The 237,668-nt window shown below is 42.4% G+C and overlaps 7 protein-coding genes, 3 long non-coding RNA genes and 1 other non-coding gene across 17 annotated transcripts; 7 read left to right on the top strand and 4 right to left on the bottom strand.

Annotated features, from left to right (window-relative positions):
• Nucleotides 1-15,742: 15,742 nt before the first annotated feature.
• Nucleotides 15,743-29,241, top strand: VCPIP1 (valosin containing protein interacting protein 1). The gene is made up of 3 exons (XM_061342786.1): nt 15,743-18,696; nt 23,835-23,921; nt 25,700-29,241. Exons 1-3 carry the CDS (start codon nt 15,996-15,998, stop codon nt 26,569-26,571), a joined length of 3,660 nt encoding a protein of 1,219 aa, XP_061198770.1. The 5' UTR covers nt 15,743-15,995; the 3' UTR covers nt 26,572-29,241.
• Nucleotides 29,242-40,857: 11,616 nt separating this feature from the next.
• TRNAY-GUA (transfer RNA tyrosine (anticodon GUA)) lies at nt 40,858-40,947 on the top strand. The gene is given in 2 exon segments: nt 40,858-40,894; nt 40,912-40,947. It is a non-coding gene; the product is annotated as a tRNA-Tyr (tRNA).
• A 440-nt stretch (nt 40,948-41,387) lies between these two features.
• On the top strand, nt 41,388-64,807 carry MYBL1 (MYB proto-oncogene like 1). 3 transcript variants are annotated; one of them, XM_061342961.1, is made up of 16 exons: nt 41,388-41,698; nt 45,351-45,453; nt 45,579-45,650; nt 48,603-48,695; nt 49,749-49,969; nt 51,710-51,893; nt 52,105-52,179; nt 52,820-52,924; nt 54,154-54,387; nt 54,684-55,052; nt 55,550-55,692; nt 56,110-56,224; nt 57,910-58,026; nt 58,113-58,217; nt 60,194-60,373; nt 62,167-64,807. In XM_061342961.1, the coding sequence occupies exons 1-16, from the start codon at nt 41,679-41,681 to the stop codon at nt 62,293-62,295; spliced, it is 2,265 nt and encodes a 754-aa protein (XP_061198945.1). In that variant the 5' UTR covers nt 41,388-41,678; the 3' UTR covers nt 62,296-64,807. The 3 variants fall into 3 exon arrangements, with proteins under 3 accessions (XP_061198945.1, XP_061198943.1, XP_061198944.1); XM_061342959.1 differs by having other exon boundaries at nt 41,536-41,698; nt 52,823-52,924; XM_061342960.1 differs by lacking the exon at nt 60,194-60,373 and having other exon boundaries at nt 41,536-41,698.
• LOC133206739 (uncharacterized) lies at nt 60,393-61,026 on the top strand. Its single transcript, XR_009723860.1, has 2 exons — nt 60,393-60,787; nt 60,891-61,026. It is a non-coding gene; the product is annotated as an uncharacterized LOC133206739 (long non-coding RNA).
• An 11,500-nt stretch (nt 64,808-76,307) lies between the features above and the next one.
• On the bottom strand, nt 76,308-95,265 carry VXN (vexin). The gene is made up of 6 exons (XM_061342837.1): nt 93,033-95,265; nt 90,239-90,294; nt 85,321-85,483; nt 81,472-81,533; nt 79,795-79,880; nt 76,308-79,116 (listed from the first exon to the last, which is right to left on the bottom strand). The coding sequence occupies exons 1-6, from the start codon at nt 93,097-93,099 to the stop codon at nt 78,930-78,932; spliced, it is 621 nt and encodes a 206-aa protein (XP_061198821.1). The 5' UTR covers nt 93,100-95,265; the 3' UTR covers nt 76,308-78,929.
• A 10,627-nt stretch (nt 95,266-105,892) lies between these two features.
• ADHFE1 (alcohol dehydrogenase iron containing 1) lies at nt 105,893-123,391 on the bottom strand. Of its 3 annotated transcripts, XM_061343030.1 has the most exons (14): nt 123,250-123,388; nt 122,800-122,837; nt 120,487-120,530; nt 120,252-120,305; nt 118,870-119,024; nt 118,511-118,707; nt 118,046-118,123; nt 116,819-116,924; nt 115,434-115,586; nt 114,872-114,970; nt 113,577-113,655; nt 113,028-113,124; nt 109,772-109,929; nt 105,893-106,417 (listed from the first exon to the last, which is right to left on the bottom strand). In XM_061343030.1, the coding sequence occupies exons 1-14, from the start codon at nt 123,342-123,344 to the stop codon at nt 106,334-106,336; spliced, it is 1,437 nt and encodes a 478-aa protein (XP_061199014.1). In that variant the 5' UTR covers nt 123,345-123,388; the 3' UTR covers nt 105,893-106,333. The 3 variants fall into 3 exon arrangements, with proteins under 3 accessions (XP_061199014.1, XP_061199015.1, XP_061199016.1); XM_061343031.1 differs by lacking the exon at nt 109,772-109,929 and having other exon boundaries at nt 123,250-123,391; XM_061343032.1 differs by lacking the exon at nt 120,487-120,530 and having other exon boundaries at nt 123,250-123,386.
• A 1,324-nt stretch (nt 123,392-124,715) lies between these two features.
• On the bottom strand, nt 124,716-126,007 carry RRS1 (ribosome biogenesis regulator 1 homolog). The gene has a single exon (XM_061342794.1). The coding sequence runs from the start codon at nt 125,923-125,925 to the stop codon at nt 124,846-124,848; it is 1,080 nt and encodes a 359-aa protein (XP_061198778.1). The 5' UTR covers nt 125,926-126,007; the 3' UTR covers nt 124,716-124,845.
• Nucleotides 126,008-145,856: 19,849 nt separating this feature from the next.
• LOC133206688 (uncharacterized) lies at nt 145,857-149,220 on the top strand. Of its 2 annotated transcripts, none has more exons than XR_009723835.1 (2): nt 145,857-146,481; nt 148,470-149,220. It is a non-coding gene; the product is annotated as an uncharacterized LOC133206688 (long non-coding RNA). The 2 variants fall into 2 exon arrangements; XR_009723834.1 differs by lacking the exon at nt 145,857-146,481 and adding an exon at nt 146,492-148,082.
• A 2,444-nt stretch (nt 149,221-151,664) lies between these two features.
• Nucleotides 151,665-153,238, top strand: LOC133206686 (uncharacterized). Its single transcript, XR_009723833.1, has 2 exons — nt 151,665-152,060; nt 152,931-153,238. It is a non-coding gene; the product is annotated as an uncharacterized LOC133206686 (long non-coding RNA).
• Nucleotides 153,239-196,140: 42,902 nt separating this feature from the next.
• Nucleotides 196,141-197,951, top strand: CRH (corticotropin releasing hormone). The gene is made up of 2 exons (XM_061343028.1): nt 196,141-196,439; nt 196,927-197,951. Exon 2 carries the CDS (start codon nt 196,942-196,944, stop codon nt 197,467-197,469), a length of 528 nt encoding a protein of 175 aa, XP_061199012.1. The 5' UTR covers nt 196,141-196,439; nt 196,927-196,941; the 3' UTR covers nt 197,470-197,951.
• A 991-nt stretch (nt 197,952-198,942) lies between these two features.
• On the bottom strand, nt 198,943-236,904 carry TRIM55 (tripartite motif containing 55). Of its 2 annotated transcripts, XM_061343069.1 has the most exons (11): nt 236,559-236,904; nt 235,976-236,148; nt 228,190-228,355; nt 226,480-226,575; nt 222,417-222,650; nt 221,550-221,572; nt 221,326-221,450; nt 218,904-219,127; nt 216,751-217,038; nt 214,405-214,495; nt 198,943-200,044 (listed from the first exon to the last, which is right to left on the bottom strand). In XM_061343069.1, exons 1-11 carry the CDS (start codon nt 236,745-236,747, stop codon nt 200,034-200,036), a joined length of 1,620 nt encoding a protein of 539 aa, XP_061199053.1. In that variant the 5' UTR covers nt 236,748-236,904; the 3' UTR covers nt 198,943-200,033. The 2 variants fall into 2 exon arrangements, with proteins under 2 accessions (XP_061199053.1, XP_061199052.1); XM_061343068.1 differs by lacking the exon at nt 214,405-214,495 and having other exon boundaries at nt 236,559-236,897.
• Nucleotides 236,905-237,668: the final 764 nt, after the last annotated feature.

The following is a 237,668-nucleotide window of genomic DNA, read 5'->3' as shown; positions in this document are numbered from 1 at the left end:
GCCATGGATCCGGGTATGGCCAGAGGAGGTCCTCCCACATGGCACACCTGAGAAGGTGGCACCAGCCTGGAGGCTTCCCAAACCAAGGAGAATGCTGGGAAGGCCTCAGAGTTGGGATGTGAGCTGAGGGAGGTTGTTCTGAGCACAGACGGGGTGCAGGTGAAATTTTTGAGTGGCAAGAAGAGGAAGGTAAGAGACTACTGAGAAGGGCAACAGCCCTTGCATCCTGAGATGCAAAAGAACCCCAGACTTCAGTATGGGCAAAAGTGAATCCTAGACAAAGAGCTCAGTCTGATGGTCTGGCATAGTTAATCTCATGTCCTAGTATATCTTAAAATGCCTCAGAAGATCATGGAACGGGTCACCTTAGAAGCTATGCTAAGGCACATGGAGGACAGGGAGGTGATTTGAGCATGGCTTCACCAAGGGCAAATCCTGCTTGACCAACCCAATGACCTTCTATGATGGAGTAATTACACCAGTCAATAAGGAAAGAGCTACAGATATCATGCATCTGAACTTCTGTAAGGCCTCTGGCATGCTCCTCCAAAACATCCTTCTCTCTCAATTGGAAAGATACCGATTTGATGGGTGGGCTGTTTGGTGGATGAAGAATTAGCTGGATGGTCACATCCAGAGGGTGGTCAGTGATGGAGATCAGTGACAAGTGGTGTCCCTCAGGGGTCTGCACTGGGAGAAGTACTCTTTAATATCTTCCTTAGTGACGCTGTCAGTGGGATTGAGAGCATATTTGCAGATAACACCAACCTGAGTGGTGCAGTGACATGTCTGAGGGACAGGATGCCATCCAGAGGGACCTGGACAAGCTCAAGGAGTAGGCTGACATGAGCTCATGAAGTTCAATAAAGCGAAGTGCAAGGATCAGGGCAAATCCCAGTTTCAATACAGGCTGGGGGATAAATCGATTGAGAGCAACCCTGACAAAAAACACTTGGGAATCCTGGTGGATGAAAGCCTGGATATGAGCTGGCAGTGTTCACTCACAGCCCAGAAAGCCAACTATCCTGAGCTGCATCACAAGAAGCATGGCCAGCAGGTGGAGGGAGGTGATTCTGCCCCTCTGCTCTGGTGAGACCTCACCTGGATTACTGCGTCCATCTCTAGAGCCCCAGCACAGGAAAGACATGGACCTGTTGGAGAGGGTCCAGAGAAGGGCCACAAAAATGCTCATAGGGCTGGAGCACGTCTCCTGTGAGGAAAGGCTGAAAGCTGGGGTTGTTCAGCCTGGAAACAAAAAAGCTCCACGACGACTTCATTGAGGAATTTCAGTACTTAAAGGAGGCTTACAAGAAAGATTGGGAAAAACTTTTTAGCAGGGCCTGCTGCAGTAGGACAAGAGGTTATGGTTTGAAACTAAAAGAGGGAAGGCTCAGAATAGATACAACGAAGGAAGTTTTTACAATGAGGGTGGTGAAACACTAGGGAGGTGGTAGATGCCCCATCCCTGGAACCATTCAAGGCTGGGTTGGATGGGGCTTTGAGCAAGCTGATCTAGTGTCCCTGCTCATTGCCTGAGGTTTGAACCATTAAAGGTCCCTTCCAACCCAGACTGTTCTGTGATTCTGTGATAATCATAACCTTCTGTTTCTCCTAAGTCTTGCATACATTTAACATTATGTCCGTGTGGGTGTCCTTGATCCATCTTCCATGTATAATTGTTTAGAATACAGTCACACAGAAAACTATTTTCAGGACAGCTTCCAAAAGGTGAATCTCGAGACAAAAAGGTTATACAATTTCACCCATCCAAGAGATCCACCCCTGTTACACAGAAGTAATGCTAAGAAGTGACAAGAGAGATTATTGCCACATGATATACTTGGGATAAAGTGATTAACACAACTAAACCTTTCCTGTAAGGCCTAGATTTTCAGGAATTAATCTTTCAGTATTAGAACACTGTTTCCACATTGGATTAAACTCTCCCTTTTCTCTGACCGAACCTGAATGAGGAAAAAGTCTTAGAAGGTTTTCTCCTTTGTTAGGACAAAACCAAAAATAGAACAAAAAAATATTCTTCTCCCTTCTCCAGAGTAGCCTATAACCTGATCACGACATTCTTGTACTTCTTAAACAGTGGGTAAAGTACCCAGTTTTGTTGCTGCTCATCCCATAATGCCACAAGGATTTCTAATTCCAAAGCTTATCCTTGTCTAAAATTAAAAATCATAAAAAGCATCCACTTAAAGTGAAATCCACCTTAGTTATCTAACAATAATATGTAACTCTTTCCTGCCACTTAAAAAGGACACAGAAGAAAACCAAAAGGAAAGGCACAAACAGCAGCTGTCATCAGTAGAGGAGGCTGAACCACTGGAAGTCTCTTCTAGTCCTTTTTGGTTTTGTTGTTTTGTTTTGGGTTTTTTTGCATGTGTGTAAAACCACTGCAAATCTTTCTTTGGCCATTTTTCCAGCTTCACATGCAGTTTGGCACAAACTAGGTGGCTTGAGAAAGACATGATCATCCTGCAAGTGATGGGTTGGCTTGCCAGCAGCCTGGGAGAAAGTTTCCAGTCTAGACCTTAACCTGCAGATGCAGCCCTGGCCCCTCCATTACATTGCTGTGGCGGTGGAGCCCTTGGGCAGCTGTAAATTCACACTTTTTCCAAGTTCATTTCTCTGCACCGGAGACTCTTCTGTTGCTACTCAGGCTATTGCACTGCTGTACAGCTACGTCACAAGATGCAAATATCAGTGAGAATCTTAACCCCCTTCAGTACAAGGAAATTTCACCTAGAGTGAAAGCCTCTTAAAAAGAAAGGAACAAATTAAAATCTACCTTCCCCTGGAGTCAGCCTTTTCTTCCACTGTAACTACCCTGTAGGAGCAGCATGTTTTCCTCTTGCTCTGGTATTCCGCTGTGGGGACATAAGTACACACTCAAAGTCCCTAATGCTACCTCATCCATAATAGGAAGCACTAAACCTAGAAAATCTTTAAAGGATCAGTCTCGGTCCTGCTGCTGAACAAACAGAGCTAATAGATGTGCCTCATTTGTTCTGTCATCTGTTTACTCCATCGTTTGTTTTCTTTTCTTACACATATCCTTGCAGACAGGTTTAACTACACACAGGCCAATGTCTGAACAGCTCACCTAGGAGCACCAGTAACACAGAAAGAGAAAATGGGGACAAAACAGACTATGATGATAACACACTGCTTTTAAAGCATAACAACTGCTATCAACATCAGCAGTCTGGTGCACAGACTGAGGGCAGGGTAAACACTTCGTGCGGTAACAGAGTAGTTGTGGAGATGATGTATTCTCCTCCTTACTGTGAAGGACCAAAGTGGGAAACAACTTTTGTGAGATCACCATTACTTCTGCCTTGCTATTACCTTCTTTCATTGTCTTTGTTGCTTTCACCTATTCGCATGTCTCCACCTTTCTTCCCTTTGCACTTCTTTCCCCATAGCAACTCTGCCTCCATACATCCTACTTCTGCCACCGCCCACATGAAGAAGCTGCATAATAGTGCGGGCTGAACTACAGAAGGAAAGATTGCAAAGACAAATGGTCGTTAGCTGATGTAGACTGATAGTGAGCTTTCTAGCACTACAGGCTATGAGCCGAAGTAGGGAGAAAATAAACAGAGATAGGCTAAGGAGAAGTGGAATAAAAAAAGTTAAGAAAGTTCTAAAGGAGAGAGCAGAAAGTTATATAAGGCAATCTCACCTAGGATTGTCTGTTCAGCTGACCTGACAGTACACGTTCGGGCTAGTTAGATCCCCACAGCTACGTACTAGCAAGGAAATAAATCAGTGATTACGTACCATGAGAAAGGCTTGTTTTGACATGCCATTCATCTGCCACTGAATCCATGTTCATGAAGAGGTCCTAGATTCAGGCACAGAAATCCCCATTTTTCATAGCAAATTCCTGAAGGGATGATAAAGTTTGTCTTCAGGGGGTTAGCTATTTGTATTTCTAATAAGTGCAGAGCTTTATAAAGTGTAGGTATTGAATTTACTTTTCCCCAGTAAGGTCATATAACACTTATATGTTTTATTGAACATTTGAAACATGGGCTACAGCAATTAGGATGAAAGTTTAATGCAAATATTAAATAAAAAGCAACTTAAATGTTTTACTGAACTCCTGAAACTGCCTTGCCAAATCACATCTGGGGATCCCTATCTAACTCCCCTTGCACCTCCAAGGAAAAATCATCTTCTCCAAAGCACTGCTATGAGGCTTTCATATCAACACCCAAATCAGAACAGGTAGAGAAGGGTGGAGGTCACCCTTCTCATAGACACCTATTTTAAGTTGGTTTTACTTGATTGTATTTCCTACACTGTTGGATGCTTTGAGTTTTGTACTCATACAAAAGAGTAGTTTGTACTCGTCAGTATCATGAATAAATCTAGATTAGATTTTGCAGAACTGGAGTCCACCATGGACAGATACTCAGGTGAGGTGCCCACCCCCAGAGTGAAAACAGAGATGTATTTCCAAGTATTAGTTTTTATTAAACAATGGTGATTAGCAGTCTAATCCTGAAACAAACTGAATACTGGTAAATTGAGTAGGAAAAAGGTACTACCAAGTTTATGGGTGATATCTCAGGACATCAAACCACTGTTACTTTGATCTTTATTGCTAGGAGCAGCTTTCAAGTCAGTAAGTCCAGTTCTTTTCCTGAAATGGTAAGAAGTAAGCAGTTAAGCATGGGATCTTCTCTCTAGCTACTAAACACAATTTATTTTCTCTTCCTCCTTCCAAAAAGAAAATTTGTTACCATTTTATTGCATCCTCTTAATCAACTGCACATTACGCTACAAATGTTTAAGTGTGTTCAGTTCAAGGATAATTAGACCAGAAGGTTCACTGCCCTTCAGCTTTTGTTACTGGATACACTATGCGATTCATCCATTCATATCACAAGCCTGTTTAATTTCTGCATACAAAGCAGAGCTCATTTTTTGCATTCAGGATCCCTGCTGCTATAAACTATTTGTCATATGAAACACCAGTCACGTTGACTACAGCATCTAGCAGAGCCTCTGCAAGCAAAATTAACTGAAGTAATGGAAAATGGTCTATTATTTAAATCTGTAGTAAATATCTTTAAAAACAATAAAACTATTTATCTTTAATAAATGACAATTCTCAGATATCCAGATACGAATTAAAAGCTACTTCTCTACAAAAAGACACAAGGAAAAAAAGCAGTATGGCATGTAATACAAGAGTGCTATATAATTATTGTATCTAGATCCTTCTAAACAGTAAACCAAAGGATACAGCAAAGACAACATGAGAGGACATATAGTCATCTTACTCACTGCCACATGTAATAATTAAGCAAATATTAATTTAGAGGCCCCAAGTAAAACCCTAAGTCTACTTTTGCTGCTAAAGATAGTTTTATAAATGGGGTATTTTGATTAATTTTAGTGATACAGGAAAAACCACATCATGGGATGTAACAATGAAAGTCTCCAAGAAGTTAAATTAATTTACCAAAGTTTCAGTGTACAAAAACATCCCACTTGGAAAATAGATTTATTTAATGAAATGGGATTTTTTGTTTCTTCTCTGTTTTCATTTTCATTCCAGCTGTGGTTGTCATTTTGGGGAACAAGAAAATCCCAACCTCAGATGTTTCCCATGAGCTATTAGGAAGTACCAAAGATGAGGCAACAGCTTTCCCAGAAATAAAATCTCAAAACCTATCACAAATTAATGGGGGTGTTCTTAATTGTCTTAATATAAGAGTTGGGGTGTAAAGTCTTTAAAAGAAGAGAATGAGCCTTTTGAGCGGGCAAGAGTAGGTGGTTTTAAGGAAACTAAGTTACCAATTCCTAAGTGAAGTGGAGGGGTTAATACAGTTTACAGATGACAAGTCTTTTTTATATATGCATAAATCAGAAACGTTGTTGCTCGGTGCTCACTCTTTATTAACACAGGCACTCTTTTCAGCCCAGCTGATGGTGAAAGTACACCTTTAAAATAAGGGTTTTTTTTCCTTCAGTTTTGTTGTTCTGCTTTCTCATCTTTTACTGTCTTCTGTTGTGTGATTTTTTCTGTACTGTAATGCCGTACAGATGAAACCAGATTAAGGAGATTGAGGAAATCTCTTCTGTAGGGTAAACTGGGAGAGACCTGAAGTTACGCCTTGTTTTTATAAACTTGCACACAGAAATAAGCATAGTGAAATACAGTGGGTGGGGTGTGCAACAAAGGGTACTTGAACTGGGCATGTTAAGGAGAATCAGTATGTCAGTAAGCCCTGGGGTCTGTCATGTGCTCTAACTCCATTCTAAATGTAATCAACTTCTGCGGAGCTCTAGCAGCAAGAACACAGTGAATGTCCCAGATGTGCTAACCAACTGGTACATGTATCTGCTCTTAGCAAAGCATGTTTCAAACATTGGTAGCTATCTGCATGTGAGGTAGCTTCTTTCCTAGTCAGAACTGCTGGAAGTTTACAAGAAATCCTTTTGCACACGTGGTAGGAGATAGCAGCCCACAACAGGTCTATTTGAGAAGTGTCTGGAGTCCTAGGAAGTGACTGAGGCATGATATTTAAAGTAGGGATAAGATAAACCTAAGCCAAGGTTAAGAATGCCACGTTCTTAGCTTCAGAATATTTTCAGATCCTGCCTGCTTCTAAAGAGTTATTTGGGGAAACTATCCACTATCTCTCCTATACCTAGGTTTGAAAAGCAAAGTTTTGGATGCAGTTATGTACCCTCTAGTTTCTTCTCCATCTTATTCAGGCAACTGTAGGAAAAATACCTGCTTGAGGCCTTCTTCCAGAGGTCTGGTATAGTGTGACGAAGAAGAGGGGTTGCTGGGACTCTCTTCAGAGCTGGGGTTTTCCACCCTGCCAGAGACTGCTTATGTTGTCTCACGTGACTGCTTATGTTGTCCCACGTGCATCTCCTTCCTTCTCCACTACTTTATTGATTCACTGAACTTGTTTAGTCCACCCCATACTTTAATTCATTTTTCCTTCATGGTAAGAAGCTCATAGAGCCAGTGAAGTGGTTTCAAAGATGAGTTGGGACTAATGCTCTTAGGAGGAGTAATGGCTTTACTCAAACATTCTTTGAGCTGGAGGTTATTATAAAACTAGCTGATACTCTCAGCTCTGCTAACTCACATACAAGAAGGTAAGCTCCTCAGTCTATTTTTCTCAAATTCTCATTTTGCTTTTTTTGCTAGTTTTCAACACAGTCAGCATGCTTTGTGTTCATCAGGAACATTCCCCTAAATTTCACAGTTCACCTTGAGCGCTGGGCTGGCTGCTCCTGGTGTAAACAGGAGGTAAACAGCTGCCAGAGGAGTAGGTTCATCAGTGATAGACACAAAGATAGAAAGGGGCTGGAAATAGAGCAGATTATTTATCATTAAACAATATAAGATCTGTCATATTTTTTCTCCTATCCTCTAATTTTGTGTCATCTTTCTTCACTGAAATGCTGACTCTTCCTTCCAGTCTATGTGTGCTACCAGCCATAGTTACCTAGCTCTTGCGTGCTTACATGAAGATATCCATTCTTTCTCTCGTGTCTTTTTGTTCTCTAGACCATGATTAGTTTTTGTTCATCTAGCTTAGATTTTTCCCTGCTGGTTCACATACTTCTTGAAGTAAGGTACCGACACACACTGCACTTGCTGCAAGTTGTCTCTTGATCCTTTTGTCTTACTTGTAATGCTCATGCTCCAAATCTTTTCAAAGGCTTTCTTTTTCATAGCAGTATGACACGGCTGACTCACAATTGGTTTGTGATTCACTGAGCTTTTCTGAAGCGTGCTTCCAATAAATTTACTCCCTTATCTTCTGATTGTAAGTGGGAATGAAATATTATATATGCTGATTTCTAATCCTATTGATTTCACGGGCTCGTCAAGATAATTTTGAACTATATATTTCGCCCTCAACGTGCTTGCAACTATTCCAGCTTAGTGTTTCCCACAAGTTTAATAAGTATAATCTTGCATGTAATTAATGAACAGATGAAGGACAGATGCCTGCATAACCTCATTTGATATTCTTTTACAGTTTGGTGATGACCAGCTGCTCTGCACATGCCATGGTTACAATCATGGCTTTTCTGTCTAGCACAGCAGCATCTGATCAGTGCATTTTCTGCTAGCTTGACTGTAAGGTGTAATGAGAGAATACCAAAACTCACAAATGCCAAGATAAGACAGCTAACACTTCTTCTCATGCACGTGCCCTGCTCTCACAGAGAGAAAAGAGGCTACTTTTTTGGCATTGTCAACCGTTCCCTATAGTAATAATGCGTTTGAAGAATGTCCTTATATCCCCTTAATTGTGTCTTACTTTCTGCTTTGGTAACATTGGATTATTTTTTTACCACATTTTTCCGGTTTGGTAATTTGATTTAGATTTTCATTTTTTGTATGGTTCTTTTTGAGTTTTGGAGTCAATGTCATTGTTTAATCAAGTTCATTTTTCTGCACTTCACTATTCCTTGGATCAGGATAGTTTGGGCACATGTAACCTCTGATTTTTTCAGAGTTATTTTTGATTTTTGCTTTGTTCCCATGAAATCTTACCTAGCAATATGAAGAGCTTTATTAAAGTCCATTGTCTTTCTTTATCTAGCTTATTAATCATGGGCAGTTGTGCAACTTGTTAGCCACTTCTGTTCACTCAGCTACATTTGCTCAGATTCAAATCTAGAGAGCCTTCCCCATAGGATGTCTTACATCTTCTATATGAGCAGAATCTCTCGTAAACTTTCTACCTGTTAGCCATCTTTCTCCCACGGTGCCCATTTACCAGGGGGTATCTGTTAATTCAGGTAGTGAACTTGGTGGTAATGAAGGCCCTTGGTATGATTTAATTTGAAATCCTCCCCTTAAAATCATATCCCCTGAACCCGCCTTATGCAGAGCTCTATGCTAAAGTCACACCATAGTGGGATCTTCCCTCTGCTTTCTCTTCACTCCCATTTTTTTTTTTTTTTGTGGTTATTTGAGCAATCTCCTCATGAGTTCTGGACCTCAGAGCAGACACTCATGTTCCCAATGTGCACATCATGGTTCCCCATCATTCTTCAGCACGCAGTGTTCTTCTCTATCAGTATGTGCCTTGGGAACTACCCTACCATGCTATGCTAATAAAACAGCACATATGCAAAACTTGCTCTGCTTATTTACTCAGGCGTGTACAATCATCTGGGATGTTCAGCAGCTGGACCCTGTGTTTATTTTGATTCGTCAGAGAAAAGGCAGCAGAGTGACAAAGTAACTGTGCTTTGTAGCACCAATGGCTCATCCGTGTAGCATGGCAGTTCCTGGATTCACTCGGTTAGCTTCTGCTGACACCTACTGCCAGAGCTGGATGCAGCAGCGTTACACAGAAGGCTTTGGCATTGTCCGGACATGATTCATGCATGAAGCTTTGGATTCGGGCTGCCGGTGTTGTACGTAAAGAGATAACATCAGACATAACATTATGGAAATAAGAGGAAAACAGATCAGAAAGGGCAGCCTCCAGGAGCAATTTGGGGGGTTTTGTTGGTATTTTTATTGTAAAATTAGTGAAGAACAAAATTTAATTGAAAGTCACTTTATGCATTTTCTGTGATAGAAGCTAATGAGTTTATAGCTAGAAGCAAATACTTCTTAAAGGAAAAAAAAAATATATATATATAATATTTTTTTTTTAGTAGATGATACATCTTCATTGTTCCTGTGAATGATTTTACATCAGGTTCAGGAAAAAGCTTCCTCTCAAAGTAATTCCTGGCCAGTAGTAGAGACCTATGTCTTTATTTCTGCACCCAAACCTCCTTTTCACCTATTTCAATATTTAGAGATCATATCCAGGACAAGGAAGCATAGTAGAAGGCCCCACTTACTGGAAGGCTGTTAAAAAAGGCATCACTGCTATGTGTTCTCTGTAAGCAGCATCCTTGTTATTCATTTACATCCTCCACGTGGGAGTTCTCCTGTACTGGAAATAGCTGTTCATTCTTCTCTACTAAACTGGGTATTTGTGGAGAGAACTTCACTAAGGACAAGACAGTAAACTGGGACAATTAAATACATGTGAATGTCATATAGATTTAAGTGAACCTTTAACAGCTGCCGAGATCAGGGACTGTGCATATGCTGTGAACATACAAATCAGTGTGGCAGTGTGTGTGTTAGTTGCTCAACCTGTTTTGAGACATTTATCTTTTAGTGTAATGGGATTGTACCATTCTTTCAATTTGTATTTGACAGAGCACTACAGAAAGCAGATGAATATTCACAGTAATTGCCATTGAGACTTCCATGTAATCAGGTTACACATCTGAGCTAATAACACTTACATTCTCCTCTTTTTTAATGGTCTGCTGCCCTAAAGATTGCTTTTCTATTGACAGTTGCTGGACACAGACAGTCCTGATGGATCTATTTTGTTCGCCAGCTGTGCCGGTACAACTCTCAGAGATATCCAGGATAAAAAACAGGGGACCCTAATTTTGCAGAGTTTGCATGTGAAATCAATTTAATTTGCTTGCATGGTAGAGCCTCACAACCAGATTTTAAGTCAAGAAATAAAAGGAATGCATAGGTAAAAACCCCCACCAATGTACTCACTGAGCAGCTTGTCTCGGATGCCGAGATTGTCCCTGCATGGGAGTCAGCTGTAGAGCTTACCGAAGAACGCTGTATCTGAGCAAACATTGGAACATCAACTTTGCAGCTGTAAAGCCTTTGAGCACACTATTTGGATAGCTATAATTAGTATTAGAACCTCTGCCCACTATTTCCCTTTTCATGATGTTTTCCTGACATGCTTATGTTTCACTTACACATGTACCACATTCTGAACAGTCCAAATTTGGTCTTGTGTGTAGGAATGACATCAGTATTAACCAAGTGCATCTGTTAGTGTTGTCAAATGCAGAACCTGTTGCAATGGCAGCAGTTCAAGCTCTAACTCTGTGAAAGCACCGAAGGAAAACAGTTTTTCATTCTGGAGCCCATTGGGAGGCAGTGGAAGAAGCACATGGAAATTACTCAGTTGGATGCATCCAGTTCAAGAGTTACCAGTCCAGGTCCTCAAAATAAGCCAGATGCTGTTTTCTAACCACCACTGAGTAACTATTAATTAACACAAAGGTTTATAAAAGCTGAATTGAAGTTGCTTAGTGGTGGTTCCTGTCCTTCCAGAATACCGTCCTGGGCTGCACATTGCCTCTGAGGACAAGGACGCAGGAGGCCCATGACCAACACCCCTTTGGCATACCTTACTGTGTGTGGTGGTTAGTGCTCAGGCTTTAACAATGCCCACTGAAGCGCAGGGCAGCACAACACATGCAGTTCAGCAGCAGTTTTGAAATGAGTGCAGAACTGGTTCAACAACAGCGATAAACACAAAGAGTCCACACTGCATGGGACTCAAAGCTGCTGTGCGCAGTGAAGCACATACTGTTGGTGACTCCTTGTAGATAGCTGGTACTACTAATAGTACTTATGATATCATAAGTACTATCCAGTTGGGAGCCTACCCCTGCCTTTTAGACACTAGAGTGTTCTAAATAGAAAAAGTTGCACTCATTTTGGGTTGTGATAATATTGCCAACCTCTTTCAAGCTCACGCTTGTGTTTTCTGTCTCCTCTTTCTATAGCATAAGGCTGAAATGTAGAGTGCTTTTAGGGCCAGGCCAGGCAAAACTGCTGGTCTTGCAGGCCAGGCAGGATCAGCTCTGCCAGGGATTCAATGAAGATAAAAGCAGCCTTTTAGCTATCCATAATGGAGAAAGGGTATCTACGGATATTATAGGAAGCATGCTGAGTTGTAGCTGAAGGCTGGTAATAACTTCCACTTCTTGTGGTTGACAAAATAGGGCATCTTCTAGTTTATCATGATCTGGTCTTTGGCATACTGCACAAGCCTTACGTTTCTGTTTAGGTGGAAACTTCTGTCATTGATCCTCCAAATAAACAAGTCCCTTAGAGAAATTATTGCTTTTACCTGGGAATGACCCATTTCCTGATGGTGAGTGGCAAAGAAGAGAGGGAATAGCAATGGGTGAAGGTCAAACTTCAAATTTTAGATCTTGCATCCTGGGCCTGGAATGAAAGCCTGGTATTTTGCCTGTCAGTGCTTAGCTCTCATCAACAAAGTAGCATAGGTTCAGATACATCCTGTTGCTGACAATTAATCCCTCTTCTGACCCATTATAAATAGATTTAGCTTTGTAATCAGTGTGATCTTCCAAGTATGTGGTAGATTTGAACGTTACCCTGACTGAGATGTTGCTGTTCACATTGCCTGTGAACCTAAGTGTGGTTATTGCTATGATCTCTGGTAGGACTCCTTGCTGCACTTCTGCAGGGTATCTACTAACAGGGCAGACACTGGATTTTCTGAATTTTCCTTTAAGACTGCTTCAAGGTTTTGTACTTGCATGACCTATATTCAGCGACGTAACACAGAACTCCCTTATCCTGTTTGCCAGATACAGTGTATAAAGCTTGTAAATAAGTACGCATTTGATTTGCATAAATTATTAACTTGCCAGAGAATTGTGATTTTTATCAAAGATTCTGTAATGAAATTTTATTGTTGCAGAAAATGCTTGGGCAATCATTCATGGCGATAAGCCTGCATATAGCTGGAATACTTACAAATGTCATTCCTCGAAAACATTCGTGTTAATTAGGGTCAAGTCAGTCACCATAAAAGATAAATTCCTCTATTGAATATAACTTACCAGTGAAATTAATACAGGGAACAGGAAAGAGAAATGCTTTTGACTTTACAGCCATAGTTTATCAAGTGCTTTCGTAAACACATCTGTCTAGAGAAATAAACAAAACATCAACATTTCTGTCCGCCTTGACAGTAAAAGCTACTTATTTCACCAGGGTGCTGACTATTGTTTACTAAAAAGTGCTATTAAGCAATGACAGAAGTGTTTATTTCCCATATGCTAAGAAATGGATTGTTCCAGAGGCCAGTGATGTTACAGAAAAATTCTTTGATGTTCTTTACAAAAGCAAGCTGGGCTAGCACAGGATTGTCACCGCCTGATGCCCTGAATGGTGCCCGCGCTCAATAGCAGCCACTCAGTTTCACAGAGGACACAGGCTTCCCTATTTGCATTTTCACTGCGTTCCCATTACTTATGAAGGGAAGACTAAGGAATGAATGGGCACAGACTGCTGATTTATCCCCGAGTACAAGGCTTACTGGCAGGATTATGGAGCTGGTGATGCTGCTACTTTACTGTCATACACATAAAAAAGAATTAGTATCAGGCAAGCATGAAAATCTGTCTCATCATTTTCACCTTTTCCTCTTCAAACCCGATTTTGAAAGATCAAAGATTATGATGTGGAATGCATACATTTACACACACACATATATATTGGCTATGCTTGACAGATAACTGTAATCGAGAGGGAATGAGTGCACAGCTCTGCTGCTGTTGCTGGAAGGTGGCAGTGCTCAGCGTGTCACAGGCCTGGAGTCGTTTTATTTTCCTTAAGCCTGTGATAAAGCACAAACCAGAGATTTTTTGTATATATTGCTCATCCGAGCCTTTATGATTTGTTAGCTGCATAGATTGCTTTTCATGGGTTGACAAAAATGAAACATGCTCTTTGTATTGCAAAGTACAAGCACAGTATATTCTGCATGATTTTTACTCTAATTTTACATCATTTGGGTGACTACAGAATAGGTAAGGTCTTGGGATGTAAATGCCTGGTGTTTGTTTGGTAGAACTAAGATAACAGAGGTAATTTCTGCTCTTGTATTTGTAGGGCTGGGTCACTCTGGTAATACCCAATGAAGTGCTACCTTGTCCTTCAGAAGTTCAGGTTTTGTTTTCCTTTACTGAAAGATACCTCTCTACCTGGACTGGCTTCCAGAAAAGCTCACCTGCGCACTGACAGTAACCCTCCTTGAGCTGTCTCTGTGAATATGCTGGCAGCTGACCGTAATTAGGTTGGAAGTTGCGAACATTATTCCCTTTCATTTTTATGAAGTCTCATTTCAGACGGCCACTGGAGATAAAGTAAGCACCAGCTCCATTCCCTCATTATCTCCTCCTATAGCACCAGCAGGAGGGAGCACTTGTGTTAACAACTTGCTCTTGCGGCTGGTTGTGTCTCATTCCAGCACAATCAGCAGCCAGCAGCTGGGGGACACCGCTGTTTAGATAGATCACCTCCTGGAGAAGCAGCCTGGCGTAGCTGCTTGAGAAGCCAAATCTTGCTGAGGGGACATCTAGCTCCAGAAGGCCTGGGCAGTTCCAAGAGCATGCTCCATGCTGACGGTGAGGGCAGCCCATGTTGGCCCTGTGGTGACTTGCATGGGCAGATATTTGGAGCCAGAGCCCATGATGCCCATGTCTGCAGGGGATTGCTAACCGGGAGGAGGTGGTGGCTGAGGGGCTGGTTGAAAGCCTCCATGCTCAGACAGCCCTGGGCACTCAAACCCCCCTGCCTGGCAGTGGTGAGGTGCAGGCTAGAGCCCGGCCACCCACTATGCCCCTTTCTGCCAGCCCCTTGTCGGCAGCAACCTGCTGGACCTTGCCCAGGCAGCACTGTGAGGGGATGGGGCCAAAGCGGGAGACAAGGCCCTGCAGCAGCGCTGCACCTGAGAGACAAGGCTTCAGGTGGTGTGAGCTGCCTCCTTCCCCTAGTGCCAGCTGAGGAACAGGGGAGCACGGGAGAGAGCCCCACTTCAGTGCTCATGCGGGGGGTGAGCGGGTGGAGTGACATTAGAGGGGTATAGAGAGAATCATAGAATCAGTCAGGTCAGAAAAGACATTTAAGATCACCAAGTCAAACCTTTACCCCACCACTAAACCATGTTACTGAGGGTCTCATGATTCCACCGCTTCTCTGGGCAGCCTGTTCCAATACCTCATCACCCTCTCGGTGAAGTACTTTTTCCTAATATCCAGTCTAAACCTCCCCTAGTGCAGCTCGAGGCTACTACCTCTTGTCCTATCACTTGTTACTTGGAAAGAGACCAACAACCTCCTCCGTGTGTCCTCCCTTCAGGTAGTTGTAGAGAGCGGTAAGGTACAGCCCCGAGCCTTCTCTTCTCCACACTAAACAACCCCAGTTCTCTCAGCTGCTCCTCGTAAGACTTGCTCTCTAGACTCTTGATCCACTTCATTGCCCTTCTCTGGACCCGCTCCAGCACCTCAGTATCTCTCTCGTAGTAAGGAGCCCAGAACTGAACAAAGTATAGAGGTGCAGTCTCACCAGTGCCGAGTAGAGGGGTCCAATCACTTCCATAGCCCTGCTGGCCACACTACTGTTGATACAGCCCAGGATGCTGTTAACTTCTTCGCTGCCTGGGCACAAGCTGGCTCATGTTCAGCAGCCGTCAATCAACACCCCAGGGTCCTTTTTCCCCCAAGCCTACAGATACGTGGGGGTGTCGCCTTCAACACAGCACCCTGCGCTCCCCACATGCCCGCCACAGGAGGCGCAACAAACGCCCGAAGCACCCCCTAAAGATGTCCCTCCCGACTCCCCACTTCCGCGGCCCACCGGTCACATGACTACACTTCCCAGGAGCCCGCGGACCGGCGGCCCCACCAGCCGGGCCCGGCCCGGCCCCGCCCTCCCCTGCCGCCTGGCATCACGGTCCATGTAGTCTTGGGGCGCTGCCGCTCCCTGGCCGAGCCTGGGCTTCCCTGGCGGAGAAGACTAACGCTCCCGAGAGGCCTCGCGGCTCCGCGCCTGCGCGTGGAAGTGAAAGGCCGTTGCGTTGCGGGCAACGGTTAAGGCAGCGAAGAGGCAGTAACCGGCGGCGCCGGCAGCTTCCGCGTTTGCCGGGAAGGGGGGGGGTGCGAGGAGCGGCGGCGGCAGCAGCGGGAGGAGGGCGCTCGGTGGATGGGCGGTTGGCGGCCGGCAGCGGTACCAGTACCAGTACCAGTCAGGCGGCGGTCGTTAGCTGGGGCGCAGGGGATGAGCCTGTGAGGGCGGAGGAGCAGGGGTGGGGGTGAAGCTCGGCCAGAGCAGAGAGATGTCCCAGCCTCAGCAGCAGCAACAGCCGCCGCCGCCACCGCCGCCGTCTCCTCAGCAGCAGCCGCTGCCTTCGGCCGCCTCCAAGAAGAGGGACCGGCGCATCTTCTCGGGTACCTGCCCGGACCCCAAATGTCAGGCGCGGCTCTTCTTCCCGGCCCACGGGCCGCAGAGCAGCGGCAGCATCGAGTGCACGGACTGCGGGCAGCGCCACGAGCAGCGGCAGCTGCTGGCCGTGGAGGAGGTGACGGACCCCGACCTGGTGCTGCACAACCTGCTGCGAAACGCGCTGTTGGGCGTCAGTGGTGCCGGCCCGCCCCGCAGGAACACCGAGCTCGTCAAAGTCATGGGCCTCTCCAACTACCACTGCAAGCTCCTGGCCCCCATCCTGGCCCGCTACGGGATGGACAAGCAGACTGGCAAAGCCAAGCTCCTCACAGAGATGAACCAGGGAGACATCTTTGACTGTTCCCTCCTGGGTGACCGCGCCTTCCTCATTGAGCCGGAGCATGTTGAAACCATTGGATATGGAAAGGACCGCTCTGGCAGCCTCATCTACCTGCATGACACCCTGGAAGACATCAAGAAGGCCAACAACAGTAAGGAGTGCCTCATTCCAGTCCATGTAGATGGAGATGGCCACTGCCTTGTCCACGCAGTCTCGCGGGCACTTGTTGGCAGGGAACTGTTCTGGCATGCTCTGCGGGAGAACCTAAAGAAGCACTTTGAGGAGAACCTGAGTCACTACAAGGCACTTTTCCATGATTTTATTGATGCAGCAGAGTGGGAGGACATTATCAATGAATGTGACCCTTTGTTTGTTCCTCCAGAAGGTGTGCCAATGGGCCTTAGGAATATTCACATCTTTGGCCTGGCCAACGTGCTTCACCGGCCTATCATCCTGTTAGACTCCTTGAGTGGAATGCGGAGCTCTGGAGATTATTCGGCGACGTTCCTCCCTGGCTTGATACCCTTAGAAAAATGCATGGGAAAAGATGGCATGTTGAACAAGCCAATCTGCATAGCCTGGAGTAGCTCAGGACGAAACCATTACATTCCTCTAGTTGGAATAAAAGGTGCTGCTTTACCTAAACTGCCTAGGAAGCTGCTTCCTAAAGCCTGGGGAGTCCCTCAAGACCTCATCAAAAAGTACATCAAGTTAGAGGAGGATGGTGGCTGTGTCATTGGAGGAGACAGAAGTTTGCAAGATAAGTACTTGATGAGGCTTGTTGCTGCAATGGAGGAGGTTTTCATGAGTAAACACGGGATCCATCCCAGTCTTGTAGCTGATGTACATCAGTATTTCTACAGAAGGACTGGTGTAATAGGAATCCAGCCTGAAGAAGTCACTGCAGCTGCCAAAAAAGCAGTGATGGACAACCGCCTTCACAGGTGCCTCATCTGTGGGGCCCTTTCAGAGCATCATGTGCCTCCAGAGTGGCTGGCTCCCGGGGGGAAGCTATATAACCTGGCAAAAAGCACTCACGGACAACTGAGGCCTGACAAAAATTACAGCTTTCCCCTGAACAGTTTGGTGTGTTCCTACAACCCTGTGAAGGACGTGCTGGTACCAGACTATAGCCTGAGTAGTTTGACTGCTTGTAACTGGTGTCATGGTAACTTAGTGCGTCGTGTCAGAGAAGATGGATCTGTTTTGTATTTGGATGGAGACAGAACTAATACTCGGTCCACAGGTGGCAAATGTGGCTGTGGGTTCAAGCACTACTGGGAAGGTAAAGAATATGACAACCTCCCTGAAGCTTTTCCTATTACTCTAGAGTGGGGTGGAAGAGTGGTGAGAGAGACCGTTTACTGGTTCCAGTATGAAAGTGACACTTCTCTGAACAGCAATGTGTATGACGTCGCCATGAAACTTGTTACCAAGCACTTCCCTGGGGAATTTGGTAGTGAGATTCTTATTCAGAAAGTTGTCAACACAATATTGCATCAAACTGCCAAAAAGAACCCTGATGATTATACCCCTGTAAATATCGATGGTGCTCATGCCCAAAGAGCTGATGATGTACAGCAAGGACAAGATTTAGAGTCACAACTTCCAACCAAAATTATTTTGACTGGACAGAAGACAAAAACTTTGCACAAGGAGGAGCTGAACATGAGCAAAGCTGAAAGAACTATTCAGCAGAACATTGCAGATCAGGCTTCTGTAATGCAGAAGCGGAAGAGTGAAAAACTGAAACAAGAGCATAAAGGGCAACCTAGGACTGCTTCTCCTGGTGCTGCCCGTGAGGGGCCATCATCTGCACCTGCTACACCAACAAAAGCCCCCTATTCTCCAACGTCTACAAAAGAAAAGAAAATTCGAATAACCACAAATGATGGGAGACAGTCGATGCTGACACTGAAGTGCACTACCACCTTCCTGGAACTGCGGGAGAGCATAGCAAGAGAATTTAATATTCCTCCCTATTTGCAATGTATTCGCTATGGCTTTCCCCCTAAAGAGCTGCTGCCTCCCAAAGAAGGCATGGAAAATGAGCCTGTTCCTTTGCAGCACGGTGACAGGATTGCCATAGAAATCCTGAAAGGTAAGGAGGAAGGCAGGCAGTCTGCTTCAGCACACGCGGCCCATGCTGTGAAACATGAAGATATTGCTCTGACTAGTAAAATCTCATCGAAAGAACTGCAAGAGCAAGTGGATAAGGAGATGTATTCTCTCTGTCTTCTAGCAACACTAATGGGTAAGCCTGACTTCCAGCTGTATTTTAAAATTGTGATTTTAAGTAGAGGGTAACATAACCTGTAGTTACATACATACCTTTTTTCCCCTTTCTTTTCTGTAACCACGGAGAAGGTTAGCTCCTTTATTCCTCTACTAGAAGAACGGCTAACATGCTGTCAATGATTTGCTGGGTGTTGTGACTTTCTAAAATGTGTGTGTGAGATACTTGTTCTTTCTTTGCTATGTATTTAAGAGATTTGCTAATTGGAAGTTGTTGCATTTCCTCTGTTGTCTTCTCTTTTTCCTGTCATTCATTAGGCACACATCTCATGTGTATGTGTGTGGGTAACTTGCTCCCTATATTTCCTAATCTCCCTCAGGTTTCAGGAAATAAAGTCAGAGCCAAGGTGAGAAGGGGACTCTGAGTGTCTTATCATTGGAAGTTCGAGGATCAAATTCTCACCTCTGTAGTAGAATGAAATCTTGCCATTTCTTGCCACAGGGGAGTTGTGTTGGTTTAAGCAAATTGGCACAGCATTGTCTCCTTAGCTAATCTGCTAATTTTAAGTAAAGAGCTGGTCTTTTTAGAGAGCTGTGCAAAGCATTATCTCAGAATGTAAGCAGAGGAGAAACTGGAAGAATCTAACCACAGATTTGAATCCTGGAGGTGGACACAGGGTTGTGAAGCCGCCGTTCTTATCAATTGTCAGGCATGTAAATCTGACAAACTGTTAATAATTCAAGACAGAAAGACTTTTCCCAGGTGCCTGTATTTTTTATATTCATATTTGGACTCGGGAGACTTGGACATTCATTTGTGTACTTTCTTCATCAGGTTCCACAGCTCCTGCTGCTTACTGGCAGGAAGTAGGGCAGTAATTACCATACATTTAGCTCTGTGAACCAGTTGAATAGCAATGGTTGCAGAGTTTTTTGTTTTGTTTTGTTTTGTTTTTTTGTTGGATGGTTGTGTTATTTTTGTTTGGTTTTTTTGGGGGGGAGCCTTCTCTTTCGCTGGAGGGATTTGGTGTGGCTAAAGCATGTGATACTTTAGAAACGAAACAATTGCATAATCACAGGCTGGTATGTCAGAAGTCCATCAAGCAGAACTTTGATTCTTTTCAAAGCTTGACTGTTTACTGCAAGATAGAGTGCTGAATCACTAGTCACCTCAACACACTGACACCTGCACCTATGTTCCAAAGTGCAGGAAAAGCTCAGGTTTAAATTTGGAGATGAAGCTTAAAAGAGAGCTTTCTGTTTCCAGGCAAAACTGCTGAAAGCGTAGTTACTGGCTTACAGAAACCTCTGACATGGTTTAAAAGTATCTTGGTTACTTCAGCATTAAGGTGTGTCATTTTATTTACAGGTACTTATTCATAAAATGGGAACTTGTATTCAAGAATTCATTTCTTGTCTCTGACTTTCACTGCTGTTAATTTCTGCTTTCGAAGCACAGGTTAGAATAGAATTTACCTCACCCTTCTCTTATCACATCTATTTTGTATTACTAATAGAAGTAAAAGGTGCAGCAAATGATAAACCATTTATAACAACTAATGCAGCTACTGAATAAGGTGCTATTTTTAGATAATAACTTTTCTCACGAGGGCTTCATTTTCCATTAAAGATACTTGTAAAAACAAAATCTGGGCAGGTCACTGTTTACAGTTGGGATTTTTCAATGGGGAGACAAACTCTTAAGAAACTTCCTTAGTCCTTGCACTTTAAGAGCGTTGGAGTGGCGGTTCTCAGGGTGGTGTATTCAGCCTTGCTGGGGTGAGAGGCTTCAGTATTTCTCAGTGACGTTTCTGTATTGCTAAAAAACAGTGCTGGGAAGTTCTGAGAGTCAGCTTATCCTGCATGCTCTTGTTGTAAGTGTGTTCTGCTAGAAACATGCATCTAATAATACAGTCACGTTGGAAGGTCCAAAGGGGAGATGCTGGTGAAGTAGCTTGCTGTTTTATTTTTTTAACTCCCCAGTGCCCAAACTTCTGTAACAATTCACTGTGGATGTTTAAAAGCTTTTCTTTGGAACAGGGTCTCCTGTAGGCTGACTTGATGCTTCTCTCATTTCAGTTTGTAGAATTTTTGATTTCTGGCCTCAGCCGGTTAACTGATTACAGTTTTAGACCATGTTCTTTTATTTTTCTGTATCTAATTTAAAGATAAGCTCTGGGAAATCAGACAGTAATTTCTGGACCACATAACATATTATGCATGATTTTTTTGGTAAAGCTTTCTCCTCTTTTTTTATCTCAAAATACAGAAGTCTATCAGGAAATGAATTAAGGAATTGTAACTGTACATTAACACAGCTAAAGCATTATGTTTTGAAACAGATTTAATTGCACCCATGCAGAAGCACTCTGGATACGTGCAAGCCAAGTATGAATCTATTGTGATTGGTTTGTTTTGCGTTGATGAATTAATCAGTGCACAAGAAATCAAAATTGCCTGGTTTAAATATATTAACACCAGCACTTGCTAATATTAAGCAGCTTGGTTTTAAGCCACCTGTAGTTCCCTGTAACCTGTGTTTATCAGTTCAGTTTTTTATTTGTTCTCTGCTTCTGTTTGTCCTCCCCGATGTATGAAGTGCTGGTCTTGGGCTTCCACTGGCATAGGTTAATCTGCAACTGCTCTTTTTGTGCAGTGTATGAGGCATACTTGTGTGTAGGGTAGTCTCCATTTGTTACCATACCTTTGTGGGCCTGAGGTTTGGTCTGAGAGAATGGGAACAGTGTTAACATCATCTCTTTGATAAATGTAGTAACTTGAGGGAATTTTTAACTAAATGATCACCCAAATTAACTTGTGACCTGTAAGTGTCTTACTGCCATGGTAATGAAACTCAAAACAAATAATAAAACCCAACTAGAAACAAAAATGTGCAAACCTCAAATGCAGTTGTGTTGAATCACACAAGCTAGTTCCTTTGATCTGGGAAAGTCCAGTTGTGATTGTGGGTTTGATTTTGTGTGGAAGATCTCTTTATCAAAACAGTATCATTGCTTTGTGTTTCTTTCAGTGGCTGATGCTTTTGTTTTGTGAGCCCTGCTCTCCATTCTTTTCTGCATAAAAGGCAGTTAGTGTTGCATAAAAGGTTATCTAAACAGTGATGCTTCTCTTGTTCAAGGTTTGACAAATGCTCAAACCAAATAGGGAATCTTTTCTTGGAGAATCCTACTAACGTGTAAAACCTGGGCTTCTTAGCGAAGCCAGGTGGTTGTCTTCTGGAAAGTAGCCTCTAGTCTTGAATAAGAATGGATTGCTAGATGCAGCAGCATAGGAGTCTGTAGTAGGAAGTCAGCCACTCTGTGGCTGCTGGTTTTGGGAGATGGTTTGTATTCTGCTGCTTATCAGTGTAGTGGTTGTTTTGATTCCTGTGAGCAGTATTTAAACCATCAGGAAGACCTGGGGGGAAATGAAGAGCCACAGCAGTGATGCTATGGAACCATTGTGTGTAGGGATATGGATTGCAAAATGTAACTGACAATAAGGATGCAGGGTAGCAGTGAGCCCCTTTTGAAATATCAAAAACATTAGAGAGTGTTATTGGTAGTGATTGCCCTTCCTCCATGCAGCTGTTGGAAGAAGAGAGAAAACAGTGGCAATAGTGGGGAAGAAAAAGGAATGCTCCTATTAGGTTTTTTAATGTCCTTTTTGTATTGAGCGCTTCTTAGAGCGAATGGGGACTGGCATAACACGTGGAGAGATGAGCAAAGGAACCCTTCTTGTGGGGGGATAGACAAGCAGGGGAGTGTATGGAGTCACGTGCCTGCTGGGGAAGGGAAGTGGGAAAGTCGGCAAGTGGCTTAAAGGGTTGCAAGGCGTAACCATAGCACATAATGCCACTGTCATGAGGGTGAAATGTTTTCTCACCTGAGGTGAGTGGACAGGACTAGCCACAGTTAGCTTGTGGGATATACATAAAGAAGTGCTAGGAGGGATTTAGATGTGCTCTGTAGTTCAGTATGTAGGAAGCTATTAAAAATAACTTTTATTTTCCTCTTAGCAGCAAGCAAAGAAATAATGGTAATATTTTTAGCGTCATGCATCCCAGCTGTCTCTAATACAAGTAGTAAGTGCATCTAGTTAATTTTATTTTATGATCTGCGTTCTCCAGTTTTAACAGAAAATTGAGAGATGTGGTTATTGAGATTTTAATGCCTAAAGAAGGGTGCAGTTTCAATTTAGGGTATCTCAGTATGTTGCCTGAATGATTGATGCAAATGGGAAAAGCAGTTTTTTCTGAAAATGTATACAGGCGGTATTTGCTTCTGCATCAGGAGAATGGAATTTATCAGTACTTTTTATTTGCACTGTTTGACAGCTACATCACAAGTTACTTCTCTCAAGCAGGTAAGTGGTTAGCAAAATTGGAAAAGGGCACAGGTAGAAGTGCAGATCTGAACCGATTTAGCAGATACTGTTAGGCTACTGATATTCTGTCACTGTAATCCAGTTTTCTGTTCCTTATATTCCTTTCCTTACATAGTCAAGTTAAGGGTTTTTTTCCCCCTCTCAGTGGCATTTGAAGTTGTCACATTTCAATGCCATTTTTAGCATCTTTGGAAAATGCCAGTTACATGGGACAGCTGGGGCCTCACAGGTTTTGTATTTTGCTTCTAACTCTCAAGAAAAGCAAGGTACAGACACAGCTTCTGCACAGCTGCCTGTGTAGATGTTTGTATCTCAATGACAGTATAAAGTCTGCTGTATGGCAGCTGTCAAATCGAGATCTGATTTTTGAGAAGGTGTAGGGGTATAGAATTGAGATTTTAATGTGCAAGGGTATGTGCTTGAATTTTGGAAGTGTGGTGGTGTTTTTCTTTTTTTTGCTAGTTTTATGTTGAAAGCATGAGTGGGAGGGGAATGGAGACTTGTGTATAGGGCCTGGCAAAGAATCAGGAGCTGCAGCTTGGGTCAAATAAAATTTGGGAACCTTGTACTAGAACATGTAGGATATTTGACTGCAGACAGTGGTATGTTTGCCTGAAAGTTTCTTCGTGTCCTGTGGTCCTGTTATATAAATTTGCTATAAATAATTGCATAGAAGACAGTGAGGATTCAGCTTTTAATTCAAGGAGTTGCATTTTTGAGCATTGTCTGTAATGTTAAAATACAACTGTTTAATGTTTTTGATTTTTACAGGGGAAGATGTTTGGTCTTACGCAAAGGGGCTTCCTCAGTTGTTTCAACCAGGTGGAGTATTCTACAGCATGATGAAGAAAACCACAGGTATTTTTTGGTTTTGTTTTTATCCCTTCCTTCTATTTCCAGATCTTTAAAATGGTGAGTTGGTATTGAGTCCCTTGTGAGCATAAATATATTTTTATTTTATTACCGTGGTACATTTTAATTTTCATGATACTGTAGAACTTCTTACGCTTCCTCAAGAACTTCAGGCTATGGAATTTTGCTAAGACTAGTTCATTCAACTTAAACCTCTTCTTTTCTGAAATTTTCTCTACAACCATACATTTCAATTTAAACTTACTGAATTATATAAACAGCTTCAGTAAGTCAAATGATTTTGTTTGTTATTTTTTTCCCCAGAGAGATCAAAGAAAGAGAAGATCATAGGACTTATTCCTGTTACACTTTAAAACACTTACTGGATAAACAGTTAATCTTTCTAGTGTGTTTCTTAGTAGCTATTTTATACAGGGCTGCTGCATGTTTTAAACATAAATGGTCTTTCATATTCTTAAGGTGGTTGGTCAAAAGCAAAGCTATCTTCTTTTTGAATTGATAAAAGTTGCATCTTGGGCAATGTGCAGAATAACCAAGCAAGTAGTTAAGAGTATGTTTGATTTTTAGACAGCTTTACAAATGCTGCCTACAAAGAATACCATCTTTCTTTAGAGAAGAAGGTACCAGTTATTTTATCACATTTCAAGTTTCATATTCAAGTCTTTACATTCATGGTTTAGCTCTTGTGGTTTCATCTAGTATAATGATTCTTTTTTTTTTGGCTGCTTTCTTACTGTTTGATTTCTTAGACAGTTTTTTCAGCTATAACTTGATTATATGTGGAAAGAGGTATTTTACCACATAATTTCTATGCTGTTTGCAGTAATTGAAATGTGTGGTATATTTACTGTCCACTACCTCCCACTGAACTATTAGCCTGGGTAACAGAATTAGCATGCCAAGTGTCTTATACCAGATCTGTTTCCTTTTAGTTTTCTTTCTTCTATTACGCTTGTACAGTGAAGACTGGTGTATTGTTTGTGGCAAGTGAGTTAGCTTAAACAGTGGCTGATAGAAAGGACCTTTTGGACCAATTAACAAGTAGACAGAGTTGAGAACCTGAAATGAATCCAAGGGATTTTAACCCAGCTGGTCATTAACTCACAGAAAATGCCCGATTTTCATTGTCAGTTGGCAAAAATGACTTAAGAACTATGACAGTGGGAGATGATACTCTGTATTTGAACATTATTGCAGCATTATTACATCATTTCTCTGTGTTGTAGGTGTTTTGCACTACCTTGGTAGGTAGAACTACTATTTCAGCCTTAACATACTTCTGTGATTTTTACTACATTGCCGCTAAACAATTGCAATGTGCAGCAATCTTTTTTGTTTTGTTTTGTTTTCACTAAAGGAAGCTCGCTCCTTACCTATCTGTAGTATTTTAGTTAATGTAATAATGCAACTATGATACTGGACATTTAGAACAAAGCTTTCTATCAATTGCAGGTACTGTTTATCAATTGAAGTTTGATTTAGTGGATCTTGTTTAACATATTTGAAATTTCAGAATTGTAATTTCAGAGGCAGTTCTTTTCAGGTCTTTTCATTAGAATCACCACAGAAGGCAGCAGCATCTTAAGGCTATACTGTGATTGCTGGCATATGGCATACAAGCCTAAATTTCCTCCCACAGTATGAAGTTTCAGTGTGTTTCCACATATCTGGTGCAATAAATTTAAATACAGTAATCAATCTGTGTATTCAAAGCATGCTTTAAGATATTTTAGTACCATGAATAACTTCTTCTATCTTTATAGGTTTGGCTGATGGCAAGCACTGTACTTTCCCACATCTGCCTGGTAAAAACTTTGTATACAATGCAGCAGAAGACAGATTAGAGCTGTGCGTGGATGCTGCTGGGCACTTTCCTATTGGTCCTGATGTTGAAGAGTTGGTTAAAGAGGCCTTAAGTCAAGTGCGAGCAGAAGCTACTTCAAGAAGCAGGGAAGCAAGTCCTTCACATGGAATGCTGAAGCTGGGTAGTGGTGGAGTGGTGAAAAAGAAATCTGAACAACTACATAACATAACTGCATTTCAAGGAAAGGGCCATTCCCTGGGAACTGCATCTAGTAGTCAACAACATGATCAAAAAGCCAGGGAAACACCACTTTTAAGAAAGCATAGCACAGAAACAGACTTCAGTCCTTCTACTAAAATTGAGCCTTCTGTATTCACAGCTGCTTCTGGTAACAGTGAGCTTATCCGAATTGCTCCGGGAGTTGTGACAATGAGAGACAGCAGGCAGCTTGACCCCACTTTGATTGAGGCACAGAGAAAAAAGTTGCAGGAAATGGTCTCTTCTATTCAGGCTTCAATGGATAGACATTTGCGGGATCAGAATACAGAGCAGTCAGCATCAGTTGATCTGTCTCAAGGAAAAGTAGAGGCAGTGAGTTCAACTGCTAAAACTGGGAGCTTTCAGGCTGCCTTACCCGAATCACTGTCTGCACCAGGTGGTACTGAACACTTGAATACTGAATCAACTGATGGTAACATGGTGAATTCTGTGGGAACAACATTCCCTGCAAGGTCTAAAGCACAAAAGGGAAATTCTGTTGAGGAGCTTGAGGAGATGGATAGTCAAGATGCAGGAATCACTAATGCAACTGAGCCAATGGATCACTCTTGATAGGTTAAAATCTAATAAGGGTAGAAAAAATTACTGTTCAAATGTAATGTTTATTGGCTGGGCCACACAAAGTGATTAGTTATTAAGTCTTGTATGTATGTCAAAGATTATATCATCTTACTCAGTGCATGATAAGCGTGTGATTGGCAATAGCTTTCAATATTACCATACTGCTGCCCAGGCTGGCTCTGTTACCTGTAAATTAGTTATTAGGAAATGCACTGAGATGAATATCTGCTGTAAATGTGGGTTCTTGAAAATTCTTCGTAATTTTTAATTCCTTAAAAGTCTTAAAATTTAAGCCCATTCTTTCCATGCTACTTTAAGGTCACTGGAAAGGCTAGAACAGGAATAACTAGAAACATGACTAAATTAATCCTATCCCAGGCACTTAATTCTGCTCGAAAACACACTATAAACATGAATTGTACATAAATTTCAAAAAGCAACTAAAACTAAACTTCTGCTAAATTTGATAATGTAGCCTATACAGTACTTCAATTACATTGTGCTGGCACCTCCTCCAACTTAAAACGTTCATTCATACAGATATATATGCTTGTCAGAAATCTTGAAATAAGTGTAACTTTACTAAACTCTCTAATTTCTCCACATTATCAGCTTAAGCAACTTAGAAAAAAGGGTACTTAGTGTATGATGAAGATAAAGTGAATGTGGTGTGGTTGTGCATGGCTGTCTGAGCCAACACAACCATTTTGGTGCTCTGTTAGTAAGCGATAGCATGTTTTTATTTCGTCCCTAATACTAAACTGGTCAGATCCTGTGCAACTTTTAACACAACTACAGGAGAGAAGGTGGCAACTGCAGGAGACAACAAATGTTCAATGGCAAATCCATTTTTTTCTTTTAAAATACTTTGATTACTAGCATTGGTTAGTAATGGCAAAAAATAAATAGCTGGCCTTTTCAAAGCAAATTAACAATATACTGGAAGGAAACAACTCTCTTAAAATATATTCTTCTGAAGTGTTCAGTGACAGTGGAGCTTGTGGAAGCTCACTGTTTATTGCATGGAAACAAGGGGAATACATGCCATTTCAGTGTCAGTAAAGACTACCCACCTCTATTAGCCTCACTTCAGTTTGTGATGCAGCATTCCCTGCATCAGTGATAATACAGCTGTTATCCACTTAAGTAGTGTGTTCATCAGACCTGCAGTGCTAGTTTTTAAGAAGCAGTTATTGTGCTTGCTCCCTAAGGATGGAATGTGTATCTGATACTGCACTTTGCTTTTGATCTTCATAGTCATATTAAATGCACTATTGTTGCTTCTAATGGTAAAATAACACTGAATGGATGAAAGATGTTAATACAGCTTCAAAGGAATTAAGAACATTTAAATATTGAAGTCTGTGTGCACATGTGGGTTTTTACCAGTTCACAAATGTTGTGTTGCGTATGCTTGTATTCAGAAAGGTCTACTCACTTCTTCCATTGCTAATCCCTTAAACATTTCTAAGCATTAGGAGGGAGGATTTATTTTCGTATATAAAAATTAACAGAAGCAAGTCACTTGAAGAACAGCCCTGTTTTGTCAAAGTAAATTCAAATGCCTCTGTTGGTTAACTTTTTATGTAGAGAGAATAAATATTTTATGATTTAGTACACTATAGGTAAAAAATAAGAATCACCTTTTCAGAAATACATGAAAAATTTAAAGATCTTAAATTGCTAACTGTAAGTTAGCTATTTGGAAGCTTGGAATGTATGTAGTAATTTGGCTCACCAGAACTGAACTTCGTGATGCACTGATTAACTGGCAGGGCTTATTCAGTGAGAAACAGGATGCACATGCAGCAGCTGGAAGCCTGCCATGAATCTGAAAACATTATGTCTTCCATGAATCAGTTGAGCTGTCTGCAGGCTACTTCTATATAGAAAATGTGAGTAGAGGCTTGTGCTTTGCCATGGTGTGAGCTGTAGAAAAGTATAGCAGTGACACCTTCTTGGGAAGGAGTTTAAGTCAGAAGAGGTTGAGGAGGAGAAATCTCCTAGATCTCATGCATTTTGACAACCTAACTACCACTTAGTTTTAACCTTTTCTTTAGAAAAAGAAGTCTTCCTTGGCCGAAAAAAATACGGGCAGTGTATAGGAGACAATTCCAAGTTTGGAATAAATTGGAATCTTTATTGCATATCATCCTCACTTAAAGAGAAGATGCTTACTTCTTTCATGCCCTTCTGGTAAGACTACAGACTTTTGTGTGCCTTTACTGTATTAAGAGGAAGGCTTAGTTTAATTTTGACACACTTCCTGTTTCAGCAGTAATTTGACATTTTCCTTCTTACCTAAATAGAAACAGACACAGATTATGGCTCTGTCTGACTCGCTGTTAGGGACTTCTCGGGTCCATTCAAGTCATGTAGATTAGGACTCTTCAGTTCCTAAAACAAAATAGTCTCAAAAAGGAATGGTAAAATGGTGTCAAAATCACGAGATGGGCTGATACGAGTTCCTCGGGTGTAAAACAGGATTGTGTGTATTTCTTTGCAGTGTTCTTATTTCACATGGCTTTCTCATGCATTTAAGTATCAGTGTTTTTGAGAAAGATGGCTTTTGATACTCTCAAGTGGAGCTAAACTTCATCTACGTGCTGGTGAGATGTGTAACTGTACAGGAGAAGTGAAATAAAGAACACTGAAGTGTAAGTTTGAATAGATGTTTCATTTGATTACTAGCAGTGAGTGCAAATTTGAGTTGAGGCAAATCTGTGTCCCTGTCTCAGAAGCACCCGTGTGCTTGTTAGGTTTTCCTGTTAGAGCCAGGAAAATGGTGGGGTACAAGGGCAGGGAAGACGTGGACTCATTGTGGTTGTGAAGCCATGTCAACAGGACTTCTCAAGCAGTGTGGAGTGTCCCCTTTCTCATAAAAACCCCAAATGCTAAGTTCTTGCTACTGAACTGCTTGTGGACAAGGTTGTGGTTCTAAATTCTTTTTGAATACTTGCCTGGAGTACTTCCTTGACTAGGGTCCATCTCCTTCTACACAGTGTCTCATGGCAAAGAAGACTTAACATTATTTGAAAATCCTAAACTTTACTCTGGCGTATTATTTGTAACCTAAATGAAACATGATTACTGAAAATACAGGCTCAGTAGAGAAGAGAAAAAAATAAAAAAGAGAAAGGACTAGATTGCTGATGAGCATATGGGAAACCTCAGGAGAACAGATTGGTTTTCCAGGCAGAGGCAAGATTTTTACTACTTCTATGGCTGGCTGCTTAGCAAGGTTGACTTTGATACTGCTGTTTCACTGTGAATTGTGTTTCAGTGAGGGGATAATAAATAGCAGCTTTTCAGATGAAGTTGTATAAATATATTTGGGATGCTTTCACTATTATAGTCACATAGCAGCAATGTATATTGTTGGTTTTGTGAAACCTATATAGTTTACTAGTCTTCTGAGAGACACAGAATGTGAGGTAGGCGCTGCCTCCAACAGAATGCTCTAGCAGCAGCACAGCTGCAGGGCTGTGTGCTAACAACCCTGTGTAACAGGCACGCTTTCAAGACCAAAATGCTTAATTTGAAATCTTTCAAAAAGTAGAATCTGTTGTCACTGTCACAAGGTTAGCAGAGTTGCTTGCTACTTTCTCAGTGCGCTGAAAATGCCAGGTAATAAAATTCATAGTATGCTTACAACTGGGAGAGTATGAAAATGAATGAGAGAGGGAGAGTATGAAAATGTATGAAAAATGAATGATATAAGAAGATGCCACTGTTACCTCTACATTTGTTTGGCTCCTATTTTCAAATATCAGAATCTACATGCTTTTGTAAAATAATGATATGAAGTTAATCCTTCTGTTAAAAAAGAAAAGCCTACATCAGTGTTTTCTTTGTTTTGCTTGTGGATATCAGTTTAGCTTCTTAAAATTGAAGAAGTTGCTTAAGATCTTTAGAATGCAGGATTCCCTCTGAGCCCTTATGCCTGCGGTTGAGCAATAAAAGGTTGAAACGTGTGGTATTTTCAGAATTATTTTAGGTTTCGTGAGGATTATTGCCAAGAAATGAGAGTGCACTTTTAGGAGGGAATGCTATTTAAAGTGTATAAATAAGAATTAAAATAGTGTATATATATTTAGAAAACAAATCTTTTTAAACAGTGCTTTACATGTTGAATTAAAAATAAATTAGCCTATAAACTATACCATCTTCACAGACCTGGCTGCTACCCAGCACAGTTTGGTTTGTTTTATTTGTGATTGCTGTACTAATTATATTTGATTTTTTTTATCTGTAATGTAACAATAGTGTATTATAACAGTATATAGTGTACTATACTACACTTCACTGTACAGTATTTGGAATTTTCTTTGATTGCTATATTAAAACTGTAAGTTAAAACATCTGCTTTGGTTTTATAAGGTGCAACTTTCATCTAGCATTTCATACGTTAGCCTGCTTATGTAACACTGGTTTGGTTACAGAATGAATGAGTTGTAATTATATTGACTTCTGTATTTTACATATGAATTGCATTATACTTGCATACATGCATACTAGCACAGAAGTTGAAATAATTGGTACGAATCTTAAAAAAGTAAACTTAGACATCATTCATTTTGCTTTAGTTATGTTTCTGTTTAAGAGGAACCTTTTTAAAAGAAAAACTGCATGGAAAAGTTCAGGGTTGTTTTGGTTTGTTTTTTTCTGACCTCATACCTGTTCTGAATGCTTCATTAAACACACAGGACCTTTGAATTTGAGGAATTTTTAAAATAGGTTTTTCTATAATTGAGGCCAAAATCTGAGATCTGAATCTTCCTTCAAAGTTGTCACCAAGTAGAAGGTGTAGAAAGATGCTGACCAAAGTAGTACATGATGTTTAAGGGTATATTGCAATCTGTGGTTTGAAACATTGGTCAGAATGTATTTCAAAGCAAAGTTTTAATGCATGCATGTAATATGCAAGTATGGATAGTATAATTGGGAAGCACTAGGCTTTTGAAATTTGGCAGTACTGGAAAATGAACATACTGGCAAGTACTTAAGTTACCTCTGTGCTTTTTCCACCAGCTACATGTGGTTAATGCGTTTCAAAAATTGGCTGTAGTCATACCAAGTCTAAAAAGAAGGCATAAAACCCATCTGCAAAACTGTGCTGTTAGTTCTTGTATTTATTGAAAGGCTTTAATTCAAAGCGTGCTAGCATTAAAGCATTACTTAAAATGATGGGCATAGAAAGTCAATTTTGATTGCATGTCATAGCATGAAGAATTGAGTATTTTCCTTTGAAAGATTTGTATTTCAGAGGCTTAAATGCTTAATGCTAAGCTAGAAATTTACTCATCTTTATTATTATTATTTAATAATGCAGTATTTATAATCTGAGCCAAACCCAGTACTAAACACATGAAGAAAGCATGTTAATGCTTTCAAACTGTTTTCATTTTTCTTCTTTTATTAATTGTATAGCCTTAATACCTATCTTTTTTATTTTACATTGGAGTTGTTTGGGTTGGGTTTTTTCTTCCCTTTATGTATATCCATAGCAAATCTGCTCTGACATCCGTGCAAAACCACAGCTTCCTGCCAGAACAGGACCCCTCATAACGTGATTTTGTACTTAGGATCAGGGTGAGAGTAAACCTTGGATGTTCATCAGCATCTGTAGTGAGTTGTGGAAGGTGCTTTTGCTATTACAGAGAGTCAATTTGAACATGTATATTGACTGCAGAAGTTAATAGGAACTTTGTTGCTTTGCTTTATGTAGACTTTATTGAGGCTTTGATATGTGTTGGATTCTACTGACTTGCAGTATTTATATATTTAATTTATATTACATATTTAAGCATCAATAAAGTAGTAGTGTTTAGATCCACAGTAGAGTTGTAGCTGGCACTGAAGAAACCCAGTGTCACAACTGAATTTAAATGTTACTCTGATTGGAATTACTTAAATTGATGTATGCTGAGTAATTCTGAACATTTATTAATATCATCAAAGGCATTAGGCTTCAGTGTAAGCATTACCCCTGTTGCAGTAACTTGCAGATACTTTAAGAAGCTCAAAAAAACCCACCCTATTGTTCTCTCTTAATGAAAGGCATTGATTCGATGATTATGAAGTAGCTGCACGGACTTGCATTTGGACTTCACCCACTGTTTTTTTAAATGACTACCTAATTTTGTTTTCTGCTGGAAATAATACTTCTAGTGGCTTGTCTTGCTGGTAGCAAATCTAATTTCACTTCTGAAGTGATCCTGAGGATCTGGACTGCATCTGTGCTGTTTGGAAGCTTGTATTCAGTAAGTAGAAAATTAAGATGATAAGTGGAAGGAATTTACCAGAAATTAGAAGAAGGTTTAGAAGGTGCTATGGTTCTTACTAAGCCAACAGTCTGTGGAGCCTGGCTGTGTGAAATGCACAGTCATTTCTCATAAACATTTAAGGTGTGTTTCAAGCAACTTCTTTCAGAATAGGGGAACTTGATTTTATAGGCTATTTTGTCAATTCAGTATACACGTTTTTTTGTATTTTGAAGCTGCTTTCAGGTTGTCATGTTGTATAAATGTAGGGAGATACTTGCCAGATGCTGCCTCCTAATCTGAACCCCTCTCTTCTTTCCCACATGCATCTGTGCAGATTCTGCAAACCCTAAAGAGGTCTCTTCTGATTTTGGGCTAGCTTTCCTGTTTGCTTTCCATCTGCCATTTGGACTTACTTACTGAATCATTTTTACCACAGACTTTTTTGTAAGCTTATTGTCCTCTGTGTATATTGTTGCTCCTAGAGACAGTAAGAGGCAATAGATACATGATCCAATTTCACACAAATTAGACTGATGTGAAATTAAAACCTTGTTTGACTTCCTCAAAGAGTGGTATGTATGGGACAGAAAGAAATGAAGGGAGATTCCTAAGAGAACAGAGGACATGGGAAAGGGAAGAAGATACATAAAGGTTTATCAATTATTCTGAAAATAACCTCTTAGTTCTATAGGACAACCATGTTTCACACTGTTCCACCTCCATGGTGATGAGCTTTAGAAGCTGCAGTGGCTCCCTCTAAATCTGGGATTTCCCTGAGATCCACCTTTCTTTTTTCCTAAGAGCAGAAGCTGCCAAATACATGTTTCCACCCAGTGGGAGAGAAAGGGTGAGATCTCAACAGTTGTTGCCATGTGATGGTGTAGGGCTTGTGGCAGCAAGAAAAAAAAAGCCAAAATGCAGAAAAGGCAAGGGCCTAACTTAAAATTATGGGGAATTAACTCCTATTTCTAACTATTTGTATGGTCACATCTGCTCAAGTGTTGCTAAGTAGGTACCTTAGTCCTACATCTGAACATTGCACATACAAGAATACTAATTTTCACACACACACGCACCCGCCCCCCCCCCCCCCCATGTCTTTCTTAAAATTCTTATTTTCTTCTGTAGATGCTGGAAGTGGCAATTATTTCTGCAGACAGCAGAAGGGATCCAAGAAATAATGGTCAAGAGTACCTGCTTCATTCTGCTTTCAAAATAATTCAAGGCATGGTACAATGGAAGAAATGAAATAACAGTATGTCTTTCTTTGCTCCCTCTGTTTCTCCTAACCTTAACTTCTTTACCATGTCGTATTCACTAACACATTTTTAATTCCCTGCATTTGAAGTCAGCTGAGCTAGCCCATTCCTTTCTTAAGTTTGGAAGCTTTGAACCATCAGGTCTCTAGTAAGCTAGTAGCCCCAAAATCTCCAATTATCTATTGTGTACTCTGAAAGTAACTTTTTTTTTATTTATTTAACATTTTGGATCTTTCCAACCCTAACCCTGAGGTTCTACATTTGAAACTCTCATAAACTCACATTCTTGCACAAACTCAGAAAATACATTTGTAACAATTAAGGACCTTTCATGGACACTCATTGCTGACTACAGAAGTGGAGCCAGGATAGAGGCATGCAGTCTTTCACACCTGTAAGCACTCTCCGCACTCTCTCCTCTCTTCCTGTTGGAATTCTGCATGGCATGGTAGCAATGCTGCATTGGAAAAAGACGTGAACTACAGTTGTGCAAGCAGCACAGGCCAGCATCTCTGAGATTGATGCTTGTGATACTGGAGGATTTGTCACTGTGACTCCTCTTACTGTGATCAGCGGTGGGGAGTGGGAAGGAGAAAGTCTTGTAGCTCCTCAGAACACTATTCTTTCTACATAGTAGTTTTTATTTTGGGGAATGGAAAGTCAAGCCAGTGCTTTCCCTTAATCACCTGGATACTATTGATCTTAGGCTGCTTGCTTGACTAACTCAGGCTGCTGCTGTGACACCATTACTGCTGCCTGACTACTGTTAGTCCACCTGACTGGCTGGCTCCAGCTGGCTGCAACTGATTTACACAGACCTTGCACTAGGACGAATGTTTACTCCTGGGGTTTACAAAATCTAGGGATTAAACTGACTCCTCTTGCATTTATGAGTGATGACTTCTGTTCTGGTTTAAGCCCAGCCAGTAACTCAGAGCCATGCAGCCGTTTACTCACCCCCCTCACCTTCACCCTCCCAGGCTCCAGGCAGGATGGGGAGGAGAATCGAAAGAATGTAAACCCCATGGGTTGAGATAAGCACAGTCGAGTAACTAAAGTATAATATAAAACTACTACTACTATTACTAATAGGGGAAATAACAAGGAGAATATAGAACTAAAAAGGCAAGGGAAAAAACCCAAAAATGAATACAAGTGATGCACAATACAATTGCTCACCACCTGCTGCCTAATATTCACCCCGACCCAAGCAGCAATCTGGGCCTTCTGGGAGACTCCCCCAGTTTATATACTGGGAATGATGTGCTGGGGTATGGAATACCCCTTTGGCTAGTTCAGATCAGGTGTCCTGCCTCTGCTCCCTCCCAGCTTCTTGTGCCCCTCCTCACTGGCAGAGCATGAGACTGAAAAGTCCTTGATCAGGGTAAGTGCTGCTCCGCAGCAACTAAAACATTGGTGTTATCAGCATTGTTCTCAGACTAAAGCCAAAACACAGCACTCTGCACCAGCTACAAGAAGGGCTAAAATAACTGTTACACAGCTGGATCCAGGACAACTTCCTAACACATAATTAAAAAAAACAGCATGGGAAAACACGTTGCTAGTACCTGATTAACAGGTGCCTTCTAAATAATGTCTTCAGTCTCCAAAGTTGTGTGTATGGTTGAGACAGGAGTAAACCCCTTTTAAAAAAACATTTGCTTGCCTGACCAGAACTGGTAAAATTATTCCTCTGATTTGCAAAATAAACAAGTTCCATTTCAGAAATTAGTAAAGCTTGTTAATTGAGATTAATATTATCATCTAATCTTACAGCAGCATCATTATTATTTATTGGAGGAGTTGATAGTGAGATCACAGGTAATGTCTGAGGGTAAATTTTAGAATGTTTTTCTCCCCTTTGATTCAAGGCTGTTCCATTTCTAACCCCCACAAAGTAATCTGTTTGCCTATATAGTGCCTCATATAAATTTTATTTATGCCATTAAAAGCATCAGTGAAGTGGCTGCCAACCAGAAATTTGTCTCTTCAAGGGAGTACTATCCATGTAGCTGCCCCTGTACTTGCATAAGCAAATGAGGTGAAGCTTAGGACTTGATTTCTAAGTGACAGTGTCTGTCAGAGCTGTGCAAGGACACCGTTTCCTCATGCTCTGTATGAGAGAGAGTGTGAGCTCAGCATGACCTCAGTTTCTTCTCAAGCCAGTGACAGCTGAGGATTGCCAGAAGCAGGGATACAGAGCAGCTCATGAGATCTGAAATATAATCCTATCCCTAAGAACTACAGTTGTTCTACAGTAAGTTACTTCTTCTTTGTGTATGTGTTTGGATCCCAGTGCAGGGCATTATCCCTGGCAGGACCTTATCCTTGTAGCTGCTTTATTAATCTCCTAAACTGGGAAACTGTTGGTTTTTTTCAGTCCAAGTCTTGATCCAAAGGCCACTTCAGAATTCTCTGAGTAGTCATATAACCTCCTTGATAAGCTGATACTGGCTGCTTTGGGAATATGCAAGAGGGTATCTTTTGTGTGCAGTTGTCACAGAGCTTAATGCACGAGTATAAATTTTAAGCCTGTCCAGATATACTCAATTATTTTGATATTTTTATGATACAGCAGCCTTTAAGCCTTACATTTCTACTCTTCCCCACACTGGTACAAATAATGCAGGTCTGTCAATATAGGAAAACAAAATTAATGACACCACAAAGTATATAGAATTCTTCTGTGTCATGGTTAACAGAACACAGGCTAATTGAGTTAGGCAGAGGTATTAGCAATTTTTTTCCCCTCTGAAAGGCTGTATAAATAAATTGAGCCAAAGTGAACACACCTTACTAACTCTTCAGGGTGAATTGGTTGATTCTGTAAGGCTTCACATCTCAGGGAAGTGTGGTAGAAAGCATTTATAGAGAATTCTAGCAAAGGCAGATGATTTTCAACAGCCATGAGTATAATATTGCTCTTCAGAAACTGTGATACTAAGGAAGTTTAAACAAGTAAACAAAAAAGAAAGACTAAGTATGATCCTTAAGGCACCCAGCAAATTGAAATTGCTCTGAACTGTAACATGACACAAGCATGAACAGCAACCTGCAGTCTTCCCTGCTGAGACATGGAGCAGGTGTGCTGTCCATATGGACAACCATTTTAATTCAAAATAATATGAGTGTCTTTGTCCTCTTCATTAAGAATTTCTCCAAAGACAAGGAGCAACCCCCACATGGCTGATGCAAGCAAGATCACCTTGGGAGCTGAATGAGTGGTGCCATGGCATTCAGTCTAGACCAAGTGTAGTAGCTGGGCTGAAGATTTGATGGATGCATATGGTTTTTATTGACATACCTGGTGTTTCTGCCAGCACAGAGCTCTGAAGATTATAGTCGCTAGAGGAACTGGTGATAAGGCACTGGAGACTACTAAAAGGAAGATACCTGGTAAAAAACCCTGTACACTCACCTACACTGAGCTTGGACTTTATTTTAGCAATCATCAGGTGTTTCTTTTACTTTACAAACCTTAGTTCTATGAGACTGGAGGCAATGCTTCTGAGTTGGGAAACTGACGATGAAATAAGCCACTTGTTTTCCACAAGTCAAGAAACTAACTCCTGAGTTTACCTTGTAAGAGTTCTGCTAGATTCAAAGGCTGAAGCTCTCATAGCAAGAAGTCAGTTGTCTTACTGATTTGTCTGTGCTGAGAATCATCTCCTCAAGACTATGGGTTCTTCTGTTATAAGCTTTCTGAACAAGCTATGGGAGATCATTTATGATAAACTGTTGAGTCTTAACTTCATGTCAGTGTTGTTAAGCCCTTTGCCTTCTAGGGAATATCCTTGTACTGCTTAATTGCCCACATAAACGTTAAACTGGCTGCCTGAATTCACAATTAGATTACGAACTTCTGCATATGACCTCAGAGTTTTCCATTTTTTCAGCCTTGTGACAATATGAAATGGGATCATGACTGGTATTTTTTCTATTCATTAAAGATTGTGCCATGGAGTAGATGGAACTCTCACAGAATGAGAGCAGTAACAAATGAGCCTGGTAATACACATATGGATTTAACGTATGGCCCAATAGTGTGGTATCTTCTCACCGCTGCACCTGGGTGAAACTGCTTGAAGCATCAGCATTGCACCAGCAGGAGTCACAGGTCTGCCGTTGGCTGTGGTTATAAAGAATGCCCAATAGATTTTTATTTATTTTTTTTTTTCTCTGCAGATCAGCAGGAAGCTTAGCAAGAAGGAATAAATAACGGGGCAAATTACAGGACTGTCACTGTCTTTTACAGGGTATTTCACCTGTTAAATCATCTGGGTAAGAGTGTGAGTGTCCTGTCTTTGGAAGAGGGATGCCCACTGCTGTTAGCACTTTGGGAACGCTACAAAACCCAAGCAAGTTCCAAATGCCAACAGGTGGTTCTAGTTGTTTGGTTTTGAGGTGGGGGGAGACCCACCTAAGCCTCAAGGAAGTGGCAAAGTGCCACCTGAAGTATGCCCATTGTGACTTAAGGTCTGTGAGCTTGGAGTGGTGGTGACATTTGCCTTATCCCGAACCTGCAGCAGTGTCCTTGCACCTCATCACATTCTCCAGGTTGAGGCTGGAATTGGGCTCTCCTTTGTTACAAGGGAGCCCTGGGAAGGGCAAGCAAAGGCAGAAAGCAGTTCTTGCAGAATGGGACTTGGATATTGTGGACTGGTGAGTGTCCATCTAAAGTCTGTTGAGGCTGATCCATGATAGCCCTGGTAGGGTGGGATAGGACAGTCCCTGAAAACAGTGGCATTTGGGGGGATGTTCTATATGCTGCTAGAGAGGCAGACTGACAATTTGCACCTTCTTTCTTAAGATGCTTTTAAATGAACAATTGGAAAAAATAACCTGTTGTAGGGTCTCTGAAAAGTACCTAGACCTCTGGCCTGGTTTTGTGAAGCTACTAGAAGTTGAGAGAGAGGTGTCATGTAGTAGCGCAGGAAAGTTGAAACATTAGACCTTGTCACACAGAGGCCAGTAATACAAACAGGATTAAAAAAGAAAAAAAAGTGAGGTGTGTGTGTGGCTTGCTTACATACCTCAAGGAGAATGTTTACTGGATGTCTTAACAAATTACATCTTTAGGTTATTATATATTCTTAATAGGACCTTCAGTACTTAATAGTTTGACTCAGCAAATGCTTTCAGGATCTGCTTTCTACAAATTAGGAACTATTTGAATATACAAGAAGATATCTATTTAAACAACAATATTTTCATTTCAGGCTGTTTTCACTTTGTATTAAATATAAATGAATGCTAAAAGATGACATTTCATATCATACAAGGCTGACGACACACATATCCTGGCTCAGGGCGGCTTTTATTCTGCATTCTTCTTGATTACAGCTTTTGTAGTTCAAAGACTCCTGTCAGAACTTTGATGTGTGGAAACCTGCTGCACTGTTGTATTTGGATACCAAAAGTGAGTAACAGTGAACGCAGGTCAGTGCTGAACACCTATTAGTAAGAAGTGGGCAAAGGCTACTTGTAAATAAGCAAATAAATGCCCCAAGGAATATTTTTCCCCTGAAAGATGCAACAAGTTCGCCCTTGTAATATTGGTTTGTAATGCAGGTCAAATGGATGGTTTTGTGGGGCTTTTTCTGTTTCTGGGCCTTGCCGGCTGCACCAGCGCCTGAGTTTCCCATGTGCCTGAGCAGAGGGCGCTGTGAGCCCAGCTTTCCTATCACAGAAACATACATCTGTATGTACAAGGCTTCGTTTATACAAATAACTTCCAGCTTAAGCCTTTTGTGTAGGGGAATACCTGTATCACAGAATCATAGAATAGTTAGGGTTGGAAAGGACCTTAAGATCATCAAGTTCCAATCCCCCTGCCATGGGCAGGGACACCTCACACTAAACCATGTCACCCAAGGCTCTGTCCACCTTGGCCTGGAACACTGTCAGGGATGGAGCATTCATGGCTTCCCCGGGCAACCCATTCCAGTGAAGATATGTAGGTTGTGCCCGGGTGTAGCTTGTACTTCATGGTGGCGATCTCTTCAGGAGGTTATGTCCTCTCTGGTGGTGGTTAACAATTTTCCGTAAGTAAACCACTGGAAAAATGTGTTTGGAATAAGAAACCACTTGCTGCTTTAATTATTTGTTTTGACCATTAAAGTAAAAATCACACTGAAATCGGTAAAGAGCTGATGGGTGGGCCTTGTCGCAGACTTGTGCACCCAAGAGCTAAGTCAAGGCTGTGACCAACACCCCTGAGGGTTGACCACCGAAGACCCTTCCTCGGGGCGGCAGGAAGTTGCCCCTGCGCTTCCTGTAGCTTCCCTGTGGCTGCCAACCTGCATCATCACAGCAGCTGCTCCAACACTTTTCTTCTAAGAGTGGGCAGAGTTCAAGTGTAGTGCAGCCACAGGAGGATGTGGTGTGATGTTCAGGGTGCCTTGAATACAGCAGCTACAGTTGATACGCTGGAAGTGGGATGGCTGGGTGCGATGAGAAACACGCTCCTCGCCTGAAGAAGGGAGGGAAGAGGGAAGGGCTGCCTTCGCACCCCACGGCGGTCTGAGGGCGTCGTCCTTGCCCCCTGCACTACCGGCTCGGCGGTAGCTAAGGGGTTCCCTAGATGCAGGATCCCTCCGCTGGGCGCTCGCCTTCAGGGACTCATCCCCTTGCTGCTTCAGGCCTCAGTCTAAAGTGGGTTTTCTGCTTCAGCCACTGGCAGTATGGGGGCCGGGACCCACAGTGCGCAGCGGCCAGGCTGTGTGGCGCGGAGCGGCAGCAGTACCCAGCTCCCTTCGATAGCTCAGCTGGTAGAGCGGAGGACTGTAGAGGCGCGGCTCGCGGCAATCCTTAGGTCGCTGGTTCGATTCCGGCTCGAAGGAGCGGCTTAGTTTTTGCGGCCGCTGTTTTTGTCCCCGCCCCTCCCGCGCCGCTGTCTCTTGCAGTGGGCGCTCGGGGGCTCTAGAGCCGGGCCGCCAGGGGCCGAACTCGCTCCCCCGTCATGCCTCGCCCCCACCGCCGCTGCCGCCCCTCCCTCTGCCCGCCCGCTGCTGGGCGCGAGGCCCCGCCCCCCCCTCCCGCCCGTGTCGCGTGCGGCGGCGGCGGCCAATGGGGCGGCAGTCCGCCTGCGCAGATTCAAACGGTGGCTTTGGAAGGAGGCTGGGCGCGAGATTCGGCGGCGCGGACCGAGCCCGCCGCGAGCGGGGCAGCCCTGGGCGGCGGGCGCCGGCCAGTAGCGGGCGTGTGTGGCGGCGCTGGGCCGCAGAGCAGCAGCCCCGGGGTGTAAGGCGCCGCCGAAGCCCTCGGAAGTTCTGACAGGAGTGCGAAGGCACAGCCGGGGGAGAAAGGGGGCTGCTGCGCGCTCCGTCCTGCGGAGCCATGCCTGACGCGCCGGGGGCCTGGCCGGGCCGGGGCTGAGGGCGGCTGTCGCGGAGCTGGGGGTGCCGCGAAGCTCCGCGGGGAGGAGGGGACCGTTGAAGGAGCCCTGTCCGCTTTGATCCTTCCTGAGCAGCCAGTGCCCCTCTCCGCCCCGCTTGTGAGAGAAGGAGCCCGGGCTGGGGCTCCGCGCCGCGCCCCGCTGCCGTGGCGGCCCCCCTTATGGTGCGCCCTGAGGATGGCGAAAAGACCGCGCAGGTGAGTATGGCTGCGGGCCCGGCCCGGGAACCTCTGCGCATTTTGCTCCCCCCAACCCCCCTGGGCAGCCGCTGCCTTCCACGCCGCCGCCCCGCGCCCAGGTACCCCCCCGCGCCCCGGGATCCCTGCCAGGTGCCGCCGCCGTCCCGCCCCGCCCCTGCCGCCCCTAACCCCCCCCCGCCGAGCTGTGCTGGCGCTGCTCTCGGCTTCCTTCCACCTCCCTGGGCTCGGCTGTCACTGCCCACCTCCCTCCCTCTGCCCTCCCGTCCCTGTTTTGCCCAGCGTCCGCACAGGTCTTCCCTGTGCCTTGCGAGCACCAGCTCCCGGGTATAACCCTTGCCTCTCTCCGCTGTGCTTTCCCTCAGACCATTATTGTGTAGCTTGCCTAAACAACTCCTTGGCTTTGCTTTTCGGCGGTCACTGAGCCTGTCAGTAACGACTGTGTCGTCTCTGCAATAGCTTTTCCTGCTGGTTTCTTCTGCTGGAGTAATACTTCTTGTTTTCCTCCTGCCGAGTGGCTTTGGCGCATCCCTGATATAAGGTTTAGGGCTGTTAACGTTCAGGCCTGCTGATTCTTCCAATGTCTTAAATGCACCCACTTTCTTTGATTTGGAATATTCTTTGGCTGAAGATTTCATCTTGGCCTGAAATTTCCCTGAGAGATAATGCTTTCCACAAGAGCTTCAGCAGCAGCCCCAGATGGTTTTAATACTTCTGTTTTACTGATATGAAAATGGGTATGTCTTCACTTTGTATTCAGAAGGTGGGTCGTGCAGAACTGTTTTGTTGCTGAAGTTATTCTTGTCCTAACTGGAAAATCTGTATCTGGAAGGTTAGGTTTGAGAAAGAAAAGGATGCTCAATAAGTATTAACAGTGTGTGAGTTACCTGTGGTGTTTGGGGTTTACTGTAACTGCATACTTCTCATGGAATTGGTGCTTTCAAATTTACAGGTATTAAAACTGCTTCTGCGTTTTCTTGTGACATGAAAAGAGTTCACAGATGAATATTCTTCTGCAAAACTGCAACTAAACCAAGAAAGCAATGCTTGGGGGGTCTAGCTGTGCAAGGAGCAAAGATTCATCAAGGGGCTTTGCTTGCAGAGCTGTAGTGCTGGAGCTGTCTATACATAGTTACCTGCAAGAATCAGCTTGGAGAGACAATGTTTCTTGTTACTTCTAATCTGCATTTTTTTTTGTTTAACCTGTGGTATTGCAAACAATTTCATTTTTGCAAAGCTTTAGCTAGTGTTATCTCTGATGGCTGTGAGTGCTTAGATGTCATAGTTGAAAATACAACTGGTTGTGGATAGGAGAGGAACACAGGGCTAGAGATCAGTAGTCCTAGATGAATACCCTATCAGTGTGTGATGATAGTATCCCCAAAAGCAATTCATGATAGTTAAGAGTTTATATAAAAGTGGTTTCAAGATTATTAATGTAGGTGTGGAGTCTGGTGAAGTGCACCAAATGGAATGAAGTCTGATTTTGTTAAACTGCTGTTGGTTTTGCATTTGGAAGCCTGATTTTTTTTTTTCTTTAATGGTTCTCAACTCAGAATTGCAAAGAAAGCTAACACAAAACTCATGAAATACTTACTTTATTATTGCATATTTCTTATTTGATGTAATTTGGTGGCTGTCATCCACTTGCATGCAGTATTCATAACTGCAAAGAATTGTCAGATCAAGTATTAGACCTCTGTGTTTGCAAACCTTTCCTTTTTAATAAAAACCTGAATAGTCACAACCGTTCATGTTTATTTAATTATAAACAAGACTGAACGCTAATTCATGTGGAATTCAAGGTTGGTGAGGTTACAGCCCACTCAGCTGGCCCTTGCCCGTGAAGTGCATGGAGGCAGTGGTATGTGTCAGTTTGGCTGTGGGTCATGCATGCCAGTGGAGAATTCCAGGTGCAGGGTTACCTGCTGCTGCTGCAGGGACCCCACATCATCTAGTATTGGTGGTCTCATCAGTGTTGCTGCCGTGTACACAGGGCCCTTCCTCTTTTTCAAATCCCCACAACTTCATGTAACTGAAAACTGTTCTTGAACTACTTTGTGCAGTGGGTGAGGAGATGATGTTAACAAAGGTTTTAACCACAAGGCCAAATTTTAGTTCTAAATAAACGATATGGAATGCGCGGTGTGAAATAGGATTATAATACCTAAGTATGTTCTTTATAATACCAAGATACACTCCTGACAGTTTGTTGAGAACCTGTGGATAAGAGATCAATAAAAAGGAGGTGGGAAGGGCAAAACTCTTTAGTAACCTGCGAGTTTAAATCTTATTTTCTAAAGTCCTAAGCCACTTAATGCAAAACTCTTACAATCATTTTGTTTGTAGCTTGTTTTTTGTAAGTACTGTGAAGAACTTGCTGTTGACCGTTCAACAAACTGACTGCCTTGTGTTCTGCTGGCTCCACAAAGTTTTAATATGTTTACATGTTACTACTTCTATTGCATCATGAAACTAAGTAGGGCAAATCCAGATGTGGTGTAGGATGTAGAAGCAATGTTAAATACACTAGGTCTGAAAGAGCTGGGTACATACTATCCTGTAGTAATATTTTTAGCTAAGTAATGGTCTTCTTGAATGACCATGTGTTTGTGTTAGCCTCAGGGAACATACTGCTTTCATGGAAAATAGCAAACATACATAGAAGGTTGTGGTCGAACTGCATGTTCTGGAAAATAATGCAGAAATCTGCCACCTAATTGGTTCTTGGGACACCAACACAGGTTAATTCCATTACTGGGGAAGGATTTTTTTTACCTTTGGTTGAAAAGCTGAAGTAATGTTTAAGCAGAACTAGTAAATTTAGTTTTGAACATGAATTTACGATATTTATGTTGTGCTCTATATTGATAATAAAATAGAGAAAAAAATAAGATCGCAGTGTGAAACTGCTTTTAAGTAAAGCTATATATCTGGATGGGAGCCCCTTCTGTCTAACGTGAGTTTAAGTGATACTTCCATGAAACATTTCCCCGTGCTGGTTTTGTTATCAAGGCTGTGAAGTATGCATTTCTCCAGTAGATGGAGCGTGATCTACGTGGAGCCGCAGAGGTTACCTGGCTTCTTGCCCTTCTGGCTCTTAAAAAGGCCCAGCACTGATACATACGGTGCTTATTTCTTCCTGGAATATTTCTGACTTCCAAGATCTGTATCTAATTTCTGTAACACTGAGGCAACGCTTTTATTCAAGGCAGGAGCCCGCTTAAAATCTTAGGTTAACTCAAAATTATTTAACATCCTTGTGTTTGTTGTTTGAGTTAAGGAGGTGGAACATGAATACATTTTGCAGATTAGCAAACCACTTGATCTTATAAGCTCAGTTGTGAAAAAGATTCGTAAATGTGTCTTAAAAACATGATGTTAAACAAGAGCTTTTGCTTCAAATTTGAGTCTTGACTTGGAATGAATTATCTGTCCATATCCTGGTATGGGGCCTGGAAATTAAAATTGTGATCCTTGGACATGATGAATACAGGCTGCTGCTGAAGGCAGATCTTACTTTCATGCAAAGTCCATATGTTGTTTTAGAACAATATATACAGATTGGAAGAAAGCTATAAGTAGTTAGAAAAAATAAGTTATTAAGAGGTATTTTAAACGCTTACCTACATCCTTCTGTTGTACTCTGCAGTGAGGAAGATGATGACCTGCAATATTTGGATCATGAGTATGAAGTACCACAGCAAAAATGTTTGAAGAAGATATGTAACAAGGTGAAATGGACACGTGATGAGGTAATACTTTTTTTTTTCTTTAGTTTTATTTCTACATGATACTGGTAGCACACAGAATATGTTATTAGTTAGCACCATGTGGGGACAGCATGTAACATTTATTGGCTGAGGTTATGTCTTAACAGGATGAAAGGCTAAAGAAGCTGGTGGAACAAAATGGTACAGATGATTGGGCTTTCATTGCTAGTCATCTACAAGTAAGTTGAATCTCTGTTTCTGTTACGTTCTCTTTTAATATTTACTTACTTTGGTCATGTTTGAATTTGGTCTAAACTAAATTTGGTCATTTAGTTTGAAAATGAGGTGAAATCAGAAACACATAATAGTAAAAAATATTTTAAGGGATGCGTGTAAATTGGACTTGACATCTAGCTCGGGCTTTGGAGAATTTTATTAGCTCAGGTTGGTGCTCAAGTGATGGTCTGAAACGATCAAAAATAACTGGTGCCTTCTATCCACACTTATGATTTGCTTTCCTTTTGCAATATATTCCTCTTTCTTATTGGTTGCATCACTTGTGGTTACACCCACAGTTCACAGGTTGCTTCTGAGGCAGTTAGGAGTGTGGGTTGCATCTGACAGGTGACTTGCAAGGAGCAAAATCACTTTCTTAAACACCTTAGGAAAAGGGTGGGCTGTTTTGTGATTATTTTTTTTTTTTGGTAGTTTTTGTTTTGCCTTTTTTACAGTGATGTCTTCTCTAAAATTTGTAAAATTTTCCACTTCAGTTCCTGTGAATGGAACCTTAGTGTGTTCCTTGGAAATTCCCTACTGACACTTAAAATTTCTTGTTCTGTTCCAGTGGTCAGGTGGAATGAGTAAAAGAGCTGTTGGTTCAAACATGAAATGACTCCTCAGCTGTATGAGCTGTCCTGGTAGAAAACACAACTAGAATAGATGACATTTATTTCTCTGATTAAATGCTATAAAGTGCCTACTGTAAAAACATGGCTAGAATCTAAGGCTGAAATCACTAACTAGAAGTGGCATTCAATATATTCAAATATTAGAGAAAAAAAATTGCACCCCCCACCTTTGTGGTTCTTATAATACTGACCAGAATGATATGGTTGTATGAAATTCTTGTGTAAGTAGGTAAAAATAGAATTCTAACTGCTGAACAACTGTAACTTTGCATTGTTCTCATTGTTTTTGTGCAGCTGTGGTACTTCTGATATTTATTTTTTTCCCCCAGTTGGCAAAGCACAGATATCAGGGAATGAACTCAAAGCCTCTGAATTTAAGGAGTGCATATGCAAATCGTTGTTCCTTACATTATCCACTTCCAGAAAGCAGTGAGATAAGTGAATGGCAGAGGAGAAAGATAATATTAAAAAGCCTTTATATTAAATTGATGAAAAGTACAATGTTTGGTGATACTGATCTGCAGGTGTATTATGCAGTTGTAGTGAGCAGATCTAACAGTTTAGTAAAAGTTCTCCAGCTGAAAACAAATGCTTTTGAAGACAGAAAGCTATTGCTCAGCCGGGCCCAAGTAAGGTTGAAAAAAAGGCTCTCCATTTATCATGGGAAACATGCATGGAGGATCAGGTTGCCCACTGCAGAATCATTGATGTTGGAAGGAACCTTCCAAGACCATAGATTCTGAGCCCCCTGCTCAAGCAAGGTCAGCTAGAACAGGCTGATCAGGATAGTGTCCAGCTGGGTTTTGAATATCTCCATGGATGGAGACTCCACAGCCTCTCTGGCAACCTACTGCAGTGTTCACATTACAAAGCTAAACAACAGAAAATAGTATAATTAGCACTTACCTTGTTACTGGTGGCCTTTTGCTAGGAAACCCAGTCTTGAGTTACTCTTATGTAAAGGCTATTTCACTACTGAACCCTATTTCACTATTGGGCTGGCCACAAGTAAACCTTCCCTCTGTTCCACCTCAGAAAGTGAAGATGCCTTAAATGTGACTCTTGAGAGGGAGTGCAGCTTGCGTTCTCTTTCAGTTTATTGGGGCTAAGGCAGACCTGAAATGATATTATTGTTTCATCCCATCTTTTGTTTTGCTTTTCTCCCCCAAATATGTTATAATTTCAGAAGTGTCTGGAAGGTATAAATGCTAAAAGGCCACAATTTCGAAACTAACCCTAACCTTTAAGCAAAATAGGAACAGCTATCCTATACTGGGTTTGTCTTTTAAAGCTTGTCTCCACCTGGAAATGATGATGTTTTATAATAAACTCTGGTATGCTTTTAATCATGCAGTGTCTATTTGTGATTCACATGAAGGTACTGTGATCAATGTCATTTTAGATGTAACAGTGTTTTGGGCGTGTTTTTCATGTCTCATAGATTGCTTCTTATTTAACTTCAACTTAGCCTGGTAAGGCTTTTATTTGGTAGACAAGCCCAGCAAAACCTTGACATTTGTACTTGCTATCCAGCAGCTTGCACTGAAGAGAGGAAATCATCATGTCCCAGTGTTACAAAAGGCATAATAGTATACTGTGCTGGGGCAGGCTCTTACCTGCACATTTCTAAGAATTGGACCAAGCCAGAGAGTCTTAAACTTTTCTAGAAACAGTTTTGAGAAGGCTAAGTGAAACCTTACTTCTCTTTCATAACTGGGAACAACATTTCAAAAGATCCTGATAGAATCTACAGAAAAGCACCATCTGTCCTGAGCAGAAAAAGCAATGTTGTTTAATTAGTATGTATTAGCTAAACTCTGTATATCTGTTTCCTTAACACTCTAGGAAAAAGCTGAAAATATATACATTTGAGACTTTAAAAAGTCTGTTCTTTTATTTGAAATAATTTCCTTTAAAAATTTCTTATACAAGTTGTAGATAATGTCAAAAGCATGCCAGTCGCATGAAGTTCAGTGGAGGTGTGGAGTAATGAGGATAAAAATTCTAAGTTTTTCTTTAAAGAAGAGTAAGTTCTCAATTTGCTTATCAATTAAGATCACCAAAGTAATTAGATCAGATCTTTGTGCAAGGCTGTTTTTTTCTGGAGAAGAGCTTTTATAAGCAAATGGAAGAAGAAATAATAGGGGAGAATTTATCTATTAGAATAAAGGTCTGAATAAGTCTCTTAATTTGAAATAAGGTAATAATTCTGGATAGCTGATATTTACAGTTGTATGTATGCAAGTGTTTAACAACTGCACTGGTCTTCTAAAACTATTTCAGAATCGATCAGATTTTCAGTGCCAGCATCGATGGCAGAGGGTCCTAAACCCAGAATTGATTAAAGGTCCATGGACTAAAGAAGAAGATCAGAGGGTAATAAAAACTGATTGTTACTGTACTCCTTTGCAGTAATGAAATTGGCATATGACTGCTAAGAATGCATACTTTTTCTTAGGTTTCATTCCAACAACGATGATGTGTGATGCACCTTGTGACATAATTACATTATATAATACAGAATATAATTAATTATATTATGCTGTGTGAGGAGGAAAAAATAATGCAGCTGCTCTTAAGTAGATGGAATGTCTGGTCTGCTCAGGCATTTAATTTCCCTTTGTGCAAATTGCTAGTTTAAATGAAATAGAGAAGATACCTTTACAGCACGCACTGAGGATCAGAAGTCTCACATCTTTTGTTCCTTATATCCACCAGACTTAAAGGGGTTGGGAATAAGGGTGATTATTTCATACTCTACTCTTAAAGAAGCTAGCAATGGTGGTTTAGACTCCTTTTCCCTGCCTCTGTTAATCCACGCTTTTTGCCTACAAAATCTGCACTGTCCTTTAGGGAGGCGCACATACAGCTTTCTCATACAGTATTTCAAATTGTCTGCTTAATTTCTGCTGTTTAAAACTGTCTTAAGATGTCCAAAAATAGTATTTGTCAATTTATGAATATAGTCTTAATCTATTTTTACAGTTCCTGTTAGCTGTTTAAGAAAAAGCTTCTGATGTGTAAAGAAACGTAGAAATAGGAAGGAGGTTGGAGTAGAGGTGTGGGGTTTTTCCTCATATATATATATGTGTGTTGAGAAAAGTCAAACAAGGCATCTTTACCAGCTTCTTTTTTGGTCTTTTGTAATGTCAGTTTATGCAATGCATGACAGAAAGGAAAATTCCAAATTGGTGTTTTCATCAGTATATACTTGGATTCTAAACACAGTGAATTTGGAGTTAAATAATTTTTTAGATCTTAAAAAATTATTTTTAAAATCTGAAGTTGCTGTCTGCCTCCTTAAGCCTAGTATCTTATCAAGTTGGCTATTATAAATCATACTCCAAGATATGAGTTTATCAGTATTCTCAGTCTTTACTTGGGAAAATTAGGTTTTGAAATTGTAATGTGCTTTCATCTGTGTTCCAGGTTATTGAATTAGTTCAGAAGTATGGTCCAAAGCGCTGGTCTCTAATTGCAAAACACCTGAAAGGAAGAATAGGCAAGCAGTGCAGAGAGAGATGGCATAACCATCTCAATCCTGAGGTAAAAAAGTCATCATGGACAGAAGAAGAGGACAGAATAATCTATGAAGCTCACAAACGTTTGGGAAATCGATGGGCTGAAATAGCAAAACTTCTTCCTGGAAGGTGCTTTTCAACTCTGTTTGTGTTAAATATTGAAATATGGAAAACTGTTGTTACACTGCTCTTTGCAGTGTCATTTATTAGTTAGAGAGCATGTGCTGAAATTTATGTCACAACATCTTTATCTTGATACTGATTTATTTATTTTTTAATCTTTTGCGTTTGATTCTGTATCCTTAATAAGCCACAAAACCAATAAAAAGGCCTCTCACATGTTCCTTCAGAAATCTTCTTGGTCACAGAAAAAACTGTAGTGGAGCTGAAGAGAGTAACTGCAAGTAATAGTGGAAGAATGCCTTAACATCCTATGACATAATGTCAAAGTGCCTTCATTGATATGCATTTGGGGGTGACTTTCTTTTAGATTTAAGATCAGAAATTATTTTTTGTGGAATATTTCTTGTTAAACAGGACACTTGAAAATCTTTGTAACCTTCAAAAGTCTAGGCTTAGGAGTCATGCATCGCAAAGCTAGCTGGTTACCACCTAGGCTTTTAATTATATGAGTTGTTCTCTTTGTTTCAGGTGTGACTGCCAACTTACATGCTTGTGGAAAACAAACTTTTAGTGTTTCAATGGAATAAGTTTCTTACCTTGTATTGTTAATTAAAACTCAATGTTCAGCTGTCCCTCTCTGAATTCAGTCTGTATATTCAGGAGGTGACTGTAGGGGTGCCTAACAAATGTCTGAACTTGCCATGGTGGGAGAATGAGTATTTAGAGATGCATGTTTAAAAATGTGATGTTTTCATTAAATACACATACATGAATCACAGGAAATCATTTGAAGAAATAGGAAGGGAATTGATTGCATCTTAACAGAATTTTGGAGAGGAAGGATGAGTTTCTAAGGACAGAGGCATTCCTAAATCGCTAACATATTTGTTGAAAACAAATCCAAGATGAGACTGTCAGCTAAAGATTGGATCCTAGACCCAGAAGATAAGTAAAGAGTCTAAGATTAGGATGAAAAATGGGAACTACTTGGAGTTGATCTTGAATGAATAATGAGTCTTAAAGCAATTTTTATTTCTGTGTACTTCTCTCCAAGGCCAGTATTTAAGACTATAATGTATTCATACTCTACTCTTGCCTTAATGCTTGTTTAGTGTTAAAGGTGATTTCAGCCTGCTTTTCAAACTGCAGGCATTTTCTTTTTGAGGGGAGTTACAGTGAGCACTGGTCTTCTGCCAAGCCTGCTGTTCTCCATACAAGCTCAAGGGCACCAAGAGGTAGTGAGATGTTCTTCTACAAAGCTGCACATTAAACATAAAGCAGAGTGTAATTTTTATTTTTATTTTAATTTTTTTTTTAGAAGAGAGGTCTTCCAGTGGACAATGTTAACTATAGTGCCCTTATTATACTGTGGGGCAGTAGGGTGATTGTCTTAGCTTCATGTTCTGCAGATTTGTAGCAGAGGGTAAATAATGTAGTGACAAAGAACACATGGTTAGTCCAGGCATCCAAGAAAAAAGGCTCTCGCTCATGATAATAGCCAAAACCAAGGCCTTCTCTTTTGCTACTGTCAATTTTCTGCAGACTTGAAGTTCAGTAGGAGGAAGTGTGAGTAGCTTTCTAGTAATTATGCCAAAACCCCACAGGTAATGAAACTTTCAGTCCAAGCTGCTGGAACTTTCTGTATTTATGGCTTCAGGTTAACCTACTGTACAGACCCCATAAATTACGCCGTATTTTAAACTTCAAGATATGGAAACCAGTCACTGTTGTACATTTTCATTTTAGGACTGATAATTCGATTAAAAATCACTGGAATTCAACAATGCGAAGAAAGGTGGAACAGGAAGGATATTTACAAGAAGGTATAAAGTCTGAAAGTGATAGCTCATCCGAACTCCAGCCCCTGCATTGTCTGACTATGGAGCACTTGCACACTCAGAATCAATTTTACATACCTGTTCAGACACATGTAAGTTCAAAATGCAGAATAATTAGTGTTTTCCAGTTTAAAATGATTTATTTGGTTTGGAATGAGAAACGAATCTGAAAGAATAAAGACTGTTGAGCATTTTTGTGCTATAGTAACTTAGGATTTGTAAACCATAATAAATAGTTTCTATACAGTAGAGATAATTCTATATCCTTTTTCAGGGATTGTGAAATGATTTATGTCCTTTTAGGTTCCAGCATACCAGTATGCCTCACCAGAAGGCAGCTGTCTAGAGCATACTTCAGCTTCTTCCAACGTAGTTGAGGTAATGTGTTAACACACGTAAAATGAAGAGAATATACTCCTTGAAGTCCTCACTAAACTGAGGAGTATAACTAATTTTGAAACTCATGGCATATATCTTCACTTACCTATATCTATGGCAATAGTAGAAAGTTTTAAGAAGTTTAAAAACAAACCAATCAACCAAAAAAGTTAGTTAATTTTCTGATAGTAGTGGTAGGATTGCTTGTGTAGACATTCTGTCAGCAAATGCTGATTTGAAACACTTTTTTGCACAGTTAGTGAGGATAGATTACTCAAAATTCTAAAAAGCACATGAAAACACATCTACCAAGGTGCCAATGTTGTTCCTTCTATTAAAGACAGAACTGAGTGACTTTTGGTTAAAAAGCATTATAGCACACTGAGCATTTACAGATCATATTAGCAACCTGTTAAATTATTAGCTTGTATAAGACTTGAACATCAGATTCATCCCCTGGTAATTGCTGGAGTTATTCCACTTGCAAGTGGCTACTGTACTACAAAATATGATGCTGCTTGAACAGTTCTGTTCCCACGATGTGTGGATTTCTGTTAAAACTGAGCTGTGTTACAATGTCAAATGCTTACAGTGGATAGTTGGGGGAAAACAGTAACAGCTTCTTTCTTAATTTTTTCAGCAGTCATTTATTGATGATGATCCTGATAAAGAAAAGAAAATAAAGGAACTTGAATTGCTACTTATGTCAGTAGAGAGTGAAATCAGAAGAAAACGAGCATCTTCTGTAAGGACTGTAAATTTTTATAAATATTTGAATATGCTTTGCTGAGGTTAATCCTCATCAATTTAGTAATGGATGTTTGGTTTTGTGTAGTGTTTTTTCACCTGACCTTCTAAAAACAAACCTTTGGGTTGTAAAACAAAATCTATATATTAGAATGGAGGCTGATTATTTTTAGTGCTGTTTATAAACTGTGAAAACAGCAGAAATATGACATACAGTTTGGCAGTTGTTCCTAAGACCCAAGATTTTAATCTTCTTCAAGAGAATCATGTTTGTTGATATCACCACTGTTTGGTTTTATGGGTCAGCAATGTTGATCATCCACTCAACAGGGAACTATGAAAAATATGTAGGTTTTGTTCTGTTTGATTTCAAAACATGCTGTAGATTTTATTTTTATCAAACTTATGTGTGAGTGCTTGCAATGCTGAATATCCACATTTGGATATGACATGTATGAATTTGTGCTGTACAAAATTTACATGTACTTTAGTAGAGTTAGGGAACTTGCAGATGACAGGCACTTTACTTCTTCAGGAACAGAGGGCTGTGAACACCATCAGACACCTAATCAACCCAACAGTATTGATCACTAATTTAAATTACAGGTGAACTTCTAGTTTTATGTAGTGGAGCTATTCCTCGCATTCCCTTGAAACAGTTCAGCATTCTGCTTATCTAGAGGAATCTGCTTCTAAATTTTCAGTGAAAATTGAAATCAGTTTCTTGAGTACTAAACAGTCTACTAAAATGGGATAACCATTTAGAAGTAATCTGTCAATGCAGAATCTGAGTTTAAAAAATACCAGCTCAAGCAAGAAATATTTCGCATTCTAGAAACACTTTCTAATCTTAAAACGCACCTGTGTTCTGTAGTGAAGATGACTTTGTAATATACTGATGTTCCAGGAACACAGGAAGCTTGCATCAGAGGTGGCTTCCAATGTGACCCATAATTATCTAAGGTATAAGCATGTATATGATAAGAATGAGAGGTAAGAGAAAGATCTTAAAATCTTACACAATTTGAGAATGTTGATTATGTTAATGTAAGGAGAATACTAACTGCATTAATGCAAGCAGATAATTAGTATTTGAAAAAAGCAAAAATTAACGGTTACGTTTAGTCTTACTACATGCTGCCTTTTTCCCCTGCCTGTGGTCACATAACTGATTCTTTCCAACTTCTCAAGTTGAATAAAATTAACATGTTTCTTCATATTTTTTAGCAAGCTGGAAACTTACCGTGTTGGTCTGGAAGTTTCATCATGGAAGATTGCGTGTCTAATACACTAAATAGCCTTGGGGAGCAAACAAGTGATTTCTACACCATAGATGAGACCCAGGGCACATCTGTTCAGCAGAATTCACCACCAAAGTATTTGGCTGTGGAAGCAAATACAATGTTACCATCTCTACAGACCATTCCAGAATTTGAAGAGACACTAGAGCTTATTGAATCTGTGAGTCTGTATTTATTAAAACAAACCAAAAATTTAGGAAAATAAACTTTAACGACGTGTAAAAAGTATACTCTTTAAATTACCTTATTTTGTACTGGTCTGTAGTTTTGCCCATACTGAGTGACTTGTTTTAAAAGAATTTTATTTTAAAATATTCAGTGTTTTAGGATTGTGTGAAAAAGAATAATTCAATATATGGCTTCTGGAGGTAGAGAGATGCTAGGTTGGCTTGGACACTGTGCAGTAATCTTGGATAAGCATGATAGTGTTTTGGTGTTTTGTACCTTGCCTCCTAGGATCCCGTAGTGTGGAGCGATGTCGCCAGTTTTGAGCTTTCAAAGGCTGTTGCGTCTCCTGTCAAGCAAGCTCCACTAAAAGTAATGCAGACTCCACACAATGAAGGGGCTGCCGAGTGCCAGTATAACGTCAGTGTTGTGCTTGATGGCAAAAAACAAAGTAGCATCAGTAGTGAGGAAGAAGCAGTTTTTCCAACATCTCCAACCATACCTAAATTCAGCACCCCACCAACCATCCTAAGAAAGAAAAAGAGATTGCGTGTTGGGCAGTCACCGGTTAATGAACTGAATGATGGCTTGTGTAGTGATGTCATCAATGTTGCACTAAAGCATACACCAGTGAAAACACTACCATTTTCTCCGTCACAGGTGAGTTTATGTTTAATATGGCTAAACATGAAGGCTGTAGTGGGTAGATTATAAATCACAAGTACTTTCTTCCCTAGTTATATACTGTAGCCTAAGCAAATATGTCAAAAAACTTCTTAAAACATCTGCATAAGGGTAGATACATTAAAAAGAAATTGTTAAATTACCCATTTCCTCTGTTTTGAAGACTAACTGGGTGGGGGGTAAAGGGTTGTGACAACTTATATCTCAGTTCACACTTTCTCATGCAAATTATTGTGGCTAGAGACCTGTGTCTCTGTTGACCTAATTAAGTAGTAAGAATTTTAAGGAGAAAATCAAGGTTTTGGCAATAAACATGGCAAATGTCTTAGAGTGTAAGTCAAGAAGAATTTATTGGGATTTTTCAGTAAAAGCCTTTCAGATTTTTTTTTTTTTTTTTTTTTTTTTCTGCTCATTACAGTGGTGAAGTTTTGTCCTTTATGGTTGCTTAGGGTTTTTTTCTTTCTTGTGGTTAGTTTTTCAACACTTGTTCTGGAAATGAACAGTTTAACCTTGAAAATCCTGCATTTACATCGACTCCAATCTGTGGGCAGAAGGTTCTTATTACGACTCCTCTACACAAGGAAATGGCACCAAAAGATCAAAAAGAAAATGTGGGGTAAGATTACTGCATTAAACATCCAGTGGTGTTGCTCAGATGAAACCACATTTTTCTAAACATTGAAAAGTTAGTCTACCTATACCATGAAACCCTCTATACCTACCTATACTTTAAACCCCCTAACACTTCAATACTTGTGTACAAACAAACTGACTTCCTGTTTTTAACTTAAAATGGGAAGCTACTTAGTTAAAATGTCTCCTTTTTTAAGATACTGAACAAAATCCAAGCTTTTGTTAATATTTTTAAGATGCTGAACAAAATGGGGTAATGCTATGGTGATGTTAATACTGTAAGATTCACAATATTGATGTCTGTTCTGTAAATGAAGTAATTTTAAACTGTTTCTTAGATTCTACATTACTATTGATAAAGTAAAAAAGATCATGTTTGAACACTTCTATGTTTGAATAGTTTTAGAACTCCCACAATTAGAAGATCTCTTCTGGGTTCAACACCAAGGACACCAACTCCTTTTAAAAATGCTTTGGCTGCTCAGGAAAAAAAGTATGGTCCACTCAAACTTATGGTATGCAATGACATTGTTTATTTTCTTCTTTGTTGAAGTCTAAGTGCCCTCTTGTTTTTGAATTATTGTAAGCCTGGTCTTAGAAAGCATTTTCCAACAATGCTGTTGTTTCAGCGACATTCCAATTATCCTAGAGAACAGCTAGAATGTGATTCAAAAATGTTTCAGATTTTGTGTTAGACTATATCCTTCAGCCTAGTATGGAGTGTTGTCTTTTTGAATGGTATTCGGCACATACAGTGATTTGACCCATAGGAACCTTGAACACACTGGTTCTGCGTTTGTGAGTCATTTTAAATTTGTGTAGCCTTGCTAATACTACCTCTTACAAGGTGGAAACATTATTGGCTGAGATTTTAATTTTAATACTTTAGCATTCTGTTTTGGTTTTGTTGGAGGGTTCTGTGGTGTTTTTTTTTTTCCAAATTAAAATTGTGAGAGAGTGAATGGATGCGAGTCCTCCAACAGGATACTTTAGTAAGAGCAGATGGGTGCAGATGAATGTGACTGACCTTGCTATTTTACTCAACTTTCACATTTGCCTTGAAAAACTGCACTATCTTTGAGTCTGGACTACGTAAGAACTGAGTTGTTTTATGGGTTAGGTTCTTCTACAGTGGTAGGACTGAAACGAGGTGTTTATCACAGCATTCTAGTATTCTGAGAACCTTTTTGATGAGATGTTTGGAAGTGTTTTATCCTTCCTAGGGGCTTACTTGAATAACATCTACAATTTTCTTGATCGTAACCCCCAAAATCTTAATATAGCAATTCATGGTTTCTCTGATTCTTCTGGCTGTCACAGAAGGCTTTTTTGTTTTGGTTGACTATAGATGTTACTTTGTTTGTTTGTTCTAAATGAATTCAGTTTTCACTCTCTTCCCAGCCTAGCTAAGTTAGGTTAATGCATAATAACTTTTGGAATTCAGTAGACATATGCTTTTCAAATTCTGAAAAAATTCCAGCCAATGTATATTGACTACTTCTTTTTTTGCAAACACAGAAGGTAGCTCAGACTTTGCCACAGGGCTTGGCACCATCTGTGTTACCCTATAGATTCTCACTATGCAAATGGAGTGGTTTGGCATTCCTGTTTCTGTCCGCTATTAACCTCCTGTTCAAAATCAAATTTTGAGGGCTTAAGGGAATTCTTCTCCTGTTGGTACACAAAGGGGCCATCTGTATGGCTTCTGTGAGATTCTGTACTATACTTAGGACTATCAATGTCTTATTCAAAGATTTGTGTTGAGATTGGTATAAATTCCTTTCTCTACAACAGTAATACTTTTATAGTACAGTTTTTTAGTATGTTGGTATGCATGTATATGTACGTATATATGTTTAGTATATATCAAGTGTTTTTATCCCTTTTGTCAGTTGGTAACCATTGCTAATAAATGCAAACAAGTAGTTTGCATGTCTTCTTCAATGCTGCCTTGCATTTTTTGAGGCACTGTGTATGTGTTTTTTCTGGCTAGAAATAATGCGGCGTAAAATGAAGTAAAAACTCCTCAGAGCCTTGAAATGTTGATCTGTAGCTGTTAACTACAATAGCTTAAATTCTTTTATCTGTTGCTGTATTTTGCAAGATGTCTTAAGGCCTACATGAGCTGAACGTAGACTGTAGTAAAAACTAGCAGCTAACAGACTTGCTGTGTTTTCTCTTCCAATTTTAATTAACTTAGTCACAACCACTTGCCTTCTTGGAGGAAGACATTAGAGAGGTTTTGAAAGAAGAAACTGGAACAGACATATTTCTCAAGGAGGAAGATGACACTGTGTATAAAAGCTGCAAACAGGAGGTAACATTATCATAATAATTTCACATAGGAAATAACTGCTTTTAAATAATATTTTACAATTTTTCTCTGCAAAATGTTTATTGCAGCACAACTCTTCTAAAAAAGTCAGAAAATCACTGGTTCTAGATCCACGGGAAAAAGAAGAGCTTGGTGCCCAGCTCTTCATAGAAGATAATAGTCTAGGTGTACAGGTAAGTATTAAGCTACTGAAGAGCATCATTGGCAGCCATATTAATATAGAACTGAGTGTCTTTCATTCTGTCAACTAAAGGAAAGTGTTTGGATTGAGGCTAGAAAATCACCTTCAGTTTCAAGTACTACTTGAAGTACTTAAGCAATACCTAAACACAGGGCTTGAATTCGTGCATAAACTCTTCCTTTCAGGCCTCTACAGCAGGACTGGTAAAGTAATGTGAATGCTTTTCAGATTTGCTGTTACAGCAAAGCTGCTTCCATGCTGGTTACTTATAAACTTTAGCATGTATGGCACTCTGAAGCTCTGTAATACACCATGAAAATGGCATTTACCCCTGGGTTTTGCATGCTTGATAGTCTGGCAGACATTTTCTGAAGATACCTACTTGCACAGTAGGCAGCCTGTTTTTCCTTTTCCTGCTTCACATAGTAGGGGAATACTTTAAGAAATACCAAGCACATAGAAGATGGTGTTTGTGGGCTTCCTCTGCCTGAAAGGAATTTGAATAATTCTGCCTCAATAACCAAGACATCAAGAGTTCAGAACTGGGGCTGGTTTGGTCCCTCATTCCTTTAAAAAGCAGCCCAATATTTTCCCAGTTGACTGATTAAATAGATTAATCTTTAGTCTTGTAGTTTATAGGAAGCTTTATTCTACTAGTTCTTAATATATGTATGTATTTAATTCTGAAATAGTAAATGCCTGTGACTCTTGATCAGTTATAATGCTATATGCAAGAGGTAGGAGCCAAAGCCCTTAAAAAGAAGAGGTGCTTAAGTCATACCCCTTTCTGATTATTGTAGCTGGTTTTCTAAATTCACGTCTTACATGCTTCATAAATTCTGCCAAACCTAGGTGTGTGCTTGCTGGGTGTTAGGTGCCCTGCCACCTAGTGGAAATTCCCGGCTTTCTCCAAGAACTTCCTTGTACTGGGAGGAGCAGTATTGCTGCAGGCATTCAAAACAAATATAACTCCCGGTGTTCTCTTAATAATGTCTTGTTATGACATGGTATACTGTGCATCACTGATGTTCAGGTTATTGAGGTGAACCAAGATACAGTATGATGTTGTGATATACTGAAGGCAGTGGACTAGGAAAAAAATACTTTTCCACATTAATGAGGGATGCAGGTGCTACAGAAACATTCTGTTTTAGCAAGAAAGATAGTGTCAGTATCTGATTTTAAACATGAAAAAACAGACCAATCCTTAAGTAGAAACTGTGTGTCCATGTGGTAATAAGTTAGGAGTGAGGTCTGAGTAAATATGTAAAAGTATTTTAATGCAGTTTGAGGGTGGTTTTGTGAGTGAACAAGTACATATGCCACTGTTATTCTCATCTAATTTTGCTCTCTTAACATTGCCTATACCTTTCTTCTGCTTTGATGTAATGAATCTGAATTAATTTCTTTTTATTTACATAAATATTATCAGCATATAAAGCACTTCTGGCATGATCATTCCAGTGCTTATTTCAGTACTTAAAGCAGTTCCTCCTCTTGATCCTCCTTCTCCTGATCCTCCTCCTCCTGATATGTGATCTTACTTTTTTTTTTTACTCCAGTCTCCTTGTGCTCACTTTCACAAGGTAATACTAGAAAAGAATGACAAGCTTATTTCTTTAAAACTGTTCTTTAATTACCACTTTATCAAGTCTTGTTCTTAACAAAGTGTAATGAGCTGTAGCCTGGCTTTACATGCAAGAAGCTGTCTACCCAGTACTGCCTAAATCTTGCTAGCACCTACTTGTTCTATTGTGCTCAGTATTGACTCAGTATATGCCATGCTAGTTCTTCAGGTAATGTACTTTTCAGATTCTTTCCTAGAGTCTTTCTGATAGTATTTGCTTTGCTTACCTTTTGGCTTCCCTGATCACAGCAGTTGAAGACTTTGTTTGTTTGTTTGTTATGTTTTTTTGTTATTAAGTACTGACTACTGTTCCTGTTTCCTACCCTCTTTTTTGTCAATAGTCAGAAAATGCATATACCACATCTTTATTAACAGTACCATTGTTGGAAATACATGACAACAAATGTAACCTGACACCAGAAAACCAGGATACAAATCCAGCAAACAAAGCAAATGCAGTAATTAAGAAGAAAATGAATGCATGTGCTTCAAAAAATGCCAAAATGGAAAAAGCTTTTCAGGTCTGGATGCAAAGAATTCTGATAGTTTTGTTCTCAGCTTAACAAAGACTTTTGTTTCTGTCTTGTACTAATGTCTAGAATTGTTCAATTCAGTGACCTAGTTTTGATCAGTGTTTCCATGATCCTTGTTTCTTGTAAGTTGGTCATTTTTCCACAAAGTGTTTATTCATAGCTAAGGTCTTTATATACAACCCTGATATTTCACTGAGTCGCCTCTCAGATTTAAACGTCGGGGAAACCAATGAGGATAGGATAGACCTACAAAACAAGTTTCAGTACCCAAGTCCAGCAGCAGGAAAACTTGACACAGTGCAAACCAATCCACTATAGCATCTAAGTTCCTCAAATGTGGCTGGTGCTTACTTCATAATAAGCTCCATGGGATTCATTAAGTGGAGTTCATCCACAGATTCTGTTTGGTAACGGTTATTGTAATGTGCCTGTTCTTGTACTTCTATTTTCTGTACTGTTAAAACTGTGGAACCTATTTTTCACCTGTGTGTGTCTTGGCCACCAGGTTTAGGGAGAGATTCTCTTTGAGCTGACTTGGTACCTGTTCTGGTTTTTCCCATAGGAAGTTAACAGATACAATTTTTGTGTCTCCTCAGAATATCTACAGCTCTGTATTGATTAAAAAACCTCAAACAACAACAGCAAAACAAAAGGCAGGGCCCCTGGAGCCTTGTCTTCCATGTCCCACTTAACTGCTTTAATGATGATGTGTTTTTAAGTACAGGGGCAACAATATTACTTTCTGATCCTTTCTTACGAGAAGAAAGAACAAACCTCCATTTAATCGTGGTATTTCAGAAAAGGAATTAACTGCTGGGAATTACAGCAAAGATGAATACATCTATCTGTCCCAGACCTACGCTCTTCCAGTACTTAAAAGGGGAGCTTAGTCATACTATATTCACATTGAACCGTCCTTCTGGTTTTGCTTTCCCTTGAGAAATTACCTCTCAATCTAGTGGTCTCTCTAACCATGAGTCCTTTCTGTGAATCAATTCCTGCTAAATTTCTAGAGAAACTCAAATGGCCAATTTTCTCTGTGCATCTGTACATGTAACTCATCCTTTGGATCAATTTCTAGTTCAATGAGGAAGGGAGAGAATATTGCATTATTCATTATGCTACAATCTGCTGGTGTCATGTCCAGTTTAGAGCTGCAACAAATCAGCTTGAGATTCAATGAGTCATGCAGCTGTGCATGAGAGTTTGCCTCATGGAAGGGGAAGGACTAGTGGCTTGGTTATTCTTTCATTCATTATTTCTAGTCCTAGTTCCTTTGCCATTTCTAATATGTTCCCAAAGCATCCAACCATTCTGCCACAGCTGCCCTTTTGATTCAGTGAGGTCCTTCACAGTATTCTTTTCTGGCTGCCAAACCATTTTGCCTTCCTTGTGTCTCCAGACAGCTGTCAATAACGTATTTTTCTGCCTGTTGAACTGAGCACACTTAAAGGGGAAGATATCCAAAGAGAAGATGACTTAATTAACTAACTTCCCTTTTGTGTATCAATTGTTGAACTAGTCTCATTTCAAGAGTGTTTTTCATTTTGTGTGTTAGAACTTAAAGCGTAACACAGATGCCATGCTGGGGAGTTGGATTAAGGGGTGGAGAGGAAGCTCTGTCACAGGTTTTAGGTCTTCTATTGTAGAACTGAATCTTCCTCAGTAAAATACCATATTACTAGGCCATGACAATTTATTATTACTCTGAAAGGTTGTATGAGAATTGCTCAAATATTTTAGTGGAAAGTATCTTTTAAACTGAATTTTATTTTATGCAGTCAAATTGTGAATGGGAAGCAGTTGTTTATGGAAAAACAGAAGACCAGCTTATCCTGACTGAGCAAGCAAGAAGATATCTGAGCACTTACACAGCTACCAACAGCACTTCAAGAGCACTGATACTGTGATGGTCACTGCAACTGCCAGCCATCTCTTTCCATTGAAACTGACATAATGGTGAAGGTGATTCTAGCACAGTACTTGTGAATTAAGACTTTCCTTTGAGACAGTCTTGCCAAGGGAAACCTTTAAGCTACCTTAAAGCTTCCTTTCTTCTTTTGACTGGCAAAGAACAAACATGAAGTTCTCATATTTTCTACGAAGGGATAGTACAACCAGTTCTGCAATGAATTTCTTGAGTATTAAAAAGTAACACCCTAAAGTATGATAAAGAATGGTAAAATACATTGCAGTGCTGACTACACACAGTTTTTAGGTCAATTTTCATATTTATTCTGACTTGCATTGCTTTTTTCTGTTAGTGCATTTTCAATATAGAGTAGGTTTATAGGTTGTTACTGGTTTTCAAATGAGCAACATACATGACTGAATGTGCTTTTGCTTATGTAGCATTTTCATAGTATATAAAGAAACACAATGAAAAGGAGTATAAAGGAAGGATAGAAAGTTGCACTACTAATTTTTTTGGTATGCTGCAAAACAATGAAATTAACTACAGTGTTAAATATATTTATTTGCAAATGGTACTAGAAGTAGGCAGAGGGGGGTGAATTAGGTTTTAGTGTAAAGCATCAGTATTTTCTTCATAAATCTCAAAATGAGATGATTGTTGAATGTATTGTACAGTACGTAGGAGCAGGGAAAATTTTGTAAATTGGAAAGGAGTCTGGTTTTATAATTTATTTTCATTTTAAAGCTTAAATGTAGATATTTATATGTATGCAGGTTGTCTAGAAGCCAATGTTGTTTCCTGTTAAAACAGCTAAAATTCAAAAAAGGACAAGTTTAAAGTATGGCATAGCAGAAGAATTACAGTGGTGAAGTGTACAAATCTATACTGTATGTTACATCTACATAAAGATTGCACTATAACCCTTAAATCATGTTGGTCTACGAAATAATTACAAGGTATACCTGTATTATACAGCAACTATTCCTGTACCTTGTTTAAATATACTTAGAAAGGAATGGTGACCCAGGAGTACTTCATCCTGCATAGGAGCTAAAACCTAATGCATTTTAAATATATATGAAAAAAAAAAAGAACAAAAAAAAAAAAGAACTTGGCACCTTGGATCTCAGAACAATTGTATCTGCACTTAAGTTTGACCATTATATACTTACTGTATGTTTGAAAAGCAAAGAGAACATTCTTTTATTTATAGAAAATCTTTGTCCTTATTTAAAGGTATACAGGTCACAACAGTTGCTTTAGTTGCCTATTTTAGGTATTTGCACTTATTTTATGTCTTCTTTTGTTTTTGAAGGAATGTTTTGGTTTGCTTTTGTTGTAGAGATTTATATGTAGTTAATTTTGAGCAAGTTATAATGGTGTGCTATCAACAAATACTGACAGGTAAATAGACTTGTACACTGTAGTTTTAGTTATTTATAATTCAAACACTCTTCCTCTCCACTCCCGGGTGTGCTGCTACAGATGGTGGCAGAATCGGCTTGCTGCTATGAGAGATGGAAAGAGCGAGCATCATATGCACTGTATGTAAAATTACAAAAATGATGTCAGGTTCTCTAGTTAACTTTATGAGACCAACCAGTACTATGCAGGGTGTGGAAAGTATTCCTATCGCTTTAATATCGAAGATGGCAGAGAATAATTTATTAAGGGAGAATTTTAATATGGGATGAGTGGCACAAGGAAGGTAATGGGTTATTAAACTTTTTTTAAACATTTCAAAGGTTATACAATCCTCATTTTTAGGAGCTTTTTCATATTAAATATTCGCCTGGCTATGACAGTAGTAGGCATAAACATTTTTAGCAATTTTAAATTTACATCAAAATTTTAAGGGGGGGGGGGAATTCTGTGTAAGAAAGAGATCAGAAAATACCCATCATGCCAGGATTACTCCTCACCTGAGAAGACTGAGGGGAGGCAATTGGAATTCTTGGCAGTCTTAGATTTCAGTGTGCATTACCAGAATGGATTTAACAGCAACATTTAATACTGGAGACAGCACTTAATTCACAAAAAATGAAATAAGTAATTAAAAGAGAGTGACTATCTAGAATCTGGATGATATATTTCAGTAGAAGTGGTATCACCAAAACTGGCTATACCAAGTTTAAGCATAGATTTATGGTAAGTAGTATTAATTTGTGTTGGTATTGGTTGGATCATTCAGTTAACTCCTACTTTGTTGCTTTAGCAGGAAGGTTTTAATCTTTCATATGTCAGGCATCTTTTATTACTTTTTGAATGTTGTTTGCATTTGCATTTCTTTCAGTTTATAAGTAGATTGTACGTGCAGCAGCCAAACTTGCATGAAATCTAAATACATATTACTCCATATTTTTGTTTTAAGGTTTGACATAATGTGCAACAAATGCCTTGTTTATCCTAGTTTTGTTGTACTACAAACTTTTCTTTTATGTAAGAGAATCTCACATACAATACAGACCACATTAACATCAGAAATAAAGCATCTATGTACCAGGTTACTGTAAGTGCCTTTTATTCGAGAACTGAAACACTTAGTTTTGTTAAATTAACATGTATGTATATGTGCATGTCAAACTGCAGGTGTAAGCTGTGCAGGATGATTCTCCTCCTCCCCCAGCTAGTACTAACAAACATGTATTACTCTGAATTAGTGTTCCACTGTGACTCTTATTTTGCTAGAAACATGGGCATTCAGTAGATAATATAGAATCTATTGCCTCTCCTGGTTTTGTGACAAAATATAAATGGCAAACAATTATCATAAGATAATTTGTTGAAGGAATAGCACAAGAGAGACTAACACAAGCCAGTTCCTCAGAAATACGCCCTGGTAATTTGTTTTATCTAGTTTTAAGCTGTACAGGCAAACTGAGTGTTACTGGGGCTTTACTGGGGTTGGGGCTGTCACAGCCAGGCCACTGTATGAGTATCCTGCAGACCTGCTCATGTTTGCCTGTGTGAAGTTTTCCATTGCTTGCACAAGCAAGGTGGGCCAGCTGTAGAGCATTTATCCTGGTCATGGCTTGCTGCCGACATCTAAAATCGAGGCAAAGTGCAGGCAGATGAAAGTGAAGTCTAATGATGTGACTAGCTCATTTTTCCATGTGAACTTTGCTCAGTGAAAGCAGGCAGAGCAGATGGGCAGTCAGTAAGGCAAACTTGAAAGGAACTACAACCCTCAGTTTGGGTATATGAAGACTCTGGAAGCTTTACTCATAGGCCTGGCTTTTACTTGAAAAATGGTTTTTAAGGAATTGCTTGGTGAGAGGAAGCTCAGTTCCTACCATCATTATTCTGGCTTTACATGAAAATAACTGCTGGAGTTGTACCAAACTAAAACTGATGTGAAGAGCAGGTTGAATGGGACTTCTAGTGGAAGGTGTCTCTGCCCATGGTAAGGGGGCTTGGAACTAGATGGTCTTTAAGGTCCCTTCCAACCTAAACCATTCTATGTTGATTCTATATATAATCTTGCATTTTTGTGTATGGTAAAAATCCAAATGCTCATACTCACTGTATTCTACCTTAATGATTATGAAGAAACCTCAGTAGAGCAGCTTCTGTTTGCATCTGGAGTAAGAGATGTGTAATATGGCATTTCTCAGTATCAGCTTCTGTTGGTGTACTGGTTTCTCTTAATTTCATTTTTCTTCTGCTTCACTACTGTGTGTGTTGTGAAGCAGAGGAACAGAATGGAAAGGAGTCCTCTGATGGTGCCTGCTGTTGGACTGGGTCACCCCAGTGGTACAATTGTTACTGCAAAGGGAAGTCTGCCTGCTACTATCTTTCAGAGAAATCTGTGTTTCTTTGGGTTTGTTTTTAAAGACTCCTCTAGATCATTTACCTGACTTGTGTTTTCCTGTGTTGTCACAGCCTTTGATTACAGAGAAGATGGATGTTGATGGCCTTAGTGCAAGCAAGATGGGAATGGGCGGTGTACTGGCTGGCAGTGATGTACGTCTGCGACTGTCTTGTGTCTTAGTGCAAGGGGAAAGAGTGCTGTTGTCTTATGGGGAGGGAGAGTTTTCCTTACTTAGCATTTGCTTCCTTGCTGACTATTGGCCAGTTGCTTGATCTTAATTATTCCTTGTAAAACTGATGTTTGGCAGTTGCAAAACCAGTGGAGCTTTAGAGTACTCTTCAGTGCACTATGCTTTAATTTGGTCTATTCCATAGGTTAAGAAATACTCGCTCAGTTTTCTGAGGTTTCTTACACCACTTCTTACACCAGTGAGCACTGAATAAGAAAAAAAACCAAACAAATCTAAACCCTAAAAAAACAATAAAACAGACAAAGTAAACCCAGAGAAAGCTGCTCATTGAACGCCCATGCGCATAAGCAGTGGTTAGAAAGTGCCTCAAAAGTCTTTGCAGGAACTATATGCGTAGGTCATTTTGCTTACATACATTAGACGGAAAGCCAAAGTCTGGGAAAGTCAGCTTTGTAAATCAGAGTAATTGAGGATGTGTTTGCATGTACGTGCAGGGATGAGTTGGCGTGGTGTGACATATGAGAAAACAGCATCTCTCTTTGCTGGCAAACTTGTGTTTGCAGCAACTTGGTGCAAGAGAGGACTTGTCCCAGCAGCGAGGCTCAGTCTGCACCCTGCAGCAGAGGAGAAGCACATTAGCTGGGCTGAGTGGATAAATCAGCCGCTGGCAATTTACAAATGAATGCCACGTTCTCCTCAGCCATACGGAATCCAGCCGATCGGCGCTGTCTGGAGGGCCTGTGTCACCAGAAGTAGGCCAGTTTGTGCGTCGTCCTTCGCTGGCAAACGGCCAGGCTTTGTGTGCTCCAGACACCAGATGGGAAGCAATTATGAGTGTGACAAGCGGGTCATCTGGCAGACACTCTGTGGACCTGCTGCCGCATAATTTTTGGCGGGAAGAGGACAGCTTTCTCTTTTCCCCTCCTCCTCCCCCTCCCCTTTTTTCCCCTCTTATTGAACCTGCAGTGACTGGGTATGGAGCATCCTGTGTTTGCTGAGTTTATACACCCTTTGTGCCCTCGCTGGTGCTTACCAGAGTGCAAGTGTTCTTTCCTTGGCCAGCAGTAAGCAATGGTTACACTTGTGTTTGTACATGATGTAGTTGGCAAATACTGGCCAGCAGCGCTGGCACCACGGATGCTGTAGTGACTTGGCAAAGCCAGGCTGGGGAGGGGTGACTGCAGCCCAGAAGAGGAGAAAGAGGGAGCATGGAAACTCCCCCAGCACAGACCTGGTCATCCAATAGGGAGCCCAAGGGAGAAAGACTTCTCTTGTCTGTGTAGGGCCAGGTGGAGGGGTGGACCTTTTGGCAGCTGGGGCCAAGATGGGATCTTGTCAGTTTGTCCTTTGACCAGAGTCACTGGCCTGTGAAAGGGGAGTTCTGCGAGCCTGGACAAATCAGCTTAGCTGGCTCCAGCTGAGTGTGACAATGCAGCCCCTCAACTGAGAGCCTGTTGCTAATTGCGTTGGGCAAATGTGTAAAATGCATTACATCTTCTGTTGCTTTTGTCCGGCCTGCTGGGGAAAAGTGGCAAACATGACCTGGGTCACCCAAGGTCACACTTTTGAGGTGCAGCAAAAGTCCAAGGGGCACCGGTGCTCCACTGACACTGGAGAGGAGAGGCAGGGCTGGCTGCGGTGCAGGGCTGGGTGGCAGCTGATGCCTCTCCCTCTGTGGCACCTCATTCCACCCCGCAGCAGGGGTTCAATAGCAAACATGGATATAAATACACGGCAGGGGGATTTCTCCATATCTGAGGTGTTCCCAGTTCATGCATATAGTGAGTGGCCCTCAGCAACATGTCTGTCTATAGCTGCAGAATTTGAATCCACCTCTTGAAATCATGTTCAAAAGAGTTTTTAGGTCCAGGTGTTCAGCTCACAACAGCACTGTCAGTAGTTTTGCGCCTCATCTTTCCTGCTGGTAAAGGTTTGTCCAGAACTCATCGGGATCTGTGTTTATAACCTGGCCTGGCCCTGCATGGGTTAGCATCACATTCCTTGCCTTTGTTGTGTTTTTCTCATTTCCAGCTTTAAATGGGCAGGTAACAGCAAGGTAGAAGAGAAAAATGTTGCCCTGAAGGGAATTAGTTGCAAGAGCAATTTCAGGGCAGAAGCACCTCAGCCTCTGGTCCTGTTCAGCTTCCCACTTCCCACAGTTGGGTGCCTGGCTCTGCCACAAGGGTGGCACAAGCACCCCCTTTCCAGCCCATGTTACCCCATGGCAGCTCAGCTCTGTGGAGGGAAAGGCAGCAGCAGGTTGCTGTCAGCAGTCCTGGTCCCTTCCAACCCAAACCACTCTGATTCTGCCTCCTGCAGACTATTGCTAGAGACTGCTCGCATTCATAGCAAAGGCATGGTCTGCAAAGGTGCTTGGAGCCAGCCCTGCTTAAACAGTCCAAAGTGCAGATAATTAAACATATTGGGAAAATTCACCGTGAGTGTGCAAGGTCTGACTATGACAGGAAGGAGAAGAAGACGGTTCAGTTAAAATCTGTCGAGCTGAGTGAGCAGGACCAGTGGCACCCCCAGGTGCCAGCATCTCTGTGTGGTACCAAGCCCTGATACCAGCAAGACTGCCAGTTCAGGAGAGATGTCATGAGGTTTGAAGCTGAATCTACATACGCAGACCCCTAAAGTGTAGGTGGTGGCTGGACCAATGCACTTGCCATTGTACCCTCTTTTTCTCCTTGGGCTTTTTTCCTTTCCCAGTTTGGGAGCTCTGAGGGATCATCTGCGAGATGTGGGGGGTTTGCCTAATGACTGCGGACGGAATATTTTGAGTCAGTGCTTGCTGCAATGTTTTGTTTTGCAGTGTGATGGCAGGGTGTAAGGGATCACACTGCAGCATGTGGATTATGGACCACGGTTTTCTTCTGTGAACAATCATAGAACAAAAAATCTCTCAGAGTCTTTACTGAACATGAATAAAGCTGTCATCTATTGACTTACTTAAGCAATATGACAGCTATAAAGCAGATGGAACATAGATCTTGGGGGAAAATGACCTTCAGCCACCTCAAAAGCTTTACTCTATATCACTGATTTTCATTTGGCAGGTTAGCTGCCAGACTTCTTCCCTGCTCAGGATACCTTGCTATGCTCTCATACCCAGTAGTAGTGAGGCAGTGATGTTAAAAGCTCTGCTTGGGTTTGACACAAGTGAGAAAGGAGGGTTTCAGTTCAGAAAGGCCAGTGAGGGACTGAAATGAGCTGGGGAGCTGAGGGGCATGGGCACGGTCCCACGTCTGCACTGCCTGGCCCGGCCCGATGGTGCTCGGGGACATGAGTTGGCAGTGTGGGCTTGCAGACCAGAAGGCCCATCATATCTTGGGCTGCATCCAAAGGAGCATGACCAGCAGGTCAAGAGAGGGGATCCTGCCTCTGCTCTGCTCTGCTCTGGTGAGACCCCACCTGCAGTGCTGCATCCAGCTGCAGGGTCCTCAGTACAGGAAAGATATGGACCTGTTGGAGAGGGTCCAAAGGGGGGACACAGACACAGTCAGATAGCTGGAGCATCTTTCTTATGAGGAAAGGCTGAGAGAGTTGGGCTTGTTCAGCCTGGAGAAGTGAAGGCTCTGGGGAGACCCTATTGTGGCCTTTCAGTTCTAAAAGGGACCTATGAGAAAGATGGGGGGAGACTTTTCAGCAGGGCCTGTTGTGATAGGATGAGGAGTGATGGTTTTAAACTGAAAGAGGGGAGATTCAGGCTGGACGTGAGAAAGAAAGCTTTTACAATGAGGATTGTGAAATCCTGGCACAGGCTTCTCAGAGAGGTGGTGGATGCACCATCCCTGGAGGCATTCAGGGTCAGGCTGGATGTGGCTCTGGGGAACCTGGTCTAGTTGAAGATGTCGCTGCTCATTGTAGGGGGTTGGGCCAGTTGAGCTCTCAAGGTCCCTTCCAACCCAAACTATTCTATGGTTCTGTGTAAGGGCACTGACAGACGTTGCCCTGGGCCTCTGCAGGAGGAAACGGAAAAATGTTTAGTTTTCCCTTTTTGAGTGGTTTAAATCCACAACTGGATGCCTTAAGACCACTGGAAGATGTAAAAGCATTTGGGGGGGAAGGAGAATGTTTTCCTCGTCATGCCTCGCCATGTGGAACAGTGTTTCCTGTGGGGAGTTTGCATATCTGGCCATGCACCAAGAACCAGCTGTGGTTTGTGTCACCTAAATATAACACAGACGGAGCCTCAGAGCCAGCTGTTCTCATGGGTGCAGGCACAGGGGCTTTTTTTGTGTGCTTTCCCTCCCATGCAGTGGTACAGGAGTGACCCCGGTGTTGCACTTGCCATGGGTCACCCTGCACAGTCAGTTGGTGGTGGTGGTGAGGGCACCCTCAGCTGGGTGCAGAGTAAGGTGGCAGAGCTGTCCTGTCAGGATGCTTATGAAACAATAGCCAATCTCCACATAGCTCTATTTCCAACATACAAGAGAAGGGCTTTTGTTTTCTGATGTGTGGCATCTGCTGGGTCCCTGTGTCTGTGCTGGTTATCAAGAGGCAGTAGAACTTGGTAACAGCTCCGTGCATCAGTCCATCCTGATAAGATGGACTTTGTGTTGTTTCCTTGTGATAAATAAAAGGAAACGAAGCTGTTCCTTTTGCAGCAGGTGATGGTGGTTTGGTGCTAGGGAGACCACCAAACTTGGTGCTCTGGGAAGACCCTGCTGGCCTGTTGGTCCTGTCTTTTGGGAGCTGGTTTCAAGCCACAGGGGAAAATGCGTTTGTCAGTGGTTTGTTTTGTACAACACATACCCTCTACATAGCAAGTGTGTGGCAAGGAGGTTTCCTTGATCATGTGAAGTGCTTCTCATCCGTGCTGCCTGTGTCTGTCTATAAGGCAGTTGTGTTGTCCTGTGTTGCAAAGGGCTCTTGCAAGTTGCATGCACGTGCTACTTTCTCTTTGTAATATTCTGCTTAAACTAATAACCTTCCAGCTGGGAGCATAACTGAATGCAATGGAGATGACTTGTGAGCTCTCCTGTTGTGGGTTGGGTGGGTTTTGCTGTGGACATGATGATTCCTAGGGACAAAAGTGACCGCTATAGCTGACTGACCTGACTGTTGCATAGAACTGGCTCCATAACCTCATTTATCTCCAACTTCACTCTGCACGTCTGTTAAATAGTTTATTTTGGTGCATCAAAAGGAGATTGGAGGGCAGCAGGTCTGGCTCTTTCGTGTTTGTCAGATCCAGGAGGAAGGAGGCATTCAAGCTGCTTTGAGTTTCCATCTCTGCTGCTCACCCTGGCTGAGTTCACTGCGTGTGTCCCTCCAGCCCGGCAGTGATCATGTGCAGCAAGAGGTTATCTTTACCACTGGCAGCTGAAGCTGAGGGGATGATCTGCAGAGAGACCCTTGGTGTGTCCAGCTGCTCTGGCTGCTATGCAAATTGGGCCAGATCCTGTTCTGCATGCTTGCACCAACAAATGCATGGGCACTGCACATACATGTTCTCCCTGGCATGAGGAGGGGCATGGGGCTGGCTGCAGCATGGCAGGGAATGCTGTAGGCTGGAGGAGAAGGCAGCTGGGGCTGAGCCCTCATATTCCTCAGGGTCCCTGGCAAGGGACTGCATGGCTGGTTCCCATTCCTTGCTTGCAGGGAAGATTGACACAGGGCAAAACAGATGCTGGAGTGGTGGTAACCAGACTGTAGCTGTTTTGCACATGTGGGGCGACTGCTTTGTCACACCGGGGGAGTTTGTCTTGTTTCTTTAAGTGGCAAAGGTGAGGGAAGAAAGGGCATCACCTGAGGCACCACATCTCTGCCTTCTACTTGGAGACTGATGTCCAGGGAGGGCCATATGCCTGGCTGCAAAAGGAGCAGCTACTTTAGTAGATGCCTGTGGAAGCACACTGAAATGGGTGCAATGGTCACAAAATAAAAAGGGTTTTCCTCTCAGGCCGGGTGATAGCATCCTGTATCATAGAATCATAGAATAGTTAGGGTTGGAAAGGACCTTAAGATCATCAAGCTCCAACCCCCCTGCCACAGGCAGGGACACCTCACACTAAACCATATCACCCAAGGCTCTGTCCAACCTGGCCTTGAACACTGCCAGGGATGGAGCATTCACAACCTCCCTGGGCAACCCATTCCAGTGCCTCACCACCCTAACAGGAAAGAATTTCTTTCTTGTATCTAATCTAAACTTCCCCTGTTTAAGTTTTAACCCATTACCCCTTGTCCTATGACTACAGTCCCTAATGAAGAGTCCCTCCCCTGCATCCCTATATGCCCCCTTCAGATACTGGAAGGCTGCTATGAGGTCTCCACACAGCCTTCTCTTCTCCAGGCTGAACAGCCCCAACTTTCTCAGCCGATCTTCATATGGGAGCTGCTCCAGTCCCCTGATCATCCTCGTGGCCCTCCTCTGGACTTGTTCCAACAGATACATGTCCTTTTTATGTTGAGGACACCAGAACTGTACACAATACTCCAGGTGAGGTCTCACAAGAGCAGAGTAAAGGGGCAGGATCACCTCCTTCGACCTGCTGGTCACACTCCTTTTGATGCAGCCCAGGATACGATTGGCTTTCTGGGCTGCAAGAGGACACTGAAGCTGGCTCATGTTCATTTTCTCATCGACCAGCACCCCCAAGTCCTTCTCTGCAGGGCTGCTCTGAATCTCTTCTCTGCCCAGCCTGTAGCTGTGTCTGGGATTACTCCAGGTGTAGGACTTTGCACTTGTTGTGGTTAAACTTCATGAGGTTGGCATCAGCCCACCTCACAAGCGTGTCAAGGTCCCTCTGGATGGCATTCCTTCCCTCCAGCGTATCAACCGAACCACACAGCTTGGTGTCATCGGCATCACATCCTTGCCTACCCCCACTGTGACTTTCCATTGATCTTTGCTGTGTGTGGCTGGTGCACTGAGGCACAGGAGCCTGGTGTGGCAGCAGCTGGTGGTTTCTGTATCCATGAAGGAAAACTATTGGAGGCTTATTTCCTATTCTTTTTCCCCCCTAGAATATTTCTCTCTTCTGCTAAAGGAATAATCCACCTCAAGCATGTTCTTGTCAGCTAAATAGCTCGATGCCTTTATTTATAATGTAAATTATATTAAAAAAAATAGCCAAGTTTGGAGTTTTATAAATTACATTCAAGATTAGAGGAACACACATTGTAAGACTCAGTGTTGATGAATCCCATTTATAAGTGTTCATTATAGATAAATCTTTATCCAACTTGCTTTAAATCTGGTTGAAAAAACTGCTTTCATCTAAATTTACAAGGACAAATGACAGATACCCAGCTTACCCCAGATTATGAGGGTTCTGGGATAGAGCTGTAAAGGAGTTACAAGATTGCAGTTTTCATGGGAAAGGTTAATGTCTTTATGAGGAAAAAAATCACTTTCAGGACTTGCTGTGCAGTCTGACAGTTAAATACAGTCATGCTACGCTTGTCACTGCACCCCCGGGATAAAGTAGCCTGTAACTTCTGAAGGTTTAGCTTGTTGCTCAAACCACAACTTTGACAAGGATGCTGTTGCTTCCTGAACCCCACCTTTGCTTTTGCTGGCACCATGTGGAGCAGACAAGGCCTTGGCAGAGGGGCTGGTTTCGCAGCATCAGCTCTAGGCACAGCTGCACTGAGGGCTTGCTTCACCCAAAAGTGCCTCGTCAGACGTGTGGGGAGAAGGACCATGCATGCTGCAGGCTCTTTGCATGTCTCTTCTGCTCTATGGTCCAGCGCACACCCCTCCCCGCAAAGAAAGGCAGGGCAACAGATTGTGTGCTGGCCCTGGCTATTTCACTGCTATGCAAACCGTGACGGTGCAGTAGAACGTTGCTCTAAAATAAAGCAGAGTAAGATGCTGTGCAGGTGAACCTGCAGGGCAGGAGGTCTGACAGGGTGGAACACCCCACTGGGACTGAAGGCTGTGGGCGAGTGTCAGTGCTGGTCTGCCTTTGGTCAGCTGTGTGGCCTCTGGCTGCTCCATCGGGCTTGTGAACAAGGCTGTTAAATACGATGCCTGTTTCTGTAGTGACTCCAGCCTGGTGGCTGAGGAGAGGGACAACATTCACGTGTGCTTCCATTTCATCCTGAATTGCACCCCTGTGAGTTCAGCTGCTCGGTTTTCCTGAGCCTTCCCTAACTTCATTGAATATTCAACTCTCCCTTTTTTCCTTCTAAACAATCCAGGATTTATTTTACTGATCTTTGTGTCAGTTCGTTTAAATAATAGTTCTGCCACTTAACAAAATAAAGGTTTTCAATACCATGTAGGGTTGATCTGCTCACTTGTGAACAACCTATGGTGTTCATGCTGAGATTTTCAAAATCTCATATTTATGGCTATTTGACATCTGCATTGTTTGTAGGGTGTGCATGGGACTTTCTGAGAAGAGGCTTCATCTGACAAATCTGAGTTGGTTCGGTTTTGTTTGTCTGTGCAAGTCCTCATATTGCAACTTTTCGGGCAGGGAAACTCAGATGTGAAATTATCCTGCAGATGCCAATGGTTGTGCTAAAAATACTTACTGTGAAAAGTGTATGGTGTTCCCCCGAATGCTGACGTGTCCTTGATCAGCTCTTCTGGCAAACCTGTTTGCTGCAGGATCTGTAAAGTGAATGCAAAAGGGGAAAAAAGGCAGGTGAAGCATAGCTGAGATTTCTCTGTTCATGCACCAGTAGGAATTACTTTACATAGTAGCCTAGCTTTAAATCAGTACAGTTTATTTAAATAAAGTGGTATGCAAAGTAATGACGGATATTTTAGTGAGTAGCTCTATCGCAAAGATGTTTTTGAAATGGTGAGAAGAAATTGGAATCCCTTTTTTGGAAATGAAATATACAAATTACTGTACGTGTGATGGGCTGTCATCATGCAGTGCTTTGCAGTCAGGTCAGGGCCTCAGTTAGTCTCCAGTTCCAGAGAACCCGAAGTTATGAAATGGCATTAAATAAGTCTGAAGAGTGCATGTGCTCACAGACGTTATCAAGTATGACAACACCCATGTGCCAGGCAGTGCCAGAGGCGATGTTTTCAGCCGCACCGTTAGCAACTTTTCTGTCTTTGACGGAAAATGGTACATTCACTAATTTTGTTAAACACCATTTCACATGTTTCTGACGGTGCGTTGGAGTCAGTCCAACACTGCTCTCTGTACAGTTTCATCTGGGAAATGGATTGAGTATCCGCATCCTCCTCCATACTCATGCTGGTACTAAACGTTGGGTATTCGCAGAGGGGGGCCCAGCATTGGCCAGGCGGTTACCCCATGTCCTGTGCCGAGCCCTGCGGTGGAGACACTGCGAGGACACTCCCTGTTTGCTCGTGTTAAATGTAGACACTCTCTGCAATGGCAGGACCAGAAACGTGGCACCATTCCACAGGAGCTGCACGGGATACAGGCAGTGCAGAGGGGACAAGTCATTCTTAGCAGATAGGCCTTCCAAGGGCCGGGTTGGTGGCCAACACCATATGTTTTCTTCCCTTGTGTCTTAAAGTCTTTACCCTTGCATTCCTGAGCCAGTTCCCCTAGCTTGGGCTCCTGTGTCCCTGTGTCACCCACCTCACCTTGGGCTGTCATTCAGCATAGGATCTCCAAAGATGGTGTTGTGTTGGCGACAAGTGACTTTGTTGACAACTGGTGGGTCAGAAGATGGGCAGCGCTTGGTCTTATTCTCTACTAGGGCCTTAACTACCCCCTCTGTCTTGGTTCTCTTATTTGATGGGAGAGCGGTGACACTGCTTATCTCCCAGGGCCAGAGGGAGACTAAATGTTGTGCCCACTTGAAGCCTTGTGTGTAGGTGCGTATCTGATGTCTAACTGCTTGGCAGTACTGGGCCTTTTCTCTGAGTATCTGATAACAATATTCCACCACACATAAAATACTGAAGCCACACACAAACATACATTTCCAGGCTTTTCTGTGGGGAGCAAAATTTGGTTTCTTTGCTATAAGGTGTTCACATTCTTCAGTACCATAAACCTGCCCTTCAATTTCCACTAAATGCTTCCCAAAACCTTTTAAATCACCAAGACCCATATGTTACCACATGCTACTTGTTTCTTTTATTTATTTTTTTTATGAATAGGACATATTTTAGTCAAATCAATAAAACAAGTATCTACTACAGTACAAGAAATCTCCACAGCGGTTCCTGGAATACAGAGAAACTAAATATGCTTCATGTAAATCTCTCCTCTTGTAGATCCAAAGTATAAATTAAATAAATAAGAAAACCATAAATACACATTTCAAGATACAGCAATTATTAGGTAGAAACATGAATCATCTTCTCTTTGCCTCCATCCTCCTACTGCTTAAAACTAGTAATTAACAAATGAAATACTATGATACAGCTTTCTCAACAGACAAAACTCTTGCTGCCCTGGACTGTGTGTTGGGTGCTCTATAGGTCACATTAGCTATAAGGGCAAGTAGCGCAAATGGTCGCTTTCTTAATTACCCCTAATTCAGCAAATAGACTTTTCCCAGTGTCTGCCTGTCTTATTTATTTTTCATTTGTTTAGGGAATTAGACCAAAAAAAGGAACTGGCAATTACTATCCTCCCTACTCCTCATGTGCGCGCATGCATTTCTGTGCAAGGAAGTAGTTCCACTGAATTTATTGGGTTTATCGATATGCATAAAAATAGCATGAACCTAAAGGCCAAGGCTTCTGGAAGAATTTATTGGGGCTGGGGAGAGGGTGTTGTGTGGCTGGTGAGATTTATAATAGACATTTCAGGGAAGTCTTGGCCATGGCTCCAGTTTGGTTCAGTCATGGAGGACCTGATGTTGGCAAGGCCACAGTGTCTGTACTATTACCCAGGGCCAGCGTGTCAGGCTCTGATTTAAGGGTGGGGTATACCCCTGGGAGAAAACTGTTCTGGTGATGTTCATGTGTGCAGCCTTCAGCAGGAGTCAGCACTGCTCTTGCATGCTGACATGGTCAGTGCAGGGTCACCATTGCCTCTTCTCCCTGCCTTGCCAGCAGCTGGGGGCTTTTAGCATGTGGGTAACGAGGAGCTGTGTTCTCCTTTCCCAGAAGGATGAAAGGAAAGCAGGAGAGCAGATCATCCCTCTGTCAGGCTGCTGCGGCGGAGAAGGATTTCTGCATTTGGTAAGCAGGAGGGGAGAGACTGGGATTTCTAGCTGCAAGGCTGTCCTCTGTGAGCTGTTTGAGCACCTCTGAAGGAGAAGACTGTGACTGTGCGGGTGGTGAGGCACTGGCACAGGGTGCCCAGAGAAGCTGCGGCAGCCCCATCCCTGGCAGTGTTCAAGGCCAGGTTGGATGGGGCTTGGCGCAACCTGGTGTAGTGAAAGGTGTCCCTGTTCATAGCAGCCCAGTTGGAACTGGGTGATCTTCAAGGTCCCTTCCAAACCATTTTACTATGCTGGCTGCAGGCAAGCAAGTTTCAGATGGGAGCTTTGCTCCTGTGCTTCTCTTATAGAGGAAGACTTTTTTCATTTTTCATTTATACTTTGGTGTACTGGCAGTTACATTACAAAAGATCATCATTATCGTGAGCAACAGGAGAAATGCCTCCTTCAGTTTTATATTTAAAGTCTGTATTTAGGCAAGCCACAGCCTTCCTTAATAATGAGAGGAGTACTCAGGCGAGGCAAGTACTGTTCATGACTGACAAAATATTGTCCGTAATGACAATGAAATCTTTCCTGTGAAACTTTTTCTGTTGTAAGAGAAAATCCCAATGGGCCATGACCTGCAATTTCTAAACTTAAAAAAAAGAAGTTGAGAAAGATTTTACAGCAAATTCCATGAATTCCATCTATCCATAAGCACTGGTCTTCTATATGCAAATATCTCACTTTCAGTCACCTAGTTGCACCATTTGCATATTTTCTTTCCTCCTAGTATGTTGCGCACTTAGTGAAATTCCTGTACCACATAGGTAGAGAGTAAGTTTCTGACTACCACTTAACATGTAAGCAGGTTCTGTGGAAGACAGTATCTCGAGGTTATCCAATTGCTCACAGTTTGATCTGTCAGGACACTTTGAAACACCGATCACCTGTCACATAGCAAAGTTTGGTAAATGTGTGTTTGCAAACTTGCTGCGTTCTGACACTTTCTGTTACAATTTTTGCATCTTTTACTCCTGTCGTGAAACATCAACACTGTAGAAAAAAGAAATACGTTTAGTGTATGTCATTCAACCAAGCGTATCATAAGATGTGGGTTTTATCTCATGATATGAGAGGGGGAAGAGGACAAGAAGTGCTACACAGCGAGCAGACTGAGGGTATTCAATGGCACTCCATAATCAATCTGTTGCATTGCAGGAATACACAAACCTATTGGTAGGCTTTTCCTGTTGCAAGTCCAAGCTGATTCAGAAAGGATATGTAAAATGGTGAATGGGCTGGGAGTAGTTTCAGCATCATTGAGTCAAGATGTAAATCTAGCGGGATATTTGTGATTTTAGTATATTGCAACAAAGAAAGGCCAGTGAGTTGCATCATGTTCATCATTTTTACCTTAGTTGGACTTCCTCCCACTGTTATGAGGCAATGGCATCAAGTAACAAAAAGGATATAGTTTTCTTGGATGAGTTGTGCTGTGTCTGTTCCTTCATTGATCTTAGAGCACCTTGTCCTTGGCTAAAGGACCTTCTGTCCTTCCAAGTGATGCTGAGCCTTGTCAGTCTGCCTCAAAGGCACTGTTTGTTGCCCCTAGGTACTCTGACTTCTTCTTGTGCTTCATCCACATCTTCCTCAGGAGGCTGGGCGTCCCGCACAGGTTGCCTCCTGTCAGTGGTAGGGAAGCTTCTGCTCCTGGGGGCAGGGTCAGGTCGTACTCTGCTGCCTTCCTCCAGTGCTGCCGGTGACTAGCAAATAAAGCACAGACAAGTAAAGCATTCATCTCCATGGCCCTTCATCCTGGCTTATGGCAGCCGGGCATGGAAAACCCGAGGGGGCTTAGCTGGCTTACACTGGCTGAGGGGTATTTATGTCTGTGTGTGGAGTATGAGGACACTATGACAATGAGCTTGTTACTCTCCCTCAGACAGCAATGGTGGGATCTCAAGTATCACCCTGATGTGTGTCTGGGTTAACTGCCTAGTGATGTGTGTGTTTGTTCTATGGTCAACTTGTTCCTAAATTGTACTTTGTTTAAAAATCGATTACATTTTTTAAGCTGCTTTAGGGCAAATATTATAGACTTCTTAGGGGGAAAATACTTAAATTTTGAATTCAGATGCTTTTTTCCTAGTAATAAAACAGAGCTGTAACTGGCACTGGGGCAACTGTAAAAATGGCTGTGGCTGACAATATAATAATCATATCCTTTAGCTAATCTCTCCCTACTTTTGGGAAGTAAGCAGCATGGCTTTACTGTAAATCACTGAGGTTTTACGGCTCTGATTCACAGATCTGCAGACAAGCACCTCTCTGTGTCTCTGGTGAGCAGGTGACCTGTGGCAGAGGTGCCCTATGCCCTCCCTGCCTGGCATCACACCTCGTGCAGCCCCCCAGGCTTGGCTAGAAGGTGGGAAAGGACTTACTGTTCCATGGAAGTGCTGTTGCCTGTGGGTGAATCTGTGACAGCCACCGCTTTCACAGTGATGTGGGCAACTGGCGATGGTGGAATCTACAGGAGGAAAAAGCACGTCATTAGGAAGTGCTACTGGTAAGCAGGGAGCACAGGTTTGTCTGAGGAAAGAGGCTGTTTTAGGAAAATCAATACATACTATGAATCTTCTACAAGAGAAAGCAGGTTAAGGATTTGACTGCCCAAATCTTACCCACACAAGTACTGATGACTCACATGAATGTTCTTGCCGAACTCAACACAGGGCTTGTATGAGCAAGAATTACACCTCCCATCGAAGGAGGGAGGCTCGCAGAACTTTCTGGTCCTTAGGTTTCACGCCTAGCTTCCTGAAGAGTCAAGGCTTTGAGCAGACTGGGCAGCCCACCTCTTGCAGCTCTCTCTGTGGCTGCCTGGGGACCAGCTGTCCCAGACATCACTGTTCCCTTGGGTGTTTAGAAATGTTTCCCTGTTCTTCTGTGTGCTGCTTAGTGGCATGGGGGTCCCTGGTTCCTGTCCAGTTCTGCCATAGCCACGCAAGTGCCTGATCATCACCTTCCTCTTGTCTCATTTGACCATTTGACCATGAGACTGGCATAGCCTCCAAGATGGCAAGCTAAAGCGTGGGTTGCCAGAAATTGTATGCACTCTCATCATTTCAGGCAATAACCACACTGATTTAACTGTCAGTACTGAAACCCATCTTTATATTATTGTCACTAGTGTAATTGGTCTTACGTTGTCTAGGGCTATTTCCCCTGGGATTAATCCGAGACTGGGTATGTTTTGGTGAGCTCTGCAAGTATCTTAAGACTTACAGAAATGTTTGAAATCACTTTTGAAAGCATACTTTGAAATTTAACTGGGTTAATTTTTGGTAAGTGCAATTACTTTCATTACACTGAATATCATTAATTGTGACCATCCTTCAACATTGTACAGTAATTTTTATTCAGTGCATCCCAGCTACCAGCTAGCAAGTGTGTTGTAGCCATCCAGAAGAGCATTTTAAGCCATCAGGTTTCTATAGCATGGTCTGGTGTTTGTTGGAAACTTTTCAAAGGAGTATTTTCTGTTTGAAAATCTAGTTTTTATAAAATGTAAAGGGGGTTTTGGTTGTTTTTTTTTTTTTTTTAAGAAAAAGAAGGGAAGGAAAATGTTTTAGTAAAGCTGAGTCATTTTTAACCAGAGCATTTTGTCTTTCCAATACAGAACAAATTTTGGGGTTTTGTTTAATGATTTTCCCATTAAATCTTCATCAGCATTTTCCATTGATCTGATTACCATGTCAGGCTGGCATTCTAAGAATATAATTATCTGATGCTTGTTCCACTTTAGAAATGATTTATTTTCCCCAATTTGTGAAATTCCCTGAGAAACAAGAGGATAATTCCTCCCAGGTATGGTGGGTGGCTGAGCCTACCTGTTTCCATCCCACCACCCTTCCTTGAGGGCACTTGTCCTATGCCAGTCTCCTCTCCTAGCTAAGGATCGATCCTCTGGCATAAATCATGTCTCAAGGCCTTAACAAAGACTGCAAAATGTGCACGTTCTATGAGAGACTGACATGCTGACATGATTAATGTGGGACACGCTGACAGGTTTTAAGATGCATCAGACAGTGGTAATTGGCCTTGCTGTATTTACTTACCAAAGATTTTCCATCCAATGGGTGATTACAGGACTTGGATGATTCTCGTTCAGTAACTCCCACTGCAAAGGATAAGGAATGTGGCATTATCGGCAATTATCCAATTGGCACAGCTTGCATTAAAAGCCTCTTTCCATGAACAGAGCCTAGATTCAGGTTAGACTCCAACCAGACTTGATTATAGCCAAAAGTGTGGAAGTTTCTTTATCATGATCATCTCCTGACATTCCTGCTAGTTGTGCTGAGGAAATAAATGAGGGAGGGATGCCAGATTTTTATGGAGGCAAATCCTCCTGTTTGGATGTCAGATCATGGAGGTATCTTATTTATATATTTATTCATTTATTTCTGTTCCTGGCTGCTTTCGGTGTCTGCTGTTCCTTAAAAGGATATTCAGGTAAGTGAAGAGCAAGAGAAGTATATGCAGGAACACCAAGATTCATCAAGTCTTCAAGAATATGATTTACAACTGCTGTAACGAATGGAATATATATAATGACAGCAAACATCAGAAATAGCCACGGCACTGCTTATAGTGCTGTCTTGGCATGAGATAGTGATCAGAAATGTCTTCTCCTTCTGGGGGCAATATTTGACTGTAACAAATATCCTCACCAGCCTCTCTCTTCCTGCTCCCTGCCCCAGCCAGTAATTCTATTAGATACTTAGCTGTATCCCTCATGTCAGAGTTTAATTCTATTACCTCCTGTCATCTTGCATATTAGGTACTAACAGTATTCAGCAAGTGGCTCCAGGCATCACTGCTTGGAGCCTGTCCAGCCACTGATGTCCATATTCTTTCCCCCCCTTTCTTATTTGATTTGCTTTTGTTTTGTTTGCCCTTGTATTGCCTGATTTTTCCCTTCAGCTGCCCCTCTGCTTGACAGATACTGAACATGTTCTAGCAAACTTGTAGCAGAATATCCAAACAAATGTAGGTCCTTGTAGCTTCAGCTTTATAAGTGGTCCCCTCAGGATAGTGGTGGTGGAGTGTGGTGTGAATTCTGCTTCCAGTTGCTTCTCATCAGCTGTTCTGACTTGCCCTATGTTTCCAAAATGAGCGCTTATACAAGAACTTGGTACAAAGCTGAGTACTTCTGTCCTGGAGAAGTGCAATTTTATTTTGCTTTGGTTTGTTTTGGTTTGTTTTGATCTGTCCATCCTGTGTAACAAAGCACAGCTTTCAGTGCAATCAGGAGTTTCTTCTTGTGGCCTCCCGCTACGCTTGCTTCCTTCACAGCCAGGCTGGATGGGGCTTTGAGCGACCTGGTCTAGTCAAAGATGTTCCTGCCCATGGCAGGGGTTGGAACTAGATGATCTTTAAGGTCCCTTCCAACCCAAGCCATGCTATGATGCTTCAATATGTGCGTAGGGTTTCTGATGCTGGCAATAGGTGTGCTGATGGTCTTACCTCTGCTCTTGTTTACACATTTTCCCCTTACTCTGGAAATTGAACTGTTCAGATTTCAACTTGTGCTTTACCAAATCTGAAGTCCCTTTCATAATCAGCAGTACTTATTTATGGAGCAAACATGGAAAACTCTATAGACACAACTATTTCCAGTAAGAAAGTTGAAGGATATTTTTGAAGGGTAAAATTGACATGAAGGTAACATTTGTAGAGAGATTAATGAAAATAGATGATACATATCTATATGTTTACCTCACTTCATATCACATAATGCTGGCTCTCCAGCTGTTGAGAAACTGTTGGAGAAACCTTTCTGGACTCTCTCATGGTACCCTATTCTCTGTGTAGGTGTTATTAGTACAGTTAGTACAGAAACAGGACACTGCAGCACACTATAACAAAGAGCTATTTGGTCTTCACACAAAGATTCACCAACACTTCAACCTTCCTTCCCTTAAAATGCCAAATCTGTCACTCAAAAGTTATGGGACACCAGGACTGGATCAAAGTGATTTTATCCCCCAAAGGACCTAGACACAGACTCAGTCTCTAATGTGTGATCAGCAACCGTTTTTCCACAGACTTTCTGCTTCACTCACGCAGACAGTGTTCACTCAGAAAGCAGCTCATCAGTGCAGTCCTGTACTTGCTTTCCCCCCCACTGAATCCCCTGAGGGAAGAACTGTTCACAGGCTCCTCTGTGTTGCTGATCACCATGGTCATCATCTGCATGGACCAGCTTCATCACCTCCTGGGGGAGGCGACAAGGAGTCACATTGGGAAAGCAGAGGTCGGTGCTGAGTACAAGATTAGAAGGTCCTGGGATCCAGTTTTTCAGAGACTTGAGCAGGACACAGCACTGTTCAGAGCCAAAGCAGATTTTAGTGCAGCAGCAACTGAGCATTCCCAGGTGTTGCAGCCAGAGCTGTGAAGCAGGCACCCAGAAAAGGGGAATGCGTCAGCTGTGTGAGGTGATGAGCATCGCTGAGGAGTCTGGTGGCAGGGATGGACAGAACTTAGGGGGCTGTTGCAGGAGGTGTCTTGCATTGGTCCCTGAGCATCGCCTATAATGGGGGGAACAGAGGTCTGACAAACAGCCTCGCCATGCTGCACAAGCTCAGGCAGCCCTGCAGGAGCTCTTGTGTCTTGTCCAGATGATCCTGGTGAGTTTGCCTTGTCCTGCTCTCCTCGCTCCCTCTTCCACTCCTCAGCCAGTCCATTTTGTCTCTCTTTTGTTCTAACTTAAACCCAGTTTTTCACTCTTTCCTATACAGCATTCCAGTTTCTTTGCCCACTCACTTCCTTTTCACCCCTATGAGAACTGTTTCTTCATTTTCTGCTCTTCTTTCTGGATTCCTCCACCTTTTCTCCCACTCGCGCCTCTCTGTCATCCTTTATCTCAATTCCCCTAACAGCAGAGACCAGCAGTCCCTTCTTTCTCCCCACTGGCTCTCTGCCATCCTTTGCCCTGCAGCCGGTTCCAGCAACTCCTCCTCCTCTCTCTGCTCCAGCCCTGAAGCCCCAGTTCTTTGTTCAGCCATAGCTTGGCTCTGGTCCTGGTTTGAGATCTCTCCCTATCGTCCCAAGGTCAGTTTCTTCCTTCCCAGTTTCCCAGGCCCCACTCTTGTCTGCGCTGTGTTCCTAATGGCACGGCTAATGCGCACTGCAGCTGCAGACTGGGGGTGTGAAGAACATGCACCTTCACGATAGTATCTACTTCACGGATTTAGCACCTTTGCACAGCTAAATGCCCAATGTCTCCACCAAACACGTGCCATACTGGATTTTTTCAAAGGCTTATGACTTGACTGCATCTGGGTTGTTTTTCAAGGGAGAGCAGAAGATGAGCTTTTGACTAAAAGGCCACCCCTTGCCAAACTGCATGGCCCTGCTCCAGCTTCAACCTTCCAAACATCAGCGATGAAGGAGCTGAATAACTAGTCTATGTTTACTCATTTCCTTGGTTTTGCTTTGGCAACCTCTCTTTTCCCTTCACTAGTTCTCACAAATATGTTGAACAAGTTTTGTCAGAAAAAACAAAATCCATCCTGTGGCTGACATACAGAATCTAAAAGTTCATCCCAAATTGTTGTGTTCTGGCAAGTTCCAAGCAACTGAACTGGGATCTTATATAGTAAGATGACTCAGGCAAACTCAGTAATTCACAAAATATCATGCCTAAAATATCATCAGCCTTTGGAAAGGGAGTGCTCATGACTCTGAATAAAGCAAGTTTATGACTCTGAATAGTGAGTTTATGACTTTGAATAAAGCAAGAGCTAAGCAATGCCATGGCTGTTTTCTCATTAGTTCCACCGGATATTTTAAGCATGAACGTATCCTTCAGATCCATAACAAACTGCCTGCAAACTGGCAGACTGCAGTATCTAACAATGTTCCATAAGCCACAGAGGAATAAAGCCATTGTGCAGACTCACCGTGCTGGGCAGCACCTTTGGCAGGGCAGGGTCCCTGCTGCCCGCTCTGCAGGCAGCCCAAGCCCTGCACCTCGTCTCCGTTGTACAGCACCTGGAGGAGGTCACCCTGGTGAGGATGCAGCTTCTCGGTCCTGTGGGGCCGGTGGTTGGATATGGCTACCACCTACAGCAAAAGGAAAAGCCATCCTGTTATACATGGCCTTGGAGACGGGGTGGTCAGTGGGGAGCAGCATAGTGTTTGCTCTTCCCACTGCTTTCCCGTCATCTGAAGGGAGTTTGTTGTGTGGGATTTGTGGTGTTTGTTTTGTTTAGCTCCTGCCTCTGTGCACGAGATGTATAAAAGTATGGGAAAGCCACGTGGGGTCTCTCTGGAACCCACTACTTTGGTGCAGCTTTCTGTATTCTCCTCAGGAGAAATGTGGTTCTTTTCAAGATCAATATGCCTTTGAGACAGCTCAAATTGAATTTCTTATTGCGTCATGTCTTGGGCAATCAGTTAAATGTGAATTACAAATGCTATTTTTTCATGGCCTTTCCCATCTTTTGGACTTACTTACATTTTGTACCTGGTAATGATTACAGAGGGTACAAAGCAATGAATAATTGTGCTCCCAGAGGTTAATGTTCACAGACATTAGCTTGCACAAACACAACTCACTGAGAGCTGCATCTTTGAACGTTACCCCCCTGTATTTCGAACAGAGCCCTGAAAACAAATGTGAACAACACTAAGTTCTTTTCTACTTCGATCATGACTAAGCCATGGCACCCACTGTGCTGCCACAGGCAACTCTGGGCACCAAGGCTAATGTGAGTTAAAAAAAAAACAGGAACAAGTGGATCCAAGAGCAAGTGGATCCATCAGGACTGTTACCCAGGATGATCCAGAAACAGTTTTCTCAAGAAGATTAAAGTCTTTGGGAAAAGGAAGCAGGATTTTTAACTGCATTAATAACATGAATTACTTAGACACATTTTCTGTTACCAAGATTCCTTTTTACATGTCGTGTAAGTAATGCCAAAAAGGCAAAAAGCAGAATCTGTGTATGTAAGCTATAGTGCCATCTTCCATTACAGCTGGAGGCAACAGCACAATCTCTATAGCATATCTTGCATGAACATCGTAGTTTGCAGCATTTGGCTGTAGCTCTAAAACTCTAAAAACACTTTTAGAGTTCCTTATCTCCTAATTCAAGATTTCACCGTGACTTTGGCTACCTCACCCATTACTGTAATATGTGAAGACTTATCTAGGTCAGGAAACTAAACCTGCTGTAGCACAGTTTTGATCTAAACTGGAGCTGACATTTCTCTAGGGTACCTGGGGTAAGGCAGAAGGATCAGCTGCAAGTCACTTTTCTTTTCTAGACATACCAGAGAATTAAAACCTGTGTGAATGGCAGAGCCAGCCAAACTATGTAGAATTAGTATACTGCTCTCTAAAGAGCTACTGGTTTGAGAACCTGTATGTCCCTTGACCTGCTCAGTTTGTTTGCAGGACACCAACTCTGAATTCTCAGCTTACCAAAGTCTCTTTTGTGGACTTTACATGCATGTGAGAGCACTCAGGCCTGGCATACCTGCTGCTGGAATTAGCTGTGTTAAGCAGGGGGCACGGAGGACAGAGGAAGGTTGCAGAGCAGCGCAGAGGCTGTTCCAACAATGCTGCTCCTAGACCCAAAATCCCGCTGCCAAACCAACAACCAACCAGAAAAGGTGACAATTAAACATCTGGCTTAGAATAAAGCTTTGAAGCTGAAAGGCTGAACAATGAGGTGCTTGTTAGTGGAGGAAACTCCAGATTTGCAGTTAAGCCTTTTTTGATGGTCTAATGCTGATCTCATTTTTAATGTGGCAGCACTAGCATGCACAGAGGGATTTTACATCTTTATGCAAAGTAGCCAGGTACTGGCATCTAGACAGTTCCACCTGAGGAATTTTGGGGCTAGAAGAGCAAGGGAAGAGAAGGATCTACTATCACTTGAAATAACTCATAATAGGGCAACAGGAACTGCAAATAAGCATATTGGTGAAACACTCCAGTGAAAAAAAAGATGTTTCCCCTCTCTCTCATCCTTCCATACTCCTGACTGTGCTTTTGGGATGGGTTCTTGAATGTGATGAAAGTTACCCCCAAAGGTCAGTCATTTGACTGTTCAATCACTTAATGCTGCACTGCTTGAGTATTTCTGCAGCAAAAAAAAAAGGTCTGGCAGATGTCCACCTTGCTTGCTATTTTTGCCCTTGCTGAGGATTAAAGTTGTGCATCCACCGCAGTCACCAGACCAGGAGATTTCACATTAGCTGAGAGCATTTCCACAGCACTGACTGCAGGTGCAGATGTAAAAGTGAAAACCAATCATTCTGCTACTTTTCTGTGGGTCTAGAAGTTGGCAATCACAGCTTCCTCACAGGCACGTGTATTCCAGTACAGGCAATGTATTTGAATGCTTGTGCAGAAGCTGCAAGCAGCTGCATCATATACTGAAGAAGGGGAATGCACAAAGAGCTGGCTGTGCCAACTCCTCTGGTTTGAGAGCCTTACTTGTTTTCTCAGCTGGAGCTGCAGACTATTCTTCAGGCTTGGTGCTCCCACTGCTAATGATGCTGCCTGCATCATAGCTAAAGGCCAATCAAAGGACATCTTTAATTGGGGTCAGGAAAGCCCCAAAGGGAAAAGAAAAACCAACTCTAAAAATACAGCAACAAAACAGGGACTTTCTTATCATACTTTCTTAGACCTCTATAAGTACTGTGCTGCTACAGCAGCTGATTCAATCCAAGTTAAATATTAGAGGTTCCCATTTAGCTAATACAACTCTCTATCTGCCGAGTTTTGGAATTTTGACATACAGGTGCCATAGATTTCAATGAGAACTAGCTCAAAATTTTCCAGCTGAATAGTTTTATGATAAATTCTGGTTAGAAATCTGGTCACTTTGTTGGAAGGTATAAATTTTGTCAAAAAAAGAAAGATAAATTATCTGAGCATTCTGTTCCATTAAGTCGGAATAGTTCACTTTTAGATTGGACTTTTATGCTGTTTTTGTATTACATAGAAAACAAAATATACCAAAGGCGTAACAAATAAAAAAGGGGTATCCCAAAATGGCTTATTTTGAGTAGGACTCTGGCACCCTGACTTTCATCCCCCTTTGGAATGAAAGGTCATTTTGAAACCTCAGCCTGAGTTATGGGACAAAAATGAGATTTTTGCAATTTGAGAAAATACACACATACAGAGTTTTTACCCAGACATGACAGACACATTGACCCTTCCTGGGCACCACTTCAGGCATCCTGTGAAGTACTGGGATCCTGTGGTCTGCCAAAATAACCAAGTGAGGGGATGGGATTGAGTGTGGTGAGGTTCTTTCCAGTTACAGGTGTGATAAGTAGGGGTGTCCTGGGTTCAGCAGTAGCAGTCATTTTTTCTCCTTCTTAGTAGCTGGAGCAGTGCTGTGTTTTTTACTTCCAGCCTGGGAACAGTGCTGATAACACCGATGTTTTTAGTTACTGCTCAGTAATGTTTACCCTGACCAAGGACTTTCTGAGTCTCATGCTCTGGCAGGGAGGAGAGGAAGCCGGGAGGAAGCAAAGACAGGACACCTGACCCAAACTAGCCAAAGGGGTATTCCATACCACAGCATGTCATGTCCAGTATATAAACTGGGAGCAGTTACCAGGAACAGTTAGATCACTGCTCGGGTTGGGTTGGGTATCAGTCGGTGGGTGGTGAGTGGCCGTATTCTCTTCCCTTGTTATCCCCCTTATCATTATTATTATTGGTAGCAGCAGTGGTTTGTGTTATACCTTAGTTACCGGGATGCTCTTATCTCAGTCCATGGGAGTTACATTCTTTCAATTCTCCTCCCTATCCCTCTGGGAGAAGGGGAAGAGGAGATGGGAAGTGAGCGAGTGGCTGTGTGGTTCCGAGTTACCAGCTGGACTTAAACCATGACAAGGGGGGACCCACAGTGTGGTGAGATCGGGGAATCAGGAATATCAAGAAGAGGCTATTCACAAATAAGGATGGGGCTTCAAAGTGGGATAGGGCATGGAAAAAGAGAAGGCCATGGAGCAGAATATTTTGACAGTGCTAGTGAAGAGACAGGTCTGTAGTGAGAGAAAATGCTTCATCAGAAGAGTCTCAAAGCTTGTTAGAAGTGCTGGGATATGCACAAGAGAAACAGTTAGTCATTCCTGTAAATCAGAACTGCGATGAGAGGACCATGGTAGGGGTTGTGAATGATTCAACTGGATTTAAAGAGGGAAAACTGGCTCTAAAGACAAGAAAACTCAGACCCATGTGTCAAAGTGCCCAGACTTGGAAAGCACCACCTGCAGGGAGCAGATGAAGCTTCAGCTGTGCACTCTGTGACAGTGCACAGGAGGTGAGTCGAGGGCAGGAAGCACATCGGGATCAAGGGACAAGCATCCTCCTGTGGCTCTCTCAGAGCTATCTTTTTGAGTTGAGGTTACAGTTCATTGCTTGGTGTTTTCCTCCCACATTCCCCAGGGAATGGGATACTGACTCCTTGGTTAACGCATACAGGTAGTGATACGATTTGTTTGCTTTTCATCCCTGCCTGTCCCTCTGGTGTTATCATTAAGGCTTTATGGATAAGAATTAAGTGTGTGATTCCCTCAGATAGCCCATGTTGATAAGCTGCTGTGTTCATTTCGACTGGCTCTGCATAACAAGACCATATTTTTTGAAGTTTCAAAGTGCTTCTGTAAAAAAACTATAGCTTTACAGAAACTCCCCTTTCTGTTTCCCACCCCACTCCCTGCATCAGACACTGATACACTTTGCCCTGGAAGATGTGCTTCCCATCTATCCATGGCATTTTTAAGAGTAAGTGTAGTCAACTAGAATGGAAAAAAAGAGAGGGAGAGAAAAGGAGGTTTTTCTTACACTCTTTGTTAGGATGTGCTGCGTACTTTTGGCTCGTCTTCGGGCAGGACTACATGCTGTGAAAGAAGAACAGGAACACGGTCAGGGTGCAGTGGAAATGTACAAGATGAGGTTGCACATCCCTCTAGAAGTTCTGCATGAGAATATATTGGGGGGCATGGGGGGTGGGGGGGGAAGAAGCAAGGTTTTAAGGAGCATTCCAGCTGAGACAACCCAAAAGAAAGTACTCTTTAATGTTATCTCAGAGACCATGCTCTAGCTGTGCAACTGTGCAACATGGGCACAGGGCAACAGCGTTCCCCAAGTTTCTGCAGCTCTCCCATAGGCTTCAAGGAGGAACCATGCTTCTCCTTCCTGAGTTTTGATCTGGCCCGCCACCCGCCAATGTTTCAGGAGGAAATGAGCTTCTCTTTCCATCCAGACACCTTCAAACGTGACTACTGTGTGCATTAACTTTGGAGATGCCTATCCTTTTCGCTCCATTGAAGTGACTGGTTGGAGTGAGAGGGGTTTTTCTGGACAAAGTGAAGAGTGTTTAACAAACACTTGTTTCAGTTTGACTTGAAACTGGCCTGAAAGACTCTGTGATAGCCCCAGCTCTCCCTCTCATCATATCTAACCCTTTGCTCTTTAAAGTTATCACCTTCTCGTGTGTTCAGGCTACAGGATTTAGCATCCAGTGACAGAAACAGGCCAGCAAAAACCTGCCAAATGGGGTGAATTAACTGCAATTCTAAAGGCTGACCCCGGGGGCAAGGCACATGAATGGGGGTTTCCTATTCAAGCTCTATGCATAATCCAAAGGCTTTGAAGAGCCAGGAAGGTTTGTTACGGGATGAGAGGTGACTCTTACTCTCCAGGTGAGCTTTCCATTACATTTTTGGCATACATTCAACTCCAGGAGTTTCAGTGCTTATCACTGCTATGTACGAGTATTTGCAATGAATTCTGAAGCTGTGGAAGCAGCTGGAGGTCATCCAAGGCTGCTTGTACTGCAGCCAAATGCCTCTCTGATGGCGAGAGTAAGGGACTGGGCTTTCCAGGCTTCGGTACAAGCAGAGCTGGCAGTGGGCTCACTCTTCCTAGACAGCTTCTGTTTCCCTAAAAGCCACCCCTCGATACTGCAGTGAGGTTGTTAGTACTGAGTATTAGGTCTCCACTGGACAGAAACACAGTTTTGGGCTTATCTCTGCCCTCAGTGAAAGAGGGCAGTGACGGGGTGGTGATGGATCTTGTCCAGGGTCCCTGCCAGTGGCCCATTGCAGCACAGTGTACTTCCACATGGAACTCATCACAAGTAAGTTATCTCCTGGCACAGAGCTTGAGAGCGTGCTAAGCTGTCAGTTCAATTACGGTCTGTTTTGCATGGTGTAATAACCTCAGGGAACCCGCTGCCTTCTCCTGCAGGGCACGTTTTATATTTTAAACCCTGGTGAGTGGGGGATGAAAACCAGACCAGCATCATGAAGCTGGGCTTTTTCCTAGGACTATGTCGTAAGTTGGTTTGGAAGCTGCTGCAATCAACTTTAGGAATTTCACTGTGTGAGGACTTAACTAATTGCTCACAAGCAAAACACTCAAGTGCAGAGAAGTTTAGCGATGCGAAGCATTATCTTCCTGTCTCTTTCGTGTTTTATGTATTTTACTGGGCAGTGTGAGGAGCACAGTTTATGTAGGTATCTAAAAGGAGCAAGTACTTTTGTGCTGTTACTGGTACCCAGGCCAGTGCACAGGGAACAACAATAAATGTGGCAAACGGTAATAAATGTGCGTATTTTCCAAGCACGTATGATCCACAGCCAAACTCGCTGCCTGTTGTCTGCCAGAGCAAAAGGAGAATGGCTTACAGGGGCTGAAGAAAGGCAAGGCATGAAAGGGAAGTCACAGCACCAGCAAACATGCAATTACTTGAATAGCCATTGAAAGAAGAGTGAATCACGGAGGTAGCCAGCAGTGACCCACTTGTGCAGGCATACAAAGGCAGCAATGCAAACAGTGCTCTCCCCGCAAACATCATTTTCTGCAGGGAGTGGGAGCAGGAAGGGAAGAATGAATCCTTGCAGATGATGCTCCTGGGTTTGCCTGTAAAAGGATGTTTGTACGCACAGACCCAGCTTTCAGGCAATGAAACCAATTACAGTGATGGTTCACGTTGTCATTTCCACTTTTGTTCTGAAATTAAGCAGCTGAAAGCTCATGCTCGCAGCTTGCAAGTAAAGATCTGACCTGGCCCCACAATTTGTTTTCCCTGTTTTTACCTGCTTTCTTGTTGCTGAAATATGCAGCCATTGAGTTTAAACTAATTTGTTCAATCAAATGCAGACTGGGCTTTGTCTGGTTCTTACTCTTCATTACAAGCAATTAATGTTAATCATGCATTCATTTCCAGGGCATGGCTTTGGAAATGTTCCACTTACTGAGCCAGCAGACTTAAACTCAACATTCATGCAGTTCACCCACTTCATCTGAGCTGCTAACTGCTAGCAGAACTTCATTTTCCTTTCTATTACACAGAATAGCCACACAGTTGCAAGCTGTCACTTTAGCAATTACCTCATAGGTATATCAACACCGATTCCAGAGCTCCCAATTTTGCCAGCGCAAAGATTTCACACAGCCACAATGTCGAAGCACCTGCACGGATTAGCTCCAGAAACAAGCAGCAAGCACTGGACTGCGAGCAGAGTGCGGCAGAACAGATAAGCTGCTCACTTCAGAGATTTTCCTGATGCTAAATACCCCATCCATCTAAAAGACAACCCCGCAGCGGTTCTTACAGTTTTGATGTACTCACATTTGGATGAAATCACAGTGGTGAAAACTTCTAAATTCTCGTCGCTGCAGCTGTAAATCTGGTGCATTTTCCACCTCTCCCTACTGACTGCCTTTCTGCTTCATGCAACCGCTCTGAACTTCTGGTAAATAGGTTTCACTAATCCAATCTGGCTCTGTGATCATTGTCCAGATCTACAAAGGACAGACTGATGCTGTGATCTCATCTCATTCCATATTCTTCATCGCAACATTTTCTGCTCCCATCTGCCTTTCTATGAATACTATTAATGCAAAGATTTAATTTAGCTGTTACTTAAGCATCTACTCAGATAAGAGCATTTTATTTCACGTCTCCTTTTACCCATTTGGAGAATCCTCTGCAATAAATGGCTAATAATTAAAGTCTCTTCTGTGCAGCCAATGTATGGGCAAATAAACACTGACAGAAGTTTTAAAATAAGCTGGGTTAATACTTTGTGTACTTTAACACATTTGTTGTAAAAATTGCTCCTCCCATATAATGAGGAGCTGATTCTGAGCATATTAAGAAAAGCATTTTGTGTTTTACCTTTTAAGTTCATAGACTTACACCTGAACCCTGATCTTCTTTAGTCATCTGCAATTTCAAATGCACTTGACTAAGGAAGGGCTTGTCAGGCAGGCATGCATATGTCTATATGCATCCCTGCTTCAGTGGCTGCAGAGGGAGGGCAGGTGGCTTAGTCATAGATGGGTTCCTACATGACTTAGGTTCTGGGGCCTAAGTCCATATTTATGCACCTCAATAAAGGGTCTTGCTGCCAAAGCTTTTTATTCCTTAATGCTCCCATCAGAAACTGTTCTCTTCCCCATTTATGACAATCAGCCCCCCCAAATTCTGGTGACTCACTGCTGCCATGGACACCTAGGATAGAAAATACTGGCTCATGGGCTCCAGCAGCTGATGTAGCAGAAATACTTTCAAGTGTGAATAACGATATTAAATTATATCAGTCTAATGAATAGCCTTCATTACTAGCACGTGTGTGTAATTAACACAAAAACTAGTGCTGTCTTCTCCTATAGACGTCTGCCACCAACAGTCCCAGATGGAAAGTGCCAGCGAACATGTGCCTCACTGTCTTATCCATGTAATGTTTCTTATTTGAAATAATAAATATTGGTCAAATACACATCCTGAGCATGGAAGCATTTTGTTTGAGTGGAAGGCATAACTGTTTCAAGGAAGAAATGAATGAAGAAAAGCTGATATCACTTGTCACCTCCCATAGGCAGCAAAACCACTGCAGGGCCGGGGGTATTGTCCCAGGAAACGGCACCGTGTTTGAAACGGGCAGTGGGATGGCAATGTAATCAAGCAAAAGTTCAATTAGGTTTTGATTTATTGTGCCACATGTTCTGCTTGTATGACTGATGTCATTAACATCAGGCTCGGCTGGCGTGTTCATCTGTCCCTGCCTGGCTCCCTCTGAAGGCGCACACGCTCAACAGATGGGGAGCTGCACGGGCGCGAATGCAATTGTTTATCCCTCTATTGTTCCTGTGTCAAGCAATCAAACCAAATCCATTACCCACCGAGAAAAAGATCAGCGCACCGTCCACTCAGCAGTGAATGGAGCAGAGGCAGTTATGCAGGGAGGCTTTAAAGCTTTCAAAAGGATAGAAAAAATAATGAACAGCAACACTGAATAGTTGACCAAAAAAAAGAGAAAAAAGCTATAACAAATCTAACCCACCCTTTATTTCACCTTGGGATACTCTGAGTCTGATGAGAAGGGGCACTTCTGGCTCTGAGTCACTGTTTTCCTATTTGTAGGTATGACCTAAAGGTATTTTAAAATCATAGCTGGTGTTTAACATTAGAACAAACACTTGGTGTTTCATCGTGTTGAGGGGCAGGGGGATGTGGAAACTGAAGTGGGACTCAAGAGCTGGTTACCAGCTGGCATTCGCTGTGCTATAGGTTAGGTTTTAAGAATATAGGCTTTGAACACCTATCTTTACAGGGCACATGATGCTCTGGGGATGAGTCGCTGTGCAGAGAGTTGACAAAAGGTTCTCTCATTAGTTCTACACAGAAAAATATGGCTCAGAAGGGCCCTGTTCTGTGACATGCCTCATGTGGAATTCTCATCTGGGAATGAGTTTTCCATTGTTTATGAAAAGGAGTTTGTGGCTTCCTACTGACCAGAGCTTACAGGGTAGTTGAGCCCTGAATGCCCTAGGTTTTACAGGTAGTTTTGATGTTGCTGCAAGAGAAGGACTGCCCATACTGAATCATGGAATAGTTTGGGTTGGAAGGGACCTTAAAGTTTTCAACCCTTCTGCATGGGCAGGGACACTACTGGGTTATTTTTTTTTAGCTTTATTTATAGAGTTATTTGGGACAAATGTTTTGGTTTATCTAGCTAAAAAAATAGGTGTGATAACACCTGCCAAGGAAGTGTACTACAGAGCTCAACTGCATGCAACCTGATGAAGAGCTGAGCAAGGTGCTCTCCACATCTCCAACTGAGGAACTGATTGCAGAGCCCCATCACACGATTTCACATGGTATCTCCTTTTGGACTGACCCAGCAAGAGTCCAGCCTGTGGTGGGAGCAGGAAACCAAACAGTTATTGATTCTACAGATCATTACATAAAATACTTAGAAACTAGGCTCAGTGTTTTCCTCACTGCTAAGCACAATTTATAAGCTATGAATTTAATTCCCATGGTGCCACTGCAGCCATGAGAAGACCCTGAAATATTTTTGCACTGGGGTATATCTTTGATTGAAGACTCCCAAGTGAACATGTGGAATCCATTCCTTGCTGTGGGCTGCGTTTACCAAATACCTGAACTCACAGTTGCTGTCAGTAAATGATCAAAACATCTGGTGCAAGAACTTGGCAACCAAAGGTGAACAGAGACATCTGAGGAGAAAGACAACTCAGCACACAAGAACAGACATACGGTGTCTGAAGAAACATCCATCTAACCTGATCTGCAGGTGCAGGATGAGGAAGCTATTTGATTTTTGGGAATGTGGGCAGAAAGGAGGGAAAGGTGGAAAACACGAAGAGATGTAAGACGAGGCTGAGGGGAAAACAACTGGTAGAAACAGCAGAAGGCCCAGCGAACCTTGTGAATGGGGCAGAAAATCCCAGAAAATTGGCAAAATGTCCTTCTGGAGAGATGGCAAGGATGCTTTTCCCATGGGCTGGATCTGTTCAGTTGCATTTGGAAGAAACAAGTGTAGGCACTTGTCCTATTTCCCAAGTATGCCAGAGCTGGTAAGCTTAAAAGGAAACAAATAACAAAATACTAATTATGGTTACAAAAACTGTAATTAACCCTTTGAGTGATTTAATGTAAGTATCAGAAACCTCTCGACCTTGTTTATCCTGGCCTTTGGAAACAAATGAATGCCTTTCCAGTGCAGCATTCTTCCAGTGAAGTCACTGGGAAGCGTTTTGACACATGCAAGAGACATTGCCAAGGGATTCCCTGGCTCGCAGAGGGCAGAGCTCTTCATGAGGCAGGTCTCTGGCTTCTCCCTGGATCTTGCACCCTGTTGCATAAGAGGTGAATCTAATCCGTACTGAGCCACTTGAGCCTATTTCTTACCGTTAGCTGGGCAATATGATAAGGATAACCCCAGGTATTTTTGGAATAGGATTGTGAACAAGAGGTATGCACAGTTTAAAAATAAGATGGGATAAAAATGCACATGCACGCTGCAGGCACTAACTCTAAAACACGTCCGTGCAATGCAATGCAAGTGGCATTTTTTGAGGAAGGAAAATCTCTTTGCTTCATTTTAGGGCCATAGAATTTCAATTGCCAATGGCTGAAAAGGAAAACCAACAGAAAAAAACCAGGCTAAACATAAAGTGAGATTCTCATACATAGTTTGTTATTTTTCTCTAAATGAAAGAAGAGAGATACGCAATCAACAACTTTGCCTCAAACTTACAGCAGTCTGCAATACCAGTTCAAAATTAAGGTAGCACTGCATGGCTGAAAGCTCTGTGAGTAAGTAAAGAATTATCAAACCTAGCATTTTAATTTGCACCTGGCTGGAAGCTGCCATAACAGATTTTATCCAAATGGCCATATATAAAACATTCTGAACTTAAATTCACCATAGGGGACGAGGAGAGAGGGATGCGAGAGTTGTGCAGTTTGAATGGGCTAATGCACTGCCTTCTCTGCTAATCAGGAAAGGAAACACCAGCTGGAGCTGGAAGCCAGGCTGGACGCATCCCCCCACTAGTTACAGAAAGATACTGCAGGATCTAGAGGAAAAAAAGAAGCCTGGTTGGTTCCTCTTAAAAAAGTTACATATAGATAATTGGACCTTCACAAATTTGCCCTAAGCTTGTAAAGCACACTTGAGTAAGCCCATACAATGATTAGCGAGAAACACAATGCCCAGCACTGCAAGGTTTAAGTCCCGCGGACCTTGTGCCAGCAGCAGAGATTGCACTAAGCCAGCATTAAAGCTAGGGCCAGGCTGAGCACGTGGAGGCTTAACAAGCTTTCATATACTGGTTGTGTACTGGTAATCCACAGAAAGCATTAAAAATGTCAACAAAAGAGCGATATGTTCAAACTGGGCTGTGACAACAATAGGTTATTAAGATGCTAAACTTCAACTTTGTCCTTGATTTATTCATTTTTCAAGCTAACTGATCAGTGAGGTCTTTGTTCCTCTGATAAAGCACAGTGATTTTTGGATGAGGCTTTTTCACTCCTCATTTTTTCCTTTAAAACATTTTAAGATTATTTTAACTACCAGCTCCTGATAATGAATACAGCCATTTTTGGACAAAGAAGCACATTAATCAAAGCTTGTCCTGTGGTTCCTGGATTTGTGCAGTTGTAGCTCTCTTGCTGCACCTGCATACTATATCTCATACCATCAGGAAGAAAATCCACTACTTGGGTAACCAGGCACAAACTACTTAGGATTTCTTGCACGGATAAGTCTAAAGAATGAGGCAACCTAAACTGTCACCTTACTTGTCTCTAGTGTCCTCAATGCAGCCACCAAGCTCCTTTTGCCACGTACAACACACGTGCTCTGTGGGATGAAGGTCTTTGGAGGGTATCAGATGGCATTGCCTTCTCTGGCTTAAGTCCTGTGTGAAAATGAGATTAAATTTAAAACAAGGACCAGCATTATTAGGGCACCAGTGCCAGAAACTTAGAAAATAGGAGGTAGGAGAAGCTGCACTAAAGGCAGAGAAGCAGGATCAAATTTATGTCTCCTTTTGATCCAGATTTCAGGTACAGCGCTTGCGTGAAGCAGCAAGATAGCACAGGAGATGGCACTGTGACAGAGGAGGTTTTAGAGCAGAGCAGAGCAGCAGCATCGGTTCAGAACTGCTGTGTCTTTGAAATGTGAGACTTCTGAGGTAGCTTTTTGCAAAAAAAGCACATTAAATGACCACATTGCATACAGCTATGGGACTGGAGAGGGAAACAGGGGGACTCCCTCTGATGGCAAAAGGTTTTCGGAGAGATGAGATGGGTTAGCTGGTCTCATTACTGCACTGGTCTTCAGCCTCTCTACTGGCACTGCCAGCAGCGGTGTCAAAGATCTTCTGCTCTAAGTACCTGACTTGTTTGTAGGAATCTGATTAAAGGAGATCTCCTCAGATAACAAGAGGAATTAATACTGCAAATACATAGGAGAGGATTTTCAACCACATAAGCTACATAGAGGTCAGCTCTTTTCAAGTCACGTAGCTTCTGAGATCTTTGATGTTTTGTGGAACTGATGATCTTTAACTGTCCTTTTTCCCTGTCCTGTTAGCCTTTACACTTAAAACCTTACCTTTATTAATGAATGCAGTTTTAGTTGTAATTGCTCAGTTGTTCTATCCACTATAAAGAAAGCATTGTACAGAAGTAAGCCCGGGAGAGAGAAAACCTAAACAGAACAGGAAAGGTATTTCAGGGGCTTTGCAAAAGCCATGGCACATTCTCCTCGATAACTACATAGTTTTAGATTCTACATCCTGCAGGTTTTTACAATGCTTCGCAAAATGCATGTTCTTATCTCCAGTGTTGCCCTGGAACCTTATGTTTCTATAGTCTCTCAACTTGGTCAGCCAAAAAGAGGTAGAATCCTAAATCCCAGCTCTTTTTATACTCTCTAGCATGTAACCTTGTTACATATTCAGCTTGGTGTCTCAGCTGTAAGCAACTGCATGCATATGCCTGCGCACACGTCAGTTCTTTTACCAATGCCTTGTTTGCTATGCACATGCAGATGTCTCCAGTGAAGGACACGCTTAGACGTCTAGCACCCATCACCCGACCCTTTGTTCAGCGAGTTGGCGTTTTTAGCTTGGCTCTCGTGGCCAGGTCCCTGATTTGTGCTTTACAGTTGGTGACATTATAATTACTGACAGGAGAAGTCACAGACGGTTACTTTACCATCGAAATCTGGCCCGCAGCAATGTGCTCAGTTTTACCAACCGAGTAGTCCTCATTCTAGGGCTTCCATTTAAAATACCAATATGGTTGGTATGAAGTACATCAGCTTCATCACACCAAGAACTAAACTTGGGCAATACGAAGGCTACAAGGATGTGCTATTCTAGGATGTCCAGAAATGCAAGCTGTGCCACTGTAAGCGCGTCTGAACAGGAACCCCGTGCTCCAGACACCGAAGTGCAACCGGTGTCTGACAGCACTGACGTTGCATCGACCCTTCCTGGCTTGGAAAGATGACCCTGGGAAAGGACTGATCCACTGACACAAGTGTTAGAGAGGCTCTGAGGTTTTACTAATGCAAGACAAACACAATTCAGGCTCTGTTCATGTTAATTCCCATTTTTTGCTGCTTAGATAAGCATGTAGTGACAGCTTTCACGAGGCAGGGACCTGGTCCATTGGAAAATGGATTATGACCACCAACTCTTGCACATAATCTACTAAGCAATCATCTAATGGTCACTAGAGAGACACCATAGGTCTGTGCTGGTGACCTAGAGGTGAAATGACTTTCTTTGTGATTTTTTGTCTGAATCCCTGAAGCATTCAGACCCCTGATCAGGCAGGAAATTCTGATCTAAATGACCATTAATCTTCTTCAAGGTGAAAAGGTCAGAAGAGCAAGTTATTCAATGTTAACTGGTTTTTATGCCATCAAAAAAGCTGCTTTATTTCCAGTGCTGTTCTAAAATATACAGCAACACTTACACATCCAAACTTTCACAGTGATTTTTTGAAAGTGATGTCAGCTTTTAGACAGATGACAAGGTCCATATACCGTGTCAGCCCCCCACAGCTGTGTCCATAACTGTACCAACAATGCCACACAATGGTGTCCTTAAATCCCATTAAGGCAAGCGACAATGCCACAGAATGAAGCTATAACGTATTGGAGCTGCTGACAATCAGTCTTTAACATGTGTTATCCATTTGACTGCAGGTGTAAATCAGCATTTCAATGTCAAGTTGCTAATTTAAGGCTGCATGGTCAAACATCCAAACAGTGCAGCACAAGTGCATTGTTAAAGTAGGTCAAAGTCACTGCAAGTCAGGGAACACAGAGGAAAAGTTCCACATCAACAAACCAGTGTTGGTGCTATGGTGTGTATATACATATATATATATATATTTCATGATACAGTAGTATTAAATTAAACATTTAATGGGAGCCAGACTACAGGGTAGGCGCAGCCATCATTCTGTTGCTGCTCAGTTGACTTTGTGGTGGTGTACATGCTGTCACCAGAGATGGCCACAGAATCAAGATCTGTGGCTCTACAGCATAGTGTGAATTAACACAGCTCTCCAAAGGATGCGTGCCACATTTCCTCTGCTTCCACTTAACTGTGCCACCCCATGGATATGCATTAACTTTCCCCCCTTTAATTCCCATGTTCAGAGAAATAAGGAAAATATCTGCTACTATTTGTTGTATTTGGAGTTCTCTGAAAACCAAGTACATGTTATTTTTCAAAAGAAACCAAAGACTGAATGTACTTTTTTCATCCCCTCTCCCATTATTAGGAAAGTAGTTAAAACCCTGATTAACATTCCATTGAGCTGTGTCAAATGGTTCTTCCTCTTATTGTTGTTATTTGGCTGTACAATGTTTTCTACCAACTCACTCATGACAGCTGTTTCAGTACAATGGGGAGAAAAGAAAATTAGTAACATTTTACTGGGTTATTTAATAGGAGCCTAAAATTGGCAAAATACAAACCCGCATTCAGAAATGCTGCATCGAAGGGAACTGCAGCCTTCCTAATGATAGCCCAGCTCTGGGGCTTTTGTCTCAGCTTCACTGAGAAATTCGGACCACCAGTAGAAGCTTCTGCTTGTTCTCATGAACAGCTACACACAAGAACTATGTACTAAACATATGGCAGCAAACTGAGGCTGCTTGATTCCTCATGTGTGCACTTCAGCTAAGTAACTGCCTGTGGAAATAACACCGTGTGCAAAGAGAGCTGAGACCTCTGCAAATTCAGTCATTACAGTCCTGCCACGCACAGCATTGCTCAAAGAGGAACCTCTCCCTCTGCAGATGGCCTGGTGACAACTCAAAGATGGAACCAGGCTTTCAGGCAGGATCAGCATAGGTGGGAGATGTGGGAGACCCTCTTCTCACTGCTCAGAGATGACTCTGCAGCAGCCAAGCTGTCTGTGTACTGCTGCAGGATCTACAGCTCCTGGAGAGATCAGGAAAACGCTCTCGCTGGTGTCTGAATTTAAGTTGAGTTCCTTTTTATTTAGGAAGCACATAGGGATGGTCTCAGGAAAAATGGAGACCATACCTTTAGGCCTCCTGCTGCATTGCGTCCGGTTGCCTTTGTCTCTTCTGCACAGACATGTTTAATGCAGTGATGGATTGATTAGCTTGGAGCTGTTGAACCCAAGGCATTCTGCATGTCCTGGAGCACTGTGGTGCTTAAGCAGGTTTACTTGAGGGTTGTGCCCAGACATAGCTTGGCTGTATCTCTCAACCATCACTCTTTCTCATCCATTTTTCAGGCCTCAAGGGGATGGAAAGCCAACCACAAGACAGAAGACAACAGCCTTGGCACATTGCCTTAAAGACAGTACACCAAGGAATGAGCATGTACACCAGCCTATCTTGTGGATCCTTCCAAGTTTATTTACACAGGATGATGGTGAGACTTTTTGCAGATTCAGGCACATTGGTTATGTATTTTTCACTTCATTCCCTTTTTGCCTTAACTGCTTGGAAAATCAACAGTGGAAAGGGAAGAGGCATAGGAAAAGAGGGCCTGGACAAACTTTTGTACCAGCTGCCCTCATTTCTATTGATGCCAAGCAGCAACCTTGCAAGCTCCCACTACCCTGTGAAATGAGCTGGCTTTCCATTTTGTACTCCAGGTAGAAGTACACCCACTGATAACCTATTTTCACCAGCATTACACATGCACTTGTTCATACTTGCTCCCTAAAGCTAACCTTATCGCTGTAGATAACTGAGTGAGTAATCAGAAGGGCCAGGGTTTGGTTTCTGTTTGTCTGCACAGAACCCAAGAGAATACAGGACTAGGGGAGAGAAGTAGCAAGTCAATGCCCAGAGCAAGAATCACGAATGTGGTAACTCCTACTTTAACAAGAGTCCCTAAAGCCTCTTCAGACCATTCTTCTGTCATTACTAAATCCTGCCATTTATGCTTACTTAAAACTTATTTAAAAATCATGGTCTAGATAAACCAGGCATTTGTTTTCCATGTAAAGACTGACATCCTTTTATATATCTACAGTTGTTTTAGGCAGAAAGTAAGTCTCTAACTCCACATGGAAGAAGAGGAACTCCTCCTCTTCAAGCCCTACAGAAGTATGACATACAAAGATTGTTGGTGTTGTCATGAAATATGTAATAATACTTACAGATATGTACTGATAACACAAAATTGAGGTGTGCAGAAACTGTCCAGTCTTAACTGTCCACAGAAACACTATGCAACAGTTTGGAGCTTTTATTTCTGGAATGCCTCTGCCATTGCTCTTGGTTGCCACCCAGATGCAATGGTTTTGTCTGCACAGTGCCAAGCTCACTATGCAAACAACTTTGCAAGAGAAATCATTATGGTCTGTGAAGCCAGTGAAAGCCTACTTTCTCTGAATGGCTTTGTTCAGTTACTTCATAGGATTGAAGTTAATGTGACGGAGTTAAACACTGCTCTCAAACACTTCCAAAGAAGCTTGTGTTTATAGCATGGACAATATTATTTGTTCTTTGCATTTCAGTATTATCTAAAGGTAGTAATAGATCTGTCATGGAGGGCTTGAGTAGCAGAGCAGTAACAAGAGCCACAAGAACAAGCCACCCCGATTCCACATAACTCTGATTTCAACCCAGTGCCCAACCACTGCCAGGCACTCACAATTACAGTCACTCCAGCTCCCATGGCAATGCCAGGCTCATGAGCACAAAACAGGCTTGTTCAAAGATACAGATGTATTTGACCAACTAGATTGTCTCTGTACAGTGTAAGTTAGTAAGATAATATATGGAAAAAAACACATAACTCTTCAATTGTGAATAAAATGACCATTGCCTAGGAGCCAGGGCATGACTCCCTGTCAGCCCATGGCTATTTGAAGGAGAGCGCTGTGGGGTGACTTGAGCTCCCTTAATTTTTCCCCAGAAAATTTCCACTAGTAGTTAATAATTGGTGGTGAAAGAACACTTGTGTAGCTGATGGCTGAGTGAGATTTCACAACCATTTTAAGCCAAAGACCCTGATGCTGCCAAAGGGGCGTGGAAAACAGAACTGATCTGGCCCTTCTACAGCACCATCTGCTTATGTTGGGTTAAGTATTACACCAAACCTTTTGTCTCATCTATAAAACAGGGATAAAACCTACTATCAGAAGGGGGTGTGAAACTTAATTTAAAAAACTAGCAAGAGGTCTGGGTTACCTGGTATAGGAAGTTAAATGTGAGGTTCTGTCAGCTGAAAATGCAGCCTGTCATTAACAGCCATACTGGCACAAATGGCAAATAAAAAGTGTGCTGGAATACATACACTACCTTCCTAAGTAGCCCATCAGAGTGCTCTGTTGCACATGAAATCTGTGTGCTGTTTAGTTCCCCAGAAAGTATATTCTCCCCAAACACAGCATAGGTGCTATGTATAAGGCTGCTGGAATAAAAAGATTCTCTTTTCAGGACTCTGCACTACTACTTCAGCCTGGAGAGACACGAGTGTGTCGTGGTTCAAACCCAGCCAGACAGCTCATTCACTCACTCCCCCCCTTCTTGCCCTCCCCCTACTCCCAGGGGGATGCAGTAGAGAATCGAAAAGAATGCAACTCCCATGGGTTGAGATAAGAACAGTTTAGTAACTAAGGTATAACACAAATCACTACTGCTACCACCAATAATAATAATGATGAAGGAAATAACAAGGGAAGAGAATACAACACCTCAGCACCAGCCGACCAATAACTCACTCCTCCAACCCCGCAGTCTCCTAGCCCTTCCGGCTAACTCCCAGTTACCTCCTGGGCATGACGTGCTGTGGTATGGAATACCTCTTTGGTCAGTTTGGGTCAGGTGTCCTGTCTCTGCCTTCTTCCGGTTTCTCCTCCTCCCTGGCAGAGTATGAGGCTCACAAAGTCTTTGGCCAAACCAAAACATCATTGTTATCAGCTCTGTTCCCAGGCTGAAAGTAACACAGCACTGCACCAGCTACCAAGGAGAACAATGACTGCTACTGCTGAACCCAGGACAGAGTGAAAGATGAAACATTATATACAAACAGAAAGTTGTGTGGTTTTGTGTTGTTGTTTTTTTTTTTTTGAAGCATGGCAGCTTTGCACAATACAATAAAGTGAATCCCTTACCCCTTGCTATTACAACATCAGCCTTTGTGACAGAGGTTCTTGTGGGCAATTTCATCAGAGGACAAGATTCAGAAGGACAATGGAAATCAAATATGTACCACAGGACAGGCTGAGGTATACTGGCAGTGCAGTTTCTATGGACACTAAACCCATTCTGTGGTTAAAAACAGTATGTCCAGCCTCCATCCACCTATTGTAAGAGCATTAAGTATAGAGCCTTCTACTGCAACTGGGTGACTGAAAAGTGCCCCCTTGCTAGCAGATAGAAACAAGCACGCTGGAGGCTATGGGGTTCTTCTTGTGTTTGTCTTGTGCCGTGGTAGGTGCATGAGTCAGATGCTGAAAGGGTCCAGCATGAAGCAGAATCTGATCTAAATGAACTGTACACACAACCATGTGCAGTTTTTAGAAAAGAAAAACAGTATTAAAATGTAAGTTTCATTTCCCCCTTTCCCACTTCCCTTTCTCAGTTGACAGTCAACCAGCTGGCTAACTGCTCTGAACATGCACACTCACTCCCATGTTTAACCAGCACTCCCAGCGGGGCACTGTGCAGCCACTGCCACACCACCACTTTTTAATATTGAACCACAGCACACCACCACTTCCTTAAGCTGGTGGCTGCACTCTGAGTGACAGCACCTGCAGGAGCTCAGCAAAACCAACTGGTATAGAGAAGCAAGGTAGAGTTGTCAGCTTCTTGCCATGGAATACAGCACGAAAAGGGAGCTGTTGCCTCCACAGAGATAAAATGACCATGATGGATGATGGCTCGCTGTTATGTGGCTCCCGCTGACCATGTGGCTGTACTTTACTCTGGTTTTGCTTCTCCTATGAGCACTTCTTATAGATCTTAACAAGAAAGATAAATATCTGACAAGACACATCAGAATTTTAACCCAAAGCAAAGTTTCAAGCTTTTTCTAAACATGCATGACGTGTGTAGGTTTTTTCTTACTCTAACAACAAAAGAGCACCTCAGTTCAACAGTCTTCTTAGCGAAGCCAGATAGTAAAAAGATGATGAAGTGGCACAGAATATAGCAAGGTGACACTTTCTGCAGGGGACTCAGCCTTCTTTATTAAAAATTACTTCAATTATTTCTTAAATAGCATGACTTCTTAAAGACAATCATGGACAATTCAAATAAAAACATGATTTGCAAAATGGTTTGGAAGATCCTTTAAAACATTTTTCCACCTGTGGCCACCATTAAAGCACAAGAAAGCCTTCAGTAAAGCTCCAAATTTTATGCAAGTTAATACCACTGACTACTAAGCAAGAAAAAAACCACCATCGAGCCTTCGCTTCAAAGCACCATTTAGCTGAAGATGAATTACTTGACCTTTTGGCAGTGTACGATTCAACAGAAGTCAAAGGTACCCAAGTTCTTCCTCCCTCTAAACAAATTCAGCCCTGTTTCTGTCAGAAATTACCTTTGTGTTAGAACAGGACATACTTTTTAGAACAAAATGTTTAAGCTAATAAAGCTTCATGGAAGCCTCGAAGAGGGCAGATAAGTCTTCTTCTGTTTGGGGACGTGGTGATAGTTTGGTCACTCTCTCCTGCAAGAGTAATGAAACACTGGATTACAGAAGGTTGCCAATAAAATGAATCAAACAGTAGCTGAACTACGTGACTTTGTACTAATGTCCTTCACAGAGAATAACAAGATTTTGCAAATACGCAATCAAGTAATTAAGGTTGAAGCATCATCAACTGTACAATACTTTCAAGAATATATTAGTTAAAATTGCCTGTAATTAAATACACAGAAGCAAGATTAGAATGCAGCTCAGTTGTGAAGTCATGTACTTCAAACAAGGGTCCTGTCAGTCACAGACATCAGTATTCTGGAGGATATTATCCTGAGAACACGCTCCATTTTAAATTCATCTGCCAGAATTGGAATGAGGAAGTTCAATTTTTAGGGACCAAGGTTTTCAAAATACAACATCTCTCAAAGCCCAAGAACTGCTGTAGATGAGGAGAGTAAACAGTGCTTGCAACTCAGACTCCGAAAAAGAGACACAGCAAGGGACAGTGGTGAAACTGCTTAAGAAATAGCCCAACACCTTGGAATCAGACTACAAAACAGCTGTAGTTGGTCTTCATTTGGATGGTGATTCAACAAAATTTTCGGGTCCTGAAGTCCCCTTCACTGAGATGAAATTCAGGTATATGCTTCACTGCTCTGCTTGACAAAATAACCACAAAGGCAAAGATGGCAATTCAGAAAAGCTCCATGCTACTGAGGATGAGGAGCTGTATTCGTGTAGGTGTTCAGCCACTGCAGAAATACTCAGCTGAAAGGCCTAACATTAATGTACTCATACTGGCTACTATTAGCACCTCTATGCTTTCAACAGTCAATGATTTTAACATTTATTGAAACACTGGAGAGTTACAAGCATCTTCAGAGACACTGGAACAGGTTGCCTCTAGAAGTTGTGGTGCCCCATCACTGGCAGTGTTCAAGGCCAGGGTGGACAGGGCGTTGAGCAACCTGACTAGTTGAAGATGTGCCTGCCCATGGCAGGGGTGTTGGAACTAGATGATCTTTAAGGTCCCTTCCAACCAAAACCATTCTATGACCCTATTTTGGCAAGAGGGAGTTTCTTCTGCTATAACCTGTTTCAACCCATCCCTCATGGAAGAGGCAATACCAGGAGAAGCTCTAATCCTTTTTCACCCCTTTTTTACATGTGAGACAGAAGTCATTTGCTAGGGATCTTGTTTTGTGCACCAAGTGGGGTGCTGGGGAAGGGGCTCCTCCAGCCCCCTGCCTCAGTAGGAGGCTCAGCTCAGATGCCTTCGAGAGTGGAGCACACATTGCTGCCCACCACAATGCCACTGTGCAATGCTGTGGCTGCTCCACTTCCCTCTCAACCCACAGGGCTTTGATTTGTGGACAGGCTGGATGTGGTTACACAGCCAGACGCCACCGCTCTGTAAACTTCCCATGTGAAATAGCATGGTGAGGAAGTCAGCTGTGACATATTCATGGTTCATAATCATGATCAGCATGGCTAGTGTGGCTTGTGATGAGTCTGAAAGGTGCAGCTTTGTGTGCATTCCTACCTACATGAGCAGCTTTGCTTGTGCAGTAGTAGCAACCAAATGATACCTCTCTCCCCATCCCTGACCAGTGCTGTTATGCACACAGATGCAGCCAAAGAAAAGGCAAAGATTCTTCTATGCAGTTTTGAGACCAAACAGAAAATTCAAACAGCATCAGAGCAAGAGAATGTTGCCTTTTTCAGCCTCACAATATGCAAAATATAACTCCTCCATGCTCAAGTACTCAATGAATTAATCAGGCTTGTATTCAAAAACCAGGCTTATATTCCAAAACCATGTAGATGAGGCCCTCAGTGGTATGTTTTAGTATTAGTCTTGGAAGTCCTGGGGTAATGGCTGGACTTGATCTTAAAGGTCTTTTCCAACCTAGTTGATTCTATTCTATTTTGTTAGGGCACTCTGGGCCAAATTACAGTTTTGCAGCCCTGTATGGTCATATGGGGTGACAGAAGACTATCACCCTGACAGACAGTAGCATTTCCCAGCTCTGTTGACAGAAAGCTGCAAAGGGATGCCCCTCCTTCATGCGTGGACACAGAGGCACCACCAGTTCCTCTGCACAAGCCTGTTGATACATACTGGTGCCCAGACAGCAAGGCCCCAGCTCCCTCAGTCTGACTCAGTGTTCTGGCCTAGTGCCAAAAATTAGCAGCTCCAGGCTCAACAGAGGCTGAGCCCCACTGCAGCTGCCTCTGGGATGTCTGCAGGGGGTGGGTGGGCTACAGAACAGCCCTTCCACAGTCCCTCACCTTCAGTCTTCCCCATCTCTCCTCAAACATCAGCACAAGGCCAGTCACCCTAGACCTTGGGACAGCATCTTCTTTGCCACACTCACTCTTGTCTGTAACGAGATGTTCTATTTATGATGACCCAAACCCAACAGTTCTAAAGGAACAAACCTCATAAAAATGTCCCACAACAATTTAAATGCATAGTCTATTTGATGGGCCCTCGGAGACTTTAGGTTTCTTCCTGGCCTTGCCACTGTTCTGTTGTGTGTGATCCCAAATGCACCTTTGTGTCATTTTATCAGGTATGAAATGGGAATATTAATACTTACCCTTTGTTATAAGTCTCTCAGATTTATGAATGAGAAGAACCAGACATGGTAAGAGGTACTGCTGTTAAAAGTTAATAATCTTTCAGCCTGCAAAAATTTCACTTTCGCCATGGTGTTTATTTCCCTTGCTACTTTATGGAAATAAACCCTAAGTAGACAGAAGAGTCCATAGTATACAAAAAAAACTGCCTTTTTACAAGGAAGACACTGGATTTTGCTTTTGGGGCAATGTGTTGCTTTTTGCAGTGTCTTTGTGAGCACTGAAACAATACAGGGTATTACAGGTTTAATCTGTATTATCCCAGGGGACCTTATTTCAAATTCTGATGTGGGTCAATGGAACAAAAAAGCCATCTGGGAAGCAAAGTGCAACTTCTCAATATGGAAAAATGTAATGCAAAGTGAGTTCCATCATTCTTACCAGATAGCACTTAGTCTGAAGGCTTTATCTAGAACCCATTCTGCATACATAATCAGTAGATCAAAGGTCTATGAAAAACATCCTCTTTTTAAAAACTGTGATGTTTCACAAAGCCAAACACCTAGCCATTCTTCCTGAATCCATGCAAAGAACAGACTGCAGCATGCACTACATTGCATTGACAAAACAAACCTGAACTGTGCAGAGAAACAAAATACAGTTGACTATCCATAATGTTTGCCATTTTAATTGTTTTCCTTTAGAAGCAGAAATAACATTTGCTTGAAAAGGAACACTTTTGGTTTAAAAAATCTGCTCATTTTATTTGACAAGAAAAACTTTTGCTTTCTGTCTTACCTGAGGCAGAGTGCCTTTGACTAATGCAGGGATGTCTGCTTTAGAATAACCAATTGCAGCTAAGCCATCATCAACATTCAGATCAAATAGGAATTTCCGGAGCGTGTCTGCCAAAATAAGCCCTGCATCTTTGATTCTTGCAGTGCGGATGTCAGCTCCTGAAATAAGACATAATGCCTTGACTGTAGGGTGGAGAGAGTGGAGGAAGCCTGTTCTGGACTTAATTTAATCATATTATCAGCTGAATACACATCCACACATAACAGTCACTGCCCTAAAAGCAACACTAAGTAAAACAAGGAATCAGTCCTCATTTTACAGTTGGAATAGTTTATGAAAAGTGAAATAAAGCAACATCAGGAGAAGCAGGTATCTGCTGCCAGAAAGACTAACTGCCACATGAGGTTAACTTCCTTTTCCTCTGTGCTCACAGGGAGAAGCACTTTTCAGTCTGACTAACTGCTGGGAGGAAAGAAACTAACAGCATGAACGTCAATGGCATTCATTTTTATGGACAGTCTGCCAAGTGCTAACTTTAAGGCCTTGAGTTTGCTGACATCTAGAGGACATGGAAACTGCTGACTATTCTGTTCAATTACGCATTCAAAGACCATGTAGGCCGAGAATGACAGAAGAGGGCAGAGCAGTATTCAAGGGGTTAAATAAATAATAAACTTAATGCTATTTGAATGTGTGCTGACTTCTGTAGGAGAACACAGAACATAGAGGAAGACCAGTAGCTTTGAAAAATCTACTGAACAAGTCATGAAAGCATCAATATAAAGTGAAAGATTGCCAATATTTCTTGCAGAATAGCTTGCTTCCCCTTCTTCAATGAACAGTCAAGATTTAAGGGTAATATGAAAAACATGTTCAAATAGAAGACACAGGTTCCTCCTTACCATTTCTTTTCAACGTAAGCTGAGCTAAATTTGTTCTCTGCGTAACCTCAATGATGTTACACCAGAACTATGTCAGGCCCAAGTTAATACTGAGAGATGAGTAATAGCACAACATAGCTACAGGAAAAATATTTTCCCGGACCCTTACACAGTTCAGTGTAATGTTCAAAGGGAATGAACAGGAGACCAACAAGCTCATTTGAGGAGCTCAGATATACAGGTAGTAAGACTGGCAGTACTGCAGAATATAATATCTGGGATAAATTGATAAATAAGGTATGACAGTCTTGTACAAAATCCTGTGCTACTGGGATTATGCCATGCAGTCTGAGTATATCCTGGGGTTTGATGAACAGAAGTAACTGGAACATAAATCCAGTATCTTCAGAGAGTGAAGTAAAAGGGAAAGGGGGGGGGGGGAAGGCAGCAAATGTGAGGGGCAGTTTTAAAATATTGCTGTAGTTTTAGCACTTCCATTTTGCTCAACCTAAAGGATACATCAGTCTTTGATTGCACTTAGAAAATTTTTGGCCACACACACACATATTTCAAGAATCCACCTAGGGAGGTATTAAGGTTTTTTCTGTCTGTACCCAATTTCACAGCTGTACACACAACATAACTATTTAGTAATTTGCTTCTCATCATAAAATATCTTCTTAGGCATCACATTTGGCAACATGACAGATTTGAATTAGCCGCTGTAGTCAGTTGGACTCTGGACTGGAATCAGAGGTAAACACCCTAGGTGGGAATTAACAAATTATTTCCATGTGACATGTTTCAGCACAGCAAGGCAGACAGTAGCATAGTTAAAATTTCTACTGAGAAAATGAACACATCTTTTAGAAACAGGATTTATGGCAGCAGTTCATACCACAAAACCTACAGGAACTCCTTTGCAACCACTTAATTTTAAAATCAAGGAGCCAGAGTTCAAATTCTCAGATACAGTGTGCTGCCCAGTTATGCAGAAACATTTTTAGTCCAGTTGTGTGTTATGCTGTAAGAACACCGACATTTTGTAGCTTAGTATATGATTATGACTACTTTTGTGTTTTGGTTTTGGTCATAGGTAGGACTACATACTTTGGAGGAAGGCTGAACCACCTATCAGCCAACATTTACAAAACAAACAGTTTTCCCCTGTTCTAGGTTTTCTGACCGTGTTGTTTTACATCTGCTTTAAAATATTGTGATATTTTCATTGTCTATACAAAAATCACACTCTTCTGTGAAATCCAGAATTCTTTCAGATTACTTACAGAAGGAAGCCAGTCCTACATGTGACTAAATGGCTGTGACTTGCATACCGAAAGCTGATCATACAAGGGACTGAACACAAATTTTCCAAACACAAGGAGAGTTGCCCTAACCACTTTCCCTCTGCTTTTTTCACTCCTGCATATGTGGCTCTGATGGCTCATTAGTGAGCCTGGGTATTAGCAGCAATTTAGCTACAACAGAGAATCTGTTGCAGACAAAAAAACCTGACCTTAGATACAAACAAATTAGCCCATGGCAAATCCATGCTGTCACAGCTAGACTGCTAACAGCTCCAAGACTACCTCAATGAAAGCTAGTTTAGTACACACAGTCACACTGGAGGTGCAATGAAGAGGTACCATTTCTCTAGAACACCTTCTGGTGATGGGTTGCACAGATAAGAAACCACTGTATGAAAAGGTAACCTTTAAATGAACTGTCAGCTTGCAGTATTTGCTAAGAAGCAGAAAAGGCCACTTTGTTCATTAACTCACTTCTCAGCCATCACAGAACACCTCCTTCATGCTTTGCCTTGACACTGGCCGCTGAGAAATTCCAACACCTACAAACAAGCTAAGGCCCACATTAGGAAGATGGAAACACACAGCTGTGTGCTAAAGAAAAAGATCAGAAGCAATTCAAAACATCACTGTCCTAATTCATTGCCACAGCAGGGAATTTGTTAGGCAAAGTGCTTCCTTTTAGCTAACAGATGTACCTAAGTACTTGTTTGTTTGATGGTCTCTAAGGTAACTACTTTCCATTAAGCACCAAGACAGATGCCAATCAGAGCTACTCTCCCCTGATTAGTAACAGATCTACAGTTAATTTCAACCTTTCTGTTTTCTAGCAAAGAAGCTATTTTTCCAGCTTGCTTCTCTAAGTACATCATCCAACATCCACGTTTAGCATCATTCTACCTAAGTTTGCATTATGTGTAACTCAGACTCCAGAATCTTGTTTTTAAATTCAAAACCCCTGCAACAACGAACTACAATTGCTTGTACACATTTCTTTTTTTCCTCCCCAAAAGACATTTTGGAAAGAATTCCATTTGTATGAGTAAGTTGTACCCATAGAGATTCTACCTAGTATCTCTGCAGCTTCCAAGTGCCGCTCAGGATGCATCTGTGCCGTGAAAGCAAACACTGCTGGGGATGTCAGCACCACAGAAAGGCCATGTGGCTGGGAAGGGAAAAAGAGAAAGAACAAAATCACATCAACAAGACATTTATTTTCAACTTCAATGCGCTTTAATGCTCTTTCACAGAATCATAGAGTGGTTAGAGTTGGAAAGGACATTAAAGATCATCTAGTTCCAACCCCCCTGCTATGGGCAGGGACACCTTCAACTAGATCAAGCTGCTCAAAGCCCCATTCAACCTGGTCTTGAACACTGCCAGGGATGGGGCACCCACAACTAGTCAAAAGAACCTGTTCCAGTGTCTCACTACCCTCATAGTAAAGAATTTCTTTGTCATGTCTAAGCTAAATCTACCCTCTTTCAGTTTAAAACCGTCCCCTCTTGTCCTGTCACATGCCCTTTTAAAAAGTCCATTAATTTGAGATAACAAAGAACTAAAATTATACAATAATTTATGTATACAATACAAAAACAAAGATAAACCAAGTTTTACCACTAAAGAGTGATCCACATTATAATCCTTTGGTTTGTAAGTTTTCACCAAACCAGAAATAGGGTAAGACATTCCATGGCTGGAACAGAGTAGAGAGAAAGTGGTTAGGGCAGCTCTCCTGGTATTTGGAGAATTTGTGTTCATTCCCTTGTGTGGTCAGTCTTTGGTATGCAAGACTTTTCAGTACAGACCATAGAATCACAGAATCATAGAATGATTTGGGTTGGAAAAGACCTTAAGATCATCTAGTTCCAAGCCCCCTGCCATAAGCAGGAACACCTCGCACTAAACAATGCCACCGAAGGCTCTGTCCAGTCTGACCTTGGACACTGCCAGGGATGGAGCATTCACAGCTTCTTTGGGCAACCCATTCCAGCGCCTCACCACCCTTACAGTAAAGAACTTCTTCCTTATATCTAACCTGAACTTCCCCTGTTCAAGTTTAAACCCATTACCCTTTGTGCTATCACTACAGTCCTTGATGAAGAGTCCCAGTACTCAAACTGTATGGATATTAAGTACAGATGACTCACCTCCTGCACCTTAGGGACCTGCCTGTAGAAAGTAGTACCTCCTTACTTTGCATGTGCAAAGTTATATTACTGCATTGACTGGACTGGAAAGACGTTCAGTTACTAAAGTAATAGAGATATGCCCAAAAGAGCATAATCTACACCCTTGTGTGATCACATTGTCTAAGAAAAATAAATATGAATTTTGAAGTATAATTAAAGAGTGTTTTTTTTCAAACACAAGGCATGAAAGGAAGGTCTCCAAAGAGAATGACTGCTAATAAATTCTTGACACAATTCAGGCTTAGGCTTTGCTCCTTTGAGATTTTCACGTGTATGAAACTACATTGCCTTGCAATATTAATTGCAGCTCATTTTAGCCTGCCATTTGTCTACCCCATAGACAAAGACAATTGCACCACTTCAGGAATTACCTCATTGCTGTCCCACTGCAAAATATCTGGCAGGAAATCCAACATTTTACATGCCACTGATTTTTCTTTTCCCTATGTTCTTTACTGACAAAGAAGGTAAAGAAGGCCATGTTTTGTAACTTTCACATGGTTGGATTTGAGTATCAGAATCCAGAATACACAATCTTTATACACATAACTGCCTAGGGCCCAACAGTTTCTCACAGCACAGGACTCCCCCTGCATCACAGGCCAGGCTATGGTGTCTTACTGTATATTCAGCAACAAAAGCATCAATGTGATTGGCAATCTGAAGCAAACACTAGCTAGAAGCTGACTTTGGATGGGGTTAATACTTTTCCATACTCACCAGAGATGAACACCAGCGTTGCCAAAGCCAATACCAGCAAAAGCACTTGCTAGGTGCATATTGGCTCTTGCTTCACGGTCCTCAGGGTTTCTGATGGCTCTGTGCACCATGGAGACAATGGTATCAGTGAATTCACAAACAGATTGGTAATTCAGTATGGAAAAGCCAGAGAGGGCTTCTTTATGGACAGATATACAAAAACTTTTAAGATAAGCTGAGATAAAAATGCTGGAAATAGTATCATGTCACAGTTCAGCCAGAGAACTGCTTCTGGATCGATACTTAGATCAAACTGGTTCAGTGAAGGGCAAGTTTCCTTTCATTTTTTTCCCAAACCGGAGTAAATACAGTGAATTTAGCCATATTCACCTCAGCAGTTTAACAATTCTGCTTAGGAGCATTGGCAGTCCTGTGTACCACTCCAAGATCCCTCCAGCTTTCCCACCATCTCATTAGGTGGTGGTCTGGACCACCTTATTCTAGCCTAAAGTTTACATTCTTCTAAGCATCCCTTTTTGGACACTGAACATACTGTGAGGGAGGTGGCTGTTAAATGTGTTACCTTTTCAAATACTTAGCCACAATGTGCAGAGCATGGAGAGCCCAGACATCACTGATGGGGTTGCTGCCTTGGTAAGCTGGCCGGTTAACTGGATTTGAAGGGCAGGGACTGCGCATGTTGTAAGGAAGAGCCGTGTACGATTCTAGAGCGTGGCTAAAAGGAAGATTAAAACATGAATTATATAAGTGGGAGAGCTCCTTTTTACTCCCCTGCTGTCCTTTGAATGCAGGTTCTTCTCATTTATTTCTGGTGTTCTGGTGTTTTAACAGTTGCCAAAAATAGAAATACAATCTCATAGACCACTGGGAGACTACTGGGCACCTCCAGAGCACTTCACTCTCCACACAGAAGACCATCCAAACACTGTCACAATCTATCAGGTCACACCATGCTTAAATTTAGTCTGCATGAACTGGCATCTTGGCGTGTAATGCTTTTCACCGAAGAGCTCCGTACATCTGCAATGGATGTGCTTCCTCTCTGTTGGACAGGGACCGTAAGAGACTTTAGCACTGGAAGCATTGTAAACTACCTTTCTTTCAGAGGTATAGACTGTTAAAAAATTAGAAGTATGATATTTAAGCTAAATGGAACTGCCAACAGTCTCATCTCCCAGAGACTCATGAATCTGACCACATAAAAAAGAGACACTGCCTATACAGCCAAATTCAGATGTATAGAACTACAGCCAAACCATTTTCACATATGAACAAGCGCCTCAATTCCATTACAGACACTGCAGTTCAGGATACTTCACCCAGCCTGAGAAACCAGTTTCATTATACATCTTTTACTTCAATATAAACAGCATCCAGAGCACAGTAAGCTCTGCCCCTCTGAACAGAAACTTCCATGCATTTTGTGCAGTTAAAAGCTGTAGGTTTAGGGTGAAGAAAATTTTGTGCCAAGTGAAAAGCAAGTTATGAGACAGGTTTGAAAATGGTCTTAAATGGGCTAAGACGTGCCACAAGTCATCAGAAACTTTGTTGACACATTGTGGCTTTTATCAGAAAATCCTTGTTTTCTGCTCCCTGCTATGTCTATGAGACATGCTGAACGCTGCCACAATTGTGATTAGTCATCTGCATGACTTCTTAAAAAGGGATGCCTGGACTGTCTTTCCTGAAAACAACCATCCTGGAAGCAAATGGCTTCTCCAATGCACTGCAAACATACTAACATTTCTGCAAATGAAGGATTTCTTCCCATACATTCTGAGGGAGGTCGTGAAATTCAATAAAAGTATAACAGAGACTACTTTCACAAGAACAGGAAAGGAAGAAAAAAGATCATCCTTTTCTGTGCCTTATATTTTTTCTGCAGTCATCACAGTAAAAAAACAAAATTGTTAGAAATTCAAGTAGCAGCCTCTACAGAGAACTCACCAAAGCACATCAAAGCCACTGTTGGCCACTATTCGCTCAGGCATAGAGAGTGTGTGTAAAGGATCAATGATGCCTAATGTTGGCTTAATGGCTCTTGAAGCAATACCTGCAATAGGTAAGTACAAAAAGGGAGCTAAAGATTTTTTGCAACAGAATAGGAAAGGCAAGCTTAATGTTCAAAACTTAACAATAGTAAGGGGAAATGATTTGAAACTATGAAGATAAAAGAGGAAGAAGGGACACTGAGGAGTACCTATGAATGTAAGTCTTACCAATGATTAAGTCCCTGTGAGAGTTAGATGATTTGAGAGTTTTGCCTGAATTACACCAGAATGTTCTCTCTCCATTTTTAACCCTTCCCGAACACCCTGGGCGTTCAAAATGTCTGTGCTGAACAGCATCTGCAACAATATTCTTAGATTTGTATATTCTGTGAACAGTCAGATGGCAAGACTGGTTTGTGTTTACAATCAATTGCCATTGCTAAGTGTTGTCTTCAGTACTCGTAATAACTGTGCCTTCATATTTTTGTTATGGGGGCACAGATGTAGCTTTAAGAGAGACATACAGACAGACTGACTACATACAGACTAGGAAACTGAGCTATGGGCAGAACTCCTTGGCACACCCATTTGGGTCTCATGTACTGTAGACTGTGTGGAATATAAAATCCACATGTTGTGTTAGAGTAAAACCTCAAAACAGCTATGAAGCTTAAGATGACATTTTAGTCTTAATTTTTATTTGCCAGGGATGAAAAGGCCAAAGGAAGACAGTGCCCTGCACTTGCAGAGCATCTCAGGCCTGAGGTTCCAAAGTCAGGAAAAGGAACATTTGGTTGCAATTACACAACAAAGAAACAGAAGTCTTAAAAGCAGAAAGAAAAATACAGAGGAAATAAGGAACAGCTGGTTGACCCTGGATGTAAGTAGAAATTTCCTTTGCAATTAAAATTTTCTGACATTTAAGAACTTGAAAGATCTTAGTTTCCTGTTTTGCCTTCAAACTATAATCCACTATATTACATAGGTATTTCATTATGTCACTATGCCATAAATTTAATTCAAAGAGGAAACCTTTAAGCTCTTCAAATTTGCCTGTGGCAGTTCAATCAAACAGAATGACACCTGGAATGACATGCAGTATCCCTTTATTTTAAGGAAGAGAAATAATGAAGACATTTGAAAAGTCATTGTCTTGAACTGCAGACAAAAAAACAAACCTCACCGGTTTTTACTTTTAGTTCTTTGAAGTCAAAAATGGCAACACCAGTGGTTTCACTTCCAGTTCCAGATGTTGTAGGAACTTAAAAAGAAGAATGGGGATAACAACAAATAATAAATAATACATAATACATAATATTGCAAAATAAATAAATAAAACTACAATAGCAATGCCACCAAAAATACAGGAGCCAGGAAATTGCGGTGGTATCCCTGATCAGAAGCCAACAAGTTGAAGAGAAACTTTAATCTCTTTTCTCAGTAAAAGAAGTCAAATTTGGCTGAACTAGACAAACTAATGACAAAACCTGTGATTTATTTTCACTGAAGTAAGTAAATAGCAAGATTGCTGCTGAATACAACTAGAGGAGCAGTAAGCTGAAAGGAAGCTGAAATAGTTATGGTAAGCTGATTTCAGCAAAAATGTCATACCGAGTATAGAATGAGTCCCCTTCTCCTCCTCCTTTACCTGCAATAAGTGGCTTGAGGGGCACAGTGACTGGCTTCCCTTTCCCAATAGGAGCATTGACATAATCCAAGAAGCCTGACATAGGGCTCGACGAATAGAGGTTGGCAGCTTTACAGGTGTCCATTACAGACCCACCTCCAACAGCAACATAAGCATCAAAATCTCCCTTTTTAGCAAACGTAATGGCATCCAGGAAACTTGGAAAACAAGAAAAGCTTTCCAATTAGAAGAAAAACAACACATAGAGAAACTAACTGTTAAGACCAGCATACAGGTCACAAGGGAGTGTTTAAGCAGCTGCATGGCATACTATAAAAGCCAAGGCACTAGTTGGAGAAGCATGTTATCAGAAGTAGTACCTTTGGTCTGTTGGCTCCACCCGGACATTATCATACATATGAAAGTTTATACCGTATTTTGTCAAGGAATTCAATACTGCATTTACAGGAGGGAGTTGGGAGAGGTTTTTATCTGTCATCAAACAAACTCTTTTAGCACCAAGATTCTGCAGGTCCTACAATAACAATGAAATTAAAAAAAACAACAAAATTGGTATAAAATCATGAATTAAACTATTTAAATACTAATTCAAATCAACTGGAATAATTTAAAAATAATACAATACCCAATCTAAAAGTAGTTGGTTATAGTTGTAAATTTTTTTAAACAGTATCAGCTAAAGAAAAAGAGGATTCACCACATACATAGAGGATGCAGAAAACAGCATAAAGAATAAGGGTACCCAACTTATACAGGTGAAGTCTTATGATAGTAGAAAACTAATTATAAAGATGTTGAATAAGTGAAAACCACAAGGAGACACTTAAGACTACAGTAAAATGTGAAATATTTTCTTGAAGTATTTTTTTTCCCATACAATTTGTGTGACATAAAAAGTTTTGTACACAGGTTAGGTCTCCCCTAACTGCCTACCAAAGCACAGCATTAAAATCTTCAAAATTTAAGATTGAATATTAATTTACTGAGGAAAAATTAAAATAAGGTAGGAAAAAGAAGAAAAAGACTACTACATGCTAACCATTGCTAAATTAATTGTCACAATAACTACTGAATACATGCAATTCTAAATAATCCTAATGCTGTTTAAAGACAGAACTTCTGTCTAACTTCATTTACTATCAATTTACTTTACAAATTTGCAAAGAAAAGAGAACTGTTAATGCCATCAATGCCAGGAAGAGAGGAAAAAGTGACAAATGAAGAATCCTGGTGACAAAGGCAAACTGGAACAATGTACTCAGGTGAATCATCTCCCACTGCTGAAACAAAAACTATACATTTTCACAGTGCAAAATTAGAATATCCAGCTAATTTAATGGAAAGTCTCTGATTCATTTTAATGAGCACTAGAAGAGACAGAAGTGTTCTTAAGAAAATTCTGGTGAGTCACCAGGATTCAAAGCTTTTTGAATTAAATTCCCTGTCAGAGAAAAATATTCTTGTATAATCCTGGTAAATCATCAACGATCTCATTATCCACAAAGCTACATTTCCTGTGCTCACTTTTACCACAGCAACATTGATGTAAAATGCTTCTGTTCTGTAAAGAGTATTTTCCAACCTTTTTTGCACTTAACATATGTGACTACACCAACTGCAAAGTAGCAGAGATTCAGACACACCATATATAAGTTTTCCCTTATAAAATGGATTGATAGCACAAGCAGCCCATTAGAAAATAACTCTTCACCAGTGACGGACTTATGCTATGAGAGCTTACCATGCCAATCTCTTTAGTAACTCCTTCTCCATATCGGATGTTTGAAATGGCCATCTACCAAAAAAAAAAAAGAAAAAAAAAAAAAGTATTTTTTCTGGAAAAATTGAGAAATGCATCTAGCCCCAAGCAGTCAAAGGGAAATATAAATATTTACCAACATAAACATTTGTTGAATTACATATTTGTAAGTATAAAAGATACTTTTAAATCAAACATATTTTATTATTCAATCTACCTCAAATGCATAGTCGGTATTTCCCAGGGTAGGCCGTTCAGGGACTAGAATGGAAATGAAACAGTAAAATTAGGGAACAAAAAGTGACTTTAATCTGTATCTCAATACTAGATTGACAGATTCCTTTGCTTTTAAAATCACTAATACATTTGCACAGGTCATCATCTTGGCTTGTCTGGGTAACAGATGCCCATTTCAACCCTTGTTGTTTGTGAGATTAAATGATCTAAGTACTTGATTTGATTCACATGAATCAAACCAAGTGTGTTTTTTTCTGTCTTTCAAGAATTAATTCTTTTCTGTAAAACCTGAGTAACTCAGCATGAAATCTGCATGAGAATTTGTTTGCTGTCTGCAAAGACCAAAGCAGCACATACCAAGTAGCACTAATTATCTTCAGAGCATACAAGCTGCTACACAGGGGTTGAGAGGAATTACAAATGTGTAGGGGCTACATGATAACCTTCAGAACAACTTCTAAGACAAATCCATGAGACATCCTCCATATGCATATGGACAGAGAACATCTTTTGTACACGTAAGAGTGATACTAACAGGTCTCTACACTTCTTTTTACTTCTGCCTAGTTGTGAACTTGCAGCTGAAACTGAATTGCTTGCTTGAAAATTAAGAAACTCCATGCATTGCTCATAATAAACAGAGTTTTAATAAAGACCAGTGGGTCACTATCAACTTCATTCAGTGGAAGAGAGAAGATATTTATAAGGATAGTATTTCAATCACATCCTCTCTCTGCCATGTCATTCTTGCATGAATTACCACAAAACTCTCAATTTCTTACATATCCTGATTTTGCCCCAAAATGGAACAAACGACATGAACTGAAACAACCCATTCTTCTCCAAGAAAAGATCAGAAGAGGCATTCTGCTCTTCCTGCTGAAGTCATGCCTTCTGTCTGCTATATTAATTGAAAATATGCAATTTGGATTCAGATAGAATGAGAGAAGCCATGATAATGAGTCTTACTGACATGCTGTCATGCACCGAAGCACTGACCCACAACAGTAACAGATAGCTGTATTAAAATCCTTTATGCACTTTCTATTCAAGCTCAGGCCAGCTGCTATCAGCTCTTTCATTGCTGTCTCTTGCCAGGCTGTACATGTTTGACCTCTCCTGGAGTTTGAGTCCGCTGTACTCTCAAGTCATTAGTTTGACAGGCTCAGAATATGTCAAAGCCATTTACTCTCTTGCTTTCTAATAATACAATAGATGCCCTGCTGTTATATTCTTGAGCCAAACTTAACTTTCAGGAAGAATTCTACTTAGTTGAAAATTCCACTGTTTGCTTGAACACTGCCAAGAAACAAAACAAACATTTTTTGTCTGCTACAGTCATGGTTAAATCAGTTCCCACTAGAGACTTACTGAACCGATCCCATCTTGCTACATTACAGACTCAACTGCTGCCTAAAACTTTCAGAGAGGGTTTTTAATGAAGACTTCTATTTAGCAAGGGCTTAGTTTGAACTGACTGAGTAGGTCATCAAGCAGACAAGCAGAAGAACGAGACTCTATTTCTCACCTGTGATATTGTTTTGCTGTATGATGGTCTTGAGCAGAACAAATACCTGAACATATATATGGCTTTTCCATGTGTAAAATAGTAATGGTAATTCTTTAAAGAGTGTCTTAAGTAAAGCAGGTGAAACCAAGCCACTCAGAATTACACACTGCTGAAATTACGGCCTGAAATACTGATTTTTATTGGATCTGGATATTGATCAGCACATGAATAGCTATTCCCATAGCCTCCCTGCAGTCACTGCAAACAGAAATTCCTTCCAGGATGACACGGCACAGCTCTCTTGATCTTACTCCACAACCCTGGCCTACGTGAGCTGCATTGTCAGGGCTAGTTGCATGAAACCCCTAAGGAGATTACACTCCCCAAGCCAAAACAGACCTTTGTGAACAGGTCCTTCTCCATATCACTTCCTGTTTCTTTCCCAATGTAACAAATGCATTGTTCCCCTCAAAAGCACATCTTGAGATGGCCCTGGTGATGACAGCAATAGTACCAGCCAGAGGAGATTTCTGACCAACTTGCCTCATAGTAAAGGCAGGGAGAGACAGGATGCATTGCTTGTGGTTTACGTGGAAACAGTAAATCTCTCCAACAATAACCACTATAATTGCACAGCTGGAAAATAACAGAGTGCTTACTTTATCCTATAAAGTATTCTCTTTCCCAACTGCTACCTGCACCATCTGCCCAGGTTACACTGGTATGTTTAGCTCTACAGGACCATGGTCTCCTACAGATTTGGAGACGCAAGTCAAGTCTTACCTTGGGAGTAAGTGTGGGAATGGCTTGGGCACCGACATCTAGGTAAAAGAAAACGGCATGGTTAAACGGGAAAACTAAAGCAGAAACACAAATCTGTCCTTGCCCAAGTGTCCTGTGTGCACCCGCCCTTCGTGCCCAGCCCCAGCGAGGCCTGCCAGCACAGCCCGACACTGTGAGGAGGCCTGGGCCGCCGCGGGGAGCGGCAGCTGGGGTCCCACCGGCAGGAGAGCATGCGTAGGCCCTCGTAGCCGGCCCATGGGGTACCCGTGTGAGGCGGGAGGTCAGCGCTAGGCAGGGGCATTGGGAGACAACGGCTGCTGCCGCCAGACCTCACCCCCCGACCCACTGCCGGCAACTGCCCATAAAGGGAGGGAACCCAGCGGGCGGCCCCGCCAGGCTCCGGCTCCAGCCCCGCCGAAGCGGTGGCTCCCATGGCCCGGCAGCACTCACGCGGCCTGCTGCAGCTGCCGCAGGAGGCGGACTGCCCGGTCCCTCCCGACTGCCATTGCCGCGGCTCTGGGGGCCGCGAGTCGGGGCCGAGCCATCAGCAGCGCCTCCTCTCGGGGCTGGCGGTGGGGCAGCGCTGGCTCCCGCCCGCTCCCCGACCCCGGTGTCAGTCACACGGGGACCAAACCCCGGCTGCAGCGAGCGCCGTCCTCGCTCAGCTCCCGCAGCCAGGGCTCCTGAGATAACCGAGGGTCCCCCACCTGCAAACGCAACCCACACCTGTTCTAAGGTCGCAACCGACGTGCCCTATGGAAAGAGTCAGGGTCTGGAATGTATCTCAAAATAACTTTTCCCATTTGTCCAAACACTTTTGCCCCTGCGCTGCCTATCTGCTTATGCTGAAGGCTTGGTATCAGTGGGATGTGCCCACAAGACCATTTCTGCATTAAATTCTGCTCTGCACAGTGGTGAGGAACATTTAAGTGGCAAGGAACACATCCTAAGCAAAGCCCATAGGTTGAGCACTATAGTCAGTCCATCAAAGACACCCAAATCCCTTCAGCTCCAAGGTGTATGTACCCCTTCTGCCCTCTGCAACTGCCTTACAGAGGTTTTGCTTTCTGCACATGCTGCCATCCCACTGAAACAGAGTAAGACAACAGAACTCCTGGAGTCACCTTTTTCAAAAACCCTTTTGCAGCGAAATGTTATGACAGTAACCACTCACGAGTTCACTACTTCCAAGTTTGAGAACTTAATTTACTTCAGATTGCTGGAACTTGTTTTACTTCTGCTATTACCAAGAATGGCCCCAGGGAACAGCATCTGTCCTCTAGGTAAGCTACACTTTGGGGCAGCAAACTGTGTATTCTTTTATTTCACGTGTACAGGAGACACTACAAGGTCAAAAAGAATAATAAGCAGAAGTCTGAGATTACTAAGCAGTCTGAGACCAGAAGTTAAGAAAAACACTGTGAAACGACTTCCATGAAATGAGAGATTACTATTAATACAAGGAGAAACTCATGTTTTAACTGCTGTTCAATACAAATTTCTAATTCAATGGCTGGCCACCAACTTTGGTGGTTTTTTTTTCTTTTACTCAACAGAACTCTCTAGGAAATCTGTACTATTTCTTCGGCCCTGCAATAAGCCTGTGTTTTCGTGTTCCTTCTGTAACTGAGCCCGATACAGAGCTGAGCAGCAACAGTTGGTTTACAGAGCAAGAGCTCCACCATGAGGCCACTTGACCTGAGCAGAGCACAGCTCTGCTTGGCTTCCGTCCTGCCTGGGAATGGTGCAGCCACGGCCAGCCGTTCAGTATTACCTGATAGCATTACCTGACTGTCCCCACGAAACACCTGCCCGGAAGGACCCGGGGCTCCTGACACCCTCGACGCACCACCAGTTTCCCCTGGATGGAGAACACAGCCCTCCTCGGCTGCCAGCTAAGAGCCACACTCAGGACATTTTAAGAAAGGCTGGACCATGTTTATTGACAAACAGGTGTGGGAATAGAGCACGAGGCCGGAGGCTGGCAGTGACAGTCCCTTCCCACACCTCAGCAGGCGTCCCCAGCCCCGTGCTCCATGTCGTCCCTCATGCCTTCTTTCTCCTGCTTCCACCAGTGCTGCCGCCCCTAGGCCGCTGCTGCTGTCGCCGGGCCGCACTCTTCTTGCTGCTGCGCCCAGTCCGCTGCTGCCGGCGGCCGCGTTTCCCCCGCTGCGACTGCTTCTTGCCCTTGGCGGCGGCCGCCTCGGCTTCCTCCTGGCGCAGCTGCTTGTTGACAGCACGGGTGATGTCGAGGACAGGCTTCTTGCTGCCCATGTCCTTCAGTAGCTCCAGCTGCCGGCTGCGCTCCGCCGCCAGGTTGCCCAGCAGCGGCTCGAAGCGCCGCTTCCTGCCGCCGCTACGGGATGGCGGCTCTGCCGGCTCCTTGGGCAGCCGTGGCTGGAAGCGGCCGAGCGACGCCGTGGAGACGCGGGCGACTCGGGCGACGTGGCTCAGCTCCTCCTTGCTCTGGTGGCCGGTGGGGTGGAGGGGCGCGGCAGGGACGGCGGCCCCGGCCCGGTGGGCCCGGGCCAGGTTGCGCAGTCGGTTCAGCTCATTACGCGCCACCCGCTCCCTCTTCTCCCGCCGAAGCCGGGCGAACTGGTCCTCCTCCGGGTCGGCACCCGCCGGCACCTCCGCCAGCCAAGCGCGGGCCGGGTCGCCGCCGGCTCGCCGGTAGCCCCAGCGCCGTCGCCACTCCTTGGCCTGCTCGTCCCACACCAGCGAAGTTCGCTTGCGCCGCCGGATGCCTTTCAGCCGCGCGAACTGCTCCCACCGCGTAGGCGGCTTCGGTCGCGGCGGCGGCTTTTCCCGCGGCAGGCGGAAGGTCGGCTCGGGCAGCCGCGCCACCAGCGGTCCCCCTGCCCCGCCGGCGCGCTCGGCCGGCAGCTCCCATAGCTGGGCCACCAGCAGCTGCGTGTTGTCGCGGGCCAGCGCCAGCAGCTGCGCCTCCCGCTGCGGGCCGGCCCCGCGCAGCCCCGCCGCCGGCGGCGGGTTGCGGTCCAGCGCCAGCAGGTTGCCCAGGTCGAACTCTAGTTCCAGCTCCTTCTCTACTACCACGCTCCGCCGCTTCTCCGCTTCTTGCTCCTCGGCGGCAGCCAGCACCTCCTCCACTCTCACGGCCGCCATGGCGGCGGTCGGCCCAGGCCGGACCGCTCCCGCACGTGCGAACTGCTCCTACTGGGAGACCCCGGAACTGCAGGGAAACCCTTCCTGGTCACCGCGACGGAAAGCGCGCCGCCGCGCCCGGAATGGCGGTGTCCGGCGGGCGGGCTCGGTGCAATGCCTGCCGGGAAATGTAGTCCCCTCAGCCCCGGGGGCTATGGGATTGAAGGGGGCGTGTGTGGGAGCTGTTACTTCAACGGGCTCTCTCTGAGCCTGCTTCCGACGTTTTCCATCGGTCTGGGTTTTTTTTTTTTTTGGTGGCGTGTCGTTATGTGAGACAGTCACTGGTGTAGGACAATGCCTGCAAGAGCTGGTGGCAGGGTCAAAATTGCAGTGCTGGAGGGCAGCTCCCCATAGAGCGAGGCAGGTGGTGTGGGTGAGCCTGCACGCAGCGGAGGGAGAAGGCGGACAGGGAGGTGACAGTGCCTGCATTCCCGGGTCAGCCGAGTCAGAGATACTGCCCTGCTATTAATAAACAGGCGGGCTCTGGGAGAATTTATAGAGTCCTACACAGTGATCTGGTTTATATGGCCGTGACATTCTGAGCTGATTCTGAGCAGAAACATGCAGCGTGGCCTTGAATGCCATCCCTGGGATGGCGCATCCACCACCTCTGTGAGAAACCTGTGCCAGGATTTTACCACCCTCATTGTAAAGATTTTTTTCCTCACGTCCAGCCTGAATCTCCCCTCTTTCAGTTTAAAGCTATCAGTCCTCATCCTGTTGCTACAGGCCCTGCTGAAGCATGTCTCCTCAACTTTCTTATAGGCTCCTGTTAAGAACTGAAAGGCTGCTCTAAGGCTTCTCCTGAGCCTCCTGTTCTCCAGGCTGAACAAGCCCAACTGTCTCAGCCTTTCCTCATAGGAGAGGTGCTCCATCCCTCTGATCATTGACACCGGGGTCAAGGCAATCCCAGGCACAGCTACAGTCCAGGCAGCGAATAGATTCAGAGCAGCCCTGTGGAGAAGGACTTGGGGGTGTTGGTTGGTGAGAAACTTAACATGAACTGGCTGCAGTGCTCATGCTCATGTGTTCTGCTCACAGCCAAGAAAGCCAGCCGTATCCTGGGCTGCATCAAAAGGAGCGTGACCAGCAGGTCGAAGGAGGTGATCCTGTCCCTCTGCTCTTGTGAGACCTCACTTGGAGTATTGTGTACAGTTCTGGTGTCCTCAACATAAAAAGGACATGGAACTGTTGGAACAAGTCCAGAGGAGGGCCATGAGGATGATCAGGGGACTGGAGCACCTCCCGTATGAAGATAGGCTGAGAAAGTTGGGGCTGTTCAGCCTGGAGAAGAGAAGGCTGCGTGGAGACCTCATAGCAGCCTTCCAGTATCTGAAGGGGGCCTATAGGGATGCTGGGGATGGACTCTTCATTACGGACTGTAGTGATAGGACAAGGGGTAATGGGTTAAAACTTAAACAGGGGAAGTTTAGATTAGATATAAGAAGGAATTTCTTTCCTGTTAGGGTGGTGAGGCACTGGAATGGGTTGCCTAAGAAAGTTGTGAATGCTCCATCCCTGGTGGTGTTCAAGACCAGGCTGGACAGAGCCTTGGGTGAGATGGTTTAGTGTGAGGTGTCCCTGCCCGTGGCAGGGGGGTTGGAACTTGATGATCTTAAGGTCCTTTCCAACCCTAAATATGCTATGATTCTATGATCATTTTTGTGGCCCTTCTCTGGACCCCCTCCAACAGGTCCATGTCTTTCCCATACTGAGAACTCCAGAGCTGATTCTCAAATTCTAATGCCTTGCATATCACAACTTGCATTTTGTAAGTTTGACTATACTAAAATATATATTTCTTCTGTTTTCAAATCAGCAGTTCTGGACATGTTTTGTATACTGCAGAGCAGCAGCGTCCCTGTCCCTGTGCATTTTTGGCACAGACAGCTTTCCCATTTACCACAAGATGGCATTGCATTGAATGATAGTTTGTTCCCTGTCTTGGACAGCTCATACTTCCACCTGGAATTACAGATAAAACAAAAATTTTTAAAGGCAGTGCTTTGAAGATATTCATGTGCACTGTTTAGATGTAGGCATAAATTCATACTTTTGAACTGCAAGGTCTGCTGTTTCAGCAGCCTGATCAATACCTTTTCACTGATCCCTATACCCTCTCAGTTTATCCTTATGCAGCACTTTGAGTTCTTTTGTGCTGTACTATTACAAAGCACAGAACCCTTCAGGTAAATGTCTGTGACTGAGAGGAGGTAATTGGTAATATCTGTTGCACTTCCAAAGTTGCTTTAAGCATTAATGATTTTGCTGTGTGTCACAAGAACAGAATAAGGAGTGCATGCCAGGAACTGGTCTTCTTTTACCTGATAGAATGAACCTGCTAAGGAAGGTAAAAAAAAGAATCTGGGAAGGCAAGAATTACTTTCTGGCAACTACTGTGTAGAACTGTATTTCAGACTTTTTATATATTCCAGAAATTGTTATTTATTGCGTAAGTGGTCCCAGTGCAGTAAATGGGACTGTTCTTTTACTCACTTGCTTCAGTGTAATTTTTCTATAATAGTGTAATAGGGGCACCTTTATGATTATGGATCAGTGTCAGGAAATTCTGTGCTTTGTCTCAGATGGAGCTCAAACGTGATTTTTTTTTAATGGCCTTTTTTCTCCTTTTACTGGTTTTTGGTGTGTATTCCATTGCTGGAGGAGATGAATTGATTCAGTGTATTTAGTCTCTGCACAAAGGATTTAACACTAACAATTATAATCAACAGAGGAAATCTGTAAATGCTTTTGTGTTGGTGGTGGTGTTTTTTTTCCTGTTTATGAAAATCTCACTTTCAGCAAATTAGTTATGTCTCAAACTTGTCACAAGTTCCAACATTCTTAAAACTATTTCAAGAAATGCCTTCAAAGAAATAATCTAAATATCTGTTTAGAGAATAATTCTGAAAAAGCATCTTGCATCTTTTCAAGGACTCAGTCTTCTAAAGAGCACGGTAGAAACTCTGACTGAACTGAAATCTTGGATGGTTTTACTGTATTCCTTGGCAGAGTCAGGCTGTACTTACTACAAGCAGAACTTCAGTAGTCTTAGTTTAGCCCTCTCCTGATGTGTAGGAAAAAATACCTGCTTAGTTTCCTGGCAATGATAAACCTTTTAATCTTAAGTACAGGACATACTGAAGAAGGAGCCTTGTTCAACTGTGCTTCAAGCGTCCTGAGCACAATGGTGCCTGGTAGAGAAGCCTGACTGCAAAATCATTACTGCTGTACTTAGAGATGGTGTATTAGTCAGACAGGACATTTCTGAGCTTGTGATTTCACAATGTGGTTGGGAAGGTCTCATTTGGAAGAATATTTGTATGGATTTGTAAATCAAACAAGATTTGTAAATAGAGTCATGGATATTTTGGGAGATTATCCCATTGTGAGAAGTGACTTCTGAGATGCTCACTGTTGTAATCATAGCCACTCTTCCAGCTTGGAATGCCTGGTTTAGAGCTGAGAATTACAAGCAGGCACAGAGCTTCTCATAAGTGAGCAGGTGTGTCTGTACTGCTGAAAATTTCGGCTTTTGAAAAGATGAAATGGTGACATCAATGTCGACTTATAGAATTAGCTGTTAGGAAACAAATGATTTTATTATCTCATGTTTCCTCCAGCTTTCTTAATGGACTTTTCCAACATTTTTTTTTAAAGGATGAAGTTTTAGAAATGTTTATTCATTTTTATCATCTCTGCTTTTGGGTTCCTAGTTTTAGAATCTCAAATATCACATTTCTGGAACTGCCTGTGGATGCATTTGCAAGTACTCAGCCATAGGACTTGAAATTAGTTATCCCTAACTGTTGGCACTCACAGTCCATAGATACTTAAACAATTTCATCATTACTCTGTCTGTCCATGAGGTTCTCTATCTATTCAGTATGAACAATAGTGACACATGTCATGGCACATGTGTATGTGCTCAATCCCTTAGTGTTTGCTTACTTTCCTTACTGTGATATGATCATACAGAAATTGGATGCTGTTGCAAAGTGTGAGTTTTTTTTGAGGTGAAGGCAGTAGGGCTTACTGTGATATGATCATACAGAAATTGGATGCTGTTGCAAAGTGTGGGCTTTTTTTTGAGGTGAAGGCAGTAGGGTTGCTTTTATTAAAACTACAGTTGGGGTCTGCATGAAAAACAAAAGATAGCAGAGTGTAATTTGCAGAAACATTTGTCCGAGAGATTAATAGAAAGCATAATGCAGGATATATGTGATGCACCAAAAGAACTGCAGCATCAATGTGACATACTGTTGGTTTTGGTTTTCTGCTGGAAAGAAATAAAGAATTATCCTACTTAACTTTTATTTTTTTGCAGTTTCTGCTCTGCTGGGTTAAAGCTTTTAAGTTTGTGTTTGATAGGAGCTGTTCTAATCTACAGTATTCATGTCTCACTGTTAGATACCATTAACTTAGATTTACTTTTCAAACTTTTGCCAATTACCTCTGGATGGCAGTAGATGTAGTTACAAGATGATTCAACCAATTCATAAGCCTGCTGTGAGGATCATTATGAAGAACACTTTTATCAGGAAAACCCAAAGTGCTGGTAATTTTGGCAAATAGTAGAAAGTGCCCTTAAAATACCCATACTGTCACCAGCTCATTCCTTTCCACTGACTTTGTTCAGTACACTTTGAAGTAAAAATCTGTGTTGTAGAATTTCTTCCTGTAAGAGAGAAGTTGTTTGCTCACTGAAGCTAAATTTAGTACAACAGTTTGTGGACCAAACTCTTCTTCCTGATGCATTTTTTACCCCTGTAAAGTGTATGTAATGTATTTCAGTGTGTATCTTATTTCCTGGGGCTTGTAAGTGCTTTTGCAGTCCAAATAATAAAGCACAGGACTGAAAATGTGGCTAAACAAAGATTTTTTCCTATTCATTAGTCCATATGATGTGAAATAACTGTCTGTAAAGAATAAAAGAAAATTTCAAAGACCTGAGCCACCATCTTCTATCAAATACCAGGATTTACTTCAGCAGTATAGAAAAAAATATGCCTAGGTAGTCATGGCTTTTACTATTACTAGAGTTAAATCACTCATTAAAGATAATGGGTCATTCCTGCTGGTGGTTTCACCAATGTAAGGCCTTAATAGAAATACACAAAGGGGCATGCTTAATTCTAAGCAAGATCTATTGATGTTGATGATATTACCTGTGCTCATGCTTAAAAACATTTCTGAGTTGTAAATGAGCAGAATTAGATTTCCTGTCATAAGATTTAATGTGATTTTATCAGAATGCTAAAAAAACCCGATGAAGATGAAACTCAGAAAGCTGTAACTCTAGCTCCAAAACTAAGACTGGGTAGTTGGAAATGCAGTTATGAGTGGATACTAAGCAGAACCTGATTTTTAGTTCAGAAGCCAGAACATAGATAGCTGGCAAGATAGCAGGGAGATTCGGATGACTGCAGGCATTATGGAAAGTGATTGGTAGACCATAATCTATTTTGATCAGTTGACTGGCTGTGCCTGTGTGGTTTCATTGAGCTGATTTTGGGTAAACAAAAGTAAGCTAAGCTAATTTGCGGCCTTCCCAAGTGCTTGATTCCTATCTTGCTATGCATTAGGGAATCAGGCTGAAAACAGATTGTGATGTGGTTTGCTTTTTTATGAGCTTTACAGTGACCTAATTTCTTTTTTTAAAGAAAGTTTTCTTGTAGTATGGTCTTAATATTAGAAATAATAGCAATTATGTGCTTGGTTTTATTAGGTGTTTTTAAGGACAATTTAATGAACAGAGTGAGAACTTCATCAGACAGTGATGGAAAGAACAGCAGCATAGTAATGTGTTCTTTTTCCAGAGTCAGTCCTTCTCATCACCTGTCTACAGTAGGCCTACTTTTGGGCATAAGATTACTTCTACAGGTTAAAAAAAAAAAAAAAGGAAAAAAAAAATACCAATGAGCATATTTTTGCAGTGAGAAGAACAAAACCTGTTCCTCTGTTCCTGGGTTGGGTTCGTGGTTGGAAATGTCTCTGACACTGGAAGCGAGATGGAACATGCAAGTCTTCATCCATGACACAAAGGATGTGCCATAGTCACTATAGAGTTTTACTGGCAGAAGGATACAAATCAAATTCAAATGTGAATTTGAGAGTAACATTAATCTCTGTATGTCTGCTGAAAATGACTGTGGCAGGTCCTATATTCTGATGCCTTCATTAGTCAGTTTTCTAACTGTGGCCTTAGAAAAAGCTTCTTGGGACATGTTTTCAGTAGAAAAATCAGGCTTTTATGTACATGTGCACATAGTGCATACATATGGCTAAGCCTATCAGATAGCAACATTCATGTGTTCATGTGGGATCTGAATGTTGATTTTTATTAAAGGAAGAGGGATGAAACTTGATCTCAAAGCAAGACAGTGCAGTGCATTTAGGACAATGATTCTTCAGTGACTTATCAGGGAAACTTTCAACCTGAGGCTAGGCATAGATCAAAGCATCATTTCATACACATGCCACAACCGTTTCGTGGACCACAACTGCCTGAATGTTATCCCAGCCCTTCCTGTGTGACATTGATTGAAGTGCTGCTTGCCAGAGGTGTTTTCAAAGCCTCAGCACTACGTGACAGTTGGCAAGGAAAGGGGTCCTCAGACCCTGTTTGTAACCTTTTATCCTCCATATTTCCATTTATCGGCAAGGCTGATAAATCAGGAGGGAATTTTGTCTTCAATGTGTTTTCAGAATAGTGTGTTCTTAAAGCTACCTTTCACACCAGCGTGATGAAATACACGTTGAAGGCGGTGTGATGAGGCGTGGAGAACGTACATGAAGGTTCTTCCATGAAGCAGCAAAATTGTTTGTGTGTGCAACTCTGCCTCCCACAAGCTACTTTGATAATGTACACTGTAGGTGTCCAAGTAAAAGATACTAAGTGCTGCGCTTCAAATTTGATGTTTCAATTACATTCCTTGTAGTCACTTCAAGGTCTTGCTAATACGTTTTCCACTGACAGTTATCAGTGAAAGGGAAAAAAATGTATTGGTTTAGATCTTCCTGTACACAGGAATGTGGCACTTTATAGGTTCAATCCAAGATACTAGGAAGGTTTTCAACCACATGTAACCACAGGTGATTCATGTAAGGCAAATATCTTCTGTAAGCTTCTATGAGCTTCTACCTAAGGTGTATGTTGTGGTTCAGTGAAAATTAGGTGAATTTCTGATAAACAAATATATTTAATTTTGAATGTCATACAGCTTAAAGCTGTGACTCTGTCATTACCCAATGAAATCAGATTTGGTTAAAATAGTTCTTGCACTGAAAAAGAAGTCCTAGAAATTAACACAATCAATTCACAGGTTTTAGACCATGCTCACAAGGTAGCTGAATCAGCACAGTTGAGGGAGGTAGCTTCTGGGGTGGGGTGGGAGTGTGAAAGTGTGCCTAGGCATTTGAGAGAGAGTATCAGTCTCTCAAACTGGCTTTGTCACTGAGGGAATCAGCCACAGCTTGACTCACAAGCAGGGATGGCTTCCCTTGGAGGAGAAATCATGGTTCATGCCTACAGCAGCCTACCAAACCTCTTCTGGAAGAAGTCTGTCTTGTAAAGATGGCATAACTGCTCATGTAGCAGCAGAGATCTCCCATGACTCGTCCTGTAGCAACCACAGCTTGTAGCTTGGTGCATTAAAGGAAACTGGAAGCAATTCAGTGTTACCTTATTATAATACACTATAAACTAAACCAGCAGCTAAACAAGTTGCTCAGGCATTCCTGCAAAGAGTTTGGGAGCATCTCAGAGGGGTGGGGGGATAACTGGGAACAGGAATGATGCTGGCCCTCACAAGATAACCTCCCTGCTGATGATGAATCTGAGCCCTCAGAGCTGAGGCAGGAAATCCCTGTCCTAATCTGCAGTCAGAGCTCTTGAATCCTCGGAGAGGATGAGATTCTCTGAGCTGTTCAGAGCCTCCCTTGTGTCACCACAAAACCAAATCAGCTGTTCTGCACATTGCATCCTTATTCCTCTAGTTTTCTGCAGTGTGCCTATGTTCAGCAGCTTCTGCACTACAGGGAAAGGGGAAAACCTGCAAAATGGGGTAGAATCTCAGCTTCCAGAATCTTTCTACAGGCACTGTGGGAGCTGCTCAGTCTGTAGTTTTCCTCAGTTACTAAGGAAATTCTAAGGCAGGGGGAGGGTACTTCTGTGTGTAGCAGTAGTTAGAAGCAATAAAATGAAGATAAATAAGTATTTCACATAGTAAATGAAAGGGAGAAAAGTTTTGCTTCTTTAGTCAGGGGTAAATGAATCTGCAGTACTATTAACTCTTGGTTTAAAGCCTGCAGATGTCTCACACAACTCATGTTCTGTCTTTGCTGCTGGGACTACCTGTTAGCATGAGGTGCTGTATAGGAGTGTGTGCGCTGGGCTGCATTGTTGCTCCTTTCTTCATAGTATTTACAAGGTCAGGCATTTGCACTCAAGATCTCCAAATATCCCCAATTCTGACAAAGACATCTTCTTTTTCTCTTGAAGATGATCCTGCACCTGCCTCCTGTCTGGGCTTCCCAGTGCTTTCCTGACTTCTTGCAGACCCATCTGGAGGGCCTTGGGGGTGCTCCATGTAACCTGTCACCTTGTTTTGCTCTCATCCCTTCTGTTATTTCTCCTTCACTGCATTAATGAACAGACCTCAAAGGCCTGTTATTTCTGCTGTGTTTACTTATTTGCTCTTGTATTTGAAGCTATTCTTAGTCTGTACCATGATCATGTCAGTATTTCTAATTACTTCTGTGACACACCAAGCTTGAATTCCCCTGATCTGTGGGGAAACTTTGCTCCAGTCCACAGTGTATCACTGGACTAGTTTGTTGGTGGACCGAACAGCCACCTGCTTTGCCAAGGTGTGTGAGAACATGTGTTTCTGCTGCAGGTTTACAGATCACTCCTGAGGACCTGGAAGAAGTACCTACTAAATTGCTTGAGTGAGCCAGGCTTAACTTTCTTATAATGCACTGATATAAATGGTATGATATGTTTGAATGGTGTCATAAGTGTGAGAAACAGGTGGTGGCAAGTTTGAGAAATAGTTGGTGGTAAGTTTGAGAAATAGTTGAGTTGTGAATTAAGCTTATGACTCAACCGTTATTGATGTTATCTATCAACTAGAGGATCATGGAAAAATCCAGCTGTACATTTGGTGTGGGCAGTGCTATGTATTGGAAAGCAGTTGCTTTTCACTCACTTGGTAAGACCTTTGCTGGCCTTTGTATCCTACATCAATGAAAATACAGACATTTACAATTGGAGAGAGTAGAGGGAGGAAGAGGAAAGCTACATGGAAAAAATACTTCATATAAGAGTTGTAGAGGATCAGTAGGAAAGAAGGAGAGCAACATCTCTTTAAATGAATGGTTTGAATGATTGCAGATTTTCCTTTACTCCAATTTACTCAAGCTGTGCAAAACAGCTCTAGATAAAGCATATTCTCATTATGTTTTTTGCTGATTAGAGAAAGAAAAAAATTTAGGTGGTTTAGGGTACTGTACTGAGGATATACACAGGTCTTGGGAGATGGTCTTGTTCAGGCTATGAGTTATGATGGAAACATCTGACACTAAACCTGTATCTTCTAAATATACACTCTAAACTCAAACAGTCTGAACAAAAAGAAAATTAGATGGATACTGTCACACATCTCCATTGCTAAAAAGGCTGCTTTTGGATTGGAAATTCCAGGATTTGCATACACAGTCTCAATGGATTCAACAGTAGTCTTCAAGGTGAGACCTCATAGCAGCCTTCCAGTATATGAAGGGGGCCTATAGGGATGCTGGGGATGGACTCTTCATTAGGGACTGTAGTGATAGGACAAGGGTCAATGAGTTAAAACTTAAACAGGGGAAGTTTAGATTGGATATAAGGAGGAAATTCTTTCCTGTTAGGGTGGTGAGGCACTGGAATGGGTTGTCCAGGGAGGTTGTGAATGCTCCATCCCTGGCAGTGTGCAAGGGCGGGTTGGACGAGGCCTTGGGTGATATGGTTTAGAGTGAGGTGTCCCTGCCCAGGGGGGTTGGAACTTGATGATCTTGAGGTCCTTTCCAGCCCTAACTATTCTATGATTCTATGATTCTAAGGTGGCATGAAATCTTTGTTCTATATATAGGCAAAATGTACTTCTACTGCAATATTGATTTCTGTCCTTTTCCATGTAAATTATACTAGTTTAATGTTACATACATATAGAAATAAAATATGCTTGTAAATCTGTCTTTCTACCTACGTTCAGCTAAGAATGATTGTTCTGCAAGCTAACCACCTGTGTTTCCCTTTGTTTAGATTTTAATGTTTCAACCCGGAGAGATAAAATTGAGCATGAATTTAAGAACCTTCTGAACTGGAGCTTTGATTCCTTCCTTTTAGAAACCTATCATTTTTTTATGTGCAGATTTGCTGAGATGTGATCAATTAGGACACAGGCTATGATTCTGAGTTGATTGCATTATAATATTGGAAAATTCAGCAGATTGTTTCAAACTTGGTCTTTGCAGAATGCCCAGATGTACATGTCCACGAAATCACTTGAAATACTTTTTGTTCTGCCATCTTTCAGGGTTGAGCATGACAGCAATTTTCAAGGAAAGGTTGCTTTCAGATTATGCTTCTGTCTGAACAGGAATGGGATGGTAGAACTTCAGAGTTTAGAACACACACTTTAGCTGTATATTTTTAGCAAACTTTTGCTGTAGCAGCACTAAATGCATGCCATTATAAGACTGTTAGGTAGAGAAGTGCAAAATTTAGCCAGGTTTTCCGTGAGTTGTGAGCACTGAGCGGGGCTTGCCAAGGTAATGAGAGCGAATGTTAGGTGAGAGCTGTTGAGACAAACCAAAATATGTTGGCTCCTGTCTGGCTTCATCTCTCAGCTTCATTAGCTAAGCTATATGGGAAAACTCCAGTTGTTTGCAGCCTGATTTGGGAAGGTATTCAAGCACATGAAGAGTCCTGCTGATTTCAGGGTTTGAAGTGAGGTGTGTATTTAACTGCAAGTTTTGGATGAAAAATCCCCTAGTGGTGTATTTCACTGAGCAAAACATAGAAGCCCCTCATTCTTACTGTGATATCGAAAAGAAGGAGCCTATGTGCTGATAGAGCATGGATGGCTGGACATATACTTTGTTTCAGCATACATATTTTATGGGAAGCACCTCACAAAGAAACTGTTTATTTATTCTCAGTGTAAACCCTAAAGTGGAAAAGTGGAAGTCTGCAAATACCTTCTATGATACTTAATAACGGTTGCATGCAACTTTTAGAGTTTCTTAATGAACTTGTTCTCTGCTAACGGAGTCCTTGTGTAACTGCTGGCCATGAGCACCATGTTATAAGAACTGACAAATGAAAGGCCAGATAATACGTTAATTACCTCTGTTGAAATGTGTGGTTGTGACCTTTTTCTGTATGGCACAAACCATTTATTTTTTGTAGTGTCTGAGGTAAGTTACTTAAACGCATTATGAAATCTATGCAGGGCCTATTCCTGGAAGCTTTTGTGGACCAAATATTCTCATTGCTACAGTACAGGTCTACAGCATAATCCTTGACAGGTGTGACTTGGCCTTGGGTTACATCAGCTCTGCCAGCTATCCAAGCCTAATTTGTGCACAGACTGTCAGTGGGACTAATTGAAGGGACACATCTTTATAAAATCAGGCTAAAGAGTTGCTCTGTGGTGTTTGTTTATGAGGGTACAGTTAGGACAAAGTTAGTTAGGTGAATATTTACGTGATACACTTAGGTATCTTCAAAGGGTACTATTAGGCCAAGCTGTTGAAAACAGCATGTGAGGGGAAAAAAAGTCTTGCAGATACTCAAACAATTATTAACGTCCTTGTAACTTGCATTACATATCCACGTGGGCACTGTGAATGAGCCCTCAGCAAGGCAGCCTCTCCCACAGTTCCCTACAGTTCCCTGGGATCTTTAAAAGTATCCTCAAGAGAGCATGTTGGTGTTTGTGGGCTGGAAGAATTGAGTCAGGGATTCAAAAATCACACGCTTGCAGCATGGCAAATGGGTAGGACCTCCAGAAATTACAGTGATGATAGTTTTGCTTCTAAGCCATCCTTGTCTGTTGCTGGTTCTCCAGTCTTTTTATTTTTGTTGCTGTCCCCCTGAAAGCTTTCAGATATCCCTACATCTTTCTTAGGCATTGATACCCCAAATGAAAGTCAGTAACATGCTTCCCAGCTCTTGACAATGGCCTCCCTTTTAGTATCTCAAATCATAGAATCATAGAATAGTTAGGGTTGGAAAGGACCTTAAGATCAAGTTCCAACCCCCCAGAGAATAAGACTGGCTATTTTTTTTTATTTTATCATCACACACTTGATTCATACTTGGCTTGTGAGGGGGTATAACAATGTTTTATGCACAAGTGCTGCCTAATGAGAGGTTCCCCCTTATAGACTGCAATACAGTGCACAGTATATCATAGTACAGTACACAGTCCGTACTAAATTCAGAACAGTAAGCTGAGAATCTCAATAACGTATTAACTCTTTGCAGTCCTGACCTGTATGAGATGACTAAGGCCTCACAACCAGCATTAAGTTTTCTGATTTCATACTTGCATGTAGTGTCAGAAAAATATTAAACTTGTAGAGAAAGTAAAGAGCAAAATATCAAACAGAGCAAGTGAAGCCATCTGAATCCTTCACTCAGAAGTGAAACTGGCAGGGAATTGGAAGAAATAACTGCAAAGCCTCAGAATTTTCTAGAGTGCTGCCTAGAAATGGCAGGGTGAGTGGTCCCTCAGTCTGCCAGAAACAGCGAGTCCCATGGTACTGGTGGTACTGATCAGTAACACTTTCTTGTGGAAATATGAAGTAGACCACAAACTTCTTAACAAAGACATCTAGAAATGTCAAGAATGCTTCAATTGACAACAGAATGTCACTTGGAAAAAAGCACATCTTGACACCAAAGCAGATGGCAGATGAGACAATTGAGCATTATGCCACATAGCTGCACAATAAGTAAGTGAAGTTATATGAATTTGAACAGCTACCAGCCTAGCTAGTGACTTAATAAGTTGTCTTCTAACGTATCAGAAGGTGAAAACAGGATACAGGAAACTCATCTACTAAGAATAGTTGGGGTTGGCAGGACCTAATGAAAAACTGTCCTCTACTGCTTATAAATTCAGAAGTGATACTCAAGCTACCTTTCAAGAAGAAAGCCTAAACTGTTAGAGTTTTAAAAAGGGTGCATGAACAAAATCCTATCTATTCTAACTCTACAAAATGTGCAGCCATTTATATATGGAATATTGCTGCTCATCTCCTCTTATTAAGATCTTCCTTACTCTGTTTTCCTATTCATTATTTCTGGTGGATTTAAAAGGATTTACTTGTTATGCACTTTGGGAATGAAATGGGAACTGGGATCTTGAAACAGGAGTGAAAAATTATGTGTGATGGCCCGATTCTCATTTAGTCAGGCATCCCTTTGCACTTCTCTAACTGTGTAACAGAATTGTGAAGCAAATGTGAATGTAATCTATATAGCCAATGAGATACAAAATAGATTTTGTATCAAAAAGCATCAGGGCTGAAAATGGCTTTACTCCTTAGGACCTGAGCATAGATGAATTAATTTCTTCTCACATATGCACTGTTATAAGGAGCCAGAATTCAACTGGAGGCAGTTAGAATTAGAAATTAGTGTATTTACATACTCAGAAACTTAGTGTGAAAAGAAAATGAGACCCACCTAGTTCTTCATTCATTTCCAGGTTTCTTCCTATTAGTTACCTTTATTTTAGAAAATACTTTGTAAAGCATGATTAGTCTTTATGGTATACTAAAATCTCTCTGATTTTATTAAAAACTACCTTGAGTTTCATTTGCATAATAATTCATTTATTGTGAAGAATTATTGAGAAGTGTTTGACAGTGAAGATCTCTAAATATTTAAAATTCAAGTGCTGCAGAGGGTCTCATCCCATTAGAAAGCAATCAACCATCTTGAGACAGGTTAATAAAAGCATCTTAAACTCATCATCAAAAGGCACTCTTGACTTCCACTGTCAGGCACAGGACTCCTAATGATTCATTGATCACATTTTCTCTGTTCCAGAAAAATATCATGAGCCTAAAGGTTTCAAGATATCCAACATAAGAGATTTTTTCCTGCCTCACAACTACATTTGACAGATGACCTTTAGTCTTTCTTTCACATTAGTGAGATATTTAACAAAGATAATGCAGATACATTTTTCACAATTATCTGATGCACATGCTCACAGAATCCTCTATTTGATACCACACAGTAAACAGATAAAGAGTCTTGCTTCTGCAAATGCCTTCATTATATATAAGTGCCCTGCTTTCTGCTTTCCTCTTCCAGTACCATCACAAGGTTTAAAAGCCTCTGAATGATTCTGTGATTCTATGAATGCATAGTTAACTTGATGCTGTTTCAGAGGGAGATTGGTGCAGGTGTAGGTACACAGGAGGTTTTCAGGAGGGATGTGTAGCCTGTTTACATCCCTTCCATCCAGTGTGCCAACAACTGCACTTGCATTTTCAAAGTACCAAGAGGTCCCATGTACTCAGTGTTTTGGTTTATACCTTTGCTGTTCTGCATTTCAAGGGGCAGACTGTGGCTCGCCTTTCCATCCTGAGCTTACCTGAATTTTCCTGGCATGGGTACAGATAACAGGGGATCTGGAACATTGAGGACATTCGCAGCCAAATGTTCACCCAGGGTCCTGGGCAGATTTGCACAGTCTGTGCAGAAATGCTTGCTGTCTGTGCCAAAGCTAGCAGCTGAAGGTGACTCAAGTGTGCCTGGAAGAGCTGCAATCACACCCCTGGATCATAGAAATATTCCAATTTACAGTGCTTCTTCAGCCCTGGCAAGTGCCTCCTGCCCAAACTTCAGGTCAGAGGTGTTGTGGAGGGCACAAGATTGCACAAAAGTGTTGGAAGACCTGTGTCACCCCAGAGCTCCCCACTGGTATGTCAGCGGTCCTCACTGCACATCCCCACTCTGGTTTGCAGGTAAAACCTGAAGTTATTCCACTGAAGTCAACAAGTTTGAGAAGTGTGGCCTTCTCTGTCTGAAGAATGTTTTCTGCTGGGTAGAAGGGGGCAAGGGAAGTTGTCCTGTGGGGATGAGCCAGCACCCCTGAGCTCTGCAGGTGAGAACTGGAAGGGGAAGTAGGCAGGGAGCATCACAGAACAGCTGGCAGAACACAGTGAGCTCAAGGTCATTTGGCTGTTGGCCCAAATCCTTCCAAAAATACTGAAAGCCAGCAATTAGTCAGGCGGGCAGCCCAGAAAAAAGGAAAGTAGCCGGGCCATGCTATTGTTCAGCAAGGGTCTGCATATTCTGCTAGCACCCTCTGGAAGGCCACCATGAACATAAACTGGGATCATCACTGATCATGGCCTAACTCATCAGTGTGAATTGAAATCAGCATCATTTTACTTGAATACCTGCCTGAAAACATATTCAAAAGTAAATTCTTGAATGGATCAGGAATTCCTGGTAACTTTTCAACTTCTCTTGGGAAGAAGAGGTGGATGACTAAAAATAACAATGCTTTGATGCAAGATGCCTGTTAAAAGCAGCAAGTACAAGCTCTGGACAGAAGCTTTTCCCAGCACTGAGGCTCATACAAGGTTCAATCAATTCTGAGATAGCTGAAACTTTCTTCCCCCTCTATTAATAAACACAAATGTGTGGAAAATTACCCTAATCTTCTTCCAAAGAGGATGTGCCTCCAGAATCACTTCCAGAACCAGGGACCTCAGAATTCTGCTGCCATATTTAGATGCGATAAAAACAGTCCTTGAATTTCTGACCGAAATCCAAATATAGTCTATTTCTTTCTGCCAACTGAAAATGTACCTTTTTATTTCATTCAGTTTTGTTTAAATTGAACTTTGTTCCAAACTTTTCATTCTATAAATGTCTCTTTCACTATAATTATTTAAATAAAGTGGGAAAGTGCCCAATTTAGTGAACTGAATTAGTATGCTGCTTAATGTGCCTGCTACTGTCATTCTATTAGGGCTTGTGCTCTGTTTCTATTAAGGCTTCTCCCTGATTTCAGCAAGATTTACACAGGAGCTGAACCCAGCCTGTGGAGGGCAGTTTACCACAGGCAGTTGTATTTGACAAATTTGAAGTAGACATAATAGCTGTTTCTATGTTATTTATCAAAGTCTTCACAGCGGTAGGAATACAATGATTGCTACTTGTCCAGACATTGGCTTTATGGCTAGAAACTGGCTGTGCATCTCAGTGATACCCTGGGACATCTTAGTCTACCTGTCTTGTGTATTGTGTGCCAGGCCCTGGTTTCCCAAGCATTCAGCTGATCTCCAACTTGGCAGTATGACAGCTTTTGTCTGTGATGGGCACCTCTCTTTGAGAAGTGGGAAACACAGAGCTCAGAGTATTTCAAGAAACAGAAGAGACCATGCAGCAGTCTGGGAGACATTACTGTGGTATTAACCTCAGCTAACTAGGTGTCTGCACTATAGGTGTCCACACAGAGCTGGTTGTTTAGGCTCCTTTTAGAGTCAGTGGAGAGAAACAAGAAACACTGAGATACTCTGGATATCTCCTTTGAGACAAGGCAAAGCTTCCCCTAGAAGTGCCTGTTTCTCTTAAGTAAACTTAGTGGCAATTTGAGTAACTCAAGTATAGCCCTTATTATGTAGGTGTCACGGGTAGGTGAGAGGATCCTCTCTTTCTTGTGTGGGACCTTGACAGGTAGAGACCATTCCAGGTATTACATGTATATTCCTTATCCAGAATCTTTTTTCCTTCTTGTTTCCTTCTTTTTATCTCCTCTGAAGAGTAATTTTTTTTGTCCTCCTCCACTCACCTTTCCTGTTTCTTTTCTTCCGTTGCTTACCTTTTCATTCATAGTCTATTTTTCTTCTGCACTTGGGTGCTTTGAGATGATGATGAAGCTATAGAAATGGGTGTGGTAATCAAAATTAAGGAATTCCTTGAAAATCTTTACTCATTTCTTGAGGGCTAAAGGTGGAAAGCAGGCCAGTCAACTGGCCAGACTCATTTGACTGCCCTTGCTAAACGCTCTCTTCTTGCTCCAACTGTCTCACCTACTTTCAGTTCCTTGACCTGAGATACCAGATGCAGCTGGTCATCCAACCTGTAATGTCGAGAAGTGGCTGTGCACAGCAGTGAGACTGGTGTTATCCAGTGGATCTTGTGCTCACAGAGCCTACTCCAGGCAATCCTCTGTGCTCCTTGGAGCCTCTCATCCAGTGCCAGGAGTCTCATGCGCTGGGACATTCATGGTGCAGTGATAATACAGATAAGTGCTTTAGGGGCTGTGTGTTGCCAGAAGAGGGTTGTGGTGCCATTTTCTTCCCCTGCCTCCGTGGCTGTGGAACCCTGCCACTCCCATGTGCCACTGGCACTTGCCTGACCTCAGGTGAGTCAGCTGAGGGATGGACCGGCAGAAAATCGCACTAGAAATGAACAAGTTTTCTTGTGAGGGAAAGAAGAAAGGTGGCAGTTTCTGTTCTTTGTTCTCTTTGAAACTGCAGGCTTTTAGGTACAGCAGCCTGTGCTCTGAGTACAGTATACAAGCAGTAGATAACGTCTTTAAAACGTCTGTGAAGAGGTAGTACACAACGATCCAGTCCAGCTCCCTCAGAAATTTCCTGTTGGCTTCAGTAGCTCAGGATTTAAAGCTGTTTACTTGCTGCTGTGTTTCTATAGTGCTGTCAATATTCTCTTGCTTATTCTGCATGGTCAAAGACAAAGATACTGTAAATATTTCAGTATAACATTAAAACCAGGGTGCTCCTTGCACTAGAAAGCACTTATACAGCTATGCTTTATGTATTTCTATTACACCAGGCTGCACCCTGCTCCCCGCGCACGCTACCAAAATTCAGGAGTGATTCCCAAAACACCTGTAGGTCAGCTCTGTGGATCCATCCATCAAAGGAATGGGGAGGGAGTAAAAGTCTCCAATATCTTTTGCTTTGTACTCCTGCAGACTTTGAGGGAGAAACTCAGTATGGCCTCCCTGAGGGCTTTGGGTGTCCTGACCTGCATGAAGGGGAAGCCAGATTGTGTCACTGTCCTTGTAGCTGTAGCCAGGTCCTGTTAGGCGAGAAGGGGTGACTAGTTTAAGGTATTTGGCCAAAGCCCCTTCACTTGTCCCCAGTAGACCTGATCCTGCCTGACAGCTGAGGCACAGCATTCCCAGCTCACTGTTGCAGTTGCTTCTCATTAGAGAATTCACTGGATTACTTGTTGGAAATGAGCTAGGAGTGTAATCCCAGTGAATTTGTTCAGAAATGCAAATCAATATTCACAGCAGGTTTGTTGTTTCTTTGGGGGGGGGGGTAGTAACATTTGTTCAACTGTATTCCTTACACTTGAGCTATAAAAAGAAGCAAATTAAGGCTCAACATGAAGCTACATAACATAAAATCGAAAAGTGACAGCAGAAATGTTTCGGTATCCACCCACCACTGTCACAAAAGAATGAAGAATAGTGTCTTGCTTGTTCCAGAAAGACTATCATAGTGATACAGCTTAGCAAGCCATAAAGTCCAGTCCTCCTTACAGCCCTTTACAGTTTTGCAAGTTCTTGTGCTTATGTGCAGCTGTGAGCCAGTCTGCCAGTGATTCACGTGATGCTGGAGCTGGGCATGCAGGGGTGGACAGCATCCTCCACCTGGACAGTCTGTCCTGGACTCAGTTCCATTTCTGGAGTATCTGGGATTTTTCATTCCTTACTATTATAAAATCAATTTCCATATGATCAATATATTTTGTCAATCAGTTATTTTTCCTAGCTCTAACCATGTGATACCTCTCAGAAGAGAGGTATCTTATTTCATTTCATGAAACTGAAATGTCAATCCCGTTAATTTTTACGAGTTAGTCTTGTTTCATTAGCACAGGGATATGACCTATCCCAAAGTCTTTGAAAGTAAGTTGATTATTCACGCACACAGTGCCATTTGTCTTCATTTCCTGTACCAAAACCAGAGGACAACATTACTGTGTATCAATTCCTGCCTTGTATTGCTCTCTGCCTCTGAGGTGGGTTTCAAGTCAATATTTTAACTCTGTTCTAATTTAGAAATGGTCCCAGGAGTAGTTATAGATGCTATATGACACATTCAATCCACCCTTGCTATTCCTTAAGGGTCAACCTAGTGGACACTGAAGGCACCTGGAAGTCACTGCAGTTTGCTTTGCATCAGGTTAAGACCTTGGCTGCACCTGAACTGCTGCAGCTATAGCTTGCTTGGGTTCCTCCCAATACAGAAAGACCTTTAGAAGCTGTATGGAAAAACATAAATGAATCAAAGATTGTCTTCTGTAGGAGCAGATGTTTTTGTAGTGATGAACCAAATGGTGAGAATTTGCACCCAAGCAGAGATTGCTTGTCTGGAAATGCCTGTTAGAGATTTGGTCTAGTCAGGAGCAACCTGAAATGTGTAGTGCTGCTTTGCTTGCACAACTGCTTGTTCAAACACATCTCAGGCTGCTGATAAAGTTCTGCAGTTTCTTGCCACACTGACCAAAAAAGTAGAGCTGAGTTGGAGTTCTTCTAAATTAATAACTTGCTAAAACAAAAGTTAATGAAGTTCATAACAATTGAATCTCTCATTTTTTGAGTAAACCTACTTTCATATTTGGGATATCCTGGCTTGAGAGCCTCTTCTGTCAGAAAACAAAAGATCTATATACACATATAATTTTTTTCATAATATTAAAATAAATTAGACATTTTTTATTATTATTATAATTTTGCATTAGATAACTTTTTCTTTTTTTTCACAGTCATGAGGAAAAGCATCCTGGGATGGAATTCTAGGAAAAGTCAAAAGCTGGTAAGTCAAATGCTCTGTTACTGCACCAAACAGAGGGGAAGTAGCAGAAGGAGAAGCCTCTGATGGTGCCATTCACTAAAAGAAAAGTAACTCAAAACCTCACAACATAGTAAATTAACTGTTAGGTACATCTGACTTGCTGATTGTATCTGTACTGTGGTCTGGGCCAAAAAAAACCCACTACACCATGTTTGTCCTCCTGTGATTACTTCTGAAGCACTTCAGTACTGTCACATCCCCCTGGCTTTGCTGTTTTCATTACTCCTGACAGAACGTTTGGGTAAATGCAAGAAGAGAGAGGGATAGCATAGCAGTTTGACAGCTCTAATTATGAATATTTAAGAGCTGCTTAAATGCGCTCTCTTTTATCACCTAATTTCCTATCAATGACAGCACTGGAAGCACTTGTCTCATTTTTCAAATCAAAGCTTCCTCAAGCAAAATGCTTGGCGACTGAATAGCTTATGCATTCTATTAATCACAGAGGGTGGGAAAAGATCCATCAAGTGCTTCAGATACTTTGAGAGTGCTCCATCCTTGTAGAGCTTTCACTTCCCATTTCTCACAGATGAGTGCATTTGCCTCCTGTGAATGATCTTTGTTATTCTTCCAGAATGGTTTCAGATCTATCTTCCTTCAACAGTACGTCAAATGATGCCTGAATATTTATAAAAAGAGTAAATTCTAATTGGGGTTAGTCATGGATAAGAGGAAAGAGTAGTCATATGTTGTTTTGTTAAAGGAGGATAGCTCTCATTCTGCCTTGAGCGGGTCAAGTTTTATTGAGGAAGTGTTACAGTTTATGTGGAAAAGAGTAACTGCTCCAACTTTGAAATTAACTTTCTTGTTTTGAGCCAGAAACAATATTGTTGCCTGATGTTTATTCTGTGATTACTGTTACTTTCTGTACTTAAGATTGACTTAAGGCCATGACAGCAAAATGATCCCAATTAATTTTATTGGAGTTTTGTTCTTTATGCATATACTGAAGTGTCATCTTCTTGCTAGATAACATTAACCAGACTCTTCCCAACAATTCAATTTAAATTATGCAGGATGAGATTAACTGCTGAAGCTGGAGAAGGGGAATATCTTCAGAGATGTGCACACCACGCCTGGTAATAGCTAGGCATGGCCCTCCACCTCCTGGGGGACTTATGACGGCTGAACAGTATGATAACTTCCCCAACTTTATGAAGGAGTCTGTGACTTCAGCACTTGTTCCCTCCTGTTTTGTCATTACAACTTGTGAATTTACATTCCATATGTTACTGAAAGATGACATGAAATGAAACCAGTCAGTACTTCACTGAGCAACATCTTGTGGTATTTCTGCTATTACTAGAGGGGAATATCATTCCTCCTGGTTTCATCAAAATTAGGAAGTTTGATGGTACAGCAAGGAGATCTCCAGACTGGAGATGTGTGGGATTCAGCAGAGTGATGTGTTTCTTTGTTAGAAAAGAGCTGGGGAGAGGAAGGTTTAGATAGGGAAGCAGAGTGAAAAAAGTAGCTGAAAAGAAATGGTTTGGAAAATGAAGATCGAGTTCAAAACCCCTTCATGTACATAGACATGGCTGGATAAAAATGTCCGTGAGCTCAGAACTGCCTAGTCCCACAACTCCCACTGAAATGAGTAAGATCTGCATCCAGTCACCTAAGAGTGAACCTCTTACCAAAGACACCCACAGCTGAAAATGTTGGAGTTTTGTTTTCAGAAAGTGTTGTTTTACATCCCATATTTAGTCTGCATCTTCATGGGTCTAAACTTAGAAATATTTTGGTCCAGCTGCTGAGCTAGAGGGAGCTACCGAAAAATAAAGCTACAAACCTTTTAAATAGAGTTCTGCTATTGTTTCAAACACTTACACCATTGATTATACTTCTAGTTTTCCAGAAAAATCACATTTTGCCCTCTGAATGATTGTTTTAATTTGCTTCTGACACGCAGTCAGTTTTCATAACCCAACAATTTGTTTCTCACCATTTCTTACTGTGTAAGGGAGAATCTGTGTACCATTTTATACTCACATTGCTGTGTGCATTGTTGTTAATACATTCCTTCAGACTGTCTTTAAAAGCACCTTGAAACAGAGCTACAGCTTTAATTATGTAAGGCTTTTGTTGGTTTTGTTGAGGAAAGGAAGACCAGCTAACAAAGAAAAACAGGATACCCTTTGTTGGAAGGACAAACTCTGTCCTGAAACAACTCCTGGGATTGTGGATTTCCCACTGAGTGACAGGTGAGACTAGAAAGAGGGCAGGTTGCCGCCAAATGCTGAATTTGGCCTCAAAGAGAGGAGACAATCCTAACTGCACTTTATGGATTGACAGAAATTAATAGACACCCTGTGCATTTGGCTGTGAGGGAGAGTATGAGGCTGCTTTCATTTTTCAGTCAAAATTATTAGATTTTGTTAATTGAAATGATTAGGACCCAAGGCATATTCACTGTGCTGTTCAACCCAGTGTAAATGAGCTCACCAAATCATGTGCTCTGCATAGAGTTTAAAGTGGGTCAGAAATAAATGGAATCATTGACCTTTTCCAGTAGATTTCCCTGGGGCAAAGCAGAATGTGCCATGTGCCGAGTAATCTATTTACTTTTTACAAGGTTCTCTTTCCTGCAGAGGTTTTCAGCAGTCTCCAAACTTTGGTGCCTGAATCCTTTGGTGCTCATGAGGCAGCCTTGAAGCACTTGGAATACCCTACTGACACAACGCAACTGGCGCTCCTCCAGACCCAGTGAGTGAAATAAGCACAGGCTCACAGAACAGCTGAGGTTGGAAGGGATATCTGTACGTCATCTAGTCCGACCCCCAGCTCAAGAAGGTCCACCCTAGACCACATTACCCAGGACCATATCCAGCTGGCTTTTTAATATCTTCAAGGATGGAGACTCCACAACCTTGCTGGGCAACCTGTGCCAGTGCTTGGTCATCCTCACAGTGAAAAAGTGTTTCCTGATGTTCAGAGGGAACCCCCTCCCGTTTCAGTTTATGCCCATTACCTCTGGTCCTGGCACTGGCACCACTGAAAAGAGCCTGGCTCCGTCCTCATTCTGTCCTCCACCTTTACATCAATCCATGCCAAAAGACTGAGTTGCTGTATTAATCACCTTAACAAACTTCCAGGCTTGATTAGTGGGGTTGTGTGATGCAGGGAGCAGGAAGAAATATTTCAATAGGCTTTTGATGAGTTGATGTATAAAGAAGCAAATGAATTATGTAATTTTTACGCATTTTTCACTGGAATCCATAGTTACTTGGGGTGTAAGAACAAGAACAAAGAACTTTGATACCACAATCCTCTGTGCCAATTAATGTTTGTGGTTTATATCAGGCAGCCATTTGATGAAATAAATAATAGCTGATGCAGAAACTGAAGTGCTGATTTCTCCTCTCTCAGATGAGTGCTCTACACATCTGATTAGATGCTCTCATATATTCTTTCTGTCTACGGTTTCTTCTCTCTGCCTTCAGAGAGGGCTCTGGAGGAGTGGTATGTAAGGCTTAGAGCAGGTCACTGAGCCCAGGTCTCCAACCTGTTGACTGTTGCTTTGACTAAATTATTGGATTAAAATGAGAAAATTGGTCCTTTTTGCTGCTTTTCTGTGGGCCCTTATGTATTAGAGCACACACAGCTTTGCTCCTTCAAACATTCAAGTGCTGCAGATAAAACAGCTTCTACAAAGATCCTGAGTGGGTACAGACAGAAACTGAGGAGCTAGGAGTTGGTGTTGCCAGGGCTGAGAAGACACAGGTGCAGAGCTTTACACTGTAGGTGTACTTGCAGTGTAGCTGTCCTCAGTGAGTCCTTGCACTAGGAACTTGTACTAGGCTGTGGACTTTAATCAGTGTCCCTTTGCATAGCCACATACCTAAACACAAAGGGTGGGGGATATCTCATTAAACTTTAGCTGGTTGTTAGATAGCTATCCTCTCTCATCAATCATCTAGGTTCCTCTATACAGAGGGAGGAACACACATTTAAAAGAGAGATTTCTCCAACTTACCTAAATGAGCTGAACTGCCTCTGGAGCTGCTTCTCTCTCAGCACTGCTAAGGAAGGGAACCCTGGCAGTTGGCTCAGACAGGACCCCTGGAGTGGGATTTAGCTGGAGATTACAACTAGGTGTCTACAAGTAGGACTGTCCGTGGTGTGGAATGGTGTCTGAATTCCCGTATACAGTCACTGAAATTCTTTAGATAATCTAATGCACTTACTCAGGGCTGGCAGATAGGCCATAGGAGATATCAGCCCTTCTGAAGCAGCAGAGAGATGTCAGGAGGGGTACACTGGGACATCCCAAAAGCACAAAATATCTATTTGACAGAGAAATCAATTATTCAGTGCAGATAATGAGCTTGCTTCCAGGGACCTGTGCAAGTCCCTCTGACTCAGTGGGGTGCAGCTCTTCCATCACTTGGGAGCTCTTTTGCTTTGTCTCTAACAGAGCTCCAGTGCAGGGGTGCCTCTGCATCACCACGCAGCTCCCTGAGCCTGATCTTGGCTTCTTGATTTGGCTTTCTGGCCTCAGGTCTGCCTTGCCACTACAGACTCTTGGGGCTTTCAGCTAATTCTGCTCAGCTCTGCTCACACAGATGCTCCAGGACTGTCCAGTGTCAGTGAGGACACAACTTTGCCTGCCTTGCTGCCACCCTCAGCTTTTAGCTCCTCTTCCAAAGCAGAACCGCTCCTGCTGCTCCCTGAAGCTCAAGGTAGTGATTTAGCCCACTAAAAAGTAAACAGCTTCTGTCTGGGCAGCTCTTTATGTCCCCTGACTGTATTGACTAGAGCTCCACTGACAATGATGGGAGCTTAGACACGTCTCCCATGGCAACATCTGTCATAGCTAAATTTAGATGCTTAAACTGAAGAGGAATTTCAGTTTTATGACATAGACAGTCAAGGCTCAGTTCAGTTTCCCTGGAATAGGCATTCAGACATGGCCCAGCCCATGGCAAGGCTGCAGGTGTACTGCAGGAGTAGTGGGAAATCTGTGCCTTACTGGAGCAGTGCTGGAGGCCAGGTGGCAGAGCCTAAGGGACCTTGTATGGCACTGCCTAAGGGATCTTGTGTGGCACCAGGCACTCATGTTCAGGCAGCTGGATTCTACTCTTAAGATCAGTTGAGGTGAATATCCCACAAGGGGCCTGAGACTTTTGCCTTGAACCTGTATGTTTTTCTATGCAATCTGAACATAAAATGCCATTGTACACCCTGACTGTGTACAGGCTGGCTGTGTGGGGCCAGACAGGGGTGCACCAGCCAGGAACCCACCGCCCCAGTAGAGGATCCTCAACTCATGGACAGGTTGAGGCTGGGATGGGATGTCAGTCCATGGGAGGGGATCAGGATCAGGAGCAATGAGGGGAACAGAGGTGAGACACAGACCATGATGGCCAGGTTTGGTTCCAGCCATGTCATCCTATGGGCACAGGGATGGGGGATGCCCTCATCTGTGCCAGCACTGCACTGCTCTGAGCCTGATGTCCAGTTCCTGGAGTAGGGGATGCATATGGGGCCCTGCTACTGTCACTGCGGCTCCCTGTAGCTCTGCAACTCTTTCTGCAAACACCAGTGTGTGCCCCTTGCCCCCTTTGAAATATCTGAGAAGCAAATACCTGCCTCAAAAATGCACCTGCTAGTCCTTTTGAATTCAATAAAGAGCAGAGCAGATTCGTAGAATGTGCTTTCTCAAATGATGAACTTACTTCAGGTACACTCCTTGTTATTGACATAAGTGACAGTAAGTTATAAGGACATGGAATTATTTTATACCTTCTGTGTTTGTAAAGCAGTGCTAAAAATCTTAATTCTGGTTTTATATGCAGAAGGAGTGTAAACCCCACCATCAGACTGAAGAACTTTTGTTGCATGTTTCTGCATCATTACTGAGGTTTTGCAACAGTTTTCTGTATGAAGACGTTCCTAAAATAACTGTATGGTTCCTGCATCTTGTCCATAGCTGTATCAGGAGAGGCGTAGGAGGTGTCAACAAAACCACTAGGTGAATTTGAATATCTAATTGGTGTAGTGGGAGCTTTGTTAATTATTTGCAAGAATGTAACTATTCTAAAATGTGTTTAAGATACAGCTTCCATGTTTAATTCTTGTTGTGATCTTCTGTTGCAGACAAAATGATGGCACTGAGGAAATTACCAGGCCACCCACCAAAGGCACTTGCTCTCCCATGAGTGGATCATTTTCTCATTCTTGTATATAAAACAAAATGTTGCTTTTACTTTTATATTGAAACATTCCTCTGCCTCAGGATCCTGCTGTCCTTCTTCTTCTTGGAAAAGGAAACAAAAGAATTCTTCAATATAATTAAACAAATAAGACAAATGAATCAAAATATTGGGGTATTTGGGGAGGAGATCATTTCAGTATTTCATGTAGGTGTATAAACCTTAAGCTGTATTTGTCTTTCAATTTTCCTTCAAGATATAGGTTCTAAAAGGTAACTTGACCTTTAGCTCTTCTTCAGACTCGGGCAGTTATGGTAACAGCCAACGTTTTGTAAGAAACACAAGTTCATTTTTGTGGTTTTAGGTCAGCAAAAAAGTGATAAAAAATTTCATTGTTAACTTTTCATTTCCCAATGAATGGATTTTTGAGAAATGATTCAACTATACTAGGATTTTTCCTGTGTTTTTAATAGTTTTAACAGAATTTTCCATAATGAAGATATTGCAATATCTTTTGAACTTACTTGACTCTAACTGCACCAGAACTGGTGTGCAGTGATCTATATTAGTGTTTTCTGGAAGAGACCATTTTTGATCCTCTTGTTTGTTTGTTTTTCATAACTGCTTGGTTAAGTGGGACTTTTCCATGTTGGTATTTTCTGCAGTTTGGGTCTGAGGCTTCATTTAGGCTTCATTTAGCTTCAGCTTTTGGGATGATGGCCATGTGAGGGAAGTAAATAGGCTGAAGAGAAATGTAACTGTGCACAGAGCAGGGTTCATATTTAAATATGACATTTCTCTTGCTGTAGTAAAAAATATTACATGGAGTTAAAGCTGTTTGATAGGAGTGAGCCTCCTGCATCACCTAATTAGTCTCTATAATCTCCTGCTCTTTAGATGCTGACTCTGTCATGGCTTATGCTTGTAGTTGTTGCAAGACCAGATGAAAAATTGAAGAATGGAAGGAATGCACAAAGAAACACTGCACTCTTCCCCTAGAGAGTATATATCATAGAAGCAGCTTTTGATTGTATTGTCCCATTGCTCATGTTGAGACCAATATCTAAAAATAGAAATCTCATTAATAAAGATAAATAAGTGGCATGTTTAACACAATCAAATTAAATGTATAAGTCTCAAGCAAAGATCCTCTTAACAGTGTTAATTCATTAAACTACAGGTGGTCTCACCATGAGGGCATTATATCATAGTGTCACTCATTAATAATCTTTTCCTGTCACTTCTGAATTAAATAATTTATAGAGATCCTGTGCATTTCCTCTGCCGATTAACCAACTTACTGCAGGAGGTACAAGTCATGAATATTATCAAGCCTGAAGTGATTTCTGATTTACCTGAGTTGCATCCTCTTCTTTCTTTTCATGTGTCCTATTGCCTTGCCAATAAACTACAGCTGGTAATAGGCTTAATAATACATACTTAGGTTTAGACCACACAGACATTTTCATTTTAAAATATAAAAGTTTTCAGAATAAGCTCTTTCTTCATGTAGCTGCCAAATTCCACGAGTAGGATATCAGGCAGGTATAAACCTAAGAAACTGCTATTTAAGCCAGTAGATCAATGACAGCTTATTCCTGCTGAGTGGCTGTGCTCAGCTTACAGCTGCAGGCACAACCACAGCATGAGAGCAGGAAGTGAGGTGTTGATGGGGCAATTTTTTATTTGAAAGATCAACTGTGTTTGTAACAGCCCTAAAATCACACCCTGCTCAAGCTGATGGATGTAAAACAGTTTGGAGTTCTAGGGTGAAGTCAATGGCAAAACTTCTGTAGGTTTCACCCATGACCTATTCACTGAATTGTGGTTTGGATGCTGCCAGCCATTGTTCTGCTTCTCTTCTCCCAGCTCTTTGCTCCATTCCCACTTCCATGAGCAGCTGGCTCCCATTTATCTTGCCATAGCTTCCTCATACCACTTTGAGACTCACTGTCTGAAGGTCTAAATGAACTTCATAGCAGGTACTGATAAAAAACAACCCATTTTTATATTCAGATAGGTTCCTTATACCTTCATTTTCCCTGGCCTGAATTTTGGCCTCTGCATTTCAGATGGGAAATTGCTACTTCTTTAGAATTATAGAATCATAGAATAGTTAGGGTTGGAAAGGACCTTAAGATCATCAAGTTCTAACCCCCCTGCCGTGGGCAGGGACACCTCACACTAAACCGTATCACCCAAGGCTCTGTCCAACCTGGCCTTGAACACTACCAAGGATGGAGCATTCACAGCTTCCTTGGGCAACCCATTCCAGTGCCTCACCACCCTTACAGTAAAGAACTTCCTCCTTATATCCAGTCTGAACTTTCCTTGTTTAAGTTTTAACCCATTACCCCTTGTCCTATCACTACAGTCCCTAGTGAACAGTTCCTCTCCAGCATCCTTGTAGGCCCCCTTCAGATACTGGGAGGCTGCTATGAGGACTTTAGACTACAGAAAGTCTGTCTTCATTGGCAAATCCTGTGGCCTGATAGCAGCAGACCTTTGGATTGAAATGATATGTGCTCAGGACCCAGTATCCACCCCATAAACCTTTCAGGGCATTTCACTTTGGACAACCTTTCATGGGCAGGGACCTCCTTTACATTAGAACTGTATGTCCCCTTAATAATTTAACTTTGCAGGAGTGCAACCCATGCACTGCAGGACCACTCCACAGAATTAAGCAAACCATGGCAAGTGGTGGACAGACAGGGAATTTGCTGCTGATCCAAACACTAATAGATGGACTTGTGCTGATTCAGGGGAGGAAGATGTCTCCAACAGTGACAACGTGTTGGCTCCTGGCAGTCCAGAAAACCAACTACAGAAAAAACTGCATTCAGCCTCTACAGCCTGAGCTGGTGGTACCTGGTCCCACAACATCTTTAGAGAATTTAGGTATCAAATACCAACAAATCCAGTCGGGACCATGTAAATAAAGATCCTTCAGGCTTTGTAAATGCATCAGAGAACTGTCTCTGACATGAGGACAAAATTTCTGCTCCAAGCCAGGGTTCTTGAGTTTCTCAATGTGTAATTTCTTTCAACTTGAAATACTGTTTCGAAACAATAACCTTTCCCTAGTGTGTTTTTCTCATAAACACCCAAAACATACCCACTGAATTCAGGAAAAAACTCAGTGTAAAGCAGGAACCTGTGAAAAATGTGAGTAGAAAATTGAAGTCTGATGAAGAGGTAAGCATTTATAAGGTCTTACAAGAGATTCCTGGGAAACACCCTGTGGAAACCACCCCATTAGATGTCTCCATTTGGAGTCTGAACTTCCTATTGATTCACAGTATAACCTGGCACTCTGTGATGAAAAAGTACAGTACTACCTAATCTTCTATCTTAACTGTCACCTCCTTCATACATATTTTAAAGCTTGTAATATTGGTATGTCCAGAAGTTCACACATGAAGACTTGGATGTGGAAGAGGATGCATGCAGTTTTCTGAAACTTGGTGAGAAATACCCTCCCATCAAAGAAACCAAAGAAGTCAAATCAGACTGCATCAGACTCCCCAGTCACTCATGGCTCTTCTTTGCTGGTGCGCAAAGGATAAGAAATCATGGAGCTTGTGGTGTTATATTTAACACCCCCCCCCCCCGAAATAACATAGAAACGGTGGTGTTTGTAGTTAGCTTTGAAATAATGAATGTTAATAAATATCAGTATGACTGTAGAAATCCCACCACCTTGTTTTAAACTGTATGTTGCCTAATGAATCGTGTAGTCTTGTGGTGTATGGAGACCCACAGAAGGGGCTGTGTTCTGACAGCTTGCCTGCTATTCCAGTTCTCATTAGCTCATCTCATGAGAGTTTTATTTTGCTGCCTGTCAGGGCCCCGAGCATATTGCTTGCTCCAGTGCTGGCTGCCAGGTTTGGAGCAGCTCAGGGCTGGTGCAACTGAGAGTGGCCCCTTGCCCCACAGTCATGGGGTTGATGTGGTCAGAACTGATCCCAACCATCCTGGGCATGACTGACTCAGTTTAGCCTCACTGGGCCTGATCATGACCACCACGCGTTAGCAAACATCCCATCCCAGCCTCAGCCTATCCCCAGGGAGGTGCCTGATGCCCAGAGCTGGGGCTGCCCGGTTCCCCTGACTGCACTGCTCCTGTCTGGGGTGGGATGGGGTTGGTTGCCAGTGCCTGTCCTGCTGCCCCAGGGCATCGCCACTGCTCCCCAGGGAGCCCCCAGCCTCTGCCAGTGCCGTGGCACTCCCCAGCTGGCATCGCTCATGTGAACTACATCAGAGATACGCAGGAGCGGGACTACGTACATGAGCTTCTGGCCCACTTGCGTCTTTAGGAGGAGACTGAATACAAGTGACACACTATAATTAGGCAGCCTGGGCACTCTGGGCCTCCCTTTCTCCCTGCCAGACCTGCTCAGCTTTGCAGAGAGACCCCGAGCTACCACTGTCAAACTCATGAGGCCACTTGTGACTGAAAGGAGATGGGGAAAGATCATCCCTGTCACCTCTTTATCAACAGCGATGACACATTGGAGGAAACTGCCACCATCTCCAGCGAGGTAGCAAAAGAGCCATGAATTATTTATTAGTTCAATTAGTTGACATGGGCAAAGAGTGGTGAGGGCTGTAAAATAATTGCTTATTGATTTGCCTTTTCTTCCTCAAACTGCTTCACGATTTTGGTATGAGACAACAAAAGCACAAGGGTTTGGGAGCCTGCTTGCTATCGTTTCTAGTTACAGTGGAGCTGGCATTACACATAATGAGGCTTCAGCTCTGGACATGTCCAAATATTGGTGGTGGCACAACAGATAGAATAACTTTATTTGCTACAGCACAGATGCTGTTACCCCATTATTTTCCACAGACATGTTAAGCAACAATCGATAACTGTCTGCTTATGGCATTTGGAGATCTCTGGGGACTACTTATGACACTCATTTGTTTTTCACACTTGCCATTAAATCGTATTCAAAATGCCCCAGACCTTCAAAGGTGGCTACTTCTGGGTATCTTTTGTGCATATTAAAGGAGGGCTAATTTTGGAGCATATTAATACTGTTAAAAAAAACAATCCACCCAGCTTCAGGAAATGACAGACTCTGACACCCTTATGAAGAAGGCGGCAGCGCTGCCAGCATGTTTTTAGATCATACAGAATTCTCCACAGCTTCAGTACACTTCCACAGTTACTCCATTTTTGTTGCTACATTGGTAATTAGCAATGTTGGTTACAGTTTGTAGCAGTGCCTGTCTCGGGAGGTCATCAGATAGGACACAGTCTGAGAGTGGTGCCTGCTACATGCTTGTGGTGGTGTAGCTGTCGCAAATACTCTGTTGCTGAAATGTCACCGTAGGTCTCTGATCGTGCCTATGGGAGCTCTTCACAGAACCCCTCAGTTAACTGTTCTGAAATTCACAGTAAATTGCCCAACAAATACAGGCCAAACGAAGAGCCATTTCAAGTAAATCAGAAGTTTAATAACATTACTGGAAACGAACAAATCACCTTCTAATCCTGGTGGAAACTCATATCCTAGGCGAATGGTGTGACTAAGAATTTGTATCATGGCTCAGGACTTCTTGCATTTTGAAGCACAACAGTTCTTGCATTTTTTACTGTTGTCAAACTGCAAGTTAAAACATGACATATATATATATACTGTCATTAGTCATCACAGTCTGTGGTCAGGAAAATGTCAGGTCTACTCAAAATCATTTTGATGACATTTCTATCATAGGAGTGGCTCACAGTGGACAAATGCAGATGTAACGAGCACTGACATTTAAACCTTGAATGAAAGTTACAGGTTTGAAGAGAGGAGCCAGGTTTCCTGTAGCTGGTGACTACCATATATTTGACCGCATATTTGCTGGTTACTCAAACTCCTGTGTTCAGGTAACACAGGACCATTGTTTTTTCTGTACTGGCCAGTGAAGTGGCCTGATCAGATTCAGCAACTGGCTTGAGTAAGAGCCAGCAGGGTGGATTCTCCCTGCTGGTTTTACAGCACCAACAGTGTCATTTTTTGTGGTGCTGTTGTGGTGCACAGGACAAGTGACCTCCTTGTACCCAGCACTGGCACACTAACCACTAGCCACTGCCAACAACATGAAAACCAAGCTTAGGATCTTCTGTGGCTGACTGATCGTAGCTAGCAGCAAAGCCTCCACCCAGCCACTCACTCTGCCAGGGAGAGTGGGATCAGGGAGAGTGGGATCAGGGACGGAATCAGGATTGAAAGTGAGATAATGAATCAAGAGCAGCCCTGCGGAGAAGGACTTGGGGGTGCACGCTGAAGGGAAGCTCAAGATGCGCTCACAGTCCAGGAAGCCAACAATATCCTGAGCTGCATGAAAAGGAGCATGACCAGCAGGTTAAGGGAGGTGATCCTCCCCGTCTGTTCTGCTCTCGTGAGACCCCACCTGCAGTGGTGCATTCATCTCGGGGGCCCTCAGCATAAGAAGGATGTGGACCTGTCACAGCGAGTCCAGAGGAGGTCATGAAGATGACCAGAGGGCTGCAGCACCTCTCCTATAAAGACAGGCTGGGAGAGTTGGGCTTGTTCAGTCTAGAGAGAAAAAGGCTCTGGGGAGACCTTAAAGCAGCCTTCCAGCACCTAAAGGGGGCTATAATAAAGCTGGATGAGGGATTTCTACAAGGGCATGTAGTTACAGGACAAGGAGGAAGGGATTTAAACTGAAATAGGGTAGATTTAGATATGAGGAAGAAATTCTTTACTCTGAGAGTGGTGAGGCACTGGCACAGGTTGTCCAGAGAAGCTGTGGCTGCCCCGTCCCTGGCAGTGTTCAAGGCCAGGTTGAACGGGGCTTTGAGCAGCCTGGTGTAGTAGAAGGTGTCCCTGCCCATGTCAAGGGGGTTGGAACTGAATGGTCTTTAGGGTCCCTTCCAACCCAAACTGTTTTATGATTCTGTGATTCTATAAAAAGTGAGAAAAACTGATGGGTAGAGGTAAATACAATTCAGTAAGTGAAAAGAAGAAAGGAGGAAAAGAAAGTGATAAAGGCATGGTTTAGTGTGAGCTGTCCCTGCCCATGGCAGGGGGGTTGGAACTAGATGATCTTAAGGTCCTTTCCAACCCTAACTATTCTATGATTCCCACAGTATGCAGCCGATCTCTGAGCAATGGCTAATTTGGAAAGCAGTGGTTTGAAAACTGATCTTTCCAGGTTTTATTGCAGAGTGTGGTGTTCTGTGGTGTGGAATATTCATTCCTTTGAGTCATCTCCCAGTTCTGTCCCCTCCCAGCATGCTGCCCACCCCCAGCCTGCTCCATGGGGGGCAGAGTGAGGAGCAGTGCTTGATGCTGTGCAAGCACTGTTGCTCAATAGCTGAAAGATCTGTGTGTTACCAACACTTTTTATCACAAATCCAAACCATATGAGCTGCTATGAAGACAGCTAACTTCAACCCAGCCAGACCCAGTACAATTTCATTCCAATGCTTGCTTGTGAAGCACCTGGACTTGGAGATTCTGGTTCACCTTCAGCTTTTCTGCTCTCCTGTTGCAGGGCTGAATTGCAGCTTGACCAGAGGCTGTAGCTAAGTTGAGTCAGGAGATGAGGTTTCTAGAAAACACATTTATTTCTGCTGCCTCATCTGATGACTCTGTAGTGGCTGTGGTGCTGCTGATGGTGCATGGCACTGTGAAACAACATCGGAGCATTCCCATTTACTTTAGAAAAAAAAGAAGGCAGAGATAGGAAATTGCACATAAAACAATCAGGAAGAATATTGTGGTTGAAAGCTTCAAGCACTGAAAGGTACAAAATAACATGATTACTTTGCCTGTACAATCCCCATACAGGAGATCATCACACCCTCCTCTCTTGCTCTATCACTGTCTTCAGTTCCACAGTCATACACACCACCTTTTCCACAGGTGACTTCAATTCAAGCATTTTCTGAAGTGCTCGCCAGTGCAGCACTAGTATTCTCATCAGTTTGTCTTTAACACCGTGTGGGTGACCTATAGATACTTGCAAGAAGTTTTTGCACTTCTTGTTTCTCTCTCTTTTCAACAAAACATGTTTTCAGGAAGCAGGATTGGAGAATTGTGTTAAGCAGGGTCAGAATGAGAAATGCCAAGATCACATTAAAAAGCATTTAACAGTCTGGGCATTCAGCTCAGCCAATGGGTCTCCTAATTCTTTCTTGCAGTTTCTTTGGGGAGTGAGCTTCTTCAGCAAGTAAATGTTAGCAGGAAATTAGGGGAAAGTTTCCAGCAGTGAAGTGTTCTTCTGTTCAAGTGTTATTTTGAAAATATTTTTGGTTAAGTGCTAACACATTTTCAAGTGCTTTAACAGGTATGATGGCATTTCATGTGGGAGGTGAGCGTATACCAACAACAGTACTACTCCTTCAGCATGACACATGTTCATTTTGTGTGCTGGAACAGTGTGGATTTGTAAGCACCTTGTCAATACCTACATTGGCATCATTCACGAAATAATCCTCTGGGGATTGTAAGTTTAATTACAGTCAGAGTGCTTAGAGGCATTTTTGCACATCAAGTCAAGCCACATAAATAAATACGTAAGGCAAACTTTGGACTAGCAGGGAAAAAGCTGATCTCCAGTGTGCTGCATAGTCGTGATATGGAGTCAGGGGAAATCCAGGCTGAGTTAGTTGTATCCTAGTCAGTGTTCAAGGCCAGGTTGGACGGGGCTTTGAGCAGCCTGGTCTAGTGGAAGGGGATTGGAACTAGATGATCTTTAAGGTCTCTTCCAGTCCAAACAATTCTGTGATATTATTCTATGATTCTCTCTTCAGTAAAGACACTTCCTACCTACACCATTCCCAAGTTCTGCTATTAGGTGCCTGCCAGCTACCCAGTCCCTACCCATGGATTCAGGTGCAGGAGTAGATAAAGCCCAGCCACATCAGCAGCCACATCAGTTTCTGACTGCTCTACTACAGGGCAGTTTTGCCGAATTGCAGGAACAAAGTATACATAGCTGCTAGTTTGTATAGGTTTGGTCTGGAAGGGGAGTTCTGACTGGCTGAGAGAAAAGGTCAGGAGCAGCTTTCAACAAGACCATCCATCCAACTGGATATTTGACAGAGTACCTCTGGGAGGGATTACATGGCTTTTGGAGGAGAACTTCCCCTGGGGTCCTTGTTTTATTTTTCTTGCAGTGGCAAAGGACAGTCTCTGCATCATTCTGCCCTCTACATTTTTCCTCAGTTATACTTGAAAGCCCTTCTTAAGTTGACACCATGGCCTTTTTCTCCTTGACGGTTTTTTTCATACTCAGTTTAGCAGCTGGTAGTAGGGAGATGTCAAAGGTCAGAGCAAATGCATGAATTTTACCTTCTGTTCTGACTGTAGGGTTTATCCTCTTAGCATTGGCCTGTGTGGGACACCAAAGAGGTGGTAAGATTATCCATTGACTTGTGAGTTTATGTGCTTTTTTCTATACCAGTTTTCTATTGCAGTTTAGTTAGTTATAAATCATGACTAGCTTTACTATGTTAATATTAACACAGCACTTTGAACAAGCAAACCTTTGTATCAGCACTTCTAGACTCCTGTATAAAGCAATATCAGAAGTGACATCAGATAAATATTTGGTCCGATGTTCTTGCTTCTAAATGTCTTTGCTATATTCTGTGGACTCAGGGTTCTTGACTAAGAGCTTTACTCCAAAAATAGAGGCGTTTGTTAATGTTCAAAGTTAGGGCTGCATGACTAATTGATATATGGCAAAATGGAGAACAAATTCTGTTCAGATTGAGTTATGTGTAATTGTCCTCCTTTTCTTTCCACTGAACTGTAAACCCTAAACATCTTGGTGGCAGTAGCTCCTGCTTTGGCCAGTTACTCAGAGGGAGGAGCACTCACTACCGAAGTATGGGAGATGGTGGGTCAGCTTTAACCCCTTCAAAGTGGTTTTGAAGCCCACATTTCTCAGTGTCTCAGAGAGTGCTTTGATCCATGGATTTTGCAAGGTGGAGGGGCAAGCAGGAGAGAACAGGAAGAGAAAAGGTTCTTAGTCACTCTTGTTCCTGTTATCCTGCTGTGTACAAATAATGAATACCCATGCATGGAGGAGACAAACCCAGATGATCTGTCACCCTGTTGGGACAACCTTCTGCTTGACTGCTCACCATGGGAATTTCTTGGCAATGAGGCTGCTACACAGTCTCTGTCTCTCTAAACACTTACTGCAAAACAGACCAACCTGAGAAGGACAAACAATGTGAATACCCCTTGCCTACTTTTTTAAGACATTTGGGAACAGTGCAGTTGAAGGATGTTCATCTTGTTCACTACTGGCTTTATTTAGGGTGGGGGTTTCAAGCAAAGCTCCGCTATTTCCCAGTGGGCACCCCAGCTATCTCCAGCAGACTACTTTTAGGTGGGACGGTCTCAGCTGAGAACTGTATAGGACACAGAGCAAACATATGCAGGAAGTGGCTAATGTGCCTGATGTTTAAACTCATTAGGAAGGGGGAAAGTGTAGGACTTTTTTTCCCCTCAAAAAAAATGTAATAGGAGGCAATTATGTCATTAGGACTTGTCATCTATTCCTTTCACAGGAAGTCTCATATTTAGGATGCTCTCCAGATTCACCTCCTGTCAGACAAAGGAGATAACTAACTGCAGTCATGTCTTCCATGTACAGAGAAAAAAATCTCCTCTAGAAATCCCATTCTAAGTGATGAAAGACTGGTGTGCAAGCACTGTTAATAATTGAAATTTTTTAAATGTTGGGATTGTTGACTTTCCCTTCCCAGAAAATCCAGCCCCCACTGTACTGCATGCTCTCTGAGAGGTCTCATAGGCTTCTTCCAGAAGACTTGGAAGGGAGAACCACAGTATAGTATGAAATGGGAGAAGTCCAATAGACGACGAGATCAAGAGTCTTTCCATCTGTTTTGATGGAGTTTGGATCAAGCTTCATGATAAGTGATGATCATTTGTCACATTTATGAACATTTCACTTGCTTTATGCCTTAAAGGAATATGCTTAAACCCTGGTTGTTATACAGCGTGAAAAGTATACTGAATTTAATGGGCCTGATTTTCTTCTCTGCTAGCATAAATTCTTGCTGGTTATAAACCTGGTAATATCATTGGTACTATACACATACCCCGCTGAGACAAAAGAATGCTGAATGAGGCTTACGGACTGATTTATATTAGCTGAGGACAAAACTGGTGCGCTTTACTTTAACAGTGGCACAGAAGTTCCACTTGTCTTCAATTAATAAGTCACTTGCATTCAAACATTCATCAGAAGAAGCCCCGGATGACTGTTTCAGTAAATCTATTATCATTTCTGTATCTTAGATGCATAAACATTTGATGATATATACTCTTCTGGCAATTAACTGTTAATACACATAATGCTTGTGTAATTATAAAGAATTAATAAAATTGCCATCATATTTCAGGGATAAGCCAGTTTGTTTTCCTTTTTCGTCATATACAAGTCCAGTATTTTTGTTATCTTTTTTCAGGTTATCTATCTATTTTACATTTCTGCTATATATTCAGGAGCATCAGAACAGACAAGGCATAAAACTTAACATTTTACTTACAATTATTTAAATAAAAAAGAAATGATAAATATTTATCAGTATATTTCACTATCTTTCCAAGCACAAATGTAGAAGTCCTTTTTTTAAAGGACAAAGTAGTGAAACACTTGTAAAATAGTTTTGGTGATGCTAGCCTAAATAATTTACTTTGTTTTACTTTGCTGTTGCTGCCTTTGTTTTCCTTCTCCTTGTTTTCCCTCCATGATTTAGTATCTGCATATTTAGTATTCTCCATGGCAGTCCCCAGATACAGCGTTTTAGAGTAAGATCCCCAGAAGATGTGGGCATTTTCAGACTCAGCATCTTGGGACTGACAGGCAGCATCAGCAAAAGTCTGTATGCTTGGCCTTAGGGGCACTTGGTTTGAATCTTGAAGGTATTATTGGAGTAATAGTCTGTAAGGACAAATTTAAGAGGGGCAGTAGTGAAGAATGAATAGGCACGCTAGCAGATCTGGGCCAGTAGGATTGTAGGAAACTTCATCTTGATCTGACTCAGAAATTCCAGCAGAATAAGTGAGAATTCCTGACAAGAGGTCAACAAATATGATCTTGAGAGCCTTCCACTGACTTGCAGTTTCTAAATGGCTGTCAAAGTCTCTGCATTGGCTTTCTTTGCAAAAGCCGACTTCCTGTAATTTCTTTTGCAAGCTTTGAAAACTCTCAGTATTTGGAGTAATTGTAACTGAGCATTCCAGTATCAGCATGCACACATCAGCAGAAACTAGACCCTGTGAGCAAAGGAGTGAGGGTCTGATGTTCAATGAGGCAAAAGGTCTTGAAAAGTTTGTTTTTCTCCATGTACCCTTTGAAGAAGTCAGTGGGGCCTTCCATGACCATTGCATGTTTTTACTCTGACCAGGGAGCACACAAGCAATCTGAAGAAGCTGCAGATTTATTTTTTATGGAGTGCTATGTGTTGGGAGTTTATAAATAAAATACTGTTATTTGAATATCTTGAAGTGTTCCTGAACATCATGATAATGTGTGAGAAATGTGAAACTGGGTCTGAATAACGACTCAACTTGGGAGGGAGCCCTGGGGGATTTGTTAACTTCAGGACATGCAGAGTCACCTGCTTGATTTACTCAGAATTTCTTCTGGTATAAGTGGGAACAAAATCTCACTTAATACTTAAAAGGCACATTAGTGCTGAAGGTGCCCAATGAATTGCAGAAACTTTGTGTTTTGTTTGGGAGCAAAGTAGTATGGTCTTGCCCAAATTCCCAACAGATAGGTCAGTTCTTCACACCTTGACATCAGCCTTAGATGGGAAAAACAAAACAGTTTGATCTCTGGAAGATATTACAATGTATTTAAAGTAAAGGTCACTGGTTTGATTTATTTCTGTTGGGTACGGAGCACCTTCTCTTCCAGAAGCAGGTACTGCAAAAGTCAGCTTGAGCATTTCAGGTGTAGGTGCGGTGCATCCTTCAGGGAAAGGTTAGAGCTCCCCTTCTTGAAAGGAGCCAAGGCACAAAAAAGGTTTCTATTAAGACTCATTCTGCCATGTTAGGCCTAGACTTCGAGCAGACTATTTTTACATGTAAACAGGAAGTTTTTCTTACAGGAAAATTCTCAGTCTTTCAGGTATGTCAGTGGTTACTCCTATTATTTAAAGTCATAACCCCAGTACTGCCATTTTGTAATGTAAAAAATAATGAGCAATATTAAAATGGTAAACTGGAAATGTGTCCATGATTTGGTATATGAAGAGGCAAAATTTAAGAGACTGTGACACAGAGTTGGAAAAATCAGTTCAAGAGAAGTGTATCTGGAAACCTGTAATATATGCTTTTTCATGTATAGCATAAGAAATCTTGCCTGCAGCACACAGAACTGAGCATTGTGAGCTGGCTGCTGTTAACTAGATATCTATGCTCAATGCATACGGTATTTAAGGTCAAATTCAAAATCTGTCAGGCACATAATTTATAGCCATGCCCCAGCAGATTGTGAGCACATCAGACTTCATTTCTTGGGTAACTGTGGAGTCTATGGCAAATCCAAGAATAATTTCAGGAATAGGGTGAAAGGTTCCAACTCCCTCTCATTTGTGTAGATATTTACATCAGACAGAAGTTATATATATACAGGAAATGCTAACAGATCAGAGTAGTAAGGACACATTGTCTATGATGTATATTACCAAAATTTTACTGTGTTGTCTCTCACTTGGTTTCTCTCAGCTGGAGTCTTGGTGCTGGCACTGTAATCTGCTGTCATCGTCCACCATTAAGGAGAAAATGAAAGGTTATTAAAAAGAAGTGTTAATAAAATTAAATGTTATCTCTGGCAGGATTGTTGAGACAAAGAATCCAGCTTTACTCTGTTTGCTTTGGATTCAAACACACCATTTCTGGCAATACGAACCATAGAGGGTCTACGGTTTGCTGATGATGGGGTGTGCCAAGACCAATCAAGAACTAGACTGGTTATGACTTTTAACTGGAAGAAGAGCAAAACAAGCTCATCTCTGCCTGCAGAAATCCATGCAGGCATATTTGGCTGTTTGATGGTGTGCTTCTTGTCTTAGTGGAACTGATTTCATTAAAGTAGGACTTCCTCTTTGTCATTTCATTCTTTTTCCTTCAGATTAATACTCTCGCAATGAATGATGCCCAGAGCTGCTATCAAAGTACAAGATTCATTCTGGTGAGAAATCATTCATCTTAGAGAACTCTTGAGCCATGCCAGTAGAGTTACAGTGATGAGATTATTCTAACATAGTTACAGTTGGGCTGATGGAGAAGTGCAAGTAACTGGAGAGTTTGTTATGAATCTGGAACAGAATCTGACCACCTTGAGTAAGGCCAACCTGCATCTGGGTAATTTACATCACTTAATGGGTGTCCCACAGTTCGCTGCTGATCTCTTCAAACTGCCCAAATCTTTGGCCATCACTTGAAGTTGTGCTGAAGGATTGGTTTAAGATAAAGCGCTTTCCATGTACTTGACACTCAGTGGGCAGAACTGGCTGAGAACTGTGGTAACAACTTAAGTAACTTCAAGTGAGGTAAATACTAAATATAAATTTCCAGCTTGACACAGAATCCTCTGACAGCACCATAATCTCAGATCCTTTTATCATGCATGATTATAAGCAGTCATTGGCACGCGGGACCTATCTGTCACATTTATAGTTAGAAGCAGTGGAGGCAGCTGACATCTGACAGGGATGAGGCAGACCCGACAGGCACCCTCATCTTGGCTTGCTTCTCCTTTTCCTTTCGTTCCTGTCTTTCAAAGGCTGGTATGACATTTCCTCTCTGTGGCACAGGCTCTGCCTGCCTGGGTTTCACTGCCACTGGAGGGAAATGTGCCATTATGGGATAATTTCACTACGTGGCTACTGTCCTAATGCCATCAGGGTGTGAGTCTTTGTAATGGGCAAATAATTTCTCAGAGAGCAGAAACTCATTTCAGACAGGGCATGTGCACATTCTGTTTACTCATGGTCAGGGACTACTCTGTCTGGGTACTCTTTAGGAACTCAGCAGTGGTAGATCCTTCCTGAATATGGGCTTGGTAATATGGACTGCTGCGGCCCTGTGAATTTAGCAGCTCTGGAATGTGATGAATCTTTCTAGACCAATCTGGGTGCCAGATCTCTGCCATGAGGAACATGCAGTCTATAAGCTGGTTAGCCCTATAAGAGTCAGTACTACATTATCAGAGAAGAAGATGAATAACCAAATAGTGACTAAAGAAGTGTTTTAAACTCTGCTTCTTTTTCATTCATTGAAGAGGATAATGTCTGCCTGCCCGTTTCCTGGCAAAGCTCACCTCTTTCCTCACACTTGTTTACTGCTGGAAGCTATCACCTTAGTGTAAGTCATTGGCAATCCACACTCAGTCTATGGTGATTCACTCCCTTCCCATAAGCAAATGGAGAAAAGAATCCACTCAGAAGCTGGTAGTATCTTATCCCCTGAACACAATTAATATGATTATAATAGTGTCGTGGTTTTGTCCTAGCAGCCAAGCAGCCACTTGCTCACATGCCCTCCCTGGAGAATCAGAAAAAAAGGCAAAACCCTATGGATTGAGATAATAAAAGTTTAATAATTGGAATAAAGATAAATATACTTGTACTACTGAAGGAAATAAAAAGACAAAAAGAGGAATAAAACCCCAGAAACACAAGTGATGCACAATACAATTGCTCACCAGCTGGCTGACTGATGCCCAGTCCAACCCGAGTGCCTTCTGCCCAGCTCCCCTGTGGTTTGTATACTGAGCATGATGTTCTGTGGAAGGGAATATCCTTTTGGCTAGTTTGGGTCAGGTGCCCTGTCTGTGGTTCCTCCCAGCTTCTTGTACAGCTCCTCACTGTCAGAGCATGAGAGACTGGAACGTCCTTGATCTTGATAAGTGCTACTGAGCAGCATCTAAAACATTGGTGTGTTATCAGCATCATTGTCAGACTAAAGCTGAAACATAACACTGTATCAGCTACTAGGAATAAAATGAACTCTGTCCCATCCAAACCAGGGCAAATAGCCCCAAAATTTGCTCAAAATATATATTAAACAGTCCATAAAATAGCTTCTACAAACCTAAGGGGTACAGTTAGCAGCAGATGAATGAATGCCCAGATCAACACTTGTCTTATTTCTAGGATGTCCCTTCATTTTTGCTAAAACTTGCTGTGAAAGGACTAGGAATTTCTAAGTTTATTTCACTGTATTAAACTGGTGCTGTCTAAAGCTGAGAATTGTTAATAAAATTTGCCTTTGGTACCTAACAGACAATATCTTGCTTATCCTTCTGAACTGCTCTACCACACCTATAACACGTTTGTGGTCTTCCCATCACTGAAATAAGTTTCCTCTTATTTTCTTACACCAGCATAAATCTAAAATAACACCACCATTGAAATCAGTGGCAGAATTTGGCCTTTCATCATTTTATGAGTTTTAAAAACAGCAAGGTAGCAAGGAATTCAAAAGAAATCCATTGTCTCAACTTTAGCAGAGGAACTTCATCTATCAGGCAGCTGTTGTAGTCTACCTGCAGTTGATTGATGCTAGCTTAATAATGATGATCGATTGGATCATCAGTGTCATCCTTAGAAAGAATGTACTTTAGCTAATGACATCAGTTGACTAATAGATTCCTGTTTAAATGTCAAGGGGCCAGAGAAAGACACTCTGCTAAGTACTTACATTATACCTGTTGAAAAAATCCGCATCAAGTCTACCTTACACAGGACTTTTGTGCCAGTTATAAGCCTTCTATTTCCTCTACTACCGGCAAGCAAATTTGCTATAAGTTACACACTGTGAAGATGAGAGTTACTCTGTTTATCTTCAAAGCTTGTCTCAGTATTTCTAGAAATCACAGGATATAAACCACTAAGCTGTTACCTGAACGTTTCTTTCCCTGCCATCATTACAGAGGGCACATGAAACCGGAGTTGAACATGGCTCTTTTGTCCGCTGTGATGTTACAAGAAAAAATGGTTTGGATTGGATTTCTTTGGTTTTAGAGAAACTCAAATTCCCTTATTTTATTTATATGCACTTCCTATGAACATCCTGAGAATATCTTCCATCATTGCTGAAAAGAAACTGCATTTCACTTTCCCATCAAGCAGAAGATTCCAAATGATTTTTACATTAACGTTATGCACAAGTTAATGACTACAGTTAGCTGTGTTATGCTATGAATTTTTCAAACATAATATTAAATTGACTTTTAAATTAGCATTCAAAGAAATACTTGCTTAATGCAGACCTAGAGTAGGCAAATATGAATGGGAATACCATTCTATTACTACCTTATTTATGGATTCCTTATGAAGAGGTACAATTTATAACAAGGTACGAGGAACATATTCAGCTAATATAAGGAGGTGGCTGCATGAGGAGCATGCTATTCTATGTGCAGATATGTAATTGCACAGCAGAAGATAATTTTTTACTTTGAACTTGGATCAAAACTCACAGAACTGTGGGCAGACCAATTCATTTTATTCTGATAGTACGTCTAAAAGGTTTCTTGCACTTAAGTTTTATTACCAGACAGATTGATTTTATTCCTTTTCAGAAAATCACTGCCAGTGTAAAAATAAGGTGTGAAGCTGATTAGGGCAGCACTACAGAACATGAATAGATTTCTTTGTTCACAAACATGTATGCATTAAATCCAGCTGCCTACCCAGCAGCAGTTATATTTTTAGAACTGGAGTTTGAATGTGCTTAAGTGAATGTATTATTTTATGGCTCTGTCTCACTGCTAAGTCAAAAAACTTCATGGACAGTTGATTATAGGTGCTGCCTGAGCAAAACAAGCAAACCAAAATTACTGAGTGGGGATATTTGCTTAGACACCATCACAAATTTGATTGCTGCTGGTACTCAGTTCACTTGAACAAATTTCTTCTGATCAGCAGGCTTCTGACCAGTCTGCTGCAGGCAGCATTAAGGAAAAAGTGAGTTAGCAGTGCTGATCCCCAGAGCCAGAAGAGACGTTCTACCTGAAGGATAATCTTTAGCTGCCACTGAGCTCTCAGGGAGGTGGAGCAGGGTGAGAGCTTTGTGGAGGAGAGATGCTCTTCTTGTCAGTCACTGTCCTGAGCAGTGGAGGATGGAAGCAAGGGAAATAGACATGCAGGACAATATTCCATCATTCCAGGAAAAATCAGGAAGCTGAAACACAGAGGCTAGTGTGAGTATTCACAGCACTTAATTTTACATGTCCACCATAAGTAGCTAAGGTTTTTCAATGGAGGCTCACCCCCAAAAGATTTTTACTGGACTGAAACCTCACTGGCAATGGGCAGAGTCTGCTACATTCAGAATTTATACCAGGTTTTTTCCAACTGCCATCTTTGTCCCTCAGCCATGCCACCTTGCTCCATCAGCAATGGCAGGTTATTCACATGAATGAACATCACAGACTGGTGCTAACTTTCCTTTCTTTGCATAATACTACCTCACACTGCTGGGAAGGCAAAGATAAAGGCAATCCAGAGGCTAACACAGCCACGACCTTCCTGGATGTGGAGAAGGATTTTGTTTATGGAGTTGTTTGCTCTTCTCAGGGTGCAATGTAAGCTGGAGAGATTTAAGGAAGTTTCAAATGAGCTAGTTTTACTCCCACAAATGCCTAGGTGCAGCATTATGGCACTCAGAGTAAAACAGGCAATAGGCAATCTCTTCTGGATGTGGCTCTGACAGCAGAAGATGCCAAGCAGAAGAAGCCAAGCTTTTCAGTGCTATCCACTCTTTGGTACTCTGATCTGCTCCTTTAGCTGCCTGTGTGAGTGCTCTACCAGCCCACCCCAGTGAAAATGAGTAAAATAAATCTGAATCTGCTGTTTACATTAGTCTGCTTAAATTGACCTGGCTCACAAAGGTGGCTTAGGGGGCAGCAATAGAGAAGCCACGTCTGTAAGCTGGGGGGTCATGGGCGTAGCTACATGTAGCTGTGGCAGTAGGCAGTAAGGAGCTATGTGCCTGTGGCTCCAGCATGCCCCCATGCACAGACACGCTGTGCTTCTTTACAGAGGAGGGCTGCAGATCTGTAAATACACTTCATGGTAGGCTGGAAGGGTCCTGGGCTTTATGTTAAAAATGACATGACATATCTTTCATATGTGTCTGGCTTCAGGGCATATTGAACTGGGACTAAAACCCAGCTCCTTGTGATTTAAAGATGCTGAGGTGCTCCCCAACACACAGCTGCTGGATTAAACAGCTGTGTACTCCATGCTGCTTAGTGTCTGCTGTGTGCTCAGGGTACCTGACGGTGTTCAGACAGAAGATAAAATCCTTCTATGAAGGTAACAGCTCAATAAATGACATGAGTTTGAAATTCAACCAGATATTGTTACAGAAGTGATAACAATGTGGTTCATAAGAAACAGCACAGGGCTGTTGTCTTTGAAATTCAGGATAAGGAAAAGCATTAATTGCCTCATTGCATGTTGCACAGTTTGCTCATTTCACCTTTATCTTGCCTAGAGAATATAAATGTACCAAAGATGTATTTTAGCAAGAAGAAAAACAACTTGAAAAGAACATTTCTATCACTATCTATCTGTTAATTTAAGTCTTTAGAGGAGAATCGTATATTGCAAACACCAAACCAGACCTAAAAATGTATGAAGAAGAATTTGGCATTTTTAGAAGGATTTTTTTTGTTATCATTTCTTTTCACAGGATGAAAAATTAACTCTTTTAACAGTGGATTTTGAAAAACATCTTTTTAAATTTTATGCCCAACAACATCACGCTGTGACTCACGGCGTGGAGTTGTATAGGTCACGTCAGACTTCTTTCTTTAAGGACAACATGATGTCACATACACAGCCCAGTGCAATGTGTCAGAGCGCATGAGAGGTCATGCCTGTAATGTGACAAAACCAGTTCTCAAATTCACTTAAAATCTAAGGACAAACAGCAAAGTGCTAGATAAAGCTGTCTCATGATGTTAATAGTATTAACTTTTATGCTTTTCTACAGCACCTTTATTTCCCAAATGTGTCCATGTCTGGAACAAAGAAGTAATTTCCTATTTTAAGTATGGTTTAACAAGATTTCCACCTCCCCCCCCCCCCCCCCAAGAAATGAGAACTGAAATTGACTCTCTTGCTTTTAGTGACCTACCTAGGCTAAAACAAAAATTTGTGAGATACTGAGACCTTTGGGTTTATTGTTTTGATTTAACTTGATGTGGCACTGTTGTACAGTTTTGCTTCCAGTAATAACATGAAAAGAAAGGTACCAGTTATGAATGTGTCTCCTTGGAGATGTTCAAAAGCTAGATGGACGTATTTCTGGGCAACCACCTTCAGGTGGCCCTTCCTGAGCAGAGACCTCCAGACATCCCTTCCAACCTTGACCATTCTGTGATCCTGTGAAATCAGCAGTAGAACATTGATGCACAGCTACAAACACCTCCTGAATCCATGACTAGACACCTTTTTTTTCCTTAGGTTTACACTTCTTTTGATGACCAATATGCAATGCTTGAATCAGGCAAATACCTATTATTGTGGCTTCCCAAATGCTCTGAGTAATGTGTTTGTAATCAGCTTTCAGGCTGATTTTGTACAGAGTAGCACCAATGACAAGAAGAGGTTTTGGTTAAAATAGATTGACAATTACAATATTATTCTCCATCTGAAGTTATGAACACATGTATATACATGCATTTCATGAATTAATAAAAATGTGGTCTTTATTCTTTTGAACATAGACCTGTAGTTCTCCCTAATGCATTTTATGAAGTGACAACAGTCATCAAGTCTGTGAGAGTTTATGCTTAGTATTTAATCCCAAAGTCTCTTACAAAAGAGAGGAATCCATTTTACAGTATCACATTCCGATAAATCTGTCGCCAGATCTGCTCGAAAGTATGGACAGCATTTGTCTTTGCTTGAGTCCAGACCTGCCCTGATGCATGCTACTGATCAGTTTCTGTATGCAGCAGTTAGCTCTTTCTAATTACTCATCTATAAATGATTGCAGCTCTTTGTTGTGTCAGTTGTGTTGCACTGGTGCAATATTTTCTCCCTCTTTACTGCACTATGACAACAAAGATTATGTACTGTGTCCATGCTGTGAATCTATCAAATAATGGATTTATGCTGCATTATTGCCTTTATATAAAAAATAATCAGCCAGGATTTCTAAATATTCATTAACACAGCAACCATTAATGGGAATAGTCGTCGGATGAAAATTATCTCTAAATTCTGAGCTTATTAACATTTAGCAACCTCTTTGGAGTAATTGTCCTTTCCCTATTGAAAATCTTCACTGTTTGGTAAAAGTGCCAGGTTTTTTGAAGTGTGGGACCAAAATTCATTTGATCTCCTTAGTGAAATAATATTTTAATTTCCTGACTCTTCTGTGAGAACAAATGTGGTTAAAAAGGGCTGATTGCTCTTTTCTAATACTGCCACTGGAGTTAGGTTCTGGGAGATAGATGCAAGTCATCATTTCTTCTTCTAAGCTCTTCTAAAATGTCACTCTTGACATATACTGTATATACACTGCAAAGTGTTCCCAGATCCCAGATCCAGGCTTGGATCCAAACCTCTGGTCTGGCCAAGCTTTTGGTTTTTATTGCATACAATCCATGCACGTGTCTTTGCTTCTATTCTGGTGTGTCAGTTTGGAGAGTTTGGAATTATAGGAACGTGTCCCAGAGTCCTTAATACCCCTGTAAATAAGAGCTGCTTGAAGGACTAGCTCATGAGAGAACCTGTCTGCCCATCAGCTAACTCAGCCTGAACCTGCCTCTGGTGTGCCCCAGGCTGAAGTTGGGGCACACGTTTTCCCATGGGAAGTGACTGGCTTTACTTATCTCCCAGTTGCCTCCTGCTTGCTGAGACAAGGAGGAGGAGTACACTGTAATGGCTCCCAGGTCTGGTCCAGCTAAATCAGAAAAGGTGCAGAAAGGGAAAGCCAGGACCTGCAGAGGCACAGGGACTGGCGAAGCATGGCACAGCTGCCAGGCAAGGCTGAGAACGAGAGTGCGGGTGACAGTGGGGACCGGTCTCCTTCGTTTACTGGGCATTGCAAAGCAAGCGTGGCATGCTAAATTTAAACTAAAAAGGTGCTAACAAGTAGACATGTTCATACACCACAGTGAGAAAGCACCTGGGCCCATGCCCAGGGAGCAGCAGCCAAAGCTGTACCCCAATTTATAGGTGAGGAAGGACCAGTGCAGGCACATCTGGTAAAGAGGCAGAGAGCTCTTGGGCTACAGACTGAGTCACCAACAGGTTCCTGTCTTTCCAGTCTGGCCACCACAGACTTTCCAGTTTTATAAAGACAAGGCACGGGGTCAGGAAAGGTTAAATCCCAAGCAAAATACAGTCACCCATCTTCAAAGGTACAACAGGGTCTGTGAATAACACTCCATCTCAAACCCTTGTTTCAGTTCATTCTCTGCTCCTATCTATATTCAGAAGAAAGTGGAATCTAGCTCCTTAAAATATTTATAAAGCATTTTGTGCAACTAGTCTAAGTTCTAAATTTAACTTTCCCCCTAAAGCCACAAAACATTCGTGGTAATAAATTCCCTCTTTTTTTCCTATTTGCGAAGGAAAAGAAATTGTTTATTTTTAACAATTCAGTTCAGAGGAAAAATTATAGCATAGTGAATAGCAAGTAAATTAGCAATTCTCTCTATTATCCAAACCAGCAGGCCTTCTATTAACAAGGGCAGTTTGTGGCCCCTGGATTACAAGATCAATCAGTCAGTTTATTTTACTTTAATTTCAGGGAATTAAGTAGTTGTAAATAAGTCAAAAGCTGCATGTAGGACTTTGTATTTACCTATGCTGGGTTGATCTGGCTGATTTAATACCACTTTCTTACTCCTTCTGTTTTATTTTCTGAACTGGGGGTTACTGATTGTATGTAATTTATCCAAGATTAAGGACAGTTATTAAAGACTCTCTCCAGCAAATCCGATGCAGACAACACCTTCACTCTTGTTCTAAGAAATGTGCTTAGACAGCCTGACACTCAGCCAAAGGGATGTTAATGGCACTTAGGCTGGGAAAGGGGAGCTATTCCACCTACTCTGTTTTGTCTGCAAATTTAATGGCAGACTTGTTGGGTTTTTTTGTGAGGTGTGTGTTTTGGCAGATAGAGTACTTGGTGGGTTACCTGAACAAGACAGCTCAAATGAAACTTAAATACAGGAATTAAGTTTTACGTCCCCCTTCTGAGGCTGGGTTTTGTTCAATTGTAGTAGAAAGCTCTAAGTAGTATGCAGCAGAGGCTACCATTCTGCCCAAAGTGGGACTGAGGAGGAAACATCCATCTCCATATTTTATCCTTCTGAAAAAAGACAGGTGAGACCTAATTGAGTTCTACCTAATTGAGTTCTTCTTTAGCTGTAGGTCTTCCTAGGCTATACCTAGGAAGTGGGAAACATTGCATTTGGTTTCTTCTACGTCACTTTACCTGTAAACTTCTGCTGCATGTCAGCCTCAAACTATAGTCAAAAGCAGTATCAGCTATACATGTACATGCACCTCAAGCTCTTGTTTTGAGTTGGTCCCATTAAATGGAGTCAGATTCAAACCAGTCAATGCTGAGAAGCTGGGAGTCTGAGCCAGTGAATGGAGAAGCATGGGTAGATGATACTACAGTCATTGGCCTCACCAGCTCTTGCAGCTCTAGAGGGACATGAAGCCCAGCCTGAGATATGCCATGGTCTAAATCAGTTTCTTAGAGCCAGACGCCAGAGCCAGAGTGCAAAGCCATGCTGCTAAGCAATAGTGTAATTGAAGGTCTGTTTTATGACATAGGTGCAAGACCAGAGATCTTCCTCATAAGTTCAAACAGCAGTCAACTGCACTGCTGGATTGTGTTGTTCCACCTTTGAAGATTAAATTTTAAGTATACTTTTACTGCGTGAAGACATACAATCCACCTACTCAAAGAATTAGATGAATCACTCAAAAATTCAGTGCACCAATACATTATTTTTTAAACGCAAACAAAATCTGAATTAACTATGCAGCCAGTTAGAAAAGGCTGCGAATGGGCACAGACGTGCTTACAAGCCTTTGGTAGAAAACATTCATCATGAAGAGGATGTCAGTTAAAAAAAAAAAAAGAAACAATAAAGCAGTTTCTAGAAAAACTAACACCAGAAGAGACAGAGTAGATGTATCTCTCCAGGCCAGTTCCTGCCACTGGTTCTGTACTATCAAGGGCAAAACAGGTATGAAGACGGATTGTATTTCAGGCCTGATAGCAGACCATCTAGCCTTAAACCCTTTTTGCATCACATATATGGAGGTCATTGTCACCTCTAAGTTGAATTCAGTGGCATGTTTGGTGAAAGGCCTCCCAGAAAGGCACTGAGTCCTGTTTCGAAAACACTTGAGAACTGAAGAGCATAGCTCTTGATTAGGTAGTCTGAGTCAATAGTGACTCTGTTATGTGATAAAAATAGCATGTCTCTGCCCTGACTTGGGAGTTGTGTGGCCCATGTTTACCTCCATCACCCACATCTTCTTATGTGTTTTCCCACCAAATTAGAGAGCTCAGTGTATCAGAGCATAAGACACCACTTTTCAGTGGATCAGATGTCTTAATTGCAAAGCCAGCTGTCTGCGTGATCCAGGAGACAAGGTTTGCTGGAGCACTGACCACTATGCCATTGGCTAAGGCTGCTCTCCTGCTCCAGGGAAGCTGTATTACCTTCTGCAATTGTAAAACTGAGATTGTGTGAAGGTGATTCTTTTAGCATCTGGTACCTCAGGGAGAGCAGTGTGCTCTCTACCCTGCCCATGTTCTTCCATGGACTGAACACTGCTCCTCTACCCTCCCTGCCCTGTGACTTACAGCTGGGCTCAGCCACAACTTAACAGCAACTGTAAAATGTGTCTAAGTTCAGAGTGTAGAGTCAAAATGCCTCATTACAGTAGCATAAAGGTTCTTCAATGCTGCTGTAGTAATGCAGACGTACTGTACTATTTTACGTTCACTTGAATGGTCAAAGCAGCAAAAGGAGGCCATAACTGAGATGCAAGCTGGCATTTTTGGAGAGTGCATCTAAGCTATATAAAGGAGCAACATGCAGAAGTCCATGGGTCAGGTTCCCTGGCCTGCCTAGAACCTCCACAAGGGCAGTCTGTGTGAGGCAGTACTAGCTTGTGCTCTCTATGTGAGCTAAAAAGTCCCACCTCTCAGCAAGGTTAGCAGACAAGGGGGTAGTGCACAGCCAATGCAGTCAGACTGCTGCTGGCTCCCGAATGAGCTCAGTAAGCAGCACCCCAGAGTTCTACATGCCCTCCACAAAGCATTTAAATCTGTATGCTTGAAACCCTGTGCTCAGCCTTTTGAACTCATAAATATTAGCAGTGTGTAGTTTTTGTGATGAGATACGGACGTGTTGATTTGGAGGCCTTCACTACCCTGCTCTCTTTAAGACCGTCTACACATGGACCATACTGCCTGGGCTTCATTGGGAAAAGAAGAAATTGAGCTGTACACGTTCCAGCACTCCTTCGGCTCTGCTACCTCATCCTTGGGATGACACACATCACAGGTGAGATAATGTTTTCTTCCAGAGCTCAGGAGCAGACTTGTTAGTCATTGGAGAAGTCAGCACAACTCAATTAAATTTCTTCCACTACCTAACAGACATTTAGTCAGCTAGGAAGGAAACACCACCAACAGAAAACAGTCCTTGCTTTCAGTTAAGATGTTATGAAATTTCATAACACCCCAACTGGCCAAATGTGAGGAAGAAATTAGGGAAATCTAATTAGACATTGCATATCTCCTCTAATATTAAATGCAACGTATTTGTTGTTACAGCTTCCCTTGAGGATCCTCCTACTCATGTCAAGCATACAAAGTGTTAAAATATCTGTGGCAGCATGATGCATAACATAATATGTAATTTGTTAAGCTAACCCCAAGAATGGGGTTACCTTTTTCAGCCAAAGAAGACAACATGTCTGCTGGAGGCTTGAGGCTCTAAGTGTCTGCAATAAACTTAATCTCTGAAAGTGAGGTGGACATGCACAGCCATTGCCATAGTAATCGGAAGCATCCTTCAGCTTTGGACATTCTAGGATATTGCCCTTAAAAGTGGTGCAAGACAGTATGCCCATCTTTGGGAACAACACCTCCTTCTAATAGTTTCCAGCACTTAGCAATGCCTAACATAATTCTTTGTGCTATTATGTTTTTTCCTAACAATTCCTGAAATCATATAAGCTTAAAGCAAATAGTTGTCAGGATCCTACTGCCACCGAACCACAGTACTATGATGCTGGGACACAAAACTCCCAAACTCTCTTTCTTCTTCAGAACCTGGAGAGGGGGTTAATCAAGAAGCAACAGATGAAACTTGGTTCCAATAGACTTTTGACAATATGTTAGAAGTGTTTTATTTAATCAGTATTGAGGAACTTGGTCTGGTTCAAGTCCCTTTCTGGCAGTCTGTGGTCAGTACCTTTAGTCTTTTGTAAGATGTCAGTGGTGAGTTGCAAAACGGTTACTAACAGCATTTAAAAAGAAATGTGTGCACAATGGGAATGTCAAAGAAGGAAGCAGGAGGAACAGGCTTTCACCTTGTTTTCACCACACCTAAATCTCATGTGGTGTCATTGCACAAGATGGTCTGTGGATTTTTATTTCATTTTTCAAAAGGGTTGAGTGGTTCTTGTTGGATAAGGTTGAAGAATATGGCTCTGGATGAAAATGCAACAGAGCCAGTGCAAATCTGGTTTTAAAAACATTGTTCAGAGAGTATTTATGATTGCCTTTCCAACTGAGAAGATGCATTCAAGGAGTTATAATCTGGGCTTGGATATTCAGCGTTTCAGTAATGGTTTGGATGATGGAATAGAGAATATACCTGTTAAACCTGCACATGACACCCATCTGGGAGGGGCAGCATGAATAGTAGAGGAGTTCACTGTTCTTGACAAACTGGAAAAAAACCCCCACTGAGCTAAAAAGCTGCAGCCCAATAACCAAAATTCCATTATTAAGAAGAAAAATGAACAAACCTAAAGATACAGATCTACTGAAGGGAGTATAGAAGTTACAGTAGACCACAACTGAACTTACATCAGCCATTTCACATTGTTTGGATAAAAAAGCAGTTATCACAGCAGGATCTGTGACATGGAGTGCTTTCCTCACTGCTGATAAGGCTTCATCTTAGTCTTGAGTCCAGCCTTGTGCCCACCATCATGCAAGACAGCTGTAGAGTCTAGGGGAAAGTAGTATGGGTGATGCAGTCCTAGGAAACCAAGTGTATGTGAATAGATAAAAGCAACCAAGAAGGGTTAATACAAAGAAGACTGAGTGAAACAGTCTGAGTCTCCGGATAATACTTTGATAGGATGAAAACTCATGTTGATATTGTGGTTAGGTGTTAGGAAACCCTGGCAATGATAAGGGAAGATTGATATGAAAGGATGTGGGGTGTCTGTGATCCTACCTTGAGGCAAGATGATGGTCTAATGTATCTCAGCCCGGACCATCAGACAGGTGAGGCTGTCTGGACTGCACAGCTGCCAGCAGCATAGGTGTCCTATTCACCTTCCGCTCTGCTGCAGTCAGTAAGGAAGAATTTGTGGTGTGTTTAGTATATTCTACCTCCAATTTTCACTTAGGTTGAGCTTGCTGTATCCAGCAGGCTGGGTTCTCCATCTCACATTTTCACTGGTTGCCTCTATTTTAACTGCTGAGTACCTTCTTGAGAACACTTCTCTGTACTAGCTATTTATGGTTTCACCCCAAAAGGGAGCTTTTAACTCAGCTTCTGAGGCTGAATTATTAGCAAAAAAAAAAAAACAAACAACAAAATAAACCCCACCAACCCTATATTTCACTACATGGTTCAAAAACCAAGGCAGCAGAAGGCTTCTAACATTCAAATATTAGAGAGCATAGTAAGAATTACTGACAAAACTGAGGTTTGCAGTATCTGTAAAGCAGGCAAGGCTCCCGAGTATGTAGGAAACAATAATGGGGCCAAGTTGCACTAAGTGGAAAGTAGTAGTTAAAAGTAATCCCTTGAAGTAAGTGTGTTTATGGTGGTGTAAGGCAGGTCTGGCTGAGGGGAAAAACAAGCTCAAAGAAAGTTGACTCATGTTAGATTATCATAAGATCAGCTTCAGCCCCAATAGACTGAAGCTTCTCACACTGCTTTTGGTTAAACTCTTGTCACATGTAATATTGATTTCAACTGAGTTATTCCTGTTGACACTGTGTGAAGGAGGTGGTCTGTCCCTGTGAGTGTAGAAGGTCTGTGCGTCCTTCATATAGAAAGTAGCCTGCCCTTCCAGCATTGATTATTGTTTCAATACATGCAGGAACAGGAAAGCATTATGCATGTGCATTTCCCAATGGCTAGTTTCAGCACTAAAGGGAGAAGTAACATTTGCATTGCTTAAAGAACTGATTGAGATTCTAAAAACAGATTGGAAACTTAATGGTAAGAAAGGCACAGCTTGAAAGTCTTTACTTTTTGGCATGAAAGTGTGGACCAGATTGACACAATCTGTGACGTAGTTTCTAATGAAGCATTTGTAATGAGACATTTAAAGCAACTCAAGAGGCTTCTTTATCCTGTTGGGAAAGGAACACAAGGAGCACATATTTGAAATTCATTCAGCAATGAATACATAAGCTGATCTTGACATGAATTTAGAGGATTCAATTGTAGATAGGTGCTTGGGGGAAGAAGTTGCTTCTATTAAAAAAGAAAAAAAGAAAAAGAGAGAAAAGAGCTAAAATAGTTGGAGGAAACTCTTGGGAAAATTACCAAGAAGAGAGAGAGGTTTCTGCTTATTGAACTGTTGAATCATGGAACTGATTTCAGTTGGAAAACTTAGTACTGAAATTTCATGCGGAGACAAATTTGTTTTTCTCCATAGGTAGGTAGGAAGGGTAGGACCTCCTGATTTCTGTTTGTCATTCACACCTTGCTTACCCTAGGCAAGGAGGCATCTTTGGTGCTCACTGACACACTGTAAGAAGCCCATTTTAAACCTCTGCTGTAGCTGGGGTGAGCATGATCTAAACATTTTTTTTCTTAATGTTTAAATATTTATTAATTAGGCAGCTCAAAGCATCCCACTAGGCCTGACCTTGACCCGCTAACATCTGTTAAAATCATAGTTTACCTTACCTCCCTGTTGAAAAACACCTGTTTTCCTGCAGAAAGACACAACAAATGAATGACTGCGCTCTAATGATCTGACCTTGCTTCTGTAGTTCTGTTTTCTCATCCTAAAGTATTGTTTTCACTTGCTTCCTTTGCTAATTAGTTAGGGATTAATTTTCAACCTAATCTGCTTGTGTAGCTTTTTGAATATAAAGTGTTTTTAAGTGCCAAATATTGCTGTTACTGCTGATTAGGTTATTAGGTAATAATCAGTAGCTGAAATAGGACTTCCCAGAATGAGAAACAAGTATGGCACTCTTCCATCCTCCTTCCCACTTGTGGAACAGCTAACTCAGTCTGAAGTCCCCGTACAGCATACTTGCAAACACCTCATTTAGATGTATATGGCTGTATTTGTATATGTATATGGCTGTATTTGTATATGTATATGTATATATGACATAGCCATATACACAGGTGTATTTTAACACCTGATCATGAAATTAACTTTTGGATGCAATGGCAGCTATGGCTTTCAATGACATGAGTAGCACATGCCACTCTGCAGCTGTCTTTTAGGACTGTAATCAAGAGATGTGAAAACCCAAAAAGACTAATGCCTTGTTTCATGTGGTCTGACTTTTGCCCCAGTTTCTGTGCCTAATATTTCCTTTTGGCTGGCTGCAGGCTTTCAGAGGTGCTAATTGAAAACACTAGGCACGAGGAATTAGGTGGAAGTTGGGCTGAGTGAGCCTGGGCACAACCTGTCTCCTGTAGCACATGAACGTCAGAGAAATGGCTGATTACAAAAACTGTCATCTTCCTCGGTAGTGATGAACTGAAGTCTAGCATGGGCACAGGGGAAATTCTTGTCCTGTATACACTTTTTGATTGATTCCGCTGTCAGGATATGTCAGAAAAACACTCCCAACTCTACCCTTCAAGACCAGTTCTGCAGTGTCTTTTAGGCCTGGGCTGATGGTACTCTGCTGAACTGTGTCATAGAAAGAGCTGGCTTTATGTTGTCAAGTGTAATAAACCCAAATGTTAGTATGAATTTGCTAACAAATGAAGGTAATTGGGTTCTTTAGGAGGGAATGAGATGACAGCTTTTACTGTACTTCAAATATCAGTCCCAATTACTGTAAATACGATCATGATGCAAAACATTAATTAGGAAAATCTGAACAGTTTGAAATGTAGAGTCCCATATGAATGATTAACTACATGCAAAATATTGTGCTTGATTAGAAGCATTCTACTGAGGCATCCATCTGTGAGCTCTGAAATAAAATTGATAGGAGGGGAGGAGAGGGGCTGGCATGGTTGAAACGACTTAAGGAGCTACTGGGCCATGTGTGTTTCATGTAGGGTCATAGGACAGTAATGACTATGTACCTTATATTCTTTACTATAAGCACCTTCAGAAATAATATTTCAGGGGTAAGGAATTCAGGCACTGAAATGGTACATGGCTTGCTCAAAGTCACCTGGGATGACAGTATTAGAGAAAAGAAGTGAGCATTAGTCTTCCATGTTTTAGGCTAACTTAGGTTCTTATTCCTTACGCAAGGGTGGAAGTGCCTGTCCACAAAAACGTGAGAAATAAAACTGCTCAAAAAAGGCAATAGTGAGCACACAATTATGGAAAACTGAGGACTACAAAGCTGCCTGTAGTCACTCTAAGTGCTCTTTCTGATGGTGGTAATTCCTGTGATACTTCATTAGCAAGTGCTCATGAGAGAACTGACCTGGAAGCGCTGGCTCCAGGTATTTCCTAAAGGATAAACACATCTACCAACTGTCTGCACTGAGCCATAGGCAAACCCTAAATGGTGAAGCACATTCCACTGAAGTAATATCTGGATAAGGCCTTTAGGACATAGCTTGGTAACAGAATTGATTTAGGGAAGAAAAGAAAAGAAATAATCTCCAAACTTGTGATATAGTTTTGTGTCCTTTGGCAGAGAGGGACCATGAGAACTCAAAACACTTTATCTGCTGGTTTGTGTCTCATTTGAAATGCACTGGTCTTCTCAGTTCATTAAAAGTGCTAAATAACTACGCTATTGCTGTTTTATTATGAAACTTGGGTATATGTTGCCAAATGGGCTATTTTAAGCAAAATATTCTGTAGTAGTCTAAATGTACTATTGTTCCCCATTTGGACATGAGTCCATAGCCACCGAAAGATAAAAGCTGACAAAATGGTGTTTGTCAAAACCCTGGTGGAAGAATCAAGCAACAAAGGATAATTGTTTGGACTCATTTTTCCGTCAGTTCTTAGCCTGAAAGTCCCCTCTCATTTTGGTGGTGATGCCACATTCATTGCTGGTAGAACTGCTCACCACCAGATCACCCACCGATCCAGCTGGAGCATGAATATATGCTCCTGTTTCTGTCAAATTACTCTCATCACGTGCTGTGGTATTTATACTGCCTCCATCTTCTGTGCCAGCTTTAGGGGGAACAGATGATACCCAGAGCAACACAAAACCCGCTGGTACAAAATTAACTTGCTTTTGAAGAATTCTGATCCAGCAGCACTTTGCACCAGGTGGCTACAGCACTTTTGATCCAATACTGGCAGGCGCCAGGTCAGATTTGCAGTACTGAGTACTCGGAGCTGTGTGCCCAGAACTTGCTCTGATCATGTCATGAGCTTTTCTGCTTTTATTTCTCAGCAGCTTTAGTCTTCTCAGCCTCTTTCAGATGGAGAGCCTCCCAGAAACAATGTCCATGAACTTTCCCTGCTATTTGTGCTGATGTATGGTTGTATTGGTGATGCATGCACATTTTCGGACAAAGAATAGTATCGTTTATTGTCTGATTCCCTAGAGTACTATAATCGATGCTTACGTTTATCCCAAAATGGAAGGTGGCTGTTACATCAATTTGTTCCAAAGAAAAAGGGTCTAGTGCATAACAATGCAGTGTTATACCAATTATATAAGAATATTATAATGACAAATTACATAATACCCTAACATTTGAATTTGTTATCTCAGTGTGCTCTTTTTATGATGCTATAAATCCAGGTTTATTCATGAGCAGCTTACAAATATTCCAGTCCAACTGCTCTGTCACCTAACTGTTCAGGAGCTCTTCAAGAAATTCCATAACCATTGATCATGATGCTACAATTTATTAGCTACCTCTTGTTGATTCTGAAATAACAGTCTTTACTGGGTTGTTTTTGTAGAATAAAGAAAGTTGATGAAGGAAGCTTAATTGCTCAGCTTTTAATAGACATAAATATAGGAAACATGCTGTAATCTGTAAGTGGAAGGTTCTTTTTGGGGACCTTTTAAAATCAGTTGCTAAAGAGTGGTGCAGATAACAAGTGATAAGTACTGTTAGCTGGTAATATAAATTTATTCACAGCTCTGGTGATCTCTGCTTAGTTTGATTTGGCAAGGTCTGTGTTGTAAAACTTCCACTGAAACCTTGACGTGTGGTTCTCTCAGCAGAGATGTGCCTTCTCTTCTTGCTGACAGGTCCACTGGCAGCAACAAAATTTCCCTTTGAGGATGGCTGCATAAAGGGAACAGTCTCCAGAGGACTGATTTCCAAGTTCAGCCATACACCAACGGTGCAAGAAAAGCCTCAACCATGGCAGATGCTCTGGCCAGTGGTGATGTTCAGTATCTCTGGTGTTTTTTTACTTGAGGCCCTTAACCCAAAATGTAGTGCCATTGACTGTCACTGAAATCTTCTAGTCATTTGTCCCCAAAGTAGAGATTTGTCACTGATGAAAGGCCTGGTGTTAGTTTTAAGCATGATTTGACTCACGCATAGTAGCCTGTGGCTCTAGTGCTCAATTTACGGACAATGAGATGAGATTAATTCATGAATATTTGCATCTGAGGTAGTTGTTCTCATTATCTTGATAATGAGTGCTTCTGGATATAGCTGAGGAGTGAACAGTTTCAAGAACTCTAAGAGGCAAGAAGGAAGAATTGTGGATGATTTCTTTCCAGAACAACTATCTCCTGAAACTATAAGAGAGGTTATACTCTTTCTAGCAGAACAGACAACTGAGACAGACTAAACAGCATAGTTTGGAAATACTATAAAGCATTGTGCGCACAGCCATCTTTTACAGCTTTCCACCTGAAAACCAAGTGGAATAGACATTTGCTGGGTACAAGATAGCTGAGTTCTAGCACCACCTCTTGGCTCCCACCTGTAGGTATGGAATGATTCAAGCTAAATAAATGAATAATGGTGAATCAGGAAGCTGAGCACTTTTGGATAAGCATCATTCCATTCTGCTCTTGTTCTCAGAGAGGTGTTATTTCCGGAGCTAGAGACACAAAGCAACCTACCAGCCTTACAGAGCACTGCTGGAATGTCTTCTGTTTCCACTGGAAATCTGAGCTCTGGGTGATCATTTGCATCGACTATGTTGTGGAAGAATCAGGACTTCCATAATCAATTATAAAACCAGTTCCTTGGTTTTCCAGTGTAAGAGCAGCAATGTCACACACAGTTATCTTTCCTAGGAAAATAAGGATATCGCCAGTTTTATGGCTGGGTTGTGTAATTGGAGTTCTCTTTTTTCTTATTGCAGTCACATAACATGTTAGGATTTGTTATGTGGCTTGGTTATTTCAAATGCAGATATTCACAGACAGAGCACCTCTTGATCAATCTTTGTTCAGACAGATTTGTGAAGGAAAATTCTATATTATTCTATTAAATTTCTATTCTATTAAACACAAAGCCTGTCAGTGGATCATAAAGTCCCTAAGCCCCAGTCCTCTTCCCATCAGAGCCCCTGTGCACAGAGCTGTGTGACCAGGTCCTAGCACATTGAGCAAAGGGCAGAGAACGGTGTTTCACTGAAGGCTCAGGCAAACGAATGACAGACCTGTGCTGTATTTGTGAAGTATGGTAAGCACTGTAATAGCTGTTACTTCTTCAGCACTCAGAAGGCTAGTACAGCTGAAGACACAGCTAGTTTATGGCTAGTAAGTGGGGCATCTGTTAGTTCCCAAGTGAAAATGAAGTCAGGATGAGTGCAGTTGGGAGATACAGTCTGAGACTGGCATCCTGGGCAGCGACGTGATACTGATGTTCTGCTTGGCAAACTGGAAAAGGCCAGGTTATTTAAAGTATAAAATCTGTATGTGCCCCATCTGAAACTGTGCTATCAAAATATTACTTTATTTCTCCAAAGCCAGCAGGAGTTATACATTCTGTGAGTTGACAACAACTCAGTCGACTTCAGAGTGAAGTCACTGGGAGATTTACTTCACTTCAGGTTCTTGAAAACATCTTAGTCTGTCTCAAGCTACATCCTAGCCGTAACTGAAGGCTGAAAGATAAGCTGGGTTTGGTAATGAATGAACAGAGACAGGTTATCAGTAGGTGTCAATGGATATGAAGAGATTCACCAGACTATTGTCTGTGACTCCTCTGCAGTTGGCATCACCCATGTCCAATTCTTAGAAGACACAAGTCAAGCTGAATAGGGACTCTGTGATGCTCTGGTGGAAACACACACAGATGGAAAACTTATTCCTTGTGGCTCCAGTCATAATGACAGATAGCGTGTGAAGATACTTAAGCTATGGCATTTGTTCTTTGGAGCACGAGGCGGCTCTGCCTCAAGCTCCATGTAGTATCTCAAGCAGAATCATGCAGAGAGACAAGGTTGCACTTCAGGATGGTGCAAGATTTCAGATCTGGCTTTGATCCCAAACTGGGACTTTGTTTTCATTCTCCACAAAGGAAGAGTCAAGTAATGCCTTATCTTCCATCAGCAGGTTTTTGCTCTGTTGCTGACTCTAATAGATTTGTAAGGGATTAACATGTACCTCATTTTTTGAAATGAAGTGAGGGGCCAAAACTGGGATATTTACCCCTTAGCTATGTATCTAGGGCATGTTGTTTATTAGGAGTGTGTCCTCAAATGTTGCTCAGCAGCTGAAGGAGGGAGGATAGTCCTGAACAAGGGACAGTTCCTAACTATAACAAGAAAAACATGCCTCAATTCCTTCACTCTCAGAGTGGATTAATACCTCTTTTCCTTGCTCCCTGAAGGACATACTTGAGTGTTTCCTGGGTCTAGACAGAGCTATGATGGAACACTGGTTGACTGTGAAATGCACAATATTCCATCTTGCTCATTTCTTCAATGTGAGGTTTGTTTGCTAATAGAAAAAGCAAAAGGATCCAGACAGAAATTCCACTTCTTAGGCACAGGAACTGTAGTAGTAAAATTGGAGGGTGTCTTGAGTCACACATGTGTACCTCCTGTCTTTATTCTTGCTGACATGATAAAGACGTGACTGTGCAGTTCAATCACCTATTGCCATGTAGAAGACAGTTCATTTACCGCTGCCCTTCTTTCCAGTTCACCAGTTTCCTGTTATTGGCATCTCCTTTCCATTCCTGATCTGAAACAGTCAGCCAGCTTCCATCACGCAGCTCTGCCAAAAGATCTGCCAAGACAAATAGGAGGAAAGTGTGTGCTTTTCAGTTTGGGGCCAAGACAAGTTTAATTACAGTCAGTGTCAAAAGCCTAGATTTCAGGATGCACATTTTCATCCCCTCTGAGTTGAAACTAGTACCTTTCCCCCTTAGGATCATTAATACAGACAGGACAAGTGAGGACCGAGACATACTCCCCACATTACACCCAGGGACCCTCTTCCTTCTCCTACTAGCAGAGGGAGAGACCTTTCTGTCTCTCAATCCAAAGAGCAATTTTGACTAAGCTCTAAGTGCTTTTGTATCCACCCTGTTACTAGGTGTGCTTCTCGACGTTCCTGGCGACATTCCTGAGCAGACTTTGTGGTGTGGCATCCCTTGGAGGTTCAGATGAGCTATCTGGTTTAGCCAAGGATCTTTAAAATCTTCCCCGAGCACAACATACTCATAGGAAACTGAAGAGAGACAACCTTAGGGATTTTATTATTATTCACGCTGCTGTCTTACAGCATCACCCAAAGGTCAATGGCACTCACTGTTAACACCTTAAATTTGGTTGCTCTAAAATTATATTTCACACAGCCTTCACTAAGGGAACTGAAAAAGCCTTATAGGGACACTCCCAACCATTGTATGCCCATATATGTGACTGCCTCAAAAGCAACACTATCAACTCAACTATTGCCTAAAATTAGGCTTTATCTACTGATTGCAGTTCTGATGTTATTTTTTAAGTTTAAGAAAAGCTTTGGCCCCTCTGGTAGCAGCTGTCTTCTCCTATCTGAAACATCCTAGGAGGAGCTGTGAACTTGTACCTCCTAATGTCTTTGGGGCCACTCTGTGGGTCTCTGCTTTAGATATTCACTCCTAAAATCTCATCCTTTGTCTGTCATTTAGTACAAACTTCATCCGGATGAGACAGGTTACATCAGAGATGAAGAGCTGAAGAGCTCTTGGCCCAGATGGTTTTAGCAAAGTTTCAGTTTAACTGTCAATCCAAGGGCATGTACAACAAAGCACAGTAAGAGAATACTGAGCAAATCTGTGTGCTCTTGCAAGGAAAACTGAGGAGCCACCATCTCTCAGTAAGACTCTTTTGTGATTTGGGGCATTGAATTGCTGGAAAAGTATGATGAAGGCTTGGGTAGTCCAAGAGTTCTTGTGCTCATTACATGAGGTAGGCTTGCCTGTAACACCCCCATCCTTCAGCCTTGCTTGGAGGCAGTATTCATACACGTGTACTGGTGCTAGTTTTAGCACAGTCTGTGGGCCTTGATTCTGAGTGGTGTTGGGCTATCTTAGTACAGAATGCATTTCAGTGCTAAACAAAATTAGTTATGTATGGCTATTCATTAACTTAAGTGGTAATATTTGCAAAGCATTTTGAGATCTTCTTATCAAGTGGCCTGTTGTGAGGCCACTGGGACCGCTGTTTCCTTGTGAAGGAGAAATAAAAAAAGGAATATTCATAGTCTGTCTTAGTTGATTTTCATATCTACTAAGCTGGAATAGAGGGGTTTTTAATTAGATCCTCAAACCAAAGACATGCCTGCTTCTAACTTTACTGTATGCTTGTAGTCATAGAGAAGCAGCTACAATACCTTCATTGCTATTCACTTTTGTTCTCCCAGCATCAGGAGTGAAGAATAAAGTCAATATTTTCTTCCAGACTAAAATCTTCCTCTTTTTCTAAAAGAATAATATATGACGATGTGTATGTGGCAGCACCTCTGTAGCCCTTGTTGTTACAGTGTTACGTGATGTAATGACAAAAGAGAGATGAAGGAAACCATCCAGTGAGTAAATTCATTAAGTAAACACTTTGCAGTAACAGAAACCACCTTCATGTTCCCAGCTAATTTAATACTACTATTTACTATAATGTACTGCTTGAATTGCAGTAGCACTTAGGATTCCTAGTCACAGACTAGGGTTCTGCTGTGCTAGACACCAGGCAGGCATGGAACAAAAAAGAAAGCCTCTTCCCTAAAGAATTTGCAGGCTTTGGCATCAGTCTGGTCATAAAGATAACAATCTTTTTTTCCAAGAAACGCCTCATCTTGTTCATTATCCTTTGCAATTAGTCTCATGGGGCTCCACTTCCAGCAACATGCACCTGTTAAGTGCAGCCTAGTTGGAGCTTAGAGAGACTTTGATTCTTCCATTTTTTAATGAACAACAAGTGGTGCATTAGAGATGTTTGCTCCTTCAAATACGCAGACATCTGAATTTCTAATTGTTTAGTGTTAGTCATAACTTAAGTAGGACAGAGCAGATTCTATATATAGCCTGTTGCCCAGCCATTCAAGACAAATAGCGTGTTTGTACTTCTTCCATACTTCTTCATTTAAAAGGAGTGAGAAGGCAGTTGCAACATCTTTAACCTCAAGTATTCCAAAATTGTGCTGCCCCCATCTGCTTCTCCCTCAGATATGGAAGTTGTTTTCAGAATCATGAGATGTTTAAAGATTACATGCTCAGCTCTTACAGTGTTTACCTGGGGGTTCTCTGATGATGTAGCTGGCTGATGTCTTCAAGCTTGAAGGCTAAACTTTTTTAGCAACATTTGAGGTTGTAACGGGATTCCAGGAGCAGGAGTTGCCCTTGGTATCACAAACCTCCCCTAAACTGCACTGATCGTTTCCCCCCTCTACTCAGTTTTCATTTCTCAGTCTCATTCTCGTGTTGCTCTTACATGTGAATGTATCATGTGTTTTACGAAGGAAATCCTGGTTCACAGCAAACACGCTGTGGATGTTTTGCAACTGAGTGAGGGTTTCACTTTGTGCAAATTCAAACTCCAGCATTTATTCACTTATCTTCTACTCCAGGGCGGTTGTAGGTTGGGCACTGGGAAAACATAGCCCCAGGAACTTGCTAAAATTGCTTCTGCCTGAATGCTGTAAAATGCCACACCAGCCCAGCTGTGTGTTTCTCTTGGTTTTCATAGTGATGCTCAGATCCACCACTCCAGCAGCACAGTTTCCCCATACTTGTAACATGCCTACAACTTTAGAGGTTCCAAATGTACCCAGGCACCAAGACAACCAGGAGTACTGATTCCTTGGAGCAACCAGGCAGTGCTTGTTTGATGGATTTTCTTGTTGTTACCAATAACTGTGAGGTTAGTTCCTCCAGCGTTATCATTAACGGCATAGAGAACTCTCACACATACTCAGGCAGCCTTCTCAAGCCCATATATGAGAGCAAGAATAGCAACTGACAAGTCTTGTGAGGTAAATATAAAGGTCAGCTGTTGCCTCCCTGGATGAGGGCTGTCAGGAGGAGAGAGGCATAGCTCTTGCTGCCTGCACACTCCGTCCAGCCTTCCCTTTGCTGCTCAGAAAAGATTGAGGCTGTGAGGCCTCCAGAAGTGCTTTTCGGTGGTGTCCAAGAGGGTACAGGTGCAGCTACTCCCTGTGTTACACGTGCTGGTGGGAATAACCCTCCACATGTGCACAGCTTTGGGCATGGGTGAGGCTTTTGCTGGGCAGAAGATCCACGCTTGAGATTCCTGAGCAGCACGTGCTGGCCTCTGCTCAGCTGGGGATCAGGCTTTGCGAGGAAAACCATCCCTGCAAATCCACCCATACATGAGCCACTGCAAACGGCTGTGTTCTTCCCAGACACGGTGGAACCGAGAGGATATTCCTGAGGAATTTTTCCTTCTGCTGGTACGCCCAGCCCGTAAAAGCGTGTCCTGTGGGCAGCCATCTGGGATCAAGAGTGTGAATGTTAAGTCATGAATTAAAATAGTCTTCTAGCTCAGCTTATGAACTTGAACTTGGAAAATGCAAGAGTCACTCCTGCCTCGTGCACAAATCCCTGAGGAATACCGGGTAAATCTCTTCACCATCTCATGTTGTATTTCCCCACTGGAAAGTCTGGGAAATGAAGGTGCTTCCTTCTCTGTCTCCCAGGACTGTAGGAAAACCTGTTCTAAGTTATAGGTGGAGCTCTGCTGTGATGGTGAGATGTGCCACAGAAAATTCCTGTGACAGGAGCATGTCCCTGCCTTCCTGGAGGGAGGTAACTGAAAAATTGAAAGAGAAATTAAAACTGAATGGGAACGTTTTGAAGATTTCTGGGGTCATAAGAAAGGGCAGATATCTGATCTCCCTGTCAGTTTTGTTCTTTGTCCCAACCTAGAACATGCTCTTTTTAATGCAACTGATTTATTTTTATTGATTTTTATAACTCACTTTAATTAAGGCTCTCTACGATTATTCCAGCAAACTCAGTCTGCTGAGGGATAATAGGCAAACATATTTTGTTCTTAAAATGACTTATCGTCACTTTCAGGCATAGTAAGATACCCTGATTTTCTTTTTTTTCTTTTTCTCTATATTGCCCTTTAATCCACAGCATTTATGACTATTCAGAGGTGGTGGATGCACCATCCCTGGAGACATTCACGGCCAGGCTGGATGTGGTTCTGGGCAACCTAATCTAGTTGAAGATGTCCCTGCTTATTGCAGAGGGGTTGGACTCCATGAGCTTTGAAGGCCCCTTCCAACCCAAACCATTCCATGATTCTATAATTTTATGATCATAATCTTAGTGTCAGGAGTACCAAAAAGTGAAATGGAAATGTAATGTATACATGTGCCAGTGTATGATTGCTGGCACCTCAGAGCGGGTGAGGTGCAATGACTTCACCTGAAATAGTCACAGACTGTAAGATAGCATGCTAGAGAGCTGATCACAGGGATCCAGTAATGATGGTGATCACATGAAGTGATCATCTGAGATGATGTGGAAATACTTGCTGAACACAACAACAGAAATCCTTACCACCTTCTGATAAAGGCCGGTGGGACAATGAAATATTGCACTGTGGTAGAAAGCTGATCTACATCTGTCGTGTGCTCTCCATGTTTGTAATCGGACATCTTCAAAATACCTGGGGTAAGAGCCATGCCCCCAGTTTAACATCATCACTTCTGTATTGCTATATTTAGAACCCTGAGATCTCACTGCTAAGGTCAGTCAGTGAGGAGGGGATTCTTCTTGCCTCAATTAGCTATCTAAAAATGCAGTGAGCGTCTGGTAGGTGGTTGTCTGCACTCCCTTTATAGACAAGGGAATGAGGTGAGCTTCTCCAGAAACCTGAAGGTACTATTTTGTGATGGGATGTATCATGCCCTGGGCATGCCTTTGCTTTCCATTAGCTTTCTCAGAGTAGCTATAATTGCCTTTCACTAGGTGCCTGAGTTTGAGATAGCTAAGGTTAAAGTGCAGGTGCACCCAACCTGAGCCAGCAGAGAGGAGATGGGCCTCACTGGCACTTTATTTTGTGATTCACTGGGAAAATTCTGTTTGCCCCAATGTTTGCAGAGTGAGTCAAAGAGGAATAGCTTCCCTAATGAAGGGGTGCTAGTCTCATATGCTATCACTAAACATCAAACTCTAATCCAGATATACCTGGCACCTGCCCTGTCTCTCACCCCCCTAGTGAGAACCCAGGGTTTCTTCTGTTGAAATCTCCCTCAGGAGTGACAGCTGAGATTTCAGTCAGAAACCGGTGACTCTGGAGGAAGGACTTCCATGTTCCTAGGCAGTCAATTTGGTATTGAAATGCTAAAGGAAGTACTTTTTGGGTTCAGTATCTCCAGTATTTTATATTCCTTGTTATCAAGGCATCCAAATGTCTCACAGTCTTCCCTGCATTTAAATTGTTGCAAGCCCTATCACACATCACTCAGGATCTACAGGCAAAGTTGGTAATATCATAGAATCATAGAATAGTTAGGGTTGGAAAGGGCCTTATGATCATCAAGTTCCAACCCCCCTGCCATGGGCAGGGACACCTCGCTCTAAACTATATCACCCAAGGCCTCGTCCAGCCTGGTCTTGAACACTGCCAGGGATGGAGCATTCACAACCTCCCTGGGCAACCCATTCCAGTGCCTCACCACCCTAACAGGAAAGAATTTCCTCCTTATATCCAATCTAAACTTCCCCTGTTTAAGTTTTAACCCATTACCCCTTGTCCTACCACTACAGTCCCTAATGAAGAGTCCATCCCTAGCATCCCTATAGGCCCCGTTCAGATACTGGAAGGCTGCTATGAGGTCTCCATGCAGCCTTCTCTTCTCCAGGCTGTACAGCCCCAACTTTCTCAGCCTATCTTCCTATGGGAGGTGCTCCAGCCCCTGATCATTCTCGTGGCCCTCCTCTGGACTTGTTCCAACAGTTCCATGTCCTTTTTATGCTGAGGACACCAGAACTGCACACAATACTCCAGGTGAGGTCTCACGAGAGCAGAGTAGAGGGGCAGGATCACCTCCTTTGACCTGCTGGTCACGCTCCTTTTGATGCAGCCCAAGGTATGGTTGGCTTTCTGGGCTGCAAGCGCACACTGCCGGCTCATGTTCATTTTCTCATCGACCATGATACGACCATGATGGATTAGAAACCAGCATGTGCGAGACGCTGCAGACCCTGCTCAGAGCCAGGGGTCAGGAAAAAGGGGAGAAGAACCTGGCAGGTTGTACAGCTCCTGTGAAAACTGCAGGAGTTTTCCTAGCTCACTCCTATGCTGTATTTGCTTTCCTTGGGTTTCTTCAAGGGACAAAACTGTCTGCCTAAAGGGACCTAAATACTATTGTAAATGATTAAAGATGTAAAATAATCTGAGCCAGTTCTCACTGGCGTCAATCTTTTGGAGAGACGCAGCTCTATGCCTTATTCAGATCTCACCCACGACACTAAAAAAATGTATTTGGATCAAAATGCTTCCTTCTTTATGCTTATGATCACATTATTTTAAGAGGTTTCATGCCTTTAAAAGTTATATTAAACCTAAAAATGGAGACACTGTGATAAAACCCACCCCAGAGCACATCTGGAGGGGTTGAGTTTAATAAGTACCACTTACATTTTCCATCAACTGTTTGAACTTAGCTCCTGTTTCTTTGAACCTCTTGTTCTCACTGAAAGCCCTGCTGACATGCTTTAAAAGCATACAAATAGCTTCTGGTGCAACTATCTACACAATATATTCTGTTCTGTTTTCGTTGTAATACACATTTCAGTTCATGAATGCCTGAGCTAGTAGAGGTAATGCAGAGAGAAATCTCTGGTATTACTACTTGTTTTACCATCTGTTTCTTTATGATGCACAAGATCTGATTCTTTGGCACTTCACCAACAGCATCCAAGTTTGGAGGTAGGTACAACAAAAATTAAAGTATTTAGCATCCCTAAGGAGATGCTCAGAATTGGGATGTGGCCAGCCTCATCTATTAAGTTGTTTGAACTTAATATATGTTATTCTATTAAGGAAATTGATTTCATATTCATCGTCAATTTAGCATCAATAGCATATGACCACTTTCTATGGTCTTTTGCAGCTCCGCACTGTGATGGGAAACAAGCAAGTGCATGATCCCGAACATTTACAGTCCATGCAGGATAAACCAGTTGGATTTATAGTAAATTTTCGAATTTAAAGAGAACAACATGATTGATGTTGCAACCGAGGCAGTGGAGAAGCAGGACTGAGATGCGGTGGGATGCAAAATATGGAAGAACATACATTACTCATTGAATGGGTGTTAGGCAGAAGTCATTTCTATAGGCAGTGCTACCTCCTGGAAGAGAAGATCAGTGGATAAACAGCCCATCTGGAGATACTGCTGGACTATGGTCTGGAGCCTGCAGACATAGTGGAAATAGGAGAACACTTCAAAGGGAGCTGAACCTGAGATTAGGACACCATGGAGGGTGGGGCCTTAGCCGAGGGGGACAAACAGGGTGTGGGGTTGAAAAGGTGAGGAAGAGCAGCTCGTGGAGTCGAGGAGGGGGGACAAGAGCAGCTGCTGCTTCCATGCAAGAAGTGGGAATGCAATGGAGAGAAGCGAGGGCCAGAGCGAGGGAGCGGGAGCTGGCGGTGGAGGCAGGGCCGGGAGGAGCAGGCGGCGGTGTCGGAGGTGGCAAGGGAGGAGGAGCGGGAGTAGCGCTGCTCGGGCTGCAGCCCCTGCCGCGGCAGGTGCTCCCGGGGCGACCCCCTCTGCCCTCCCTGCCGTCCCCAGCGGCGTTCCACCCCCCTCCCGCTGGCGGGGTCCCGGGCAGCCCCTGCAGCGTGGCGGTGTCCGCGGTGCGGCGAGTCCTTCCCGGCAGCGGCACCACCGCCGGCACCTGCCCTGCCCGCGGGGCCCGGCCGCGCTTCTGCCCGCTCTGCAGGGGAAGCGCTGCCCAAATCCCGAGCCCCGCGGAGCTCCCCGCGCGGCCGGCCGCAGCTGGGGAGAACCGCGGATGGGGGGAAATAGACGGCCCGGGGCAGCAGCCCTGGTCCTGAGCAGGTCGGGTCCCCCGCCGCGGGCCGGCCGCTAGTGGAAAGTTTCCCCGGAGTGACCTCTCATAGTACGCGCTCGCTAGGCAATCTCATTCAAGTATTTTTGTCAATGGGGTGGGGGGTGGGGGGGGCACCCTTCTCCCCGGCCCCCGGCCCGGCTGACGTCACTGCAGAGGCGATAAATATCTGTTGATATAATTGGACGTGAGATTTGGGGTTGCGATAGCGAAACTCGGCCCATCGCCGCTCCGACGGGCCCCCATGATTTATTCAGCAGTGGATCGGGGCACGCAATCGGGCTGTCAGGAGAGCGTCAGCTTATTAGGCAAGTTCTGCGTGGTTCCAGGAGAGGGTCTAAGCTATAAAAATCCCGCGCCCCGGCTCTGATTAGGACCAAATCTGATCCCAAGTTCGCCAGGAGCCGGCTCCGAGGAAGAGTGAGAAGAAGGGACACCGGGCACCTCCGAGTCCCGCCACCTGCCCTGTCGCCGTCGCAGCCCCAGGTAGGTGTGGGGCTGCGCCTAGGCGCGGATCGCGGTGCACTGCGCTGCGTGGGGCTGAGCGCGGCGTCCCGCGGGAGGCGGGAGCTCCCCCGGCCGGGCAGGGAGCGGGGAGGCGAGGGGAGCCCGGCGCTCGCACCCCGCGGCTGCTGAGGAGAGCCGCCCCGCCGCAGGCACCCCGGCCCGGATGGGTGCAGAGGCGCCGGACCGGCTCTCCTCGCAGGGGCTCAGCACAGCCTGGTCCGCGGGAGCCGCCGCCGGGCAGCCCGGAGCTGTTCAGCGGGAAGGGAGGAAAGGGGCGGCCACCTCGACGGCGGGGGCTGAGCGGTCCCGGGCAGCGGTGTGCGGGGCGCGGAGGGGCGCGGAGGGGAGCGGAGGGGCGCGGAGGAATGAGTTTCAGCACCGGGACAGCGGCCGGCCCCGCGCTGCCCTCCCCGCCGCCGGTGCTCGGCTGTGTAACCCCGTCCCCGATCCCCCGTGTGTCCCGCAGGTTTGGGCCCCGACCATGAAGATCCCGCTGCTGGTGTCCACGGGAATCCTGCTGGTAGCCCTCCTGCCCTGCCAGGAGTGCAGAGCCCTCAGCAAGAACCCAGTAGCCACCCACGGGGCTGTGCACCAGCCAGATTTCTTCCAGCAGCAGCAGCAACAGCAGCAGCAGCAAACTCTGCCCGTCCTGCTCCGCATGGGAGAAGAGTATTTCCTGCGGCTGGGCAACCTCAACAAGAGACCCGCTGGCTCTTTCTCCGCCTCCTCCAGCAGCACCAGCCACCTACAGCCCGAAGCCGCCGCCAGCAACTTTTTCCGGGCGGCGGTGCAACAGCTGCAGCAGCTGCCCGAGCGCTCGCTGGGGGGCCCCGAGGAGGGCGAAGCAGAGGGCGAGGCCGTTGAGAGGGAGAAGCGATCCGAGGAGCCCCCTATTTCTCTGGATCTGACTTTCCACCTCCTGCGAGAAGTCTTGGAGATGGCCCGAGCCGAGCAGCTAGCGCAGCAGGCTCACAGCAACAGGAAACTGATGGAGATAATCGGGAAATGAAGCGGCCCCTCCCCGCCTTGCCAAAGAGATTCCGCAGTTAGCACAAGAATAATTACACCGTCCGACGTACCATAGTGCTGCTCTGATGTCATCTCTTTATTTTTATATAGCTTTAAACCTAGAAGGGTGTACTCCGAACAGCCTCTGTCCCTTGACTAGCATGCACAACCGTGTACCAAGTGCAGAAACACGAGTGTCGTTCGTAATCTCCCCTACCTTTATTTATTTCTCCATTTCCCAGTTATTCTAGTGCCATCGCTACGTAGGGATGTGTGAGCATTGGAAGAAGTGGTGCCAAGAAGACAGATAACTTTTCTGCTGGGGGCAGGGAGGTGGGAGGGGGAATCTCTGTCAGCTACTTTAAATCCACTTTTTTTTCCTGTAAACATTTTCACAATAAAACATCTTTTCAGCGCTCGGTCGATTTGGTTGTGTAAGAGAATGTTTAATATTTATATTTTTAATAAAAGCTGCAAAGTAAAGATGGCTTGATAGACTTTCTTGCCTGGACGCCCGAGGGCTGCTCCGCCTCCCTCAGCGCTTACCTGGGGGGGGGGGGGGGGGCATCCCACGGCCGCGGTCACCCGGAGCCGCGGGGAGCCCTAAATCCCCCCTCGGGGACGCTTTTCCTCTCCCCGCCCCGGGAGCCCCGGTCCCCGCGGGCTGTCCAGCGGCGAGCCCCGACGTACCGCCGGCCCCGGGCCCCGCAGTCCTCGGCACAGGCTGCGGCCGGGGTCGGGCAGTCTCCTCCTGGCAGAGTGCAGCGGTGAGAAAACCTGATCTCCGGCCTCCCTGTTGTGTTCTCGGTCTGGCTCTGCTCGTCCTCCCCGCACCCCAAAAAGGCAGGTTCTTCCCCACTTCAACTCCTCCCGTCCTGGCTGCGGTACTCAAGCTGGGTCCCTCCCAGGGGCGCTGGGGAGGTGGCAGTGCTTATGAAGACACTTCCCAGGAGGAACTGGGGAAAGACTTCCATATTTTCCAGAAAATCCCTCACACCAAAACAAATCCCAGGAAAAGCTGCTCCAGCAGCCAGAGCAATGAGGTGGTGATGGCTGTAGAAGTCCCAAAGCTTTGCAGGGGACTCGCCTGTGCAGCTCTCCAAAACTCCCACAAGAGCATTTTCCAGGCAACACAGATACCAATGAAGGCTGAGGTGGCTCAGCCTGCCAGTGAGGAGTGGCCAGGCTTGGGGTTGATGCCTCACAGCCTGCTAACCTGCCTGGGGTCTGCACCACCAGCTCACCAGTCCTGCTGGAGCTCAGCACAGGCCTATGGCCCCACACAGTCCCCTGCCCAAATGGTATGTCCAAGGCCAGGCTCCAGACTCCCAGAAAGATCTATGCTTAACCCTAGTGCAGAGCTTGACACCTGGTCCCCTATGGCACCAAGGACTCCCAGCAACTTGCCAGTCTCTGTTAATTACTACTGAGTGCTGACACTCTGTCCTTCAGTACAACTTGCAGAGCTTTTAAGACATGAATTTGATTTCATTAGGCAGCTCAGCACCTTCCATGCACACAGAACAGGACATTTCGCATTTACCTTGTTTTACATCTCACCATGGGGCCTTCGAATTAAACCTGTGACGACCTCATCCTGTTCTGGTTTTGTGCAAGAACATGTCTGTTTTCTGACACACACGGATGACTGAGAAAATGCAGACACATTATGGCTGGACAGATGTGGGCAGCACTCTAGCATCTGCCCTACGTGCTCAGAGCTGTGTTCTGCAATCATGTGCAGGGGCTTGGCCAGTGCTTTCAGCATGTGCATCTCCCTCATCCCTGCCGCTGGGCACCTTCCCTACAAATAACCTCTATGGGAGGGTCATCTGTGGTGGCTCAGTGGGAAGAGCAAGCAGGAAGGGAGGAATGGCAGCTTCTCTGTGTTCAGCCTCCACGGCCAGGGAGGCACCAGTGCTGTGGGAATACAAGCGGCTGCAGGGATGAGCTCAGACACAACCCTGGCTTGGGGCTGCTGAGGGTGTGATAGTGTCACTGAAGTCACCACAGCACCGAAGAGTGGGGATGCAGGAGGGTACTGAGGAGAAACACTGTTTTGGTAAAGGATGCTACTAGTGAATCTCATACCAGCATTTTAGCTAACAGTGGTGAAGCATTTACACCTACACAGGGATGTGCCAAAAAGTGAGTAACAAAACACTAGCAGTGCTCAGCCTACAGCTGAAGTGATGCTGTTTTCCCCTTTGAAACAAGAAATTATTGAAAAACACTCTGAGTACAATACAGCATAGTAATTTGTCTCCATGTCCCAATCTCTCTCAGGACTGTCATCTCAAGGGCTGGGTACAATGTGGAGGCCAACTGAGTTCCTGGGAACAAAACCCTCTTGGATGTCCCTTTCCAGGGCAGTTTCTTTGCTGACTGCAGCCAGGCTGCGGGCGCTCATGGTCCTTCTGAGGAGAAGCACACCAGAAGCCAACTGGAGTGAGTCATCATTCAGTCAGTGAGTTCAGCCAGGAGAAGGAGAAGATATGACGAGCCGGCTCGTCATCCCTCTCGTTGCTCACGGGAGTTTCCTCCACTTGTCCTTGAGGGGACAGTTCAGAACCAGTCTGTAAAGGAAGGAAAGGTTGACAAATGGAAAAGGAAAAGATGAATTGCATTAAAATCCTTAAGATTTCACAACATGCAGAAAACCAGAATGAAGTGAGAAAGAGGAGGAAAGACGGGAAGCATGAAAATTTGGGGAGGCCAGCAAGACTTCTAATGCCAGAGAAGTCAGAAGGACTTTTGCCACAGACAATGGAAGAGGGAGGATTACAGCGGGTGAGCTGTGTCACAGCTGTGCAAAGGGCTTAATTCTGATTTGGACTTCTGGAATATTATTGCACTGATGGTGATAACTGCCTGCTTAGAAGTGATCCAGAGACAGCTTGGCTTTGTAGCTGGGCCTCCAGATTGATATGGACCAAAGCCAAAAGTTATTGTCAGTGCATTGCCACTCAAAGTGATCCTTGTTCTGCTGTCATGAAATCTGCCTTGGATGTGGTGCTTTTTATCTTTTCTTTTTTTTTAAAGTCTTTTAACATTTATTTCACTTCAATTTCACTCAGCCCCAAAATAGGGAATAAATAATACAGAAATAAAAGATTCTGCTTATATCCCAGGGCAAATTCCAGTTTTATTTGCACAGGTATCCTATGCTCACAGTTAAAAAAGGAATCTGGACACAATATGCTGTAACTGCTAATCTCAGCAATTATTACCATTTTGAAAATTAGCCGAATATTTAACAGACCAATATAATATACAGAAATATTTTACTAGTCCCAGTGTTTTCAGATCCCTTTGGCAGGGAATGGAGACTGATTTGTGATAGCACCTGAAATCCTATTTTTATCTATTAAATCCTATTTTATCTATTAAAGATAAAACGTGTAAAAATGGGTGACTTGGTAGCTAAGGGATACCTTGTATCTTCATTATTAAAACCACTATTTAACTTGCAATATACAGGATTTTTCCCCTTTATATTCCTAGATATGCACATAAATTATTGTACATTGTTAATGCTAAAATTGCCATACTGCTAACCTTCTTTGTGCAGGATTTCACCTTCATGTGGGAACTTTATCATGATCTTAGGAGAATTATTTGATGTCAAGATACTACTCAATAGAGGGCAAATGAGAGTGGTGTCCTCTGAATTTTAACATATCTCAATCTATATAATATTGTCCTAAATGGAAGTTACCAAAGCAGAGATGCTAACAGAGATATCCAGGAACAAACAATGAAGCAAGGATGCTTGTGAGGAGCTGAAGCATGGGGTGGATGACTTTCTTAAGCATTTCTGTAAGTGCTTAATGTTACAGTGTACCACAGGAATTAGTAAGAACTAATGGCAAGTTAAGTATAAATTTGCTACTGGGCTTCATTCCAGTTACTACCTATTCAAGTGTTACAACGCTAACAAAAAAGACTGCATGGAGGTCTGAAAAACTTAGGTCCCTATTTCTTTATACACAATTAGAGTTCACAGCTCCTTTTTTAGATGCAGATCTTCAGTTGCTTTAGACTGGAATAACCCTACGTGTTCCAATAAAATGCTACCTGAGAAAATGGATGAAATATGGACTAAACTTTTACTTTGATTCATATTTTCAAAGCAAGGCACTCACTGCAGAAAGGATTTTTATGGACAAGGATCTGGGAGAAGAATATAGCTTTTGCTTGCTAACTTTATAATGCATTTTAATAAGTGCACAAGCATGATGAAAAACCTGGGAGAAATAGCTGCCTATTTGAATACTAAAGTCCATTTTCAGCAATGCTAGTGAGAAGGGTTGTCTCCGAAGCTTACATAAAAGTTTTGGGCCCATGGGGATAGATCTTCAGCTGAAAAGGCAGGTAGTTAATTGAGTCTTGATTATAGAAGATCTGCCTCTCAGCACTGGAAAGTACTGAATGCAAACCTTTCAACCTGATTACAAACCTTTCAACCTGATTACAAAATTCAGGTATCAGCATTAAATACATGGCTAGACTTTCTGAGTTGTAAGAAATCCTGTGCTCTCTCGATCTTTGTGGGTACAGGAGTGTAGGTGCTCTATTAGACCTATGTTGAAAATTTTACCTTTTCTTTTCTTTTTTTTTTTGTTTTGAAGGACATCTGCAGTGCCTGAACTAGCTAAGAGTTGGTTTGAAACTGGTTGTGCAGTTTTGTGCAGCGAGCCTTCACTCGTGTGTGTAAGGAGGCATGGGACAGCCCACCTCACTTCTCACTCTTCAAAGGAATAGGACTGGCTAGAGATTTAATAAAGAATTGCTTGTATTTCTTTTTACTTAAAACCACAGTGGTACCTCACAGTTTCTCTGCCTGGGCAAGATGGGATTCCTTTAGCACTTCCACTTGCTGTTCTAACCAGCTACTATTCAGAAGTACACATTAAACTAAGGTTAACTCTGAAGCAAAGAACTATGTATGGACTTAAGTAAGTAGCTTGTTTCATAGAATTTGGACCTAACATGTAAGAAGACAAAAATCACAATGTAATTACTTAGACTGGCTAGATGACTGCATTACCTTCTTAACCAACTCTGCTGGTAATGCATTTCAAACAAAACAATCTTGGTCTGCATCACTGCCAAATCTGCATTTCATAGGGTGTTAACTCCTTCATATTCTGCTGTGATGACATCTTCCTGTGTCAGCAAAACAATGTCAGAGCTCCAAAATATTCCCACTGGGTTTGGCTGGATGAAGCATTTACCCCCTGCACCTCGCTGGACTCAGCAGGCTGCCAGACTGCAATACTTCAACGTGTCTTTCCAAGACCAACCATTTGCCATCATGCCCAGACACCTTTTAAACTTGCATTTTCACACCTGTGACACTTTAGTATTTGTGCTCTGAGTCATACAGTCACTAAGGTACCCTATCCTCATGTGAGGCAAGAGACCATCAAAAGGTGCCAGGAGCAACTCTGTCCACATTATTAAGTCAGTTCCTCCCTTCCAGCTGCAGCCCACACAACTCAGAGTTATACATTGTGCTGAGATTGCGCGACACAAAGCTGCAGACTTCTACAGAAAACTTCTTTGAACTAGGAGGGGATTCTGAAAGGCAGAAAGCAGGAGTAGGGCTCAATGTCAATTGGGCAATTGTCAATTGAGGAGCAGTGTCAATGGGATTAGGGTATCCAGCCCCTCTTCAGATCCTTGCAATCTCATCTCAGATCACCTCGCTTTCCCTATTACAGCAGCCCTGCTCTGCTGCCAGAGAAAAGCTTTCTGCTGAGCACGGCACAGCCCTTGCCACATGCCTTTCAGATTCAACACTTCATTGTGTCTGTCCATTGCTATTAGGTAACTGTTGTCAAGCTTCTACTCGAGCTTTATCTTAGTCTTGGAGATCTCATGGGTAGGGCTGTTCTTCACATTACCTAGAATAACAAGTCCCAACCCTTGACTTGTGTCGCTAACAGTAATAAGGAATAACTAAAGTGTTTACCTCAGATTACATTAATCACATTAGGCCAATGCTGAGAGAGTGATGAATACTTACACTTTGATTTATATTTTCCCTTGTGGTGCAGAGTGACATCAGATTATGCTCTCAATAAGCACCAGGAATTTTCACCAGGCTAGCTCATGAAGCAGGGAGGAAAGCACACCCTGCATGACTGATGGTTGAGTTTGCTTTTCCCATAAGCAAAGTCCAGGCTGAAGTTCACGAGCCAAATTTTTGGAAGTGCTGAGCAACCACAACTCCCACTGAGCAGCCATTCATCACTCCTCAGCATCTGGCACACTAAAATTTGCATGTATAAGGATCTCAGAGTTTAACCTGATGAGATGTATCAAAGTTGCAGGTATTCAGCATCTTTCAGAATTTGCTTCCTTAAGCAGAGCACTACTTAAATCTGTACACAGTTCTTATAAAGGGTGTGGAGGGGGGGAAAGGAGTGAGTAGGATGGCTTTGCCATAATGTTTTCATTTATTAGGGTCTAGCAGTTATCCCGTTTATGCTGGGGAAAAACAGGAAGCCTAAGCCTTCCAGAGACTTGAAACAAAATGAAATCTACACAGTATTTTCTGCTTTACCTCCATTAACCTCTACTGCCTTTAGGGACAAAGACTGGGATCCATATTACCAAACTTGAGTCATCCAGAAATGAGATATACACTCAAGCAAGCTGTATTCATGCCCTATAATGGGAGTGATGAGAGGAAGGCACAACCAGAGGGTGATTTGTCCTGTACTTAGAAGTGTCTATAGGGTGGGTTTCCCTCTGGAGGTGCCCTTTTCTTTCTGCTGACTCTAGAGACACTCTTGGTGACAGGGTTAGATTAGATCTGGCTTTTAAGTAAGATTTCACAAGAAAGATTTCAGTCAAATACTTCAGGGTATCATAAAACTACTTGTTAGAAATTGAGAACTTTGACTGCATTATCACTTTTACAAGACCAGTAACTCTTAAATTTAGGAGATGGAGAGAAAAGGTGAAGGGTCTTTCTAGTCTTCTTTAATTTGTTTTTTGCTCTGGAAATTTTTGATTAGTTTTTGATGGCTTCTGATAAGGTGGGATCTGGAGAAGCCATTGTTATAATGTCCCTCTCAGAGACTGTATCGCACCAGCTTGCAGGGAGATGTGAGAAGTAAGAGAAATGGGGGCTGAAATGGTTGTTTCCTCCAGGGCTGTAGATCACCCAGCAGTATATTTTATCTGGATTGATCATAATTAAATGATAATTTTTGTAATTTATCAGAAAACGAAAATGTTTGCTGGTTTTATGCTGTCCACAGGAGCACAGATTGTGCCTTTGCTGGCAAAGGAAAATTATCTCACGGTTTTTAAACAAATATGATTTTAACCCAGTGAATTTGTACTACTTGAACACTTTGTGTCACCTGACCTATTGCTGAATTCTTCAAGCCATCTTGTAGAGTCATGGTCTCAGTTTTGACCAAATTGATGAGAAAGGTCTAGATTTACAGTGAAAAAACTGAGAAAAGTTTATTAGGAGTCAGTATGCCCCAGGTTATGGGGTTATTCTTATAACTATGGAGATGGACAGTTATTTATTGGCTACAAACTATATGCATGTTTTCTGGAGCAACAATGCTAACCAGAGCAGGTCCTGCCCCTTGGCTCCTCATCCATCTCTTCCCACTTTGCCTCCATGGTTCATTGTCCATTTGCATTGCTGCAGCTGTTTGCAGGGCTGCACTAAAAATGGGAATGTCACTGGAATGACATCAATTTTGTGTTGTTTTTTGAGGTGAAGGAAGGTATTTTTAAACCTGGACCATTTGAATGATTTGATTCCAACACAGCCCAACAAACATCTGCCTCAGCACAAATGCCATGTGAGTGGTGGCATCTGGACAGGAATAAGAAGCAGGGCAATTTGGCAAGAAACTCCTAAATCACCTTTGCTGCCAGAGAAAAAAATGGATCTACACCCTCAGAGGCATGTGAACTACCCAATGCCTTCACTGCCTCCTCTTGATCCAGCCAGAGAGCACGAGTGTGAATATGTTGTAAAATGCGGGTCTTGGAGAGAGAAGCAGTAAAAATACAAGCTGCTTCTGTGGTTTCAGTAGCCTCAGAAAATGAGTGAGAAATTACAGTTAATTCCCATATTTTCACTGGGTTGTTTAGAAACAACCCCCGGTGTTGACAAGAAAAGTCATGATTAAAAAATGCTAGCTGGTCGCAAAGCAATCACAGAATCCGTAGGCTATGTTTGTCTGCCTCAAATGTCAAGTGTTACACTTCTGGCACTCAGCACTTCCAGGCAGCGGAAACAAAAGGAGCACAACAGGTTATTTTCAAATAGTTTAAACTTTAGTTCAAGCATTTTGTTTTCTTATTTTTATGCAGTCTAGCTCCTTCAGCGTAACACCTGGCAGCTGTCACATGTATCACAACAGTATTGTTTCAAGCTAAGAGGCTGCTTATTTTGCAGGGATTTTTCTTTTTTATTAGGGGGAACCAACAGAATATTCCCTAAAATAATTGCTACAATTGCCTGCCCCAGAAATGCATATACTAGCAGGCAAAATAATGCGCACAGACAAGCTCCCTCAGTCGCAGTACTAAATATGTCACTTAGCAGTGGTCAGTAATGGATTTTAAAAGTCCATTGGGAAGGAATGCCTTTTTTCAATAGATTTTCATTAGATTACAATTAACATTATGTGCATAATGTCTAATGCAATGTCTCTTATAAAATGACCTCAAAGAGGTCAAATATATTTCAGAGGAAAACAGCCTGCTAGCTTCTTTTGACACAGAATTCATGTATCTCCTATAGGATATGGAGGTCCAAACACTTGAACCAGTGGTGGAAACAGTTTTACAGAATGGTGTGAGAGAGCAGCTTTCTTCTAACTGGTATTTTGGCTAAGGAAATTGAATTCCTTTATTTATCTCACATATCTTATTCATGACTCAAACAAATAAGCCTGAAGTAATATACTTGTGTAATATTCACCCATTGCTGCACTTCGTTGGCATTACTTTTTGTTGAGAGTGATTAACTATATATTTGCATAAAGCTTTGTCCTGCTAATGTGCAGGACAATGGAGGAAACCCAAGAGAATACTCTTACAAGTATGTGCATGTTAAGGCTTCCTGATCGGAACGGTCTTTCCCAGACCTATCCACACACCGTTTCTCATCTTTCTCAGAGTGAAGCTTTTGAGGACATCCTGATCAATCAACCATGTCATTTCTGTTCCCTTCCAACAACAGAAGGGTCATCTTGAGGGATTGGAGGAGTAAGTGGTACGCACTGGCTACCAGTACCAGAAAGCTATTCAAGACTCCCAATTGCCCCCTCTTCTTCCTACTGCTGCTTTATCAGACAAGTAGATACGACTTCAGATCAGCAAGTTAAATATGTAACATTTAACATTAAAGTAAACACTTTCCAAGAACTCCTCTGTGGCAGTAACCCATGCCAGAGAAACTTTGCTATTAGCTTTCAGGAAAAGTAGCAAACCATTACTAATGGTTTAACTCCATGCCTCTGTCAGGTAGTCTTTCCTTTGAGTAACACGGACTGTTGTAATTTAAAGCTTTTCTTCCTCTGCAAAGGGTATTTTTGTAAATCCATTGAATGAAACAGAGTGCCCGTTCAGACTGTAAGTCACCCAGAGCTCCATTCAGAGGATCAGATAGCAGAGCCAGCATGGCTGTGAGCTGTGTAGACACATACCACTCTTGAAGGTTGGAGCACTGCTCACATCGTGACTGACTGACTGATGGGCTGCTGTATGTGGTGGGGAAGAGGGGCAGGTATACATGAGCTGTGGACACAGCACACCTTCTCTTGAGAGACAAAACCACACTGATGGAAATGCAGGAAGAAAAGCTGGAACTTCAGCTACACCAGTTGCTGTTCTTTAAAGCCAGCACAAAACAGAAGAAGAACTTACTTGCCACAGTTAAAAACCTTTTTTCCCCTTATCTCATGTTGCTGTTGCCCCTTTTCCTTTGGGTGCTTGTTTTTCCATGTCTTCAGTTGCCTGAACCTTCTCCTTGCTACAACCACAGCAAATGAAGCTGGTAGCCAAGAAATTACTCTATTCCAACAATACATTGCTCAGTGAGTAGCATGGTGACTTCCCAGACATGTCTGTTGTATCACATCTCACACTGTAATCTTCGCTTGTGCATTAGCAATGCTGGTTTGCTTCACAGCTCTCGGTCAACCAATGCACAACATATTAAATCAAGCTTCCTCCTGCCATCTTGCCCTGCTCCCAGGTGAAGTCCAAGGAAACTGTGATAAATGCTGCTTTTAAAGCCTCAGATTCAGTCACAGTTATTGATTATTGTAGAGCACAGATCACAGGCAACTGTCACCAGAGACAAACTTGGAACTGACCTGCAATCTGAGCAGGCACTGGTTCCATTTTATTTTTTAAAGGGTTCTATTTATTTGATAAAACTAAATTACGAAATTGTGCCTAAATATAAAAATGAATTCATTAAAAAAAAATAAAATCTGATGTCAGACATTGTAAATTCTCACCTGCACTGATGGGGGAAAAGACAGCTACCTTTCCTCAGTAAGGCATTTTGTAATAGAGCAAGTCATGCAGCATGTGTTTCATCATGAAAAAGAAGCCACTTTTGTGTGCAGAAGTGCTGAGCCAGGAGTGCTCAGACTGGATCTGTATTTCAATCACCACCTTCGGAGATTGAGATAGACTGAGGCAAATTTTATAGGGTGCTCTTTAAATTAAAAAGAGCAATGAGAAATTCTGATAACTTATTCTTCGGGGTTGTGAGATCCTCATTCTCTGCTCAGTCAAAGGCGTGACATCTATGCTGGACATCTGCAGTGTGGTTTGCACATTGCAGCACCTATCTATTTCTGTTGGCCAGTCGCCTGGGCTAACAAGTTTTCTGAGTTAGTCACTGGTCTATTACTTAATGACCTGAAGATTATTGTAAAGATGACAGTAATATATATCACCTGAAAAAGGGATCTCAGATGGAATCAACACTGTTTGATATATTCAGTTTTTAACATTTCAATTTGGCTGGACATGCCGCCCCCCAACCTTTATGCCCATTTCAAGGGTAGGTGGGCACTGAATCCTGCAGGGTACTGCAGGCTCCTTGCCTGCTCACAAGTCAGGAAAGACTGGAAGTGGCATGATACAATATACAAACACAAGGACTCAGGCCAGTTTATTAATTACTGCCGGTGGGATTTTCAGTCAGGTAGCCTGCTATTTAAATACTGATCCCCCTCTAATGGTTACAGGACTACAAGCACTGCTTTTCATAGACAAGTGTATGACTACACTGAAAGCCTGAACTGTCTCAAAGCTGTAGGGTAACTAACCAACTATTTCACAAACAGGTGGCTTGTGTTGTTGTGACATATATCTACCATAATCTGATGTAAACCAGCAACAGTTCATCCTTGATTAAGAAATATTTTTGTTTACACTCTACTTTCATTTCTGAATGCTTTAACAATGAGCAGAACAAGCGATGCTTGGAGGAGGAGGTCGAGTGGAAGTAGGATTCAGTGTTTAAATGAGCTAGACAATGAGAAAGACAATGTCCAAGTGAGCCTGGCTTTGTATTCATTTGAACAGGATAAATAATTTTGTCCACTCTGTCATTGCGGAAGTCCTTTTGCTAGTAATGGACTGAAAAAATTAAATATACATAAATCAGATGGTATCTATGACTCACCAGACAAATCACAGACTATTGGAGGTAAAACTTCAAGTGAAGTATTTGCTGCTCATATTAATTATGAGAAACTGTTGTCTGAAAACTGGTCTTAAGGCATTGCCCTCACGACTCATCACTGCTGCCTCTGAATCACCCAAATAATTCTCAGAAGCAAGGGAGAGAGAGGTGTTAAAGAAGGAACAATCAAGACTTTCCTCATTTTCTCTGCATCTATTTACTAAACAGGAAAAAAATATCTCACCTGAAGCATGAAGTCCAGATACAAAACGGAAAGTTAGAGGCAGAATTTGCCACCAACTGAACATCGGCCTGAGTAGCCTCAGACCCAACCACTATAACCGAGTCCCAGCTTACTAAGTCAAATTACAGAGAAGCAAAGGCAGATTTTTTTGACCATTAACTGAGTTTCTTGCCTTTGGTGTTTGTGCTGTATTTCAGCTACAGGCTGATCCAAGTGAAATTTAAGAAAAGTTTAGGAAGAAGCGTCAAACTGAGTTTAATTTGGGCCTTTACACTAGCAGATTCATGGGACCCCTGCAAAAGGCCTGACTTCACAAAGGATAGATGACCCATTTTTCATTCAGTCAAACCTTGCAGATTTTTTAACAGTACAGAAATAAATCCAGTTTTCTACCTAAAAAAAGATACAGTGCAAGTATATCAAGACCTAGATGGTGAATAGGAAGTTGGCTTTTGCTCTCCACTTTTCTGATCCTTCATTAGCATTAAATACAATTGTGGCAGGGAGCAGAGAGGTTTTGGAAGAGCAGCTGACTTCCTGAGAGAGCTGCCTGGGCTGTGCTTGCTGCTGATGCTAACAAACTTTTCATCCCACTCTGGGAGCAAACTGTGTGAATGCTGTGTTGAGTGGGCCAGAGGGGAGGGAGACCCTTGCTTAGCATCCTTCCAGCCAGATCCAGCCTTGCAAGACTACCTTCTCTTGAGCAAGTAGTCCCCTCTCTTGGAGCAGCTGGCTTGAAGAGCTTCCTTATCTGAGCAGATCGGCAAAACTGAATTTCCAATTCAGAGAAGAGAATGGAAATCATCATTTGCGTACTACTGCCACACTCATGGAATCACTCCAGAGCAGCTCTATGACAAAATGTGGGATGGTACCTTTTATAGGTGGTGGAAAAGCAGAGGCACATGGGCAATGAGCACAGCATTATCTATCTTGGGCTTATTTTGGTTTTGAAGGATCTAATTTTGTCTGTGTTGTCTGCATATTGACATGACAACCAATGGACTAAAACTTAGCTAAGTAATGACCTCTCTGACATGTGAGTTAAAGTGCATGCAAAAATATTTGAAGGATCACCAGCTGAGATGGAAGTATTCAGCAGCAGGGCAAAGAGAACTACAATACATGAATACAGAGAGGACTGTCCCTATGGTAATTCTTGCAGATGGCATAAGGTTGCAAGCAAGTAATAGAAAATTTTAAAACTAATGAAACAAGATTAACATAGGCCACTCCATTAGTATTTCTCCTCCCAAAGAGCTCAGTCCTGATTATATTTTATATCCTCATGGAATTAAATCACTGAACCTACTGGCAGCGATGGGAAATTAGATCAGAATACTGTTTGTGGATGATTAACTTGCATTTCCTTTCAGACTAAATGTGTGTGCTTGAGTTCTTTGGAGACACAGACAGCTGAGCAACAGAATATGAGGTCCAGTACTTCATCTTAGGTGAAATAAAATGAATAACCAGACACCAAGGCAAATACAAGACTTTCATAAACTCTCCCACATTTATATGGTGTCACTGCATGAGAGATGTTGCCTACAAAAATCTGATTAGGGAAAAAACTGAATAAACTTTTCCTCATGCATCCATTCCCCTCTGTATTTTAACCAGAATGAAATAATTTAAGCAGATATAAGCTAATTTGGGATCTGCCTCTTTCCAGTGACAAATACCTGCCACTGCTGGTTTCTGGGATTCCTCTATTATAAACCAAGGGATAGAGTGGCTCTGCATGTGAAGATACTTTAAAAGAATACACATTCCTGGAAAATGTTTTTTACTGTTTTGGATGTGCATGGCTTTCTTTACCTGCCAGAGATCTGCACAAGGGAACAGGATTGCAGAGCTTAGGGCTGGCTTTTCACATTTGGTTGTTTAAAGCTGGGCAGCAAGAGAGGCTTACATATCTGGCTTGTTAGCTGGGAGTACTGGATATTTGCACTGTTAGAAGTGATAAACGTCCAACACTCCTACAAACTAATCTTACTACAAAAAATGACTCAATGCATACTTAAAAGTCAGATTTCTAAGAGCGTGAAGAGCCATATGCCCCTTCAGGTGTGCTGATCCAACAGTTAGATGCCACCAGCATTTACAAAACACACACATTATTCTTCATATGCCTAAAGCTCCACACCTGTATGGCACTGGTAGCATCCTTCAGTAATCTTCATTATACAAAGCACAAAACCAAATGCCTGGGTCCTGAAATGCCAAATGGGTGAACGAGTTTCTGAAATCTAATGCATAAAATATATACTTTTCCTAGCTCACTTAGCCTCTCTTCTGAGACCAAACACAAGAAGACAACTTCAGACTTGGTGAAAGCTTGCTTCACCTCCTGTAACCCCTCACACAGACTGTCTCTAAGCCCTTAAGTTTTTGGTTTGGACTTCAATATCTTTTTCTCCCATGCACTGGAAAGGGCTGCTTCTTAACAGCTATGTCACCCTTCATTAGCACATTGCTCCCCATGGTGGCAAGGCAGTTCACTGATGTTATTCCTATTACCAGTGTTTTAATCACTGGCTCCTGGCTGTCATCTGCAGAGGGTCAGATTCACTTCAAAAGACCTCCCCAGTTTGAGATGCTGAGCACTGTCACCTTACGCTCAGCAGGCGGATGTGAAGAGGTGCCAAGTGTGAACCAGCAGCAGTTGGTGAAATGTCTCTTACTGGAGCTACCTCTCATCCTCCATCAGACACAGAAGCAGCCTGTGGTGATTATACTTCTGTCTTAGGCACTCCCTCAAGCAGGATGTGGCTCTCCAGTGTGAGTTACCTATTTTGCTCATGCTAAATCATCTCCTTTCATTCCTTCTTAGACCAAGCAGTCTGTACACATGCGGGCTGCACCCCTGTTGCCATATCCCTGCTGATACACCCTCCTGCTCTCTGGAGGAAATTTCTTGATGCATCAATGTAACTTCTCAGAATGCAGCAGACCTTAAATAAAGTAAATTTTGGGAATTAATATGTGGAACTAACCTCTTTTTGCTGTTAAAAAGCAAGGAAATACTTATCAGTGCATTCTATTGAAGTAGCCTGAAAATAATATATATGCTGCTTTTATGATAAGAATCATGCAGATTTATATTATTATTATAAATTATTATTACGGTTATTTCAAGCAATTTTATTATGTGGCTTTCAGGGGCTTCTCACAGAGAAAGAGAAAAGGGCAGTGACCTGATATCTCACATGAAAGATAAAGACGCATAAACTGTCTAAACAGCTACCTCACTACTGTTGGAGAAGAAAATAATTTTTATGCAAATAGAGTCCAAAATGCCTTTCTCTCTCACCTCCTTTCTATTTCATGATTAAATAAATCATAAAGCTGTCATCAGAGACTGCACAGAAAGAGGCCTCAAATGGTAGAAATGAAAGCTTTCTGCATTTGTCTGTTTTTAATTTCAAAAGGTATTTTGAATTTAAAAAGAAAGAGAAGTTAAATAAAAGAGCGTAATGCTATTCGCATGCCTGATTTCCCAGGACTACAAACAGACTTTATGTCCTCTTGTAATAATACAATGAATTTTCAAAACCAAACACAAATAAATGAAAATAAACTATGATCCATAAATTTAATTGAAATTCACAGTGTCTGATGCTTTTCAAATTCAAATTACCACCAGATAGTGCATCATTTTGCATAACTTATATGTTCAAAACATAGGTGATAGCTTCTTCCCTCTCCCCCTTTTGTTATGGAGAAATATACTTCAGTCATAGTGCTGGAATTTTTGCACATAAAAGCTGAACAACAATTCATCATTTTTCATAGATACACTCTATCATGTACAACATTTGGAGCACGGTAAAGAAGCAAGCAGGGAAAGCCCAGCATTTTTATGTTGAAGAACAGACCGAAATGCAATTCTTCAGTTGTTAGAGCACACACCCAAAGGTAACTACTGCTTATTTGTGTCAGAGGTCTTTAGTCTTCAGTAGATAAGATTAAATGCCCCAGTAGGAACACCGAATTCTCTGCAGATCAGCCATATCACTTTGGAAATTGAATATACACGTCTTACCTACCAAGGGTATGAATTTGGAGCTGGAAGAACTAAATCTTTGACAAATTTATCAAAAAGAAGTTAAGGCTTACTTTACAGTATTTACATCTGGGACAACTTCACTGGGTAAGGAAGTTCTCAGTCCTTAGTCTTACAGGTATTTCAGCAATTAGGTAGTGTGGCCAATGGGGAAAAAAAAAAAAAAAAAGCTTTTGCCTACAAAAACCCTATTTTTTAAGCACAGATAGTTAAAAATACACACAGCCTTGGGTGTCTGATGAGCTGTATCCCCTCCCAGCTGCATGTCAGTGCATTTGAGAGCCATGTTTGGTCCTACGTGCTCATTGTGAATGTGGGAGAGACACCTTTGGATGCCATTGGTGGGAAAATGACCTGCAGAGGAGTCCCCAACATGTGGGGTGTGATGTGTGGGCTGGGCTGTAAGAAGAGTCTCTCTATTCTCTCCATGCGGACCCCGTGGAGCAGGGCTTGAGCCACCTCCCTGTGGGAACACCAGTGATTTGCTCATGGTGGGAATCACAGCTGCAAGATTATTCAATGGATTTTGCTTCCTGATGTTTACCCCACTGATGACAACTTTCCAGATCTTCCCCAGTTCGCTGGGCTGAACAAGCTCAGGGCTTTTCACATCTCCTGTCAACCTACTGGTTCTCTATCCTGCTGGTCATCTGAACAGCAACTGAAATATAAGCCCATTTATCAGAGGAAGTAAATGTCTCTTTCCACTTTGAACTAGGGATGAAATATTTAACCATGCAGGAGTAAGATGAAGGGCGGCATTTCCAAGGCAGGAGGAAGGAAGAAATGTTTTAGGCAGCTTGTACTGTGAACTAGCATGATGTTTTTGGATGGGAATAAAGGGAAAAAGTCCCTTAAAACCATGTAGGAACATCACCACAGACACTATTTGAACTGTTAGTTAATGGTAAAAGGAAATATTTCCTACCCATGAAAGTACAAATCATGTATTGAATCAGATTCCAAAGATGATGTAGTATGATAAGAAATGCCAAAAGTGATATGCAGAATGCTAACTCCTGTGAGAAAATAAGAAAAGTGCTTCACCAGTGTTGTCATGACACAAACTAGTCATTATCACAAGCTCTGTTTACACAGCACTTTTCTATGACATCCTTTAATGGAAGGAAGGGAATAAAAACAGTGGTGTGAAGAACCAGGGTTTGATCAGCCAGAGTTTAAAAAAAAATACACAAATATGGCGTTTCAGAGTGGGTTGTGTAAAATCACATGCAGGAAAAAAACACAGTTGAAGTTCACATACTTAGAAATTATCACTGCCACAGGACAGCAGCCATTTTGCTTGTGACATAGAGACATTTCAGCTCAGACCTGTAGATCTGACTGTGGCTTCATCTCCTGGCATCACCCTTCCTAGCTTTGTCAGTCTGGTTTTTTCTGTTCTTCAGCACACTCTGCACCTTTCACCTTCTTGAGTTTTCCTATCCTTTCCTCTGTCTCCAGTCCAGGGGTAATCCCATCCTCAGCTGCATTCCTTGCTCCTTCTTCCCTGCACCCCCAGAACCATGTACTACCCTTGTCAACATCCGCCTCCTCCCAGAATGTCAGTGTCACTCATGACCTGGGAAATACGGAAAACCCACACCCCAAAACTCACATGCCAATGGGAATTGACATCTTTTTTCCCTGTTTTCATTCCTGATATCCGACAATGAAGAGAGGTGGGTACCCGACTGTTGCTTTTTTTCAGATAATTATCCACATCAAACATCAGTTTTGCTCCCTTACTTGCTGTTGGTAAATTAGGATCCAGGGAAGCAGACCACAGGTAGGCAAGCTCCCAGGAAACTAACCCCATACAGATTTTACCTGTCTATGGTGAGGCTTGGCTGCCTATAGAACTGATAGGAAGGAACAGCAGCAATAAATTCCACTCTGAATTTACCTGCTTTTGCCAGCTCACTTGGGATACTCAAGACAAGGTCATAGCAGGTTTGATAATTTAATTTTACTTCTTTTATTCCACTCAAATATTCTCAAATCAAAGCATGACTTGAAAAATAATTACTGAAATTTGGGGGTCAAATGTTGCTTCTGTTAAGTTTGGAGTTGGTGAGAATCCTTCCATCAGCAAATTCAAGTGTCACTGCTAAAAGATAAGTGCCCTTTTATCATATCTGTAGGAAATCCTGCTATCTTTCTGTTCACCATGTGATGGTTTATCATGGTAAGACTTTTTATGTATGCTAAATGGTCAACTCCAGCTTTAAAGGAAACAACATTAAATACCTACTGCCCACTTGTGCTTTTTCACACACAGACATAATCTCATCACACACATACAGGTAATGGCTTTGTTACAACATACAGCTTTAGCCTGTAAATCAGGACGGTTTGATTTAAAGAGTGCTGTGCATGGGCTGGTAGACAGGCACTAGAGCTGGAGCTGGCGTATTGTGCAAATCCTTCAGACACAGCTCCCTCAGTTCTGTTCTTTGAATCTTTGACCCATATGGCATTTGTACACATATACAAAAGGAATATTCAAATTCAAGTTATACCAACTCTAACACTGTACTTTTAAGGAAAACACCCTCCTGTACTTAACACATTGGTATCTGTTATCCCATCATGCTGCTGAAAGTCTAACACAGAACTGGAATATATTATTTCCCTGCTCTCCTTTAATCAAGTCCCAAGAATCCTTGGAGGAAACCCTCAGCAACAGATCTGAACCTAGGAAATCACACTGCTTACTGAGAGGCAATCAAGCACACAAGGCTGCTCCGGGTATTTGCATAGCTTCGTGTTCACGTGGGAAAGCCATACACTCCAGGTGCAGCCACAGAGCTGCACAAGGCAAAGCCAAGCCATAGCTGCTCAACCAGCAGTAGTAGGACAGCACGTGATGTACACAGGCTTACACAGGTGAAGGGAGTAATCTCTTGCACAAGATTTGTCTGCTGCTAATACATGCATCTGATGCACAGAGACATCACTCAGCCTCTCCAACAGCTCCTGAGCATGCGCATGAGCAACTTGGATAACAGCTCACACAAGCAAGGTGCACTGGCAGTTAAGCACAAGCAGTCATTGGCATGCTACTCTGAAGCTGAAAAGTCAGCCTGTCACATACTGAAACCGTCTCTAAATCCAGGGGATTTGCTGAAATGGCAATTTGTGCTGGTTTTGTATTTCTGAAATTGTAATTCTTTAGCATGCAGAGGAAAGTTAAGTCACATTCTCCTTAGCAGATGCCGTTCCCGCCTTGCTGCGCGTCACAGCCCTCCGAGGTGACTTCTGTAGCACTGACCTTGGACATCACTGCAGTGGAATTACTTTCCTTACCACTCCCCGGTGCACTCTCCTCGATCGCTGCTGTTGCTGGGGCTTCTGCCTTCTTTGCACTTGTTTCCAGAGAAACAGGAGGCCCTACTGTCCCCAGCCCACTCACTGGGGTTGAGCTCGGACTGCTTGGTTGCCGTGACTGAGCTTTATACCAGCTAGGGTAAAACAAAGGATCGGTGACTTCTGCTGTGGCCGGCACTTGAGTGTCAGACTCTGGGGTCTGTTGAGAACCACTGGCTGTCACAACCTCATCCTTAATCAGGACAGATAAAGAGAAGAACAAGCATAGTGCACCATGTTACCTTCCTGCCATTGCCACATCGCTCTGCATGCCATGTTTTTATATATGGCCTGACAGAATTATAATCAAAATGCAAAGCAAAAGCAACTATCATATGAATAATACAGATAAGGGAAAGAAAATAAGTTACCCAAACAATAGAATTGGAAGGTAGAATTAGCTGGGAAGGGGATGCTGCCTGATAAAGGAGTGAGCAAGTGGTTCCTTGATAATTCAGATAAACACCCAATTCAATCCTAGAAATAAAAGAAATTCTGCATAAGAGCCTCATGAACCAGTACCATCTGTGGACAAGTGTAGGTACCTACAAATGGTTTGTCAGGTTTGGGGTTAAAAACAACACATTTCCCAACAATTCTGTTGATACGAGCAGTCAGAATAAGGGTAATGCAAAGACACTGGAGAGAAATATTTGCCCACCAACGTTGCTATCAGTGCTGTAAGCCAATCACAGTTTCTCTGCCAGATAGAGGAGCAGCCGGATAAACTGCACCTCTCTACCTGCACCAAGCTCTAAGGGCTCGCCCACACGATTTGTGCTATCACCACAGCATTTTTGCTTTGCCTTTCTTGCACCAGAAGGCAAAAGCTGAAATACAGGTATCCTACACTCCGCAACACCCACATGCCATGTCTGACTCCACATCTGACCATCTCCTAATGACATTTTATAGTTGCTACGGCAGCATGCTGTACCTTTCCCATTTTAACCTTAGAATTGAGGGACTTCATGTTAGTGGGCAGAATTGCTTATGTCTAGCTCTTGTTTGCATAAAGCCCTACATCAGTTAGGCTACATAAGCTTAGCTAAGTCAGTGCAAAATCTCAAAGGACAAACTTTAGTTAAATCAATAAAGCCTGATTTAAGAGCATCTTCACACAACTGGTGTTAACTCAGGTATGTTTTTAAATCACAGCAAGAATGAATCTACAGTATTTATTTTCCCTTGTTTTATGTGGGGAGCTTGCTACAAACAAAGATTCTTTACATGCTCTATTATTTTCACACTGGGCTACTCAAATATCTTCACAGCAGACTTTACCTGCTCAGCAGCTTCACCGGGTAAATTGCATAAGAGGAGAATTTGCTAAATTAATTGTATGTAAGGCCAGCGAAAGTAGCACACAAAATAATATTTTTTTTATGTAGGTCTTTTAGAAAATGCAGCAATTATGGTCTCATTCTAATTGCATTCCTTAAGAATAGGTGCTGGCCTAAATTATTCACACCCTGAATCTGTTTGCTGCTAGGTTGTAAGAGGCCATTTCCTCTCCTGTTTGGTCTATGATGTTCCTATACCCTCCTACATGAAATCCCTAGCATGACAAAAGCAGAAGGTGGCAAATGTCATTCACAGAAAACAGACAGGAAGTATTATGTAAAAAATGGTGCAAAAAAAACCTCACTAAATCCAGAGAGAATACCATATTCTCTTAGTAAAAATATTTTAACAACCATTTCATTTATAATAGTTAGCCTGAATTAAACCACAGCAAGCAGAACACTCATTAGTAATGTGCCTGGTTCCCAAACTGAATCTCTTCTGTTTATATCTTATCTATCCCATATACATCTCACTTATTTAGCAGTGTAATGTTTTGCCTATCAAGCAATATGTATGTACACAGGTTGAGAAGACAGCATACAGCTGTGCATATGTGTGCAAGGGCAATAAACAATTCTGCTCTCCAGCGCATTGACTCCCTTAGCCGTGCTCCTGATGAATGGTGACTGCAAGGCACAGGGAAGTGTTTTCTTGCTCTGCCAGGGCACAATCAGCACAGCTGGTGGGGCAGTGAGACACCGGGGAACTTACCTGACCAGCTGGGGTGGCAGGCAGTGGCACTGCAGCGGGCTCGGCTGGGGGCTCTCCTGCTGTGTTCTGTGGTTCTGGGTCCTGCTGAGGTGGCTGTGGTGCTGTCTCAGCCCCTTCCTCCTCCACCTCTTCCTCCACCTCCTCCCCTCCTGATGACTCTGTGTGTACTTCATCCAACTCTTCACCATCCACCGTCTCCTCCTCTTCCTCTTCTCCCTCCTCCTCTGATAGGACCCATGTAAAAGGACAGGGATGAGCAACAGATGAAGATGGCTACAATCTTTATGTAATTAAAAAGCCATTTACAATTGAATGGCAGATGTACTGATAACCTTCTGCCTGGCAGGGGATGCAGGCACCAGAGAGAACACTGGTGAGAAGCCTAGTCCCACCAGCCTGGACAGGACACTGCCATACATCTGCCATTGAGCACTTCACAACAGGGAGGACACTGAACACACATGCTTGTTAAAATCCAGAGCTGACCCTTTCCATGGGAAGGAGGACAAAATGTCCAGTCAATGCAGTTATCCTCATGAGGGATGTGCAGCATTGTTTGGGATAACAACCTTTCTAAAATCAGACTGTCAAACTTGGTCAAACCATCATTTATGCATCATCTGACACATCATGTTGTCAGCATTCATGCCTTGGCTAGTTTCCAGAGGGAGCCCTCTAACAATGCGCTTTCTTTTGCATAATCACATTACTCATTCTTATAAACACTTGATGTTGTTCAGAGCCATCCTAGCACTTCAGAGAACGCACTAATGCAAGCTCCAAATTAACTGCACATTTTGCACAAGTTATAGTTCTGCCTGAATATTTAGAAGGAATGCAGATCTGTGAATTGAGTAACTCCCTCATAATGATGAAATGTTTCTGCAGGCAAACACACTTCTGTAAGCAGAGTGCTGAATCTCAGCTTACACATCCCCTGGCTGCAGTAGGAGTTTCAAATACAGGACCGAACTCTTAATTGCCAAAGCCCTTGCTAATGGCTTGTCTCCAGGAGGTGGGTGTCACATTCCTTATCACATGGTGGGGGTGTGTGTCTGTCCAGAGCATAAGGTCACAATCTTGGCCGATGCTCGTGTATCGCAGGGATGTGGCAGCTGTGGCTGATCACAGGGATGAACTGGGCATGAGTCTATGACTAGGGATTGTCCCCCCCAGGGCAAATCCCTTGAGGTTCATGGCCCTGTGAAATGACACCTGCTTCTCTGCTGCTAACTGGTGCACAGCTGCTGTCCCGCTACACGGATCCCAGTGCCAAGCATAGCTAGTCAACAGATTCCAACCCACATACAAAGATCTGCACAGCAGGCATGCAGGGTCCCTTGCAGGGAGCAGCCATACAGTCTGAAGTTAGTGTAAGACTTGGCAGAGGAGTAAGCAATGGGTGGTATCTGCATGAGGCTAATTGGCTGGTAAAGGTAAATGTAAATGTACCAGCAGAATCCAGTGCTAGCAAGAAAATCAAAGATATCAAGACAACTGTTACAGCTGCCTTTAATAGGAGAGATATGCTTATTTGAAACATTTGTCTCCATTAACTTCTTAGGGTTACTATGTAAGGTAAAGCATAGGTGAGCCTAGATTTCAGGCTACCTTGGTAAACATAAAATTACAACTTTGTGCTTATTATATAGATATATTAAGCATGTTTAGTCATGATGTCATGACAAATGACATGACACAAGATGCTAAATGCATGAAAGATTATGACAATTTTTAGATTGGATATAAGGAGGAAATTCTTTCCTGTTAGGGTGGTGAGGCACTGGAATGGGTTGCCCAGGGAGGTTGTGAATGCTCCATCCCTGGCAGTGTTCAAGGCCAGGCTGGACAAGGCCTTGGGTGATATGGTTTAGAGCGAGATGTCCCTGCCCATGGCAGGAGGGGTTGGAACTTGATGATCTTAAGGTCCTTTCCAACCCTAACTATTCTATGATTCTATGAATGTTATGTTTCTGTTATATTTCTCAATTATTATCAAAAAAGAGTAAAACAAAGTACCTTTTGTAAGTACTTCCTTTAGTAATAAACATTCTACTTCTTTAATGCCTTTCTAGAGCAGACAGGCCACACAATAATGGCATCTTTTAGGGAAAAATAAAGGACTTTAGAGAATGAGGTAAAAGCTTAATTTTGTGGTCCCTTCACATGAGGAATCAGTAAAGATCTCAGGCTTAGGAAAGTGTTGAGGATACATAAAAGGTAAGATTCATGGTGTCAACATGTTATGTGATTTTTTTCAACTGTGATGGATTCTTGTGATTGATTATAATTGATACAAAATGGTCTAGTTATACTTTAGGATGGACAGAAATACCTGATTCAAGTTTTGCTACTCAGTATCAATGTAAATCACACAGAGCTGCAATTTAAGAATGCAATTTAGGTGAAATAAATGACATACCTCTGTCAAAATCAATTTCTCGTATTATCTTTTCTTCTCTACTGAGGTTCACTGTGAATTGGTTCATATTTTCATATCCATCCTCTATTTTTTCCATCTGAAATCCTTTAGATGCTTCAGTAATTCTAAAACACAGAAATTAGTTATTGGCATTTAGATTTGCAGATAAATTTACAATTTATGATTCAATATAATGATCAAGAGTCTCAAGTTCAGGTACTTACTTTTGTAGCAATGTTTTGGCATTCTGTGAAAACAAAAAGGAAATAACTGACTTCTTAAATGGTTCATTTTTTTTCAGAGATTTTATGCATTGAGATATTATTCTTACAGTGGCTGCTTCTAAACATGCTAATATGGATCTCATAAATGACAACCATGACAGATCTATGAATGAGATCAGATTTACATGGTAATTAGTATATAGCTGAGTAAACCTTTTAGTCCATTGAAGACTTTTTAAGTAAAATCCAAATATGATGGGAAATATGTGCAATTTCTACAAAAATGAAATGGAAATATTTTTGCTCTTCTTTTTTGTGTGTTTGTGGTGAAAAGCAATTGCTGTGTTACATCTTCACTCACAGTAACTATCTTTGGCCATCCGTAAGGCCATACTTCTGGAGCCTCTTTGTCTGGAAAGAAAATTGCCTTTAATGTAGAGAAATTGTAGGAAAAAAATAAGTCATTAAAAAGTGACTTGAAAAATAAATATTTAATTCTTGGAAAGTTAATCGCTCTGTCAATACACAAACAAAACCTGTAACTCACAGAAGTTCAACTGCATGCATATTATAACAGTGGGACAATACAGGTATGTTGGAAAATGTTAAAATTCCTGTTTCTTCTTTGGGGATAAGAAATTCATACCCAGAATAGTATATTTTGGTGCACATATCAAACACTCGTGTTCTTGGTTTGGATACTTTTCACAAGAAGAGTAGGCATTTGCCTGTGCTGATGCAACTTTAAAAAATGAGTTTGTGTAAAAGTTCACTTGAACTCTGAATGTGCCTAAAATCGAGAAAGGCTTAAATAGTATTTCAATAAACCCATAATTCTTCTTCTGTCTGCATTTATTGATTTTATACCTGCAAAAATACAGCCATTTCTGGTTCTTCCATGAACTGGATTCCTGATTCAACCAGCTTTGACACAGCTTCCAAATGATCTGCATACTTCTTCATCAGGGAGCGGACATGTTCCAGTTTCTGCTCTTGGGTTCTAGTGATTATTTGTGTCATCTCATTTTTTCTTTCTTCCAGTACAGAATAGAGATAATCAAATTTTTCACACAGCTGCTCTTTCTGTCGTCTGCAGCATTCCTGCAAATCATTTGGTTTATGTTAAACATGTTATGTTCTTAAAAGAGTTTCTATTTTTACAGTTACTTGGAAGCATTTTCATCAAAGAGATTCCTCTTTCTGAGTAGTGTAAAGGATTCTGAATGACCCCAGAGACTTTTATAATTTTCAAAGCCCAAGCTATTGGAACTAAAGTTTTAAAACCATTCTCAGACTCTTGATTTTTGAGACACTGAAAGCCCCCAAACCAGTTATTGTATAACATGTCAGCCTGCTAAAAATCTGTAAAAGGTATTTATGATATCTGCAGTGACACATCAAAGTCTGCAGAAAAAGTAAAAACCCCCACTTTAGTAGCAGCTGGATTCATTTGCATGGACAGAATGATTTTTTAGAGGAAGGACTGTTTCATATCAGCTCTGGAGAATTATATTTTTCTACCAGAGAACCTAGAACTGTCCTGGCTGGCCTTGATTTTCACATACACCCACTCAGACTCTATTTTGACAATAGGTGTCCATTATATTCCATTTACTGTGCACTGAATGAGGAAGCGGTACCACAAAGGAAAAAGCGTGTGACAGAAGCACAAAGACAAGAAGAAGGTTTCAGGTTCCAACCCTACCTCCAGGCACTTATTTTCCCATCATTTTTCGAGACACTTTTATTGTCCTTCCAATCAGACTACATAGCATATTTCACTGAGTAAGGAGGATGGGTTTGATGACTGCTTCATTGAGAGCTCTCTAACAAGAACACACTGCATTTGCAAGGGAGGATTTATGGGGAGGAAACAGGAGACAGATTATCTATAATGTCTGAGGTCTACCGAACAGAAGAACTTGAGTCATCTGTGTGCCCTGGGGCATAACCTTATTGTGGTTATATCTGGTTCTGGTTGGTGGTGGTTATTTAAAAATCTTTCCCAGGAACTGAGGCTGAATCAATTCCTCATCTTCTTCCCTTGAGGCGTAATGCTGAGATCCTGGCAGCACAGAATTATTAACAGTCCAACAGTACCTTTGGAAGTGATAAGGCTGATTATTCATAGCACTTGGCCAGAGAGAATCCCACTTTTTCTCTTGACTGTCAGCCAGAGCTCTTTCCTACAAGTGGTGACAGTCTGCTCTGTATCATTCAAGAGAAGAAAGCCTTATGAAGCTGGACGTGTGGCCAAAAATCATAGTCTGCATTGAGGGGTGGGAAGCAAATATAGATCTTGTTGCATTGACCCAAGTATCCACCTCTGCTTTCTAATGAGGAAGACTAGGCTAAACAGGCACTTGTAATTTAAAACTCCCTGCAGGGGGGCAGGCTTGTCCTGACCTTCTGGAGGTCCTTGCCACTTCCCAGAGATTCCTGATTAGTGAATTAAGGGGTGGGGATAAGGAATTTTTCAAACCATGTGAGTCACAGTTCCTGGGTGTCATTCTGTTCTTCAGACCTCAAATAATCTTCCTCTTCCCTTTCACGCCTCTCCTAGCTTTCTCCCCATGTTTCCTGCACTTTTGCTTGCTCCAGATTCCTCTTCAGTTTAGTCTACAATGACCTCCTCAGAAATGTCATTCAGATCCCTTGTAAAACAACCTTAATTTCAAGACAGGTATGTGCTATCTTTGCCATCTGACACAGGACAAGAGGTAGGAGGAGAACAAGAGAGTGATAGCAGGGTGTCCTGAGAGATCCTTCCTTAACTCTTAACATTATTTCCTGCCAGTACATATTACAGAGCTGTGAACCTCAAGAGTGTAAAACAGGTTCCTAACTGCAAATGCTGAAATATTTCTGAAATATTCTCTTTCTGCATAAAATGTTCCCATATGAAGTCTCTGCCTCATGGAAGTATCCTAATCAGATTCTGTGTAATGAAAAAGGTTAAGAAACACATGACTTTCCATTCTGTAATGTTCTCAGCCTTTTTGTTTCTTATAGCATGGCTACAGCAAAAATAAAAGTCTGTGCCACTGAGCATGAGTCACACTGCTTGTTCTGAAGTTATCTGTATTGACTGGCCTATGTTACTAGTATTTGACTGAAACACAGTAATTTTTCATTATTTGACTCATATTGTTTACAGGGCTAAACAGTACTTAATTATTTATAATTGTTTTCCACTATCTAGCATTTTATATTCCTTTTTTATTTTCAGTGTAATATGTGTTTTTTAGGGTTGAAGCAATAACTAAATATGGAACTGTAGACTACTGCTACTGAACCTACTCCAGCTAAAAGGAAAGTGATCATGTATCTTCTCCTAAAGCAGATATTTACTGTTCTTTGCAAAGTGTTAAGCAGAGAGAAGAGACAACCGTGGATTATAAGCATTATTTCCATGTGTGCACATTTCTTAGCTCCAGCTGTAGCTTTTCATCTTCAAGAACAAACTGATGTCAATTCAGACAAAGCTTTTGTGTGGTAGGAAATGTGATTTGCTTGAAATGTAACAAGGAAGTGCCAAGGTAAGCTCTAAGATCTATTTTCTGCGATTTTTGACTTTAAAGGTGAAAAGCCTGTTTAAACATCTGAAGGCAAAATGGCTGCACTTTCTTTCGGTTTTGAGTTTAAAGGTTAGACTTTAAATTGAGTGGATGACTCTGAGGAAGCTATTCTCAGAAACTCTTGTATTGTTAAGGTATTTTCAGCATAGAGTTTTCTCCATACTTCAGACTAGATATTTGAAGTTCTGTTTCTGGTTCAGCTAATTCAACTTAAATGAGCATAAGGTTTTGCTTTTATATCATTCAAATTTCTGCAGCTAACCTACTTGAAAAGCGTGTTTCTGTCTGCAAAGTCCTGATAGCAGCCATTTCCTTCCTTGTGATTTCATCCTTCCTGACTACAAAGTTCTGGCAGCTGCTAACATCCACTCTCCTTTACTTGGGTTAATGATTTTATGTTCCTTGAACCAAACTTGAACATTTTCTGTCCTTCCTTGCTCTAAGGAAATAGGAGCCTTGGCCAGTTGTGTACATAGACTGTGGAATAATTCCTCTTACCAATTAGAGTCTAATACATCTTGGATGAACTTATTTTTCTCTGCTATTTCTCTTTTCTGCTCCAGCTCTAAAAGGTCAATATAATTCTAATTGGGCTGAGAGGGATGCAACTCCTTCAGTAGATGCTTCATCAAACTCTTATCACAAAATCAATCCATATGAGCTCCTTTCAGCCTTTGCTTTTGCTGGTACAAAACTCTTGGAGAAAATGAGAGCCACTTCTGCTACTGAATGACACAAAACTAATTCCAGCTCTATCAGAGTAAAACCTTTACCAGAAAATCCAGTAAGAACCCAAAGTCTTCTCTCCCACAAGCAACAAAACAAGACTCCTTAAATGACAACGTAACTGTATTAAAACGCGCTTCTGTGCAGAAAGCAGATCAACCAAATACAGAGCTCACTGACACACTTGCGTGCCATGCTACACAGGTTATGCTGTGGCTTAGACTAAGGCTCTGTTCACAGGACCAGTCAGGCTTTAGACTTCTACAGCTCTAGAACCTGATCTTAGATGTTAAATGAGATGGGAGTTGATGGAATTTCATTGGATCTGCTTTTAACTTCAGTGATATCTTCTGCCACTGAGAATGCTGAGCAAGATGTGCTGATATGGATTATTCTTATTCTTTCTCCTTCATCACATGGCTGATGTCAGAGGCAGGGGGCCCAGCAGGATGCATCCTTTGGTTGAGGCAGTACGGCTGATAATGTACAAAGTCTTAGGTAATGGTTTAGTAAAAGGTTGTGGGAATGCATTTGCATAAAGTGAGGTCCGTTAAAGAATGATTGTTACCAGCAGTTTAAAAGATGTGACTTATTGAAATAACTGCATTTAAAGGGGTGGTACCTACCTCAACTGTCTTGCAGGTCTCCTCCAGCTGCGTGACTATCCCTTGCATTCTGTCATTGCTCCCCACAAGGACTGCAATGCCATCACTCAGCTCAGACTAGGAAGTAAGGGGAGAACAAGCAAGAGGTGTTACACACTGTCCCATTTCAAGGTGGCACATCTAATTGTTAGGAGCAAGAGATGAATGGGCCATACCAGGATATTAGATTTATCTAGTTTCCTCTCTTAAAAAAACTATGAAAACATTGACATTTTGAAAATTTTAATGGAGAAGAAACAGTGGTTTTGAAAGGAGGAAGCACTTTGTTCTAGGAAGCTCTTCCAGATGTTTTTGTCTGAAGCACTTTTGCAACAGCCCCAAAATATTCCATTTGGGTTTGTTGAGAGAAAAGGCTTTGTCTCTTGACAGGTTGGTTCTTTTTAGTGTCTGGGTCTAGCCATGCTACTGTGCTATTCCCTGAGGCCTGCAGCTCTTGCCACTTGAGAAGAGGTAGCCCACTGACCTGGAAAGGACCAGGGCGCTACAGAGCCCCTGGCATGAAGGCAGCAGAGCTGGGGCTGTTGTGAGCGGGGAAGAGAGGAAAGGAGGAGGCAAAAGTGGAGGCTGCTGATCCACTGGCATGAGGGAAACCGGTGGAAGTAAGAAATGGCCAGAATGTGGGGATGGTGATGACTATGAGGTATCCTTAGAAGAGGAGAAGCAGAAAAACTGGTCTTTAGGGAACCTGCTGAGGGTGCTGGGGAGGGTAAAGGACTCTTGGCAGTCTGCTGTGACAGAAGCAACCATGTCCATGGCCTCCACAGATTTATAAATGATCCTTCGAGGCACACATTCTGCAGCCTCCAGGTTACACCTCCAGTCTTGGGCACCTCCTTTCCACAGGCACTCTGGGAAGGAAACCACGCCTTGCAAATCTCCATGCAAAGGGAGTGACTGAATGCATGGATTCAGTCCAAGAAACTTCTCCCCCTTCTCCCTCCTTTTTTTGATTGAAAAGGACGTTTGTAGCTACTTTCCTAAAGCAACTTCTCATTTATAGTTTCCACACACAAGTATCTGTGTGACAAAGTTGGAGGCTGGGATTGCAAACTTGGTCTGTCTGATTGCTTGCCCCACTGGGACCCTCCAGAAAAATGAGCTGTTTATCTCAGGAGGATAACCCAGTGAGTCAGGTTTTAAATTAATACTGTATTAAAAATAAACAAGTCTTCTACTGACAGCAAGGGCAGAGGATGTTAGGTACATCCTGCGCTGCCAACTATTGAATATTCCTGCATTCACTTGCAGAAGGAGGTTTTCCACTTAACTTTTCTTAAAAATTGGATGCTTAAAGGCAGAAGTGCCTGATAGATAACTACTTGGCTTGTAATGGTCTGTTCTCTTTCCAGTTCATGTATTGTAAATCCCACTCGTTTTTCTGATCCAAAAGCTCTAAAAAAAGAGACTAGGAACCTTGTGTGAGAGATCCTCAGCTTCACATCAAACTGCTGTCTAAAATGTTTATTCACTATACTAATAAAAATTGGGACACTCTAATATATTTCTGTGTGATCTCTCATAAATTTATTTTCCTGTGTTTCTAAACAGTTCTAACAGATTTGTGTGAGCCTTTCACTCACACACAGGAATAGCAAAGACCCCTTTGGAAACTCACAGGAATCCCTATTGATGGTCCTGTCAGTTGACTATGACATACAAAAAGGTATTTACCTTCTGTTGCTGATAAACATTTGTGAGAGGAGCAACTTCACAGTCTTTGTGGGCACCAAAGACTTTGCACAAGGAGCAGGTGGGTATTTCACAGTTCAAACAATAGATATTAATTCTCTCATCTTCATGCTCTTCGCACATTGGCTGGTCACACTTCCTTTCAGGTCTGCAAAAGAATACAAAATTAAAACAAACTTGGTGCTCATGAGTTTTTGATGACAACACTTACAGTATCAGCATGCAATATGATATATAGCAGTGTCCAAGGCTAACCTGAATATGCAGTGTAGACTTGAACCTGCCACATGGGATGACTAAATAGACAGTGGGACAGATTAATGTCCTGACACAACAGGATGTGATGACAATATAGCAACATGATTTCATATGGGAATGCCAGCTGGGAGTGTGACTGAACCCTCACTCATATTTTAAAATGTAAACAACCTCACCAAGAGTGATCTCAGACTACTCATATACTTTAATTAGCATGTTATCTAACACCTATCTGAAATACAAAGCATATGTAATTTCTCTCAGGTTCATCATACGAAATGTTGGGCACTTAGCCTTAAAATAGAAAAGCTCTTATGCAAGGGAATAATTGAATCAAGTTAGGTATTGATGGACCTTTATGCCCTTAACTCTATGTCTCTGCTGATGAGCATTGCAAGGCTCAGGTCAGGACTGTATCAAACAGGACTGGGTCCTTATGGTCTTTACGCTAGGCCAGCAACCAAATAAGGTCTGACACAAATTAATTTTACCTGGGTGGCATGTGTCTAGCTTATACGATGTTGAACTTTTAAACAGTAGGTAACTCAATTGTACCCATCTCAAAATACATGGGTTACACAGGGAGCATTCCCCTCCTGTGCTAAGCCAGGAACTGTCACCAGACTAGAGCTCAGTCCTGATCTCTTCAGCAAAATTATTTCTCCATATACACACAATTCCTGCTATTTTAGGAACTAATTTAGTTGTAGCTTCCTTTAAATGAGCCACTTAACTGATGTTCCCCATGTAAGTGAATGCTCTGTTCTAGTCTGCATGGGCAGGTTGATGGTTTTCTGAGCCCATGCTTTGGGCTTAACACCCTGAACACATCTGCAGCAAGCACATGAGTATGTGAAGATGTGGTACCAGAGGACAGGGTCAGTAGCTTGATGGAAGGAGTGCGTCTGGAGGTTCAAGCCTTCAAAGATTGCCACTCCTACGGCAGCAACATTAAATATTTCCAACATAAGCTATTATCCCCTTCTGCTGCCATTTGGAAGGAGAACTATGATTTACCTGTAGCAAGTGGAGAATGGTATCACACAGACACATCTTTTCATCTTCAGATACAAAATATTTTCCAAAACTATAGAATTTAATGGAATTACATGCAAAAAAAAAAAAAAAAAAAAGCCGTTTTACAGAGCTCTGGCAAAGTGGCAACCAGCCATTCTGTTCAACTGAAAAAAAATGTATGGGAAAATCACTATTTTAGATTAAACTACAGTAGAATTTTTCCATACACTTTGGTAAAATGGATACGGCATTTATTTTTTAATGACAAAGTACAGGTTTTCTCTTCTTAAGGGAATGGAATTAATATGATCCACTAGATGCCTTTAAAAAAACATCAAGCAACAAAGAAGTCTCATGCATTCGTATTATTTAATTTAAAGAAGGCGCTGGAATTTAAAGGATTCATATGGAAAGTTTGTAATCTTCAGTATAACATGTTATACCAGAATAAAACAACACAGAAACTTCTGAAGGAAGCCTGTATTATTTGGGTCAGATTTCTAGCGTATATTTACATAAGGCACTCAGTGTGTCAAATCCAGCATCAGTTTAATGCTATTCAAAAGGTGTGTGTTTCCCCCGTAAAAACACTTTACACTGTTCGCAGGTGACTGCAAACAGCCCCTAATATATTCATGTTATAGCACACCAGCAGGAGGGCCTGCATGTGATGGCACTAACAGACAATGAATTTCAAAAAGTGATTAATTAAGCCTGAAATAGCTGCTCTTCCTGCAAATATTTATAAGACCAGAAAGAGAAACTACTAGAAGGTTACTTGACACTGGAATGATGCCACTAACATGAAAGACACATCGCACATGGCAAAAAGGAGACAGTGTCAAGCGAGTTCAGCCAGAAGTAACCAACCTTCAAAGGTGCAGCGAAGAGCTGGGAGAAACCTGGCAGAACTCCCTGAACTAGTGGTGCCCTAAAGATACCGACACAAGAGTAGAAGTAAACAGAACTACAGCCTCCTTCCCAGGCTGCACAAAAGGAATGATTTTTAGCACAACATTCCCTAACTTCAGAGAGAATCCTCTAGGTCTATATTGGTGTGGCAAAGGCCAAAACACAATCTCGATGTTTAAAATGGTGGCTGCTCCTGAAACAGGCTACTAAACAGTAGCTGATTAAAGAAACAGCATGGCTGTAGTAAAAGAAAAGATTAATCGCAGTTGTGCCTGTGACCAAAGAAGCGGCAGGTTGCTGAAATAGCCTAATAGCTTTGTGCTCTGCTTCTCTGACTCTGCTCTTTGAATTACTTAGCCTGTGTTTGACTGTTAGAGGTTTATTTTTTTCCATTAAAATTGGGTTTGGATCCTAACATGTGGAGTGTTGTGTGTGCTTTATGGAGAGGAGGATTCTCAGCACTGGTAAGGCCACACCTGGAACACTGTGTCCAGTTCTGGGCTCCCCAGTGCATAAGAGACATGGACATACTGGAGAGAGCCCAGCAAGGGACTCTGAAGATGATTAAAGGTGTAGAGCATCTCTCCTGTGAGTAGAGGTTGTGGCTTGGGACTGGCAACCTGGATAAGGGAATGTTCAGGGGGATCTTACCAATGACCTTGATCTTACCAATATCTTCAAGTATCCGAATACCTGAACAGAGGATGTAATGACGATTGAGCCAGGTTCTTTTCAGTGGTGCCCAGTGCTAGGACCAGAGGCAATGGGCATAAACTGAAGAACTGGAGGTTCTCTCTGAACTTCAGGAAACACTTTTTCACTGTGAGGGTGACCAAGCACTGGCACAGGTTGCCCAGAGAGGTGGTGGAGTCTCCATCCATGGAAGTCTTTAAAAACCACCTGGACATGGTCCTAGGCAACTGGCTCTGAGTGGCCCTACTTGAGCAGGGTGGGTGGACCAGATGATGTCTAGAGGTGCTGTACAGTCTCAGATGTTCTCTGGTTCTGTGATTTGGTGAGGAAATGCAAAGTTGCTATGCAAGTAAAGGAGCACAATTTAATTAAAGACATAGTAAGACCATAGGAAAACTGCTGTTTTGTTAGAAAGCATGTTTTCCTTAGGATTTTTACAAATCCAAGAAGGTGTCTACTGAAATCCTGAATGCAACTTAGCCCTTCCTGTGCCGCTGCATCACCTACTGCCTGCACCTGGTCAGGGAACGGAGAGAGAATCTGCATGTCTCTATGAGGCAGCGTCAGGTCATTAGTGAAGACATTACACTGTATTAGCCTCAGTATCAATCTCGGGCATACACCATTAATGACCGACCTCCACCTGACTTCATATTGCTCACCATTACCCTTTGAGTCTGGCAGTTCAACCAGTTTTCAGTCCACTGTCCACTATAGACCTTTTTTCAGCAGTTTGTCAACAAAGATGTTACAGGAGACATTGTTGAAAGTTTAGATAAACAACTTCCACTGCTCTCCTCTCATTCACGGGGTTAGCTGTCTCACTATAAAAGGCTATCAGATAGTCAGGATAATTTTCCCTTCATAAATCCATGCACACTATTTCTAATCACCTTTTCATCTTTCATATGTTTGAAAATAGTTTCCAGGAGGGTTTGCTTCAACAGCTTTCAAGGAAACAGTATGAGGATGACCAGCCTGTACTTCCCTGCATTCTCCTCCTTGAAGATTCGAGTAACATTTGCTTTCTTCCAATCCAGTCCTCAGGAACCTCTCCTGATTACCATGATCTTTCAAAGATTATTGAGAATGGTCTTGCAATGCCATCAGCCAGTTCCTTCACCACTCGTGGGTGTATATCACCAGGGTGTCCATTTTTTTTTCACTAACCTGATCCCACTCCTCCGAGGGTAAGCCTTCCTCACTCTAGTCTTTCCCACCGGTCTCAGGAGCCTAGTATTACTGAAGACTGATTTTACCAGTAAAGACTGAGATGAAGGAGGCATTGAGTACCTTGGCCTTTTCTATGTTCTTTGCCACAGAAGACACTGCTCCATTCTAGCAGTGGACCCACACTTTCTCTAATCTTCCTATTGCTGCTGATGCACCTGTAGAAGCTCTTCTTGTTAGCTTCCATGTCCCTCCTGAGTCCATCTGTACGTGATTGGACAGTGTATCCCCTGAGACATCTCTCAGCCTTGGTTTTGCTTCTTTTCTAGTGTTTTATCAGGAGCTCCCTGTTAATCAATGCAGATATTCTGCCACTGTTACTTGAGTATATGGGGATAGACCATTCTTAAGTTTGGAGAATACGATCCTTGAAAATCAATCACAATTATAGGCTCTCCCAAAAGCAGTGAAAAGCCTATCAATAGCCAGGGTAGAAATGGGGCTTGAAAAATTAGAAGACTATGAAAGTTCATATGGACATAGGGATTCCTGCAGCTCCGTTACACTAGAACTATCATAAGTGCCTGGCCCAAGAAACCAGGTGTGCCTGGGGCTTTGCCTCCATGTGGGACATGGAGATGGAGACAATGGAGGGATGGGTAATGGGGGGGTAGAGAAGATCCAGGTGATCTCTCTCCTCATGTCTTTCACTGCACAATCTGTGGGGGTTCTCCTGCAGCTCCCTTGTTTGGCAACCTGTGGGCAGGGAGCTCATCTCCCTGACCCAGCCCATCTGAGATCCCCTGGCATCCCTGCAGCAAGTCCTAGAGAGCCATGGGAGCTCTGGCTGAGGCCTCTGAGGTGTCAGGGATAGCTGCTCCTGGCAGTGGTGGCTTCCCCATCCTGCAGCACATCACCACCGTCGCAGAGCCCATACATGCTGCTCTCAGCACAGGGCCTAGTCCCTCCTGTGCACACTTCTCCATCTGTGCTGAGGGCTGCAGGGACAGCCTGTACCTAAGACTCTCCCTGGTAGGCGCAAGGCTTGACGTTCCCTGATCAGGATTCAGCTGTTAACAATGCGCAAAGCACCTTTTGATTGGGGATAGCCAGCCAAGTTTGTTAGAGGCTGCCAGAGCTTGCAAGAAGTCACAGCCTCTTGTTGCTACCTTTTCCTTGTGGCAGCAGGAATCCTGGTGGTCCTCAGGTAGTCCAGGTAATCAGTGGCCTACAGACTTTCAAAGATTGGTTTAATATTTTAGCCAACTTTATTTCAACTGGGTCAGTCTTTTGCTGCTCTCTAAAACTTTGTAGAAGACACATCCTGCTTGAGGATTTCTTCCCTGTGCTGCTAATAAATTCTGAATTGGGCAACAGGTTACACTGCCATCAGCTGGAATTTGATGAGCAGTGGTGTAAAAGACATGATGTGATCTTTAGTAATAGGAGGGGCTGCCTGTGAGAGTTTGGGCAGACCCTCCCAACTTGTAGTTCAGCTGCTGCCCCAGCTTCTAAAAAGCCCTAATTCCATAATTCAAATAGAAGCTGAAATTTACAAAAATATTTTTAAAACAAATTGGTTTTGCCTAAGCAGGAGATAAAGCTTGCTCCCTAGATGAATTATTCATCAGCCTCCTAAGTCCATGTGAAATGCAGCTGGGAGCTGGCATCATTCTGGCAGACACAGTTATGGTGTATTACACCCACAGGAGGACTGAAGGGAAAGAGGCCCTGTGCAAATCACAGATGCTGCCGGTTTGAAGGGCTGTCTTGGGAAGAAACAAGGAGGCAAAGGTCACATCTCACTCTTCCTCTTACGTACCTCTGCCAGACCTCAGCCCTTCAGTTAGGAAGAGGAAGGAGGAAGTGGAGAAGACTTGATTCCCCTTGCTTTTTTGTTTCAGTGGAGCAGCATGGCAGATCTTGCTCACATTCTCATAGGAGCTTGAGAAATTTTAGGCAGAGGGAGATAAGCAGCTGAGGCCTACTAAGTGCCAAATAGTTTAGATAATGCTGCTATGCATTGTCGCTCCTACGTAACCCTGACGCTAACTCACATTCTAAGGACATATATGAAGGTTAAATAAGCACCTCAACAGACTGAATAAATTAGCCTTTTGGACAAATATCTCAGCAAATATATGTTCATTCTGCATGATCATGTGGTTTACTTCTGTAGAATTAAAAAAAAACTTCTACCCAAAACTCTTACATTTGTATTTAACTGAATTTTGTTCCAATTCCCATGAACTACATGGGAAAAGGAGCAGCATTTATATTTTAAGTTAAATACAGCTGTGAGCTGAAAAAATAAAACCCCAAACCCCAAGAAAGACGTGAAGCCACAGATGTCTAGCTGATGTGGTCATAAAAGCAAAGTCTACCACCATAGCTTTGCTGATTCATTTCCTCCGAGATTTTCCTGACTAAAATATGATACACACAGGGGTAGCTGAATTTCCCTTGGCACTGACAGTGACGAGCAGCAAAAAGGACAATTTTAAGCCAGCTTCATGGTCTCTGACACTTTGGAGCCCAACCTATGCCTAGCTACAACAGTCCCCAAAGCATTTGAACAGCCAAGAAAAGCCAAAGCCACCTTTGGAAATGTTCTCTCTTTTGGTGACTGTCCTCCTCTGCCAGAGAAGGTGAGAAGTGCCCTAAGCCACCTCAGGCTCTGAGCTCCAATGGCTGTGTCCACCTGCTGCAGTGGTAACACCTCATTGTCCCTGCAAAACCCAGCTCCTTGTTGGGGTGGGATGGGAAGACTGTCAGGGAGCACAGCCAGGATTACACTCTCCTTCAGGTGTACAAACCACCTTGCCATATAAAACTGGCCCTGTGGATCCATGCTGGTGGCAAAAGGGCAGGCTTAGCTTTCCCCCTACTAAGTTTCCCATAGCAATACCACGAGTCTGACCCATCCCAGTGAAATAAAGATGTGAATGCAACATTTTTCTACTGCTGGATCCATTACACATCCAATGCAGGAAATTAACATTCAGGAGTAATCTTACTTTTTAAGACAAACCCATTCCTCCACCCTGAGGCCTTGACTCTTGTGCACAGCCACACAGCACTGATACGTATTATTTCTGGGTATTCTTCCTCTTTTATGGAGTCTTAAATAAGGCTTGATTTCATGAGTTTGCATCCCAAGCTGTCAGGAATGATGATTTTTTTTATTGAGTTTTGATTTGACATTGTGATGCAGGGTATCTTCTATGTGAAATTCAGTTTTCTTCTTGTTTGCACTGTCTGTCCCTCAGGATGTTCAAACAAGACTTAAAATTTCTTTCCCTTCTCTAGCATGAGAACACCCAGGTTAAAGACATATGAGAGTAATCTGAACTGTTTTAAAAATAAATGATGTGAACCTAGCTGCTTTTCCCTTATTCATGGAGCCACTCTGACCTCAAGGGCTTTGCCTGAATGAGTTAAGTGCTGTTCATGTGAATAAGCACAGCACAGTCCTCTGATGTAAATGGAAGCAGGGAAAATCAGCATCTATTCAGATAAGGTTTTCTGTGCTCAGTCAGAGCTGACTTCATTGTACAGCAAACAGACAGGCATGCATGGCAGCACGATCCCTATCTGTATTTCCAAGAGACCTCATGTGTACCAAATGAAGACACCAAAGGCCACCAGCCTCCTGAGCCCTGTCTGATTTCGTAACAAACCTCCTCCAAAGGGCACACATTCACCTTGTGGAAGTTACCTTGTGGACTCCTGCTTGTAGATGTCGATGATGTTCTCCACCAGCAGGTTCCTCTGCAGCCCGTAGACACCATGCCGGTCAAGGACCACCTCGTGCCTGCATGACGGACAGCGGAAGCGGCCTCCCGACGCCACAGTTGTGCCTCCTCTGGTCGGCAGGTAGGGGTTGGAGGCCTGCTCTTGCCAAGAAGCACAAGGAGAGGTGGGTAAGGCCATGCAAAACCATAAAAACCCCTTTCAAAAGCACTGGGGCAAAACCACACTTGTAGGAAACCGTTTGTCAATGAGCCCAAGGAGAGGGTAGCTCCCACAACCCACCCTCAGCAAAGCACCCAGTGACTGCGAGGGGTGAGCTCCTCAGCTCACACACGTGGCCATGTCCCTGCAGCTAACAGGTGTCACTTCAGTCTGCTGTGAGCTCAGCCCTGGCCCCCGGGGACACACAGCTTCAGTTTTAAGTCACCCCCCTTCCTGCCTTACCCACAGTTGAAAGCAATCAGGCACACCACGTAAAAAAACTGCTTTTCCATTCATTTCAGCCAGTGCTGCCTGGGAAGCAGGGCTCTCTTTGGGAAGAATCCTACCTGGAAGATGTCGCTGGCGCACTTCCGACAGAGGTTGTGCTGGCAGGGCAGGATGACCACAGGCTTGGTGAACATCTCCAAGCAGATGGGGCAAATCAGCTGTTTCTCCAGGTTATCCATGGTTTCCTGCTCTTTGGAGAAGGACTTGTAGTTCAGGGCGGTGCTCATCCCTACCTTTCCCAGGGGCATACGCTTAGGATTACAGCCTCACGGAGGGGTTTCCAGGTTAATTTCCCTTGAAATAAGTCCAAGGCTGCACTGCGATCAGAGGCTCTCTGGGTTGCTGTGGCTGGAGGACATTGTTCAAACGCGGGGCCGAAGGGAGCAGGGGCTGTTTTTAGCAGCGCAGCGTCACGAGATGCCATCCTGCCGTGCCCATATAAGCGCGTGAGAGGAGGACAGGCTGGGACAGGTGACAGCTGGTGGGGGATGGGGGGCAGCCCCCAGGGCCCTGGCTCTCCTCACTCACACATGGTGGCCTTCACCCCTTGAGGAAGACAGCAAGTGATAAGCAAACTAAATCCACTCCCCCCTTATCTCTGCACAGCAGCAGAGAGCATAGGGCTGCCCCAGTCTAACAAATGCTCTGTTTCGAGCAAGCAGCCACGGCTGTGAGATGCAGGATATTATTTTCCCCACGTGTTTTGGCAGGATCCAGGATCCCACCTTCCCAAGGTGTGAAGCACGTGTGGTTGCTGGAGAAGACAATAGGAGCGATGGCTATGCTGGAGCTCAGACACATCAGGGTGTAAACATGTCACCACCCTGAAGAATAGTTAAAAAGAAATTTCCTGCCTATAAATGTGCTTAAGGTTCTTCTGGTCTGATATTTTTCTAGGAGCTGTAACATAAGAATCTAACACAACCATTGAAGCTGTGAACTCCACAGTGGTTTAAATATGCACAAAAAAACCCCAACCCCATATGAATTTTCTGGTGAGAAAGAGGCAGAAGAAATACAGTATGAAAAGCTTTCATTTGTGGTGCTAGAGAATAGGTGCTAATTGTATATGCTCTCTCTCCACAGAGTTTAATTCAAGGATATTTTAGTTTTGGGCACTGCTGTGTTTATATCTGTTTATTAGACACTGATATCCCTCTCAGCTTGGC

The sequence above is a fragment of the Neopsephotus bourkii genome, unplaced genomic scaffold (assembly GCF_033783945.1).
Source record: "Neopsephotus bourkii isolate Nb327-2 ecotype Australia unplaced genomic scaffold, CSIRO-AGI_Nbou_v1 NB_1820, whole genome shotgun sequence".
Taxonomy (NCBI): Eukaryota; Metazoa; Chordata; class Aves; order Psittaciformes; family Psittacidae; genus Neopsephotus; species Neopsephotus bourkii.
Note: the sequence above shows the minus strand (reverse complement) of the source record. Positions and strands in the feature narration are given on the sequence as shown.

Bases quoted from the DNA above. Each gene is read 5' to 3' on its own strand.
- VCPIP1 (XM_061342786.1), top strand. From the start codon at position 15,996: ATGTCCCAGCCTCAGCAGCAGCAACAGCCGCCGCCGCCACCGCCGCCG. The intron at 18,697-23,834 runs GTAAGCCTGACT...TGATTTTTACAG, and splicing joins TCTTCTAGCAACACTAATGG to GGGAAGATGTTTGGTCTTAC. The intron at 23,922-25,699 runs GTATTTTTTGGT...CTATCTTTATAG, and splicing joins CATGATGAAGAAAACCACAG to GTTTGGCTGATGGCAAGCAC.
- MYBL1 (XM_061342961.1), top strand. From the start codon at position 41,679: ATGGCGAAAAGACCGCGCAG. The intron at 55,693-56,109 runs GTAAGATTACTG...ATGTTTGAATAG, and splicing joins GATCAAAAAGAAAATGTGGG to TTTTAGAACTCCCACAATTA. The intron at 60,374-62,166 runs GTCTGGATGCAA...TATTTTATGCAG, and splicing joins AAATGGAAAAAGCTTTTCAG to TCAAATTGTGAATGGGAAGC.
- VXN (XM_061342837.1), bottom strand. From the start codon at position 93,099: ATGCACCAGATTTACAGCTGCAGCGACGAGAATTTAGAAGTTTTCACC. The intron at 79,881-81,471 runs GTAAGTAAATAC...TTCCTCCTGTAG, and splicing joins CATTGGATGGAAAATCTTTG to ATTCCACCATCGCCAGTTGC. The intron at 79,117-79,794 runs GTAAGTCCTTTC...TTTATTTGCTAG, and splicing joins AACAGCACTTCCATGGAACA to TCACCGGCAGCACTGGAGGA.
- ADHFE1 (XM_061343030.1), bottom strand. From the start codon at position 123,344: ATGGCTCGGCCCCGACTCGCGGCCCCCAGAGCCGCGGCAATGGCAGTC. The intron at 114,971-115,433 runs GTAACACATTTA...CATGGTGCACAG, and splicing joins GTGGCTAAGTATTTGAAAAG to AGCCATCAGAAACCCTGAGG. The intron at 106,418-109,771 runs GTAAGACAGAAA...TTACTCTTGCAG, and splicing joins TCAAAGGCACTCTGCCTCAG to GAGAGAGTGACCAAACTATC.
- RRS1 (XM_061342794.1), bottom strand. From the start codon at position 125,925: ATGGCGGCCGTGAGAGTGGAGGAGGTGCTGGCTGCCGCCGAGGAGCAA.
- CRH (XM_061343028.1), top strand. From the start codon at position 196,942: ATGAAGATCCCGCTGCTGGTGTCCACGGGAATCCTGCTGGTAGCCCTC.
- TRIM55 (XM_061343068.1), bottom strand. From the start codon at position 236,747: ATGCCCCTGGGAAAGGTAGGGATGAGCACCGCCCTGAACTACAAGTCC. The intron at 219,128-221,325 runs GTATGTCATTTA...GGGTCCTATCAG, and splicing joins AGAAATTGATTTTGACAGAG to AGGAGGAGGGAGAAGAGGAA. The intron at 200,045-216,750 runs GTCAGTGCTACA...CTTCCTTTACAG, and splicing joins CCACTGCAGTGATGTCCAAG to ACTGGTTCTGAACTGTCCCC.